Below are 288,358 nucleotides of genomic sequence, written 5' to 3' on the forward strand. Positions count from 1 at the left end.
CTTTCCTCATAAGACAGGGTTTGCAGACTGGTCACCATTCTGGTCGCTCTTTTCTGAACTTGCTCCAGTTTGTTGAAGTCTTTTTTAAAATGTGGCGCCCAAAACTGGACACAGTATTCCAGATGAGGTCTGACCAAAGAGGAGTAGAGCGCAATAATGACTTCACGTGATCTAGACTGTATGCTTCTGTTAATACATCCTAGAATTGCAATTGCCTTTTTTGCTGATGCATCACACTGTTGACTCATATTCAGTCTGTGATCTATTAGTATACCTAAGTCTTTTTCACATGTGCTGTTGCTTATTATAATTGCGTATTATAGGCAAGATACTTTGCGGCATTTGTGCAGTAATGGCTTTCTTCTGGCGACTCGACCATGCAGCCCATTTTTCTTCAAGTACCTCCTTATTGTAAGTACCTTACCATCTTGAAACAATCACACCACTAGTTTTCAGAGAGTCCTGTATTTCAGCTGATGTTATTTGTTGGTTTTTCTTTGCATCCAGAACAATTTTCCTGGCAGTTATGGATGACATTTTTGTTGGTCTACCTGACTGTTGTTTTATTTTTACAGAGTCCCTGATTTTCCATTTGTTAATCACAGTTTGAACGCTGCTGACTGGCATTATCAGTTCCTTGGATATCTTTTTGTACCCCTTTCCTGTTTTATACAGTTCAACTACTTATTTCCGTAGATGCATTGACAAGGCTTTCCCCATGACTCACCATCCAGAAACGTCAGTGGCTGTGTAATAATTATAATGGATCACTGAGTAGTCTCTTTGCGTGGAACAAGACAACTACAGAACACAGTTTACAGGTGGTAAAGTCTATATTATATCACACGGTGATTCAAACAGGTGCACGGAAAAAACTCAAGTCCATAAAGACTCGGTGTAAATATTAAATGCAACTTAACACAGAGGAAAATGCAATTAAACGGAGCAGTCAGTGGCGCACAGTTATACTTGACACAAGTAAGTCCTTGTTTAGTCCATACATAGATAAATGATCCAGTTCAAATAATGCTTAACTCATACAGAGAGGCTTGGGTAGGCAGTCTCAGGGATTTCAGAGCAGCCACAGCTTACGTGTTCAACAAATGCAGATGGAAGCAACACGAGCAGCAGAAGGAGGAGAAATACTGGAGACCAGTGTATGAAGCAGAAACTCAGAGAGCAGAGTAACAGGATATCCACACAGGTTCACAGGGGCTGGTAGAAAGCCACCACGGTCAGGAGCTGGACACAGGCAGAATACTCTAGCACAGACTAAAGGATTGGGTGGAGTTATAAAGGAGGAAGACATGGGGCACATGAGACAAAAGACGCCATCTTGAAAGAGGGCCGGAATGCCCAAACGGTAATCAAAAAATGTTCAGAGTCCTGACATTACTCTCTCCTTAGAAGCAGCCTCAGGACGACCCTCGACCCGGTTTCTCAGGGAATCTATGATGAAAACGAGAAATTTTCTGATGGGCATTGATGTTTTCTACAGATTCCCAAGAGTCTTCTTCAGGGGGATACCACTGCCATCTTATCAGATATTGGAGCCGATTCCTGCAAATCCTAGAATCAATAATTTCTTCCACAACAAATTGTTCTTGTCCATCAATCACCACAGGCTGCAGAGGTGGCACAACATGTCTCTGGAAGGTGTTAAGAAATACAGACTTTAGTAAGGAAACATGGAAAACTGGGTGTACCTTCATAGTCCTGGGCAGCTTCAGATGGCAAGCCACGGAGCTCATAATACCGTTGATCTTGAAAGGGCCGATGAATTTCTGTCCAAGTTTCTGTGAAGGAACGTTCAACTTCAGATTTTTAGTGTTTAACCACACGGAATCTCCTACCTTGAACATGGGTGCCGGTTTACAGAATCTATCAGCCAATCTCTTGTAGCGTTCTTGAGCTGTGGTTAGAGATTCCTTCAGAACCTCCAGATTTTGCTTCATTGTGGTCAGCATTTCCTCTACAGCCAGAACTGGAGCATTAATCGGATGCCTAGGTAAAAAAACACGGATGGTAAAGAAAGGTGTGAACTTAGTTGAGGCACTCTGAGAATTATTATAAGAAAATTCAGCTAACGGAAGTAACACCAACCAATCATCCTGAAGATGGCTGACGTAGCATCATAGATATTGCTCCATAATCTGGTTGGTACACTCGGTATGACCATTCATCTGGGGGTGAAAAGTGGAAGAAAGACAGACAGTAATATTGAGTGCAGAGCAAAACCCCCTCCAGAATCTTGAGGTGAACTGCACTCTACGGTCAGAGATTATCTCATCAGGGACCCCATTCAGCCGAAAAACATTCTGTATAACAAATTTCACTGTGTTCTTAGCTTAAGGGAGGCCAGTGCATGGAGCAAAATGAGCGGCCTTAGTCAGGCGATCAACCACCACCTGGATTGTATTCATGCCCCCTGATGTAGGCAACTCCACAATGAAGTCCATCGAGATAGACCCCCATGAGCGGGACAGAACAGGTAATGATTGAAAAAGACCCATAGGTGACACATGAGGAGTTTTGCAATGAGCACATACCTCGCAAGAAAGAACATAGTCTTTAGTATCCTTCAGGCAAGTTGGCCACCAGAAAAATCGGCATAGGAACTCTTGTGTCTTCTGTAGCCCCCTGTGACCAGCCAACTTGAAGTCATGAACTAGCTTGAGGATCTGCAAACAGACGGCCTCAGGGATGTAGATACGTCGATCTCTGAACCACATGCCGCCCTTAAGGGCAAGATTGACATCAACAGGTGGATTGACCAGAAATACATCACTGTCATAGGCCTCCTTGAACTCCTTCCATAAGTCCTGATCATGGATAACTCAGATGAAGTTGGCATCTGATAGAATGGTCTTGGACCGGGCTCCAGGTACGGAATCCGCAGCATGGATTGGGGATAACGCATCAGCCTTCCCATTACGTGAACCTGGACAGTACGAGATGACAAAATTAAATTGATTTAAAAATAAACTCCAACAAGCCTGATGAGGAGAAAGACATCTAGTGGATCTAAGGAACTCTAAATTGCGATGGTCAGTCAGCACTATGATCTGCTGTACTGCTCCTTGCAGATGATGCCTTCATTCCTTGAAAGCTGCAATAATAGCCAGTAGTTCCTTGTCTCCCACATTGTAGTTTTTCTCTGCTGAGGTAAGTCTGTGGGAAATGAAAGCACAAGGGTGTAGCAGACCCTTCTCTCCAGTTCTTTGGGAGAGAATAGCCCCCAAAGCATTTTCAGAACCATCCACCTCCACAATGAAAGGATGTGCTTAGTCTGGGTGGATCAACAGCGGTGCTGAGGTGAAGCAGGTCTTAAGCAGATCAAAAGCTTCTTGAGCCTGTGATGACTACTTAAAAAGCTTTTCCTTTTTTTATCAAGGAAGTAATGGGACGGACAATGTCCGAAAAATTTTGGATAAAACGTCTGTATAAATTTGTAAAACCAATAAAACGTTGAACCTCTTTAAAGTTCTTGGGTATCGGCCAGTCAAGGATAGCCTGAATCTTACCATATTCCATGTTCAGCCCCTCGAGAGAGATGACATAACCTAAAAACTGTATCTCAGAACGATGGAACTCGCACTTCTCTGGCTTGATATACAGACAGTTCTCTTTCAGACATTTCAAAACAGATTTGACATGTTCCTCATGTTCCAGTAGAAAGTCAGAAAAAATTAGAATATCGTCTGAATAAATCACCACAAACTGATCCATTAAATCTCTGAAGATGTCATTAGCAAGATGTTGAAACGTCGCAGGGGCATTACAAAGCCCGAAGGGCATCACAAGTTATTCAAAATGTCCATACCGGCATCTGAATGCTGTCTTCCGTTCACCCCGGAACGAATATGCACCAAATTATAAGCCCCACAAAGATCCAGTTTAGAGAAGACCTTAGCATGGCGGACTCTTTCCAATAACTCGGGAATCAAAGGCAAAGGATAACAATTCGGTATGGTTACCTTATTGAGTTCCCAATAGTCAACACAGGGTCCCATCCTTCTTTTTTACAAAAAATATAGGTGCCCCTTCTGGTGAGTGGTTGAGTGAAGCCATTTATTGTCTAAAAAGTGTGTTTTCTCTATTAACCCCTTAACAACCGCCAATACGCCTTTTAACGACGGCAGTTAAGGGTACTTAAACCACAGCGCAGCTTTTTAACAGCACTGAGGTTTAAGGTTATAGCGCCCCCCAGCGTCTGAATTTCTCCAGGGTCTGGGCTCCATTTAATTTCTCTCTCCTCTGATGTGATCGCACATCAGAGGAGAGAGAAATAAGGTCCCCTGACCCTCCAAACACACCCCAGTACCTCCATTGTCCCTGCAGGCCCCCCTGAAGTCCCTGAAGTCCCCTGGGCCATTGGGTTCTTATTATTATTATTATTATTATTTATTGTTATAGCGCCATTTATTCCATGGCGCTTTACATGTGAGGAGGGGTATACATAAAAACAAGTACAATAATCTTAAACAATACAAGTCATAACTGGTACAGGAGGAGAGAGGACCCTGCCCGCGAGGGCTCACAATCTTCAAGGGATGGGTGGTAATACAGTAGGCGAGGGTAGAGCTGGTCGTGCAGCGGTTTGGTCGATCGGTGGTTACTGCAGGTTATAGGCTTGTCGGAAGAGGTGGGTCTTCAGGCTCTTTTTGAAGGTTTCGATGGTAGGTGAGAGTCTGATATGATGTGGTAGAGAGTTCCAGAGTAGGGGTGATGCGCGAGAGAAATCTTGTATGCGATTGTGGGAAGAGGAGATAAGAGGGGAGTAGAGAAGGAGATCTTGTGAGGATCGGAGGTTGCGTGCAGGAAAGTACCGGGAGACGAGGTCACAGATGTATGGAGGAGACAAGTTGTGGATGGCTTTGTATGTCATGGTTAGGGTTTTGTAATGGAGTCTCTGGGCAATTGGGAGCCAGTGAAGGGATTGACAGAGGGGAGAAGCTGGGGAATAGCGGGGGGACAGGTGGATTAGTCGGGCAGCAGAGTTTAGAATAGATTGGAGGGGTGCGAGAGTGTTTGAGGGGAGGCCACAGAGCATGAGGTTGCAGTAGTCAAGGCGAGAGATGATGAGGGCATGGACTAGGGTTTTTGCAGATTCTTGGGTGAGGAATGAACGGATGCGTGAAATATTTTTGAGTTGAAGTCGGCATGAAGTGGAAAGGGTTTGGATATGTGGTTTGAAGGAGAGATCAGCGTCAAGGATTACTCCGAGGCAGCGAGCTTGTGGGACTGGGGAGAGTGGGCAGTCATTTACTGTAATTGATAGGTTCGTAGGGGGGGTCGCGTGAGATGGGGGAAAGATGATGAATTCTGTTTTGTCCATGTTGAGTTTCAGATATCTAGTGGAGAAGAAGGATGAAATAGTGGACAGACATTGAGGGATTCTGGTTAGTAGGGAGGTGATATCTGGTCCAGAGATGTAGATCTGTGTGTCATCAGCATACAGATGATACTGAAAGCCATGAGATTCTATGAGCTGTCCCAGGCCAAAGGTGTAAATAGAGAACAGCAGGGGCCCAAGGACTGAACCTTGTGGGACTCCGACAGATAGGGGGCGAGGTGAGGAGGTGGTGTGTGAGTGGGAGACGCTGAATGTCCGGTCTGTTAGGTATGATGAGATCCAGGAGAGGGCCAAGTCTGTGATGCCGAGGGATGAGAGGGTCTGTAATAATAGGGAATGGTCCACTGTGTCAAAGGCAGCCGACAGGTCCAGGAGGAGGAGGACAGAGTAGTGTCGCTTGCTCTTGGCAGTTAAGAGGTCATTGGTGACCTTAGTAAGGGCTGTTTCAGTGGAGTGGTGTGACCGGAAGCCAGATTGTAAGCGGTCGAAGAGGGAGCAAGAAGAGAGATGGGAGGACAGTTCAAGGTAGACGTGTTGTTCCAGTAGCTTGGAGGCGTATGGGAGAAGTGATATAGGGCGATAGCTAGATACAGAGGATGGGTCAAGAGAGGGCTTTTTGAGGATAGGTGTGATGGAGGCATGTTTAAAGCTTGAGGGGAAAACACCAGTTGTTAGTGATAGGTTGAAGAGATGGGTTAGGGTTGGGATGAAGACTGTGGTGAGGTTTGGGATGAAGTGGGATGGGATCGGGTCGAGTGCACAGGTGGTGAGATGTGATCTTGAGAGTAGAGTGGAGAGTCGATCTTCTGTAATGGTGGAGAAGTTGGTTTTGAAGGTGGAGGGCTGGGAAGTCGGGAGGAAGGGCTCTGGGGGTTGTTGACCAAAACTGTCCCTGATGTTATCAATTTTCTGCTTGAAAAATGAGGCAAAGTCTTCAGCTGAGATGAGTGGGGAGGGAGGAGGTGCTGGGGGGCGGAGGAGAGAATTGAAGGTGTTGAATAACTGTTTAGGGTTGCGAGACAGGGAGGATATGAGAGATGAGAAGTAGGTTTGTTTAGCTGTGGCGAGTGTGGTCTTGAAAGTAGTGAGGGACTGTTTGAATGCGATGAAGTGCTCGTTGGAGTGGGATCTTTTCCATCTGCGCTCAGCAGCCCTGGAAGCTCGCCTCAGCTCTTTGGTCAGGCTGGTGTGCCAGGGCTGTCTGTTGATTTTGCGAGTTTTGGTATGTGTAAGTGGGGCAGCGGATTCCAAAGCTACAGCTATTGTGGTGTTATATAGAGCGGCAGCGTCATCCGCATTGTGTAAGGAACTTATATCTGTAAGAGGGAGGAGGGATTCAGAGAATGAGTGTAGGTCAAGGTGTTTAAGATTCCTGCGAGGGTGTGAAAGTTTGTGGGGTGAGGATTGTAGACATGGAGTGAAGAGGGAAGAGAATGTGAGCAGGTTGTGGTCAGAGAGAGGAAGAGGTGAGTTAGAGAGGTTAGATAGGGAGCAGAGGCGGGTGAAGATGAGGTCCAGTGTGTGGCCATCTTTGTGGGTGGCTGTAGAAGACCATTGAGTGAGGCCGAAGGAGGAAGTGAGAGATAGAAGTTTAGTGGCAGCTGAGAGGGAAGTGTCAATGGGGATGTTGAAGTCGCCCATGATGATGGTAGGGATGTCAGCGGAAAGGAAATGAAGTAACCAGGTGGTGAAGTGGTCAAAGAAGGTGGTGGCTGGCCCTGGGGGGCGGTAGATGACAGCCAGTTGGAGGTTGGAGGGGGAGTAGATGCGCACAGAGTGCACCTCAAAGGAAGGGAGGGTAACAGAGGGTGGCAGTGGGATTGGGGTGAAGGAGCAGGTATCTGACAGGAGAAAACCAACTCCTCCACCATGTTTGCTGCTGGGGCGGGGGGTGTGAGAAAGGTGGAAGCCACCATACGAAAGTGCAGCAGGAGAGGCTGTGTCAGAAGGGGTGAGCCAGGTTTCGGTGATGGCGAGGAAGGAGAGTTTGGTAGTAACAAAAAGATCATGGATGTAGGAAAGCTTGTTGCAGACAGAGCGAGCGTTCCACAGAGCTCCTGTTAGTGGGACTGGGGAAGCGGGGGCTGGGTGAATGGGTATAAGGTTGGAGAGGTTACGGAAGGTTGTGATAGAGCGTGGATGGGAGGTAGAAATGACTGTGGGAATGTGGTGAGGAGGACCAGGATTTGGAGAGATATCACCAGCAGTGAGAAGGAGCAGAGAAAGTGTTAGCAGGTGGGAGCAGGAGAGGGCATGAGGGGGCTGTCTGTGTTTGGAGACAGAGGATTGTATGTTAAGGAACAGTTTTGAGGCGGAGGTGAGGTGGATGGGGAGGATTGAAGAAGAGATGAACAGTTCCTTACTAGGAGTAGGGATTAGGGGAATTAGCAGAAAGTGAAGGATTATTGGGGTGAAAGTGATAACAAACAGAAACATTGTTTACAGTGACTGTCCAGTTACCTTCAGTTCCCTTCTGGTTCAATTCTGGTTTTAATTCTTAAATTAATCTTCACACTTCTAGCACACACTTATAGCAATCACAATGCAGACTGAAGTCTATGCAGACTTGTGCTCTGCAATATATGTACAACTAAGTGCAGTCAGGTGTGAAGCAGAGAGGAGTGGTCTCTGCTCATCTTGGCCAGACAATTAAGAGTGGACCATATGTATATGATCAAGCCAGAGTAAAGAAGGTCATAAATAACACTGGGGTAAGCTGGGGTTAGCTGAAAGGCATACCATGTGAATGCTAGGTGCAGAGGCAAGTCTATGTGCAAAGCTGGGTGATGCACTGTGTGTCCTTCATAGACAGACAGCAGGAGAGCAGGAGAGCTGGGTGGATGGACATACCATGTGAATGCTAGGTGCAGAGGCAAGTCTATGTGCAAAGCTGGGTGATGCACTGTGTGTCCTTCATAGACAGACAGCAGGAGAGCAGGAGAGCTGGGTGGATGGACATACCTGTCGGAAGAATAGAGATGCTTGTTAGAGTGCGATGGTGGCAGGTAGCAGGGCACAGTCTGTATACATCCTTCTGGTTTTAATTCTTAAATTAATCTTCACACTTCTAGCACACACTTATAGCAATCACAATGCAGACATGGGAGAAAATGGCGGGCGCATGCACAGTGAGCCCGCCGAGATCTGCAGGCTGGCACCCGGCAACAATAGATTTTTTCCTATTGATTCATTTTGATCAAAATGAAAAAAATAGTAAATGAAACACCCCTTTATCACCCCCTTAGTTAGGGAAAAATACTAAAATAGAGTTTGGATTACGGTTACGGTTGGGGATAGGGTTAGGGTTGGGATTAGGGTTAGGGGTGTTTTAGGGTTAAGTTTGTGGTTAGGGTTATGCTTAGGGTTGGGATTAGGGTTAGGGGAGTGTTGGGGTTAGGATTGTGGTTAGGGTTGGGATTAGGTTAAGGGGTGTGTTGGGGTTAGGGTTGGAGTTAGAATTGGTGGTTTCCATTGTTTAGACACATCAGGGGCTCTCCAAATGTGACATGGTGTCCAATCTTAATTCCAGCCAATTTTGCATTTGTAAAAGTCAAATGGTGCTCTTTCCCTTCTGAGCGCTGCCATGCGCACAAACAGTGGTTTAACCTCACATATCAGATATCTGCGTACTCAGGAAAAATTGCACAACAATTTTGTGGTCAAATTTCTCCTGTTACTGTGGGTAAAATACAAAATTGGGGGCGAAAAGTTGATTTTTGTGGAAAAAATATGATTTTTTTTATTTTTACAGCTCTACGTTATAAACTTGTGTGAAGCACTTGAGGGTTCAAAGTGTTCACCACATATCTAGATAAGTTCCTTGGGGGGTCTAGTTTCCAAAATGGTGTCACTTGTGAGGGGTTTCCACTGTTTTGGCACATCAGGAGCTCTCCAAAGGCAACATGGCGTCCGATCTTAATTCCAGCCAATTTTGCCTTGAAAAAGTCAAAAGGCGCTCCCTCCTTTCTGAGCTATGCCATGCCTCCAGTGGTTTACTCCCACATATGGGGTATCAGTGCACTCAGGAAAAATTGTGCAACAGCTTTTATGGTCAAATTTCTCCTGCTGTTACCCTTGGGAAAATAAAAAATTGGGGGAGAAAAGATCATATTTGTGGAAAAAAATATGTTTTATTTTTACGGCTCTACGTTATAAACTTCTGTGAAGCACACTTGGGGCTTCAAAGTGCTCACCATACAACTAGATAAGTTCCTTGGGGGGTCTAGTTTCCAAAATGATGTCACTTGTGGGAGGTCGCCACTGTTTAGGCACATCAGGGGCTCTCCAAATGCGACATGATGTCCGATTTCAATTCCAGCCAAATTTGCACTGAACAAGTCAAATGGCGCTTCTGAGCTCTGCCATGCGCCCAAACAGTGGTTTACGTCCACATATGGGGTATCAGCGTACTCAGGACAAATTACACAATAACTTTTGGGGGGCCAATTTCTCCTGTTACCCTTGGGCAAATAAAAAATTCGGGGCAAAAAGATAATTTTTGTGGAAAAAATATGATTTTTTTTTATTTTTATGGCTCTACATTATAAGCTTCTGTGAAGTATTTGAGGGGTTAAAAGTGCTCTGCTCACCTCACATCTAGATAAATTCCTTGGAGGGTCTAGTTTCCAAAATTGTCTCACTTGTGGAGTTTTTTTTCTGCTGTTATGGCACCTCATGAGCTCTCCGAGTGGGTCATGGCACCTGCAATCCATAACAGTAAAATCTGGCACTCCTTGCCTTCTGAGCTTTGCACTGTGCTTGAAAAATATTTCCTGATTACATGTAGGTTATTGGCACACCCAGAAAAAAATAGACCTCAGTTTGTTGTAAAAAAAAAACTTCCTATTAGCCCTTTGAAAATATAAAAACTAAAACAACATTATAGTGGTAAAAATGTAATTTATTCTTTCTTCACCGCTCAGTGGTATAAAATTCTATGACGCACATGTGGTGTTAATATGATCACTGCACCCCTATATGAATTCATTTGGGAGTGTAGTTTGTAAAATGAGTTCACATATAGGTGGTTTCTGTTGTTCTAGCACCTCAGGGGCTCTGCCAATGTGACATGGCACCCTCAAACCATTCCAGCAAAATCTGAACTCCAATATGGTGCCTCTTCCCTTCTGAGCTTTTCACTGTGCCTCAAAAGTAATATTCCCCTACATATGGAGTATCGGCATATTGAAGAGAAATTGCTCAACAAATTTTGGGGTCCAATTTCTCCTGTTACCCTTGAGAAAATTAAAAATTGGGGGCGAAAAGATTATTTTTGTGAAAACAATATGATTTTTTTATTTTCACAGCTCTACGTTATAAACTTCTGTGAAGCACTTGGGGGTTCAAAGTGCTCACCACACATCTAAATAAGTTCCTTGGGGGTTCTAGTTTCCAAAATGGTGTCACATGTGGGGGTTTCCACTGTTTAGGCACATCAGGGGCTCTCCAAACACGACAGTGTCCAATCTTAATTCCAGCCAATTTTGCATTGAAAAAGTTAAACGACACTCCTTCCCTTTCGCGCTCTGCCATGCCTCTAAACAGTTATTTACACCCACATATGGGGTATCAGCATACTCAGGACAAATTACACAATAACTTTTGGGGTCCAATTTCTCTTCTTACCCTTGGGAAAATAAAAAATTGGGGGTTAAAGATCATTTTTGTGGAAAAAGTGATTTATTTTTATGGCTCTACATTATAAACTTCGGTTTACAGAACAGAAGTATTTGGTCATTAACAAAAGTTCATCTCAATATTTTGTTATATATCCTTTGTTGGCAATAACAGAGAGCAAACGTTTTCTGTAAGTCTTCACAAGGTTGGCACACACTGTTGGTGGTATGTTGGCCCATTCTTCCATGCAGATCTCCTCTAAAGCAGTGATGTTTGGGGCCTGTCGCTGGGCAACACGGATTTTCAAATCCCTCCAAAGGTTTTCTATGGGGTTGCGATCTGGAGAATGGCTTGGCCACTTCAGGACCTTCATATGCTTCTTACAAAGCCACTCCTTCATTGCCCTGGTGGTGTGCTTGAAATCATTATCATGTTTCATCTTCAATGCCCTTGCTGATGGAAGGAGGTTTCTACTCAAAATCTCACGATACATGGCCCCATTAATTTTTTCATGTACACAGATCAGTCATTCTTGTCCCTTCGCAGAAAAACAGCCCCAAAGCATGATGTTGCAAACCCCAAGGTTCACAGTAGGTATGGTGTTCTTTGGCTGCAACTCAGCATTCTGTCTCCTCCAAACACAACGAGTTTTGTTTCTACCGAACAGTTCTACTTTGGTTTCATCAGACCATATGACATTCTCCCAATACTATTCTGAATAATCTAAATGCTCTCTAGCAAACTACAGAAGGGCCCGGACATGTACTGGCTTAAGCAGGGGTTACACATCTGAAACTGCAGGATCTGGGTCCCTGGCAGCGTAGTGTGTTACTGATGGTAGCCTTTGTTGCAGTGGTCCCAGCTCTATGCAGGTCATTCACTAGGTCCCCCATGTGGTTCTGGGATTTTTGCTCACCGTTCTTGTGATCATTTTGACTCCACGGGGTGAGATCTTGTGTGGAGCCCCAGATCAAAGAAGATTATCAGTGGTCTTGTATGTCTTCCATTTTCTTAATATTGCTCCCACAGTTGATTTTATCACGCCAAGCTGCTTGCCTATTGCAGATTCAGTCTTCCCAGCCTGGTGCAGGGCTACAATTTTGTTTCTGGTGTCCTTTGACAGCTCTTTGGTCTTCACCATAGTAGAGTTTGGAGTGTGACTGTTTGAGGTTATGGGCAGGTGTCTTTTATACTGATAACAAGTTCAAACAGATGCCATTGCTACAGGTAATGAGTGGAGGACAAAGGAGCCTCTTAAAGAAGAAGTTACAGTCTGTGAGAGCCAGAAATCATGCATGTTTTTAGGTGACCAAATACTTATTTTACACCATAATTTGCAAAATAAATCTTGCCAAATCAGACAAGGTGATTTTCTGGATTTGTTTTCTCATTTTGTCTCTCATAGTTGTGGTCTACCTGTGATGTCAATTACATGCCTCTCTCAACTTTTTAAGTGGGACAACTTGCACAATTGGTGGCTGACTAAACACTTTTTCCCCCACTGTAGGTGGTACATATATTATCACATACGGTGTTTCTAACAGGTGCAGGGAAAACATCAAAGTGTATAAACACACAGTGTAGATCTTGAATACAACTTAACAGAATCTGTAGGTAACCTCAGAGGAAAATGTAATCAACGGAGCAGTCTGTGAAGCACAGTTACACTTGAGGATGCTTGAAAACAAGTAAGTTCTTGTCTAGTTCATACACGGATAAATATATGTAAGCCAGTTCAAATAATATAGTAACTCATCCAGGGAGGCCTGGGTAGGAAGTCTCGGGTATTTGCAGAGCAGCAACAGCATACGTGTACAACAAATGCAGGTTAGAGCAACACAAACAGCCAGAAGCAGGAGGAATAATGGAAACCGGTGTATGCAGCAGAAACTCAGAGAGGGGAGAAACAGGATATCGACACGGGTTCACATACGGGAGACAGCACACACAGTATACGGGAGACAGCACACAGTATACAGGAGACAGCACACAGTATACGGGAGACAGCACACACAGTATACGGGAGACAGCACACACTGTATACAGGAGACAGCACACAGTATACAGGAGACAGCACACACTGTATACAGGAGACAGCACACACTGTATACAGGAGACAGCACACACAGTATACGGGAGACAGCACACAGTATACGGGAGACAGCACACACTGTATACAGGAGACAGCACACAGTATACAGGAGACAGCACACACAGTATACAGGAGACAGCACACACTGTATACGGGAGACAGCACACAGTATACGGGAGACAGCACACACTGTATACGGGAGACAGTATACACGCAGGCAGGCAGTGCGTAAGGACCGTGCCAGCTCCCGCCGGTGTGTAGATGGAGACTGAGGGGAAGGTGAGGGGTGACGCGCTGGCACTGAGGGTGTGCAGTGTGTGCTGCTGAGGCGGCTCCTCCTTACACACAGCCCAGGGAGGGAGCGGAGCTGTGAAGTGTCGACTGCTGCTCCCCACAGGGAACCGCACGGACACACACTGCGGGCTGCTAGGGGAAGCCAGGGCTCCTTCACCTGTGTGCCCCCCACCTGTGTGCCCCCCACACCTGGCCCAGATCGGACACTGACTGGAACTACTTATCCTTCACGTGGCCATGGAACAAGCTGTAAAGTTCATCATTGCCTGCTCCCTGTACGTGCATGCTGCCGGGGACTACGACGGAAGGTAAGCTGCTGTCACCACCTGAGGAGCACTACAATGCCCAGCACCTGCTGCAGGTTGTGGAATATAAGGTTAAATGACATTGATTTGGACGTCTGTAATTGTTCTGGAGGCGGGAGTTTCTCCTGAAGGGTGTATGCACGAGATAGATAGATATGGGATACATAGATATAATATCTAGATTAGATGAATTGCTAAATATATGCTTGTTAATGACACTGGTGTACTTATTAATGCTATTGATATACTTACTAATGACACTGGTGTACTCATTAATGACATTGATATACTTGACAATGACAATGGTTTACTTACTAATTACATGGGTGTACTTATTAATGATATTGCCATACTTACTAATAACATTGGTGTACTTACTAATAAAGAACACTGATATACTTGATAGTGACATTGGTACTCTGGTACAATCAGCAGTGTCAGTATAAAATCCTTATTCCCATGCCGGACAATGTAACAACGCAATCATAGGACATTGTGCAATATTTGGCCACAGGGACACTTTCCCAGGATAGTAACATATTACTCCAATCATGGTGCTATGTGATTCAGGGCAGACAGAAGGGCTTGTCTGGTAAGGCCTTAGACATTTCTAACTTCTCCAGGTTGCCTTCTATAGTGATCTGAGCAGGAGACATCTGACCTTCTCTATCAGCCAGTGACAGGTGCCACCCTGTAGTGTCCAGGACCCCATGGGACACCCTGGACTGACCCCACAGCACAGATCACACCTAGTATAACTGGCCAGGGATAGTAAGCGGAAGATAAGGCTGAGGGTGAAGGTGTGTCTGAGTCAGTCCTCCTGGCAGATGTGTGTGGAATGAGGCATGCAGATGTGTTGACAGATAGGACACCTGCAGGTTCTGGGGGTTGTAGTCATTAAGGAACAACTAACTCCCCCCGGGATAGATTCCTATGAGATTCTTGTGTTCTCAGTCTTCTAAATGTCTTTAGTTTTAGTTGTCAACATCCTGGTCTCTTTAAATTCCTCATGATACTACCACTGTCTGCAAGGAAACGCAAGACTGCTGCCAGTTAATGGTTAGCAGAATCTAGGAGAAAGTAGAAAATGCCTGGTTGTGCAGGTTACAATAGTCATGCACCCATTCCTTATCATTAAGATAATGCACAATTCCATCCAAACTTGGAAGGTCAGGATTACAAGGGTTAAATGAGTAATGCTCCTTATGCTTTGTGCACACTGAGGCGTTTTGCTAAGTTTTTGGAGCAGAAACTCCATACAAGGTTTTAAGGATTTTAGAGTTTTTGAGTTTGAGAGGGATTTCTAGAATTTCAGCTTTGTTCCTGCTCTTCAAAAATAGACCAAATCTGATCTTTGGACATCCCATGTAATTCCTGGGGCTCAGACTTACCCCACTTCCCAAAACTTTATAAGTGTCTAAACTTATTCAGCACAATTCTCCTACACATTGGAAATAAAGTGTAATTTACACCAGTGGTGATAGGATTCAAATGTTTGAGAAAGAGGTTTAGAGACTGTAGCTAGAACCTCCGCTTCACACCCATTCTCGAAAAATATGGACCCTGAGGGCTTCATTGACCTAGGACATGTCAGAAGATCATTTTGATTAATTACATTTTCTCTTAAAAGAGTTTCTGTTGCTAAACCTTTATAGATGTCAAGTAGTTTTACCCAGCAATAATGCCTAGACCAACACCATAAAGTGGTGTCCCATAGCGATGAGCGAGCGTGTGTGGATAAGATCGTGCTTGGGTGCTAGCCGTGTGTCTTCGGCATTCTCGAATACGTTCGAATTCTCACGACTGCATGTCTCACTGCTGTTCGACAGCCGTAACACATGTAGGGATCGCCTCACAAATAGACAATCCCTGCTTGTGTTGTGGCTGCCGAACAGCCGTGAGACATGCAGGTGCAGGGACTCAAACATATTTTTCGAGCACACTGAAGTCTGACCGTTAGAACCTGAGCATGCCCAGATAACACATTTTCCAAGCACCTTCCCTTATCAGTAGTGCCCAACTCTTAAAAATGTGACACATCTCATGTTATTCACATTCTGAATTGAAAACACTCGCCAGCTTTGACCAGGCATAGATATGCGGCATAAGTTACCGTATATCAATTTCTGCTCTAAATTAAACGAAATCTGTTGGACAACAATTGGCCATTCTCCCTGCTGTTAAGTAGAGATAAGCGCATTTCATCGGGTCAGGGCTTATTCAGCAAGCTATAGCACTTACCGAATAAGCTGCAGAGAGAACCCGGCTTCCTGGATCGGCTGGGCTGGGCTGATCAGCTCTTTGGCTTGGCAGCTGCATGTGTCGCAGCTGCGTGACAGTCACAGCACATGCATGGAGAGCCTGTTTGTTGGGCTCTCCATGCATGTGTCATGACTGTCAAATAGCCGCGACACATGCACCTGCCGAGCCGAACAGCTGATCAGCCAGCGCGATCCAGGAAGCCGGGTTCTCTCTGCAGCTTATTCGGTAAGTGCTATAGCTTGCTGAATAAGCCCTGACCCAATCAAATTCACTCATCTCTACTGTTAAGCCCTGTCCCTCTAAAAGTGGCAAGAGGGACGAAAGGGTCCCATCTTTTGGTGTAAAAATAACATTTGCCAAAATTTGTGCATTTTTCAACTGTTTAATATGTCTTAGCTCTTTAAATGTGCAGTGGATCAGTAGTGGTCTTAGTCCTGAGATCACCACCGATAGTTCATAAAATGACAAGCGCGCTCAGAAGGCAGAGATTATGCGCTACTGTATGGGCGAGCCACGTACAAGCCAATAAAGTTCCCCGTAGTTTCCCTAATTTCTATCAATACAACCTGCGAAGATAGAGAGATTTTGGTTTGTTGAGGCCAAACCGGAAGTTTTCCTAAGGTGTCTGGTATCTAGTGAATGGTGCACGTGCAAAAAGTGCACATATATAGTGGTTATCTTACTATGTCTCTTAAATAATGACTAATGTGCTGAACATTCTATGCATGGGTGTTCCCTGCCAGCTACTCTGGGCACTGGCGTCATTTTTACATTTCCTACAATGGGTTCACGCAGGTGCCACACATAATAACATTTGGTTATCGCAGGTGGCACACTATATTAACATTTGGTAATCGCAGGTGGCACACATAATAACATTTCATTATCGCAGGTGGCACACATACTAACATCTGGCTATCGCAGGTGGCATGCATAATAACATCTGGCTATCGCAGGTGGCACACATATTATCATTTGGTTATGGTAGGGGGCACACATAATAACATTTGGTTATCGCAGGTGGCACACATACTAACATCTGGCTATCGCAGGTGGCACGCATAATAACATCTGGCTATCGCAGGTGGCATGCATAATAACATCTGGCTATCGCAGGTGGCATGCATAATAACATCTGGCTATCGCAGGTGGCATGCATAATAACATCTGGCTATCGCAGGTGGCATGCATAATAACATCTGGCTATCGCAGGTGGCACGCATAATAACATCTGGCTATCGCAGGTGGCACACATACTAACATCTGGCTATCGCAGGTGGCATGCATAATAACATCTGGCTATCGCAGGTGGCATGCATAATAACATCTGGCTATCGCAGGTGGCATGCATAATAACATCTGGCTATCGCAGGTGGCATGCATAATAACATCTGGCTATTGCAGGTGGCACACATACTAACATCTGGCTATCGCAGGTGGCCCACATAATAACATTTGGTTATCACAGGTGGCACACATACTAACATCTGGCTATCGCAGGTGGCATGCATAATAACATCTGGCTATCGCAGGTGGCATGCATAATATCTGGCTATCGCAGGTGGCATGCATAATAACATCTGGCTATCGCAGGTGGCATGCATAATAACATCTGGCTATCGCAGGTGGCACACATAATAACATTTGGTTATGGTAGGTGGCACACATAATAACATTTGGTTATCGAAGGTGGCACACATAATAACATTTGATTCTTGCAGGTGGCACTGTTATACCGTGTGAAGTTTAGGAGCCTGACGTATAAAGGATACATTTGTTAGGAAGCCTCGGAGCAGTTTGTGTCTGGGTGAGGAGCATTGTCTGAGCAATAAGCTTCTCCTTTTGCCCTGGCTTAGGATATTGTTACAGTCTTCATCCGTAATAAGGACAGTATATTGTTTGCTGTCAGTCAAGTGTAAACCCAGAAAACGGAAATTAGCTAAATATGCTGGAGCACTGATAGTTACCAGATCGCAGGGATTTTCTGCTTTTTAGTAACAGTATCACATTCAGTTGGGCACTCAATGCTTGGTCTGAATTACTCTTATTAAGTTCATTCTAGACATTTTGGTCACCAGTGAAAAGAACCATAAGGAATATATGAGCCCCAAGGCATGAGAAAATGGTCTGCAAATGACAAAATAAGTTCACTTTACCTGTTATCAGTACAAAAAGTAACATGGAGGCACCATGCCGTTGGTTGTAGATGGAGACAGACACAAATACATGGAACCCTACACCATCTGGAATGACGTAGTGCTGACACCTTACTTCATGATAATAATATGACTCATTCTGGAATGGTTATTCACCTAAAAAAGGTTCATTCAAAGGACACCCTGCTGGATTATGAGCCAAGGAGCCTAAAGTCCATCATTCTGTCCACCGTCCAGCTTCCTTCCTGCACCTGCTTGTGCACCATGCATTTTCAAGCCAAGGTGAAATGTTGGTTTCTTGTTAGGCTTTGCTTTAGTTATTTTTCCATATTCTTTTAACGCTTCCCTCTGGTGAATGTTTAGATTGGCCTGATTTTTTTTTAGCTAGGCCAATATAAAAAAGGATATCCAGGGGATGATCTGTGACAGCAGAATAATGTGTAATGATTAAGAAGGCAAAAATAGGTGGATCACATTCGGATTCGGAGCACTGGAAAACCATTTTCCTACATACAGTTGTGCTCAGACCTTTACATACCCAGGAAGAATTTTTGCTTTCTTGGCCTTTTTTCAGAGAATATGAATGATAACATCAAACTTTTTTCCCCACTCATGGTTAGTGGTTGGGCGAAGCCATTTATTGTCAAACTACTGTGTTTTCTCTTTTTAAATCATAATGACAACAAAAGACATCCAAATGACCCTGATCCAAAGTTCACATACCCCATTTCTTAATACCGTGTATTGCCCCCACTAACATCAATGACAGATTGAAGTCTTTTGTGATAGTTGTGGATGAGGTTCTTTATTTTCTCAGATGGTAAAGCTGCCCACTCGTCTTGGCAAAAAGCCTCCAATTCCTGTAAATTCCTGGGGTGTTGCATGAACTGCGCACTTGAGATCTCCCCAGAGTGGCTCGGTAATATTGAGGTCAGGAGACTGAGATGGCCACTCCAGAACCTTCACTTTGTTCTGCCGTAGGCAATGACAGGTCGACTTGGCCTTGTGTTATGGATTGTTGTCATGTTGAAACATCCAAGTACGCTTCCAAGCTGATGATTGCAAATTTGCCTCCAGTATTTGCTGATAACATGCTGCATTCATCTTTCCTTCAACTTTGACCAAGTTTCTTGTGCCTTTGTAGCTCACAAATCCCCAAAACATCAGCGATCCACCTCCGTGCTTTACAGTAGGAATGGTGTACCTTGAATCATAGGCCTTGTTAACCTCTTTCCAAATGTAACGTTTATGGTTATGGTCAAAATGTTTAATTTTGGTCTCATCACTCCATCTTACCTTTTTCCAGAAGTTTTGAGACTTGTCTCTGTGCTGTTTCGACCATGCAGCCCATTTTTCTTTAAGTACTTTCTTATTGTGCATTTTGATAACAGCCACACTGTTAGTTTTCAGAGAGTCCAGTATTTCAGCTAATGTTATTTGTGGGTTTTTCTTTGCATCCCTAACAATTTTCCTGGCAGTTGTGGATGAAATTTTTGTTGGTCTACCTGAACATGGTTTGTTTTTGCAGAGCCCCTGATTTTCCATTTGTTAATCACAGTTTGAATGCTGCTGACTGGCATTATAAATTCCTTGGAAATCTTTTTTTTATCCCTTACCTGTTTTATGCAGTCCATCTATCTTTTCCTGTAGATCTGTTGACAATTCTTTTGCTTTCCGCATGATTCACAATCCAGAAACGTCAATGGCTGGATGAAAGATGCAAGAGTCTGTCTGGATCCCAGCAACTCATTCAGATTTTATGCACACACACTGATTACAAGCAAACAGGTCACAGGTGAAGATGTTACCTTTAGTAGCCATTCAAACCCATTTGTGTCACCTTCTGTACATGTTATCAGGCCCAAAATCACCAAGGTATGTAAACTTTTGATCAGGGTCATTTTGATGTTTTGGGTTGTCATTATGGATTAAAAAGAGAAAACACAGTAGTTTGACAATAAATGGCTTCACCCAAGCACTAATCATGAGTGGAGAAAAAGTTTTGGTGTTATTATTCATATTCCCTGAAAAAAGGCCAAGAAAGCAAAATTTCTTCTGGGGTATGTAAAGTTTTGAGCACAACTGTAGCTACATATAGGTGTTGATTTAGAGCGATCACTAGAATTCAAGAAATGATGTATCCAAACACTTCTCAATAAGTGACTGATGCATATAACATCCATGTGCTAAGTCAACGGACTCGTATTAGGTAAACCAATCACTACAGTTCATGGTATTATCAATTATACAGTTGGCAGTGACTTTGGGATTTTCAGAAGCCTCTATGTACCCTCCTACACCTGCAGTGCCAACTGTTCCCAGAGTGAGGTCATTGGTTTCTTGGCAGCTCCTTTATCAATGCAGTCTTGTTAATGTAATACCTTAAACTACCATGACCTTTCTGATTACAGTGTGCCCATGATACTGAAATTAGCGTCCAAGTCAAGATAGTAGATATGTACACATTTTTCACATAAATATAATTATTTTCAAGCATTTTTACTATATACTGTTAATCTATGTAGATTCATTGTGACTTTGATCTTTTTTATATTTGAAAAACAAAAAGATTCTAAGATCTTATTCTTTTCAACAAAAAAGTATTATGGAACAAGCAGTGACAGTGTGGACAAGATTATCCATTCACCTCTTAATGCATTATCTAGGTTTAATTTCTTTCCTAAATACTGGAGTTGGGATCAATAACCTACATAAAACATGTCTATGGCTACATTTAGGCCTTACTGTATGTATGAAGAAGTGTGGTCTTATTACACAAAGCAGTCAATCAAGTCTTATAATCTTACAAAAAATGAACACTGATTGTTGTCGTTGACAATGACATTTTCATATATATATATCTTCCTTCTCACCTCCCAATAGGGTTGGTTTTTGTTGTCCTTTCTCATTCTCGGGTCCTCTACCAGAGGCTTGTGAGTTTGAGGGTTCTGCGCAGGATCTTAGTTGTTCCCAGTATTTCTTATTTCTGGACAGAGAGCTCAGATGTTGCTTCTGGGATCTGTTGTAGCCATTCTTCCAACTTATGGGTCACTGCTCCAAGTGCTCTTATCACCACTGGAATCACTGTTGCCTTCACCTTCCTCATCTTTTCCAGTTCTCCTTTGAGGCCCTGGTATTTCTCCAGCTTCTCATATTCCTTCTTTCTGATGTTGGTGTCACTTGGCACTGCCACATCTATTATCATTGCTGTCTTCTGATCATTGTCTACTATGACAATGTCTGGTTGGTTAGCCAACACCTGCTTATCCGTCTGGATCTTGAAGTCCCACAGGATTTTAGCCCTTTCACTCTCCACCACTTTTTCTGGGGTCTCCCACATGGACTTAGGAGCCCCATATGTTATGCAGATGTTCCTGTATACAATTTCTGCTACTTGGTTGTGGCGTTCAGTATACGCTGTTCCTCCTTGCATTTTGCATCCTGACACTATGTGTTGGACGGTTTCTGAGGTTTCTTTGCATAGTTTGCACCTTGGGTCTTGTCTTGTGTGGTAGATTCCTGCTTCTATGGATCTGGTACTTAGTGCTTGCTCTTGTGCTGCTATTAGTGCCTCTGTGCTGTCTCGGAGTCCAGCTTTCTCCAGCCATTGTTAGGATTTCTCCATGTCAGCCATCTCTGTCCATGGTACATCCCATGCAGCGGCTTGTCTTGCCATGGCACTTCATGTTCCTGTTCTTCCTTGCAGATCTGTTGTTGTTGCTGCCTTAAACTTTCTCTCAGAATCTCAACTTTGGCGCCATTCTTCTGATGTACTGTATTCCTCAATACTCCTTGTTTCATCCGTGATGGTGGCTTGGATGCTTATCAAGCCTCGACCACCCTCCTTTCTGTTGGTATACCATCTTTGGGTGCTAGACTTAGGGTGGAGACCTCCATGCATTGTGAGGAGCTTTCGTGTCTTCACATCTGCAGCTTCCATCTCTTCTTTTGGCCAGCACACTCTGCCAGCAGGGTATCTGATAACTGACAGGCCATATGTATTGATGGTGCAGATTTTATTCTTCCCATTGAGCTGGCTCTTCAGAACCTGTCGTACCCTTTGATGGTATTTGGATGTTGCTGCTTTCCTTGCCTCCTCATCATGGTTAACGTATCCCCGTGGGATGCCAAGATACTTGTAGCATGTCAGTACATCTGTAAGAGGGTGAAGAGGAAGAAGTGCCCAAAAGGAGTTACCTCTCCTGCTCCGTGTCCGGAACCACCTAGCCAGGTAGCAGGGTTGCCGGAGGGGGGGGAGACTTTCTGGCCTGGACCGACTGTACCATGTGACCATGGGGGGCAGTGACAAAAGGTAAGGGGCGGTGGACAGGAAGCTGTGCAGGGTGAGGGCGCAAAAGCAGAGCACGCGGGACAGAGAGCAGGCTGCAGCACCGCGCTCCCAGAGAAAGAGAACCACCATCAAGGGATTGAGACTGAAGTAGGAGGCGTTGAGAGCGCCGTATGTGTGTACGTGGACCCGGTAGCCTCCATGACTAGAGGAGACTTCCACACTGACAGTGCAGAGACAGTGACACGAGAGCGCAGTACCGGGGACCGCAGTGACAAGCCGAAGGCCCTGAGTGTGGTGAAGAGACTTCCCAATGTGCTCAGCATCGTTCCTCCGGAGAGACAGACGGGGTATCATACAGAGACTCAGAGCAGGGGGGACTCAGGTTCGCAGCGTCTCCCTGCTCCTTGCTTTGACCCCTGAGGTCCCAACTTCATTCAGAGTAGAGACTCTAGAGACTGCAAGCGCCGCTGTTGTCAGTGCCAACGTGGGAGAAGTAGACTCTACAATCAAGCTTCCCCCGGACTGCTAAGTTATTATTACCTGAGTTTAACTGTTTCAACACCTGCATAACTGTTTTATTGCTTTCTATAGTTCCATTGTGTTGTTTTACTGTTTTATACTGTCACATTTACCCACCTACTACTCCTCCCTTCGTGGAGGGAAAATCCCTGTAAATAAACCTTTAACTCTTGGTCTGTCTCGGGTCCGTGGCGACATCCTCAGTACCTGCAGTTTATTACACATCTGCTATGTGCCCTGCTGGTAATTCCACTCCATTGGTCTTGACTACCTTGCCTCTCTTTATTAAAAAACAGACCGCATTTCTCTAGTCCGAAGGACATCCCGATGTCTTCACTGTAGATCCTTGTCAGGTGGATCAGTGAATCGATGTCATGTTCATTTTTCGCATACAGCTTGATGTCAACCATGCAGAGGAGGTGGCTGATGGTGCTTCCATCTTGAACTTGTATCCATAGCCAGACTCTGTAATTACCTGACTGAGGGAGTTCAAGCCTATGCAGAACAGCAATGGGGACAGTGCATCACCTTGGTATATGCCGCATTTGATTGTCACCTGTGCCAGTTGTGTTGAGTTGACTTCCAATGTTGTTCTCCATAGCCCCATTGAGTTTCTGAGGAAGGTTCTTAATTTCCTGTTGACATTGTAGAGAGCTAAGCATTCACAGATCCATGTGTCTGGCATAGAGTCATAGGCTTTCCTGTAATCAATCCAGGCTGTGCTGGGATTGGTCTGTCTGGATCTTGAGTCTTGAGCGACTGCTCTATCTACTAGGAGCTAGTGCTTAGAGTCTCTGGTGTCGGTCCCAATGCCTTTCTGAGCTTGATTCATATACTGGTTCATATGTTTCTGAAGCTTGATGGCTATGAGTTTCCATGTTGTTGTAAGGCAGGTTATTGGGCGGTAGTTGGATGGAACTGTTCCTTTACGAGGCTCCTTCAAGATCAGCACTGTTCTACCTTGTGTTAGCCTACCTGGGTGGTGGCCTTCCTCCAGCAGTTGGTTCATCTGCTTTGCCATGCGTTCATGTTGTGCTGTTAATTTCTTTAGCCAGTAGGTGTGGATCATGTATGGGCCAGGTGCTGTCCAGCTCTTCATGTTCTTGACCCGCTGTTGGATGCCTTCTTCTGTAATGGTGACTGGTTCTTGCTCTAGGTGGTTGCTGTGTTTCGTTTCATTCTCAGATCTTGTAGCCACATTGCACTGGTGTTGTGTGTTTTTTTCTTCTCCCATATGTCCCTCCAGTATTGTTTAGTCTCTGCTATGGGTGGAGTTGCTGCCTTTGTGCTGTTGCTATGTAGTTGGGAGTACACTTTGGATGGTTCTTTTTAGAACAGGGCATTTATCTTCTTGGCCTCAGCTTCTCTAGTGTATCTCCCTAGTCTTGCAGCGATTGCTGTGAGCCTTTGCTTAGCAGTCTCTAGAGCTTCAGCTGGGGTCATGTCTTTGTACTTGTCCATGCTTGGCAACTTTTATATACAGTATATATACAAAAGTTGTCACGTTTTTCTCAAATAGGCACAAAGTGCCTTGCATATATTCATGTGAATGTGTGTGTTGTAGGAAATCAAGAGGTAAAGTCCTGAATGGCAGGTATGTGTCACTGAAGCAGCTGACCTTGGTAATGTAAAACCTGTACCAGTAGCACTGGGTTAATGACAGAGTTTTTATTTGACTGGATTTTGGGTCCGGGATTTAGGAGCAACCAAAAGAGCCTTGGTGGGAAAGGTCGCTCACATACTCCAGTCTGTGTCTTACAAGCATAATAACAGGCAGCTGGGTAATCTTAGCAGAGTATGTTGTATTGCAGCTGGAGAAAAACTGTTAATGGTAGACAGTCTATGGTAGACAGTCTATGCTAGAGCAGGAGAAGTGCCTGGAATACCAAGTTAGTGAGGTAGTTTTGATTACTTTGCCTTACTCAGACAAATGACTGTTTTGCTATTCATTTGTGCTGAAGAAAGGACTGTTTGTTATTCATTTGTGCTCAAGCACAAGAAACCTTCCAAGAGATTTGCCAAATCTTTCAGGAAGTCTCCCCATTTTCCTTTGGCCTTCATTCCAGGAACAGGTAGCCTACAATAAATATATACTATAATAATAAAACCCTTGTTTTAAAGGGGTTTCACATTATTAAGGCTAGTTTCACATTAGCGTTTACGGCCGCAGCGTCGGGCTGCGCACGGCCGCTGCTAAGCCCCGCCCCCTGCAGCGCCTCCGCCGGTAGCTCCACCGACGGGCGCATGACGCTGCATGCATCCTGCGTCCCCTATCTTTATCACTGGGGACGCAGGCCGTGCGCAGTATGCGCATGTTGCATTTTGGTTGCGCTCGGTGCACCGTCAAAAGGACGCATGCGCCGCCAAACGCATACTGTGCACGGCCTGCGTCCCCAGTGATAAAGATAGGGGACGCAGGACGCATGCAGTGTCATGCACCTGTAGGCGGAGCTACCGGCGGTGGCGCGGCAGGGGGCGGGGCTTAGCGGCGGCCGTGCGCAGCCCGACGCTGCGGCCGTAAACACTAATGTGAAACTAGCCTAAACGTTATATCTTATCCTAGGATAGCGAATTACTTCCTGATTGCTGGGGGGGGGTCCAACTACTCTGCACAGCATTGATAGGATGATTGGGCGAACTGTGGTCAAACCCCTAGTGATGAGCGAGTTATAGGATACCGTTAATCCTGAAAACCATTTAATGCAAGTGGATTTTACACAAACAAGTAAAGTATTTTTGCAGTACACTGTTGGTTGACTGAACTTTGATATTGTAGTAGGTGTTTATATAATTTCGGGATAACCTGGAGACTTCCTGTTTCATTTTTTTCTCAAAAAGACTTGAAAATGTAAAGAAAACCTTTGGAGGTCATGAACCTGCACATACGGTACTTGTCATCTGAACTTCCTTGGAGATAGTATGGAATATTGTAAATATAACAAATGTGTGTGAAGCCAAGAGTCATTGAAATGTAAGTGACTATAGTATGATAAGATCTGCAATCATGTTGAGACAGGTATAACAGAGACTACTAGAGATGGCGGAAGCCAGGAATGCAGGTCCTGCTGGGATAGATTTTTCATCACGCCTCTTGAGTGGCAGCCCTAAGAATTGTTGGCTATCACATTCTGTAAAATGTGCTTGATATTTTTGAGATTTTAATTAAAATTGTCTAGTAGTGTACGTAACAGCAGGTACGCAGGATGCAGTGACGAGACGCGAGACTGGGTTGAACTTTGACTAAAGAAACTTTTATAAATTTGAGCCGCTAGGGCTATGCTAAGCAACCAAACCAAAACAATAACAGATATTGTCCTTGCAGGGACTATGCACAAACAAGCAATGAGAACACGACTAATCCGGCAACAGCCGGTTGCTATAGGGCCGCGATATGGCCGACTATGGGTCCTTATTTTCTAAAGTGTCACTTATCCGTCCTGACGTCCCTCGACGTCTCTGATGAGGCAGCGTTGGCGTCGCAGCCGCTGGGCCCAGATGCTGAAGATCTGTTGTAGTCTTCGGGCGCCCCAGTGCCCAGGAGGAGTTGGGGCACAACAGGCCCAGAAGGAGTCCTTTGATGAGGTGACCCCCTATAGACACAGCGGGGTTCGGCTTGTGAGCGAGTTTAATGAGACTCAAGTCTCCAAGCAGGGTTGTGTCGCAGTTTCCAGGAGTGGCGGTTGGCAGGCCACGTGCACTGCCTAGGCGAAGAGTTCCCCAGTAGGCGGGGAGTAGGCCCCAACTGCCGACTGCAGCGGGGTGACGTCCACTGTGGCTGATGATGAAGAGGCCGCGGTCGCGGACTGAGGCAGGGCGGCAGCAGGCAGGCCGCAGCCGCGGGCTGGATTGAAGTGGCAGCGGACCAGCCGCAGCAGACTGAAGCACAGCGGTAACAGCTGCGGAAGACCGTGGGCAGGGAGCGACCCCGGATTGGAGTAAAGCGCAAGTCTCTGGATGGTAGGTTCGTCGCTTACTCTCGGCAGGCCACTGAAAGTCTCCCCTCTGCCACTGGGCTCTTCTCAGGTCACCGTCTGTCACTCCGGTTCTCCCAAAGTCCCGCAGTCTCTTGCTTCGTGTCTGCCGTTCAGCCAACTGACTCCCCTGCACGCTCCCTGTCCCTTTTATACTCGCCCCTCCCCTTGCCGTCCTGTCACTCTCAGCAGCCCACTCTCCTCCTTTGTTCCCCGGGTACTGTTCTCTTAGGAACCTAGATGGCGGTCCCCTTGGTTCCGGCTCGGCCACTCTGCGGGGGCCCTCCTCCATACAGTAGCGAGAGACAAATATCCCATCTGGCTGCTGGATGTCAATGTATTTAGATGTGAAAAAAGTGAATTCAGGGGACTGATGTACATATATTGTGGTTCCTGTGGTTCCTCAGGAGGGCATCTGAGCTTGTTACAGGTTTGGTATTGACTCGGATTTTCTTGGAGCAAAATCACATTATTTTGGTTGTCAAAATGGCTACAGCTTTATTTAAATAACAAGATTAAAACAATCACAGTAGGAGTCAGGTGAAGTACCTGTACATTGGGATTCACTAGTACTGTAATATCCCCAGCTGTCTGACATATAGCACCAGACAGACAGCCATAAAGTGGCACACACTGGCTTGCCATTCTAGCAGAGCCAGTAAACTTTCGGGGCACCATTGACCCTATTATCCTCACTCCTGTGCTTAACCACTGTGCCCGCCTCTGATTGATGTTACCATTACAACGTCCTTGAGGCTGGCCACCAAAGCTGAGCCTGTTCACCACCATGAGGTTTTTACCCTCTCTATTAGTTAAAATGAGTCCACCTTAAAGGGAACCTGTCACCCCCCTGGGAATTTTTAACTAAAAGAGCCACCTTCAGCAGCATTAAGGCTGCATTCTGTGAAGGTGGCTCTTCTGTTTCTGACCCCCATTAACACCAAAATATAGACTTTTATAAATCGTTCCTCATACCTGCTTTCTGTCACAGAGGTATGGAGTGTCGCCGCCTCCCAGCTGTCCATAAACCCCCCTCTACCATGTCCCTGCACCACCTCCTTCTTTTGTATTTGCCGTTACATGTTGTCGGGCGCCTGCGCTGTGACAACAGTTCTCGGGCATGCGCAGTGCGTGCTGCTCGGGAACTGCCATCAAGCTATCGCACCTGCGTGTTTCTGCGTCCCCAGATCCCGCCCCGCAGTATGAATACTTCATAACACACTTCTGGGCTGGAAATCTGGGAATCAACAATGCTTATTAAAGCCATAAACCATTTTTACATGCTATGAAAAGACTGTGCATGCAAGTAACACAATTCCACAGCTCCAACAGAATAATTTTATCAATGCAACTTTACAAAATTATGATCGATAATACTGTAACTAAAGCAAAATAACAGTCACTAGACATCCTGCATTGAGGATCCCATAATGGGGAATGTGGAATGTAAACCATAATAAAGGTGGTAGCCACAGTCTGAATATCTGTATAATGACATCTGTCATGCCTCAAAAAACACTTATACTGCATGTATTGTAGTCAGCTCAAATAATTCACCAATTCACAGGAAGCTTCCCCTGGATAAAGCTACACGTGAAATGCTCGTCGGGGTGGCACCTCCGCTTAAAGGGGCAGTGCCTATTTACTAATGACACTCATTCCTTCCCCTTGGTTATTATCTCATGATTTTTTTACATTCATTTCGGTGTAATACCAATTTGTGTGCAATATTTCTATGTGCATTCTGACCTAGGGAGTGTGGATAGCTACTGTGATCTTTGCATGCTCGGCCAAGAGATATATCATGATTTTTGGAAGCTGGTATTCCGCTCCACATACTTAATGATACAATACTCTTTGGCTGCTTATTATTAATTACTTGAGGTCTACTGTGCAGTGGACATATATATGAACTTTGGCACTATTTCCTTTTCGTGGCTATTCCTTTGCATTGTTGTCCCTGTTTTGATTACATTATTGTTCACTGTCATGATCCATGCTGGATTAGGACTGAGATAAAGCACAGGTAACCTTTTTTTTCTGTGCTTAGGTTTGGTTTTTGCCCCCGGTGGCCATTAGGATTATTGCACTGTAGTGTCTTTTGTTCTAAATTTGCCCCCCGGTGGTGGTGAGCGTCATTGCACTCTGGTTTCTTTAGTTAAGTGCACTTTTATAATGCAGGTGTGATTGCTGGCTCTGCTATAAAAGAGTCACAAGTGTTGCAATCAGCGTTGGTGATAGTATTCATTTCCAACCATTACTGGTGGAGGAAGGAGCTGGAGAGAGCTCCTTGCAGCACGGTCTGAGCCCTGGTGTGGAAGGAGTCAGAGGGGATTTCCTTGCAGCTCTGACTGAGCTTGGTGGCAGCATTTCAGAAGGAGAGCTGCATTCTGGTAGTGTACTCTGTTGCTGGGAGCAAGTGCACAGAGTAAAGCTAAGTGGTGTTCCCCTGTTTGTGTTTTCCCTTCATGTGTATTAGTACAGCGGTGGGGCCAGTGCGCTCCTTAGCAAGGGATAGGTGTAGGATGTGCAAGGGCGACAGGTATCCTGAGCGGCGCCCGGTGCAGAACCGGCATAGGGAACGTTAGGAGCGTTAGGGACACTGACTCAGGGGAGTGCAGGAGGTCTCCACGTCCCCTTTCCCTATCGCAGGGCCCACCGTTGTAACTGTTGTCCCTCCCCCTTGTCTTGTTGTTTACAGTTACCGGCCTGTGGGCCGTGTCACACAGGACAGCTTCACGTGCCGCATCGTGTTGTTTCAGTTACCGGCCTGCTGGTCGCGTCACATAGCATGGGTCCACGTTACATTATCACCAACCTACAACTTTTTTTTCTCTGCTGAGCCATGGACCCAGTTCAGACCTTTGCCCAAATCCTGCAGACCCTTACTAATGAGATTAGGGGGCTGCGTGGAGGGTTGGTGCGGCAGCTTCGGCTGTTGGTGGGCTCTGGGGGATTGGTTCATGAACAGGCTCAGTCAGAACCCAAGATATCCCTCCCTGACAGATTTTCTGGAGGGAGAGATCAATTCTTGGTATTCCAGCAAGCCTGTAAATTGTATTTCAGGCTGCGCCCTCGTTCATCAGGGAGTGAGGAGCAACGGGTGGGAATCATTATGTCCCTTCTTAAAGGTGATCCCCAATCCTGGGCCTTCTCCCTACTGTGCGATTCTCCATCATTGGTGTCCGTGGACGAGTTTTTTGCGGCTTTGGCGCTTGTGTATGGGGATCTTGATGGCGTCGCCCTGGCGGAATCTCGGATCCGTAGGTGTAAACAGGGAGCCTGGGTTGCTGAGGAGTACTGCTCAGAGTTTAGGAGATGGGCCACTAACACTCAGTGGAATGACCCTGCACTTAGGAGTCAATTTGTGCAGGGTTTGTCTTCAAAGTTGCAGGATACTCTGGTGCAGTACGCCGCCCCCAGGTCGCTGGAGGCCGCCATGTCCCTTGCCATCCGGGTGGATAGATGCCTCAGGGAAAGACATATACAAAAAGTGCCCCCTGATGTCCTCGCTAGGGAGGAGGAACCACCAGTGCGGACGGAGGAACCCAGACAGCCCGGTGTTGTGGATTCAAAAAAGGGGGTGTCTGCGGCTCGTGGTGGTGGGGGGGTATGCTTTTCCTGTGGGAAGCCTGGCTATTTTATGAGAGCCTGCCCAGTTCATGCCAAGTCTCCAGACGAACCTATGCAAGTAGAAGGAGCTAGTTTGTATACGGAACTGCCTACGGTTCGGGGAGTGGTGTCGGCATGTTTGTACTGTGGGCAGACTGGTCATGTCCTGAAGGCTTGCCCATTGCGCGCCAAATTATCTGTGCCATCTGAGAAGCCGCATTCCCCTGGTCGCTTGGAGGGAGGTGACCAGGGAGTATACATTTCCTCCATTTTGCCCTCCCAAGGTACCATGTCAACAGAGATCTTGGCTAGCGGGGTACCGGAGCTGATACCGGTGCTTGTGGACAGCGGAGCAGGAGTCAGTCTGGTGGATGCTCGCTTTGTCCAGACACATGGTCTGAGGTGTAGGACGCTAGCCCAGCCTATAAGCGTCCAGGCCATAAACTCTGTTCCACTGAGCCAGGGGAGCTTGACCCAAGTTGTAGAGAGTATCCATCTGCGTATAGGACATCATGAGGAGTCCTTATTGTGCTACGTCTTGGAGGGAATGCCAGTACCTATTGTTTTAGGCCTCCCTTGGCTGAAAAGACACAACCCTGTAATAGATTGGCGGGCGAGGGAAGTGGTCAGCTGGGGGCACTCGTGTAAGGGCTGCTGCCTAGGAACTACTGTCTCTGCCGCCTCTCTTCAATGGACCCTTTCCTCTCCAGTGAGAGCAGCAGATGTGCTGCAGGAGAATAGGGGCAAGTCTCAAGCCTCGCCATTTGCCAACCCTGGGAGGCCCAGACCTTGTGGTGGAAGGGGTTGGAGAGTGGTGTACCCCTTGGTGAAGTGTGAGTGTGGTGACACAGGGGGACGCCTCTGTTGTCAATCCCAGAAAGAGTTCTCCAAATGGTGACAAACAAACGAGTGGCAATAAACGTTCAGGTCCGAACCTGTGTGTGAACGTTCGTGTATGGGTGGCCACCAAAAAACATCCAGTGGAAGTGTATTGTGGAGTGTTACCAGCTCATACCAAACATACACATACACAACTCGTTCCCCAGGAGATGTGTGGTGCCTCCAGAACAAACGTTGCCAATACCAGAGGGCTCGTTTGTCATCAACCTGATGTGCAGGTAGTTGCTGGGGTGAACTCTGGGTCTGTGGGTCCCCGCTGTAGGTGGTTCCCTGATGAGGAGTGGTCTTGAGGGTCCAGAGGCCCCTCATTAAGGGGAGGGTACTGTCATGATCCATGCTGGATCAGGACTGAGATAAAGCACAGGTATCCTTTTTTTTTCTGTGCTTAGGTTTGGTTTTTGCCCCCGGTGGCCATTAGGATTATTGCACTGTAGTGTCTTTTGTTCTAAATTTGCCTCCCGGTGGTGGTGAGCATCATTGCACTCTGGTTTCTTTAGTTAAGTGCACTTGTATAATGCAGGTGTGATTGCTGGCTCTGCTATAAAAGAGTCACAGGTGCTGCATTCAGCGTTGGTGATAGTATTCATTTCCAACCATCCCTGGTGGAGAAAGGAGCTGGAGAGAGCTCCTTGCAGCACGGTCTGAGCCCTGGTGTGGAAGGAGTCAGAGGGGATTTCCTTGCAGCTCTGACTGAGCTTGGTGGCAGCATTTCAGAAGGAGAGCTGCATTCTGGTGGTGTACTCTGTTGCCGGGAGCAAGTGCCAAGAGTAAAGTTAAGTGGTGTTCCCCTGTTTGTGTTTTCCCTTTGTGAGTATTAGTACAGCGGTGGGGCCAGTGCCTGCGCCACCTAGGGATAGGTGTAGGATGTGCCAGGGCGACAGGTATCCTGAGCGGCGCCCGGTGCAGAACCGGCATAGGGAACGTTAGGAGCATTAGGGACACTGACTCAGGGGAGTGCAGGAGGTCTCCACGTCCCCTTTCCCTATCGTAGGGCCCACCGTTGTAACTGTTGTCCCTCCCCCTTGTCTTGTTGTTTACAGTTACTGGCCTGCGGGCCGTGTCACACAGGACAGCTTCACGTGCCGCGTCGTGTTGTTTCAGTTACCGGCCTGCTGGTCGCGTCACACAGGACGGGTCCACGTTATATTCACTAAACACTAATTTTAAAAATTATTTACCCCTACAAACATTAAAAAAATATCAGTTCCTGAAATGTATAAGATATGGGATAAATGAGGATGAAACACCATGTATGTACATATAAGTAAGATTTCACAACCAATGTAAACAACAGGTTGATACTGGAAAATATCCCATCATAAGTTTAGATATAGTCAATGATGGGCAATGCTGTGTTATATGTTCTAACAATAAATGAGAAGAAGCCGCCTGCTCCTCTACAGCAGTTACAGACAGACACGGCTGTCTAATCACCAGCTGCACATAAATAGTAAGAAATATAATATGTAGGTCTAGTATAATCTGCCTGAAGCCATAGGTGTATGTACAGAAAACTGCAAGGTCTGTACCCCAGTCAGTCACGCTACCTACATACAATACAGGAGAGACAGGGCTGAAAAATGGGCCCATGATGTGTCCTTCAGAGCAAGGTGCAGCATCACACTAGGAGTGCCCACTCACTGCCTGCCATGTGCCGCGTTATTACTGCCCACTCACCGCCCCTTCATGTGATGATTTATTAGTGCCCACTCACCACCCGCTATGTGCTGAGTTATTAGTGCCCACTCATCACCCCTTCATGTACTGAGTTATTAGTGCCCACTCACACCCCCACCATGTGCTGACTTATTAGTGCTCACTCACCAACCGCTATGTGCTGAATTATTATTGCCCTCTCACTGCCCGCTATGTGCTGAGTTATTAGTGCCCACTTACACCCCCACCATGTGCTGAGTTATTAGTGCCCACTCACCACCCGTCATGTGCTGAGTTATTAGTGCCCACTCACACCCCCACCATGTGCTGAATTGTTAGTGCCAACTCACCACCCATCATGTGCTGAGTTATTAGTGCCCACTTACACCCCCACCATGTGCTGAGTTATTAGTGCCCACTCACTGCCCTGCCATGTGCGGCTTTATTGGTGTCCACTGACCGCCGGCCATGTGCTGAGTTACTCCCCAAATATTTTTTTTATATATGATGAAACATATATGATAAAGCTCCAGGTAATTCACTCACACCTGTGCTCTCCACCATCTTAGGTAATATAAAACAAGCACTTGGTGGGTATACACCGATCCTGCAAACATATGAGGGGGACAATATTCAGAAACAGGATGGATATATCAGGCAGGACAACATGTAACATAAGAGGACTAAAAGCAGCAATAACTACAGAAATAAAGCACTGAGCGGAAGTCATGTACAGATTATATGTACAGTGAGGAAAATAAATTGGAGACACAGGATCTGTATACACAGCATGATCCGTATATAGCAGAGATGGAGGTCACATACAGATGCCAGATATATAGTGAGGAGTGATAACCTGTACCACAGGATCTGTATACATATGTATGCTGCACAGGGATGGAACCTGTACCCAGATACCACACATATAGTGCCACCACCAGAGCTGCTGCACCCCCGACCTTCTGTCTCTTCCCCATTATCCCGTAGAATGTACGTCCGCAAGGGCAGGGTCCTCTCCCCTCTGTACCAGTCATTGTAAATTTGGTTACTATAAATGATATCTATAACTTTGTATGTAACCCCTTCTCATGTACAGCACCATGGAATTAATGGTGCTATATAAATAAATAATAATAATAACCTGGATACAATTGATCCGTACACCCAGTATCATCAGTATGTAGTAACGAGATGAGGTCACATACAGATCATGAGACTCAGTAAATTAGCAGTTCTGCTCTTTTTGTTGATCAGGGTCTCATGGCTCCACTCACTTAAAGAGCCAGCTCTTTTGGATCCTAAATGGATCCCTAGTAAATATGTGTTCACCATAGGTGAACACATATTTAAGGTGACGTCAGTATGGCTGAAACTCCACCCACCAGTGGTCGAAACCACACCCATGTGCAGCTAGCCAATGAAATTGATGAACGGGCGGGGTTTGTTTCAGGTGGGCGGGGTTATGTTTGCCGAACTTGGGAATTAGATGCCCAGTGAAAGCCATTAAGAGAATTTAGTTGCTCTCACTGGGGTACCAGCTCACATCATTCACCACAGGGAGCCGGCTCTTTGACTGAGTCGGTCACGAACGACCCATCACTACCATAAATGGGAAGGGAGGTCACACAGGAGCTCCCTCTGCAGTGTGTGATGTTAGTTGCAGCAGACACATGAGGGAACATGGCGGCTACATGAATTTTTGAGGTAATATTGATCCTATATATGATGTAGGAGCTGATACTACGCTAATACACAATGTCTGAGTGGAATATGCTCCTATCAGCTGTAATGTGAGGTGATATGATAACCCCAGTATTATACTCCCTGACTCTGTAGACATATTTCCTCCAGTTTATCTGGTGAGATAAAGAGGGAGATAGACAGAGTTACCTCCTCTATATAATCCTCACCCTCCTCACAGTAACACCCCAGGCACAGACAAACTGTGCTCCTTTGTCTTAAAGCAACATTAAAATCTGCACAGCTATGCAAACAAAGCTGCAGGAGTTAAAAGTCCACCCCTCCCAAAGTCCTGCCCTCCTCCACTCAGTGCTTTGGTGGTTTCTGTAGCGTCTTGAGAAGTCAGGGGTGGCCTTTTTACTTGAGGCACATTGATTTACACACCTTTACATGCCATGTAGTGGGTCAATCTGCTACTGACTAGGGATGTCTAGAGAAATGCATTTCATAAATTGGATGATTTATTGCAGAATTACTCAGAATGTTTTCACCACTTTCCTTTGAACACCTAAGAGGACATTATTTTCCATTCATACATATGTATGTTGCTTGTCATTGCTCATGCATGTTTTCAGTATCCATTTTTCTTTCCCATGTTTGAAGGCAGTGTGGACCTCTAATACACAGTATTAGTAGATCAATGAGTTTATGCTATGACTAGATAGAGGCCCGATACTATTGCATCAGGAGGGCGGTAATGTCACGATGAGGGCAGGCTTTGCAGCGTTGAGAATCTCTCCCCCCATGTGCTCACCCAGCTATCCACTCTCTCTTTCCCCATGTGCTGACTTCTCCCGTCTGTGCTCTCTTCTTTGACCTGTCTACCCCATGTGCTATCCCCCTTGTCTGCTGTCTCTCTCCTTCCTGTGATGTGTTCTCCCCTCATGTGCTGTTCCGTTTGAGCTGTCTGTCCTCTGTCTCACTCACCCCTGTGTCTGACCGTGTACAGAACATACCACAGCTCCTGACATTACAGCAGGGGATCGCAGAGGATACATTTTGTGAGGTAAAATATTGTTTAAAAACAGTCAGTGAAATATTTTACCTCACAAAATGAATCCTCTGTGATCTCCTGCTGTAATGTCAATATTGTCTTAGAATCATAGAATCGTAGAGTTGGAAGGGACCTCCTGGGCCATCTGGTCCAACCCTGTTGTGAATTTGCTTTCTGGCCTACCTCTGGTTACTGCTGAAGGTGGTGGAGCTGGTCAGGTTGACTGAGGGATTGTGAGTTCTCTTTCTGGGCTCCCTCTGGTGGTTACTGGAGGTAATGGAGCTGATCTGATTAACAGAGGCTTGCCACCTGATAATGAGGACGACGATTGGAGATCTGGGGTTTCAGACTGGATTTAAGACAGCCGACTCCCTCTATCCCTGCTGGTGATTTTTTCCTGCCTCCTGAGGTCTTAGTTTCCAGCTCAGTCCCTGCATTCTCAGAAAAGTGTTCTTTTGCTATTCTGTTCACATTTGATCTGGTTTTGTCTATTTCAGTTTTGTGTGAGTCAGCCAGCTCCGGCTGGGTCTGTGCTGAATCACCATCCATATGTTACTGCTTGTGCCAGTTTGTTTTTGTCCCTTATTAGATTGGCCTCTTTTAGCTCTGCTTAAAGAATATACCAGAGTGCTGATATAGTGGGCGAAGTCGTGTGTCTTCAGTGTTTTTTGCATCAGACGTGTTGGACCTTTTTGCAGGGTTTTTTGTGTGATTGCAGACAGTGTCTTTCCTTTCCTGCCCTGTCTAGTCAGTGTGGGCCCCATCGTTTGCTCAGTCTATTTTCCTACCTGTGTTTGTGTTTTCATCTTGTCTCACCGACAGTGTATGTTTGGGGGCTATCTATTCCTTTGTGGTCTGCTCTGGGGCAGTTTAGATTTCTCCTTTCTTGCTTTAGGCTTAGTTAGCTCTCCGGCTGTGCCGAGGCATCTAGGATCATCGTAGGCACGCTCCACAGCTACTGCTAGTTGTGTGGATAGGATCAGGGGTCTGCAATCTGCTTAGTTACCAACCTCTCTGGTTTTCTGTGGCTTAGCTTGGGCTTGCTCTTCTCCTCGGTGACCCAGTCATAACACAACTCCCTGCTCAAAGCAGGATTCGCTAAATCATCCCAGACAGATGTCTGTCCAGCTTCTGTTTGAAGACTTCCATTGAAGGAGAACTCACCACCTCTCGTGGCAGCCTGTTTCACTCATTGATCACTCTAACTGTCAAAAAGTTTATTCTAATATCTAATCTGTGTCTCCTCCCATTCAGTTTCATCCCATTGCTTCTAGTCTTTCCTTGTGCAAATGAGAATAAAGATGATCCTTCTTTTGTTTCCTCCCATGCCCAGGAGATGTGGTATGCTCCGTACACAGTCAGACACAGATAATTTTTAAAATGAACTTTCGTGGGAAAACCCCTTTAATGTGACCAATTTCCTCTGCCTGTAGACACGTCGCGCATCTGCCGCCGGGATCAGCCGAATGATTCACTGTGCCTGCGCGGAATTCATGTAGGCGCAGTGCGACGGTGTTCCGCTGGTGGTACCGTGCAAGAGGCTGCTTGAGTGTGTGTGAGAATGGGAGTGTGAATGTGAGTGTGTATGTGAGTGTGAATGGGAGTGTGTGACTGAGTGTGAATGTGAGTGTGAGAGTGTGAGTGCGTGTGTTGCGACAGTGTTCCGCTGGTGGTAGCGTGCAATAGGTTGGTACCAGCATCAGTTTCCATATTGAGACATCCATCACTTGGGTGTCCCAATATTGCCGTCGGTGAACTTCCTCCTCTTGGAATTCTGGGATACGGTGACATCTGGACAGAACCGGAAATGAAAACATTACAAGGCAATTATATAAATAGATTCAGCAAGGAGCTATCTTTATTATATAATGTTTAATGTGTTTAGGGGTCACCAGGCTCTTCCCCAGACATTGGCAGTAAGAAGAAATGGGCATCTTGGGTTTAATGGTTGGAGGTACAAGTCACTGCCAGAGGAGTGTAGCAGTTGTCTCCCTCTTCCCATTGAATAGCAATGCAGATGGGAAGAGTGATTGGCCAATAGCTAACTTGATAGGTTTATCCCAGAATAATCCACTTTTTTCTAAACTTCCTTCACCATCCTAATAATTTAAAAATATATTTTTATTTGCCCTTCAACTCTCATTACAGTATTTTTGGCCCCTGATTTCTCCATTCCAAATGTTTGAGTTGAGTTTCTGATAAGCCATGAGAATGAGCCCTGATATATTAAACTGGAAATGCAGAGAGGGAGAACCATATACAGATGCTTCTCACAAAATTAGAATATTATCAGAAAGTTAATTTATTTCAATTCTTCAATGCAAAAAGTTAAACTCATACAGTGGAGAAATAAGTTTTTGATCCCTTGCTGATTTTGTAAGTTTGCCCACTAACAAAGACATGAACAGTTTATATAAAAAATAAAATCCAGAAAATCACATTGTATAAATTATATAAATTTATTTGCATTTTGCAGTGAGAAATAAGTATTTGAACCCCTACCAACCATTAAGAGTTATGGATCCTACTGACCAGCTAGACGCTCCTAATCAACTCGTTACCTGCATTAAAGACAGCTGTCTTACATAGTCACTTTTATAAAAAATTCCAGTCCACAGACTCAGTCAGACTCTAACCTCTACAACATGGGCAAGACCAAAGAGCTTTATAAGGATGTCAGGGACAAGATCTTAGACCTGCATAAAGCTGGAATCGGCTACAAAACCATAAGTAAGGCGCTGGGTGAGAAGGAGACAACTGTTGGTGCAATAGTAAAAAAAATGGAAGAAACACAAAATGTCTGTCAATCAACATCGATCTGGGGCACCATGCAAAAACTCATCTCGTGGGGTATCCTTGATCATTAGGAAGGTGAGAGATTAGCCTAAAACTACACAGGGGGAACTTGTTAATGACCTAATGGCAGCTGGGACCACAGTTACCAAGAAAATCATTGGTAACACATTACACTGTAAAGGTAAAGGTAAAGGTTTAAAATCCTGCAGCGCCTGCAAGATCCCACTGCTCAAGAAGGCACATGTGCAGGCCCGTCTGAAGTTTGCCAATAAACACCTGTGAGTGATTGGTAGAAGGTGCTGTGGTCAGATGAGACAAAAATTGAGCACTGTCCCCACTGTCAAGCATGGAGGTGGAAACATTATGTTTTGGGGTGTTTCTCTGCTAAGGGCACATGACTATGATCAATGTATCAATGGGAGACTGGATGGAGCCATGTACCATCCTGAGTGACAACCTCCTTCCCTCCGCCAGGACATTAAAAATGGGTGGCTGCGTCTTCCAGCAAGACATTGACCCAAAACATACAGCCAAGGCAACAAAGGACTGGCTTAAAAAGAAGCACATTAAGGTCATGGAGTGGCCTAGCTGCTGTGCTTCCCAACAAGGGTTTTGCCACCAAGTATTGAGTCTTGTTGGCCAGTGGGATCAAATACTTATTTATCACTGCCAAAATGCAAATAAATGTATATAATTTATACAATGTGATTTTCTGGATTTTATTTTTGATATTCCATCAATGTTAAAATTAACCTACCCTTAAAATTATAGACTGATCATTTCTTTGTCAGTGGGCAAACTTACAAAATCAGCAAGGGATCAAATACTTATTTACCCCAATGTATATTATATACACTGTGTTCCAAATTATTATGCAAAAAATATTTCCTCATATTTTCTCTAAATTACCTATATGAATTGCAGTCATTGTTATTTTCCAGTCATCTAATATTCTAGTATAATTGCAATGTTTTTGAACAAACTGCCTATGAAAACAGTATATTTTTAAAAATAAGAAACACTCAAAATGCATGTTCCAAATTATTATGCACAGCAGAGTTTTCAACCTTTTTATTTTTATTTTGAACAAAAAAATGGTCAATTGTGAAATTATAAGCATTATCAGCTTATTACAAAATGAAATCAAACAGTTTTCAAGTCAAAACTTTATTCTAGGTGATGTTACATTTGCACATAGGACCCCTTGTTCGAAAGAAGCTTCTGAACTCTCTCGTCCATTGAATTTGTCAGTTTTTGGATGGTTTGTGCTTCAATTGTTTTGCATGTGGACAGAATACCTTCCCAGAGCTGTTGCTTAGATGTGAACTGCCTCCCGCCATCATAGACACTCCTTTTGATGATGCTCCAGAGGTTCTCAATGGGGTTGAGGTCAGGGGAAGATGGTGGCCACACCATAAGTTTGTCCTCTTTTATGCCCATAGCAGCCAGAGATGCAGATGTGTTATTTGCAGCATGAGACGGTGCATTATCATGAATGAAAATGATATTGCTGCGGAAAGCATGGTTCTTCCTCTTGAACCATGGCAGGAAGTGATGTTTTAGAAACTCCACATAGATTATGGAGTTCATCTTTACTCCTTCAGGGATCCTAAAGGGGCCGACAATTTCCCCATGATTCCAGCCCAAAACATTACTCCACCTCCTCCTTGTTGGTGCCTTAGCCGTGTTTTCATGGGGTGTCCATCAACCAGCCATCCTCCACTCCATCCATCTGGACCATCGAGCGTTGCACGGCACTCATCGGTGAACAAAACAGTTTGGAAGTCAGTCTTCATGTATCATTTGGCCCACTGGAGCCGTTTCTGCTTGTGTGCAGTGGATAGAGGTGGTCGACAGGATGGCTTACGCACAGCAAACCTCTGAAGGACCCTGCCTCTTGTTGTTCGGGGGATGTTGGAGGCACCAGCAGCTTCAAAAACTTGTCTGCTGCTATGACAAGGCAGTTTTGCAGCTGCTCTTTAAACCTGACGCAATTGCCTGTTGGAAAGAGTCCTCAATTTTTCCTTATCAGCACGCATACTTCTTGATTGTGCGATGATCACGATGAAGTGTCTTGGCAATGTTGATTGTAGTCATGCCTTGACCTAAATACACCACAATTTGTTGCTTCTCAGCAGCAGACACATCCTTTTTCTTTCCCATTTTTGCAAAAAATGTAGGCTGCTTAATAATGTGGAACAGCCTTCTTAAGTAGTCTTGCCTTTATTTGGACACACCTGCCAAACTAATTTGCACAGGTATCTGCAATTGCTTTCAGTGATATAAAAAGCCCTGACACACATCACCATCAATGAGTTTAAATGACAAACAAAAAAATTCTAACCTTATCACTCCTAAACTCTTTTTGCATAATAAATTGGAACACAGTGTAGAGTTATTACAGGGTGATCTATTTCAAGTGTTTATTTCTGTTAATGTTGATGATTGTGGCTTATAGACAATGAAAACCCAAAAGTAATTTTCTCAGTAAATTAGAATAATTAACAAAAACACCTGCAAAGGTTTCTTAATTGTTTAAAAAGGTCCCTTAGTCTGTGTCAGTAGGCTCCACAATCATGGGGAAGACTGCTGACTTGACAGATGACGAAGGCAATTGGCCGAAACGCGCGTTGGGGAAGGGCAGCTACCTCTGGCGGGCAGGAGCAGTTATATATCCACAGGTATAACTATTTAACACTATAGTCTGGTTGTTGGCAGCAACCATTTCGTTTTTCTGACTGTTTTACTACTACCTGTGGTGATTGTTTATCTCCTAACTGCGCCTTTATATGCTCTCATTTGTTAAGAGATATACGTTTATGGTCATACAATCACAATTTTATCTATGTGTAGCAACACCTGCGGACACTACTGCACTTTGCACTTTATTGTTCATTAATTACACAAATTGTGTTTTTTGTTAGCACATATTTTTGCACTTTATATTCATTGTATGTCGTTTTGTTAACATATGTTTTTTATCACATATCTTTACGGTACCATTATATATATTTTTATTTTTTATGTAACACTATTGTATCATCTGTACATTTTTCTGTGGCATGGGACCCTACACATATATGTAACCTTCTCTTATGATTGTGGTTAGCTGACCCTTCAATTTCTATGTCAATTTCTATGTATATTATCATATATACTTGATGCTTTGTCTTTTATAATAAACCTTGGTTTTATGTTATTATGGTATATAAATAAAAATATTTTTAATGATAGGACTATGGTCATGTGTTTTTGTTTCATTCCAGTTTAGGTTTATGACTGTCCTTTAGTTTCTATAATATAGTCTAGGGTGGTGTATGCACCATATTATACCAAAATTGATTGATTTCCCACTATATCCCCTTTATTTGCTGACTTGACAGATGTCCAGAAGGCAGTCATTGACACACTCCACAAGGAGTGTAAGCCACAAAAGGTCATTGCTAAAGAAGCTGGCTGTTCACAGAGTGCTGTATCCAAGCATATTAATGGAAAGTTGAATGGAAGAAAAAAGTGTGGTAGAAAAAGGTGCACAAGCCACCGGGATAAGTGCAGCCTTGAAAGGATTGTTAAGAAAAGGCCATTCAAAAATTTTGGGGAGATTTACAAGGAGTAGACTGCAGCTGGAGCCACTGCTTCAAGAGCCACCCCACCACACACAGACGTATCCAGAACATGGGCTACAAGTATGGCATTCCTTGTGTCAAGCCACTCATGACCGATAGACAACACCAGAAGCGTCTTACCTGAGCCAAGGAAAAAAAGAACTGAACTGTTGCTCAGTGGTTCAAGGTGTTGTTTTCAGATAAAAGTAAATTTTGCATTTCATTTGGAAATCAAGGTCCCAGAGTCTGGAGGAAGAGTGGAGAGGCACACAATCCAAGCTGCTTGAGGTCTAGTGTGAAGTTTCCACAATCAGTGATGGTTTGGGGAACCATGTCATCTGCTGGTGTAGGTCCACTGTGTTTTATCAAGACCAAAGTCAGCGCAGCCATCTACCAGAAAATTTTTAGAGCACTTCATGCTTCCCTCTGCCGACAACCTTTTTGGAGATGGAACCTGTCCACACTGCCAAAAGTACCAATACCTGGTTTACAAACAAGAGTATGACTGTGCTTGATTGGTCAGCAAACTCGCCTGACCTTAACCCCATAGAGAATCTATGGGGTATTGTCAAGAGGAAGATGAGAGACACCACCAATGCAGACGGGCTAAAGGTTGCTAACAAATCAACTTGGGCTTCCATAACACCTCAGCAGTGCCACAGGCTAATCGCCTCCATGCCACCAGCATTGATGCATTAATTGATGCAAAAGGCACTACAGTTAAGTATTGAGTGCATTTACTGGTCATTCATTTCAGTAGGCCAACATTTTGGATTTTAAAGTCATTTTTCAAGCTGGTGTTATAAACTACCGTATATACTAGAGTATAAGCCGACCCGAGTATAAGCCGACCCCCCCTAATTTTGCCACAAAAAACTGGGAAAACTTATTGACTTGAGTATAAGCCTAGGGTGGGAAATGCTCCATAGATTATTCCCCCATATGGTGTCCCCAGAAGAAGCTCCATAGATTGTTCCCCCATATACTGCCCCCATAAGAAGCTCCATAGATTGTTCCCCCATTACTGCCCCCATAAGAAGCTCCATAGATTATTCCCCCATATGCTGACCCCATAAGAAGCTCCTTAGATTATTCCCCCATATGCTGACCCCATAAGAAGCTCCTTAGATTATTCCCCCATGTGCTGCCGCTGCTGCTGCATGTAAAAATAAAAAGAAAATTACATACTCACCTCTCCGTCGCTGGGTGTCAGATTCTCACCTGTCCTGCGTCCATGACTGCTCACCGCTATCTGCCACGTCATCAGTCAGTGACGTTCAGACTGCAGGGGGCGCGGCGCTCACTAATCACGTCACCGCGCCCTCTGCTGTCTGAAGTCACTGACCGATGACAGACAGCAGCAAGCAGCCATGGACGCAGGACAGGTGAGTATCGCTATACTTACACGTCTTGACGCTGTCTCTTGAGCCCCCAGCTTCTCCGTGCTCTCTCCTCCTGCGTTCAGCAGTCATGTGATACCGCTCATTAAAACTCATGAATATGCGCATATTCATGAGTTTTAATGAGCGGTACCACATGACTGCTGAAGGCAGGAAGAGAGAGCGCGGAGAAGCTGGGGGCTCAAGAGACAGCATCAGGACGGGTAAGTATGACCTGACACCCCCGCCCCCCCTCCCCCTCCGACCCCCCGGTGTATATGACTCGAATTTAAGCCGAGAGGGGGACTTTCAGCCCAAAAAATGGGCTGAAAATCTCTGCTTATATTTGAGTATATACGGTATTCTAATTTACTGAGATAATGGCTTTTGGGTTTTCATTGGCTGTAAGCCATAATCATCAACATTAACAGAAATAAACACTTGAAATAGATCAGTCTGTTTGTAATGACTCTATATAATATATGAGTTTCAGTGAACTTAATAGCAGAACTATATAATGGACATAAAAAATAGGTTATTTAGGGGTACCATTGTTTTTCTGATAATTGATTGTAATTATAAAAAATTTATTATTTATTATCTTGTGTATCATGGGAATTCTTGAAAACTGAGATTTTTAACCCCTTCACGACCAGAGGTATTTCCGTTTTTGCTCCCCTTCCCAGAGCCATAACTTTTTTATTTTTCGGTCAAAATGGTGAGGGCTTTTTTTGCGAAACAGGTTGTACTTTTGAATGACGCTATTGGCTTTAACATATCGTGTACTGGAAAACGGCAAAAAATTGCAAGTGCGGTGAAATTGAAAAGAAAGGGCAATTCCACAGTTGTTTTTTGTTTTGTTTTTTTTTTTTTACTTATCATGTTCACTATCTGCTAAAACTGACCTGCCATTATGATTCTCCAGGTCATTACGAGCTCACTGTTCATATACACCAAACATGGATAGGTTCTTTTTTATTTAAGTGGTGGAAAAAAAATCCAAACTTTGGTAAAAAAAAAATAAAAAATTGCGGCATTCTACGAGATCTGTAGGGTCTCAATTTTTGTGATCTGCGGCTGGTGAGGGCTTATTTTTTGCGCACCAAGCTGATGTTTTTATTAATACCATTTTGGTGTAGATACGATCTTTCGATCGCCGTTATTGCAATGTAGCTGCAACCAAAAACACGTAATTCTAAGGTTTTGAACTTTTTTCTCATTACGCCGTTTAGCAATCGGGTTAATTATTTTTTATATTGATAGTTCAGGCGATTCTGAACCCGGCGACACCAAATATGTATATATTTGATGTTTTTATTGTTTTATTTTTATTGGAAGAAGGGGGGGCTGATATGAACTTTTATATTTTTTGTTTTTAGCTTCTTTAAAAACTTTTTTTTTAATTTTTTGCATGCTTCAGTAGTCTCCATGGGAGACTAGAAGCTGCAGGACTTTGATCTGTTCTCCTACATACAGGCGATGATCAAATGGCCTATGTGTAGCAGAAATGCTCACTTGCTATGAGCGCCGACCACCGGGTGGCGTTCATAGCAATCTGGCAATGACAACTATAGAGGTCTGCTGGAGACCTCTGGTTGTCATGCCAACCCATCAGTGACCTGCAATCATGTGACGGGGTCACCAATAGGTGAGATTTACGTCATGCTTCCAGTAAGTCAGTAAGTGCAAGTTACTGTAAATGCCACTGTCAGGCTATGTGCCCACGATGCGATTTTTAAGCGTTTTTGCCGCAATTTTCATGTACAGAACGCCCCCCATGCATTCCTATGGGATTCCGCACATGCTGTGCTAATGCTGCGCTTTTTTCCACAGCGGAATCGCATCGCGGAAAAATTCGCAGCATGCTCATTCTTTTGTGCGGAATCGCAAATAATTGCCGTGATTCCGCACCCATAGTAATGCATGAGAATCGCTTACTTCCCGCATGTGGCTATGCCCACCATGCGGGAAGTTAAGCGTCTCATGTGCGGTTGGTACCCACGGTGTGGAGGAGAGGAGACTGTCCTCCAGGCCCTGGATACCATACCCCTGTAAAAAAAAGAATAAAAAATCGGGGTATATTTACCTTCCTACGTCCCGCGCTGCATTCCCGGCCTAAGCGTTCCCAGTAATGCCTTGCGGCAAGGTCCTGTGATGACGTAGTCTCGCGTAACTCTAGCGGTCTCGCGAGATCGCTATAGTAACGCGAGACCAACGTCATCACAGGTCTCGCAAGGCATTACTGGGAACGCTTAGGCCGGGAATGCAGCGCGGGACTTCGGAAGGTAAATATACCCCGATTTTTTATTTTTTTATCATTTTTAACATTTTATCTTTTACTATTGATGCTGCATAGGCGGCCTCAATAGTAAAAAGCTGCTCACACTTGTCAAACACTATGTTTGATGAGTGTGACCAACCTGTCAATCACTTTCCAAGTGATGCTTCAAATCGCTTGGAAAGTGCTTGAGAAAATCGCGGCAAAATCGCGAACAGAATCGCAGTGAAATCGCTCGGAAAAAACCGTGCGATTTCTGGGAAGGAGTCCGTTTTTTAGTGTGCGTTTTAAAACACTACGTGGGCCCATAGCCTCAGAGATTGACAGCGGCATTTAACTAGTTAGCAGCTGTGGGTGGATTGCGATTCCCCCCCATGGCTGTTGCGGGCAAATGTCAGCTGTACAGATCAGCTGTCATATGCCCGGAAAGTTGCCGTCTCAGTGCCAGAGCCCACACCAAACAGGGAGAGTCTGACATCAGCGTACTATTACGCACAATGTCAGAGATGGGTTAATAAGAAGTAAATTGCAAAGTTGCTTGTTTTAACAATCACTCTGCAGTTTTACCAGTGTCTGATGACTGCAACTGCTCATGTCTCCTTTAGACTATATTCACATGGAGCATTTTTTTCTTGCAAATTAGAAGTTGCTTTTTACAACACTAGCAAAAGCTATGAGATTCAGAAATCACACACTTTTTTTTTCCTAGAATTTAAGAACCTGCAGCATGTTTTAAATCTATAGCATTTCACTTCTTTCAGCCTTTTGTAGTCTTTTTATACCCATAGAAAGCAATGAGAAAGTGCAAAAATGCTGCAAAAAAACACAATAGTTTTTGGTGAATTAGGCTGAGTGCAGACGGATTTTTCCACGCAGAATGGAAGAAATCCGCAGGTCAAATGATCTGCATTTTTCCTGCGGATTTCTTCCATTTTTCCTGCGGTTTTATTGCGGTTTTCCACTGTGGTTTTCCCCCTGCGGATTTGGTGACAGGGGAGATGGAAAACCGCACAAAAGAAGTAACATGCTGCGGATTTTGTACCGCAGGAAAAATCCGCAGCGTCTGCACAGCGGTTTTTTTTTTTTCATTGATTTAAAGGCTACTGTACATCACAATGCGGATATGCAACGTTTCTGCGCGGTAAAATCCGCTGCGGATCCGCTGCAAATCTGCATCGTGTGCACACAGCCTAAAACAAATTTTAGTAAACATGTATGGTAGACAAAGCGCACATCTAATCTGTACCCAAAAAACACTGGAAGAAGACAGGGTGAATTACCGTAAAGCGTACCTTTTGAAGGTAGCAGTTTTGGCTGCAGAAAAAAAACCACAGCAAACACTGCAGTCTCAGCCTGGGCCCAAACTGTTTATGAGACAGGATTTCAAAGGCTGGAGAAATAGTTTTCATTGCTTAGCTGTGAATAGTGTTATCTGTACTATATTCAGGCTGTTGGTGTAAGCAAGACTGTTTCCAATTTCTGACAGCAAGCAGAGATCTTGAGAAATGTATACACAAATATATTCGGAAGTTGCAGATATTTTATTATGCCACAGTTAATTCCTTTATGTGTACATAAACCCTTTGTTTCATACATATGTGGATACATTAGAATAGTTGTTTTTTTTCCAGACTTCATTTAAATGAGAGTGACAAGTGACTATAACTTGCTATTCTGCAGGAACATGAGCTGGTTAGCAAAAATACTATGGAAAGAGCATACTGCAGTTACAAGGGAGCAGTGAAATAGAGTAAACTAATGAACTACTTACCCACGTGTCATTGTGTGGCTGATGCTTTATCGTAAATGTGAAAAAGTACTTTTAGGCCTCATTACCACCTATCTGGCCATCTGGCTTATTTTCTTCTTCAGCATGTCTGTCACACACCTAATGATTCAAGTCACTCATCACCATTTCTAGCTTTCTTTTTTTTAATTTTTCTGCCTTTGTTTTCTTATCATTGATACATTGGTTGCTGCTAATCATCGTTGTTTTGAATAACACTATTTTTGCTTATTGTGTCTGGGTGTATTCTTTATGTGATCTTAGGCATGTGTTCCAGAGAGGGGGTCTGCCTATTTTAGTATGCTAAGTGTGTATTTAAATATATATATATTTATATTTTTTTTTTAATGAAAAACATGCTTTCAGCATGTGTCCACAGTGTGCAGTTTTACATTATTTTATCTTGATATTGATTATGCACAATTGATCATTTAGAGCATGAAAGGTCAATATGTGATTTGTAATTGCAAAATAACAAAAGAGCGGTATACTTGTACTCACTTGAAAACTGAAAAACGTCTGAATGCTGATCATACACCGGAAGAAGCCTGTAGTGATGGCAAAACCCAGTTGTTTGTTGAATTGATCAGGATCAGTATAATATTGTCGTCTGAATCAATTGTTTATATTACTTTTGTGAGTATAGCTAATAAATCACTTTATTTTACTTAAAAACCTAAATCTGCACTGTGTCCCTTATCACTAAGCAGATGGCATTATGTAAAACTGCAGGACAAAGGCAACACTGGCTGCTTTGAACCATCTGATGTTGTTGCACTTATGCAATAAATCTGGAGGATATCAGATGTGACAGTTGCCAAATACTGATCAGGTTATATTGAATTTAATCTCCTTTGAAGTGTGAAACAGTAGTGAGTGACTTACACCCTCCATTTCTAGGATAATAATTACACTGTGGTGTTGTCAGTGCTGGAAACTCTTATTTTTTCCTCTATTTGCCTTAATTTTGGGATTTTAGGACTTAGGCCGGGGTCACACATGTGAGAAACTCGGACGAGTCTCTCATCTTAATACCCGGCACTGCCGACGGCACTCAGGAGCGGAGCGTGCGGCGGCATGTATTTCTATGCAGCCGCATGCCCTGCTGCTGAGTGCCGGCGGCAGTGCCGGGTATTAAGATGCGAGACTCGTCTGAGTTTCTCGCATATACAGTTGTGGCCAAAAGTATTGACACCCCTGCAATTTTGTCAGATAATACTCCGTTTCTTCCTGAAAATTATTGCAAACACAAATTCTTTGGTATTATTATCTTCATTTAATTTGTCTTAAATGAAAAAACACAAAAAGAATTGTCCTGAAGCCAAATTGGATATAATTCCACACCAAACATAAAAAAGAGGGTGGGCAAAAGTATTGGCACTGTTCGAAAAATCATGTGATGCTTCTCTAATTTGTGTAACTAACAGCACCTGTAACTTACCTGTGGTACCTAACAGGTGTTGGCAATAACTAAATCACACTTGCAGCCAGTTGATATGGATTAAAGTTGACTCAACCTCTGTCCTGTGTCCTTGTGTGTACCACATTGAGCATGGAGAAAAGAAAGAAGACCAAAGAACTGTCTGAGGACTTGAGAAACCAAATTGTGAGGAAGCATGAGCAATCTCAAGGCTACAAGTCCATCTCCAAAGACCTGAATGTTCCTGTGTCTCCCGTGCGCAGTGTCATCAAGAAGTTTAAAGCCCATGGCACTGTGGCTAACCTCCCTAGATGTGGACGGAAAAGAAAAATTGACAAGAGATTTCAACGCAAGATTGTGCGGACGTTGGATAAACATGTAAAGCGCCATGGAATAAATGGCGCTATAACAATAAATAATAATAATACCGTATATACTCGAATATAAGCCGAGATTTTCAGCCCGTTTTTTTGGGCTGAAAGTCCCCCTCTCGGCTTATATTCGAGTCATATACACCGGGGGGTCAGAGGGGGAGGGGGGGCGGGGGTGTCAGGTCATACTTACCCGTCCTGAAGCTGCCTCTTGAGCCCCCAGCTTCTCCCCGTGCTCTCTCTTCCTGCCTTCAGCGGTCACGTGGTGCCGCTCATTAAAACTCATGAATATGCGCATATCATGAGTTTTAATGAGCGGCACCACGTGACCCCTGAAGGCAGGAAGAGAGAGCGCGGAGAAGCTGGGGGCTCAAGACACAGCGTCAGGACGGGTAAGTATAGCGATACTCACCTGTCCTGCGTCCATGGCTGCTTGCTGCTGTCTGTCATCGGTCAGTGACTTCAGACAGCAGAGGGCGCGGTGACGTGTTAGTGCGCGCCGCGCCCCCTGCAGTCTGAACGTCACTGACTGATGACGTGGCAGATAGTGGTGAGCAGCCATGGACACAGGACAGGTGAGAATCTGACACCCAGCGACGGAGAGGTGAGTATGTCATTTTTTTTTATTTTTACATGCTGCAGCAGCGGCAGCACATGGGGGAACAATCTTAAGGAGCTTCTAATGGGGGCAGTATATGGGGGAACAATATGGAACTTCTAATGGGGGCAGTATATGGGGCAACAATATGGAGCTTCTAATGGGGGCAGCATATGGGGGAACAATCTATGGAGCTTCTAATGGGGGCAGTATATGGGGGAACAATCTGGAGCTTCTAATGGGGGCAGCATATGGGGGAACAATATGGAGCTTCTAATGGGGGCAGCATATGGGGGAACAATATGGAGCTTCTAATGGGGGCAGTATATGGGGGAACAATATGGAGCTTCTAATGGGGGCAGCATATGGGGGAACAATGTGGAGCTTCTAATGGGGGCAGTATATGGGGGAACAATATGGAGCTTCTAATGGGGGCAGCATATGGGGGAACAATATGGAGCTTCTAATGGGGGCAGCATATGGGGGCACAATATGGAGCTTCTAATGGGGGCAGTATATGGGGGAACAATATGGAGCTTCTAATGGGGGCAGTATATGGGGGAACAATATGGAGCTTCTAATGGGGGCAGCATATGGGGGAACAATCTATGGAGCTTCTAATGGGGCAGAATATGGGGGAACAATATGGAGCTTCTAATGGGGGCAGCATACGGGGGAACAATATGGAGCTTCTAATGGGGGCAGCATATGGGGGAACAATATGGAGCTTCTAATGGGGGCAGTATATGGGGGAACAATATGGAGCTTCTAATGGGGGCAGCATATGGGGGAACAATCTATGGAGCTTCTAATGGGGGCAGTATATGGGGGAACAATATGGAGCTTCTAATGGGGGCAGCATATGGGGGAACAATATGGAGCTTCTAATGGGGGCAGTATATGGGGGAACAATATGGAGCTTCTAATGGAGGCAGCATATGGGGGAACAATATGGAGCTTCTAATGGGGGCAGTATATGGGGGAACAATATGGAGCTTCTAATGGGGGCAGCATATGGGGGAACAATATGGAGCTTCTAATGGGGGCAGTATATGGGGGAACAATATGGAGCTTCTAATGGGGGCAGCATATGGGGGAACAATATGGAGCTTCTAATGGGGGCAGTATATGGGGGAACAATATGGAGCTTCTAATGGGGGCAGCATATGGGGGAACAATATGGAGCTTCTAATGGGGGCAGCATATGGGGGAACAATATGGAGCTTCTAATGGGGGCAGTATATGGGGGAACAATATGGAGCTTCTAATGGGGGCAGTATATGGGGGAACAATATGGAGCTTCTAATGGGGGCAGTATATGGGGGAACAATATGGAGCTTCTAATGGGGGCAGTATATGGGGGAACAATATGGAGCTTCTAATGGGGGCAGCATATGGGGGAACAATCTATGGAGCTTCTAATGGGGGCAGCATATGGGGGAACAATATGGAGCTTCTAATGGGGGCAGCATATGGGGGAACAATATGGAGCTTCTAATGGGGGCAGCATATGGGGGAACAATATGGAGCTTCTAATGGGGGCAGTATATGGGGGAACAATATGGAGCTTCTAATGGGGGCAGCATATGGGGGAACAATCTATGGAGCTTCTTATGGGGGCAGCATATGGGGGAATAATCTATGGAGCATTTCCCACCCTAGGCTTATACTCGAGTCAATAAGTTTTCCCAGTTTTTTGTGGCAAAATTAGGGGGGTCGGCTTATACTCGGGTCGGCTTATACTCGAGTATATACGGTAATAATAAAGAACCTCGACTAACATCCAAACAAGTTCAAGCTGCCCTGCAGTCCGAGGGTACAATAGTGTCAACCCGTACTATCAGTCGGCGTCTGAATGAAAAGGGACTGTATGGTAGGAGACCCAGGAAGACCCCACTTCTTACCCCGAGACATAAAAAAGCCAGGCTGGAGTTTGCCAAAACTTACCTGAAAAAGCCTAAAACGTTTTGGAAGAATGTTCTCTGGTCAGATGAGACAAAAGTAGTGGTTTTTGGGCAAAGGCATCAACATAGAGTTCACAGGAGAAAAATAGAGGCATTCAAAGAAAAAAACACGGTCCCTACAGTCAAACATGGCGGAGGTTCCCTGATGTTTTGGGCTTGCTTTGCTGCCTCTGACACTGGACTGCTTGACCGTGTGCATGGCATTATGAAGTCTGAAGACTACCAACAAATTTTGCAGCATAATGTAGGGCCCAGTGTGAGAAAGCTGGGTCTCCCTCAGCGGTCATGGGTCTTCCAGCAGGACAATGACCCAAAACACACTGCAAAAAGCACTAGAAAATGGTTTGAGAGAAAGCACTGGAGACTTCTAAGGTGGCCAGCAATGAGTCCAGACCTGAATCCCATAGAACACCTGTGGAGAGATCTAAAAATGGCAGTTTGGAGAAGGCACCCTTCAAATATCAGGGACCTGGAGCAGTTTGCCAAAGAAGAATGGTCTAAAATTCCAGCAGAGCATTGTAAGAAACTCATTGATGGTTACCGGAAGCGGTTGGTCGCAGTTATTTTGGCTAAAGGTTGTGCAACCAAGTATTAGGCTGAGGGTGCCAATACTTTTGCCTGGCCCATTTTTGGAGTTTTGTGTGAAATGATCAATGTTTTGCTTTTTGCTTCATTCTCTTTTGTGTTTTTTCATTTAAGACAAATTAAATGAAGATAATAATACCAAAGAATTTGTGATTGCAATCATTTTCAGGAAGAAACTGAGTATTATCTGACAAAATTGCAGGGGTGTCAATACTTTTGGCCACAACTGTATGACCCCGGCCTTACCCCATTTATTAGCAGCAGCTCCAATTAAGCTAATTGATTGTTGTGACACATCTATGTTTACAGGTAAGAAACTGATGCAAGAACTGATCCCTTAGTTTTCTAGGACATCCTTCACATTCATCCAGCAAATCACTTTTAGCATTGGACCCTTCAAGGAGCCATATCAAAAAACGCTGCATGGTCAACTCATAAATGTTGCAGAGTATAAACTGGTAAAAAAAGCCTGATGACAATTAATCCTGTTTTGACAGCAGTTGTCATCTATTGCGGGACAAGAAAACTGATTCAGATGGCTTGTGTAACATCCATGCCTGTGCCGTGGCTTGTGCAGCATTGGACCTTAATTGCCGAAAAATGCATGGCAAAAACGCACTAGTTCAGTTAGTATTTTGGAACTTGTGGTATCGTCCACACACTAGTTTGTGGATTAAATTCTGAAATTCCTTAATATATTGTAGTCATCATATTATATAGCTCTGTGTACTGTACTTACAGTTGCTCATTTTGCCTTTTTTTCTGCTCTATGTAGAAACAGAAAGTGTCTTGTGCCTGCAGATTAATTTCCCTCTTCAACTCATAGAATCATAGAATGGTAGAGTTGGAAGGGACCTTAATGGTCATCATGTCCAGCCACCTGCTCAATGCTGGATTCACTAAACCATCTCAGACAGATGTCTGTCCAGCCTCTGTTTGAAGACTTCCATTGAAGGAGAATTCACCACCTCTCATGACAGCCTGTTCCAACAGCTGATTGATCACCTTCACTGTCAAAAAGTTTTTTCTAATAACTAATCTGTGTCTTCTCCTTTCAGTTTCATTCTATTGTTTCTTTTGTTTCCATGCGCAAATGAGAATAAGGATGATCCCTCTACGCTGTGACATCCCTTCAGATATTTTTAGACAGCTATTAATTCTCCTCTTAGTCTTCTTTTTTGCAAGCTAAACAGATCCCAGATCCTTTAACCGTTTCTCGTAGGACATACCGTATTTTTCGGACTATAAGACGCACCAGACCACAAGACGCACCCCAAATTTTCAGAAGGAAAATAGGGGAAAAAAAATAATGTGTCAAATGGGGGTCCGTCTTACAGTCCGAATTCAGCTTACTAGGGAAGGGATCGGCACAGGTGGAGGAGTGGTCACAGGGGTCGTTGGGTGGTCCAGGCTGGTGCGGTGGCCTCCAGGAAATCCCATCCCAAGCTAGTGCGGTGGTGGCAGCTCTGTGCTGGGGCAGGGGGGCTGTGCTGGGGCATTGGGGCTGTGCTCCGATGCAGGGGCTGTGCTCCGGTGCAGTGGCAGCGGCTATCTGTGCTCCATGGAGGGCTCTGCTGCCAGCATTTCGTCAAAACCCAGAGTCCCCCTTGCACATCCGTTGCTGCCATTTTGCGGTGGCCTCCGGGAACATGGCCGCTGGGAAGATGGCCGCCGGGTTGGGGGCGGCGCATGCTCAGATTCAAATCTCGGCAACGAAATCTCGCCGGCGGAGCCCCCCACGGAGCAGAGAGAGCCGCTGCCAATGCACCGGACCATAGCCCGCCACCACCACACCACAGAGCTCCGCCACACCCGCACAAGCCACAGGATTTGTAAGTATATTGCGACCATAAGACGTACCCCCATTTTCCCCCAAAATCTTTTGGGGAAAAAGTGCAACTTATGCTCCGAAAAATACGGGTACTTTTCAGTTCGCTCACCATCCTGGCAGCTCTTCTCTGAACTTGCTCCAGTTTTTCAATGTGTTTTTTTTTTTTAAATGTGGTGCCCAGAAGTGGACACAGCAATCCAGATGAGGCCTCACCAAGGAGGAATAGAGATGGATAATTACTTCATGTGATCTAAACTCTATGCTTCTCTTAATACATCCTACAACTATTTGCCTTTTTTTGCTGCTGCATCACACTGTTGACTCATGTTCAGTCAGTGATCTATTAGTATACCCAAGTCTAGATCCTTCTGAATCCTTCTCTGTCTTCTCTAGTGTTTTACTATCCCTCCTAGCTTTGCATCTTCTGCACATTTGATTAGCTTACCTTCAGTTCCGTTATCTTGATAATTTATAAACATGTTGAACAACACTAGGGCAATGACAGAGCCTTGTGGTACCCCACTTGAAACACTATTCCAATTGGATGTTCAACCATTTATTACCACTCTTTGAGTACAGTAAGTGAGCCAGTTATGAATCCACCTAACAGTTGTTAGGAACGGCAGAACGCACTAAATAAAAATAAATAATAAAGTGCGTTCGCCGTTCGGGGTCCACCGTGCAGTAGGTGTTACACCGCTGCTAGGTAATGACAGACAAGCAATATGGCGGTATAATGCGCACGGGTTTAACTTCACCCGAAGTGCGCAGAGCGGGCTCTGTTCACACACAGAGTCGCCGCAACATAAACATACAAAAACGCTGAGCCTGTTAGTGTCACAGGCCTCAGGTAAATGCACACACGGTATCTGGTCACAGGAGCAGGACCTAAGACAGAAGAGCTGCGTCCGTCTAGACCTACCGTGTGTGCGGCGTCGCTACTGCGAGTGCCAAGAAGGACTGCAACTGCAGCGCGGCGTAGGACACTGCCGCTAGACGACAAAGCTAGAAAGCAAGCGCAATGTCGGACGCTAGCGTAGAGGTGCGGTGTGCACAGTGGCCTAAGGCTTGCCACTGACAGGCGCTGACTGCTGAACTAATTCCCTATCCACATGCGTAATATCAGAGGGAAGGAGTTTCAAATGAGTCAGTCACCAGAATCATACATCCGTCACCATTCACACATCTAGCAAGTATAGCCTATACTAGCGCATGGCCGAACGGTCATGTGCGCTTTTTATAGCCGTGCGGGACCTTCCAGATCTCCAAGATGGACCAATGAGATCAGGAACAGGACCTGAGCTTATGACTCCCGATCTCCAATGGGAGATCGTCTCGTGAGCATGCCCAGTAGAAGCACAGAGGGTCTTAGTCTCTCGAGCGGTCTGCTGCAAAGTAATCTCCTCTGCAGTAGATAGACAGCAGGAGACCGCAGAATGTGAGGCTCTGGATTCCTGCAGAGCAGACGCAGAAACCCGACGCCAAACATTACCTCCCCTCCTAGGACCCCCTCCCCTCTGAGCCTTCCAATCCACCACCTTATGCCCATCAGAGGCATAGGTCTCAGACTCGTCCGAAGGCAAGTCTGATGTCCCGGTAGGTGACACGGAAAACCGGGACACGTGGAAGGTGTCAGAGGCGGCAAGATCGCCAGGTTTAAGAAGGGACGCGGAGGAGACAACGGGCGCGGCAAAACCGCCCGGAGCATAAGTTGAAGTGGAATGCCTCAATGTGTCGGCGGACGTCTCCACTCTCTGTTTGAGGAGGCTAACCCGAGCACATGAGGCGCATGCCTGGATATATTTTTTTAATGTCCTGAGCCCTGTGCGGCCACCAAAAGACCCTGCCAGGAGTTTTGTGGTCTGCATGTAGCCACAGTGACCACCCGCCCTGGACGCGTGAGAACCTTCGGCCGAAGGTGAGGGGGGACAAAGGTCTTGCCCAGTGGCACAGAGTTTGGCCATTGCAGGGCCCTGTTATCCTGGGGAACAGAGTGCTGACAGTGGTATCCGCAAGTGGAGCTTAGTGCCGGACACGCCTCGAGACTGGCGCGAGACACCTCCATGGGCTCTGGGAATGAACACTCTGGCTTGGGTGATTCCAGAGGTTCAAAGAGGTTGGGAGCCGGAGCAACCTTCCGTCTGGATTGAGCACGCTCCAGCCCGCGCTCCGAGAAACGGAGATCAATGCTGGTGGCAATGGCAGTCAGCTCCTCCAGACTTGCAGGAACATCTCTGGTAGATAGAGCATCCTTAACATGCTCAGCTAAACCTCTCCAAAACACAGGGATAAGGGCTTTATCAGACCACTCCAGCTCGAAGCCAGCGTCTGAAAACGAACGGCATACTGGCTGACCGAGAGGGATCCCTGTGTTAATGCAAGGAGCTGGAGAGAGGTATCGTGCGTGACCCGTGGTCCCAGGAAGACCTGCTTGATAGATGTTAAGAACTGAGCAGCGGTCCGATCCTCAGGGTCACCACGCTCCCATAGTGGCGTGGCCCATTCCAACGCCCTGCCCGACAGAAGGGAAACAATAAGCCCCACCTTAGCCCGTTCTGTAGGGAATCGCGCAGCCAGTAACTCCAGCTGGATAGAGCACTGGCTCACGAAACCCCTGCAGGAGGCGCCATCGCCAGAAAATTTATCGGGCAATGGGAGGCGGATAACTGTTGGCGCAGGGGAGGACGAGGACATACATGAAACCGCCTCTGCGATCGCCTATACAGCAGCCTCCGAAGACTTTGCCACCGAGATAACGCTCTCAAGGTAGCCAACCGGCCCTCTAGCTGTCGAATGCACTGTAGGAGTTGCTGCTGATCTGCCATTACTAGCCAGACCCTGGTGCTAGTATAATGTTAGGAACGGTGGAACGCACTAAATAAAAATAAATAATAAAGTGTGTTCGCCGTTCGGGGTCCACCGTGCAGTAGGTGTTACACCGCTGCTAGGTAATGACAGACGAGCAATATGGAGGTATAATGCACATGGGTTTAACTTCACCTGAAGTGCGCAGAGCGGGCTCTGTTCACACACAGAGGCACCGCAACATAAACATACAAAAACGCTGAGCCTGTTAGTGTCACAGGCCTCAGGTAATTGCACGCACGGTATCTGGTCACAGGAGCAGGACCTAAGACAGAGGAGCTGCGTCCATCTAGACCTACTGTATGTGCGGCGTCGCTACTTCGAGCGCCAAGAAGGACTGCAACTGCAGCGCGGCGTAGTACACTGCCGCTAGACGACAAAGCTAGAAAGCAAGCGCAATGTCGTACGCTAGCGTAGAGGTGCGGTGTGCACAGTGGCCTAAGGCTTGCCACTGACTGGCGCTGACTGCTGAACTAATTCCCTATCCACATGCGTAATATCAGAGGGAAGGAGTTTCAAATGAGTCAGTCACCAGAATCATACATCCGTCACCATTCACACATCTAGCAAGTATAGCCTATACTAGCGCATGGCCGAACGGTCATGCGTGCTTTTTATAGCCGTGCGGGACCTTCCAGATCCCGTATTCCTCGCCAGTGTGACCTTCCGGGGTCACACTGGCGAGGAATACGGGAGAGTGAGAGGCGCAAAAAGCACGCATGAGACACGGACCAATGATTCTCTATGGGGTCCCTCGCACCTGCCGTATATTTCTCATCCGTATTCTACGGTCCGTGCCAATCGCAGCATGCTGCGATTGTCAGCGTACTACGGCCGTAGTACGCCAATGCAAGTCTATGGGTGCGCAAAAAATACGGATTACACACGGACCACACATGTGACTTGCGAGAAATACGCACCAGGTGTCTTTTAGCAAAGCCGGCAATTCAGTGCGCTGTACAGTAAACTCACACTGACAGGTTTAATAAAGAAACAAAAGAATAGATATAGACACATAGAATACACACATATATATATATATATATATATATATATGCATTCTATGTGTCTATATCTATTCTTTGGTTTCTGTTAGAAACCCTGTCATAGGGCTCCATTATATGTCCATTTTGCAAGCCTGCGAGAAAATCTCGCCATACGGATTACATACGGATGCTGACATGCGCAAAATACGCGACCACACCTTGATTACGGATGACATACGGAGCACTATTTAGGGGTCTGTCATCCGTATTACGCATGTAAAATACTGACCGTATTTTGCGCTGGTTAGTGTGACTCCAGCCTTCCAACCGTAGCCTTGTCAATCCCATATTTTTTTTCAATAAGGATAGCATGAGATACTTTATGAAATGCTTTGCTGAAATCAAAATATACTTAATCTGCTGCATTTCTCTGATCCACCCTGTCAGTAATTCCATCATAGAAGTAAATTAGATTAGTCTGGCATGACTTGTTTGTTACAAACCCATGCTGGCTCTGGTTAATTATTGTATTCTTATCCAAGTACTTACATACATGCTGCGTAATAATTAGTTCAGATATCTTTTCTGGTACAGTAAGGCTCACAAGCCTGTAATTTCACGGCTCCGTCTTCTTTCCTTTTTTGAAGCTAGCAACAACATTTGCCCTTCTCCAATCCTCTGGGACTTCTGTTTTCCAGGATTTTTCAAAGATTCTGGCTAGTGGTTCTGCAATTTCCTCTGCTATCTCTTTCAGCACCCTAGAATGTAATTCATCTGGACAAGGAGATATAGATTCATTTAAATTAGCTAAGTGTTCCCTCACCATCTCTCTATTTATGGATAGAGTGGATTCTTTTATTCCTTCGATGGCACCGTGAAGATCAGTTGATGTTACATTTGCTTTCTCAGAGAACTCCTGACCCAGCTTAGAAGAATTCAGCTAGTCAGTTTTTAATCACATGATGTCACAGACCTAATGGAAATGAGTAATTGTAAGTACACAGTGGCATATAGTATGATGATTGCAATATATTAAGAATATAAAAACTTTGGAGTGCTTCTTTAACTTCCGGTTCTGAGCCTGGATGCAGGGTCTTACACTATTTAAACCCTTATTGATGGTTCACTCTTGTTACTCTGCTACTGCTCATCTAGTTTTTTTCCCATTTTGTCTTTCCCGTTATTGACCTTGGCTCGTGTTATAACTATTGTGCTTGACAACTTTTTTCCTGTCCTGACCTCTTGGTACTGACCCGACTTTCTGACCATGCTTTGCAAGCTGGCTCCTCTGTCCAGCAGCCACTTCGTCGACTCAACCTAGGGGCCTTTGTGTGAGTCCAGATCCTTGTCAAGGAATTTAAGTAATAAGGCCAGGGTCCCCCTGGGCCCTGCAAGACAGAGTGGCTAGTGCAAAGACTATCCATGGATGCCCTTTAAAGGGTTGTCAGGCTTCCACTTACACTGCATCGTTACAACATGAATACAGTGGGGAAAAAAGTATTTAGTCAGCCACCAGTTGTGCAAGTTCTCCCACTTAAAAAGATAAGAGAGGCCTGTAATTGACATGTAATTGTCCCCTTGAGAAAGCTGAACCCTAGACAGCGAAACGTACGTCGGGGTTTCTTATCCTAGCGGGGGTCACCCTTTCTCTACTATTCACCTGGTAAGCGTCTGTACATGACTGTGTTGCTAGCTTTTTGTTTATTCTGATTTCCTGAAATGTGTCTATACTAGTGCTTAGGAGGCTCCCCTGGTGTTAGATCCATGACATTATGTTATTACTGTGATTTTTTTCTAAAGAAAGGGTGATTCTTACCCATGCTGTTATCATCTCGTGCCCTCAGTGTTCAATACCTTTATGATGACTCTGTTTTTAACTTTTTTTCTTATTGATATTTAATAAAATGTTATACTTTTTTTATATTTACACTCGTAGCTCATTTGTTCTCTTGATTTCACATCATTGAAAATCTGTAGCTAAACTTGAAAATAGCAGTGCATACGGAACTGGAAGAATTTTCCAAGGAAGAATGGATGAAAATCCCTCAAACAAGAATTGAAAGACTATTGTCTGACTACAATTGTCTGGCTACAATGTTAACCCCTTCCTGACATCAGATGTACTATCCCGTCCATGGGACCCGGGCCCCTATGCCCATGGACGGGATAGTACATCTCAGTGATCAGCGGCGCCCACGTGGTGAGCGCCGCTGATCGCGGCTGGGTGTCAGCTGATTATCACAGCTGACACCTGGCACAATGTGTCAAGGGCGGTCACGGACCGCCCCGACACGTTAACCCCTTGCACACCGTGATCAAACATGATCGCGGTGTACCGGGGGTTAAAGGGAAGCATCGGCAGGGAGGGGGCTCCCTCCGTGCTTCCCTGAGCCCCCCACGGCAGCGCAATGTGCAGCGCTGCTGTGGGGGGCTCCTTCCCTGCAGGCCCCCGGATCCAAGATGGCGACGGGGGCCTTCGGGGGCCTGCAGGGAGCTGGCTTCCTCAGTGCCTGCAAAGCGCAGGCATGAGGAAGTCTGCAGCAGTGCCTGTGACAGATCGCTGATCTGTCACAGTGATCTGTGATGTGACAGATCAGCGATCTGTCACAGGACAGTGATGTCCCACATGGGACTATGTAATAAAGTCAAAAAAAGAAAATAAAAAGTGTTAAAATAATTTAAAAAAAAAAATCGCCAAATAAATTAGAAAAAAAAAAATATTCCCCCCAATAAATCTATTTTTTGGAAATAAAAAAAAACAAAACAATAAAAGTACGCATATTAGGTATTGCCGCGTCCGTAACGACCTGCCCTATAAAACTGTCCCATTAGTTAACCCCTTTAGCGAACCACTTAAAAAATAAAAATAAAAAAACGAAGCAAAAAATAATGATTTATTATCATACCGCCAAACAAAAAGTGCAATAACGCGCGATCAAAAAGACGCATATAAATATCCATGGTACCGCTGAAAACGTCATCTTGTCCCGCAAAAAACGAGCCACCACACAGCATCATCAGAGAAAAAATATAGTTATAGCTCGCAGAATAAAGCGATGCAAAAATAATTATTTTTTATATTAAATAGTTTTAATTGCATAAAACCGAAAAAACATAAAAAAAGACCTATATGAGGTATCGCTGTAACCGTACTGACCCGAAGAATAAAACCGCTTTATCAATTTTACCGCTTGCGGAACGGTGTAAACGCACCCCCCCAAAAGAAATTCATGAAACGCTGGTTTTTGTTCATTCTGCGTCCCAAAAATCGGAATAAAAAGCGATCAAAAAATGTCACATGCCCGAAAATGGTACCAATAAAAACGTCAACTCGTCCCGCAAAAAATAAGACCTAACATGACTCGGTGGGTCAAAATACGCAAAAATTATAGCTCTCAATATGTGGTGAAGCAAAAACTATTTTTACAATAAAAAGCGTCTTTTAGTGTAGTGACAGCTGCCAAACAAAAAAAACGCCATAAATAGTAAATCAAACCCCCCCATTATTACCCCCTTAGTAAGGGAAAAATAATAAAATGAAAATAAAATGTATTTATTTCCATTTTCCCCATTAGGGTTAGGGCTAGGGCCAGGGCTAGGGTTAGGGCCAGGGTTAGGGTTAGGGCTAGGGCTAGGGCTAGGGTTAGGGCTGAGATTAGGGTTAGGGGTGTCTTGGGGTTAGGGTTGGAGTTAGAATTGGGGGTTTCCACTGTTTGGGCACATCAGGTGCTCTCCAAATGCAACATGGCATCTGATCTCAATTCCAGCCAATTTTGAGTTGAAAAAGTCAAATGGTGCTCCTTCCCTTCCAAGCTCTGCCATGCGCCCAAACAGTCTTTTACCCCCACATGTAGGGTATCAGCCTACTCAGGACGAATTGCAAAACAACTTTTGGGGTCCAATTTCTCCTGTTACCCTTAGGAAAATAAAAAATTGGGGGCAAAAATATCATTTTTGTGGAAAAAAGATTTTTTTATTTTCATGCCTGGGCGTTATAAACTTTTTTGAAGCACTTGGGGGTTCAAAGTGCTCACTACACATCTAGATAAGTTCCGTGGGGGGTCTAGTGTCCAAAATGTGGTCACTTGTGAGGAGTTTCAATAGTTTAGGTACATCAGGGGCTCTCCAAATGCACATGACACCCGCAGACCATTCCATCAAAGTCTGCATTCCAAAACGTCACTACTTCCCTTCCGAGCCCCGACGTGTACCCATACAATAGTTTTCTCCCACATATGGGGTATCAGTGTACTCAGGACAAATTGGACAACAACTTTTGGGGTCCAATTTCTCCTGTTACCCTTGGGAAAATAAAAAAATTGGGGACTAATTGATCATGTTTGTGGAAAAAAAAATTTTTTTTATTTTCATGCCCGGGCATTATAAACTCCTGTGAAGCCCTTGGGGGTTCAAAGTGCTCACCACACATCTAGATAAGTTCCTTAGGGGGTCTAGTTTCCAAAATGGGGTCATTTGTGGGGGGTTTCCACTGTTTAGGTACATTACGGGCTCTCCAAAGGCAACATGACACCCGCAGACCATCAAAGTCTGCATTCCACATATGGGGTGTCAGCGTACTCAGCACAAATTGGACAACAACTTTTGGGTTCCAGTTTCTCTTGGTACCCTTGGGAAAATAAAAAAAATTGGTGACTAAAAGATCATGTTTGTGGAAAAAATAAGAATTTTTTATTTTCACGCCCGAGCGTTATAAACTTCTGTGAAGCACTGGAGGGGTCAAAGTGCTCACCACACATCTAGATAAGTTCCTTGGGGGGTCTAGTTTCCAAAATGGTGTCATTTGTGGGGGGTTTCCACTGTTTTGGTACATCAGGGGCTTTCCAAACGCGACATGGTGTCAGATCTCAATTCCAGCCAAAAAGTCAAATGGCGCTGCTTCCCTTCCGAGCTCTGCCATGCGCCCAAATAGTGGTTTACCCCCACATGTGGGGTATCAGCATACTCAGGACAAATTGCACAATAACTTTTAGGGTCCTGTTACCCTTGGGAAAATAAAAATTGGGGGTGAAAAGATCATTTTTGTGGAAAAAATATGATTTTTTAATTGTACCGCTGTACGTTATAAACTTCTGTGAAGTCCTTGTGGGTTCAAAGTTCTCACCACATATCTAGATAAGTTCCTTGGGGGGTCTAGTTTCCAAAATGGGGTCACTTGTGGGGGTTTCCACTGTTTAGGCACATCAGGGGCTCTCCAAACGTGACATGGCGTCCGATCTGAAGTCCAGCCAATTTTGTATTGAAAAAGTCAAACGGCGCTCCTTCCCTTCTGAGCTCTGCCATGTGCCGAAACAGTGGTTCCCCCCCACATATCAGCGTACTCAGGATAAATTGCACAATAACTTTTGCAGTCCAATTTCTCCTGTTACCCTTGGTAAAATAAAAAAAATTGAACCTGAAGTTTTTTTTTGTGAAAAAAAGTTAGATGTTCATTTTTTTTTTTAAATATTCAAAAAATTCCTGTGACGCACCTAAAGGGTTAATAAACTTCTTGAATGTGGTTTTGAGCACCTTAAGGGGTGCAGTTTTTAGAATGGTGTCACTTTTGGGTATTTTCTATCATATAGACCCCTCAAAGTGGCTTCAAATGTGATGTGGTCCGTAAAAATAAAATGGTGTTGCAAAAATGAAAAATCGCTGGTCAACTTTTAACCCTTATAACTTCCTAACAAAAAAAATTTTGGTTCCAAAATTGTGCTGATGTAAGGTAAACATGTGGGAAATGTTACTTATCAAGTTTTTTGTGTGCTGTATCTCTGTGATTTAAGGGCATAAAAATTCAAAGTTGGAAAATTGCGACATTTTCAAAATTTTTGCCAAATTTCGTTTTTTTTCACAAATAAACACAAGTTATTTTAATGAAATTTTACCACTAACATGAAGTACAATATGTCACGAGAAAACAATGTCAGAATCATCGGGATCCATGGAAGCGTTTCAGAGTTATTACCTCATAAAGGGACAGTGGTCAGAATTGTAAAAATTGGCCCGGTCATGAACGTGCAAACCACCCTTGGGGGTGAAGGGGTTAAAAGCATTTACATGTTGTGATACTCTCAAAAGGGGGTGCTGCTAGGTACTAACCATGCAGGGTGCGGAAAATTTTGCATCTGCCCATTTTCATTTTTGTAACTTTTAAAATGTAAAAGGTGAAAATATATACATATTTTTTACCTAAAATACAAAGGTAAAGTGTCATCTTTAACTGTAGGCTTTTTAGAGATAATTTCATCCTAGACTTGCTTAACTGTTCACAACAACAGTAATTTTGACAAGGGGTGTGCTGACTTTAGTCTTGATAAAACACAGTGGACCTACACCAGCAGATGACATGGCTCCCTAAACCATCACTGATTGTGGAAACTTCACACTAGACCTCAAGCAGCTAGGATTGTCTGTCTATCCACGATTCCTCCAGACTCTGGGACCTTGATTTCCAAGGTCTAGTGTGAAGTTTCCACAGTCAGTCATCTTGTGGTGTAGGTCCACTGTGTTTTATCAAGACCAAAGTCAGCGCAACCGTCTACCGGGAAATTTTAGAGCACTTCATGCTTCCCTCTGCCAACAAGCATTTTGGAAATGGAAATTTCATTCTCCAGCAGGAATTGGTACCTGTCCACACTGCCAAAAGTACCAATTCCTGGTTTAACAACAATTGCATCACTGTGCTTGATTGGCCACCAAACTCGTCTGACCTTAACCCCATAGATTATGGGGTATTGTCAAGAGGAAGATGAGAGCCACCTGACCCAACAATGCAGACGAGATGAAGGCTGCTATCAAAGCAACCTGGGCTTCCATAACACCTCAGCAGTGTCACAGGCTGATCGCCTCCATGGCACGCCGCATTGATGCAGTATTTGATGCTGAAGGAGCCCCAACCAAGTATTGAGTGCATTTACTGAACATACATTTCAATAGGCCAACATTTTGGATTTTAAAATAATTTTTCAAGCTGTTGATATAAAGTATTCTAATTTACTGAGATAATGACTTTTGGGTTTTCATTGGCTGTAAGCCATAATCATCAACACTAACAGAAATAAACACATGAAATAGATCACTCTGTTTGTAATGATTCTATGTAATCTATGAGTTTCACTTTTTGTATCGAAGAACTGAAATAAATGAACTTTTTGATGATATTCTAATTTTGTGAGAAGCACCTGTATTTGGTTCATGAGACCACCAGCCATCCAGGTCCAGTCCATCACGGTCCGTATTTGGACCATGTTATATGGATGTCTGAATTTGGTCTAATATTCTTGCATTTATGCATCTCACCTATCTCCATTCTCCCCTCTACACTGGACTCCTTTGATATCTAATGTTAGGTGAGTTTCAGAGGGTTAAGATTGGTTGGTAATTCTAAATATTTCCCTCTTCATGCAGTCTCTGTTAGCGTCGGATCACAAGACCATTTACAGCACAAAACGGTCCCATTATTCTGATCAGATTTTGGTCTGAGTGGCATAAATTTCTCTCAGATGTGACAAAAGCAAAAAAGGCCTTACCGCTTCTCCATTCTGTCACTTTGTGATAATCGTGAAAAAGCGGATGTCATCCAAGTGTGGTTCAATTTTTTTTCATGGGCCCATAGACTTGCATTGTCGATTTTGATCGGACACACACATTTAAATTGGACATGTCTCCTTGTTTCTGCAACCATTTGATCTGAGGAAAACATCAGACGTGCACAGCCCCATAGAATATCATAGGTACAAATGTGAGCCATGAAAACCATGGATAGCATTTGTCCAAGAAAACTGAGTGTGTGCACAAGCCCTTACTGTTAAGCAGTACAGTAAAAGGCAGAATCTCTGGGGTATATTCTTCTCTCTACATAATATTGTGATCAGGTATAACAGGATGATAAAATTGCAAGACTGTTTTCCTGTGTCATTATGAATATGTCGTCCAGTTTTCCCTCCTCTCGATCCTTCTCCTACAATGATCTTCTCAGTACATGTTTGCATCCCCAGGCTGCGCAGAAGAAACTAGTAATTATGCCTTACAATTCCATTTGGTGGAGTTAACTGTGTGCTTCATGTGCCAGTCCCATAGCCAGAGGTTAACCATCCTGCTATTGGTTAATTAGCACTTTCCAGACATGTTTCTTTAGATGGAGTGCGCTGCATTGTATAACACGTGCCTACATGTAACCCTTCATTTCTTTAGTTTAGTGCTACATTGTGCATACCTTGTTGTTTCTGACGAAGGGTTAAAAGCATTCCAGTCAACTGGATTATTGCATTTCGCAGAAAAAAAGTCAAGTTCTACATTGCCAAGAGCTTAATGTCTGGCCTCAAACGTCTTAGTGGATTTCTAGAGAAATGTGACTCTTCTCACTTTGTTGGTGTTCCAAAAATCCTCTCTGCAATAAAGCAACAACCTTCCGATAACACATATTATTCTATAAGGCCCCTGGGCTGTGGGAAAAATGTGCTGTTCTCAGAGAAGAGCCAATATACCATACACAAAAACTAGGGAAACTGACCATCCTTCACAGAAGATCAGGTGTGGATGGGAGATGGTTTCATTGGATCTGACACTAAGGGTACCGTTACACCTAGCGATGCACCAGCGATATGACGCGGTCAGGATCACTGGTGCATCGCTAGGTGGTCGCTAGTGAGCTGCCAGACAGGCAGATCTCACCAGCGACATCGCAGGGGACGGGGATCGCTACTTACCTGTCAGACGTGGCGATCCTGCGTCCTCCCGCCCGGCTCCACGCCTCGCTCGTCGGCGCCACAGGAAGCCCAGCAGGAAGTGACCGATGAGAAATGATCCAGCAGCTTCTCGCGCGATCAGCGATAACCAGCGGGGGAGCCGGTCGGAGGTAAGTATCACATGCAGCGATATCGCTAGCAATATTGCTGCAACGTCACAAAATCGGTGACTTTACAGCGATATTGCTAGCGATATCGCAGTGTGTAACGGGGCTTTATGCTCTGCTTTTTGTTTGCAGCTCAAGTAACACTTGCTATATTGTTTCCATTAGTGTAGTTCACTTTACTGTTAGCATAGTGGGAGGGGGCTACAGATAGATATAGATGAGGTATATGTATCTGTCATTGTATGTACAGTATATGTAAGATCAGGTAATGTTAAAGGGAACCTGTCACATTGTCAGTATATCACAAAAGTGAGTACACACTCACATTTTTGTAAATATTTTATTATATATTTTCATGGGACAACACTAAAGATAGGACACTTTGTTACAATTTACAGTAGTCAGAGTACAGCTTGTATAGTGTAAATTTGGTGTGCCCTATAAATATCTCAACACACAGCCAGTAATGTCTAAAACGCTGGCAAGGAAAGTGAGTACAGCCCTAAGTGAAAATGGCCAAATTGTGCCCTAAGTGTCTCCATTTTGTGGGGCCACCATTATTTTCAAGCACTGCCTTAACTCTCTTGGACATGGGGTTCACTTATGCTTCACAGGTTGCTACAGGAATTCTCTTCCACTCCTCTAAGACGACTGAGCTGGTGGATGTTGGAGACCTTGTGCTCCTCTACCAGTTTGAGGATGCCCCACAGATGCTCAATAGGGTTTAGGTCAGTAGACATGCTTGGCAAGTTCAGCACTTTTACCCTCAGTTTCTTTAGCAAGGCAGTAGTCGCCTTAGAGGTGTGCTTGGTGTTGTTATAATGTTGGAACACTGCCGTATGGCACAGTGTCCGAAGCGAGGGGATTATGCTCTGCTTCAGTATGTCACAATACATGTTCGCGTTCATGGTTTCCTCAATGAACTGTAGCTCCCCACAGCCGGCAGCACTCATTCCCCAAACCATGACACTTCCATCACCATGCTTGACTGTAGACAAGACACAATTGTCTTTGTACTCCTCACCTGGTTGCTGCCACACACGCTTGACACCACCTGAACCTAATAAGTTTATCTTGGTCTCATCAGACCACAGGACATGGTTCCAGTAATCCATGTTCTTACTCTGCTTGTCTTCAGCAAACTGTTTGCGGGCTTTCTTGGGCATCTTCTTTAACAGAGGCTTCCTTCTGGGATGACAGCCATGGAGATCAATTTAGTGTAATGTGTGGTGTATGGTCTGAGCACTGACAGTATGACATCCCCACTCCTTTAACCTCTACAGCAGGGTTCCCCAGCTCCAGTCCTCAAGGCCCACCAACAGGTCATGTTTTCAGGATTTCCTTAGTATTCTCCAGGTGATAATTGGATCACCTGTACAATACAAGGGAAATCCTGAAAACATGACCTGTTGGTGGGCCTTGAGGACTGGAGCTGGGGAACCCTGCTCTACAGCAATGCTGGCAGCACTCATACTTCTATTTTGAAAAGACAACCTCTGGATATGAAGCTGGGCACACACACTGAGCTTTTTTGTTCAACCATGGCGAGTCCAGTTCTGAGTGGAAACTGTCTTGTTAGGGTATGTGCACACGTAAGCGTTTTTTTCTCTTTTTTCGCTTTTTTTACCAAAAAATACGCTTAAAAAACACTTAAAAGAACCATCCCATTCATTTTAATGAATTCTGCACTTTTTGTGCATATTGATGTGTTTTTTTCCACACAAAAAAAACATATCGCAGTATGCTTATTAATTTCGCGGAAAAATCAGCATTTCTAGCTATTTTCTACTGGGGACGCTCCGGAAAAAAACGCTTTTTTTTTCGCAAAAAAAAAAGCACAGAAAATGCGCGGAAAAAAACGTGCGTTTTCTGGGAAGGAGTCTGGTTTTCAGTCAGGAATTTTCTGCATACGTGTGCACATAGCCTTAAACTGCTGTGTAGTCTTGGCTACCATACTGCAGCTCAGTGTCAGGGTGTTGGCAATCTTCTTGTAGACTAGGACATCTTTATAAAGAGTAACAATTCTTTTTTCCATATCCTCAGAGAGTTCTTTGCTATGAGGTGCCACGTTGAGCTTCCAGTGACAAGTATCAGAGTGTGAGACCGATAATACAAAATTTAACACACCTGCTCCCCATCTACACCTGAGACCTTGTAACACTAGTCACATGAGGGAAAAGGGCTATTTGGGCACAATTTGGCCATTTTCAGTTAGGGGTGTATCGTGTATTCACTTTTGTTGTTGTTTAAACATTAACCCCTTCCCATCATTTGCAGTATATATACGTCATGCTCAGGAAGTACTTCCCGACCGATGCAGTATATATACGTCATGGTAATCTTCAGCGCACAGGAGGCTGTGCGCCGGCGATCGCCTCTGGGTGTCAGCTGATTCTGACAGCTGACTTCTAGCACTCAGTGCTGGTGGTAAAAATGTAATTATTTTTTTTCTTCACTGCCCAATGTTATAAAATTCTGTGACCCATTTGTGGTGTCAATATGATCACTGCACCCCTAGATGAATTCATTGAGAGTTTTAGTTTGGGAAATGGGGTCTCTTATGGAGGGTTCTGCTATTCTGGCATCTCAGGGGCTCTGCCAATGTGACATGGCAACCTCAAACTATTCCAGTAAAATCTTAACTCCAATATGGCACTTATTTCCTTCTGATCTTTGCACTGTGCTTGAAAAGTAGTTTTCGACCACATATGGGGTATCTTTGTACTCAGGAGAAATTGCACATTACATTTTGGGATCCATTTTCTCCTATTCTTGTGTAAATGAAAAAATTGGGGGGTTAAAATTTTTTCATTTTCACAGATCAACATTGTAAAATTCTATGAAAGCACCTTGAGGGTTCAAGGTGCTCACAACATCTAATATATAAAGCTCAAGTGTGTGTGTATGTATGTGTGTGTATGTCCGGGATAGGCATCCGCACCGTCGCAGCTACAGCCACAAAATTTGGCACAGTCACACGTCTGGACCCCGAGAGTGTCCTAGGCTTTGGTGTGAGGCGAAATTTTAACCCCGCGCGTTCCAATTACCAAACAATTTTGCCCCTATCTACATAATGGGGAAAAAGTGTGTGTGTGTCAAGCCCCGCCCCTCATTATGATGTCATAATGGTTGCCATGGTGACGCTGATGTCATCATAGGTTTGCAAGCCCCGCCGCTCATTATGATGTCATAATGGTTGACTATGGGATGGAGGATGTGTGATGGGGTTCAAGGGCAGCACGGTGGCTCAGTGGTTAGCGCTGCAGCCTTGCAGCGCTGGGGTCCTGGGTTCGAATCCCACCAAGGACAACATCTGCAAGGAGTTTGTATGTTCTCCCCGTGTTTACGTGGGTTTCCTCCGGGCACTCCGGTTTCCTCCCACACTCCAAAGACATACTGATAGGGAATTCAGATTGTGAGCCCCATCGGGGACAGTGATGAAATGTGTGCAAAACTGTAAAGCGCTGCGGAATATGTTAGCGCTATATAAAAATAAAGATTATTATTATTATTATTATTGATGGGTATATGGGCACTGGACTATGGGATGGAGGATATGTATGACGGGTATATGGGCACGGGACTATGGGATGGCAGATATGTATGATGGGTATATGGGCACGGGACTATGGGATGGAGGATATGTATGATGGGTATATGGGCATGGGACTAAGGGATGGAGGATGTGTGATGGGTATATGGGTACTCGACTATGGGATGGAGGATATGTATGATGGGTATATGGGCACGGGACTATGGGATCGTGGATATGTATGATGGGTATATGGGCACGGGACTATGGGATGGAGGATAATTATAATTTGCCATAACTAACCACAGTTAGTTAATATGCCTGGGCAGCGCCGGGCTCTTCAGCTAGTATCTAGATAAATTCCTTGAGGCATCTAGTTTTCAAAATGGGGTCACTTTTATTTTTTTTCCCACTGTTTAGGCACATCAGTAGCTCTCGAAATGCGAGATGACACCCGTAGACCATTTTATCAAAGTCTGCGTTCCAAAACGTCACTCCTTCATTTCTGAGCCCTATTGTGTGCCCAAGAAGTAGTTTACCCCCACATATGGGGTATCTGCATACTCAGGAGAAATGGCACAACACTTTTTGGGGTTCATTTTCTCCTGTTAAAAAGGAAAATTTGGAGCTAAAATAACATTTCTGTGGAAAAATGTGATTTATTTATTTTCACGGCTCATTGTTATAAACTTCTGTGAAGCCCCTGGGGGTTCAAGGTGCTCATCACACATCTAGATAAGTACTCTGTGGGGTCTGTTTTCCAAAATGGGGTCACTTGTGGGCGGATTTTCACTTTTTAGGCACATCAGGAGCTTTCCAAATATGACATGGCGTCCGCTAATTATTCCAGCAAATTTTACATTCAAAAAGTCAAATGGTGCTCCTTCTCTTTCGAGCCCTGCTGTGAGCCCAAACAGTGGTTTCCCCCCACATATGGGGTATTGACGTGCTCATGAGAAATTGCACAACAAATTTTGGGGTCCATTTTCTCCACTTACCCTTGTGAAAAACAAAATGGGATTCAAGTAAAATTTTTGTAACAAGAAGTTAAATGTTAATATTTTCCTTCCACATTCCATTACTTCCTGTGAAGCACCTGAAGGGTTAATAAACTTCTTGAATGTGGTTTTGAGCACCTTGAGGGGTGCCATTTTTATAATGGTGTAACTTTTGGGTGTTTTCTGTCATATAGGCCCTTCAAAGTCACTTCAAATGTAATGTGGTCCTTAAAATGTCTTTGTAAATTTTGTTGTAAAAATGAGAAATCACTGGTCAACTTTTAATCCTTATACCTTCATAGCAAAAAAACTTATGTTTCAAAAATTGTGCTGACGTAAAGCCGTCCTGTAGGAAATGTTATTTATTAACTATGTTGTGTGACATAACTCTCTGGTTTAAGGGCAAAAATTTGATAATTTTCAAAATATTCTGAAATTTTCCATTTTTTCCCCACAAACAAACGCAAGTCATATCAAACAAATTTTATCACGATCATGACGTACAATATGTCACGAGAAAACATTCTCAGAATCAGTGTAAAATTTGGCCTGGTCATGAAGGTGAAAACAGGCTCGGGGGTGAAGGGATTAATAGCTGTGTGTTGAGTTTTTTAGAGGGCACACCAAACTTACACTGTTATACAAGCTGTACATGCAGGCCATTCTGTAGAAAGCATGATATAGATAAGGACACACTGAGTAGAATTATATATACATTTGTTGGAAAAGATACATTATAACTTGTATTTTATTCATTGAAATCACTGGTGTTTGTATTCATGTGAGTCCATTGGGCACAGTCATACAGGGAAGACTGTCAATCACTAGTAGCACCGCCCAGTGGACTCGTATACATACAAACATTAATAAAATGCAAGTTTTGCTGGAAATTTTTTTCCAAAAAAAGGTACATCAATTGTATTAGCCTGCAGATCAGATACCAGATTCAGTATGACAAGTTCCCGTAACTAAAGTTTTGGTTACAATGAATCCAAAATAAAGATGACATCTGTCTTTCCACAGGTGGCCCACACAGGTTGCCTCTTCTACAGGACTCTGCCGGTATGGTAACAGGATTGATTGCTGCTGGGGATGGGCACGACAGTCATGGGGGCAATGTCAACGTGAGTATTACAATGGCTGGGGCTTTTGCATTTCAGAAGGGGCTTCTACAGATCTAATCATAGCTTCCATGTGTCATAGCAGGGCTTAATTCTGGGGGCTTATGCACGTGCAGTCTTAATATGGTGACTCTAATTGACCCATATTTATCCATCGGAAATGCTTTATCAATCATTTATAACAGAAAACATCCACACCACAGACTCTGAAATGATGATTTAACAAGACTTTTCCCATTATTGTTCCTTTATATTGTAGTTCTGGCTTTTTGTGTAAGGGACTGCCTACTGAGCTTAAATATCTGGAAGTACTTGTGAGGGGACAGACTAAAGGACCACTAGACGTAAGATACCTGCTGATCTAAGAATAATATTCACAACCACATGGCATATTTAGTCTGAGAGGATTTATGTTTCTCATGCAGTTATTACCGTACATGCATTCAAGTTTTCTCTTTTTTTATAAGTCAGCATGTATCCTATGGTAAGTGGTAGCCTTAGTTGCCAATGGGCATGTAGTGTATACTTCTGTATAAGTGTATGACATTGCCTAGACTTTTGCAACAAACTCAAGGTTTTAGTAGGCCTGTGTCACATGGATGCAAGAAGCATCCAGTATATTTACAGTGTAGGACTCACTAGTTATTCACCTGGTACCCTTGTATTAGCAAGCCTTTTTGAACTTTGACCTAACATGGATTCTCACATTTGCAAGATGTGTTACTATTTCTTCGTAGCAGCTTGACACGATATACAGTGGGGGAAATAAGTATTTGATCCCTTGCTGATATTGTAAGTTTGCCCACTGACAAAGACATGAGCAGTCTATAATTTTAAGTGTAGGTTAATTTTAACATTGAGAGATAGAATATCAAAAATAAAATCCAGAAAATCACATTTTATTAATTATATACATTTATTTGCATTTTGCAGTGAGAAATAAGTATTTGATTCCTCTGGCAAACAAGACTTAATACTTGGTGGCAAAACCCTTGTTGGCAAGCACAGCAGTCAGACATTTTTCGTAGTTGATGATGAGGTTTGCGCACATGTCAGGAATTTTGGTCCACTCCTCTTTGCAGATCATCTCTAAATTATTAAGATTTTGAGGCTGTTGCTTGGCAACTCAGAGCTTCATCTCCCTCCATAAGTTTCTACAGGATTAAGGTCTGGAGACTGGCTAGGCCACTCCATGACATTAATGTGCTTCTTTTTGAGCCACTCCTTTGTTGGCTTGGCTGTATGTTTTCGGTCATTGTCTTGCTAGAAGACCCAGCCACAACCCATTTTTAATGTCCGGGCGGAGGGAAGGAGGTTGTCACTCAGGATTTTACGGTACATGGCTCTATCCATTCTCCCATTGGTGCAGTGAAGTAGTCCTGACACCCCCAAGTAGCAGACACCCCCAAACCATAATGTTCCCACCTCCATGCTTGACAGTGGGGCGAGTTAAGTTAATGCCAAAGACCTCAATTTTTGTCTCATCTTACCACAGCACTTTCTCCCAGTCACTCCCAGAATCATCCAGGTGTTCATTGGCAAACTTCAGACGGGGCTGCACATATGCCTACTTGAGCAGAGGGACCTTGCGGCCACTGCAGGATTTTAAACCTTTATGGCGTAATGTGTTACCAATTGTTTTCTTGGTAACTGTGGTCCCAGCTGTCTTGAGATCATTAACAAGTTCCCCCCCATGTAGTTTTAGGCTGATCTCTCACCTTCCTCATGATCAAGGATACCCCACGAGGTTAGATTTTGCATGGTGTCCCAGATCGATGTCGATTGACAGTCATTTTGTATTTTTTCCATTTTCTTACTATTGCACCAACAGTTGTCTCCTTCTCACCCAGCGTCTTACATATGGTTTTGTAGCCCATTCCAGCTTTGTGCAGGTCTATGATCTTTTCCCTGACATTCTTATAAAGCTCTTTGGTCTTGCCCATGTTGTAGTGGTTAAAGTCTGACTGATTAATTGTCTGTGGACAGGAGTCTCTTATAAAGGTGAGTATGTAAGTCAGCTGTCTTTAATGCAGGTAACGAGTTGATTAGGAGCGTCTAGCTGGTCAGTAGGATCCATAACTCTTAATGGTTGGTAGGGGATCAAATACTTATTTCTCACTGCAAAATGCAAATAAATTTATATAATTTATACAATGTGATTTTCTGGATTTTATTTTTGATATTCTATCTCTTAATGTTAAAATTAACCTACCTTTAAAATTATAGACTGTTCATGTCTTTGTCAGTGGGCAAACTTACAAAATCAGCAAGGTATGAAATACTTATTTCCCCCCACTGTAAAAATGTAGAAATATCGACGGACATCCCTGGAAAGGAGTCCAGAGTCAAGAGACTACAGGGTGGGCCATTTATATGGATACACCTAAATAAAATGGGAATGGTTAGTGACCCAGATCGGCGCACTGAATTTGCAATCTGGGCAAAACAAAAATTGGAACAGGACCCTCAGTTTACACAGAACATTATGTTCAGTGATGAGGCAAACTTTTTTGGGCGGGTCATTTATATAGATACACCTAAATAAAATGGGAATGGTGACAGTTTTCTTGTGTAGGGTGTCTTGCATTGAAATCTGCTGCAATGACCCGGGTACTGCGTTCACCAGACATCAACACACTTTCTATCCGATCCTCACGTGTTAACCTCTGCAACATGTCAATGGCTGTAAACAAAGATAAACTTATAAATAACTCATGAAAGAATAGTTACGTTAAAACCAAGCACACCATTGTTTTTCTTGTGAAATTTTCAATAAGTTTGATGTGTCACATGACCCTCTTCGTATTGAAAAAATAAAGTTGGATCCAAAATGGCCAACTTAAAAATGGCCGCCATGGTCACCACCCATCTTGAAAAGTTTTCCCCCTCCCATATACTAATGTGCCACAAACAGGAAGTTGATCTCACCAACAATTCCCACTTTATTTAGGTGTATCCATATAAATGGCCCACCCTGTAGTACAATTTATGACTATGTTCACATCTGCATCATAATTTCTATGTAAAAAAAAAAAGTTCAATAAAATGCCTTATTCATGACACACCAGACACTGGCCTTGCTCAAAGGAACTCCATTGATAATAGGCCATAAGTTGTGCCCAATTTTGTCAGAAAATTAGCCATACATGAGACACCATTTTTCCTGTCAAAAACGAGGGTTGTGTGCAATGTGAATATTACCTAAAATGTGGGTAGACTGACACTCATAAATCTGTATTCTGTTCAGTGGTCTCTTTGTGTACAGTCATGTGGTCAGGTGGCCCACCAGTGAATAGTTCACTTTTACTATTGTTTAAATACCAATCTGAGATACAGCCAGAAGTGACTCATTGCGCGAAAAACGTTCCCATTGACCTACATTAATTGTCACATTAAAGGGAACCTGTCATGTTATTCATTCTCCCTGAACCACAAGCAGCATGAATCAGCACAAACATGGGGAGAGATCTGCTAGTGAACTGGAGCAGGGTGGGGAGAAGCTGGCTGGGGAACAACATGGTACTAGTCCCCCATCAACTTTTCAAACTTTGTTGCTCTGAACTGCTGCAGTGTTTCATTGTAAAGCATACAAAGATACAATCAAGCAGCTTGTGTCTGATTCATGCTGCCTGTGATTCTGGCATTTTGGTCATCGCCTAGTTCATCCTCTTCTTCTGTGTTAAAGTACATTGAGGTCTATTTTATGCCCTGAGCAGTTGTTAGCAATGCATCTTTGCCCCTGAACTGTTGCTGTTTTGGTTGTGTTCGTTATAGCTGGTAGCAACATACCACCAGTTCTAGATGTAATAATAAAACAGCTGTCAAAACGGACATCTATAACTGCTGGATTTTGTCTGCCGAAATTAGAGATGTGTACGGTATTCACCCTATAAAGCATACGTTCAGAGAGAAGACAGCCATTACCTGCAGTCATAATGTGAGAAAAGGAGAAAATAAAATACTGAGGGAACCAGAAGACACTGCATTTTATTACCTGACCTGAATAAATGCGGAATGTATGACATTCTGGTGCAGACCTTTACACCACTAATAAAACACATGGAGTAATATAACCCACTTGCTCCAGTTATTCGAGGACTCTACCTCCACTAAAAAGCCATGATGACAATATGGTGACCTATTTTTGCCCAGTTCATTTCAGGGTGAGATCAACGCACTTTTAATTGGTGGTGTGAAATCCTGCCCAGCAGGGGACATGTTATGTGACCACCGTAGTTTTCATCGTAGGATCTTTTAATAAAGTGTAGGCATTCAGTATAAGTTACTGCTCTTTCTACGACAGACCTATAAATGTCTAGGATATGTTTGACCAAATATTAGTCCATACTTAACATTATATTGGAATATTTCAGAGAGCTAAAAACATCTTTTAAAAGGGCATCTAAAAGAAGCTTTAGTATACATTTATAGTGACGTTGTAAGTATAGGATAGGGCTTCAAACATCAGCTTTGGGCAATCAAAGATTTATCCAAACCTGCTGTTCAAGATCTTAAAGCATAAACTGAGACATTCTTGGCTTAATAGTATCTTGGAGATCAGGGATCCAGCTGACATGATGCATGACATAGCAAGCTTACAATGGAGGAGGAGGAGGAGGGCTGTCATACTTCCCGACCTGGCGATGTAGGCAGCACCTGTCTGGACTCTTCACTAACCATGGAGAAATGATGAATGGAAACACTTTCTTCAGCCGAACTCTACAGATACAACTTTGCCGAATGCAGTTTCATAATTTACCTTTCAGTTTGACATATACAAAGCAGAAATGCCGGCACTCCGCTCCATCACCATATACAGTACAGCACACATTATATTTCACATAGCACTCGCAATGAAAGCTCTTCTACATTGAGCAATGGCAAAAGATTAAACAAAATTACAGTATCATCTTGAGCATTCACACCTCTCTGTGTGGCTGAGATAGTCCATTTGCGTTTAGTGGAAAGTTTTGTGACCCCAATAAATATGGTGATTCTGGTATTCAGTCAATTTTATGCTATACAGAATGACGATGTGCAAACTAGTAGCTAAGAATCTTCTGAGTCCTAAGTCAAGGGGTTCTTGATCAAAATATTTTTATTTTTTCTGCTGGAAAGCACTGCCTCACAAAAATGGTCTTTTTGGTGCCTTTGTCATGCTGCATGTCCCTAGCAACCAGTCTGTCTTATATGACTCAAGTCTTAAAATCGAGAAGGATTTTCCACTTGTTGCCAGTCAAACTGATGGGTAGAAACAAAAACTAAGGATTTTTTTTCCAATGCAATGGTCACATTCTTCAGCATAGCCAAGATTCTGCATTGCAGTTTGTCAGAGCCTTATCTTATACCTCCTGGTGTCACCTGAAAGCAGCCTACATTCTGTTATTTAAATCAATGGCTGTGTAAAGGAAAGCAGAGGATTTGGACCTCTGTCAGGTTCTGTTCACAATGTTTTTATGTTCTACAGTGGGTACAGAAAGTATTCAGACCCCTTTAAATGTTTCACTCTTTGTTTCAAAAGTTCCTTTTTTTCTCATTATTGTACACTCTGCACCAGATCTTGACTGAAAATTTTTTGCAAATTTATTTCAGATCCTTTGCTCAGACACTCATGTTTAAGCCACATGCTGTCCATTTCCTTATGATCCCCATTGAGATCGATCTACTCCTTCACTGGACTCCAGCTGTGTTTAATTAAACTGATAGGACTTGATTTGTAAAGGCACACACCTGTCTATATAAGAACTCACAGCTCACAGTGCATGTCAGGCTAAATGAGAATCATGAGGTCAAAGAAACTGGCCAAGGAGCTCAGAGACAGAATTGTGGTAAGGCACAGATCTGGCCAAGGTTCCAAAAGAATTTCTCCAGTACTCAAGGTTCCTAAGAGCACAGTGGCCTCCATAATCCTTAAAAGGAAGAAGTTTGGGACCACCAGAATCTTCCTAGACCTGGCCGTCCAGCCAAACTGAGCAATCATGGGAGAAGAGCCTTGGTGAGAGAGGTGAAGAAGAACCCCAAGATCACTGTGGCTGAGCTCCACAGATGCAGTAGGGAGATGGGAGAAAGTTCCACAAAGTCAACTATCACTGCAGTCCTCTACCAGTCAGGCCTTTATGGCAGAGTGGCCCGACCGAAGCCTCTCCTCAATGCATAACATATGAAATCCCGCATAGAGTTTGCTAAAAAACATGAAGGACTCCCAGACTATGAGAAAAAGGATTCTCTGGTCTGATGAGATGAAGCTAGAACTTTTTGGTGATAATTCTAAGCGGTATATGTGGAGAAAACCAGGCACTGCTCATCACCTGCCCAATACAATCCCAACAGTGAAACATGGTGGTGGCAGCATCATGCTATATGGGTGTTTTTCAGTCGCAGAGACAGGATAACTGGTTGCAATTGAAGGAAACATGAATGCGGCCAAGTACAGAGATATCCTGGATGAAAACCTCTTTCAGAGTGCTCTGGACCTCAGACTTGGCCGAAGGTTCACCTTCCAACAAGACAATGACCCTAAGCACACAGCTAAAATAACAAAGGAATGGCTTCAGAACAACTCTGTGACCATTCTTAACTGGCCCAGCCAGAGCCCTGACCTAAACCCAATTGAGCATCTATGTAGAGACCTGAAAATGGCTGTCCACCAACGTTCACCATCTAACCTGACGGAACTGGAGAGGATCTGCAAGGAAGAATGGAAGAGGATCCCCAAATCCAGGTGTGAAATACTTCTTGCATCATTCCCAAGAAGACTCATGGCTGTACTAGCTCAAAAGGGTGCTTCTACTCAATACTGAGCAAAAAACAATTTGACAACTCAGTGTCCCTGATTTTTTAAACAGATTGTTCTAGAATTCTTTAGTAAAACTATTGCAAATATCGCAAATTTTTTGCATAAAACGTAGTTGTGCAAAAATGTTGTGACTTTTGCCATTTTTATTCCAACTTTACCAACTTTTTGAACGTGGGCAGAGCTTAGCAGAAGGTCGTGTTTCACAAATCAACAAAAACATTGTGATTGAGATTACATTTCTGGCTCTAGTGCACCGCAGCTGACCAACCAAATCCATGAAGAGGTGATTGCCTTTTAATCAGTTTAGCGCTTCTTAGCCAGCGGATTCTACATCAAAACTGGTGTGCAAAATGTTAGTATTGATGAAATGGCCCCAAAATGTATAATTTAAAGTGATTTGGTACTAAATTTTAGATACGGTGGCATGTAAAAGTTTGGGCACCCCTGGTCAAAATTACGGTTATTGTAAGTTTAAGGTGATATGATATCTATAAGGCCTAAGGTTAAATATGACACATTTCCTTTGTATTGTGGGCCAAAAAAATATATTGTCATTTTCTACATTTTAAAAATTCCAAAAAGGAAAATGGGCCAATGCAAAAATATGGGCAACCTTGGAGGGTTGTGTGCTCAGATAACTTTGACCAAGGGTTCAAACCTTAATTAGTCTATTAGGATTATCGCTAGAGTTGAGCGATACCAGCCGATACTTGAAAATATCGGATCGGAATGGATCGGCCGATCTTAAAAAAAAGTATCGGTATCGCCGATTCCGATACCGGGAACCAATGCAAGTCAATGGGGCCAAAATATCGGAATTAAAAAAAAACCTTTCTTTCCTTGTAGGTTAATTCTACATGAAGAAAAACAACTAAGAATAATGTAGAATGTATTGTGGGAGGTGGAGGAGACATTAAAGCCATAGAGGTTTAGCCCAATCAAATGGAATAGCAGGAATTAAACTTTTTTTTTTAAAGATGTTAGGAGTTACAAAGATATTGACTATGTTAGCCTCATTTATATTTTGCCAGACATGTATGTCTTCTTCTTCTACTTCCTTTTTTTACATTCTTCTTCTTCTTCTTCTACTTCCTTTTTTTACATTCTTCTTCTTCTTCTTCTACTTCCTTTTTTTACATTCTTCTTCTTATTCCTTTTTTTACATTCTTCTTCTTCTTCTTCTACTTCCTTTTTTTACATTCTTCTTCTTCTTCTTCTTCTTCTTCTTCTTCCTTTTCTTACATTCTTCATATTCTTCTTATTCAAAAATTATTATTCTACATATTCAGCTTCTTCATCTTCTTCCTATTCTTCTTCATCATATTCTTGTTTGTGTCAGGCATTCCTGTAGTTGTTATCTAGAAAAGTTAGAAGTTTACACCTTCCGTTCTGCCTGTCACAAAAGATTTACAACAGGATTTGTCCGCGTTCAGTTTGGCCTGCAGAAGCAGGCCTTTTCCAGGGGCACCACGAGGAGGAACGGACTCACCCCCATACACTGCTTAGTCTTCTTCTGCTTATAAATAAGATAATATCATTTGCTCAGAGTATTAGTCTTATGCTTAATGTTCTTCTGCTTTGTTTTTTTTATGCTTCTTTGTCTTCTCTCTCTTGTTGTTCTGCATCTTGGTGGTTGTCTTCCTGTTCTTTGTCCTCTTGAACCAGCTGACGGTACTGGCACCCGGAGGGGCAGCAGAAGGAACAAGAGCCAATGGCACTACCGAGGACCAGCTGACGGTGCTGGAACCCGGTTACTAAGCAGGAGGTACCTGTGCTACAAAGCACTACCAAGGACCAGCAGACGTTGCCGGAACTCGGATACCGAGATGGAGGCACCTAGGCCAAAGGCTCTGACGAGAACCAGCTGACGGTGCTGGAACCCGGAGGGGTAGCATAAGCTGCAAGAGCAAATGGAAATAGCGAGGACCAGCTGACAGTGCTGGCACCCGGAGGGGCAGCAGAAGGAATAAGAGCCAATGGCACAACCGAGGACCAGCTGACGGTGCTGGAACCCGGTTACTAAGCAGGAGGTACCTGTGCTACAAAGCACTACCAAGGACCAGCAGACGTTGCTGGAACTCGGATACCGAGATGGAGGCACCTAGGCCAAAGGCTCTGATGAGAACCAGCTGACGGTGCTGGAACCCGGAGGGGTATCAGAAGTTACCCCTGAAAAGCAAAGTTGGCATGCCGCAAGCTGGCCGCAGTTACCGAATCACACAGTCCTACAGGGGGGGCTTGTCCTACTGGCACTACGGAACAAGCCTTTCTTACCAGAACCCGCAGTCCACATAGGAAGCACCTAAACTGCTGGCACCCTAGCCTCGGCTAACCCAACCGCAACACGACATGGCAACTTGGGGTGGCAAACTGACATTGACACTTCCCGGAAACAGCAGGCAGGGCTGGAACCAAGCTGGGCAGGAGGGAGTACCCGTGCCAAAGTCAGTTATGAGCAGCAACTGGCGATGTTGGAGCCCAGGACAAGCACTTAGCAGGCTGAGGCCTGATGTGCTGTCAATTGGGAGGCAGCAGGACAGATTGCCATCAAAACAGCAGGGGAACAGCTGACGTTACTGAACCCCACAAACACAGGAGCTAGTGTTTTACTCTGTGAAGACGGCACTTCCGAGCAACAACTGGCTGTGTTGAAGCCCAGGGACAAGCACGGAGCAGGCTTAGGCTGCATTGAAGAAATTTTAAGATCGGTTGTAGACTACTAATTTGAACCAAGCTCCACTTAGGCCTGTGGATTCACTGATTTTCGTATTTCCCCTGTCCTCCAACCCCGCCAGTTACAGCTCCGAAGTGGCGTCTGCACAATCCACACTTGTTCCTGTGTTACAGGTGTTCAGTCCGGTCAGTTAATCCCCTGATGTGTGTCCGGCAATGTCGCCTGCTCTGTCCACATTCCGATAATGGGAATGTGGACAGAGCAGGCGACATTGCCGGACACACATCAGGGGATTAACTGATCGGACTGAACACCTGTAACACAGGAACAAGTGTGGATTGTGCAGACGCCACTTCGGAGCTGTAACTGGCAGGGTTGGAGGACAGGGGAAATACGAGAGACAGTGGAGCCACAGGCCTAATTGGAGCACGGTTAAAAATCAGTAGTGGTACGACTGTGTAGGCAGCAGGAGACTTTGCCATCCACACAGCAGGGGATCAGCTGACATTACTGAACCCCACTGAGACACGGGAGCAAGTATCTCTTTCCGTGTGGACGGCACTTCCGAACTACAACTGGCTGTGTTGAAGCCCAGGAAATAGGAGGGTGTAGGCAGAGGCCTACTGTATTTTGAATGAGTTTACAGCAGGAGAGACTGCCATCCACACAGCAGGGGATCAGCTGACGTTACTGAACCCCACTGAGACACGGGAGCAAGTGTCTCTTTCCGTGTGGACGGCACTTCCGAACTACAACTGGCTGTGTTGAAGCCCAGGAAATAGGAGGGTGTAGGCAGAGGCCTACTGTATTTTGAATGAGTTTACAGCAGGAGAGACTGCCATCCACACAGCAGGGGATCAGCTGACGTTACTGAACCCCACTGAGACACGGGAGCAAGTATCTCTTTCCGTGTGGACGGCACTTCCGAACTACAACTGGCTGTGTTGAAGCCCAGGAAATAGGAGGGTGTAGGCAGAGGCCTACTGTATTTTGAATGAGTTTACAGCAGGAGAGACTGCCATCCACACAGCAGGGGATCAGCTGACGTTACTGAACCCCACTGAGACACGGGAGCAAGTATCTCTTTCCGTGTGGACGGCACTTCCGAACTACAACTGGCTGTGTTGAAGCCCAGGAAATAGGAGGGTGTAGGCAGAGGCCTACTGTATTTTGAATGAGTTTACAGCAGGAGAGACTGCCATCCACACAGCAGGGGATCAGCTGACGTTACTGAACCCCACTGAGACACGGGAGCAAGTGTCTCTTTCCGTGTGGACGGCACTTCCGAACTACAACTGGCTGTGTTGAAGCCCAGGAAATAGGAGGGTGTAGGCAGAGGCCTACTGAATTTTGAATGAGGTGACAGCAGGAGAGACTGCCATCCACACAGCAGGGGATCAGCTGACGTTACTGAACCCCACTGAGACACGGGAGCAAGTGTCTCTTTCCGTGTGGACGGCACTTCCGAACTACAACTGGCTGTGTTGAAGCCCAGGAAATAGGAGGGTGTAGGCAGAGGCCTACTGTCTTTGTAATGCGGAGACAGCAGGAGAGACTGCCATCTCCACAGCAGGGGAACAGCTGGCAGTGCTGAACCCCACTAACACTTGAACGAATGTGTTTGGTTCTGTGGAGACGACACTTCTGAACACCAACTGACGCTGTTGGAGCCCAGGATTAGGCGAGGAGCAGGCTGGGGCCTACTGGATTTTGGCAGGTGAAGGCAGCAGGAGACTTGCCATCTCCACAGCAGGGGAACAGCTGGCAGTGCTGAACCCCACTAACACTTGAACGAATGTGTTTGGCTCTGTGGAGACGACACTTCTGAACACCAACTGACGCTGTTGGAGCCCAGGATTAGGCGAGGAGCAGGCTGGGGCCTACTGGATTTTGGCAGGTGAAGGCAGCAGGAGACTTGCCATCTCCACAGCAGGGGAACAGCTGGCAGTGCTGAACCCCACTAACACTTGAACGAATGTGTTTGGCTCTGTGGAGACGACACTTCTGAACACCAACTGACGCTGTTGGAGCCCAGGATTAGGCGAGGAGCAGGCTGGGGCCTACTGGATTTTGGCAGGTGAATGCAGCAGGAGACTTGCCATCTCCACAGCAGGGGAACAGCTGGCAGTGCTGAACCCCACTAACACTTGAACGAATGTGTTTGGTTCTGTGGAGACGACACTTCTGAACACCAACTGACGCTGTTGGAGCCCAGGATTAGGCGAGGAGCAGGCTGGGGCCTACTGGATTTTGGCAGGTGAAGGCAGCAGGAGACTTGCCATCTCCACAGCAGGGGAACAGCTGGCAGTGCTGAACCCCACTAACACTTGAACGAATGTGTTTGGCTCTGTGGAGACGACACTTCTGAACACCAACTGACGCTGTTGGAGCCCAGGATTAGGCGAGGAGCAGGCTGGGGCCTACTGGATTTTGGCAGGTGAATGCAGCAGGAGACTTGCCATCTCCACAGCAGGGGAACAGCTGGCAGTGCTGAACCCCACTAACACTTGAACGAATGTGTTTGGTTCTGTGGAGACGACACTTCTGAACACCAACTGACGCTGTTGGAGCCCAGGATTAGGCGAGGAGCAGGCTGGGGCCTACTGGATTTTGGCAGGTGAAGGCAGCAGGAGACTTGCCATCTCCACAGCAGGGGAACAGCTGGCAGTGCTGAACCCCACTAACACTTGAACGAATGTGTTTGGCTCTGTGGAGACGACACTTCTGAACACCAACTGACGCTGTTGGAGCCCAGGATTAGGCGAGGAGCAGGCTGGGGCCTACTGGATTTTGGCAGGTGAAGGCAGCAGGAGACTTGCCATCTCCACAGCAGGGGAACAGCTGGCAGTGCTGAACCCCACTAACACTTGAACGAATGTGTTTGGCTCTGTGGAGACGACACTTCTGAACACCAACTGACGCTGTTGGAGCCCAGGATTAGGCGAGGAGCAGGCTGGGGCCTACTGGATTTTGGCAGGTGAATGCAGCAGGAGACTTGCCATCTCCACAGCAGGGGAACAGCTGGCAGTGCTGAACCCCACTAACACTTGAACGAATGTGTTTGGTTCTGTGGAGACGACACTTCTGAACACCAACTGACGCTGTTGGAGCCCAGGATTAGGCGAGGAGCAGGCTGGGGCCTACTGGATTTTGGCAGGTGAAGGCAGCAGGAGACTTGCCATCTCCACAGCAGGGGAACAGCTGGCAGTGCTGAACCCCACTAACACTTGAACGAATGTGTTTGGCTCTGTGGAGACGACACTTCTGAACACCAACTGACGCTGTTGGAGCCCAGGATTAGGCGAGGAGCAGGCTGGGGCCTACTGGATTTTGGCAGGTGAAGGCAGCAGGAGACTTGCCATCTCCACAGCAGGGGAACAGCTGGCAGTGCTGAACCCCACTAACACTTGAACGAATGTGTTTGGCTCTGTGGAGACGACACTTCTGAACACCAACTGACGCTGTTGGAGCCCAGGATTAGGCGAGGAGCAGGCTGGGGCCTACTGGATTTTGGCAGGTGAATGCAGCAGGAGACTTGCCATCTCCACAGCAGGGGAACAGCTGGCAGTGCTGAACCCCACTAACACTTGAACGAATGTGTTTGGTTCTGTGGAGACGACACTTCTGAACACCAACTGACGCTGTTGGAGCCCAGGATTAGGCGAGGAGCAGGCTGGGGCCTACTGGATTTTGGCAGGTGAATGCAGCAGGAGACTTGCCATCTCCACAGCAGGGGAACAGCTGGCAGTGCTGAACCCCACTAACACTTGAACGAATGTGTTTGGCTCTGTGGAGACGACACTTCTGAACACCAACTGACGCTGTTGGTGCCCAGGATTACGCATGCCGCATGCAGAGGCCAATGGGCAGCGGTTTTTATGGAGGTTGTGGACTACTACTGATTCTAACCATGCTCCACTTAGGCCTCTGGCTCCACTGTCTCTACTATTTACCCTGGCCTCCAACCCCGCCAGCTACATCTCTGAAGTGGCGTCAGCACAATCTACACTTGTTCCTGTGTTACTGGTGCTCAGTCCCATCAGTTGATCCCCTGATGTTTGTCCGGCAAGTTCGCCAGCTCTGTCCTCATTCCCACTACTGGTTATGGGAATGTGGACAGAGCAGGAGACCTTGCCGGACACACATCAGGGGATAAACTGATGGGACTGAGCCACAGGAACACAGGAACAAGTGTAGATTGTGCTGACGCCACTTCAGAGATGTAGATGGCGGGGTTGGAGGTCAGGGGAAATAGTAGAGACAGTGGAGCCAGAGACCTAAGTTGGGCACGGTTAAAAATCAGTAGTGGTTTGAATGTTGATGGAGCTGGTGACTCTGCCGTCCACACAGCAGGGGATCAGCTGGCATTACTGAACCCCAGTAACACAGGAGCTAGTGTGTTTCTCTGTGCAGACGACACATCTGAGCGACAACTGGCTGTGTTGAAGCACAGGGATTATAGTTCAGGTGGTAGAAAAATGAACACACCAGCAGACCTGGATACAGTTGCCAACCACTAATTTAGTCTGTAAGAGGAATGGCAAAGTCTTTGGAGATCCAGGCCTTGTTCATTTTCAGAAAAGTCAGCCGGTCAACATTATCGGAAGATAGTCGCGTGCGACGGTCTGTTAGTACACCACCTGCGGCACTAAAGACACGTTCCGATAATACACTGGCAGCAGGGCAAGCCAGCACCTCCAATGCATACTGGCTAAGCTCTGGCCATGTATCCAGCTTAGAGACCCAAAACTTGAAGGGGGAAGAGCCATCTGGGAGTACAGCGACAGGGCAAGACATGTAGTCTGACACCATCTGACGGAAGCGTTGCCTCCTGCTGACTCGAGGCGTCGCTGATGGTGTAGACAATTGTGGTGGACACACAAAACTTTGCCACATTTGGGCCATAGTGGTCTTGCCTTGTGCTGCGGCACTGCCTCTGCTCCCTCTTTGTGCAGAGTTTCCTCCACTGCCTCGACGCACAGAGCTGCTTTGTAAAGCACTTGCAACAATGCTGTCGGGTGGAATGGAAAACATTATGGACTGCACCAGTGACTCTTCGTACTCCCGCATTTTACGCTCCCGGTTCAACGTTGGTATGAGCCTTTGTACGCTGTCCCGGTAGCGAGGATCTAGGAGGGTGTACACCCAATAATCAGCCGAGACGAGAATGTGGGCGATGCGGCGGTCGTTTCTCAGGCACTGCAGCATGAAATCAACCATGTGCTGCAGACTCCCAACTGCCAAAGAACCGCTGTCCCCTGTTTGAGGCGTGACCTCGACCTGCTCTGCATCACCCCACCCTCGCTGTACATACTGAGTAGAGGTTTGTGTACCTCCCTCCTCTGGAGAGATGTCTTCCTCCTCCATCGACTCCTCCTCATCCTCCTCACAAAGTGTCCCCTGCCTAGGCCTTTGTGAGGAAACACGTAGCGCAGACTGTCCAGAAGCAGATGGCATTTGGGACTCCTCATCCTCCACCTCTTCTGAAACCTCATCCCTTAGTGCTTGCAGTGTTTGTTGAAGCAGGCAGATAAGGGGGACAGTCATGCTGACTAGTGCATCATCTGCACTCGCCATCCGCGTGGATTCATCGAAGGCACGCAAAACGAGGCAGATGTCCTTCATAGAGGCCCACTCAATGGTGCTGAAGTGTGAACGGCGCACAGTGCGACTTGTTTGCGCCTGATGCAGCTGGTACTCCATGACTGCTGCCTGCTGCTCACACAACCGCTCCAACATATGTAACGTTGAATTCCACCGGGTGGGTAGGTCACATATGATGCGATGTTCCGGAAGGCCAAATCGTCGCTGCAGAGCAGCGAGGCGCGATCTTGCCGTGCTGGAACGTCGCAAGTGAGCGCACTCTATGCGGACCTTGTGCAACAGTGCATCAAGATCCGGATAGTCCCTCAGAAAGCTCTGCACGACCAAGTTAAGAACATGTGCCAGACATGGGATGTGTGTGAGGTTGCCTAGGCCAAGAGCTGCCACCAGATTTCGGCCATTGTCACACACTACCAAGCCCGGCTGGAGATTCGCTGGCCCAAACCACACATCGCTCTCCAGCTTGATAGCATTCCAGAGCTCCTGCGCTGTGTGGCTTCGATTCCCCAAATAAATTAATTTGAGTACAGCCTGTTGACGTTTGGCCACGGCTGTGCTCATATCGGTCGTAACAGGCTCCTGCTCTGCTGTTTCTGAGGAACTTGAGTAGGAGGAGGAGTCTATGTGTACAGACTGGAGTCCTGCAATCCGTGGCGTTGGAAGAACACGTACAGCGCCACTCTCCAGATCCGTACCCGGCTCCACAACATTGACCCAGTGGGCAGTGAGGGAAAGGTATCGTCCCTGTCCATGGTTACTGGTCCACGCATCGGTGGTCAGGTGGACCTTGCTACTAACGGCGTTTAGTAGCGCATGTTTTATTTTGCCCTCAACATGTTTCTGCAGGGCAGGGACGGCTCGCCTGCTGAAATAAAAGCGGCTGGGCACGTTGTATTGGGGGACTGCCAATGCCATTAAGTCCCGGAAGGTGTCAGTGTCCACCAGCCTGAATGACAGCATTTCAACTGCCAGAAGTTTGGCAATGCCAGCATTCAGAGACTGTGCTCGGGGATGGTTTGCCGAGTAAGGGCGCCTTTTATCCCATGCCTGTGCTACCGATGGCTGTGATGGATGGGAACGTGCTGTTATGGGTGGAATCTGACAGGGTCTCCGGACAACAGTGGCAGAGGTTCTTCCTTGGCGATCCTGTGAGGAAGCCGAACCAGCAGTGTGTGAGCTGGAGGAAGAGGGCCCAACACGAACTGAAGAGGTGGTAGGTGGTGCTGTACGTTGGCCTACGTCTTGAGGGTGTCTATGCAACTCCAACTCGTGCTTGGTGCGCACATGTTTCCACATATTTGTGGTATTGAGGTTGCTGACATTTCTCCCTCTTTTGACTCTCTGATGACACAGCTTGCATTTGACAAAGCAAATGTCATCTGCAACTGTGTCAAAAAAGGACCACGCACTGCAACTCTTGTGAGCGCCCGGTTTGCCTTTGGAAGGAGGAATGCTCCTAACGGGTGCCGAAGTGGAGGGTACAGGCAACCAAGTCTTCCCCCTCCCTCTGCCTCCTGTTTTGGCCGGTAGGGGAATCTCTTCCTCCGAGCTGCTCCCACCACCTTCCTGTTGCTCACGCCATGATGGGTCAAGGACCTCATCATCTTCCCTCCCCTCTTCAAACAGCTGCTTCTCCGGGGTTGTCTCGCCAGCACCGTACGCACCAGAAAGTGGCAACTGAGTCTCGTCATCATCTGATGCGTACTGAGGTGTGCTGACCATAGGCACTGGCCCACTCGCCTCTTCAGATTCAGAGGGACAAAGAAGTTGCGCATCACTGCATACTCCCTCTTCTTCACATTCAGGAATGCTGCTTGGCTGGCCCCCTCTTTCCAAGCCAACAGATTCCGAGAACAGAAGTAGAGATTGTGATGGCTCCTGTCCATGTCTCTCTGACTGCCTGGGCACTTTGGCAGGTGGTGAAGAGACAGATGGTTGCTCTTCGGTGCTCTGACCCTGAGAGGATGCGGAAGTAATTGAAGTCGATGCGTTAGCTGCCATCCATCCGACAACGGCTTCAATTTGTTCCTCCCGCAGCAGTGGGGTACGTTGAGGTCCTACAAAGCTGCGCATAAAGGACTGTTGCCTGCTAAAACTGGGGGATGCTGATCCACTGGTGCCCGCAGCAGGCCCAGAATCCCCACGTCCTCTACCTGTAGAATCCCCACGTCCTCTCCCTGCAGAATCCCCACGTCCTCTCCCTGCTGAAACTCCACGCCCACGCCCACGCCCCCGCGCCTTACTCCCTGCCTTCTTCATCTTGCAAGACTGCTTAAGATAGGCAAAAAAGGACAAAGGGGGGCCTTAGTGTGCTTATTCCTGAACAGCTGGTTACAGGTACAAGAAACACTAATTTTATGAAGTGTGTGTGTGTGGACTAGACTTTAATAGGAGCTGATGTGGCCTACACAAGTTCAAAATGTAGTGTTTGGTGAACTTTTTATGTGGTTTCTTTGTTTGAAACAAACTCAAAGTATGAGAACAAAGAATTGAAACTGATAGTATCACCAACTTTTTGGAGCTATTACAATGCAGGCAGGTAACCTACAATGCAAAAGATGAGGCTCCAAAAAAATTGGGTAATACTAATCTGGCTGCGCCGGCAGGGCACAAGCCAGAAAAAAAGGCTCCTCTATCTACTCCTATATAGTGTTTGCAACCAACCAATGTTGATGGATACGGATGAATGCACACTAATAGGAGAAGAAAAAATGAGCTGCACTCAGAGACAAATATGTGTGAGGCAGTGACGCACGTTGAGCGTCCTACAACCAGACGTAGCTGCAGGACACTCTACTCAGCGTGAGCTGCACTCACACACAGTCAGAGACCTCTCAGACAGCCGTCAACAGTGCAGCTAAGTGGGCACTGGCACTGACAGGCTGCAGAAAGGCTCCGCTGTGTACTCCTATATAGTGTTTGCAACCACCGTAGATGGAGACGGATGGATGCACACTAATAGAAGAAAAAATGAGCTGCACTCAAATAAAAATATGTGTGAGGCAGTGACGCACGCTGAGCGTCCTACAGCCAGACGTAGCTGCAGGACACACTACTCAGCGTGAGCTGCACTCACACACAGTCAGAGACCTCTCAGACAGCCGTGAACAGTGCAGCAAAGTGGACACTAGCACTGAAAGGCTGCAGAAAGGCTCCGCTGTCTACTACTAGTGTTTGCAACCAACGTATATGGATACGGATGGAAGCACACTAGATTGAAATTATTTAAAAAATGCAGCTCAAAAAATAAAAGATGTATGAGGCAGCAGTGATCACACTGGGTGGCCTACAGCCTGACGTGGCTGCAGGACCCACTCCACAGCGTGAGCTGCACTCACACAGCCCTTGCAGACAGCTGTGAAAACAGCGCTGCTAGGGAAAAGCAAGCTACAGTGGTGGTTTAGGTAGCCTGGATAAAGCACAATATTGTTTTTAGAATCGCTATTTCTAACTGTCCCTCACAGTCTTCTACAGCAGCCTGTCCCTAACTGAATTCACAGCAGAGTGACCAGAAATGGCGGCTGCGGTGGCTTTTATAGTGCATCATGACATCATTTCGGCAGCCAATCACAGCCATGCCAATAGTTAACATGCCTACATGCCTAACAGGATGTGCCCACACTTCGGAGGATTCCCATTGGCTTAATCAAAGCAAGCAGGCTCATAGCATGATGGGAACTTCCTATTCCGATTCCGATCCCGGAATCCGATATGAAAAAAGTATCGGAATTAAGTATCGGAATTCCGATACCGCTGATATCGGCCGATACCCGATACTTGCGGTATCGGAATGCTCAACACTAATTATCGCTTGTTTACTATCATCGTTAGGAATGGTCAGGTGATGCAAATTTCCCAGCTTTATAAAAACCCAGTCTTCTATAAACTTGTGCCAGAAAACAGCAGTCATTTGTTATTCTAAGCAGCCGCTTAGCACTATGAAAATTAAAATTGTGGAGGCTCTCAAAGTAGGAGAAGGCTATAAGAACATAGCAAAGTGTTTTCAAGTTGCCTTTCCTCAGTTTGAAATGTAATTAAGAAATAGCAGTTAACAGGAAAAGCGGAGGTCAAGATAAGGTCTGGAAGACCAAGCAAAATTTCACTGAGAGCTGCTCATAGGATTGCTAAAGAGGCAACTCAGAACCTACACTGACAACAAATGACCTTCAGAAAGATTTAGCAGACTCTGGAGATGTGGTACATTGTTCTACTGTTCAGAGACATCCTGCAAAAATATTGTCTTCATGGAAGAGTTCTCTCCTGCGTCCTCACCATACAATTCAACCTCAGAAGTATGCAAAAGAACATCTAAACAAGCCTGTTGTATTTTGCAAACAAGTCCTGTGGACCAATGAGGTTAAAATAGAACTCTTTGGCCACAATGATCAAAGGTATGTGGGCAGAAAAAACGACACAGAATTTCAGAAAAGGAACATCTCTCCAACCATTAAGCATGGGGGTGGATCAATCAATGTTTTGAGGTTGTGTTTCAGCCAATAGCACGGGGAACATTTCACGGGTAGAGGGAAGAATGGATTCAATTAAATTTCAACAAATTCTTGATGCAAACATAACACCATCTGTAAAAAAGCTGAAGTTGGAACAAGAATGGCTCCTAAACACACGTCAAAATCCACAATAGACTACCTCAAAAGGTGCAAGCTGAAGGTTTTACAATGGCCCTCACTGTCCCCTAATCTGAGCATAATTGAAGATCTGTGGTTAGACCTCAAAATAGCAGTGCATGCAAGACGACCCAGAAATCTCACAGAACTGGAAGAATTTTCCAAAGAAGAATGGATGAAAATGTATCAAACAAGAATTTAAAAGACTTGGCTGCCTACAAAATGTGTTTACAGGCTGTGATACTTTCAAAAGTTAGTTCCATTAGGTACTAACCATGCAGGGTGCCCAAACTTTTGCATCACCCATTTTCCTTTTTGTAATTTTGAAATCTAACAGATGAAAAAAAAAAATATATATATTATATTATATACAGTAAATATATATAATATACTAGCTGAAGAGCCCGGCGTTGCCTGGGCATAGTAACCAACTGTGGTTAGTTACAACAAATTATAATGATTATATTGCACATGAAAACCGTGCATCTAATCCTATCCTGTGTGATACTGAATACTGAGCCGTGTATCTAATACTATTCTGTGTGATACTGTGTGCTGAGCTGCGTATCTATTCCTATCCTGTCTGATACTGACTGCTGAGCTGTGTATCTAATCCTAGCCTGTGTGATACTGACTGCTGAGCTGTGTATCTAATTGTAGGGAAGGTGACGGACGGACGTGTCAGAATAGAGAAAGATAGGTTTGCACAGTTTAGACAGGTGTCAGTTACTGCAGTGGGGAAACAGCTAGGAAAGTGTAGTGGACGTGCAGTACCTTGGGTTGACCATTAGATGGCAGGGAGGAGTGTGAGCAAAGGACTTGACATCAGCTTAGGGCTTTAGAAACCGTTGGTCATGGGGGCGGAGTTACAGTGACAGGGGACCGGGAGAGATATAAATACTGAGGGAGGGTTCCAGAAAGTTCCAGTCCCCAGGGGGAGCTCAAGTGACAGGAGGACTACAACAGTCTAGGCACTCTGAGGAAAACCAAACCAGGGGGACTGAGGAGAGAGAACGTCAGGGGGGTGGTCCTGACAGGAAAGTACCGCAGAATAAACGAGGCATCGAGGTAAAGCATACCGTACTGAGAGAGACTACTGTTCAGTAAAAGTACTGTTGGTTACAGGCCTAGGGCGGCCACAGTGAGGGATCTGACAGGAGTGTCAACGAGTGAAGAGGGGACGGTGTACGCATACACGTCCCCAGTGTAAAGTACGGTGTGCGGGAGGTGGCTCTGGAAACGGAGGGCCGACCAGTAAAGCGAAGTAAAGTGTATTGCATTGAAGTGCGGTGTACTGCGGAGGCTGTCAAGTGGGCGGCCAGAGAATAAAGCGTGGACCTGTTGTACCCGACATTTGCCTCCATTGTGTCTCTGTTACATCTCTGCGCGGTATAAATAGGGACCACCCCCCCCAGCTCGGCCCACCTCTACATAATCCTATCCTGTGTGATACTGCCTGCTGAGCCATGTGTCTAATCCTCTCCTGTGTGATACTGACTGCTGAGCTGTGTATCTAATCCTCTCCTGTGTGATACTGACTGCTGAGCTGTGTATCTAATCCTATCCTGTGTGATACTGCCTGCTGAGCCGTGTATCTAATCCTATCCTGTGTGATACTGGGCTCCCCCTGCAGTCTGTGTCAGAGGGTGGTCTGTGTTGGCACGGTAATAAATTGTGTTATTTCCAGCTTTACAGAAGGACGATAACACCATAGAAATGATAAGAATAATAGGCCTCAGTTACCACAAATGTCTACAAAGAAAACTATTGCTGATAGCAACCAATCACAGCTCATTTTTCATCTTTTAAACAGCTCTGGGACAGCGTGGTGAGTTTTGAGTGGCGACTTTTGTGTTTCGACTTTTATGTGGCCAGGTTGGTGTATGTGTGGTGAAATGTATGTTGAGGGTGGTATATGTGTTGAAGCATGTGGTAGTGTGTGGCACATTTTGTGTGTGTGTTCATGTCCCCGTGTGTGGTGAGTATGCCATGTCAGGGCCCCACCTTAGCAGCTGTACGGTATATACTCTTTTGTGCCATCGCTCTCATTCTTTAAGTCCCCCTTGTTCACATCTGGCAGCTGTCAATTTGCCTCCAACACTTTTCCTTTCACTTTTTCCCCATTATGTAGATAGGGGCAAAATTGTTTGGTGAATTGGAATGCGCAGGGTTAAAATTTTGCCTCACAACATAGCCTATGACGCTCTCGGGGTCCAGACGTGTGACTGTGCCAAATTTTGTGGCTGTAGCTGCGACGGTGCGGATGCCAATCCCGGACATACATACATACATACACACACATCCACATTGAGCTTTATATATTAGATATAAAACCTCAAATACAAAAAGATATGTGTCATCTTTAAAGGGGTTGTCCGGACTTTTCACATAATCTCATTGCATATCTGGGCTGCAGAATGCTGACAATAAGTAATTTACCTTCTGTGGCTAGTGTGCAGCGTTTGCTAAATATCATCTCTTGCTTCTATGAAAAACGTCCAGGGGGGGTGTGTTCTGGCATTGAAATGAGAACTGGTTGTTTCCTCCTCACTAGTTTCACTTTCCATAGATCACTGTTCAGCATGTGTCTGGGGGAGGAGCAGCTGGGTGGTCCTGCTCTCTGCACTGAGGCTGCTAGAGGGGGAAGATTTGTTACTGTGTGAGGAGGGATAGGCTTGTTCATGTGGTCGGGGAGGGCCTGTTGCTATGGAGGGTGGGGTTGTTGCTATAGAGGGCATGTTTTTAGTAGAGTAGGAGGAAACGACCAGTTCTCATTTCAATGCCTGAACACACCCCCCGGACGTTTTTCTTACAAGCAAGAGCTGATATCTAGCAAACCCTGCAAACTGGCCACAGAAGGTAAATTACTTATTGTCAGCATTCTGCAGCCCAGATAAGCACTGAGATTATGTGAAAATCCCGGACAACCCCTCTAACTTTAGGCTTTTTAGAAATCATTTTGTCTTCAGCTTGCTTAGCTGTTGAAAATAACAGTAATTTTGACCAGAGGTGTCAAAGCTTTTACATGCCACTGCATTAAGCCAAAAATTTAGACATCCTTGAAACACAGCCATAGAAGGGACTATGACGTACAGACCAGTTGCAGGTCTCATTGCCCATTCTCAACAGCTTCATAGACATTCAGTACTTGGTTCACGAGACCAACAGCCAGTCCAGGTCCAGTTCATCACGTTACGTATTTTGGACCATGTTACATGGATGTCTGATTTTGGTCTCAATATTCTTGCATTTATGCCTGTCCCGAATTGCCTGCACATTTTCATGGCTAGTGAGGTAATTCCTATAAATGGAGATGGTTATTCGCACTAGGACTAGTGTATGTAGCCACCTTATCTAGTTGGTTTTCCATATATCAGTGTCCAACCTGTGGTTTTATGCCAGAGCAGGACACAATTGATGACAAAGCTATACTAGTTGCATCAAAATATGCTGTAAGCAATACGGGAGGCGGAAGCAATATCTATGGGATCAGTTGTGTCCTAACTCATAATAGGCACTCTAAGCTTTATCTATCTTGTATTTCATATCCTCATATTGTTTATTTGTCATTTATGAACCCTAATAACCTATGAGTGCTATGCATTATGTTCAGGATTATGTTAAAAGCTCCTAGTGTTGGATCCTGTACGTTTAGAGACAAGTGTATGCAAAGAACGATGCAGCACAAATAATGTTGACATGAGCATGATGACTAAGTCAAGCTATGTGTGATTCAAGAGCACCGCTTGTGTAAGCCTGCTGAAAGCACAGTCACATGTCACACAGTATAGGCCAGTACATCACAGTGCCCCAAAAGCACAGAAGGTGTGTGGACCTGTAACGCCTAGATCGCTGCATGTTGCTGCTGGCTGCTGACAACTGCTTCTCCATGTAATATTAGTAAAATGCTTGTGCTGCTGCTCTGAAATGCATTATACATACCATGCACCTTTTCTTTCACAGGCATTTTCATGCTTCCACTCTCTTTGGTACTATAAGGCTTTGTGCACACGTTGCAGATTCTGCTGCGTTTCCGCAGCGTTTTTGGCCCTGCGGAAACGCAGCAGTTCCGCAGACATGGTACAGTACCATGTTAGCCTATGGCATTTCAAAACCGCTGTGCTCACGCTGAGGTTTTTTCCGCGCGGTTTTGCTGCGGTTTACAAACCGCAGCATGTCAATTGTTTGTGCGGATTCCACAGCGGTTTCACACCTTTAACATAGTAGAGGTGTGAAACCGCAGGGCAAAACCGCAGGCCAATCCACAGGAAAGCCACAGATCCGCGCGGAAAAGCCCGCAGGTGAATCCGCAGCATGTGCACATAGCCTAATTAACCCAATGGCATAGCACTGCTTGCAATAAGTACTACCAACGCAATGGAATCTGAAAGCGCTGTACTTGTATTTGCTACTCCTCTGTATTATCAATGACTGTCTACTGGCAAGACGTAACTGATGTAATCAGAGGGAAAAAGGACAATGCCTGGTGTTAGGATGCCCTGCACACTATTTCAGGATTTATAGATTTACGGTATATCAGAGGGAAGGAAGGATCATGAGGAATACAGTACATCCCCAGGTCAGTATAAGGCATGCAGACAGCATTTCATCCTGCAACGTGGACTCTATTAAATGGATGAAGTGCTCACTTGTTCTCTAGGGAGACATTTTGTACAATCCAGAATTGCCACATTAAAAGACTTGGATAAAATTATGTTTGGTGATATCTTGTGGATCAGTGGGGGTCCATTCACTAAAAATGTGCAGCTCTGAATTTCATCTAAAAAAAAGTACACTAGTGACAGCATTTATGGGTTCTGAAAAAGTTTTGGAATAAAAATTAAAATAACGGGCCTGCTATACAAATCTTAAAGGGGTCTATGTGACTGTAGACTTGTGAATCCTCACATCGCGTGCACTGTTCGCTGTGAGTATTCTATGGTTTCAGGAGCGGGGCTCATATGACTATGCGATTTGCATACTTCCAGCCAAATTCCGATAAGTCTGTGTCCGGCCTCGCTCAGTACACTTTCATCGAAGGAGGCCATTCCCATCTAGTTGGCGCGTTATTGAATGTTTGCAAACATTCAACTGTCACAAGGCACAGTTGGTTTTAAGAGTCTCCGCTACTGCTCTGGTGGCTGTTTTTGTCTGCTGCGCTGTTATTGCAGCACTGCAGCCAATCAGTTGCTCTGAGCGGCTTATACAGTCTACTCCAGCAGAGCCGCCGGGCTTACTGTTTGTATGCAGTAACCAAGATTTACACTGTTATTAGCATATTACTAAACCGTGCTTCTTCACTATTGAAATTCACTCCATCCCCATGAAGATGGGTCATGGTGATTCTAACCCCGATGCATACTTCCCTTCAAGAGACTTGAAAAGCTTCAATTGTCTTTAATGGCTTTTATGAATTAGCCCTAGAATATGTAACTGCATGTGTTAGTGTTAACGGTCTGGCATTGAACAGGACAGTGATAAAACACAACGCTAATGATACATAGCAGGGTCAATGTCATCCTGCCTGGTGGTACACTTCATCACAAATAAGGACACTGTCACACTAATCATGGTTTCTCTTTGTAAAGGATGAAAGGAGTTTTCTACCTTTATAAAAGTGGACTCCAATTTATTCCCATAATGTAAAATAAAGCCAGATAATACCTTCCCTCGCTCCAGCACCGGCCCCTTTCCACTGCCTTGGTCTCTCCGTTTTGGTGGTAGCAGTGAGGTCACATTGATAGTTCACAACAGCACTGCAGCAAATCACTGAGCGAAGCAGCTCCATCGAAAGAGTCAACATTCCCCCATGCACCATCCTCACAGTCCTGTGAACCTTCTCCTACCCGCAGTGCATCTTCTGATTAGAAGAACTGGCACAACATCATTCGTGCGTCACTCCATAATGGTAATGTTGCATCAAGTCTACTAATCAGAAGAGGCGCCAGGGATGTTGACGGGTAGGACAAGCTTCGCAGGGCTGTGGTCCAGTGGCCATGGCCTACTGATGTGGCTACTGGAACAGATACCTGCAGATCTTTCTGCTCAATTCTAGAATATAACGTTCCCGAGGTATTTACGCCAGATAACTTGCAGATAGGTAATTTTTTTAGATGCCCTTGTCTCTGAAAGCTGCCCTTGTATTGTAAGCGCACATATAGATAAATATGTGAGCATATAAAAATATACTAATAAAGGGTATATATTTATACATATATATGGAGTAGAATAAAGCGCATATTCTTTGCTGCCTTGAGACTCTGTAACAGTCCTCTACCATTACGGCTCTCTTCTTATGACAGCAGTGCTATGCCATGTATGGTACCATACTACTAACCAGTTTTACCTTTCAGCATGCATTGTGCATTACAATAACCATCTTGTTTTGTGCTATTACTTTAATTTTAAACCTGTCCCAGATTTTTTTTCTTCTTGCAGACTTTCTCTGAAAGTTGAATGTGTATAAGGCTGCCGGAATGTAGCATGTTGATTAGGACCCAAGTCCATCCTACCCAAAAGGAACAAAAAAAACTAAAAATAAAGATCTACAATTCCTTTTTTGGACATTTGTTTTGCAGCTTTCTACTACGTCTTAAGGCAGAGAATAGCCAGCGTAAGGTGCCGTACACAAGGTTAGCTAAACATATTTCTTACCAATCATTTTGGCAGAATACAATGTGTATCTGGGGAGGACAGACTCTAGATTATTACTAAATATACTTATTTTCAATGCTTCTCACTGATTAGTATAATGACTAAGTTGTGAATATCACCGACATGTTTTCTTCACACGCACATATGTCACCAGATATGCAGGAGATTAGTCCTAAAATGTTGCTGAAAATGGGTCACTGCATGTTGCGTGGTTTGTATCACCTTGCATCGTCCTGTCTTTTATTATTTTGTGAATTTGGCATGTATTATTTGATATGTGCATGCAGGTGTCTGATAATATTTCCTGTCTCTCGGAGCAAGTATACTGTGTTTTATTGTGCCCTAAGGACACTGTATAATATATCGATCACCCAAAATAGTTGGAATTCCAGTGTGTCACGCGTCGACTGTATTCTCACGTCACATAGCGGGCGGAGCACTAAGTGAGAGTAAAGGTCTCCTCTGCTGTACTGTTATCAGTAACCAGATGATAACTCTCAGTGCATACTGCCATCGTTTTATTGGTATTTTTTATAATGTGGAAGAATGTTGGTCCAGTGTCAAGGGGTGAAGCACTGGATAGTCTTATAGAGACTGTCTGAAATTAGAATACTATATTTGTGGGTGTTTTCTGAAATTAGGCATCTGAACCTGCCTATACAGTCATTATCAGCTGACAGTCTTTTGTGTATGCGGGCATCTTGACTCTACCATAATAGATGATGTCACTGAAGAGAAAGAATCGGCCCACTCAGTTTTAACCACTGATCCTTTTGCTCTCTGGGAGATAAGGTGCTGCCATAAAAGTCTGGCAGTGGCTTTCCTAGAGAACACAGGAATGGGAAATACAAGTCGGCATTGAGCGGATGACATTCATCCACTCAATGCCGACTTTTATTCCCCATTGACTTGCATTGGGGTCGGGTTTCGGACGAAACTCCGACTTTTTTTTGCCCTAGTCGGACCAGTTTCATCTGAAACAAATTTTGTTTAATGAAACCCGATCCGACTAAAGTCGCTCAACTCTACTAATAAGCCATTGGTAGTCAGCCTTCATTAATTTTGAAGTGGTTTGTAGACATAAAGGCTTTCAGGTTATGCGAACAGACACCAGAATCTATGGCTAGCTCAGGGTCTGTTATTGATGATGGCAATAATTTGCAGAAGTTTCATTGCCAAGCTTCTCTTCACATTATTAATGGCACTTGGGCACTTGCTTTCATCAATTGAACAAAACTGTCATTGGCAAATTGTGTTCTTATTTTTCCACATGCTAATTTCCCATACATGTGGCTGCTGTCCAGTCATACTGTACTTGTGTAAAAGAGAACATTCACATCCAATTGGTTAATTATAACATATACATTTCCCCTAAATCCACTAGAAGGCCTCAAATAACTTTGCCGACCACAAAACTCATGATTGTGGCAAATGATGCAGAATGCGTGATGAGTGATGGAACTTGTACAGATTAAAAAAAGTGCAAAAGTGCTAATCCTCATCCATCATTCTGTTTATGATCTGAATAATCCACCTTATCAAATCTCATTTTACTTCACAGAGAAAAACAAAACATCTGTTCCCGCACAAGAATAGTCCTTTAGATTCCTCTTTGTCTTAGTTTCTTTGTAATACTGCCAGCAGAACCGGACTGATGACAGCTGACTATGGCTCTTGTCGTTGTACACTGTGAATGTCAAGCAAGTGACCCTGTACTATCTGTCCCAGATATGCTAGCATGTCACATCCAGCTTTAATGCTGACATAGCCTTTTTCCAGGATGAAATCATTTATTTGTCTCTGTAAAGATAAAAGACTTTTATTAAAGAATGAAATTTTTATCTTGGCATCATTTTGCCTAATGAATTTTATCGTCATCTGCCTTAAAATATGGTATATGGCATATGTGCAAAGTACAAATACCAGTTTGACAGCTCCGTTCCAAAAGCTTGGTGCTACTATGGTGTGAAGGTGAATGAATTTTCTACAGTGTAAGACCTGGATCACATATTGGAGAAACACAGCCGAGTCTCGCATCTTAATACCCGGTACTGCCGCCGGCACTCAGGAGCAGAGCGTGCGGCTGCATGTGTTGCCATACACTCCGCTCCCAAGTGCCGGGTATTAACATGCGAGACTCGGCCGTGCTTCTCGCATGTGTGATCCCGGCCTTTGACATAAAAACCTTCCTATGTCTGAGAAAGCCGCTTTGGTGAATGGTAAAACATCTTCAAAATTTCTAAAACAAGTCTATTATGTTCTTTTAGATGAAATCAGATGCATAAGAAGGTACAATGGAATTTCAAAACATAGTATGTTTTCTATCCAATTAGTAGATATTTGATCACAATGCTGTGGCATGGAGTGTCAGTGGAATGACAGACGGAGCCTCCGCTCTCTGGAAAACACCTGAGATGATATGGACACTATTGACTGCATCATCTAAGGGGTTAAACTGCTGGGATCAATCATCACCAAAGTTTGGGATAAAAATAGGAAAAAAAAACCTAACAAAATAAAATAGTGTTAAACAGTGCACGTTCACTTTTAAGATTCATTCCTGCCACTGGCTACAATAAACCTGACTACTTGAGTCTAATGTCTATGACTGGCATGCTCTTTGATGTTACAGTGAGTAGGGTGCCAAAAAATTCAGTTTACGCCTGTTGTTTTAGAGACTGGATTTGAGCCACGTGGGCTATATTTAGGACATTGTGCTGTTTGATGGAAATTTGTTGTATACATTTCTTCTGAAGACTTTCAGCAATACAGTTATGACATTGAGGCTGTTCTATAAAATGGCTTAGTAAATATGCTAGGAGAAAATCTAAACAGATATTTTAAAAATACACTGTTCACATCAAGTTAACGTCTATCTTTTGTGGTATTCATTGGATACATTTCCAGACATGTACATCCAACAGTAGGCTGCAATGTATAACACTCTATGGGCATACAGTAGCATATGTTCGCTTGTAAGCTTCCATTTTAAAAACATACTCAGCAGTTAAACAAAGGAGAGAGATATAACAAAGCATGCCTATCTAATGTATTCCATTGAAATTTGTTCTGTCCGTGAGGATCTATGGACACCTTTTGGCATATGTGTCATGAGCTTTCCTAAAGCATATGGCGATCCTCACCTCTCCAGTGTATGTTTTTTTATCACTGCCCCTGATCTCATACTTATCAGCCACTGTCTCGTCTGTTCCCAGTCAGTCTCCAGGAGTTTGTGACCTGCCGGATTGCTCCAGTGTTTGCTGGGCCATCCAGAAGTTCCAACTCAGTGTACGTTTATGAGAGCCAGTACATGGCCAGAAGGAGGCTCGTATAGACTTACATTGAGAGCTTGTGACCTTTACTTCTGACTTACAATCAGTCAGAAGTTGTGGTCAGAAGATGGGGGCGTGGAGTCATATCAGCACCAGAAACAAATGAAGATGGCTGCTGGTGAGTATAATACTAGGATCAGGGACTTTGCGTTGGTGTAACTTCGCATGAGGCGGTAGACGTGGGAGAGGTACTCACCTCTTACACCATGGGACATTACATGAAAGTGTCCTGGTTGGGTTTGTGGACGTGTGTTATAGAGTGCTAATCCCTTACAAGCTGCATGCTACTGATGATTTTGATTGGCTAGGATCAGATGGTGAGAACTTCAATGAGGGAGACCACCAGTCAAAAATAAACTTTTTACTGAATGAAAATTTGGCAGGGATTATATACAGAAGATAGTGGGTAAACGACTTAATGAATATTTCCTTCACGATATGGAGCATTTTCTTAAATAGTTTCTATTCCTTTCTCGTAACTCACCTGGTTCATGTTTCCACTAGTTTACTTGCCTTCACCACAATCCAACTCAGTACTACAGGCCAGGTAGTGAAAGGCCTATTCTCAACTAGCGGTTCTGCATCTTCTTTCCCCTAAAGGGAACTAGCCCATATGGCCGGTACTTAGCTTCTTTGCTACTGATGCCTTGGAGATCCCGCCGTGGCACTCTTCATTATCAGTCCCAATCATTATCTATAACTATCCATACTGTTAGACAGAACACAATACCACCACTATTATCCTGCCCTCATATATTCTCCCATCCTGGCTCCATATGTCTCCATCCTGAACCTCTTATGTTCTCCCATCCTGGCCCCAAATGTCTCCATCCTACCTCCATATGTTCTCCCATTCTGGTTCATTGTGTCGTCATCCTGCCCCCATATGTTCTCCCATCCTGGCCTCATGTTTCTTCATCCTGCCCCATATGTTCTCCCACCCTGTCCCCATGTCTCTTCCTCCTGCCCCCATATATTCTCACATCCTGGCTCCATATGTCTCCATCCTGCCCCCATTTGTTCTTCTATTCTGGCCTCATGTGACTTCATCATGCCGCCATAATGTCTCCCATCCTGGCCCCATATGATCTCCCATCCTGGCCCCATATGATCTCCCATCCTGGCCCCATATGCTCTCCCATCCTGCCCCCCATATGTTTTCCCATCCTGGTCCCATGTGTCTCCATCTGGCCCCAATATGATCTCCCATCATGGCCCATATGATGTCAGCTGCTGGCCTCTGATTGGCTGTCGGCTGTTAACTATTGCCATGCAGGAAGCCGGTGGCTTCCTTCACAGCAGTAGATTTCAACTGAATGTACGTCCGGTTACTGAACCAGCTGAATCCTGCCCTGGGGCCTGGTGATCAGAAGTAAACAGAGGATGGACCAAGTCCAGGCCCCCCTCTTTGCTTCTGCTCTCCGGCCCACATACTGTAGTAAGGGCAGTAATGCTCTGGAAATAACTACTGAAGATGTGAACATAGCCCATTGTGTTAGGAGATCCTGGCCCCATATGTCTCCATATGTTCCCCCATTCTGGTTTAATGTGTCTTCATCCTGACCCCATATGTTCTCCCATCCTGGCCTCATGTTTTTTCATCCTGCCCCCATATGTTCTCCCACCCTAGCCCCATGTCTCTTCATCCTGCCCCCATATATTCTCCCATCCTGGCTGCATATGTCTCCATCCTGAACCCCATATGTTCTTCCTTCCCACATATGTCTCCATCCTGCCTCCTTATGTTCTCCCATTCTGGTTCAATGTGTCTTCATCCTGCCTCCATATCTCTTCCCATCCTTGCCCCATTTGTCTCCATCCTGAACACCATATTTTCTCCCATCCTGTCCCCATGACTCTTCATGCTGCCCTCAAATATTCTCCCATCCTAGCTCTATATGTCTCCATCCTGAATCCCGTATATTTTCCCATCCTGGCCCCATAAGTCTCCATCCTGCCCCATTTGTTCTCCCATTCTGGCCATATGTGACATCATCCTGCCCCCATATTGTCCCCTAGCCTGGCCCCATATGATCTGTCATCCTGGCCCCATATGATCTCCCATCCTTGCCCCCCATATTTTCTCCCATCCTGGTCCCATGTGTCTCCATCTGGCCCCAATATGATATTCCATCCTGGCCCATATGTTGTCAGCTGCCACTGATTGGCTGGCGGCTGTTAACTATTGCCATGCAAGAAGCCGGTGGCTTCCTTCACGGCAATATATTTCAACTGAATGTGCGTCCGGTAACTGAACTGGCTGAATCCGGGCCCCCCTCCTTGCTTCTGCTCCCCATCCCCCATACACTAGTAAGGGCAGTAATGCTCTGGAAATAACTACTGAACATGTGAACATAGCCCATAGTGTTAGGAAATTATGATATCTAAATTATTTTGACACTTTTAAAATGAGATTACTCATTGTCACCCAACAAAGGAGTGTTTTGCTAATCCGTTAGGTGATCGGCAGCTGGTTTACACTGATTATCAGGAAATGAGCATTCCTATTCAATAGATGGAAGCCCTGGGAAACGTCTCCCACCTTTCGATATTTGTGGCTCCTCTTATGATTAGCTGGCACGGCACAACGTCATTATGTGGCATGATCAAAAGAGGAGCTGCGGATGCTAGAAGGCAGGAGGAGGTTCTCAGGGCTGTCACGGAATACGGACTTTGAACTTGGGTACTGCAAATTTCCTCACTCAACTATAATATAGTAGATGTCATGCCTACTGATTTGCTACACTGTCTTCCCTTTAATTTGGCCCTAGTTCTTAAAACCTGACATTAGGAGCTAGGAGATGTGTACTGATCTGGGGAACTATGCACACTAGTTTGAATATTTTCTGGTGAAATGCTAATAGACTTTGTATAAAATACCGGTAGTTGTAAATAAAACGTATACCAAATATATAGTATATAAAGGCTACAGCGTTTGCTAATGGGACACTAAAGTCTGCCCTGAACCCGTACCAGTAAGCCCTTCTGAGTCATGAGATCTATTACTGTTGGGCAATGTTTTCATTTACAGAAAAGATAATGTGTGCTTTTAGCTGTAATAATAACTTATACAAAGACAGAAGGGAACTGGGACTTTTTGAGTGTTCTTTTTTTTTTCTTAAAGTTACGCATGTGGATTTCTGAGCATTTGCTAGATTTGATAGTAAAAATTATAACTGGAAAAAAGTATTGCTCTATGATAAAAGTAAACCAATAGGAAGCTAAAGCAAGAATTGTGAGAGGTTTACTAGGGCTATATTACAGTATGCTTATGTAAAGTTGCCACGAGCGGTAGTCATGGCTGAGTTGCTGTACAGTTACGCTTTTTACAGGAAAACAGTGTCCCAGTCCCAGTGTGCTGTCAAGTATGGGGTGCATCACAATCACTTAGAGGCCACAGACCTCCGCTGTCTCCAGACCTTCATCTTCTGGGTTCGCCGCACACCGCTCAGGGGACACTAAGTTTATTGCAACAAGAAACTGTTTACTAGTCAGTTCAAGTGGCAACACATAGGATAGGGTACACCACTCTATATTCCGTACTTTCTTAGCACAACACATCTTCAGCCCTACCATTCCTTTCTCTTTGAGCATTCCTCCGCCCACTGGCTCTGTTAGCCCCAAGGATCTCCTTTCCCTTTCTGCAGTGCACCCGTGAACAATTACTTTCTGTCTTGGTGTGTCCCCGTCCATATTCCCTTCTACATCAAAGGACATGATGTGCCCGGCAGCACCTATGCCAGACCTTGTGCTGCGTGCTTGACAGGAGAGTCTGCTCGGGATTCTACTGTGGCGTCCCACTGCCTTGAATGGTAAACACATGCTGACCCTAGCAGCCCAATGAACTTGTTACTACAGTTCTCTAACTCCCACTATCAGGAAGTGCCCACCTTTTTTTAAAGCTAGTTCCTCAAGAGCCACCAACAGGTCACGTATTCAGGATTTCATTAGTATTGCACAGGTGATGAAATTCTTGCCTGTCCAGGTAATGCAATGATCACTTGGGCAATACTAAGGAAATCCTGAAAACATGACCTGTTGCTGGCTCTTGAGGACCAGAGTTGAGGAATACTGCTATAGACCAAACCACTTAACTACGTGAACTGTACCTTTGCGAACCCAAAGGTAATCCTATGCTTACCCTGCACTATGCACTACTCCCATTATACATTAACACTTTACATTACTTACATGCTGCACATTACCATAACACATTCTATAAGATGCACATCACTATTCACATTACATGTAGAACCACATAACACTGTACACACAGCACAATTGTTGCCTTCAGGGGTTGGAACGCAGCAGAGCAGTCCATCATTATTCCACTTGCCAGTGAGTTAGGTACTAAAACTATATGGTCTCATTAAGGGTTTGTCTTGACATATTACTGTTCCCCAGCCTCCATTCCTGCATGCTGCCGTTGTCCAGTATTTGATGCTGAAATGCAGTTTTACCTCTGTAGGGCCAGCTAAGCTCAAAGATCCAGTGGAGCTTACAGGAATGTGCTCGTTTTCACAGGCTGATGGCGGACATTAAGCATTGGTCAATTAGCTACCTGTTTGCCCGTCAGGGGTCGTTCAGTAGCCTGTGAGGCAGACCTCATTCTCTATACTCAAAGGAAGATTATTCTGTATGCATTGACTGTCATTTTTCTCAGCAGCACCGTTCCTGTTGCTTATGCAGGATGATGTGCTACCGACAGCTATGATTTTTAAGCAAGCAGGTTTAAACATAATGTCACCCAACAAAGGAGCGTTTTGCTAATCTGTTGGGTGATTGGAAGCTGGTTTAACACTGGCTGATGATCAGTAAACGAGCATTGCTATTTGCACTCATTCACGATTATCAGCCATTGTAAGTGCGCCCTACAAGTCTACACAGGACAAATGTCAATGTGATTGCAGTGCAAATTCAACACTGAGTCTTCAGAAAAATCTGTACTTTTTGTTTGTGGATTCTTGAAGCAAAAACCATGCAGTTTTGTGACGATGCAGCTAAATTACAAAATAAAACTGTAATGTGAACTCAGCCTGTATTCATGCACACGTCAGTATTATGACTTGTTATAATAAGCCTTTCAACATGGACAATTATATCTCCCTTTCCCAGATTGTAACAGACAAATACAAATTTGGTTAATTTAATGCTTTATATTGGGATGTGTTGTCGGAGGGGAAGAGTTTGGATGATTAGCGAGCACACATTGTTTTGTTCATATAGCTCTACTCTTTATAAAGATGTGAAGAATATTTCATGTATCACGCCTGTACAGATGAAACAATGGGATCCTCGTACTATTGATACATTGATAAAGCTACACTGCCACATTTTGATTCTCCTTTTTCATTTCAATCCTTATCACCATGAGCATTCCAAATCTTAGGGGAATGTCAACTTTGTTCACTAAATGCAATGTTTTAGTCCAAGCATAATCAATTGTTTTTGTAATTAAAAAATGCAAAAAAAAAAATAAACCCATACAGCTTTTTTTAACATCATTTGGCATTAAACCATAGTGTTATTGATTCTGAATCTTTCAGGTCGTCTTCAGCAACAAATTAAAAATTGGAGAAATAGGATAGTGAAATATACATCAGTGACCAGTCAATATTAATCTTTTCTATCTCTGTTTCTGTAGCCGTTTGCCAACCAGGATGTAAACATGGGGAGTGTATAGGCCCCAATAAGTGCAAATGTCACCCGGGATACACTGGGAAAACGTGCAATCAAGGTACGTGGGCTCTTTTATTGTTGCTTAAGTATTGCCTGTAAGTATATTTTGACCAATTATTACATAATTGAGTTGATCCAAATGATTTGCAGGACTCTGGTCTAGTGGCCCGGCCGGTTGTCCTCGACCACGAGGTCAGAGCAATGTGAACCTTCTACCTTTCAGCGTTTCCGTCTCTTCTTTTAGTTGCCCCGGGGCATTGCGCCTCAATGTAATGATATTGGCACTGTGGATGCAGGGTTGCCAACTTGACTTTTTATTTTTTCTGAAGATCACAGACAAATAATATTTTTTATGGACACATTGAAAAAAACATAATAAATCCTGATGTTATCAGTGATCCATGTCTACAGTCCATAATTATGATATGCAGACATTAGCTGCATTCACTGTGAGATGTAAAATGATGAGAATTGCAGTTATAATAATCTGTATAAGTTTCTTCACCTTCAAAAAAAAAGTCACGATTTTTATGGACATGGAGAAAGTGCCCTATTTTTACAGACTTTCCTGAAATTCCTGGACCATTGACAACCTTGTAGGGATGTCGTATGTAGGAGAAGATTCACAAGGCTCAGATCCAATTACTGTATGTGTTGAAAACCTGCCACAATATGGCAACTGTAAGCTAATGTTTTGTCTCTCTATCTTGGAAAGTCTATTGAGGAGTCATACTGCACATCCTGCATTCAGAACACCACTGACCCCCAAATTCTTCACCAAAAACAAAAGCACTGTGAATGTATCAAAAATTCTCTAAAACATTGTGAGTGTGAAACAAGAAACCAGCATAGTAGTTTGGGGAGATTTGACATTGGATTATTACTCTGATACAGTGGGTATGGAAAGTATTCAGACCCCTTTAACCCCTTCACCCCCAAGGGTGGTTTGCACGTTCATGACCGGGTCAATTTTTACAATTCTGACCACTGTACCTTTATGAGGTCATAACTCTGGAACGCTTCCATGGATCCCGGTGATTCTGACATTGTTTTCTCGTGACATATTGTACTTCATGCTAGTAGTAACATTTCATTCAAATAACTTGTGTTTATTTGTGAGAAAACGGAAATTTGGCGAAAATTTTGAAAATTTCGCAATTTTCCAACTTTGAATTTTTATGCCCTTAAATCACAGAGATACGGCACACAAAAAACTTGATAACTAACATTTCCCACATGTTTACTTTACATCAGCACAATTTTGGAACCAAAATTTTTTTTTGTTAGGAAGTTATAAGGGTTAAAAGTTGACCAGCGATTTCTCATTTTTACAACACCATTTTATTTTCACAAAAAAAATACTTCAGGTTCAATTTTTTTTATTTTACCAAGGGTAACAGGAGAAATTCGACTGCAAAAGTTATTGTGCAATTTGTCCTGAGTACGCTGATACCTGATATGTGGGGGGGAACCACTGTTTCGGCGCATGGCAGAGTTCAGATTGGAAGGAGCGCCATTTGACTTTTTCAATGCAAAATTGGCTGGAATTCAGATCGGACGCCATGTCACGTTTGGAGAGTCCCTGATGTACCTAAACAGTGGAAACCCCCTACAAGTGACCCCATTTTGGAAACTAGACCCCCCAAGGAACTTATCTAGATATGTGGTGAGAACTTTGAACCCACAAGGGCTTTACAGAAGTTTATAACGTACAGCGGTACAATTAAAAAATCATGTTTTTTCCACAAAAATGATCTTTTCACCCCAATTTTTATTTTCCCAAGGGTAACAGGACCCTAAAAGTTATTGTGCAATTTGTCCTGAGTACGCTGATACCCCACATGTGGGGGTAAACCACTATTTGGGCGCATGGCAGAGCTCGGAAGGGAAGCAGCGCCATTTGACGTTTTTGGCTGGAATTGAGATCGGACATCATGTCGCGATTGGAAAACCCCTGATGTACCAAAACAGTGGAAACCCCCCACAAATGACACCATTTTGGAAACTAGACCCCCTAAGGAACTTATCTAGATGTGTGGTGAGCACTTTAAACCCCCCAGTGCTTCACAGAAGTTTATAACGCCCGGGCGTGAATATAAAAAATTCGTATTTTTTCCACAAACATGATCTTTTAGTCACCATTTTTTTTATTTTCCCAAGGGTACCAGGAGAAATTGGACCCCAAAAGTTGTTGTCTAATTTGTCCTGAGTACGCTGATACCCCATATGTGGGAGAAAACTACTGTATGGGCACACGACGGGGCTTGGAAGGGAAGTAGTGATGTTTTGGAATGCAGACTTTGATGGAATGGTCTGCGGGTGTCATGTTGCCTTTGGAGAGCCCCTAATGTACCTAAACAGTGGAAACCCCCCACAAATGACCCCATTTTGGAATCTAGACCCCCTAAGGAACTTATCTAGATGTGAGGTGAGCACTTTGAACCCCCAAGGGCTTCACAGAAGTTTATAATGCCTGGGCATGAAAATAAAAAAATCGTATTTTTTCCACAAACATGATCAATTAGTCCCCAATTTTTTTATTTTCCCAAGGGTAACAGGAGAAATTGAACCCTAAAAGTTGTTGTCCAATTTGTCCTGAGTACGCTGACGCCCCATATGTGGGAGAAAACTACTGTATGGACACACGTCGGGGCTTGGAAGGGAAGTAGTGACGTTTTGGAATGCAGACTTTGAGGGAATGTTCTGCGGGTGTCATCTTGCCTTTGGAGAGCCCCTAATGTACCTAAACAATGGAATCCCCCCATAAATGACCCCATTTTGGAAACGAGACCCCCTAAGGAACTTATCTAGATGTGTGGTGATCACTTTGAACCCCCAAGTGCTTCACAGAAGTTTATAACGCTCGGACGTGAAAATAAAAAAAACATTTTTTTCCACAAAAATGATATTTTTGCCCCCAATTTTTTATTTTCCTAAGGGTAACAGGAGAAATTGGACCCCAAAAATTGTTTTGCAATTTGTCCTGAGTAGGCTGATACCCTACATGTGGGGGTAAAACACTGTTTGGGCGCATGGCAGAGCTTGGAAGGGAAGGAGCACCATTTGATTTTTTCAACTCAGAATTGGCTGGAATTGAGATCAGACGCCATGTTGCATTTGGAGAGCCCCTGATGTGCCCAAACAGTGGAAAGCCCCAATTCTAACTCCAACCCGAATACCAACACACCCCTAACCCTAATCTCAGCCCTAACCCTAACCCTAACCCTAGCCCTGGACCTAACCCTAGCCCTAACCCTAATGCAAAAATGGAAATAAATACATTTTTTTTATTTTATTATTTTTCCCTAACTAAGGGGGTGATAACGGGGGGTTTGATTTACTATTTATGGTGGTTTTTATGTTTGGCGGCTGTCGCACTCTAAAAGACGCTTTTTATTGTAAAAATAGTTTTTGCATCACCACATATTGAGAGCTATAATTTTTCCGTATTTTGACCCACCGAGTCATGTGAGGTCTTATTTTTTGCGGGACAAGTTGACGATTTTATTGGTACCATTTTCGGGCACGTGACATTTTTTGATCGCTTTTTATTCCGATTTTTGGGACGCAGAATGAACCAGCGTTTCATGAATTTCTTTTGGGGGGTTGCGTTTACACCGTTCCGCGTGCGGTAAAATTGATAAAGCGGTTTTATTCTTCAGGTCAGTACGGTTACAGCGATACCTCATTTAGGTCTTTTTTTATGTTTTGTCGGTTTTTTGCAGTGAAAACTATTTTATATAAAAAATAATTATTATTGCATCGCTTTATTCTGCGAGCTATAACTTTTTTATTTTTTCGCTGATGATGCTGTATGGCAGCTCGTTTTTTGCGGGACAAGATGACGGTTTCAGCAGTACCATGGATATTTATATGTGTCTTTTTGATCGCGCGTTATTGCACTTTATGTTCGGCAGTATGATAATAAATCATTATTTTTTGCTTCGTTTTTTATTTTTATTTTTAAAGGGGTTAACTAATGGGACTGTTTTATAGGGCGGGTCGTTACGGACGCGGCGATACCAAATATGTGTACTTTTATTGTTTTTTGTTTTTTTTTTATTTCCAAAAAATGGATTTATTGGGGGAATATTTTTTTTTTTTTCTAATTTATTTGGCGATTTTTTTAAAATTATTTTAACACTTTTTTTTATTTTTTTTTTTTACTTTATTACATAGTCCCAGGTGGGACATCACTGTCCTGTGACAGATCACTGTGACAGATCAGCGATCTGTCACAGGCAGTGCAGAAGGCTTCCTCATGCCTGCGCTTTGCAGGCACTGAGGAAGCCAGCTTCCTGCGGGCCCCTGAAGGCCCCCGTCACCATCTTGGATTCGGGGGCCTGCAGGAAAGGAGCCCCCTGCAGCAGCGCTGCACATTGCGCTGCCGTGGGGGCTCAGGGAAGCACGGAGGGAGCCCCCTCCCTGCCGATGCTTCCCTTTAACCCCCGGTACACCGCGATCATGTTTGATCGCGGTGTGCAAGGGGTTAACGTGTCGGGGCGGTCCGTGACCGCCCCTGACACATTGTGCCGGGTGTCAGCTGTGATAATCAGCTGACACCCAGCCGTGATCAGCGGCGCTCACCACGTGGGCGCCGCTGATCGCGGTAGACGTACTATCCCGTCCATGGGCATAGGGGCCCGGGTCCCATGGAAGGGATAGTACGTCGGATGTCAGGAAGGGGTTAAATTTGTCACTCTTTGTTTCATTGCAGCCATTTACTAAATTAAAATAAGTTCATTTTTTTCTCATTAATGTATATGAAAATTGCTGCCCACCAATGTTCACCATCCACCCTGACAGAACTGGAGAGGACCTGAAAGGAAGAATGACAGAGAATCCCCAAATCCAGGTGTGAAAAACTTGTTTCATCATTCCCAAGAAGACTCATGGCTGTACTAGATCAAAAGGGTGCTTCCACTCAATACTGAGAAAAGGGTCTGAATACTTATGACCATGTGATAGTTCTGTTTTTATTTTTTAATAAATTTGCAAAAATTTCTACATTTTGTTTTTTTCAGTCAATATGGGAAGCAGAGTGTACATTAATGAGAAAAAAATAACTTTCTTGAATTTACCAAATTGCTGTAATGAAACAAAGAGTGAAAAATTTAAAGGGTCTGAATACTTTACGTACCCACTGTAGCTCCATTCAATGTGTATTGATCACTTCTGAGAAAAGCAGATCTGTGCTTATTCCAGCACCCACCGGTAAATAATCCTTTCAGCTGACTCCATTACCAGCAAGGAGGGTGAGCTCTTCATTTTCTTTTTTTATGTAATCGAAGAGCAGCATGATGTAGGGGCTGAGAGCCTGATTCCAGTGATGTCTCACTTACTAGGCTGTTTGAATACAATCAGTGTTTTATCAGCAGGAGATTATCACTACAGGACTAGGTGTTTCAAGCCTCATAATCCATTGCTCTGTGTATCCCCCCCTAGCCACTGATAATCAGATTTCTGTCAATGTCATTGTTCATGGAAAGCAGCTAATTAGTGGTATGGAGTTTGTAGTCTGTGTTTGTAATATGTACTTAGGTGTCACCTTTACATAAAACCATGACTATTAGGCATTTTCTTTCTTTCTTGCACGAGGTAAATAAAGCTCTTGTTGATATTGTTTAGTACATGTTCCTCCTATGCAGTGTCTGGAAATAAGCCCTACTTTGTCATATTTTATTGGTTTCCTTATGTAATCCACAATCCACACACAAGAATTGTTGACCTTCTCTTCCTCCTTCATATGAAGATGAGCGTCTATTGACCATCCAGCCAGGCTGGTATCATGAAGTGCCTGTTTTCTATCCTGTCGAATATCCGACTACAGAGTTCCCTCCCGGGGGTGAGAATATCTATTGTCTACTACCCAAGTGCACTCCTCGTTCAAGCATGGCTGTAGGAGAATGAGCAGGCTCTTTGGCAGAAGGCTTCCCCTTTTAATGCAGGACTGATGGCTGTACCTTGAAGACCAGGCTTTCAAAGGCATGCAAATGAAATATGGAATGCAAGAACCTTCCTTTTCTGAGAATGACCTTTTTTCTGTATCTATTCTATCCAGCCTGTCTATTCCTACACCACAATCTCTTATTCACTTTCGCTTTAATACGGAACTGTAATCTTAAAGGGAATCTGTCAGCAGGTTAATGCCACCTAATCCAAGAGCAGCATGATGTAGAGACAGAAACCCTGATTCCAGCAATGTGTCACTTACAGGACTGCTTGCTCTAGTTTTGGTAAAATCACTTTTAGCAGCAAGCGATTATCACTAGAGGACTAGTAAACCTACTGCCATGTAGTTCTGCATATTCCTGAGCTCTGTATTATCTTGCCCTACCACTTTCTGCCGATGCACATTATAGACAGATAGCTGTCAATCAGTGATGTGGGCAGTATAATAAAGAGCTCTAAATTCAAAGAACTGGTAGATCTGCAGCCAATAAAACAGTGACAGCAAGCAGCTAATTAAGGGACATATCGCTGGAAACAGGGTCTCTGCCACTGCATCATTCTTGCACTCAGATGGGGTAGCAAAATTCCCTTTATGGTGCCCCAAACACAAAATATAAAAGTCATTTGACATGGCTGATTTTGACCATATCAAACGTCAGCTGTTTTGGTGAGATAAATGATTGCTTCAATTGGTTTCTGTCAAACGATCATTAGTCATGTGATAAGTGGTTTCATTACTATAAGTCAGATATTCTGTATACAATATGACAAAGCTGTGAGCACAAACCCTGACTGTACAGCTTCACTCATCCCCAATAACGTGCTCTTCGCTCAATTGTCTGGGAATATTCACCTGTAATGTGTTTTATACAACAGAAGAGGGAATGAATCTTCTAATGATTCCTCCACAACAGTATGGGCCCATGTGCTATATAGCAGATCCATACAATAGGATAATAATGGCCGTTCACCTAAGAACTGATCATCACAGAAACTGTAAAGTAATAAAGGGAATTTTCCCACAAATGAAATTTTTCACTCATTCACAATAGCGGGCACAAGGAAAAAATAGACGAGCACTGTACATTTGTCCTCAAAACTTTCCAACATGATCTCCTTTATTTACTACTGATGCTCATCCAAGGTCCTAATTTCCCTGTATATTCCGTTGAATGCTACGAGATCATTTTTTGGAGAATCTTTCTCGATGAGGCCATCATACATATTAGATACAAATCTTATGAACCTGCTGATTTAGTCAGGATCAGCCGACCATCCAATGTGCTTCGACTCTGCTCTGATAAATTATATCTGTGGAAATAGGGATCAGGAGGTTGGAATCAATAGTACAATCCCTTCTATCGGTGGGGAGATAAGCTGTGCTAGATGATTCTGGCTGTGGCTCCAGGGTTGCCAACCGTACAGAAATTCCATGATTTATGGTGTCCATGACTTTTTTTTCGAGCTAAAGTAACTTATACAGATTTGTTTGACTGTAATTATCATCATTTTGCAGTTTACAGTGAAGGCAGCTGATGTCTTCATATCAGAATTATGGGCTGGAGACATATATCACTTATAATCATGAATGATTTGTTATGTTTTTCCAATATGTCCTGTAGTGCCGCGGTAGCACGCTGTGCAGTGATGAGGCAGTGACCCACAAAGTTCCAACACAAAAGTCTCTTTAATGCGTTACGTCACAGCATTAAATGTCTAATTCACACAAGTGCATAGCAATTAATGTTCAGTTCACTATATAGTACCCAGTATCCTCCGGATAGCAGCCGGGCACATATACTCTGGGTTACCCAGTCACTACACACGCCGGCTTACCTTCATAACCAGTTGCTGTGGGCGACTGCACCGCCGTGTCAGTGTCTCTTTACTCACAGCTTTTCCACAGTACACAATATCCCTCAGTTTGCAGCCGTTATACACGCTAGTCCTCCTTCAGGCACAGGACAGTCCACCTCCAGGACCAGTTTCTGAGGGCAACTGCACCGCTGTGTAAGCTGTGGGTGCCAGGCTACTAGCTCCCTTGGCCATTTTGGCTCCGCTGGCCTGTGTTGCCTCACACAGGTGGAGTTCTGCAACACTGACTGCTCTGCACACTAGCAAGCACCAACTGACTCTGGCCCTGACACTGACACACCCTTACCCTTTACTGCAGGGATTTTAACTGAGAACTGTGGCCTTCAGCCACATGGAAAACCCGGCCTGGAATGAAAGAGACTGCAGGACTATCATCCTGCAGTCTGTTTCAAAACACAACAGCCAAAGCAGGTTTTCGCAGTTCTGCATTGGACACTGGCATGCCCAAGACTACACTTATTTTTATTACTTCTAGTCTGCATTGCAGTCACCGCTACGCCCATGACTGCCATGCACTCCTATGACCTTCATACGCCTCCATGCACATCCTGGGGAGAACACACAGTGACCCCTACCTGTTACATCAGTCACTGCTTCACCATTGCAATCACAACTACACCTGCGACTGCAATGCCCCCTCATGACCTTAATACACCTCCGTGCGCATCCTGGGGAGCACAAACAGCGACCCCTACCTGTGATACCAGTCACTGCCTCACAGTCCATAAAAAATATTGTCTGTGATTTTTTTGAGCAGCTGTCCAGAAAAAAAATAAAACTTCAAGTTGGCAACCTTGTGTGGCTCTCTCATAGAGACCGTAGAAATGCTCAGTGAGCATTCCTGGGTATAGGGGGTCCGGTGGGATAGCTGTCAGCCAAGTGTTAGTTCTAATGTTTATGGCCAGCTTTAGACAACTGTGACCAAGGTATAATAATATCATGGTATTGCTCATAGGACAGTGTTCTACCAGTGGGTGGAACCATTTAGATCACGACATACTGATACTGGTAAAGTATCACGTACAATTTTTATAGAAGACAATCCTTTATCTTAAATATAATTTCTGGATCACCTCTCCGCTGATTCCGCACTGTAGTTCTTGTATGTATCTGTGCTTTTCTTCTGTCTTCACCTAAAGCACCTTTTCTGGCTGAACACCAAACTTCATGGAAGAAACTTGACTTGTAAGCTGTTTTCTGTGCATTTCCCATGTGCGGCATGCTAATGTGTACAATTGAGGAATCTATAATATGTGGACATACCTGACATTTCATAATATCAATCACTTTTGGGTAGATTATAGTTGCATAGTTTGTCAAATGTTATGATTCCTGCTACCTACCTAGTGAATAGATGCTCCTAGGAGATCAAAGAATAGACCTGGGCAAACCTATAGGGTTCACTTCAAGTTCCAGGTCACATAAATCCTTGATTGCGCATTCAGTTTATGGCTATAGAGGCCACCATGGCAATTGGTCAATATGTAACTTATGTTTTCATTCCCTACCTCTAAACCTTGCACACAAGCAAGATAATTGGCCGTCAAGCCATTAGTCTGCCAATAGTGGCCTTCCCTAATGCTCCCCGATAGTCATACTATTACTGCCCTGGTGTAATGGGACAAATGGATTCCGAAGGAATTGAGATTTGGACAAGAAGGTGCTGATTAATATAATTTTACACTCTACACTTTCATTTTTTAAATATTTTTTATGTAAAAAAAAAGGAAAAAATGTGCATATAGTCTTGTACGTGATTAAAAATACAGTGCTGTATTGTGTCTACAGCTCCTATACAGACCTATGTCTCCATTATTAGACTGCAGTCTGATTATGGTGTCATTCACCTTTGCATTTATCATCATCTCCTCTCAATCTGGAAAGTAGGCTAGTGAGAAGGACACATGGTAAGGAGTGTGGGAATGTAGAATCTAGGCGTTTAGTACAAGTCTGTGTCCATGGAAACACATAGGCCCGCAGAGGAGCAATACACTAAATGGTAGATTTTCAATAAAGACTATTTGTGAAGCTGTTTAAAAAAATCAGTTAGTTGTAAAAGTCTGCATATCTTATAGATACATTTTAATTGGAGTATGTATCGATGATGTGTAGCTATGACATCGCTCCATTTCATGAGGCTAAAGGCACCGATCGCTGTGTTTCAGCATGGGTGATGGAGTAATGCCCTCAGAGACATTTATAGTAATGAGTTGAGGTTTTATCATACAGGACAGTGCAATAGGTTTTTAGGAGGTTTCTTGGTTCTAGGAGTAAAGAACCAACCAAATGGTCACACAGATCCACATAGAGAAACATTGTATCCTTCTCAGGTTCCACTAAGGACATGCTAACCACTCTTGTTAATTGTTCTTCTGCTCCAGTCCTGTAGAGATACGGCATTACAACATGCCAACATACAGTATTTAAGATTTTCAAAATGAAAAAAGTATTTTCCTCCATACAGATCTAAATGAATGTGGACTAAAGCCTCGACCGTGCAAGTACCGCTGCATGAATACATTTGGGAGCTACAAGTGCTATTGTCTGAATGGATACATGATGATGCCCGATGGAACGTGTTCAAGTATGTCCGTTCTCTGCCTCGCATTGTTATACCCTCATTAGTGGCTGCTGATCTATTGAAATGTATGACCCCTGGCATTGATCTCTGTTCTTCTTGTTCCCTTTCTGCAAACACTACAAATGGGTTTGTTTGTGCTCACATGAAGTCACGTTTGAAAATGCTTATACCAACGAAAATGGCGGGTTTTAAATAAAGGGAGAGATCCATTTTTTGGTCTCTATATCTGTTAGCAAACTACCTATTATGTATGTACAGTAGATAGCTTTCGGCTAGAAGATCATTCAACTGACCAGTATCTCTCCTGACTCTCGCAGAACGCTCAGTTCAGCCATGTGCCCCTGTGTTTTTATGACAGCCAGTTCCTATATCCAGGGAGAACAAAAGGGTGTGTAGTGGGGGAGTCGGGAGGACCCCATGCACATCAGACTGTCTAACGATCATACCGCCGGTACCGGCAGGCTCAGCTGACTTTCGTGCAATGTGTAGAGGGCTCTACTGGATGCCATTGGATCATTAATAATAATAATAATAATCTTTATTTATATAGCGCCAACATATTCCGCAGCGCTTTACAGTTTAAGAGTTTCAAAACACAAGTCATAAGTAACAATGTTAACAATACAATAATTAAAGCAAAATAAGACGAAATAAGACAACCCTGCTCGTGAGAGCTTACAATCTACAATCTACACATTCAGTACTGGAGCCACTGACAACCCCAGTAATAACAGTTTCATAGATAAGCACCAATAGTTTTGAAGTGAATAATTCATCTGGTAATCTAGGAAAGACTAGTACTGACAATAGACTTAGTAACTGAATCTAAGAATATTACATGTATAGTTGTACTACTACTGTTATGATAATAAATTATAAACATTATATAAATCTTCCTTCAGATGCACATACCTGCTCTATGGCAAACTGCCAATATGGATGTGATGTTGTAAAAGGAGAGGTCCGATGCCGCTGTCCTTCCCCTGGTTTGCAGTTAGGAGCAGATGGCAGAACATGTGAGGGTAAGTGGTTCTTGGTATTCACTCGGTAATCAGTAATCTACCTACATTTTCTCCAGGCTCCGAAATCCGTACTTGTGAAAATAAAAGTGTTAATTACCTGGATGTGATTGGAGATTTTAGGTCTTGGCATGGCTGTAGGGTAACTAACAATATTGCTATACAAATCATGATCATATTGGCGAGATATCAGACTAAATTGACATTATCATCCTAACTGTGCAGTAGTTATTTCCCGTGGACTTAGCAGCAATCCATTCATCCCATTCATCTAGCAATGCATGATCCAGCCTGATATGGCAAGGGACCTGAGAATCAGGCCAATAAAAATGCTGATGTTCACCAGTATAGGCGAAAGATCGGTCAGTCTATGGCCATAGTAAATGTAAATGTTGGCTGAATATGCTGATTTAGACAGGATTGATCGACCACTTATTGTGTCCAGGGGGAAAAAAGATATTGAAATCCAATATGTCCGGCCCTTCTTTTGGCTTGGGCTTAGTAGCAGACACAGCTGCCTAGTAGCATGCATTGTTCTCCTGGTGTTTGCATATTCTGCTTTCCTTCCACACCCAAAAAATACTGATTGGTTAATTAGCGCTATATGAAATGGGACCTAATGAGTATGTGCCTAAAAAGGGTTTGATTGAAAGCCTAACTCAACACAGTGACTGGTGAAAAATGTCTATACTGCGCTGCGAAATATCTCCGCACTATAAACAGGCGGGACAACATAGTGTCCAGTAGTTTGAGGTCTGTTACAGTCTTCAGGTATGTCTGCATTGGGGTGTGCTGTAACTTCACTGCAAACACTTTCATTAGTTACTAAATGTAAAATAAAGGGAACCTGTCCACTCCCGATATTCCGGTATAACTGTTTTGTGCCGTTCCTCTGTTAATCCTTGTAGAAATGGACGAGTACATTGACAATTGTGTGTTACTCATCTGGGGTTGTTCTTACAGATTCTGGCACTGTTCGCTCACTGCTAAACAGTCTCTGACTTTGTATCCATAAATATTCAGGCGGATAACAGAGGAACAGAACAGTTCAGACCTATAAGAAAGGATTCCCCCAAATCAATATGCCACAGGAAATGCAAGAATGTACAACAGACCAGTAATACCAGATATCATTTTGGAAGATTCATTTCCACAGTATTCATTCTTTTATGTAAGACACTAATGTGCATTTTTCCTTTATGTCTCTTTGCTAGATGTTGATGAGTGCACAACAGGAAAGGCTGTATGTCCAAGATTTAGGAAGTGTGTAAACACGTTTGGAAGCTATATTTGCAAATGCTATCCTGGATATGACTTAATCCATGCACATGGGAAATACCAGTGCTTCGGTAAGTTCAAGCTTTTTATATAGGGCACTTATGTTTGCCCAATATCACTGACACCAATGGACGCTAGTACTTTGATAATGTATGCAATAAATAAGTCTTCATTTACAGAAAAACTGCCAAGGTTAGTAATTCCACAGAAAATGATAGGATGGGATATACTCCAATTTAGGCCATTTCTCTAGTTATTGCTGATGTGACTCTTGAATACCTATTTTATCTCTATGGACAGATATCGATGAGTGTTACACTGGGGACTATCAATGCAGTAGCTATGCAAGATGCTACAACACACAAGGATCCTACAAGTGCAAGTGCAATGAAGGCTACCGGGGCAATGGAGCTGACTGCACACGTATGTGTTAGTTAAGTGTTCAGGCTGTTAGCGTGTATAATACCATTTTTCTGTAGATGTGCAATGCATTATTATGCTTTAAGCAGAGTAAAGAAAGTTATTAACCATTACAGGGAGAATAGCAGTATGGGCTGATTAAGACAGCGCGTTATTTTGTTGAATCAGACATATACAACACACTTTACTTGCACTGTTCTCCAACCAGTGTCAGGGCAACGTCTCCGATTCTCTGCTGGTGACATCTGCAGATATTATAGTGCACTACTGGTAATAGGCAAGTCAACAAAACATTTTGTACCAGGCTCAAAACCATATCCCTGGAAGATAACAATAAAGTGTCTTGTCACTTGGGTATATCTTTTATAGGCTTTTTTGTTTTATTTGTGCTTGTGTCATTCAGATGTCTGGTTTTCACATACAAGTACATACAAGTGTCTTCCACAGATAGACCTCTTACTTAGTATAGTCCATGGGCCTGTTCACGAGACACCGGAATAGCGTCTGGAGCATTATATGGGGCCCATCATATACTGGAGCAATATATGGGGGCCTATCATATACTGTATGGAGCATTATATAGGACTTATTATATGGGGCTCATTATACTGTATGGAGCAATATATGGTGCTCATTATACTGTATGGAGCATTATATGGATCTCATTATTTTATATGTAGCAAAGTATGGGGTCCATTATTTTGTATGGAGCAATATATGGGGCTCATTATACTGTATGGAGCAATATATGGGGTTCATTATACTGTGTTTAGCATTATATGGGGCCTATTATACTGTGTGGAGCAATATATGGAGCTCATTATACTGTATGGATCATTATATAGGGTCCATTATTCTGTATGAAGGAATATAGGGGGCTCATTATTGTGTATGGAGCGCTATGTGGTGCCTATAATACTGTATGGAGCAATATATGAGGCTTATTATTCTGTATACTTATAGAACAGAGGGGAATGAGGGGGTACAGGAATAGCTAGCTCACCAAACGTAGATTAGCAGTCTTCTTCTGTAAGGCAGTGCATGGAGCCGTCCCAGTCTCGGACGTGGAGGTAAATGGTAAAAAAACAGTGATATCCTCCAGCGGTAGCCAAAAAATATATAAAAAGTAAGATTTATTGATCACATTAAAAACTATAGTAGCAAATCACCAAAGAAGATCCATAGACATAAGAGAAGCAGACCAACTAGTTTCTGCTTGACGCCTTAATCATGGTATCTTTTGTTGTTTCTTATCCAAGAAAAAACTATGAAACTTGGACCAACCTCGGATATAACTCTAATGAAACTCTGAACAAAATTACCGGTGTAAAAAACGGATCTCTGAATGAGCGTTTCGCTAAGTTTATATGTGCTATGGCAGAAATCAAGGGTGGGACAAGATTTACCAAGCTAAATATTCCAGAATTAGTGAGCAATTTCTTCGCAAAAATTGTCATACATACTTTGCACCGTGGATAATTGGAAAGGAATGTTTAAAATGTGACACTGTGCTCCATAATTTTCCATATTTTAAGACCGCCTAGTCTTATCTGCCTCACTGAAGTTTTAAAAACCACTTGGCTTTTAGTGCACTTTTACGGGAAAAGAATTGTTTATTATACGTGCAGCTTGATTATATGATGTAATTTCTACAGAACTTTACTTCTAAGTAGTCAGGGGTTGGGGCTCACCTCCTGATCTTTAATGGCTACTTTAATTGTAAAGATAACTTTATTTAAAGGGAACCTTCTGGGAAATAACCTTCTTGCATATAATTATATAAAGTACTTCATCTTTCTTTGAAGGGCAAGGAGTATCTTCAAATGCGTTAAAAGTTTATGTTATAAAATGCATGTTATCATTGTGTTTTATCTCTACATTGAAAATAAATCCACATGAAAATTTTAAACCATTTTAGCATACTAGATCTCACTAGTTATTCTCTAAAGTTTACCGATAGATTTCATTTTGAAGCTGCATAGCCTTCTGGTGTGGTTATAGTCAAAAATCCAAATGAAAGACCAGCCAAAAATAATAAAAAAAGGTGACTTCCAAAATAAATGATAGACCCAAAAAGAGGGAAGTAAACAACCCAAAATAAAATATAAATCTTTTATTAGCATATAGAGTAAAAACTCCCACAAGGTGATAATAGTACAAATACATATTTGAAAAAAGTGTGTAGAACAAGGCAAAGTGAGCTCCAGGCAACCAGGATCAAAAGAAGGACCAAATAGAACAGGCGAATACTCAATAAATAATAGTAGCCACATGCAATAGAAAATATAATGGATAAAAATATAAACCCAGTGGGTATGGTGAATAGAATCAATCTATGGCACAAAAAGAAATTTAAATGTAGGAGTACACGAGCAAAGCAATTGGATTAACAGTTGCAAGTGTTATAAAAGACCAAGGAAACAATGTGTTGCATATATGATGTTTGGGGAGGGTAATCAGCATGAAAAAAATGCAGTGTGCTAAAGTGCAATTGCATAAACGTTGGAGACAACCCAAAGAATGACACCCATTGCAACAATGGGACCCAAGGACAATAAATAGTGCAAGTGCTGTCAGTACATGTTTGAGTGTGGTTGCTAAGGAGGGAAAAACCCCGACACGCGTCTCGCTTCATCGCTTCTTTCTGGGTGCATCAGTCTGATGACTGACCCCCCATTGTTGCCTGGAGCTCACTCTGTCTTGTTCTACACACTTTTTTCAAATATTTATTTGTACTCTTATCTCCTTGTGGGAGTTTTTACTCTATATATTAATAAAAGATTTATATTTTATTTTGGGTTGTTTACTTCCTTCTTTTTGGGTCTATGGTGTGTTTATAGTGTATATTTCATTTAGAATATTTTTAATCACTGGAGAAAAAGTTGTCATTTTCTTCCTTTTTACTTGTTATTTAGTACATTGTCTATTATGAATATGAAAACAATATTCCTACATACTGCGTTAATAATATGGAGATGGTAGATAATGCTATGTTGTTTTTTTCCTACAGCTATTCCCCGTGTGATGATTGATCCACTAGGGCCACATAATTTTCTACCAGGTAAAGATAATGTGAGAAACATAATTAAAGGAAATGGCAGCACATTAAGTGGTAGTGAAGGAAGCAGCAACAGGATCCCAGACTTTGGCTCCAGACATCCTAAGTGGCCTCCCTCACCCTCTATTACAGCAAAGCCTCAACCAAAGACACCCAAGCCCACAACTAGGCCAGCTCCACCTGTAACACGGCCACCTAATCCTGTAACAAGGCCAGCACCAAAGCCAGTAACTAGGCCTCCGCAGCCAGCAACCAGGCCTCCACAGCCAGCAACAAGGCCACCACAGCCAGCAACAAGACCCCCACAACCAGCAACAAGACCACCTCAGCCGGCAACAAGACCACCTCAGCCACCTCAACCAGTCACAAGGCCACCTCAACCAGTTACAAGACCACCTCAACCTCCAACGAAGCCAACACCCAAGTCACCAATAGTTGTTACAACAGCTCTTCCTCAGTTCTCAACCAAGCTACCAGACAATAACAGGATCGAGGACCAAGGAAAACAAAGAGGAGATGTGTTCAGTAAGTCTTTTCAGGACATTTATTTTTGAATTAATGGTTATTAAATGTTATGTGCAGGACAAGTCATCTTCTAAGCAGTATAAATAATGGGCGCTCCGCTGTATTAGGTACTGTGCCCGTTCAGTCTTTTCTGATAGTGCTCTCACCAAATTAGATGTGCATTACAGCCCCTTACCTTTCAATAGGAACACTATCAGCACAACTTTGAGATTCATGATTCCCTGTTTTAAGCCAAAGGAACATGACACGGTGCACATTTTTTTGTGATCAGTGGGAATAGAATCTACTGCTGTATTCTATCCATAAAAATACCCAAAAGAAACCTGATGCATTCAATTTTTAAGTGAACCTATAATATCTGTCATGGATAAATAGAAGCTATAATGCCAATAATCAGCGCATTATAGGGAGTTTGTCAGCACAGAAAGAGAGATCATACCAAGCACAGGCATTCCCAATTAGCCTATGCAGGTATTAAATATCTTTGGAAACCACTTTTAACAGAAAAGTGAATTTTTAGGGGTGAATATCAAGAGTTAGTAAAAGGTCAGCAGAAAATTAAGGTTGGTCAGCACAAAACCAAGAAAAGGTGGCTTGGTACACCCTTAGTGTGGCCAAACAGTTTCCATCACCTTCTCTCCTACTTGTATGCGATCTACCTCCATGCTCCTTCTGCTCAATTACCACCTCTGGTTTAACAATACCCAGATGGAGATGGATGTGAAAAAGTAGTTGAGAAGGTGCACTGAACTGCTTAGCAAAAGACAAACGCATAACAGGTGCTCTTGTTGGTTTGAACTGTCATTTTGAGCTGACGGACTTTACTATCTCTGATATTTACCCCCCAAAACTTGTCTTCGCTAGTTAAAGGTGGTTTCCATCCATGTATGCTAATTGCAGGAAGATCACCAGGGATCTTATTACTGAGGCCCCTACCACTTACTAAAATAGGGAACTCAAGCCACCCGTTGTTCCTCAATGCTCTCCCTACAGTGAGTGATTATACGGTGCAAAGTCCAAGCTTCTCACATTCTCACTGCGGTCATGGAGGAAGGGGAGGCTTTAGGATGTTATGGTGATGTGGAGGTCCTGGCGTTCACATTCATGTTTATTGGGGAAAATTCCCTTTAATAATGTACAAAGCTTTCTGTACCTTATCTTTCTCTTTCCAATATAGTTTTCATTAAGCTGCAAAACAATGGATATTCCCCCACTACAGGTATTACCTACCTGCCCTGGTTACTTACAAATGTTCCTTTAGAAATTACAAGACTAAATATTCTTCTTTGACAAAAATGATTAGCTATAACCAACAGAAAATAGTGTAGATTACATTATCTTACATTACTGGATCCAAGGCTCTCACATATATATAAAAGGGACTTTCATTTAAAACTGAGTTAAGGCAATATGATATGGCAGATATTCAGAGCGTCAGGAAGAGCCAATTTTAAATAGCCCATTAATAGACATATCCCTGGTGGTTTGCCAGGTTCAATTGGTACATACCAGGAATGCCATTCTCATTCAGCCTTGAGCTGGATTGCTTCACAGGCCATTCAGCCTCCTTTATTAATTATTATTGCTGGCTACAGTACCAAGAACCTCTTTGAATTGCATAACATTGCTGAGTAAATTTCACTAGACTGTGACCAAGGGTGGCTTAAGGCAAAATTACAACCCACACAACGATGCTTGGTGCATGAACTCTGGAATACACAACACGGTGCGTGCATTGGATATTTGTGAGAACGTAGCTCCTGCACCTCGAGGATGAACGGCTTATGTTTATATTCCTTTAGAGGGCCATGACAACTAACGTTTCATAGATCCTATCCGGCGACACTCATCTCTGCAAGTCATCTTTCTCTTTTCTAAGATAAATGGGAAATTACACATCATAATTTTTTTTTACAAAATGTTTGTTCACATCTACATTGGAGATTCTGTTTGGAACCTTTGGCGCAGACTTGGCCAAAAATACTAGACGATATAGCACAGCATGCTGCGCCATTTTCTCCCAATTAAAGAATGTACACCACAACAGACACCTGATGCATCCCATTAGAGTCAATGGGATCCATTGGGCACTGATGATGTATGTCATGAGATGGTTCCAACTCTGACATTATTTTCAATGCTAAGATGGAGCAGATCAATGGAAATCAAACATCTATTATGCGACCAATTGATGGACCTTCTCTCTTCAAGTCATTATATTCTTATTTGGTCATCTAATGACACTGACAAGAGCCACGACGAATATGGTCTCTCTCATTTGTGGCTATATCTGAGTGGTGGGACAAGTAAGCAAAAATAAAAGTGTTCCCCTGCCCAGTTGTTTTCATGTATCACACCTGATATCCCACTGACCATTTATTGAAATAAAACAATCAGATTGTACTCTTGAAAAGGAATGTGTCCAGAGGTGTTTGCTATAGAAATTGAGAGCAGCATTATGTAAGGGTGGACAGCATGATTCCAGCAATGTATCACTTACTGGGCTGCTTGCTGACTCAGGAAATCCTAGAAATGAACAGTGCACGTGTTTTCGCTCTCAGTTATAAATGAGATGTATTGTTAATATTGAAATTACTGACATTGATTTGGAAGACCTGCTAGCTTTTGAAGGAATTCATCTTATTTTTTCATTTACTGTGGCTGAAATATCTTTCTCCCTGGTAAGGAAATGGCTGAAGGCCAATCACAATCTCTTACCCTTTGAATGGAATCCAAAACAAAATGCAGATCAACCGAAGGATAACATGTAGATGACCAGAGATGTATTGATGAGGGCTTCATCCGGCATGCATGGCGGCTTATGTCAAGCAGGAATTCTGTGTTCAATTGGAACACATACAAAAAATGATTGTAAAGCTAGCAATATAAGTTCTGTTATACCACCTGTATTGCTATTAAACTATCCAGGTTTAGGTTCTTAGTATTGTTTTATTGGTTCTCATTTATTTTATCTTATCTATTAAGGATTGGCATTATTGCTAAAACAAAGTACCTTGCACTTTTTGTATAAGCACAAGACTTAATGGTGGGGGTGGCCTGTCTCTTTTGTGTGATTATTAGGGTGTGTTGGTATGAAGGAGACATTTCTATCTATTCATGGACTGGCTGAAATCCTAAGATTCAAATCCATATTAATATATTTAAGTTTCTCTCAGTTCTACTGCCGACTTCAAGGCTTAAAGATGCCATGCACAGTAGATGAATGTGTAATGTGGCGCTGAGCGGTAGCCGTGGGTGAGGTACTTGTCTTTTACATGCTAGCACACTACATGAAGATGGATGTCCTGGCTGGGTGTGTGGACTTTGTCTACAGCGGTACTACGCCCTTTCAGGCCCCATGATGCTGGATGACTTTGACTGGCCAAGACCAGATATTGAATAGTTCAACGAGGGAGACCACCAGTCAATGATAAACAGCTTTTTACTGAACAGTAACTTGGTGGGAATTGTACAATATGTACAATAGATAACGCTTGCATAATTTCACAAATGTTTCCTTTCCTTTACAACATGGAGCAGCTTCACCACCTGTCTCTTTACCTCTTCTAGACTTAGCTGCTTCTGTCTCCAAATTCCTCCGCCTTATTCACAATCCAGCACAGTAAGTGAGAGTCCTATACTTCATCCCACGGTTACGCGTCTTCTTTTTCCCCTTAGGGGAGCTAGATTGTCACTATGGACTTTACTTAGCTTCTCTGCTTGCTGACACCTTGGAACTACTGCCTGGGGCGCTATCTTAGTCTCATGCTCCTTTTTCCATCCTGGCTCATTACCTCTCTGAGTTATAAACTCGGGGCCGTACTGCTAGGTGTCTGTCACAGAACTCGTTTCCAGTGCATCACTGTCTTTCTGTCTCTTTTCCTCATCTTTACTCCGGATCTTTTCTCGGTCTTCAATCACGTCAGGGACACCCACGTCACGCATGTCTGCTCTCTGACCATACATCTGATTCTATTCTATCTGACCTCCTGACAAGAAACTGTCTCTCTCTGTCCCTTCACATTAGCCCTACCCACTCTGGGCAAATACCAGCTATTACCACTAACTCACCCTATTCTCTGGCAGAATGCAATACTGTCACAAAAAACGCACGTCACAATACATATAACATATTTCAACAATCTGTGTGTCTTCAAGGAGGAATGTGGGCAGTATGTCCATCTCCATACAAATGTATGCAACTGTGTAATGTCTATTTGGGTGGTGGTCCTGACTATCCACCAAGGACAAACGTTAGTCAGAAAGAGCAATAATACAATTTTCAACATTCCTAGTCTTTTTGTTTTTAAAGTTGTTGTCTAAAATTCCTAAATTGTTAAAATTGCAAGGAGCTTGTAAAAAAAAGGAACTTTTCAATCTGCCTCTTACTGGAACTCCTCCCTGTTCTGAAGAATAGAGGAATTTGTAATTGTATAAAGCAGTGTTTCCCAATCTCCAGTCCTCAGGGCCCCCAACATATCATGTTTTCAGAATTTCCACAGATGATGAAACTAGTATCAAGGCATCAGAGATTGCTACTGATTCTTCAACTTGGGAAATCTTGAAAACATGATCTGTTGGGAGCCATGAGGACTGGAGTTTTGGAAACACTGGCATCAGATAAATCTCATTGCCTAGGACGCCAACTACCCTGCATTCTCAGAGTGGCCATTTTACCTAGGCTCTATGCTTTATACCAGTGTTCCCAAACTCCAGTCGTCAAGAGACACCAACAGATCTTGTTTTCAGGATTTCCGTAGTATTGCACAGGTAATGGAATTATTGCTCAAACTGGTGATGGAATTATCAACTGGGCAATACTAAGGAAATCCTGAAAACACGATCTGTTGTTGGCTCTTGACAAGTGGATTTGGGGAACACTGCTTTAGAGCCTGCTGGTGCCGCTCTGAAGCTAACTGGATTGCATGCTTTAGAGCCTGCTGGTGCCGCTCTGAAGCTAACTGGATTGCAGATGATCAAAGACATGATCAAAAGACATATGCAAATAGAATTGGTATCCCTGAAAATGTCATCTTGTCCTACAAAAAAACAAGCCAGCGGAAAACTAAAAAATAGCTCTCAGAATATGGCCATCCAAAATTTTTTATTTTCTATAAAATTTTATAAAATTATTTTTATTGTGAAAGGCAGCAAAACAAAAAAGTTTAAATATGGTCTTGTATATGGGTTTTCTGACATACAAACCCCACAAGATCACTTCAAAAGTGTAGTGATTCGAAAAATATCAATTTTGCAAATGTTATTGAAAAAATTAAAAATTGCTTCTAAACTTTTTTTTAGCATTGTAATCTTTATTGAAAAGTTTTTCATTTCTTAACATAAAGTTAAGCATCAAAGAAATATAATTGTGTAATTTCAATGACAAAACATTGAACAAGTCTCAAAATAATTGTTTTAGCACTATAATAAACAAATTATTTATAAGAGAGAGTAAAAAGAAAGGGGATGACTTGTAAACTTTTAACCCTTTTAACTTCCTAAAAAAAGTTTTTTGTAAGAATAATACTTATGTAAAGTAGAAATGAGCTACTGTATATGTCATTTATTAACTATTTTGTGTGATTTTGTCGATAGCACCCAATTCTTTAAAATGGCACACGTGGTTCCTGAATTTGACACAAAAGCCAAAATGGTCTTTATTATTTTCTATTATCTTTTGAGGTTAAAAGTTCTAACATTTTGCAAAATTTGCGTAAAATTTTTGGGCATACTTAAAATCACTCCATGGGGACACTTGAGTCTATTTGGCAAAAAAGGATGACTTTTAAATAATCGCTATTGATAAATTACATGAAAAAGTCTGTGACCTCCAAAGCCCACCTGCAATGACGAATATAAAAACAAACAAGCGAACAAATATAAAATAGACTTCAAAATAAAATAAGAATTTGGCACAAATCAAAAACAGATGAAAGCCACCATAAAGGAGATAAAAAAGTATAAATTGCTTTGTGCTCTATTGCATTCTCTATAAACATACTTTAGGATTATGGCAATACAAATCCGAAAGATAGAGAGCTTGAAATATGACTGGGAACAGGGACCAGTGTTTGTTTTCTGACCAGCATAATAGTTACTGACTCCTACATTTAGGGTTAGGCCACTTTCACAGGTTCAGTATTCAGTCAGTATTTTACATCAGTATGTGTAAGCCAAAATCAGGAGTGAAACAATCGGAGGAAAAGTATAATAGAAACACGTCATTTTTTACCCACTCCTGATTTTAGATGATAAATACTGATGTAAAATACTTAACGAACACTGAACGTGGCCTTAACGCCTTCACTCCGAAGCTTGTTTTCTGCTTCATGACAAAGGCAATTTTTTCAATTCTGACCAGTGTCATTTTATGAAATAATAACTCTGGCTCTGGAACGCTTCAACAGATATCCAGAGATTGGAGATTGTTTTTTTTGGGGGGGGACATATTGTACTTCTTGGTAGTGGTAACATTTTTTCAACATTGGAAATTTGGTGAAAATTTAGCAATTTTCAAACTTTTTATTTTTATTCCCTTAACTCACAGAGTTTTGTCAGACAAAATAGTTAATAAACAACATTTCCTATTTGTCCAATTTACATCTGCATCATTTTTAAAACTTTTTTTGTTAGTAAGTTAAAAGTTGAGCAGCAATTTCTCATTTTTCCAACAGAATTTACAAAAACAATTTTTAGGGAACACATCACATTTGAAGTCACTTTGAGGGGCCTATTTGACAGAAAATACCCAAAAGTGACACCATTCTAAAAACTGGACCTTCCAAAGTGCTCAAAACCACATTTAAGAAGTTTATTAACCCCCAGGTGCTTCGCAGGAATTAAACAAATGCGGAAGGAAAAAAATTAACATTTTACAAAAAAATTGTTGTGCAATTTCCCCTGAGTACACCGATACCTCACATGTGGTGGAAAACTACTTTTGGGCGCATGGCAGGACTCAGAATGGAAGGGCGCCAATTGAATTTTGAAATGCAAAATTGTCCCAAATAGATAGCGGACACCATGTCACGTTTCCAGAGCCACTGATGTACCTGAACAGTTGAAACCCCCCACAAGTGACCCCATTTTGGAAATTACATCCCTCTGGGAATTTATCTACAGATGTAGTGAAGATTTTGACTCATGGGTGTTTGCCAGAAACAAGCAGAAGTGAGTGTTGCTGAGTGAAAATTGCAAATTCAACAGTGTAGTCCCCATACTTTGTAGTTCCCATACATTGTGCCCAGCTCATGCTTTTGGAGATATGCATTTGTAAAAGGGCTCTAATCGCTAGAAATGCCAAAAGTGGATGCTAACTGTGGTTTAGGCACACTGTAAAGCTCAGAAGGGATGGGGCATTTGGATTTGCGAGCGCAAAATTCACTGAATTTCTTTTGGGGGCGAGGAGCCATAGTGCTTTTCCAGAGCCTTTATACTACTACCAGTAATGTGGAAGCTCCTTATGTTTCCATTGACAGATGATGGACCTGAGTGGGCACTTGCTTTTATTGTGGATTGAATTGAAGCTTTTGTTGGGAATGTTTTACATAACATTTTGGATCACATTTATCCTGTGCTGTACGCTGAGCACTTACATTGGGGTTCCTTGTTGTGAGATCATTTTCTGATCTACCAGTTGTGAGTTATCCTTCCAGGCTCCCTCTGGTGATAACAGGAGGTAGTGAAGCTGATTTAATCAGTGGAGATCTGCCACCTGATAAGGAGGATGACGATTGGACCTCAGGAATCTCAGACTGGATTTAAGACAGCCGACGCCCTATTCTGGTGCTGGTGATTACTTCTGGCTTGTCAAGTCTTGGTCCTCAGCTCTGTTCCAGTCAGCTCAAGCTAAGTTTTTCTGCTAATGTTCACACTTGATTTTGTTGTTCTATTCAGTTTTTTGTGTGGTCAGCCAGCCCCGGCTGGGGCTGTGCTGAATTTCTACTCTTATCTGTATTTGCCAATTTGCTTTTTGTCCCTTATTAGATTGGCCCTTTTTTGCTCTGCCTCAGAATATTTCAGAGTGCTGATACAGTGGGAGAAGTCTAGTGACTTCAGGGTTAATTTTGTTATCAGAAGTGTTGAACATTATTTTTGTAGGGTTTTTCGCAGATTGCAGACAGTGTCTTTCCTTTCCTATCCTTTCTAGTTAGTTTGGGCCCCATCGTTTGCTCAGCCTATTTTCCTGCCTATATTTGTTTTCATCTTGTTTCACTGTCAATACATGCTGTCTATTCCTTCGGGTCTGCTCTGGGGCAGTTAGTTTTCACCTTTTCTTGCTTTAGGCTTATTTAGTCCTCCGGCCGTGACGAGGCGTCTAGGATCATCGTAGGTACGCTCCATGGCTGCTGCTAGTTGTGTGGTTAGGATCAGGGATCTGCAATCTGCATAGTTACCAACCTCTCTGGTTTGTCTGGGGCTTAGCTTGTTTAGGTTTTTTCCTCCACGGTGACCCATTCATAACAGGTTCCATCTAAATCTCCGAATGGTGTGATTCAGATGAAATCCCCAAGGGATCCATTCACTATAATGAGGCAGCAGAGTTACTCTGAACTATAGCCTCTGTTCAGTGTTGTCCGTATTTTCAGAAATGCACAAAACTATGGCCGACGACACTTTTATGCACCCTTAAAAAGCCGAACACCGCTGGATCACAGGTCAGACGGCGTCCACAGTGCCTCCATCTGCCTCATTTTAGGGAATTTTCCTCTGGTAGCTCCATCTAAAGCGCGTATTTCAGAGATTTACATGGAAACCCCATTAGGAAAGCTCAGCGCAGAGCGCTGGATGAATGTAAGCCGAGCCTTACTGCGATCTTTGGGAGGCAGAATAAACAAATCAGCAGCAGATGAAGAATTGGTTTTATTTTTTTTACGCCATTTCTCATGTGAGTAGATGACTTTATTCTTTGCGTCGGTGCGATTACAGCGATACCAGATTTATATCGGGTTTTTACGTTTGCCTGCGATCACACACCTAAAGATTCTTTTTTGTTGCAAAACAGAGTTTTTGCATTGCCATACTTTGAGAGCTATAATGTTCCTATATTTCTGGAGACAAAGTCATGTGAGGTCTTGTTTTTTGTGGGACAAATTGCCTATTTATACCATTTTCAGTCACATAACATTTTTGGATCTCTTTCTATTCCGATTTTTGAAGAAAAACCAGCAATTCCGGAATTGATTTTTGCAGGACAAGATGACGTTTTCAGCTATACCATTTTTATTTATATTCGCTTTTTAATCACATTTTATTCCACTTTTTGTTAAGCGGTATGATGAAAAAGCATATTTTTTGCTACTTTTTTTTACAGCGTTCATTGGAGGAGTTAACTAGTAAGACAATTTTATAGGTCGGGTCATTCTGAATGCTGCGATAGCAAATATGTGTACTTTATTTGTTTATTTTTGTATTTTTACAAAGATATATGTTTTGGATTATAAGACACACTTTTTTCCCCAAAATTTGGAGGGAAAATGGGCGTACATCTTATAATTCGAATGTAGCTTACAGGCTGAGATGGAGTGGGGTCCCAGGGTCACTGCATTTTGTGAAGCCCCTGCACTTTCCATGATTTTCAAAGCGGTGGACCTTGGGAAACTGGCCAACAGAGGCAGTGCATGTGCAGACCAAGACCTCGGCACCAAGATCTCATCTCTCGAGATCCCAATCTGCGCATGCGCCGCCTCCAGTGGCCATTTTCCCGAAGTCCACTGCATTGAAAAACATGAAAGTGGGATGGCTCTGGGCTTTAACAAAATGTTGACAGAGTCCCAAAACACCCTCTCCTACCAGCCTGGGGCCCTTGTATTGCCCCACTCCTGCGACCATCACCTGCTTCTCGCTGCACTGTACAAGCAGACTATAAGACACACCACCATTTTAGTAAAACTTGTTTTCTTCCTATTTTCCTTCCCAAAATGCGTTGTATAATCTGTTACGTCTGATAATCAGCAAAATACAATATTTATTGGAACAATACTTTTTTTTTGTTCTTTATTCGTGATTCTTTTTTAACATTTTTTACAATTTTTAAAAACTTTTTTTAACTTTTTTAGGCCGGTTTCACATTAGCGCATTTTCAGCGCGCGCACGGCCGGGGGTAGCTCCGCCCCCGATCCGGCTCTCTGCCCGGCGTGCCCGCCCCTTCCTTGTAGCGCCGCCTCCTAGCGGACAGCGGCGCCTGCGATCGGCGCACCCTATCTTTAGCATAGGGTGCGCCGATCGTGCGCAGGCCGTGCGCTAGTTGCGCTTTGACCTGCGCTGCGCACTTTTGACGGTGCGCCGTGCGCGCCAAAATCAAACTTTTCGGATTTTGGCGCGCACGGCGCACCGTCAAAAGTGCGCAGCGCAGGTCAAAGCGCAACTAGCGCACGGCCTGCGCACGATCGGCGCACCCTATGCCAAAGATAGGGTGCGCCGATCGCAGGCGCCGCTGTCCGCTAGGAGGCGGCGCTACAAGGAAGGGGCGGGCACGCCGGGCAGAGAGCCGGATCGGGGGCGGAGCTACCCCCGGCCGTGCGCGCGCTGAAAATGCGCTAATGTGAAACCGGCCTTACCTTGTCCCAAGATGGGATATCAACTATCCCTGTCCTGATCACTGATCTAATACTCTACAAGGCTTTTGCACACAGAGTGGAGGTGTGTCTGGTCCTGCTCTGAGCAGGAGCTTACAGGCCACCATCTCTGGGTGACCCTGTGGCCATTTTTTGGCCCAAGGTCACCATTGAAACCTTTGGCGCAATGCAATCGCAATCGCATTGTGCCGATTAGAGCACAAACGGAGCTTCCTCCCTTTGCGATGCCACCATTGACAGCGGCATCAAAGGAGTTAAACACCCGCAATCGGTGCTAGGACTGATTGTGCGCATTGCTGCTAGGTGTCAGCTCTCATGTAGAGCTGACACCTGCATTTGATCATGCAGGCACTCATTCCGCCACACACAATTGTCACTTCTTGCAAGAACGGCAGGTTGCGGGAAAACACCTCCTGCGACGTGGTACACGTACGGCGGATATCGTTATCGTGAAGGGGTTAATATAAGTCCCTTCCTAAAGATTTATATTTACTTCAACTTTTTAAGCCAAAACCAGCTACATTGACAATGTATACAATAGCATTACAGAAAATAGGCGTTTATTCTGGTCTTACCTTCTGGAGATTCCTCTTTTGTAAGAAAAAACAGCTTGTTTTTTTTTTTTTTACATTTTCCATTTATAACTTTAATTCAACTCTCATATTAAATTTTCTTAATACGATTTGTAGTAAATACTTGACATTGGCCCGCATGGCTTGCTGTCGGCTATCATTTAATGTCAGACAAACAATTGCACCATGACTTACCGGTGTACATTCCTCTCTGAACTGCTGGAAATCTATGTATAACCACTTGTAGAGTGCAACCTTTTTAGAACAGACTGTTATGTTTCTGGTGTGAAATGTAGAATCGGGAATAAACAATTCAGCTATCATTAAGGATCCAAACTATTTTACAATCCCTCCCAGTTTTATAAAAACTTTAATAAAAATATTTAAATACAAAAAAATTCCTATGTACATTTACCCTTTTCCCCTCCCTTTTTCTTGTTCCCCCTCCCTATCCAACTCCCAGTTTTATAAAAACTTTAATAAAAATATTTAAATACAAACTATGTTACAATCATTAACTAAGATTGTTTTTGTCCTTAAAAAGATAAATCCTTTGTAATGCAAAATTGAAAACACAGTGTGTGATATTGTAAGTGCACAATGCTGACCATGTTTCCATACATGTGTCATGACTCGGGATGGGGTGGTTCTGGCTTCGTCGTGGTCAGGTCAGGGTTAAGTCTTTCTGCCTCACTTTGGTTCTGGTGCGGCTATTTAATGTTGGTAGTTCCTGGGTCCAGTGTCGGTGATACTTCTGTCTACTCCCAGTACCAGAAGTCCGCTGCCTCGGAGTAACCTTTGACTCTGCCCTGTCCTTTAACCCCTTCCTGACATCTGACGTACTATCCCGTCCACGGTACCCGGGCCCGTATGACCGTGGATGGGATAGTACGTCTACCGCGATCAGCGGCGCCCACGTGGTGAGCGCCGCTGATCGCGGCCGGGTGTCAGCTGATTATCACAGCTGACACCCGGCACTATGTGTCAGGGGCGGTCACGGACCGCCCCCGACACGTTAACCCCTTGCACACCGCGATCAAACATGATCGCGGTGTACCGGGAGTTAAAGGGAAGCATCGGCAGGGAGGGGGCTCCCTCCGTGCTTCCCTGAGCCCCCCACGGCAGCGCAATGTGCAGCGCTGCTGCGGGGGGCTCCTTTCCTCCAGGCCCCCGAATCCAAGATGGCGACGGGGGCCTTCGGGGACCTGAGGAAGCTGGCTTCCTCAGTGCCTGCAAAGCGCAGGCAAGAGGAAGTCTGCTTCAATGCCTGTGACAGATTGCTGATCTGTCACAGTGATCTGTGATGTGACAGATCAGCGATCTGTCACAGGACAGTGATGTCCCACCTGGGACTATGTAATAAAGTAAAAAAAAAAATTAAAAAAAAATGTAAAAATAAATTTAAAAAAATCGCCAAATAAATTAGTAAAAAAAAAAAAAAATATTCCCCAATAAATTCATTTTTTGAAAATAATAAAAAAAAACCAATAAAAGTACACATATTAGGTATCGCCGCGTCCGTAATGACCCGCCCTATAAAACTGTCCCATTAGTTAACCCTTTTAGCGAACCCCTTAAAAAATAAAAATAAAAAACGAAGCAAAAAATAATGATTTATTATCATACCGCCAAACAAAAAGTGTAATAACGCGCGATCAAAAAGACGCATATAAATATCCATGGTACCGCTGAAAACGTCATCTTGTCCCGCAAAAAACGAGCCACCACACAGCATCATCAGCGAAAAAATAAAAAAGTTATAGCTCACAGAATAAAGCGATGCAAAAATAATTATTTTTTATATAAAATAGTTTTCATTGCATAAAACCGACAAAAACATAAAAAAACGACCTAAATGAGGTATCGCTGTAACCGTACTGACCCGAAGAATAAAACCGCTTTATCAATTTTACCGCACGCGGAACGGTGTAAACGCCCCCCCCAAAAGAAATTCATGAAACGCTGGTTTTTGTTCATTCTGCGTCCCAAAAATAGGAATAAAAAGCGATCAAAAAATGTCACGTGCCCGAAAATGGTACCAATAAAAACGTCAACTCGTCCCGCAAAAAATAAGACCTCACATGACTCAGTGGGTCAAAATACGGAAAAATTATAGCTCTCAAAATGTGGTGATGCAAAAACTATTTTTACAATAAAAAGCGTCTTTTAGCGTGTGACAGCCGCCAAAAATAAAAACCGCCATAAATAGTAAATCAAACCCCCCGTTATCACCCCCTTAGTTAGGGAAAAATAATAAAACTAAAAAAAAGTATTTATCTCCATTTTCCCGTTAGGGTAAGGCTGTGTGCACACGCTGCGGATTAGGTGCGGATTCATCCGCGCGGATTTTGTAAAATCCGCAGGTGAAACCGCAGGTCAAAAGACCTGCGGTTTTACCTGCAGATTGCTCTGCGGTTTTGTCCTGCGGTTTTTCATCTCCTCAATAGAGGAGATGGCAAACCGCAGGAGAATCCGCAGAAAGAATTGACATGTCAATTCTTTCTGCGGATTGAAAACCGCAGATAATCCGCGCGGAAAATTCCGCACCGTCTGCACTGCGGTTTTTGATTCCCATAGGGAATCATGGTACTGGGGTCCGCAGCAGCCAAAACCGCTGCGGAACCGCAGCAAAATCCGCAGCGTGTGCACACAGCCTTAGGGTTAGGGCTAGGGTTAGGGCTAGGGTTAGGGCTAGGGCTAGGGTTAGGGCTAGGGTTAGGGCTAGGGTTAGGGTTAGGGCTAGGGTTAGGGCTAGGGTTAGGGTTAGGGTTAGGGCTAGGGCTCAGATTAGGGTTAGGGGTGTGTTGGGGTTAGGGTTGGAGTTATAATTGGGGGTTTCCACTGTTTGGGCACATCAGGGGCTCTCCAAATGCAACATGGCGTCTGATCTCAATTCCAGCCAATTCTGAGTTGAAAAAGTCAAATGGTGCTCCTTCCCTTCCAAGCTCTGCCATGCGCCCAAACAGTGTTTTACCCCCACATGTAGGGTATCAGCCTACTCAGGACAAATTGCAAAACAATTTTTGGGGTCCAATTTCTCCTGTTACCCTTAGGAAAATAAAAAATTGGGGGCAAAAATATCATTTTTGTGGAAAAAAATGATTTTTTTATTTTCACGTCCGAGTGTTATAAACTTCTGTGAAGCACTTGGGGGTTCAAAGTGCTCACCACACATCTAGATAAGTTCCGTGGGGGGTCTAGTGTCCAAAATGGGGTCACTTGTGGGGAGTTTCAATAGTTTAGGTACATCAGGGGCTCTCCAAACGCACATGACACCCGCAGACCATTCCATCAAAGTCTGCATTCCAAAACGTCACTGCTTCCCTTCCGAGCCCCGACGTGTGTCCATACAGTAGTTTTCTCCCACATATGGGGCGTCAGCGTACTCAGGCCAAATTGGACAACAACTTTTGGGGTCCAATTTCTCCTGTTACCCTTGGGAAAATGAAAAAATTGCGGACTAATTGATCATGTTTCTGGAAAAAATACGATTTTTTTATTTTCATGCCCTGGCATTATAAACTTCTGTGAAGCCCTTGGGGGTTCAAAGTGCTCACCTCACATCTAGATAAGTTCCTTAGTGGGTCTAGTTTTCAAAATGGGGTCATTTGTGGGGGGTTTCCACTGTTTAGGTACATTATGGGCTCTCCAAAGGCAACATGACACCTGCAGACCATTCCATCAAAGTCTGCATACCAAAACGTCACTACTTCCCTTCCGAGCCCCGACGTGTGCCCATACAGTAGTTTTCACCCACATATGGGGTATCAGCATACTCAGGACAAATTGGACAACAACTTTTGGGGTCCAATTTCTCCTGGTACCCTTGGGAAAATAAAAAAATGGTGACTAAAAGATCATGTTTGTGGAAAAAATACGAATTTTTTATTTTCACGCCCGGGCATTATAAACTTCTGTGAAGCACTGGGGGGGTCAAAGTGCTCACCACACATCTAGATAAGTTCCTTAGGGGGTCTAGTTTCCAAAATGGTGTCATTTGTGGGGGGTTTCCACTGTTTTGGTACATCAGGAGTTTTCCAAACGCGACATGGTGTCCGATCTCAATTCCAGCCAAAAACGTCAAATGGCGCTGCTTCCCTTCCGAACTCTGCCATGCGCCCAAATAGTGGTTTACCCCCACATGTGGGGTATCAGCGTACTCAGAACAAATTGCACAATAACTTTTACGGTCCTGTTACCCTTGGAAAAATAAGAATTGAGGGTGAAAAGATAATTTTTGTGGAAAAAATATGATTTTTTAATTGTATGGCTTTATGTTATAAACTTCTGTGAAGCCCATGGGGGTTCAAAGTTCTCACCACACATCTAGATAAGTTCCTTAGGGGGTCTAGTTTCCAAAATGGTGTCATTTGTGGGGGATTTCCACTGTTTTGGTACATCAGGGGTTTTCCAAATGCGACATGGTGTCCGATCGCAATTCCAGCCAAAAACGTCAAATTGCGCTGCTTCCCTTCCGAGCTCTGCCATGCGCCCAAATAGTGGTTTACCCCCACATGTGGGGTATCAGCGTACTCAGGACAAATTGCACAATAACGTTTAGGGTCCTGTTACCCTTGGAAAAATAAGAATTGAGGGTGAAAAGATCATTTTTGTGGAAAAAATATGATTTTTTAATTGTATGGCTGTATGTTATAAACTTCTGTGAAGCCCATGGGGGTTCAAAGTTCTCACCACACATCTAGATAAGTTCCTTAGGGGGTCTAGTTTCCAAAATGGTGTCATTTGTGGGGGGTTTCCACTGTTTTGGTACATCAGGGGTTTTCCAAACGCGACATGGTGTCCGATCTCAATTCCAGCCAAAAACGTCAAATGGCATTGCTTCCCTTCCGAGCTCTGCCATGCGCCCAAATAGTGGTTTACCCCCACATGTGGGGTATCAGCGTACTCAGGACAAATTGCACAATAACTTTTAGGGTCCTGTTACCCTTGGGAAAATAAAAATTGGGGTGAAAAGATCATTTTTATGGAAAAAATATGATTTTTTAATTGTACCGCTGTACGTTATAAACTTCTGTAAAGCCCTTGTGGGTTCAAAGTTCTCACCACATATCTAGATAAGTTCCTTGGGGGGTCTAGTTTCCAAAATGGGGTCACTTGTAGGGGGTTTCCACTGTTTAGGTACATCAGGGACTCTCCAAACGTGGCATGGCGTCCGATCTGAATTCCAGCCAATTTTGCATTGAAAAAGTCAAACGGCGCTCCTTCCATTCTGAGCTCTGCCATGCGCCGAAACAGTCGTTCCCCCCACAAATCAGGTATCAGCGTACTCAGGACAAATTTCACAATAACTTTTGCAGTCTAATTTCTCCTGTTACCCTTGGTAAAATAAAAAAAATTGAACTTGAAGTATTTTTTTTGTGAAAAAAAGTTAGATGTTCATTTCTTTTTAAATATTCAAAAAAATTCCTGTGACGCACCTAATGGGTTAATAAACTTCTTGAATGTGGTTTTGAGCACCTTAAGGGGTTCAGTTTTTAGAATGGTGTCACTTTTGGGTATTTTCTATCATATAGACCCCTCAAAGTGGCTTCAAATGTGATGTGGTCCTAAAAATAAAATGGTGTTGTAAAAATGAGAAATCGCTGGTCAACTTTTAACCCTTATAGCTTCCTAACAAAAAAAAATTTTGGTTCCAAAATTGTGCTGATGTAAAGTAAACATGTGGGAAATGTTACTTATCAAGTTTTTTGTGTGCTGTATCTCTTTGATTTAAGGGCATAAAAATTCAAAGTTGGAAAATTGCGAAATTTTCAAAATTTTTGCCAAATTTCCATTTTTTTCACAAATAAACGCAAGTTATTTGAATGAAATTTTACCACTAACATGAAGTACAATATGTCTCGAGAAAACAATGTCAGAATCACTGGGATCAATGGAAGCGTTCCAGAGTTATGACCTCATAAAGGTACAGTGGTCAGAATTGTAAAAATTGGCCCGGTCATGAACGTGCAAACCACCCTTGGGGGTGAAGGGGTTAAACCGCACATCCAAGCTCTTTCTACCTCCTGTCGCCTCCAGCTCAAAAATATTTCCAGAATCCGTCCTTTCCTCAACCCTCAATCTACTAAAATGCTAGTGCATGCCCTCATCATCTCCTGCCTCGACTACTGCAACATCCTTTTCTGTGGTCTCCCTGCTAACACCCTCACACTTTTCCAGTCCATCCTTAACTCTGCCGCCCGACTAATTCATCTCTCTCCTCGCTACTCCTCCGCTTCTCCCCTCTGCAAATCTCTTCACTGGCTTCCATTCCCTCAGCGTATCCAGTTCAAATTACTAATACTGACCTACAAGGCCATCTATAACCTGTCTCCCCCATATGTCTCTGAACTAATCTCCCGATACCTTCCCTCACGTAATCTCCAGTCCTCCCAATACCTCCTTCTCTCCTCCACACTTAATTGCTTCTCACCCAACCGCCTCCAAGACTTCTCCCGAATAGCCCTTATTCTCTGGAATTCTTTGCCCCAACAAGTCCGACTATCAACCACATTTGGATCCTTCAGACGGAACCTGAAAACCCACCTCTTCAAGAAAGCCTACAGCCTGCAATGACCCCGCTACCTCCTTCTCTCTCACCACTACCGGTGATATCACCTCAACCAACACCGGAACTGCTGCAACCCTCCAACCTACTGTCTCCTTCCCCACAATCCTGTAGCATGTAAGCCCGAATGGGCAGGGTCCTCTCTCCCCTCTGTATCAGTCTGTCTTTGTAAGTTTGTTTACTGTAAGTGATATCTGTAATTTGTATGTAACCCCTTCTCATGTACAGCACCATGGAATCAGTGGTGCTATATAAATAAATGATAATAATAAAAATAATAATAATACTCGGTTTGCGGTCGCTGACCCAGGTTGCTCTCTGTATTGTTGTTCCTCTGCGTGTGTTTGTTTGCTGTGTATGACCCGGTTTGCCCCCTGTCTCTGTGTTTCTGCTCGGTACTGATTTGTCCCTCCTAGGAATCTGACCTCTTTGCTTGCCTCTGGTTACTTGTCTGTCTTGTCCCTGGTTACCTCATTCCCGTCTGGCTTCTGACCCTCAGCTTTGCTCTCTGACTGCGTTATTGGTTTTGTCCTTTGAATTCTGTGCCCTCAGCCAGCTCCCTGTCCTTGCGCGAGGTAGCTCCACCCCCTGTGGTCACTTGAACGACCAGCTCCGCCCCCTGTGATCACGTGACTGGCTAAGCTCAGGTCCTGTGCACACTGGGCTCCTTGGTCTATTGGCGCACATCCCCTGTTAGCGCCCCCAGGCTTAACCCCGGTGACACTGTCCCTGTGTCACTACACATGATCTCCATCAGTAGCATATGGGGAACAATTCCATCTATAGACGTGTACGCTCAGTGAAAGGCACTAAGCAAATATGTAGAGCTTATAGAGAAGGCAGTCTGGATGTGGATTATCTCCCACGGGAACCAAGGGTCCGGTATGTTGACATTTGACATACATTGCTCACCATTTTTTTCCAACATTTGCAGTCAGGAGAGAGTCAGGATTCCACCATACACAGTAGTTGTTTGGCCAGTCCTACTAAAATCAGTGAACTCTTCTAAGTGCATTCTTCTAATCTCTGTGGCCTCATTGATAGCCCTTGCATTCAGATCTAGTGTCCCTGAAGTGACAGCCCAAATGAGTGGTGCAAACCTGTTTAAGTCTCTGTTTACACTGCAGTCAGTGGTTATTTATGGAGCCTCTTTTGCCAGAATATACTGCTACCATGATGGAAAATGATGGACCCTATTGCAAGTCATCAGGCATCATTGCCATTCTTCGTATGGCGGATCTGGCATCTTTTGTTGCTTGCAAGCAGAAGCTACAACAGTAGTGTGAACACAGCCTTCCGACATGTTTCCACTTGCAAAATTTTTGTGTAACTCATGTTGTGCAAACATTTTGCAACTTTTCAAAGCGATTTTCGTCAGAATTGTGGCATAATCTCTTTTATGAATTGGAGCCATACTGCCTGATAATCCAGAAAATGATGTATGTTGCAAATATCAATAGTAAAGAAAGGAAAAAAGTTCCAGCACCAGGCGTCTCTTCATTAAAATCTTGCGTTTAGGGGCTGAGTCCCCACATGATTTTTATTCTTGACATGAAAATAAGATATTGAAGATTTTAATGAAGAGCCGCCTGGTGCTGGAACTTTTTTCCTTTCTTTACTATTGCTATTGCTAATAAGTGGTATCCAGCCACTGGTTCCTGGCACCTGTGTTCATCCGGATTCCGGTGAGGCACCACGGATCCCCTTCCCTGCTCCTAGTATGATGTTGTATGTTACAAATGCAGAGTAAAGCAAGACACTAGCTATGTGCTAAATTTCAGTGTGCCGCAGTCCTGTGAGCATTCAAGGGCAAGGTTATCAATAACTTCACGTTTTCCTGTTATAGGTTCAAGGCTGATCTAAATCAATGTATTTGGACAGCAGACGGGAACATTGATTCCTTGTCAAGGAGAGCAATATTTCATGCCGGTAGAATGAGTAATTCTTTGTTTCCACGTTCGTTCTTCTTGTCGTGTCACCAGATTTGCCAGCGACATGAAGGATGGTTTTGGAGATCTGCATTTTTAGACCTTTTTCGCAGACACATCCCTATTTTTTAGGAATTGTTTCCATGGTGAAAAAGGAAATAAATATTATGTCATAGAAATTCTCTATTATCAATTCAATGCGGCATAGGCAATTGTATGAGCAGTTGTGCTTTCATAAAATCCTTATGTGTAAAAGATCTTGTTAGAAATGTGATCATAGGAGGTTGCTGGGTATTTCCAGATAATTTTCCATGTATTTGTATTTCGTGACAATTATGCAATCTCTTTTCTTGACATTGGCCACATCTGGAGATTAGTAGCATTAGTGGTAATGCACTGTATGTCCCAGATCACAAGACCAATAGGGTTTTATTTCAGTAGAAATCAACCATTTACCTCCTGATTCTTCAACTTCTAATCATACACTATATCGCACCCTGCTCAACGTCGAGTATCCCTTAGACACCTTAGTACATCCTAACTAGTCCAATAAATAACACTAAGATCATGCCGCAATACTCTATATGCATAGGGAAGGGAGTGAAGAAATATACTGTGCTAAGTACCATTTCCTTATTGAGCCATTATCAGATATTGAGGATTTTTCAGCAGCCTTCTCCTTGCTATGTATGGGATATAAGACCTATACTGTTTTTTTTGCACACTTTTAAGTCTTTCTGTCACTGCATTCATTATATGATGGTATTATACTGGTTGCTTACTACAGTTAATACTTTTGTGGGATACTCACTGTCACGTGTCTCACCTACGTTTCATTCTCCAGTGAATATATAGATTCACTCCCTTCCCTGTGCATGTAGGTTATTGTTGCATGATCTGAGTTATTATCTCTTGGACTATTTAGGTGGCACTAAGGTGTATAAGGGATACTCGACGTTGAGTGGGGATACCACATCGTGTATAATAGGGTGCCAACCTTTGCGACAAAGTAGGGTGAGACTTTTTAGGGTGTAATAGGGATGTTTATATCATCACAGATCATTTTGTGCTAATAGACTATCATTTTTCAAGGCAGCATATCTCCAGTTTACACAGGATGATGTGCTGCCAAGAAGGATAATTTTTATCAAGCTGTTTCGACAAGCCAATAATCGAGAAACTTTCTTTGTTAGGAATGCTCATTCCAGTTTATTGGTTAATGTAAAAGCACTGTTACTATGATGTAAGGGCTAATCGTGCACACAGTTTCAGTTTTGTTACCCTTTCGTGCCTGGACTATCACGTTTCTAATAGTGAGTGGAGCCAATGAAAACTGGCGTACCATGTAGCTGAAATCTACACTAGCTCATGGCTGCCGTACATTTCATTTCCTGCCACACGGACAGCCCAATAATGCAGTAGGGGTTTTAGGAGCCATGCACGTCTTCAGCGGGCATTTGCTTTTAGACTGACTTGAGATGTGCCATAGTTTATAGATATTTCCCTACATTTGGTCATTATGTTACAGAACGCAATCTTTAATAGGATTAATTGCTGCCTTTTTTGGGGGGTAAGCTATGTGATAAGGATTTGGTGTGAAGACGTACTATAGGATTCCCTTGTGATCTGACCCCAAACGCCTGTCAGTCTTTGCACCTGCAGGTGAGAAGTACTCCATGGTGTTCACATGCAGACCTCCCAGATTAAATGGAACATGGCTAGAATGTCTGATCTTCAAATTCTTTCACACAGCGTCCATGAAATGAGGAGTCTTCTCATACAGGATTAGTGCTATGTATAGAGAAATAAGAGGTCCAAGATTAAGTAACATGGAGCACAACGCAATCGAAATTGTTTAGATAGCTTAGCGTCTTACAGGACTCTAGTAACAACCTTGTGTTCTCACGTTCCCTGCTGTTGATAGAGGAATATCAAGAACATTATTTCTTTATTCATTACTTTTCAGTACTGAGAAAGGTCTTTACATTTAGATTCCCCTACAGCTGTTATAACTTGTTAATTTCTCATTTCTCAAATTCGTTATTTTTGGAGGATTTCCGAGTCGAAAGAATTCCTTAAAGGGAACATGTCAGGTGATGTGTCAGCCACTGGCTGTACGGTCACAGCCATGTGCGTTTATCTCTGAAACGGCGCAGCGTTTAAGAGAGAATCATACTCTTTTAATAGCTACTAATCGTACAGGCGAGTTACCGGCAGTTTCTCGTTTCTGCCCTCCCGCTGATAGTGACTGAAAGGTCTCTGTCTATACGCGCACGTAAGCAGAGGCTTGCCAGTCCCTGTCAACGGGTGAGGGTACCTGCCTGTACGACTAGTGCACAGTGCGGCTCAGTCCCGCATACTATTAAAAGTATGTATTTCTCTAAAACACTGCAGAGACAAACATGATGGCTGTGACCGTACAGCCAGTGCCTGATGCATGCTGCCCACAGTTTGGGCAGCATGTATCAATTGACAGGTCCACTTATGCAAATATGTGTCAGTAAGTGAATATAGAGGTGTGCATGTAAAGAATGAAATATTCTTACAACATAAAAATGCCTAAAAAGTTAAAAACCATCCCAGCAATTTTTCTCTCCATTGATCCTATTTTATCTCATATTGCAATAAAACAAAGGAAAATATAAAAAAAAAAACTTGTTTGTGTTCCAGGAGATCAATCATGTCCTTCTCGTCACTATGCTCGTATGTATGTAAAACCACTGCAGCAGGTCTTCCCTACCACTTGTCACCAGTCGTACAAAAAGATTGTTAAACCCATCCCCTTTGGCTAAGTCTCACCCGCTCAGTCATTCAAAAGTAGAACAGTTCTGAAGGACAATAATCAATGTGTTCTCTGCGGGATTTCTACAACGCAGGATTTTAGGTAGAGGCAGAAAATCCAGCAGATTGAATTACCTCCTGTCTCCTCATATATTTTATTTCTAGAATTAGCGTTCCTTCAGGTCATGTTTCTCAGTAATGAAACTATACACATTCCTTGTAAACGTGGAGTTCAAGAAAATGACAATCACCTGACCTAGTCCCTATCCCAGAGTAAAGGAATGTCTTATTTGTTTCTCTTTTAACCATCAGGTTTTATTAATGCATTAAGTACAAGTGTCCATGGGTTGTGCTTAAATTCTTTACTACTATTTCAGTGTGTAAAAAAATTCAAAAGATGATCCCCCAATAGTATCTATTAAAAGGTCAGCGATGTCATCATATAACTGCACAAAGTCGAAATCAGAAAAGACTAAAGGAAAGGAAAACCATAAGCTTGTAATAAATAACGTTTCCATAACCTCCTTTGGTTCCCTCTGCCCCGGAATATTATCTTGTGCAATGATGTCATTATGAATAAACCATTATCCTCCTATTTTATTTTATCTTTAATTTTGTACTCCTGCATCGAGTTCTTATCCAGTCAAGCACAGAATTACAAGATCTTCTCCCTTTACATTACAGTTCCACGGCATGAAAATAATATCTTTTTTCACTTCGATGTTGAGAGGGGGCTGAGTGCTGATGAATATGAAGAAAATGACGATCCAGGTAAGAATTTATAGTCATGTGAAAATATATTTCATCATTTTACTGTGCGTAAAGTCAAGTAAGGTTTGCATCGGCTGCAGAGTACTTGCCTACCACATACTATATTGCCTAATTATTTGATGAATACATGCGCACATAAAACTGGACATCCTTGGTTTATGAACCAGACTTCTGGAGATACATCTTGTTATGTACCTTGGCTTTTCTTTGTTTAATGTCTTTTTTCCTGTATATTTGGAGAATTCTCCTTTAAAAACATGATTATTCTCTTAATTCCCAACCTAACAAATCACATGCAGTAAAATATAACCAAAATCCAGTAGTCTACCAATTTAACAGCTTTGCAATGGATTCCTGCCCCAAACTGTCTTCTAATCCAGAATCATTCAAAACCTGAAGAATGAAGTATTATCGTGTAAATGAAGTGGCAGTGGCATGTACATCAGTCAGACAAATCATTAAAACTAGGTGACAGCACAGTGAATTACCTTGATTGTCCTTTGGCAGAGCCACTTGTTAATGGGTGGGTCATACTTGTCAGCTAGCGGGTTTGTCAGTTCTTGAGCTTGATGTCTCGGAAATAGGAAAAATAACAAAGAATTGTGCGCCTGTCACATGGGACTTATCATGGCTAGATTACTGGATCAACACATCAGCAAAACGGGTGGTCTAATGAGATGTTCCCAGTGTGCAACTAGTAGTACCTCCTAAAAGTGGTCCATCAAAGGTCACCATAGGAAGCGAAGAGGGTAAAGTAACTGTAGCACAAATTGCGGAATAAGTTGCTGCTGGATGTGATAGAAAGCTGTCAGAGCAGAAAGTACAGTGCAGTTTTCTAAGCATGTGGCTACATACAGTAGCTGCACACTGCTCAGTGAAGTCTGATCCTCCGCCGAAAGCACCTAAAATGTGCATCAGAACTGGACCATAGAGAAGTGGAAGAAAATGACCTGGGCTGTACAATCAGGTTTTCTGCCAGGCACATGTACTTTACTTACTTGGGATGATATAACACTAGGATGAGATATTGAATGTGGGCAAGCTAGTGGATGCAGCAAATGTTTGTGTAGAAACCCTGGGTCTTGGCATTGATGTGGAAGTTACTATGACTCACTCTACTTGCCTAAACATTATTTAGGTAACAGTAATCCTGATGACAGTGGCCTCTTTCAGCAGAATTATGTGCCTACAGCCCAGCATTGAAAGACATTTTTTTCTTTTTCATAATCTGTCATATGGTTCCAGAGATATTGGCCTTTTTATTTAGTGCTATTATGGTCTTTACCAAGTGGGTGGTGTTTATAGGGCAATAATGCAGAGCCTCCTAAAGACATGCCCTCCAGAGAGTAATATGAGCCATGCTCCTAGACAATTCTGTGAGCCATGCCCCCAGAGAGTCCTGTGAGCCATGCCCCCAGAGAGTCCTGTGAGCCATGCCCCCAGAGAGTCCTGTGAGCCATGCCCCCAGAGAGTCCTGTGAGCCATGCCGCCAGAGAGTCCTGTGAGCTATGCCCCCCAGAGAGTCCTGTGAGCCATGCCCCCAGAGAGTCCTGTGAGCCGTGCCCCCAGAGAGTCCTGTGAGCCGTGCCCCCAGAGAGTCCTGTGAGCCGTGCCCCCAGAGAGTCCTGTGAGCCGTGCCCCCAGAGAGTCCTGTGAGCCGTGCCCCCAGAGAGTCCTGTGAGCTATGCCCCCAGAGAGTCCTGTGAGCCATGCCCCCAGAGAGTCCTGTGAGCCATTCCCCCAAAAGAGTCCAGTGAGCACCTCTCCCTTGGCAATTACCATATAAATTAGCACTGACTAAAAAACTCATATCTGGAACCGTATGGCAGTTTTTAGATAAACAAACAATACTCAAACAGCTGGTATAAAAAAGAGAGTAAAAGCTGTCCACTTTTGACCTGGTAACAAAGTCTTTTTTTAATAAAAGCATTTCAATCATGTTTAGTCATGTATGTCTTTATCCCAGCCCACACAGTAGAAAAGCTGAGTTTGCCATTTTGGCAAGATGGCCTATCATTTTGGGATTCCTTTGGGTAAGTATGTAGTAAGCACTAAGCATAGCAATAGTTACATCATGTGTTACCTAGATAACATTCTTTACTTATTCTTTTAACCGCTGACATGTTCCTTTCATCTTGGAGATTTTGACCTTTAAATTAACACAATTCCCTTGATCCTTTGCAGAAGTTTTGATCCATAGCTGTGACTTTGACAATGGATTGTGCGGCTGGATTAGAGATAGAGAAAATGATTTACATTGGGAACTGGTTCAAGACAACTCAGGTAAGATATTTTGCTTTGTCCATTGGACTTCTCACCATGAATTTACCATATCAGCGGAACAGCAGAAAAACCCATCAGTCAGCTTGCTCGGCATGTTCTAGCTTAATATTATTTTCTGCTCCCGTTCACTTCACCCAACTTCCGCATACATGTGACTGCTTAGCTAGGCAAACTTTTCATGTGTTCTGTATAAGGAAAGAAGGGTAAACTGCTACCGAATAGCGCACATAAGGAAAAAATTCCCAAAAATTAAAAAAAAAAACACATTTGAAAGGTAAACTCACCAAGACCCTGACTAATGCACTAGCAGGATGCAGTAGACCTCCACTGATAAAGGCTGGGGCAGCACAGGTGCAATCCACTGATGAGAACAGCCAGTAACCCAATATGGTCTGGCTGCCTAGTGAAAAAAAATGCACACAAATAGGGCTTGCATAGGACGTCAGTCACACAGATAAGTGTGGTGCAAAGTGTCTGATTAGTCAGGGTCTTGGTGAGTTTACCTTTCAAATGTTTATTTTTTTACATTTTTGGGAATTTTTTCCTTATGTGCGCTATTCAGATTTAGTGTTAGGGCCTGGCAAAATTTGGGGACCCTTGATGTTGGGTTGTGAGCCTATCTGCTTTGGCCAAAATAGCAACTAATACCCCATATCTTTATCTTTTTGCACTTTTTATCATTTTTGCAGGATGCAGCTAGATCTCTTTATGTTGGCTTGGTTTTTTCTGTGTGATGCATATATATAGTGCTGCGCAGCCCGCCTGCTAATACTATGGGTGTCATTAATAGGCTGTTCAGACTCTTTGCACCACACTTATCTGTGTGACTGATGTCCTATGCAAGCCCTATTTGTGTCCATTTTTTTTTTTCACTAGGCAGCCAAACCACTTTTGGGTTACTGGCTGTTCTCATCAGTGGATTGCACCTGTGCTGCCCCAGCCTTTATCAATGGAGGTCTACTGCATCCTGCTAGTGCATTAGTCAGGGTCTTGGTGAGTTTACCTTTCAAATGTGTTTTTTTTTTTTTTTTTTTTTTAAACCGCTACCGAACTGGACATTTTCATGTGTTTGGTATGGGGAAAGGAAGGTAAACCGGTACCGAACCTGATATTTTCATGTGTTCTGTGTGAGGAAGGGAGGGTAAACCGCTACCGAATAGTGATGAGCGAGTATACTCGTTGCTTGGGTTTTCACGAGCATGCTCGGGTGTCCTCTGAGTATTTTAGCGTGCGCAGAGATTTAGTGTTTGTCGACACAGCTGCATGATTTTTGGCTGCTACACAGCCTGAATACATGTGGGAATTTCTGAACAGGCATTCCCCACATGTATTCAGCCTGTCCAGCAGCCACAAATCATGCAGCTGCTTCGACACAAACTAAATCTCCGAACACGCCAAAATACTCAGAGGACACCCGAGCATGCTCGTGAAAACCCAAGCAACGAGTATACTCGCTCATCACTACTACCGAACCGGACATATTCATGTGTTTGTTATGGGGAAAGGAGGGTAAACCGCTACCGAACCGGACACCTCATACTCATTAATTTTGGGAGAACAAACGGATCAGGCAGTCAGATTCTAAATATCTGATTCCTTGCTACCCTGATATCATCTGTCAGGTCAGAGACAGGCAGTCCCCATACACATTAGATTGAGGGTTCGTCCAACCCAAATCATCAGGCTCGGATGACTATACTTCAATGTAGATTGGTTGTTTAGTACCAGCATTAAGGAAGAATAATAGTATGTAGGTTCTCTATCCTAACTGGAGGTACATTCCATGTTTTTTGATGACACGTAAATTGATTTTTTTGAAAGAAAAATCTAGTGATTGTTTTACTTGCTTTTAATTAATGATGCTGAAGCCTTAATGTTGTATGATGTAAAAATGGAATATAATGTTAAGAAATAACATATACGATTTCTGAGTCATATGGAAATATCAATATCATCACCAGTTATTCTATGCTCTTCTTGTGATCCACTACAGCCTAACAAAGTGCACATAATGTACAGCTGCGGTGTTTTATGGCCATTTTAAACATTTTAAGGGTGCTTTCCACTTTAAAATGTATTCATGTAACATAAAGGTTCAACACTGACTCTATGCCTCCGCTCCCATCTCCGTATATTGACTGCAGTCATGATGCCATGTCTACAGTGCACATCACCGCTTTAGCATATCACTGAGCTCTGTGGTTCTGCAGATGTAAATGACAGAGCTCAGTGATTGGCTGCAGCGGTGAGATTCACTGTAGTCGGTGATGTCAGCACTGCAGAGAAAACAGAATCCGCAACAGAGGCAAAGAGTCAGAGCTGGACCTAGGGCGGACGAGTGCCAGCTGGGTGTGTTGTTTTACTTGTGTAAGAGAGTTAGGGGACCAGATTTGTAACAGTGGAAAACCCCTTTAACTACTATGTCTAATTTAAATTGACAGTTTAATGAATTAATGATTGTTAATCTTTGATATTTCATAGTTTGTGTGATTAGTGCCCTACACTGTAGTCTGTCAGGATCAGCGCTTGATGTCTGATCCAGGTTACGGACAGAGTAAAATTAAGGCCAATACCTGATTGTATACTAGGAGAAAATGCCCTCATGGCCGTACTTGTGTGCATTTATGAGATGACTAGATTATGGCCCGATGCTATCGCATCGGGAGGATGCGATAGCATCACACCTCTTGCCATGTTAACCCTCAACACACACACTCCTCAACACACACTCCTCTCACCTTTCACCATCTCCACTCACTCTTTCACTTCACATACGACCCCTTCTCTCACTCCGTCTCTCATACTCACGCCGTCATCGCCGCTGCTCCACGATCCCCGACATCTTCTTCCGCCGGCGCCATCCTGGATCCAGACGTTGTCCACGCCGGCGACATGTTCTTGCGGCGACGCCATCTTGAGTATCGTGAAATCCCGCGATAGTCAAGATAGCGTCACCGGAAGAACATGTCGCCGGCGTGGACGACGTCGGGATCCAAAATGGCGTCGGCGAAATCTCGCGAGTTTTCGCCGACGCCATTTTGGATCCCGACATCGTCCTCGCCGGCGACATGTTCTTGCGGCGACGCCATCTTGACTATCGCGGGATTTCGCCGATCCAAAATGGCGTCGCCGCAAGAACATGTCGCCGGCGTGGACGACATCGGGATCCAAAATGGCGTCGGCGTAATCTCGCGAGATTTCGCCGACGCCATCTTTTTGGATCCCGAGTCGTCCACGCCAGCGACATGTTCTTGCGGCGACGCCATCTTGAATCTCGCGGGATTTCACGAAATCCAATATAGCGTCGCCGCAAGAACATGTCGGCGGCCTGGAGAACGTCTGGATCCAGGATCGCAGCGGCGGAGGAAGATGTCGGGGCAGCGACGATAACGGTGTGAGTATGAGAAACGGAGTGAGAGAAAGGAACGTATGTGGAGTGAAAGAGTGAGTGGACGTGAGTGGAGGTGAAAGGTGAGAGGAGTGTGTGTTGAGGCGGTGTGGTGTGTTGAGGGTTAACGTGCGTGTGTGTGTGGTGACGTCACCGGTTACAACTGGACGGAAGTTGTTACAACCGGAAGCTGGTTAGGGCATTTATTATTATAGATGATGAGGAAGAAGCCGTCTGTTGTTGGCGGTGATGGCGTGTAGAGGCTTCTTCAGCCAATGTAATAGATTTAGAGTTAGGGGATTCGTGTGTGAGACGACGGCGTTTATAAGCCTTAATCTTGTCAAGTCGATGCTGTTTTTCCTCAGGAGTCTCATTAGCACGGCGTTGTTTTTGTCGTAGTGCTAAAGCTGCTTTCCTTTCACTGGCATTGGCATACTGTGCATCGGTATTGAATGGTGGTATTGATAGGGCAGAAACAGATTGCTGATTAGTTATGTCAGTGAACGGCATATGGGATGAAGTGTAGCAGTAAATTGTTCCACATGCTGATGTGGAAACATCCTGTTGTGAGTCTAATAATAATGATGAGGAAGAGGCCGTCTGTTGTCGGCGGTGACGGCGTGCAGAGGCTTCTTCAGCCAATCTTATGGATTTAGAGTTAGGGGATTCGTGTGTGAGGCGACGGCGTTTATAAGCCTTAATCTTCTCAAGGCGATGGTGTTTTTCCTCAGGAGTCTCATTAGCACGGCGTTGTTTTTGTCGTAGTGCTAAAGCTGCTTTCCTTTCACTGGCATTGGCATACTTTTTGTTATGACTCATGTTGGCACAGGTAAAGGAGTCTATTTGGCAGTTATCTGGCAGTGAAGATGGCGTCCTGGAGTATTGTAGAGTAAACAGATACTAATTGACCCTGTAATTGCCCAGCAGTAGTTATGAAGTGGTAGTGGCAAATTGGCCCTGTAGTTAGACACCGGCAGAGGAGCAAGGCAGCAGTAGTTATGGCGGTACAGGCAAATTGGTCCAGTAATTAGACACCGGCAGTAAACAGGCATAGGACCAAGGCAGCAGTAGTTATGGTGGTACAGGCAATGCCAAGCGTCCGCACAGCAAGTCGGCGTGAGGTAAATGACGCAATTTCACGAATGCAAGATGGCGTCGGCGGACGTCGTTAACACCTCTTGCCATGTTAACCCTCAACACACCACACCGCCTCAACACACACTCCTCTCACCTTTCACCTCCACTCATGTCCACTCACTCTTTCACTCCACATACGTTCCTTTCTCTCACTCCGTTTCTCATACTCACACCGTCATCGTCGCTGCCCCGACATCTTCCCCCGCCGCAGCGATCCAGGATCCAGACGTTCTCCAGGCCGCCGACATGTTCTTGTGGGACGCCATCTTGGATTTCGTGAAATCCCGCGATATTCAAGATAGCGTCGCCGCAACAACATGTCGCTGGCGTGGACGACATCGGGATCCAAAAAGATGGCGTCGGCGAAATCTCGCGAGATTACGCCGACGCCATTTTGGATCCCGATGTCGCCCACGCCAGCGACATATTCTTGCGGGACGCCATCTTGGATGTCGTGAAGTCCCGCGATATTCAAGATGGCGTCGCCGCAACAACATGTCGCTGGCATGGGCGACATCGGGATCCAAAATGGCGTCGGCGTAATCTCGCGAGATTTCGCCGACGCCATCTTTTTGGATCCCGATGTCGTCCACGCCAGCGACATGTTGTTGCGGCGACGCCATCTTGAATCTCGCGGGATTTCACGACATCCAAGATGGCGTCGCCGCAAGAACATGTCGGCGGCCTGGAGAACGTCTGGATCCTGGATCGCGACGGCGGAGGAAGATGTCGGGGCAGCGACGATGACGGTGTGAGTATGAGAAACGGAGTGAGAGAAAGGAACGTATGTGGAGTGAAAGAGTGAGTGGACATGAGTGGAGGTGAAAGGTGAGAGGAGTGTGTGTTGAGGCGGTGTGGTGTGTTGAGGGTTAATATGTGCATGTGTGTGTGGTGACGTCACCGGTTACAACTGGACGGAAGTTGTTACAACCGGAAGCTGGTTAGGGCATTTATTATTATAGATTGCTGCTGAAACATAGAGACACAATTCTAGTGACAAAGGCCGAATATAGTTACGGAGTTATTAGAAAGGCTTCATACTAGACTAGGCTAGATACTTTGTTAGTGCCTCATATGTGATAGCTACAGATCAGCAGTTTTTAACCTAAAGTTCAGGAATCAAATTATGGGTTATAAAGACATTTAGAGGTGTCCCCTGCCATTTCCGTTCTAAAATTGCATTATGTACTGCCACCTCATAAATTATATACTAATCATATTAAAATGAAATTATTTATGACATGTTCCCATTTCCATTTCATTATATTTGCAGCGGCATACTTCATTTACTGATAACACCGGAGCTAATAAAGTTAATAAAGACTTGTGCATTGTTAATGGGAAAGCCAGCGTAAGTCACTGACTTCATTTAGGTTCTGGATGAAAATGAGCGACTTGTGGGTATTTGTCTTTTTCGTAAGTTGTTTCCAAATTGCAGAGGGCTTTATCTGTCTATTCCCAATAGTCTTAGCGAACATTTCCTAATTCCACTATATGGCGCATATTAGAATGGAATGAAATCTATAGCGTTAAGTCATTTTATTAGACAACTCTAATTTATTGCTCTTCTTGAAATGTCATGATTATCATTGCTCTCTTTAGGGGGAAAATATTTAACAGTCATGGAACCCAAGGGAACCTCTGGAAAGGTAGCACGGCTGGTCCTTCCACTAGGACACCTTTCGTTTTCTGGAGACCTCTGCCTGTCATTTAAAAGCTTAGTGTCTGGAGAGGGTTCTGCTAAGCTTCAAGTGTTTATTAGACGATTGGGTGTTCGTGGTCCTGCTGTGTGGGGAAAAAATGGAGGTAGTCATAAATGGGGCGAAACATACATCACTTTGCCTGGGGCAGGTGTCAAAAGTGTAAGTAGACTTATTATAATTATTTCTCATTTTGTTCTCCAAACCGTCCACATATTATATTCAGATCTTATAGGTAAATGTTTATCAGTGCCAAAGGTGTTAAAAATTATGCTGAAAGTAAAATTAAACTTCAGAAAAGTATTTTTTAGAAATATAAGTGATCAGTTACAAAGTTTGTGGTGAAAGTTGACATCAGTATGACTGTTAAAAAATCCATCTTGGGTGTTTTGTTTTTTTCATTCCCTTGTTAGGGATCATAAATGTATGTATGTATGTATGCAAAAAAAAATCCAGGAAGTGGTGCTTAAACTTCAACTTTTATTGTCAGTCTATTAAAATCCAAGAATTAGGAGTCACTGGCGCGTTTCAGATATACTTCCTTATTAATGCAATGACTGTGTTTACTGTTCTGGCCTCTAGTGTTTAGGGACTTTAATTTATGGGGTTTCAGAATTTGGGAACACTATATTTGGCTTTCCAACCATAAAAATAGGTTGCTGAAACCCTACTTTCCTTTTAAGGAAAGTCCTAAATAAAGGGAAAAAAGGAAAAAATTAAGATGTTAAGATGACACCTAAATGATCATACTACTTATACACCTGACACATAAACAATACTCCAAAAATCCAGCAAATCAAAGTATTGATTAGATCAATGTTTACACATATGATCCTCATAAGGAATAAATAATAAAGTTGCGTAAAAATATAACAATAGCAAATCAGATGGGTAATAGTCAACAGTTGGTGCCTGTATCATTAAATCTCCCAAACATAACTTTGCTTAAGAGAAAACAACCAAAACGTTTTCCCTAATTTACAAGTATTAGCATATTGTCATCACTTTTTGACTGGTGGGAATCTGACAGCCTTAGGGTTTGCACCACTGTTTTTTATATTGTGGCTCTCTCTAGTTATCCTCACGTTGTCTTAAATGCAGAGAAAAAAGTTAAAGAGGTTTCTGACCCTTCATTCTCAGAATCAAAGACCGCCAGCAATCTTAATGTTGAAGCACATCCTAAGAACATAAAATACCTGTAAATTATTGAAAAAAAATTCAATTTTTGCACTTCTCATTAAATAGAAGATTAACCCAATGCAGTGCAAGAAGTGTCTAGTGTGTTTCCCACCAGTTCTTCTTCCAGGGACCTTTTTCTGTAGAATTCCTGAAGAGATACTTTATGGCTTAGAATCATAGTTAAAGACTATATGCACCTTTGCTACAGATATTTGCATTGGTCCAATGCGTGTAAAATAGTAAAGTAATTCAGCATAGTGCCATGGTTACCCTTTGTGTCTACAGCTCCTATGCTGAATCATGTGTCTCCTGTGTAGTTTGTCTGTACAACTACATCTGTTCATTGCTCCTTGGTGACCTTCTGTCTGATTTTTTTTCTTTCACAGATTGTCTTTAAAGCAGAACGAGGGAAAGATGGATCAGGACAAGTTGGACTTGATGATGTTAGCCTGAAGAAGGGAACTTGTGCTGAAGCTTAAAACTGTAGCTAAAGTTTGTGACAACCCACCATGCGAGAGGGGCGCGAAAAGCTTGCTGTGGGACTTCAAGAACTCATATACACAGAAATGAAGAGCTGAGAAGCCCCGCATTCTCTTCTCATAGGATGACAACGGGCACAAGGACTTTCTCCCAGAAATCTGTTTCCAGACAATATTTCTTGCTTCCTAAAACTGTTGATACAGTGCCAAAGAACTTTATTTGAGAAAAGGACTTGAAGAAAATAAAAAGGAGCATGTCTGGTCTGGCGCAGAGTTAATTCTTGAAATACGTGTGTGCCCGAGCTTCTGAAGGCTGAGAAGACGTTTAATCACTTTTGCCAAGTCAAACTCTACTAAGAGTGGAGCTGAACGCTTTGTAAATGTGTCTTGTGTACCTATGTATTTATCAGAAGATTAGTACTCCACGACTAATATAATGGGTATGGCATCTTATTTAATTATGTTGAATAGCTCTTAAGGTCAAACACCTCGTCACGTCCCCGAGTCCTTATAAAGAACACAAATGGTGCTTATTAGTAGGCTTTGTTGGCCACATAGAACATGTGGAAGTTTATGTGAAAAGTAAATATATTAGAATTGTTCTTTTAGCATGATCTATATATATATGTACATTTTTACCTACAAAAAGTGTTTAAATATTATTTTTGTATTATATATAATGCTGGGTCAGTGATGTATTTTTTTTGCTATTTGGTTTCCAATGTAAGAAGATACTGAACTCCATCGTTAATGGAGATTAAATGCTTATTTCATTATATAGAAAACAAATCTTGAGTCTTGCCGAGTGGGTATGACGTATCTAAATTCTGACTATGTTACTGTTTGTACAAGTCCAACTGACTGTTATTATACTATATTCAGGAAAAAGGCGTACAGAACATCTAATGGATTATTATAAAAAAAAAAAAATCTATATTTTAAATCCTGGTAAAACCTCAAGGACCAGTTATTATTGTCCCACTATTTCCTTGGGTGGTGGTATTAATATATCTGACCAAGAACAATTTTCTCAATTTTCTAACATGTGAGATGTAAATGTTTTTGCTCCATATTACAAAATGTATGGTTTTTTTACAGTTACTAGCCTGATTTTGTAGCAGTAATTGTGTCTAAAATAATCCTAAGAAACAATATTTTTTTCCATTACATTTTTCACATTTAGGTAGATCATTAAATCAAATGGATGCCGCTCTCATAGTAATAATGCTGTACTATAAATGCTATGAAAGAAGTTAGCAGGTATAATATATTGTGACTGATAGTGTTTGACTGTTTTAGAAAATTATTTTCAAACCTGAAGGTACATCTCTCACTCGTTCTATCAACAGGTCATTGATTGCAACTGAGAGAATTCTTCACTTCACCTGTGGTGGCGCTGCATGTAATGGCCCTTTCACATTGATTTTTTTGCTACATTCAGTGGTCCGTGAGGGCTTAAATTCAAACTACTCCGCAAAGCGGGATTCGGTCATATATGCCTATTGGAAGTAGTAGACTATATCTTGGTGCCCATCTCCAACAGGCGTATACGGCTGAAAATGATGCACGACATAGCACACAGGGACTCTGTCTGCATCATAATAGTCAATGTTCCATCGCTGCATACTTCCAAATCCCATTTTGCGGGAGGATTCGGACATAAGCCCTGACGGTGCCACTGAGTAGGGGAAAAAAACGCAATGTGAAGGGGTCCTACTGTTGGATTCTACTATAGATTACATCTCAGCAGCAGATCACACTGTGATCAGCTTATCATCAAGGTACTCTTCTCACAAAGAAAGGGATTTTAATATTGTAGCAGTATAGTTACAGTAGGGAAAAAAGTATATAGTCAGCCACCAATTGTGCAAGTTCTCCCACTTAAAAAGATGAGAGAGGCGTGTAATTGACATCATAGGTAGACCACAACTATGAAAGTCAACATGAGAAAACAAATCCAGAAAATCACCTTGTCTGATTTGGCAAGATTTATTTTGAAAATTATGGTGGAAAATAAGTATTTGGTCACCTAAAAACATGCAAGATTTCTGACTCTCACAGACCTGTAACTTCTTTAAGAGGCTCCTCTGTCCTCCACTCAGTACCTGTAGTAATGGCACCTGTTTGAACTTGTTATCAGTATAAAAGACACCTGTCCACAACCTCAAACAGTCACACTCCAAACTCCACTAAGGTGAAAACCAAATAATTATACATCAACTGTGAGAGACAGTATAAAAAAAATCCAAAAAATCACATTGTATGATTTTTACATAATTAATTTACATATTATTGCATGAAATAAGTATCTAATACAATAGAAAAGCATAACTTAATATTTGGTGCAGAAACCTTTTGCAATTACAGAGATCAGACGTTTCCTGAAGTTCTTGACCAAGTTTGCACACACTGCATCAGGGATTTTAGCCCACTCCTTCTAACAGATCTTCTCCAGATCTTTCAGGTTTTGGGACTGTCGCTGGGCAACACTGAGTTCCAGCTCCCTCCAAAGATTTCTATTGGGTTCAGGTTTGGAGACTGGCTAGGCCACTCCAGGACCTTTAACTGATTCTTACGGAGTCACTCCTTAGTTGCCCCTGCTGTGTATTTTGGGTCATTATCATACTTGAAGACTCAGCCACGACCTATCTTCAGTGCTCTTACTGAGGGAAGGAGGTTGTTGGTCAAAATCTTGCGATACATGACCGCATCCATCCTCTCTTCAATACGGTGCAGTTGTCCTGTCCCCTTTGCAGAAAAAGACCGCCAAGGTATCTTCAAATTGAGAAAAAAGTATGCGGCACTCACCATGGCATGTTGAAGTGAAGTCCTTTATTGCATGACTTACATATCAGATGGCAAAGTGCAAAGGTATGCTGAGGTGTTACCACGCTTCAATGGATTCAGACCCCCAAGGTATGCTGTTTCCCCCACCATGCTTCACATTTGAGACAGTGTTCTTGGGTTTGTACTCATCCTTTGTTTTCCTCCAGCACGTTGAATGGAATGGATACCAAAAAGTTCCATTTTGGTCTCATCTGATCACATGACCTTCTCTCATGCCTTATTTGGGTCATTAACCTGGTCACCCCGTGTAGTTCTGGGTTGATTCCTGACCTTTCTCAGAATCATGCTTACCCCACGAGGCAAGACCATGCATAGAGCCACAGACCGAGGAAGATTGGTAGACATCTTATGTTTCTTCCATTTTCTAATACTAGCACCAACAGTTATTGCCTTTTCAGCAAGCTGCTTGCCTAGTGTCCTCTAGCTCATCACAGCCTGGTGCAACTCTATAATTTTGCCCCTGGTGTCATTAGACAGCTCTTTGGTCTTGACCATGGTGGAGAGGTTGGAGTGTGATTGATTATGTGTCTTTTATACAGGTAACAAGTTCAAATAGGTGCTATTATTTCAGGTAATGATTGCAGAGTAGGAGGGCTTCTTAAAGAAAAACTAACAGGTCTGTGAGAGTCAGAATTCTTGCTGGTTGGTAGGTGATTAAATTCTTATTTCATGTAATAAAATACAATTTAATTATTTAAAAGCCATACAATGTGATTTTCTAATTTTTATTATTTGATTCTGTCTCTCACAGGTGAAGTGTACCTACAATAAAAATTACAGGCCTCTCCATTCGATTTGTTGCAAAATCGAAAGTATAACAAATTCTTATTTTCACCACTGTATATAAGCCTAAGAACCACCAGGATCTAAAATGGAAGTATTCAAGACAAAAAAATTGTTGTGCCGCCCAGGTTTCTACAAGGCGTATGCAGACAATTCAATTTTACACACCTGACAAATTGTAATAATTGAATTTGTATCCTATTTAATATTGATCTGTATCGTGACAGGTCACTGCTGCCTGATATTACATTTAAAAAAAAAATTATTTCTTTTTCAATATTGAATACATTTGTGTTTTTTAGTCATCTGACATTCCGAGTTCAAAGATATGCACCACAAGGATTCAATAAAGAGACATGTTTGTATAGCCCAAACTTGTAATAAAAGTCATTTTCACATGTCATATTTACTTGTGGGTTTTTCTGGAATTTTGAATATGTGTTGTTAGAATATGTTTTATTTGTCTGACAAACTTGGGTTGCCCTAAAGTGCAGTTGCTAATAATAATAATGTAAAGACTGGGGCCACACACAATTTCGGCAGCTTCAGAAACACAGTCCCAGTCATTTGATATGTTTGTGATTTGTATCCTAATTTGTCCTTTCTTATTGATATTTTGATATGGGACAGCTAAATACAGGACCAGTTTTATAGAAACTGGGGTACTAGGAAATTGCAATTTTTTTAACATTTTTCCAAAACGTTTCAGCTTACATACTGCTGGATAACATTGCAACACCAAGAAGGAAAAGTCATGGAATTATGGAAATCACAGAATCAATAGCCTTGTTAATGATGACAATATTGAAACAAAAGTTTTAAAGCATCTCAATTTATTCAGTATCAAATATGAAATACAGACACTTACACACCTTGGCAAGTTATCAATGAGATTATTTACCCCTTCATGACAATTGCTATTAAAATTGCTGTTGTGAGAAGGCGCCTTCAAAAAACAGTTATGCTCAAAAGTTTACATACCCTGGCACAATTTTTACTTTCTTGGCCTTTTTTCAGAGAATATGAATGATAGCACGTGCTGGAAAGGTTGTGGGCTCATCGCCGGAGCCCGCAACAAACAGGGGAAGGCCACCTTAGACGTACAGTTGAATCCAGAAATTTCCATACACTATATAAAAAGACAAATATGCATGTTTTTCCACAATATCTAACATGAAATCAGAATATACCATTCCCATTTTAGGTCAAATAGGATTACCATAATTATTAATATTTGCCAAATGCAAGGATAATGAGAGAGAGAGAACGCTTTAAGGCATTTAGAATCGTAGAGTTGGAAGGGACCTCCAGGGCCATCTGGTCCAACCCCCTGCTCAAAGCAGGATTCGCTAAATCTTCCCAGACAGATGTCTGTCCAGCCTCTGATTGAAGACTTCTATTGAAGGAGAACTCACCACCTCTTATGGCAGCCTTCCACTCATTGATCACTCTGTCAAAAAGTTTTTTCTAATATCTAATCTGTGTCTCCTCCCATTCAGTTTCATCCCATTGCTTCTATTCTTTCCTTGTGCAAATGAGATTTGTCTTACTTACTGCAAAGTCAAAGGTTTACATACATTTCATTAATATTTGGTTCCATTGCCCTTAAACTGACCTGGGTGAAACGTTTGAGATATCCTTCCACAAGCTTCTCACAATAGTTGGACGGAATTTGGGCTCATTCCTACCGACAAAACTAGTGTAACTGATCCAGGTTTGTAGGTCACCTTGCTCGCACCTGCGTTTTCAACTTTGCCCATAATTTTCAATACGATTGAGATTAGGGCTTTGTGATGGCCACTCCAAAACATTGGCTTTGTTATCTTAAGCCACTTTGTTACCATTTTGGCAGTATGCTTTGGGTCATTGTCCATTTGAAAGACCCATTCTCGCCCAAGCTTTAACTTCCTGGCTGATGTCTTGAGATTTTGCTTCAGTATTGCCACATAATCTTATTTTCTCATGATGCCATCTATTTTGTGAAGTGCACCAGTCCCTACTGCAGCAAAATATACCCACAACATGATGCTCCCACCCCCGTGTTTCGCAGTTGGGATGGTGTTCTTAGGCTTACAAGCTTCTCCCTTTTGCTTCCAAACGTAATGATGGTCATTTTGCCCAAAAGTTCAATTTTAGTTTCATCAGACCACAGGACATGTCTCCAAAAATTACGGTCCACATTGGTGATAGAGTGTCACATGTCACCACAGCACATCCACAGAGGTGACAGAGCGTCACATGTCTCCACCTCACATCCACAGTGATGATAGCTTCACATGTCACCACATCACATCCACAGTGGTGATATAGACAGAGCGTCACATGTCTCCATACCACATCCACAGTGGGGATAGAGCGTCACATGTCTCCACCTTACCTCTGACATACAAATACTGGGAAGAGTCTATAGTTATGTAAATCTACATATATAAGTTATAATATACCTCAACTGCTGCAGAACCTCAGTCTATAGTGTGTATGGATGTGTATGTTGATGGATGGATGCATGCAGCACATTATACTCCCCTATGTAGAAGCCTTTTCCTTCCAATCAGCTGAGTCATTACCATGCTGCCTCCCACTGTGTGTAGCACTGGGAGGCCGGAGTAAGAGAAGGAGGGTCTGGCAGAGACTCGGGCGGTTACGACCAGTCTCTGCCAGACAGGAAAACTAGTCCGGGAGTGAGCAGCTCCTCTAGAATCAGGACAGAGCTGCTCACATGACTAAGTGTAATACCTAGGACACCATGCATAGTACTGACAGAAAGTATATTACACACTGTCAGCATTCTGCAGCCTAGGTACACACACAAATTATACAGAAAGCCCAGACAACCCTTTTAAGGGCTTACTGGCAGCCAAGCAGTGGAGAACTTCGATGCCTGCAATGGAGCATTGTCTTACATAAAAATAATGGTTTTCTTGAAAGATGCAGACTTTTCTCTGTATCACTTCTTGAAGAAAATATCTTCTAAAAACTGGCAGTATGTTTGGGAGTTGACTTTGAGTCCATCTTCAACCAGAAAAGGTCCAACTAGCTCATCTTTAATAATACCAGTCCATAGCTATACCCCACCTCCACTTTGCTGGCGTCTGAGTCAAAATGGATGTATGTGCGAGTTACTTGGCACTGAATCACTTCTTCAAAAATGTAACAGTGGCAGATGTGTGTTTTGGATCATTGTTATGTTAGAAAAGTGCATGTCTTTCAAGGGTACAGCGTGACAGTAAAAACACATTTGAAAGGTTGACTCACCAAAACCCTGACTAATGCACTAGCATGATGCAGCAGACATCCATTGATAAAGGCTGGGGCAGCACAGGTGCAAACTACTGATGAGAATAGCCAGTAACCCAAGAGGGTCTGGCTGCCTAGTGGAAAAAATGCACACAAATAGGGCTTGCATAGGACATCAGTCACATAGATAAGTGTGGTGCAAAGTGTCTGAACAGCCTATTAATGACGCCCATAGTATTAGCAGGCGGGCTGCTCAGCACTATATATATGCATCACACAGAAAAAACCAAGCCAACATGAAGAGGTCTAGCTGCATACTGCAAAAATGATAAGAAGTGCAAAAAGATAAAAAGATGGGGTATTAGTTACTATTTTGGCCAAAGCAGATTAGCTCACAACCCAACGTCAAGGGTCCCCAAATTTTGTGAGTCCCTAACACTAAATCTGAGCAGCGCACATAAGGAAAAAATTCCCAAAAATTAAAAAAAACACATTTGAAAGGTTGACTCACCAAAACCCTGACTAATGTACTAGCAGGATACAGCAGACCTCCATTGATAAAGGCTGGGGCAGCACAAGTGCAAACCACTGATGGGAACAGCCAAGCTAGACCTCTTCATGTTAGCTTGGTTTTTCTGTGTGATGCATATATATAGTGCTGAGCAGCCCACCTGCTAATACTATGGGCGTCATTAAAAGGCTGTTCAGACACTTTGCACCACACTTATCTGTGTGACTGATGTCCTATGCAAGCCCTATTTGTGTGCATTTTTTCCACTAGGCAGCCAGACCCTCTTGGGTTACTGGCTGTTCTCATCAGTGGTTTGCACCTGTGCTGCCCCAGCCTTTATCAATGGAATTCTGCTGCATCCTGCTAGTGCATTAGTCAGGGTATTGGTGAGTCAACATTTCAAATGTGTTTTTTTAAATTTTTTGGGAATTTTTTCCTTATGTACGCTGCATAGCGTGACAGTAGCAACTTCTCTTTCAATATAGAGCAGTACAGCTGAGAGTTCATGATACCATCAATGAATTGTAGCTCCCCGACACAAGCAACACTAATGCAGCCCCACATAAGGATACTGCCACCACTATGTATCACTGTAGGCTCTATGTATTTTTCTTTGTATTCCTCACCTTTATGATGCCCCCATATGGACAAAGTACAATGACCTGGAGCGACAAGGACACCTGAATTAAAAGTACAATGTGTAGGTTCACATTCACACTGTGTCCATTAACAGAAAAACCTAGGATAGAAACAAAATGAGCAAATACTCTGCAGTAAGTAAATAAATAGTAATAGTGCATGTAAATATCATAGGGTACTTAGTTGACATTATTTTGACTTAAAAAGCGTAAAAGCCATCTGACTGCGACAATTGGTACCCAATCAGAATAATGATAGGCAGAGCAGACAGACATTCACTGGTATTTTGTAGTTTTGCAGGGGTGATGTCAAATGTCAGGATAAGATGTATATTATTGGGTGTCATTAGCATACAGATGGTACTGAAAACTGAATCTGCGGATAGGGGTGGTATACAGAGAAAAGAGGAGGGGCGGTGTAAAGAGAAAGAGGAGGAGAATCAGCACTAAACCCTGAGGAGCCCCAACACTAAGTGGATGTGGGGGTGGAGAAGCACTGGCAAAAGTGAATGAGCAATCAGAGTGTAAGGTGGAGAACCGAGAGAGCAATATCCTGTAGATAGAACAGAGCATTGTAAGACGGATTTGGTGATCCACAGTGTCACATGTTGCAGAAGAATCTAGAATAATCAAGAGGGAGTAGTGGCCACTAGACTTATCTGTCATTAGAGACTTTAGTAAGGGAAGGTTAAGTGTGGTGTAAAAAGCATATATCGAATTGTATCTGAGAGATAGCAGACTAGACAAGAGTAGTTCCAGGAGTTTAGGGCAGGATAGAGATAGGTCTGTAGTTAACTAAGCAGTTCTCATAGAGGGATTTTTTTCAGTAATTGATTTATAATGGGCTGTTTCAAAGATGATGGAAACATAGCTAATGAAAGAGAGTGGTTATATATTTTATTTAGGTGGCTAGTGACAGGGAGAGGGACTAGAGGAGGTGAGAGGGAATAGGGTCACTGGTGCAGGTAGTGTGATGAGAAAAAACAAGGAGCCTGGAAACTTTTTGTTCTTTGACCGGTTGAAAGAGAAAGTAAACTTGATGAAGTGTGGGAGGGAAGAGGATGCATGACACTGAGGGATAGGGAGACAATTTCTTGTTGGATAGAGTCAATTTTTTCTTTGAAATAACTTGCCAGATTGTTAATGTTGAGGTTGGTGATAGGGAGTGAAAAGTGTCAAAGTCTCGTTTAAGATTGTTGGATAGTGAGGTAATGATATTGGTGAAGTTGGCTTGTTTGGAGAGGTGAAAGGTACAGTAATATGTTTTATCCATAAACGTACAATAATATTTGGTCAAAAAGTAATTTTCTCTATCAGACATTCAGCACACCTAGAGTACAATTGGAGAAAATGTGTTTGCAGAGTGTATCAGGGTTACCATTGGCTATTCCAAGGTTTTCTGTGTGTAGGTGGTGGAGGTTCATCAAGGACACTTTCCAGTGTTTTATTATGGTGATTCAAAGCAGAGTCAGGGCACAAGGAGGATGATATTGGGGAGAATGATGACCGCAAATTCTTCATAAGTTGCTGATTATAGCACATAGATTACTGTACATGTGGTCTGTGGGGGTGTCCTGACTGGAGCGATGGTTTTTCACAGAGAAGGAAAGAAGATTTTGGTCAGTGAGTGGGAAAGATGTGTTAGTAAGACCATACCGTTAGCAAAGTCGGAAGAAGACCAGGTCTAGAGTATTCCTGTCTTAATGTGAAGGACAGTTAGTAATCTGTGAAAGACCTAGAAAGGAGGTTAGATATTGAAGATGAGTGGCAGACCGTGAGAACAGATTTCAGTGGGGATGTTAAAGTTCTCCATGGTGAGAGTGGGAATGTCACAGAATAGAAAATAAGGAAGCCAGGTCAGCAATGTGATGCAGGGACTGGTGGGATTGGCCCAGAAGGCGGTACACACTCACCACTTGCAGAGAGAAGTGGTGGAAACGTATGACAGTGTGGACCTAATTAGATGGGAAGATAAGGGAGGGTACTGGGAAGATGACCTGAAAAGCACATTTTGTTAAAAGAAGCAGACCCACACATCCCCCAGAACTGTTCTCCAGTCTGGAAATCTCCGAATAATGTAGGCCACCATACGAAAGAAAAGCAGCGGAGGTGGTGTCCGACTGCTTGATTCAGGTATCAGTAAGAGCCACAAGGTTAAAAGAATTTGAAAGGATTTAACATAGCTTTCACATTTTACAATACTTTGACAAGTTGATAATAAAAGATCCTTTGTCATATTCTGTTTTTGCAGTTCCTTAATAGTTTCTAGGTGTCTGTGACCCAGATGACCATGCAAAATGTGGGTGCATTCAGTATACTCATGTGTATAGAGTCTTACTTGTTCCTTCACAGTGTTGAGAATATATAAATGCTTATCCGAAATGGCAATTGGCAGTGGCTATCACCTGCTTTCCATCCAGGATAACAAACTTGTCACCGTGGAATTTTAAAGCGAGTCTCTTAACTGTCATCTATACATAACTGTCGCCCTTCTAAACTGGGATCATACAACATGCCTTTTACTGGTATGGCTAAATTATGTCCATTTATACTGGAGCACATAAGTATTCCTTGTCTAGTACCTTCTACCATCAGAAACATTGAAGCAAAAAATCATGTTCTGTTATCACTTTTCTTTTGACTTGTTTCTCCGTAGTCAATGCACCAACTTTATAATGTCTGCTTGTCACTTTAAAGGTGACATTCCAGTTATTTGGACATAGATCAGAGACGGTAGCTTCCACACTCTATTTAGTCACTTTTGGCAATGGTTTCTGTTGTTATGATTTCCATATGGTACAGTCTTTGTCTTTGTTTGTCGCCTCTGAAACATGTTCGTTTTCTTCTTGTGTAACCTTATATCCTTTGCATTAAGAGAGATTCCGCTGCCACTTTCTGTGTCGTCCTGGACAAGTTACTTATTTTCTGGTATTAATCTATCCTGGATTTATAAATTCCAGTGTCCGGTATGTTTTAGACCTTGTCTGTGGTGCATTAATTAGTGCACTAAACTACACAGCTATAGGGCTGTCTTTTCTATCCTCCTACACTGATCTCAGTTGTGTTGTCATTTCCAGCATTGCATTTATTTGCCCTTGAATATCCTTTTCTTCGCAGAGTCAAATTTTGGGCAATTTCCATAGCACAACACTGGCTGTTATACCTGAGCTCTCATATGCAGCTTTTAAAAAACTTTTCACATGACTTTAAAGGGAACCTGTCACCCCCCTGGGCATTTTTCACCTGTCACCCCCAGTAACTCTAAAATATTAACTTTTATAAATAGGTCCCCATACCTGTTTTGAGTCCCATAGGTATCGAGTCTCCCCCTGAAGCAGCCACCTCCCCACCGTCAATCATGTCTCTGTAGCGTCTGGGCACCGCTCTCCCATAGCCGTCCATCATGCCCCTGCTCTGCCGTCTGTGCCCCGCCTCCTATAGCCGTCCATCATGCCCCTGTGCTGCCGTCTGTTCTTCGCCTCCCATAGCGGTCCATCATGCCCCTGCTCTGCTTCTGTTTCCCACCTCCTTCTGTCTCCTTATGATGTATTCACACTGCGGGTCTGGTAATCTGGGGCCTCCACAACACGCAGGCGTGATTGCCTGATGCCAGATCACGGGCAGCACGCACTGCGCATGCCCGAGAACTGTTTTCACAGAGCAGACGCTGGCATAGGAGACAGAAGGAGGCGAGGAACAGAAGCAGAGCAGGGGTATGATGGACGGCTATGGGAGGTGGGGCACAGATGACAGAGCAGGGGCATGATGGACGGCTATGGGAGGCGGTGCCCAGATGCTGCAGAGACATGATTGATGGCAGGGAGGCGGCTGCTTCAGGGGGAGACTCCATACCTATGGGACGCATTACAGGTATGAGGACCTATTTATAAAAGTTAATAGTTTGGCATTACTAGGGGTCAGAAACAGAAGAGCCACCTTCACAGAATGCAGCCTTAGTGCTGCTGAAGGTGGCTCTTTTAGTTAAAAACGCCCAGGGGGGTGACAGGTTCCCTTTAACAGTAGTCTCAAGGCTTATATGGATCAGCAGGTCATCCTCCACTAAAAAGGTAAAGGTGTCTCTTGCCTGTTGATTTTTCCTGTCCCGTTTGTGATTATCAATATGTGGTTTCTCTGTAGTAATAATCTGCCATAAGGCATCTGTGGCCAGTGACAATTGTACTTTACATGGTTATAGCTGGTAATTGGCATTATTCAGTTTAGCCACTGAAAGCTTAAACCCTTACTGAGATCTGCTGTACATGTAGGCAGCAAGTTGTTAGTGGGTGTAAGCAACAGGCTCATGTGGTGAGCCTGACCCATACCCAGCAGATAATGGATGTGTATCACAGAAAAGAACCTGCCTCTAAAAGCGGTGGGTGAAGCGGAGCTGTTAACGTGTTAAATGCCACTGTCAAACGCTGACAGCAGCATTAACAGTGCATTGGCAGTGGGGTGCGTCACTCTATTCACCCATCGGTGCTCTTGTGACGTGATGTCGATATACATAGACCAGTTCCCAAGGATTTTTCTACTATACATTCAACATGATATAATAAATTGTTGTTTTTAAACTTACTTTTTTTAGATACTGCTGGACACTTGCATCATTTTCGATATTTTGTGTTTGTCACCAACATGAAGCTTTGGTTTGTGCATCGCCTGTGTTAGATGTCCATATTTTGATGAATATGAGCTGAAATAACTTTTCGTTTTCCTTGAAATTTTTTCTATTCCTGAGCCCATGCAGTTAGTTTTATGACCAAATCATGTCTGTTTTTCATGCATAGCGGCTTGAGGGCCCGTAGATGACAAGCATCCAATATTAACTATCAGCATTGTCCCATGTGCACAGTGATTTCTCCAGAGTCGTTGAATCTTTTGATGAATTCACATGGTGGAATATTCAAAGTTTATGCAATTTTACATCGAGGAACATTTTTCTGAAATTATTCCACAATTTATAGACACGGTTATTCACAGATTGATGAACCTATGACCAGGTTTGCTTCTGAGAGACTCTGCCTCTCTAACATGCTCTTTTGATACACAGTTGTGTGACTTAGTTGGAAATTGATACTCCAGCTGTTTTTCATTACTACCACTTAATTTTTAAGCCTTTTGCTAACCCTGTCCTATCTTTTTTGAAATGTGTTGCTGGCATAAATTTATTAAACGAGTTAATATTTTTAAATTACATGGAAAAACGTTTAACTTTCACATTCTGTTCTATGTTCTGTTGTAAATATAATATGGCTATAAGATATTTCCAAATCATCGCATTTTTGTTTACTTCATGTTTTACACAGCGTCCCAGCTTTTTTGAAGTTGGAGTTAGTGCTAGACTATTAAGCTTATTTATGTTACAGCTGCTATTAGGAGCTTGCACATATATGGTCACTGTAGATTTTCATGGTGCAGTACGTTTTTAATGGAATCATTTACATCGGCGTATCTGTATTTATATCTCTACAAATGGACTGTCTGCTGCAGGATCGGCGACAACAGCCTTTACATTACAGAATACCCTGTAGAAAGTTAAATATTTAAACTATTAAAGTTAAATAATTTTTTAAGTCTATGCACAGTGAACAATCAGATATGGGTTTTTGTATTTAACTTCCTCATGAAATATGACGTACATGCTGATGATGAACCCCATGCCTGTCAATATGATACACCTGTGAAAGCCAGTTTGTAGCTGGCGTTCATTGGAGATTGTCATTTTAACTATACATAGCAGGGCTTATCAATACTCAAATCATCCCCTTTTGCCCCATTAATGATAAAACATTAAATAAATAAAAAAAACACATATTTGCTATTGCCGCATTCAAAAAAATTCTGATCTATTAAATATAAAATAAATTAATTCAATCTGTAAATGGTGTAACAAGAAAAAACAAAACCCCTACATTTCTTTGTATGCAAATTGCCTCTTCAGAGAAAAAGAGGACTTGAACTCTATAGCGCCACCTGTTGGTAGTAGCGATCCTACAAGTCTCAATCAACCTTTTAACGAGTCTTATAATATGACTTAGGATAAAAGCCAAATCAGAATCTCAATTTACAGACACGGTGTTTCGAGCTATTGGCTCTCATCAGTGCAAAGTAACAGAACTGATTTGGCTAGGTGAAAGGCTCTGGACTGAGGTCTAAGGGGTAAGGTTTCTCCTTGTGGAGAGTGACATGCCAGCTCTGGCTTGGCAAGGTAAGGAGGCTTATTTGCCGTGTAATGCTTCTCTGGGAAAATAATATGCAAATTGCCTCTTCAGAAAAAAAGAGGACTTGAACTCTATAGTGCCTCCTGTTGGTAGTAGCGATCCGACAAGTCACAATCAACCCTTTAACGAGTCTTGTAATATGACTTAGTGACCCGCCTCCGGAGGCCATGGGGTACTCGGTGCCGGGCCCGTTGATTTCAATTGGAGATGTCACAGTGGCAGTGACCCGGTCTGTGGCCTCAGGCAGTCAATGTAAAAGGGGTAGAGTGATGGAGATAAAATTATTGAGATGATTCGTGACGCCACCTGTGGTTTCTGGTCAGTTTGACCAGCGCTGCAGGGTTGCAGCTCTCTGGGACAGATGGTGTGGTGCAGCAATGATGTTGAAGCTCCCCACAGGTGGAGCTGTAGTCCCAGGGCAGTAGTAATAGGTGTTGAGGGAGAGGGTGCAGTGTTAGGCACAGAAATGTAGCAGTGCGGAAGGGGTTGCAGGAAGAAGGCAATGACACAACAGGGTGCAGTTTCCTTTACCTTTACTGTGCTTTGTCAGTGCAGTCCAGGATCCAGATCACAGATGGGACAGGAGTTGATTAGCCTGGAAGCAACTTAGGAATCTCTCTATGCAGATGGGTTGTGTAGTCTCCTTCCTAGCGCTTATCTGAGGTACTTGCAGTACTGAGTTACACTGAAGTCCCCCTTGCTTGCTCTCTTTAGAACGCCCCTCGTATGGCAGGCAGCCGTAGCCTTCTATCTCTTCTGGCTCACACACGTTACTGCTGTGCCTCCGAGTCTTAGTTGGGAACAAAGCATTTACAGCCTTCTGTTTCTCCAGTTTCTGCTGCAGGACCATCAGCATCCATACAACTTCGGATACCGGACTCCGAACCATGCGCTTGAAGCCAGAAGTGGGCCTGAATTCCCCTCAATCCTCCAGCTCCTCTTTTCCACATCCCCACACTTTGCCCTCCTCACAGAACTGACCTAACTTCCCCTTCCTTGCCCCCAGAGAGCAGCTCCTCCCCAAGTTTGGTTCAGAGCTCCACCTGCTGGCCTGGAGTGGGAACTGTACTGTGTGTTGTATTTAACTGACAGAGAGACACTTTGTTGCTTCCAATCATGACATCACCCTCCCTAGGAGAAAGGTAATGCCACTGTGGCGACCATACTCCTGGGGGCACCACATTCACTCCTAGTGCAATTCAGTACTCCCGGACTGAAGAAAATATGCAAGATATATTAACAAATCAACAATAGTAACTGTTACAAGATTTCAAAAATGAAAAATTACAAAAACCAAAGCTCAAAAATAGTCCTTGTGACGATTAGTCCATGCGTCAATGTCCATTGTCCATTTCCGGAGCAGTTGGTAACTATATACAAGTAGAGTTTTGGCCACACATAGTCCTGTGGCCCAATTGTCCATCAAAACAAAATAAGATTGCTCAAAAGATTCTTACAGAGTCTCTGTAGGCACGTAAGCTTGAAAAGTTGCATATTTACAGTTTACCATTCACATAACTTATTTATATATACGAAACCTTAGGGGTGGTATACCTTGGGTACTACGGACAGACCTACATAGCACTGGTGTTGTTGGGGACCTTACTGGATGCCTTGTGTTAACTACTGGTGTAGTGCGTGCTGTACTGGCTACACTACTGTTGGTTCTGCGTAGCACAGGGATACTAGATTTCCTAGGCCAATTCTACTCACTGTGGGCATGACAGATTCACCACTGGCAGGGCGAGGATTCTCTTGCTCCACTGCTGGTGTGGCATCCGCTGCCTGTACTTGCTGGTTTTCAGGGTGATCTTGAGTCACTTCTTGCACTACCAGTTGGGGAAAGGTCAAAACTGGTACCACTATTGCCTGATTCGCTCTAGTCTAATTTGCAGGGAATTCTCCGAGTACAGTGCTGACCTTTTCTTCTTCTTCCTCTATGGGCTGAAGTTTGTTTTGCTCTTCCATCCTGTCCTTTAGTTGGTCAGGGCACAGTTTCAGATGATCCCTTGATACTGCTGATGAGGTTTCTCCTCCATCCTTACTGATAAGGCACACTTTGGTGTTGTCAAAGTTTGATGGTAGGATGGTGTAGGGTTCAGCTTCCCATTGGTCATCCAATTTATGCATCCTCCTTTTCCTCTTTAGGACCTGTTCTCCTGGTGACAAGGTAACTGCAGGTGCATGTTGATTGTAGTTCTCTTCCTGCTTTTGTCTTGCCTGTGCTAGACTCTTCCACGCACTCTTGTACTCTTCGGTATTTCGGTATTGCTGCTGCCACTCTGTATCCCAGGCAGCATCTGGTGATGTCACCTCAGGTGTAAGGACTTCCATATCCAAATCAATAGGCAACTTGCCAGGCCTCACTCTCATTAGGTAGGCTGGAGTGCAGTTGGTGGAATTCACAGGAATGTGATTGTAGAGGTCTACCAGATCTGGCAACTTCTCTGGCCACAGATTCCTCTCTTCCAAAGGCAAGGTCTTCAGTAGGTCGATCAACACCTGATTCATCTTTTCACACATGCCATTGGTCTGTGGATGGTACGGTGTTGTCCTGATATTCTTGCAACCGTACAAATTACAGAATTCCTGGAACACTTCTGCCTCAAAGGCTGGACCTTGATCTGTAAGCACTTGCTCAGGATATCTGTGTGGTCGACAAAAGTGCTGTTGGAATGCTCTGGCTGCTTTCCTGGCTGTTTGATCCTTGACAGGCACGACTACCAGGAATCTCGAGTAGTGATCGACGATGGTAAGAGCATAAACGTAGCTTGAACGGCTTGGGACCAGCTTCACATGGTCCAGGGCTACCAACTCAAGTGGCTGTTTAGTTATTATTGGCTGCAAAGGAGCTCGCTGGCTGTTACAGTCCTTCCTGCGCAGGTTGCATTGTCCACACTCCCGGCACCAATTTTCAATGGCCTTCCTCATACCAGCCTAATAGAATCTCTCCCGGAGCAAGGCCTCCAATTTCTTCCATCCGAAGTGTCCAGCTCCATTGTGGTATGCTTCCAAGACCATTGATGCCTCCCTCTTTGGGACTACCACCTACCAGACCAACTCATGAGTGCGGGCATTGATACCCCTCCGGCACAGCTTTCCCTCATAGATGAACAGCCTGCCTTTTTCCTTCCACAACTGCTGGGTTTCTTCAGGAGCATCTGGACCTTGGCGTGAGTCACCTTGTGACAGTAGCTCCTTTACCAGGCGGACTGCGGGGTCGCTATCCTGCGTTTCTGCCCAGTCATGATGAGGCAATGAATTTAGGGTGGCCTCTTTCATGATAGATCGTCTGTTTCTCACGCCTTGGGCACGTTTGGCCGCAATTGGCCGGTGGAAGGCAGGTAATTCTATTTCTTCGAGTGCCTCAGGGTCTTCTCCCCCATCTGGCAGATTGGGCATCCTGGACAGCGCATCAGCATTGGCATTCTTGTGCCCCACTCGGTACTTGATGGTAAATTCATAGTTAGACAGCCAAGCCATCTATCGCTGCTCCAGTGCACCTAATTTTGCAGTTTCCAAGTGAGTCAGCGGGTTGTTGTCCGTGAAGATGGTAAACTTGGCTGAAGCTAGGTAATGCTTGAATCGTTCAGTAACAGCCCAGACTATGGCGAGGAACTCCAGCTTGAAGGAACTGTAGTTGTCAGGGTTCCTTTCAGTGGGACGAAGCTTCCTGCTGGCGTAGATCACTCTTTTTTTGCCATTCTGTACCTGTGACAGTACTGCTCCCAGTCCCACGTTGCTGGCATCAGTATACAGAACAAATGGTTGGTCGTAATCTGGGTAGGCCAGAACTTCATCTCCTGTGAGAGCCATTTTCAGTTGAGTGAAGGACCTCTCCAGTTCCTCATTCCATTCAAATGTAGGACTCTTCTTCCTGGCTTTCTTGGGCTGGCCCACCAGAAGATTTTGCATAGGCGTGGCTATCTCAGTGAAGCCTTTGATGAACCTTCAGTAGTAGCCTACCAACCCGAGGAATTGACATACCTCATGGAGGTTGCTGGGCTTCTGCCAGTCCCGGATGACAGTGACTTTGTCAGGATGTGGTGCCACACCTTCTGCACTCACTACATGACCGAGCTACTGCACCTTGGGCTTCAGGAGGTGGCATTTGGATGGCTTCACTTTCAGGCCAAAGTTGGACAGGGCTTCAAACACCTCAGCGAGGTGCTCCAGATGGTCTTCATAAGTCTTGGAGAAAACAATGACATCATCAAGGTACAACAGAACTGTCTCGAAGTTCTTGTGTCCAAGACAGCACTCCATTAGCCGTCGAAATGTCCCTGGGGCGGTGCAGAGCCCGAACGGTATGTAGTTGAACTTGCAGAGACCCATTGGTGTGGTAAACGCGGTTTTCTCCTTGTCTGCCTCTGCCATGGGAACCAGCCAATACCCACTAGTGAGCGCTAAGGTGGAAAAATAGTTAGCAGTTTTAAGTGCAGCTAATGACTCTTCAATTCTGGGTAGTGGGTAGGCATCCTTATGTGTAATGCTGTTAATTTTTCTGTAATCAACACACATTCTCAAGGTACCATCTTTCTTTTTCACAAAGACTATTGGAGCTGTCTAGGAGCTACAACTATCCCTGATCACCCCAGCTTCCTTCATTTCCCGCAACATACTTTTGGCACATTGATATTGTGTTGGGGGTATAGGCCGGTACCTTTCTTTAATGTGTGGATGATCTCCAGTGGGGATATGGTGTTGAACCCCTTTTGCCTTCCCAAAGTCTAGAGGGTGTTTGCTGAATACCCGCTCATACTCCTGAGCCACTCGGTAAACCCCATTCTTTTGGTATGAAGGGGTGGAGTCAGTTCCCACATGCAGCTGCTGACACCACTCCTCCAGCTGCTTTACAGAGCCATTGTCCCCTGCCTGGTCGGATGAGACCAAGGGCTCCGCTGCCTGTATTGCATTGTTACTGACAGTAAACAACTTAGCAACTGTGGCATACCGAGGTATTGTGGCCTCCTCCTCCCCACAATTCAAGAGGCGTACAGGTACTCTCCCTTTGCGAACATCAACTACCCCTCTGGCTGTCAGAACAGTGGGCTGGCTATCAGAGTACACTGGCTCTACCAATGCTTGGTAATCTTTTCCTCTGAGGCCTATGGCTGCCCGACACCAAAGTGACATTTCACATCTGGGGGGTATCGCAATGGGGAAAGAATCACTCACTCTGACGCTGCCAATTTCTCCGCTAGACAGTTCTACCTGCTGTCTTTGCATCAGGGCCTTGATCTCCTTCTGCAGGACTCGTTGTTCACTGGAACCAGCAGTCTCGGCTACCTGTTGCAACAAAACAATAACCTCGGCAACACAATTTTCAATCACATTAGTGCCTAAGGTCATCAATGGGTTACATTCTTGTCGATCAATGTCTACAACTATCAGACCTTGAGATTTTAACTCTACTCACCCCACTTTAATAGTAATCTCTTTACATCCTACTTGCGGCAAAGACTGACCATTGCTGGCAACTACTGTCAGCTCATCACTTGGGCCACGAGTAAGTTCAGAGTCAGCCCAATACCGCTTTAAAAGGATATATGGCATAGTTGTCACCTGAGAGCCAGTGTCCAGCAAAATGTTCATGGGGATGCCGTCAATCACCACTGGGAGGACCGGTCGCCAGTTCTTTGGGCCTTGTGGTCCTACTCCTGGGGGTTGGCCCTCTGCCCTAGGGGTTGCTCGTTTAAACAACAGAATCTTGCAATGTGGCCTGCCTTGCAGCAGAGACGACAGATGGATGTCCGTCCTGGTCATAGCGATCGTTGTCTCTCCCTCGGAGTGACGGGATCCTCTTCTTCCGTAGCCATGGGACATCCTCTGGACTGGAGGCCAGCTGGATCTTCTCCTTTGAGGACACCTGCATGGACTGCACACTTTTGGCAAGTGCAGCCATATTTTTGGTCAGCTCTTGGACCTGAAGGTGTAGTTCTGCAGATGGATCACCATCTAGAGTCTGTGCATCAGCCCCCACAGGGCTTGGGGGGAAAGATGCTGCTTCTTGGTGGTATGTGATCGCTGGACAGCTGACATTTGGATCATGCAGCTCCTGGATAGCCCTGTCTTTAAAGTCTGCAAAGTCTAGATCAGGGTTTTGTAGGGCTATGATGCGCAGCTGTGCTCTGTTGGTACTGGATAGGAGTCCCTCAATAAATTGCTCCTTTAACAGTCTGTCTCCATCTTTCACACTGTCTTGGTCAATCTGCTTTATGGCTCGCAGCACCTCCTGCAGGTTAAGAGCATAGTCCCATATACTGTCCTGTACTCTTTGCTTACACCCAAAGAATCTCATTTTTATTTCAGCTGCAGTGCGGGTGTCAAAGGTGCTTTTTAGCTTAGCCAGCATCTTTTTTAACAGTCTCTTTATCAGTGTCCTGCCAGGACTTTACTTCTCTTTGTGCTGCATCAGTTAGCTGCCCAATAAGGATGTTCACTTTTTGGCTTTCAGACAGAGGATACACTTCAAACAAACTGCACAGTCTCTCTTTGAAATCACTCAGGGTATGTGACTCCCCTGAGTACTGCAGTAACCAGGCCACTCCCGGTATATAGGGCATGGAAAGTGGCATTATGGGGACTGCTGCTGTGGGCGCTGGTTCTTGCGGTGCCATTGGAGCCGCAGATGTGCTTGCCCCTGCATCTTGCGGCAATGTCTTGCGGAATGTCTTGCCTCAGACATTCTCTTCCCCCCTAGTTAACGTTGGCCAGGCTCTGTGTCTGACTGGCTTACCGGTCGCCGCTCCGCAGGCTGGATGATCAGGGGACGCCGGGACTGCAGGCCTCTGCTCCTCACTTCCCGCCCGCTGGTCTCTTCCCATGCAGCACCTCACTTTTCGTGCTTTCTGGCAGGCTCCGCCCACGACGGCACGCCCCTTTGGCTTCCCGCGTGCGCCAAGTGGCGGGGTAATGGCGGCAAATGCACAATAAGTCCACCGCACACAACACAGTCTCTGGTACACAGGACCCGGTGGCCCCGGGCTTCGTAAATCCTGTTCGTGATGCCAAAATTTACCCGCCCCCGGAGGCCGTGGGGTACTCTGTGCCGGGCCCGTTGATTTCAATGGGAGATGTCACAGTGGCAGTGACCTGGTCCGTGGCCTCAGGCAGTCAATGTAAAAGGGGTAGAGTGATGGGGATAAAGTTATTGAGATGATTCGTGACTGTACTGTGTGTTGTATTTAACTGACAGAGAGACCCTTTGTTGCTTCCAAGCATAACATCACCCTCCCTAGGAGGAAGGTAATGCCACTGTGGCGACCATACTCCTGGGGGCGCCACATTAGGATAAACGCCAAATCAGAATCTCAATTTGCAGTCACGGTGTTTCAAGCTATTGGCTCTCATCAGTGCAAAGTATGAGAACTGATTTGGCTAGGTGAGAGGCTCTGGACAGCGTCTTTGGACGCTGCAACATTGCAATAGAATGCTATAAGAGGCAATCAAAACTTCATATCTACCCCAAATTTGTATCAGTAAAAACGTTAGCTCAGGGAGCAAAAAATAGGCTTTCACACAGCTCCATACCCCGAAGAATGAAAATGTTACGGGTCTCAAAAAATGGCAACAAAAGTAAATGTTTTCTTTTTTTATTTATTTATTTATTTTTTTTACAAATTTCCCAATTTTTTTGTTACTACTGTAGCAGTTCAACTCGCTCAGCGTTATACGGAGGTAGAAAACAGGAACACTGTCTCCTTAAATCTGTGGTTGGTTTATTATATGGCGGCATAAACCAACAAGAAAGGGAAAGTAAAACACAGTCCTTCAGGCAAAAACAGGAAAACAACAAAGAAAATAAAAATGCTGTGCACAGTCCATACATTTGCAGGAGCTGCCCGCTCTGTAGCACCACAGGTTCAATCTTTCCTCTTCAGGACACAAACCACTGGAGATCCTCTCTCCAGTCCTGCTGAACCAAGACTGCCTCTGGAGCCCAGCTTTTTAAACCCTAGACCACACCCTGGGATGGGGATAAGGTGGACATCCTCCCACCCGCTATGTCGATGGAAAAAAAGTTATGGCTCTTGGGAAAAAAAGGAAAGAAAAAACAAAAAGAAAAATCGCAATGTCAAGAAGGAGTTAAAACCAGGAGCAGGACGGTTAAACTACAGTTATTTGAGCCATGTTCTATAATGAGATGTGCAGTTGTGTGATTATCACATGACTAAGATTTCTTTGGAAGTAAACAATGAAAGCTCCTATTGTATGGAATGACAAGAGGAGATTTTGAATACTCATACTGATACAAAAAGTGTATTGGAAAATTGTATAACTTTTCATTTTGCAAAGAATAACATTTACTTGCTGAATCGTAAATACTTTGAAAAGTGGTCAAAACCCATAGTTTCTAATGGTCTCAGATCCAGAGGGATTGTCCTAAATTTGGGGAGCTGTCCTGTTGTTCTGGGTGTTGGGGGTATGTGTGACAACACAGCATCAATCTAGCCACTGGTGAGGGAGTGAATTATTCTTAATTATGCTAGACATACTGTTCCTTTATTCAGAAGGTCAAGGGACATGAGCCATTGTTTCATGTGAGACTGTCCATTGAACCTTGTATATTAATTTGTGGAATGTCTGTTAATTACATGTTGCATCAGCCCCCTGCGGTGTAGTAGTCTGCACAACTTGGAGGACAAATATGCAGCCTAATTGTCAAACAATGAGTGATTACCTCCCTTCACCTTTCCCCAATCATGTGGGATATAAAATGGTGCTTCCTCTGTCATTGGAGTGATTCTACAGGGCATCATCCCAGAAACCACGATTTCAGCTGGTGGAATACAGATCTCCATTGCCCATTACTGAGTCCACAAGGTCAATTGGAGAACGCAGGTAATCAGGTCACCTTGCCTCATACCTCACTGTGATCAGTCAACTTCTTAAGCTTGCCACTATCTACTTTCAGTGGGTGCCCGCCAAAAGTGGGGTTCTACTGATTGGGTAGTTGGCTCTGGATGCCACAAAATCATAGAGGTTCTAATCCCCAGTGGGCCAGCAGAAGGGTGAGACTATATTTTGCACCATCTTGTGTACTTGCTGGAAATGTACTATATATTAAGACTTTTTGGGATCCAATAAAGTCTTACTGGAGTTTGGCACCCTCACCCTGTATTGTATGAGTAATGTTCTGGTGAATGATCCCTGGTCCATGTAGTCTTTCTAAAGACGGCCAGACCAGCGGATGAGAGCACCTACTGATCCTTGTGTCTCCACAGTATGTCCCAACTTCAACTGTATTTCTGTCCTCAGGATGATGGAGCATAGAACCATCAAACCCTTCTTACACCATTTAGTCTAATTTAAGACTGAAGTGTTGCGAATTCTCTCTCTGGCTTCCCTCTGGTGATTACTGAAGGTAGTGGAGCCGTTCATATTAACAGAGGGGTTGCGAGTTCTCTTTCTGTGCTCCCTCTGGTGGTTACTGGAGGTAGTGGAGCTGATCTGATTGACAGAGGCTTCCCACCTGATAATGAGGAAGACGATTGGAGATCTGGGGTTACAGATTGGGATTTAAGACAGCCGACTCCTATCCCTGCTGGTGATTTTCTTCCTTTGCCTCCTGAGGTCTGATGTCTCCCCCTCTTTCCCTGCATTTCCTACTCTGTTTGCACTTGATCTGGTTTTGTCTATCTCTGCTTTGTGTAGGTCAGCCAGCTCTGGCTGGGGCTGTGCTGAATCACCGGCCATATGTTACTGCTTGTGCCAGTTTGTTTTGTCCCCTGTTATATTGGTCTCTTTTTGCTTTGCTTTTAGAATATACCAGAGTGCTGATATAGTGGGGGCGAAGTCATGCGACTTCAGTGTTTTTGTACATCAGACGTGTTGGACTTTTGCAGGGTTTTTTGCATGATTGCAGACAGTGTCTTTCCTTTCCTCTCCTGTCTAGTCAGTGTGTTTTCATCTTGTCTCACCGACAATATATGTTTGGGGGCTATCTATTCCTTTGGGTTCTGCTCCAGGGCAGTTTAATTTCCCCTTTCTTGCTTTAGGCTTAGTTAGCTCTCCGGCTGTGCCGAGGCATCTAGGATCATCGTAGGTACGCTCCACGGCTACTGCTAGTTGTGTGGACAGGATCAGGGGTCTGCAATCCACTTAGTTACCAAATTCTCTGGTTTTTTGTGGCTTAGCCTGGGCCTGCTATCCTCATCGGTGACCCATCCATAACAGAATCACCAGCCTAACTGTAGACTTTAGGGTACTCTAAAGAAGGAAAGAATTAAAAAAAAAAAAAAAAAAAAAAGTGTCAGAATTTTTTCTATATATTTTTTCCTTTTTTTTTTCTCTGGGGCTGTAGGAGGATATTTTTTGTCTAAATGGAGACTAAGCAATTGTCTGATCATGTTGAGCAGGTTAAAATTGTCATCTCCTTGCTGTGCGGCGATCCCCAGGATTGGGCTTTTTTTTTTTGACACCCAGAGATCCTATTCTGGCTAATGTGGATGCGTTTTTTCAAGCCTTGGGGTTGTTGTATGATGAACCTAATGCTATTGATCAAGCTGAGAAAACCTTATTGGCATTGAACCAGGGTCAGGATTCTGCAGAGTTATATTGTCAAACATTCCAAAAGTGGGCAGTCCTTACTAAATGGAATGACGATGCCCTAGCAGCTCTTTTTCGGAAGGGTTTGGCAGAAACCGGGAAAGATGTTATGGTGGGATTTCTTGTTCCTTCTGGTCTTGACGACTCTGTCATTGGCCATTGAAATTGATCGGCGTTTACGTAAACATAAAACTACACGAGAGGCGTTGCCGCCTTTCGAACGATTTTCTGAACCCATGCAATGCGATAGGGTTTTGTCTAGGGTGCAATGTCAGGAGTTTAGAAGGCGTAATAAGTTGTGTTTTTTTCTGTGGGGACGCCTCTCATACTATTGCTGTCTACCCTAAACAAGAAAAGCGTTTTGCTCACACATTTGCGGTGGGCAGTGTACAGCCTAAGTTCCTTTTGGCGATTACCCTGATCTGCTCCTTGTCTACATTTTCTGCTAAGGCTTTTGTTGATTCAGGAGCAGCTTTGAATCTGATGGATTTGGACTTTGCTAAACGTTGTGGTTTTACCATGATACCCCTGCGGACTCCTATCCCTTTGAGGGGTATTGATGCTACTCCTTTGGTGGAGAATAAACCCCAGTTTTGGACCCAGGTGATAATGTGGGTCGCCCCGGACCACCAAGAAAATTGTAAATTTTTGGTGTTGCATAATTTGCATGATACTATTGTTCTGGGTTTCCCTTGGTTGTAAACTCATAATCCTGTTTTAGATTGAAAATATGTGTCTGTGGTGAGTTGGGGTTGTCAATGTGTTCTTAGTGACACTCCTGTTTTCTCCACCTCTCCCCAGTCTCATGATATTCCTTACTATTTGGCTTATTTTTCTAATGTATTCCGTGAGAGTAAGTCTGCATCTTTGCCTCCTCATAGGAGTTATGACTGTGCAATTGAGTTAATGCCAGGGTGGAAATTTCCCAAGGGTCGGTTTTTCAACTTATCGGTACCCGAACATGATGCTATGCGATCTTATATCAAGGAGTCGTTGGAGAAGGGTCATATTAGTCCATCCTCTTCACCTTTAGGTGCTGGGTTTTTTTTGTGGCCAAGAAAGATGGTTCATTAAGGCCATGTACTGACTATCGTTCCCTTAACAAAATCACTGTTAAATATCAGTACCCGTTGCCCCTGATTTCTGATTTATTTTCCAGAGTTAAAAGTGCCTGTTGGTTTACCAAGCTTGACCTCAGGGAGGCGTATAATCTTATTCGCATCAAGCACGGGGATGAATGGAAGATGGCGTTTAATACTCCGGAGGGACATTTTGAGTACCTGGTGATGCAACCTGATGCCTCAGTCCCATTTCAGGTGGAGGTAGATGCTTCTGAGATTGCTGCAGGAGCCGTTTTGTCCCAAAGAGATTCAGTGACTTCTAAGATGAATCCCTGTGCCTTCTTTTCCTGAAAATTCTCCTCATCTGAACGTAACTATGACGTGGTGAATCGGTAATTGTTGGCCATGAAATGGGCATTTGAAGAGTGGAGACACTGGTTGGAGGGAGCTAGACATCAAGTTGTGGTCCTCACCGACCACAAGAATTTGATTTATCTTGAATCAGCCAAATGCTTGAATCCTAGACAGGCTAGGTGGGCCTTGTTTTTCATGCATTTTAATTTTCTGGTCTCTTTTCTTCTGGGCACTAAGAATGTTAAGGCGGACGCCCTTTCTAGGAGTTTCTTTGCTGATTCTCTTGATGTGCCTGAGCCTACTGCCATTCTGAATGAGGGTGTAGTTCTTTTCGCCATCTCACCCAATTTGAGACGTGCCCTGGAGGAATTTCAGGAGGAAAAACCTGAACGTTGCCCAATGGGAAAATTGTATGTCCCTGACCAGTGGAGGAAAAGAGTAATGTCTGAAATTCATTGCTCCGCGTTGGCTGGTCATCCAGGTATTTTTGGTACCAGAGATTTGGTGAGTCGGTCTTTTTGGTGGCCTGCCTTATCTCGTGATGTCAGGAATTTTGTGCAGTCCTGTGGGACTTGTTCTCAGTCCAAGCCCTGTTCTCGTTCTAGTGGGTTGTTGATGCCCCTGCCGGTGCCCAGGAGGCCATGGACTCATATCTCAATGGATTTTATTTCTGATCTTCCTGTCTCTCAGAGCATGACTTATCTGGGTGATCTGTGATAGATTTTCTAAGATGGTCCATCTTGTACCACTCCCAAAGTTGCCATCTTCTTCGGAGTTGGTGCCCTTGTCTTTACAACAGGTGGTTCAGTTGCACGGGATTCATGAGAACATTGTGTCGGACAGAGGAGTCCAGTTTGTTTCCAGATTTTGGAGAGCTTTTTGTTCCAAACTGGGAATTCAGTTATCTTTCTCCTCTGCATTTCATCCTCAGGCCAATGGGCAGACTAAGGGAACAAACCAGACTTTGGAATCCTATTTGAGATGTTTCATATCTGCTGATCAGGACGATTGGGTCTCATTTTTGCCCTTGGCCGAATTTGCGCTAAACAATAGGGCTAGTTCTGCCACTTTGCTGTCGCCCTTTTTCTGTAACTTTGGGTTTCATCCTCGATTTTCTTCAGGGCAGGTGGAATCTTCGGCCTGCCCAAGTGTGGATTCTGTAGTAGAGAGAATGCAGCAGATTTGGGACCAAGTGGTGGATAAGTTGTCCCACTCTCAGGAAAAAGCCCAACGGTTCTCCAACTGGCATAGGACCATTGGTCCCCGGTTTAAAGTGGGTGATATGGTTTGGTTGTCTTCAAAGAATATTCCTATGAAGGTTGCGTCACCAAAATTCAAGCCAAGATTCTTTGGACCTTATAAGATTTTAGAAATCCTTAATCCCGCTTCTTTCCATTTGGCTCTTCCAGTTACATTTAAGATTCATAACGTGTTCCATAAATCCTTGCTGAAGAGGTTTGTAGAGCTAGTAGTTCCCATGGCGGCGCCTCCTGACCCTGTATTGGTTAAAGGTAATTTGGAGTATGAGGTAGAGAAAATATTGGATTCTCGTTTGGCTAGATGGAGACTCCAGTACTTGGTCAAATGGAAGGGATATGGCAAAGGGAATAATTCTTGGGTCTCTGCTTCTGACATTCATGCCGAAAGATTGGTTTGTGCTTTTTACTGGGCCCATCCTGACTGGCCTGGTGGTGTGGATGAGGGTTCGGTGACCCCTCCTCAAGGGGGGGTACTGTGAATTCTCTGTCTGGGTTCCCTCTGGTGATTACTGAAGGTAGTGGAGCCGGTCAGATTGACAGAGGGGTTGCGAGTTCTCTTTCTGGGCTCCCTCTGGTGGTTACTGGAGGTAGTGGAGCTGATCTGATTGACAGAGACTTGTCACCTGATAATGAGGAAGACGACTGGAGATCTGGGGTTTCAGATTGGGATTTAAGACAGCCGACTCCCTCTATCCCTGCTGGTGATTTTCTTCCTGTGCCTCCTGAGGTCTGATGTCTCCTGCTCTTTCCCTGCATATTCAGCTAAGTGGTTCATTTGCTACTCTGTTTGCATTTGATCTGGTTTTGTCTATCTCTGCTTTGTGCGGGTCAGCCAGCTCCGGCTGGGGCTGTCCTGAATCACCGCCCATATGTTACTGCTTGTGCCAGTTTGTTTTATCCCCTGTTATATTGGTTTCTTTTTGCTTTGCTTTCAGAATATACCAGAGTGCTGATATAGTGCGGGCGAAGTCGTGCGACTTCAGTGTTTTTGTGCATCAGACGTGTTGGACTTTTGCAGGGTTTTTTGCTTGAATGCAGTCCTGTCTAGTCAGTGTGGGCCAAATCATTTGCTCAGTCTATTTTTCTGCCTGCGTTTGTGTTTTCATCTTGTCTCACCGACAATATATGTTTGGGGGCTATCTATTCCTTTGGGTCCTGCTCCGGGGCAGTTTAGATTTTCCCTTTCTTGCTTTAGGCTTAGTTAGCTCTCCGGCTGTGCCGAGGCGTCTAGGATTATCGTAGGTACGCTCCACGGCTACTGCTAGTTGTGTGGACAGGATCAGGGGTCTGTAATCCGCTTAGTTACCAACCTCTCTGGTTTTCTGTGTACTGTATATCCAAGTGCAGGCCTGGGCAAACTGTGGCCTGCGGGCCACATCCGGCCCCCTGAATGTTTCTGTGCTGCCCACTGACACTCACAGCCAGAGGGCCGGAGGAGAAGGACTGATAAAGATCAGAATAATAAATCAGTCCTTCTCCTGATCTTTCTCAGAAGCGATTATAGCCCCGCCCAATCTTCTCATTGGTGGATGCGGGGCTGCTCAATTCCTGGCTTGCAGAGTGGTGAAACCTGTGCATGAGGCAGAGCAGTCAGGACAGGAGGAGGGAATCAGGGACTACAACACCTATCTGCTGCAGGTAATGGGCAAGTAGCTTCTAAGAGGAGCCCAGATACCACCTGGGAGGCAGCATTATGTGTCTGCTGTGCTGAGTAGGTCGCAGCACCTGCGTTGCCTCCTTTCACACTGTGGAATGAAAGTTGTGGGACTGCAGATTGTGTTCAGGAAGGGCAGCTAATTAGTAGCCACTGCATCTCTCTGGATCTTCCTGGCAGTTGATAGGAGATAAAACACTGGGGCTGAGTATTCCTACTTAATGTGGGGTCCAGCAGTGAAGTGCCCCCTCACCTCCACTACATGCAGCCTGCAGATGGGATATTCCACGTGCTCCCCAAACTGCTCTTCTGCCCCACCATGTACTCTGCTGCCTCCTCACCTCTGGATGTGAGGGTTAACCCTTGCCTCCCTCTTTGCTCCCAGCTTGTACTGTTGCATGTCCTGTGCAGGAGAGGTAAGGGTTGAGTCCCCCATAGTGCTCCCCCCTGTGATCTGTGGCTTATCACATCCACTCCATAGACTGCAATAAGGATTGCCTGCCTGTCAGCTCCTGCCCCATATGTGACGTGGATCTATGCTTGTGGAATAGAGGTGGAAGAATAACTTTTTTCCAATGTTTCACTTGTTGAAGTCTATGTGTGTGCAAAAATAAAAAAATTAAATGCCACATGAATCATCCGCATAGCATCCGATTTTTACGATTACATTTCCATTGCTAACACAGGACACTGTATTTCTTTTAAATTTTATTCATTTCTGAAGTCTAAAAATGGATACAATACAGATGACAATACAGTTGACAATACAGGCTAGTTTCACATTTGCGTCTTTATGCGCAAGTAGAAACGCATGCAAAAACGCACATGAGTTTTTGCATGCGTTTGCATTTTTATGAGCATGCATTTTAACCAGTTTCTAGCCATGCTTACTCTTACAACACATGCATACACAAACGCAGGCGTACGCATGTCCATGCGCACGCCTGCGTTCCCATAGACTGTAATGCATATTTTGACGCATTCCGTGCGCAAGCATACGCATGCTTTTTTTTACGTCTTTGGGCGGACCCAAAAATGCAACAGGTTGCGTCTGGTGCGTCTAGATGCACACCTTGAAAAACTCATGCGCATGAAAGCGCAGACGAACGCATGCAAATGCAAGACCATGCATACGCCATGTTAAACATAGGCACAGATGCACTGCTCAAAAAAATGGTAATGTGAAACCAGCCAAAGTAATGATTTTTTTTTATAGGCTAATGTAAACTACATGACATAAGCAACTGCTTTTTATGCAGAATTAAAGGGTGATCTGAAACCAAAGGTGACTTTCATACTAAATTTAATTCAATATCTAATCACTTCTAATATATTTCAGTTAAAAAAATTTCTACCATTCCCTCTCTACTCTAACTTCCTGTCTGCTTGTTTTTGTTTTTTTTTTTTTACTTCCAATGACATTTTTTTTTTTGAGAATCCCAGTGCATTTTGCGGTACTCACATGGGGCATTATTAGGGGGCAGTGGCTGCGGTCATTGCCACAGCTGCTTTCCCCACCATGAAATAAAGCATCATCTCTTTCAGAGACTGGACTGGTCCCTGCCGGGTCATCTCTTCTCTTTAGGGCCCCGTCACACATAGCGATCTCGCAAGTTTTGTGACACAACAGCGATCTCACCAGCGAGATCGCTGTGTGTGACAGCGATCAGCGACCGGCCCTCCCGCCGGTATCGCTGATCGCTGTAGGAAACCGCTGGACATTTCTTTTGTCACTGGTCTCCCGCTGGCCAGCACGCATCGCTGCGTGTGACAGGCGGGAGACCAGCGATCTGCTGGTAACTAATGTACACATCGGGTATCCAAAGGACGTGCGTCCCTTAGATACCCGATGTGTACGTTAGTTACCAGCTTCCTGCATCAGCGCGCTGGTAACTAACGTTCACAGTGACGCCGGGCGCTCGGCGTCGCTGTGCTGATCACTGGTGAAGAGGTCTGTTTGACAGCTCACCAGTGATCACATAGCGACTCACCAGCGATCCTGACACGTTTATATCGTTGTCGGGATCGCTGGTGAATCGCTATGTGTGACTCCAGCTTTAGAGCCAGCAAGGGAGCACACTGTCACTGTGCATTCCAAGGAATATAGCACAGGGAGCTCATGCTGAGTATGCATCAGAATGTATGCACGACGCATTATCAGGTGAGCAGGACTAGCCGAGCCTCCAAAACAGACATCACTGATGGCGCCTCATTTCAGAGAGGGTGCAGAGGCTGCGGCAGTGATTGCAGCTTCTGCCCCTGATGACGGCTCATTCGAGTATCCCAGCATGCACTGGTGAATCTCAAACAAAATATCATGAGACATTTAAAAAAAAAGACGAAGTCAGATGTAGAGGGTACGTTAGGGTATTTTTCATTGAAGTATATTAGAAAACAAGATTAGATTATTACACTGAATAGATATACATTTAATATGAAATTCACCTTTGGTTTCGGACCACCCGTTTAAGTTCAGCCGATTGGTTCGGCCCTCCACAGCAGTCCTAGTTTCTCATGTGGCCCCTTGGAAAAATTAATTGCCCACCCCTGTTCAAGTGCATTCTGGTGCTGAAATGTTATATTCTTTGCTCCTTTACAAAGAAGCAGAACTTTCTTTCTACCCAGTGATTACATGTTACTGACCTAAGCCTTGTCACCACCATTCCTGGTCCCAGAGTGCGGACAGCCCAGAATCACTCCTGGTTTCTCTGTGCCAGAATACATTAGGATTCATCCTGTATATGATTTTATCATTGGTACAATTCTAGTCTCATATTAAAATATCCTGCAGAATCTAGTGAGAAATATTTTTCCTTCCATGGTTTACACGACTGCAGCTGACAAGTCGTCATAGGAGAAGACAAGATGCTATCCTATCCGGCAAGGACCGCTTGTCTGAATACAAGATATTAATTAATTAATAAGAATTCTGCCCACTGCGGATATTGTATAATTAATCCCTCTGAAAGCAAAGCAGTACAAGCCTGTTAACCCTTGTCTAACCATTTACTGAATACATGGTATCATCATCGTCATGCCAGTTAGCATCGCAGCATTTAGATTTCTGGGGTCTTCGAAGTAACGCTCCTGGTTCATTTTCCTTCTCTTAATTAAGCGCCCAAAAGTCAATTGACATCGATGATGTGCCCCCTGGATGTTTAGAGGTGCAATAAGCCCGAGATGTCGTCTTCCCTGCACAGGAAAATGACACAGCTAAATAGCTCAATTACATGCAAAGCCACAGCTCTTGTTTAAATGCAAATTCCTCTATTCCCAGACATCGTTATTGTCTAATTAAAAGCCTCATTAAACAGCCAGGGATTCATTCACACACGTTCATCAGCGCTGAATTATAGGAAATTGGATGTGGCTTAGCACCAAAACAGATGACCATTTGCAAAAATTAAAAATGTAATGCTCTAATCGCACACGGTGTGCATGAAAAATGGAGCACTGCTCGCATAGCGCCGGGAGATTCATCATTATTATTAAAGGACTTAAGTGCTGCAGTAATGAGAATCCCGTAATCTGATTGGATGACTGTACGAGGCATTACTCTTTCCCAAATCGGCCTGATTATTCACATGCTACACATTACAGCAATGAGAGGGAAAACTAAGGAAAGGACATTACAACTGGGGGCATTTTATGTCTCAAGGAGGGACCAATTGTGGAGTGATGAAATGTTCAATGTAAAACTAGACAGTATTTATTTGCCAGTTAAAATGCACTTTTGGAGCCGGGAGACTGTTGTAAAGGGCATTCTATATCCTAAGCTACCTAGCATTACTTCGTAATTTATATCTGATAACGGCACAGAGCATGGGTATAGAACAAATAATAAATTGGGCCAATACTTTTAAATACTTTTGTTTTTGAAATTTTAATCTAAGTGCTCATGACTTGGAAGCCGAATAAGAGGCCACATTGGAAGAAAAGATTAGCTGGACGGATCACCAGTGAGAGCCAGACTCACAAGCAATTATGGACTTGGGATATCGTTCTGCTCCTGTTCCCTAGTGGACAAATACAGTGAAATCTGAGATAATTCTTGAAGATTGCAATGATTCCCGCCATCACACTTACCACGTATATTAGAGTGCTTCCATTATGGTCAGCTCAAGAATAGTTACTTTATAAACTAAGCATTAGCTTCTAGGTCCATGTCCAGATCTGTTTGTATATACACAGCAATGGCCCAAAGTTTTGAGACTGATAGAAATGTTGGTTTTCACAATATTTGCTTCTTCAGAGTTTTTAGCCCTGCTAGTCAAATGTTTTGATGGTTACTGATGGGAGTGGGCTGGGAAAGGGTGGCTAAGTTGCATCTATCCCCCAGCATTCATTCTGAGGCCACCAGGTGCATTAAGAACATTCTACCTTTAAATCACTGGCAGGCGCATTGTAATCTGAAAAAGGTCACAGCGCATCCTCCAGATTGTGATGTGGCAGCAGGTGATTGAAAGCAAGGTACAGCAACACTAAAGCACCTGGTGGAAAAGTGAGAAAGAGCTGACACTTCAACCTCCATTGAAGTAGGACCTCTTGCCATGAACAGGTAACTACCAAAAGGGAATTTCATGAGAACCAGCCAAGTGTAGGATTCATATACTCAGAGGTGGAAAAGTACAGGGGAGATTCTTCTGTTCAAAGGAATCAGCATCCTCTTTTCAAAGGATTTGTCTTAGATGCTCTGGAGCCAGTGGTCAGTGATGTATATTGGGGTTTGCATTGATCCTATATTTATGAAAGGATAATCAGAACACATTCTCTCACATCACTGTAAGGCTGGCCATATCCCTCCAACTTAATAACGGTCAGATGTATTTTGCTATCCATGCCATGCTTCATTTTTGTAGAAAGGTAAAATTGTGATAGCATATATGACAGCAATATCTCCTGCCTGGGACCTCCAGGAGCTAAGATATCCTGAAAGATCTGGATCTCATAAATTCTTAAAAAACCTATCACATTCTACAACCATCACCCATATAAGCTCACCAAAAGAAGTTATGTGGGCGTAACCTTGATCTAATAAAAATCAGAGAATGGTTTTTGGTCTTTTGTCAGTCTTGGAAGGTACAGCTTGCTGTAGTTTTGTCTGCTTACCTTAGGAATGCCTTCTTCCCCTAAGCTCTGAGCCATTTCCGTAACACAGGTTTAGTACTTTTTCTTTTGGTATCCCTTTTATCTTATTGGATTGTATATACAGTATTTTTGTTCCCATTTTGAAACATGTTTGCATATTTTTTATAAACACTGCCTACCTTCCCAAAATAAATATATAAAATTTCATAGCACCATTCCTTTTGCTCTGCAAACCCCAACCTGAAGAAGCCATAAGATACCTGTAACATATGAACGATTCGTGGTGACAGCTAGTAGTTCTGTTTGTTATTGGGGAGTTGGTAGTGATCGCAACAGGATATATATATATATATATATATATATATATATATATATACACTGTATAAATTTTAAACAAAACAATTCAGATGCAGTTGAAGTTCAGACTTTCAGCTTTCATTTGAGGGTATCCACATTAAAATTGGATGAAGGGTTTAGGAGTTTCAGCTCCTTAACATGTGCCACCCTGTTTTAAAGGGACCAAAAGTAAATGGACAATTGACTCCAAGGCTATTTCATGGACAGGTGTGGGTAATCCCTTCGTTATGTCATTCTCAATTAAGCAGATAAAAGGCCTTGAGTTGATTTGAGGTGTGGTGCTTGCATTTGGAAGGTTTTGCTGTGAAGGAAACAAGTGGTCAAAGGAGCTCTCCATACATGTGAAACAAGCCATCCTTAAGCTGCAAAAATAGAAAAAACCCATCCGAGAAATTGCTACAACATTAGGAGTGGCAAAATCTACATCCTGAGAAAGAAAGAAAGCACTGGTGAACTCATCAATGCAAAAAGACCTGGGCACCCACGGAAGACAACAGTGGTGGATGATCGCAGAATAGTCTCCATGGTGAAGAGAAACCCCTTCACAACAGCCAACCAAGTGAACAACACTCTCCAGGAGGTAGGCGTATCAATATCCAAATCTACTATAAAGAGAAGACTGCATGAAAGTAAATGCAGAGGGTTCACTGCACGGTGCAAGCCACTCATAAGCATGAAGAATCAAAAGGCTAGACTGGACTTTGCTAAAAAAAATCTAAAAAAGCCAGCACAGTTCTGGAAGAACACTCTTTGGACAGATGAAACCAAGATCAACCTCTACCAGAATGATGGAAAGAGAAAAGTATGGCGAAGGCGTGGTACAGCTCATGATCCAAAGCATACCACATCATCTGCAAAACACGGCGGAGGCAGTGTGATGGCTTGGGCATGCATGGCTGCCAGTGGCACTGGGTCACTAGTGTTTATTGATGATGTGACACAGGACAGAAGCAGCCGAATGAATTTTGAGGTAATCAGAGCCATACTGTGTGCTCAGATCCAGCCAAATGCAGCCAAACTGATTGTCCATCTGTAGTATGAAACGATGACCAATGACCCAAAACATAAAGCCAAAGCAACCCAGGAGCTTATTAAAGCAAAGACGTGGAATATTCTTGAATGGCCAAGTCAGTCACCTGATCTCAACCCAATTGAGCATGCATTTCACTTGTTAAAGACTAAACTTCAGACAGAAAGGCCCACAAACAAACAGCAACTGAAAAACACCGCAGTGAAGGCCTGGCAGAGCATCAAAAAGGAGGAAACACAGCGTCTGGTGATGTCCATGAGTTCAAGACTTCAGGCAGTCATTGCCAACAAAGGGCTTTCAACCAAGTACTAGAAATGAACATTTTATTTACAATTATTTAATCTGTGCCATTACTTTTGGTCCCTTTAAAAACAGGGTGGCACATGTTAAGGAGCTGAAACTCCTAAACCCTTCATCCTATTTTAATGTGGATACCCTCAAATGAAAGCTGAAAGTCTGAACTTCAACTGCATCTGAATTGTTTTGCTTAAAATTCATTGTGGTATTGTCTAGAACCAAAATTAGAAAAATGTTGTCTCTGTCCAAATATATATGGACCTAACTGTATAAATATACATACGGTATATAGTCTCTATATATAAAAATGAGTATGTATGTATGTATGTATCAAGCCATGCCCACTCCACATAGTCTCGCCCACTCCGCTTAGCCACACTCACTCCACACGCAAAGCCTCATATAATAAATATATAATATATACATACTGTACAGTGCCTTTCAAAAGTATTCAGCCCCCTGGAACTTTTCAACCTTTTCCCACATATCATGCTTCAAACATAAAGATACCAAATGTAAATTTTTGGTGAAGAATCAGCAACAAGTGGGACACAATTGTGAAGTTGAACGAAATTTATTGGTTATCTTAAATTCTTGCGGAAATTCAAAAACTGAAAAGTGGGGCGTGCAATATTATTCGGCCCCTTTAACTTAATACTTTGTTGCGCCACCTTTTGCTGCGATTACAGCTGCAAGTCGCTTGGGGTATGTCTCTATCAGTTTTGTACATCGAGAGACTGAAATTCATGCCCATTCTTCCTTGGCAAACAGCTCGAGCTCAGTGAGGTTGGATGGAGATCGTTTGTGAACAGCAGTTTTCAGCTCTTTCCACAGATTCTTGATTGGATTCAGGTCTGGACTTTAACTTGGCCATTCTAACACCTGAATACGTTTATTTATGAACCATTCTATTGTAGATTTTGCTTTATGTTTGGGATCATTGTCTTGTTGGAAGACAAATCTCCGTCCCAGTCTCAGGTCTTTTGCAGACTCCAACAGGTTTTCTTCAAAAATGGTCCTGTATTTGGCTCCATCCATCTTCCCATCAATTTTATCCATCTTCACTGTCCTTGCTGAAGAAAAGCAGGCCCAAACCATGATGCTGCCACCACCATGTTTGACAGTGGGGATGGTGTGTTCAGGGTGATGAGTTGTGTTGCCTTTACGCCAAACATATCGTTTGGCATTGTTACCCAAAAGTTCGATTTTGGTTTCATCTGACCAGCGCACCTTCTTCCACATGTTTGTGGTGTCTCCCACGTGGCTTTTTGCAAACTTTAAATAACACTTTTATGGATATCTTTGAGAAATGGCTTTCCTCTTGCCACTCTTCCATAAAGGCCAGATTTGTGAAGTGTACGATTGATTGTTGTCATATGGACAGACTGTCCCACCTCAGCTGTAACATAGTAAGGCCATCCAGTTCAGCCTATAAAATTCTGTCAGAATAAATCCCCAGATCTACGTCCTTCTAAAGAACCTAACAATAACTGTAAGATACAATATTGTTACGCTCCAGGAAGACATCCAGGCCTCTCTTGAACCCTTTGACTGAGTTCGCCATCACCACCTCCTCAGGCAGGGAATTCCAGATTCTCACTGCCCTAACATTAAAGAATCCTCTTCTATGTTGGTGGAAAAGCCTTTTCTCCTCCAGACGCAGAGAATGTCCCCTTGTGACCGTATAAACAGATCCTCGGAGAGATATTTGTACTGTCCCCTTATATACTTACACATGGTTATTAGATCGCCCCTCAGTCTTTTTTCTAGACTAAATAATCCTAATTTTGCTAATCTCTCTGGGTATTGAAGTTCCCCCATCCCCTTTATTAATTTTGTTGCCCTCCTTTGTACCCTCTCTAGTTCCATTATATCCTTCCTGAGCACCGGTGCCCAAAACTGTACACAGTACTCCATGTGCGGTCTAACCATAGATTTGTACAGAGGCAGTATAGTGCTCTCATCATGTGTATCCAGACCTCTTTTAATGCACCCCATGATCCTGTTTGCCTTGGCAGCCACTGCCTGGCACTGGCTGCTCCAGGTAAGTTTATCATTAACTAGGATCCCCAAGTCCTTCTCTATGTCAGATTTACCCAGTGGTTTACCGTTCAGTGTGTAATGGTGATATTGATTCCTTCTTCCCATGTGTATAACCTTACATTTACCATTGTTAAACTGCATCTGCCACCTTTCGGCCCAAGTTCCCAACTTATCCAGATCCATCTGTAGCAGAATACTATATTCTCTTGTATTGACTGTTTTTGTATCATCTGCAAATATCGATATTTTACTGTGCAAACCATCTACCAGATCCTTAATAAATATGTTGAAGAGAATAGGTCCCAACACCGACCCCTGCGGTACCCCACTGGTCACAGCGACCCAGTTAAAGAATATACCATTTATAACCACCCTCTGCTTTCTATCACTAAGCCAGTTACCCATTTACACACATTTTCCCCCAGACACGGCATTCTCATTTTGTGTACCAACCTCTTGTGTGGCACGGTATCAAACGCTTTGGAAAAATCAAGATATAGCACATCCAATGACTCACCTTGGTCCAGTCTAGCTTACTTCTTCATAAAAACTGATTAGATTGGTTTGACAGGAGCGATTCCTCATAAACCCATGCTGATATGGCGTTAAACAGTTATTCTCATTGAGATAATCCAGAATAGCATCCCTCAGAAACCCTTCAAATATTTTACCAACTATAGAGGGTAGACTTACTGTCCTATAATTTCCAGGTTCACTTTTAGAGCCCTTTTTGAATATTGGTACCACATTTGCTATGCGCCAGTCCTGTGGAACAGACCCCATCGCTATAGATCTCTGCAGTTCATCCAGAGTGATCATGAGCCTCTTGGCTGCATCTCTGATCAGTCTTCTCCTTGTTTGAGATTAAAGTTTAGAGGGATGGCCGGATCTTGGTAGATTTCCAGTGGTATGATACTCCGTCCATTTCAATATGATCGCTTGCACAGTGCTCCTTGGGATGTTTAAAGTTTTGGAAATAATTTTGTATCCAAATCTGGCTTCAAATTTCTCCACAACAGTATCACGGACCTGCCTGTTGTGTTCCTTGGTCTTCATGATGCTCTCTCTGCTTCAAACAGAACCCTGAGACTATCACAGAGCAGGTGCATTTATACGGAGACTTGATTACACACAGGTGGATTATATTTATCATCATTAGTCATTTAGGACAACATTGGATCATTCAGAGATCCACAATGAACTTCTGGAGTGAGTTTGCTGCACTGAAAGTAAAGGGGTCGAATAATATTGCAGACCCCACTTTTCAGTTTTTGAATTTCCACAAAAATTTAAAATAACCAGTAAATTTCATTCAACTTCACAATTGTGTCCCACTTGTTGTTGATTCTTCATCAAAAATTTACATTTGGTATCTTTATGTTTGAAGCATGATATGTGGGAAAAGGTTGAAAAGTTCCAGGGGGCCGAATACATTCGCAAGGCACTGTATATATAATCAATATCTAATCTAATATACACTGCTCAAAAAAAATAAAGGGAACACTAAAATACCACATCCTAGATATCTCTGAATGAAATATTCCAGTTGCAAATTTGTATTCATTGCATAGTGGAGTGTGTTCAGAACAATAAAACATAACAATTATCGATGTAAATCAAAATGAATATCCCATGGAGGTCTGGATTTAGATTGATACTGAAAATCAAAGTGGAAAATCAAATTGCAGACTGATCCAACTTCAGTGGAAATGCCTCATGACAAGGAAAAGATGCTTAGTATTGTGTGTGGCCTCCACCTGCCTGTATGACCTCCCTACTGTACAATGCCTGGGCAGGCTCCTGATGAGGCGGCACATGGTCTCCTTAGGGATCTCCTCCCAGCCCTGGACTAAAGCATCCGCCAACTCCTGGACAGTCTGTGGTGCAATGTGACGTTGGTGGATGAAGCGAGACATGATGTCCCAGATGTGATCAATTGGATTCAGGTCTGGCGAATGGCCGGGCCAGACCATAGCTTCAATGCCTTCATCTTGCAGGAACTGCTGACACTCCAGCCACATAAGGTCTGGAATTGTCATGCATTAGGAGGAACCCAGGGCCAACAGCACCAGCATATGGTCTCACAAGGGGTCTGAGGATCTCATCTCAGTAACTAATGGCAGTCAGGCTACCTCTGGCGAGCACATGGAGGGCTGTCCGGCCCTCCAAAGAAATGCCACCCCACACTATTACTGACCCACTGCCAAACCGTTATGCTGAAGGATGTTTCAGGCAGCAGATTGCTCTCCACGGCGTCCCCAGACTGACACGTCTGTCAGCCTTAAGCTGATCGATCACTGGGACTTGCCGGGTCTCACTGTTTGAGGACATCGCAAAATCTGGGATTGGAGAAGCAGGAAGCTCATCTGCATATTTCCGGTGCATTCTGGGAAGAGGAGAAGAGTCGCCTTAAGCTGATCGATCGCTGGGACTTGCCGGGTCTCGCTGTTTGAGGACATTGCAAAACCAGGGATTGGAGAAGCAGGAAGCTCATCTGCATATTTCCAGTGCATTCTGGGAAGAGGAGAAGAGTCGCCTTAAGCTGATCGATCGCTGGGACTTGCCGGGTCTCGCTGTTTGAGGACATCGCAAAACCAGGGATTGGAGAAGCAGGAAGCTCATCTTTCCACCCATCATAGACTGCATCAGCAATAGCAATATGGAAGAGAAGAAAATCCACATAGTCACCTGCAACACATGCTACATGTTTACGGATCTTCTGGCCCAAAAACTCAACTTTACCTGTCAGAAGTGCAAACTTGTTGCCCTCTTAGAGGAAAAGGTGCAGGGACTGGAAGAAAGAATAGCAACATTGAAGGTAATTAAAGAACATGTGGACTTTTTGGATGAAGCAAAAGCAACCATTCAGGATACGGAAAGTGAGAAAAGCTTCAGAGCACATACAGAGGCTGAAAAGTGGAGCCATGTGATGAAAAGAAGCAAACGGATCAATTGGTCATCACCACCCACACATCTTAGCAACCAATATGAAGCCCTTATGCTGGAGAACGAAAATGGCACAGCTCAGGATGATACCGTATCTACAAGAGAAGACACGCTATCAACAAAAGTTACTCTGTCAACAAAAGCGGAAATAAATGACACTCAAAAACACTCACGAGCAACAAGCAGTGTGTCCAGAAAGAAAAGAAGAGTGGTAGTTATGGGCAACTCACTACTAAGAGGCACGGAGGCAACTATCTACAGGCCGGACATAACCGCACGAGAAGTATGCTGCCTCCCAGGAGCAAAAATCAAGGATGTGGCCAACAGGATACCAACTATCCTCAAATCCAAGGACGACTACCCTTTCCTACTGATACATGTAGGCACAAACAACACGGCAAGAAATGACCTACCAACTATCTGCAAAGACTTTGAAATTCTGGGGAAGAAAATAAAGGAACGGAACATACAGGTTGTTTTCTCATCCATCCTCCCAGTCGATGGTCATGGCATCAGAAGATGGAATAGGATACTAGAGGTGAACAACTGGCTACGACGGTGGTGCAGGCAGCAAGGATTTGGATTCTTGGACCATGGCGTGAATTACCTCTACGATGGACTTCTCGCAAGAGATGGGATACACCTCACAAAACCTGGGAAACACACATTCGCCAGAAGACTTGCCACACTCATCAGGAGGGCTTTAAACTAGAAGAGGGGATGGGAGGAAAAACAGCAGACAGGAACATGCAGCAGAAGGACAAACTAATCAAGGATACTAGATGTGGTAAAGAGTACCCAAGACAGGGTACTCAGAAGGAAGCTAAGAAAAAGGAAGCAAAACTTCTTTCCTGCATGCTGACCAGCGCAAGAAGCCTGACCAATAAGATTGAAGATCTGGAGTTGGTAATGTATGAGGAAAAATACGACATAGTAGGAATAACTGAGTCATGGTTAGACGACAGCTATGACTGGGCGGCTAACTTGCAAGGATATGATTTGTTTAGGAGGGATTGTAAAAAAGGAAAGGGGGTGGAGTCTGTCTATATATAAAGTCCACTTTAAAGCCCACACTAAGAGAAGATATACAAGAGGGAAATGAAGAGGTGGAGTCTCTATGGGTGGAGATACAAGGAGGGAAAAGTAAAAAAATTCTCATAGGGGTTTGTTATAAGCCACCAAATATAACAGAAACCACTGGAAATGTATTATTGAAACAAATAGACAAAGCAGCAAATCACAATGAGGTGATTATTATGGGGGACTTCAACTACCCCGACATAGACTGGGAAACTGAAACCTGCGTATCTCAGAAAGGAAACCAATTTCTGTCAGTGACCAAGGATAATTATCTGTCACAACTTGTGCAGGGCCCAACTAGAGGGACAGCCCTTCTGGACTTAACTTTAAGCAACAGGCCAGATAGAATAACAGAAGTACGAGTCGATGGGCACCTAGGGAACAGTGACCACAATATAATACAATTCCACTTGTCCTTCAGTAAGGTGCCCTGGAAGGGGGTTACAAAAACGCTGAATTTCAGGAAAGCAAAGTTTGATCAGCTTAGAGAGGACCTTCGCCAAATTGATTGGGACAATGTTCTCAAAAATAGGAGCACAGAAAATAAATGGGAAATATTTAAATCAGTTTTACACACCCACTGAGAGCTAGCCACACCGTACAGAAATAAAAGGGCTAGGAACAGGAGAACACCAATGTGGCTAATAAGGATGTAAAAAGGGCAATAAATAACAAGAACAAGGCATTTAGGAAGCTAAAACAAGAAGGCAATGAAGAAGCATTAAAAAGTTATAGAGAAAAAAATAAAATGTGTAAAAAACAAATACATTTAGCAAAAGTTGAAACTGAGAGACTCATTGCTAAGGAAAGTAAAACAAACCCCAAACTATTCTTTAATTATATAAACAGTAAAATTATTAAAATTGATGGTGTCGGCCCTTTAAAGAACAATGAGGGTGAAATCATAGAGAGCGATGTGGGAAAAAGCAAGTGTTTTAAATACTTTTTTCTCAACAGTGTTCACACAGGAAAAGGATTTGCCAGGGGAAATGCAGAGTGATAATGTAAACTCCCCATTAAGTATTACCTGCCTAACCCAGGAAGAAGTGCAGAACCGCCTTAGTAAGATTAAAATTGACAAATCACCAGGCCCTGATGGCATTCACCCTCAGGTATTAAGGGAGTTAAGTAATGTGATAGACAGGCCTCTATTCCTTATATTTAAAGACTCTATAGAAACAGGGTCTGTTCCTTTTGATTGGCGGCAAGCAAATGTGGTACCAATATTCAAAAATGATGTAAAAGGGAACCTGTAAACTATAGGCCGGTAAGCTTAACATCTGTTGTGGGTAAAATTTTTGAAGGGTTTCTAAGGGATACCATTATGGAATATCTCAATGTTAATAAATGTTTAACTCCATATCAACATGGATTTATGAAGGATCGCTCCTGTCAAACTAACCTGATCAGCTTCTATAGCATGTAAGCTCTCAAATGGACCAAGGAGAATCATTGGATGTCATTTATCTCGACTTCTCTAAAGCATTTGACACTGTCGCACATAGAAGATTGGTAAGTAAGATGAGAAAGCTTGGGCTAGGGGAAAATGTGTGTAGATGGGTAGGTAGCTGGCTTAGTGATAGAAAACAAAGAGTGGTTATTAATGGTGCATACTCAGATTGGGCCAGGGTTACTAGTGGGGTACCACAGGATTCTGTATTGGGCCCCCTGCTATTTAATATATTTATTAATGATCTAGCGGATGGCTTACACAGTAAAATATCAGTATTTGCAGATGTTACAAAACTATGTAAGGTAGTTAACACAAAGGAGGACAGTTTGCAACTACAGGCAGATTTCAGTAGCTTGGAGAATTGGGCTGAAAAATGGCAAATGAGGTTTAACATAGATAAGTGTAAGGTTATGCACATGGGAAGGAGAAACAGATGCTACAATTACTTACTAAATGGGAAACTGCTGAGGAAATCGGACATGGAAAAAGACTTAGGCATCTTAGTCAATAAGAAGCTAAATAGGAGTGCCCAGTGTCAGGCAGCTGCCACCAAAGCAAATAAGGTCATGGGATGTATTAGAAGAGGTCTGGGGACACGAGATAAAAACATAATTCTCCCTCTGTACAAATCACTCGTCAGACCACACTTGGAGCATTGTGTGCAAGTTTGGACGCTGGTGCTCAAGAAAGACATTACTGAACTTGAAAGGGTTCAAAGGCGGGCTACTAAAATGATAAATGGAGTTGGTTCACTACAATACCCAGAAAGGTTATCAAAATTAGGTCTATTTACTCTAGAAAAGAGAAGACTTAGGGGAGACCTAATATATATGTACAAGTATATCAGAGGGCAATACAGAGATCTCTCCAATGAACTGTTTGTACCAAGGACTGTGACAAGAACAAGGGGGCATTCTCTTCGTTTGGAGGAAAGACAATTTCTGCACCAGCATAGAAGAGGGTTCTTCACGGTAAGAGCAGTGAGGCACTGGAATTCTCTTCCTGAGGAAGTGGTGATGGCCAACTCACTGAATGAATTTAAGAAAGGAATGGATGCTTTTCTTGTGAGTAACAGTATAGAAGGTTACGAATAACAGATTATTATAGGTAGATGGTTGACTCAGCTTAGGGGAAGGAATTTTTTTCCCTATGGAGAAAATTGGCTTCTACGCTGTGGGTTTTTTGCCTTCTACAGCTGCACTAAAAATAGGCTGAACTAGATGGACATAAGGTCTTCCTTCAGCCTTCAAAACTATGTTACATGTGCTCAGTGAGAATCTGCTTTTATCTGTGAAGAGCACAGGGCGCCAGTGGCGAATTTGCCAATCCTGGTGTTCTGTGGCAAATGCCAAGCTTCCTGCACGGTGTTGGGCTGTGAGCACAATCTTTATCTGTTGACGTCAGGCCCTAAGACCATCCTCATGGAGTCGGTTTCTAACCGTTTGTGCGGACACATGCGCATTTGTGGCCTGCTGGAGGTCATTTTGCAGGGCTCTGGCAGTGCTCCTCCTATTCCTCCTTGCACCAAGGGGGAGGTAGCGGTCCTGCTGCTGGGTTGTTGCCCTCCTACGGCCCCCTCCATGTCTCCTGGTGTACTGGCCTGTCTCCTGGTAGTGTTTCCAGCCTCTGGACACTACGCTGACAGACACAGCAAACCTTCTTGCCACAGCTCGCATTGATATGCCATCCTGGAGGAGCTGCAATACCTGAGCCACTTGTGTGGGTTGTAGAGTCTGTCTCATGCTGCCACGAGTGTGAAAGCACAACCAACATTCAAAAGTGACCAAAACATCAGCCAGAAAGCATTGGTACTGAGATGTGGTCTGTGGTCTCCACCTGCAGAACCACTCTTTTCTTGAGGGTGTCTTGATAATTGCCAATAATTTCCATCTGTTGCCTACTCCATTTGCACAACAGCATGTGAAATTGATTGTCAATCAGTGTTGCCTCCTAAGTGGACAGTTTGATTTCACAGAAGATTGATTTACTTGGAGTTATATTCTGTTGTTTAAGTGTTCCCTTTATTTTTTTGAGCAGCGTATATATATATATATATATATATATATATATATATATATATAATCTAATATATCTATTTCATAGGCACATCTTCTTGACCACAACAGATTGCACTGCTTGTGTTGCCCATAGCAACCAATCACTGAGCATCTCTCATTTCACCAGAGCTGTTTAAAAGATGAAAGCTGAGCTGTGATTGATTGCTATGAGCAGCGGTTTTCCAGCTCCACAACACTTCAGCAGACACTGACCGGGTGGGAGAAATCTAGCATCCCCGGGAACATTAGCTCCCAGTCATTGTCTGCCCCCCCCCCCCAGAAAGAAGCAGAGAGCACATGACAGAAATGAATTACCCCCTCCTCTATTACTGCCAGGTTCTGTTGTTAACGGCGTAGAAAATCACAATCAGCGGCCGCACACAGAGCCACACTACCAGGTTACATAACAGCACATCTCCAGGAACTTCCTGCTCAGCGCCACCCGGCTCGGGACTATGGGATGAAGGATGTGTGATGGGTATGTGAGCACGGGACTATGGGATAGAGGATGTGTTATAGGTATATGGGCACTGGACTATGGGATGGAGGATGTGTGATGGTATATGAGGACGGGACTATGGGATAGAGGATTTACATGATGAGTATATGGGCACGGGACTATAGGAGAGGATGTGTGATGGGTATATGGGCACAGGACTATGGGATAGAGGATGTGTGATGGGTATATGGGCACTGTACTATGGGATAGAGGATGTGTGATGGGTATTTGGGCACAGGACTATGGGATGGAGGATATGTATGATGGGTATATGGGCACAGGACTATGGGATAGAGGATGTGTGATGGGTTGTGGGCACTGGACTATGGAATAGAGGATGTGTGATGGATATATGGGCACTGGACTATAGAATGGAGGATGTGTGATGGGTATATGTGCACGGGACTATGGGATGGAGGATATGTATGATGGGTATATGGACACTGGACTATGGGTTAGAGGATGCGTGATGGGTAAATGGGCACTGGACTATAGGACAGAGGATGTGTGATGGGTATATGGACACTGAACTATGGGATGGAGGATGTGTGATGGATATATGGGCACTGGACTATAGGATAGAGGATGTGTGATGGGTATATGGGCACGGGACTATGGAATAGAGGATTAGTATCATGGGTATATGGGCACTGGACTATGGGATAGAGGATGTGTGATGGGTATATGGGTATGGGACTATGGGATGGAGGATATGTATGATGGGTATATGGGCACTGGACTATGGGATAGAGGATGTGTGATGGGTATATGGGCACTGGAATATGGGATAGAGGATGTGTGATGGGTATATGGGCACTAGACTATGGGATAGAGGATGTGTGATGAATATATGGGCACTGGACTATGGGATGGAGAATTTGTATGATGGGTATATGGGCACAGGACTATGGGATAGAGGATGCGTGATGGGTATATGGGTGCTGGACTATAGGATGGAGGATGTGTGATGGGTATATGAAGGCATGGGACTATGGGATGGAGGATATGTATGTTGGGTATATGGGCAGTGAGCTAGGGGATAGAGGATGTGTAATGGGTATATGGACATGGGATAATGGGATGGAGAATATGTGTTTATTTATTTTACTCACTTATAAAGTGCCATTAATTCCACAGTGCTTTACATACATTATTGTATGATGGGTATATGGGCACTGGACTATGTGATAGAGGATGTATGATGAGTGTATGGGCACTGAACTATGAGATGGAGGATGTGTGATGGGTATATGGGCACGGGACTATGGGATGGAGGTTATGTGAGCACATCCCCCATCTGTGGACGTCGGGCCCTCAGACCATCCTCATGGAGTCAGTTTCTAACCATTTGTGCAGACACATGCACATTTGTGGCCTGCTGGAGGTCATTTTGCAGGGCTCTGGCAGTGCTCCTCCTGTTCCTCCTTGCACAAAGGCGGAGGTAGTGGTCCTGCTGCTGGGTTGTTGCCCTCCTACGGCCCCCTCCACGTCTCCTGGTGTACTGGCCTGTCTCCTGGTAGCACCTCCAGCCTCTGGACACTACGCTGACAGACACAGCAAACCTTCTTGCCACAACTCACATTGACGTACCATCCTGGAGGAGCTGCACTACCTGAGCCACTTGTGTGGGTTGTAGAGTCCATCTCATGCTACCACGAGTGTGCAAGCACAACCAACATTAAAAAGTGACCAAAACATCAGCCAGAAAGCATTGGTACTGAGATGTGGTCTTGAACCGCCCAGCACTGGAAGTTACCTCAGGAAGTGTGTAAGCCCTGAGCTGGGAGGCTCCTCCCAGATGTTTCTATGGCAGCTTGTTGTGAGAATAATCACTTAACTTTTATATACACACATTTGCCAGTAGATGGCAGCAAAGCACATTTATGAATTGTTGGTATGCAACGCAATGTATTACATCTCCTAACTCACAGTGCCCAAACTAATCCTGACACACTGGAACAAATCTACTGCCACAGGACAACTGCCTCATTCAGCAGCAGAACAGGTACCGGGATACTATATATATATATGTGTATATATATATATATATATACTGTATATATATTATATATATTCCGTGCATTGGAATCACAGGTGCATATACTATACACTCACTGGGAATTCCACAATAACTAGCCTAGTTGTTGAAACAGCCACGGCCTCATACATCATTCACTTGCGTTATTGTCCTCACAATTGGAGGCAGCGGTATTGTGTGCCCTGACAAATTGATGGCAATGGTGGGATCTGTGTGATCTCTCTGGCGTCCTCTCTGACAAACTGATGGCAACGGTGAGATCTGCGTGATTCCCTCTGCTGTTATCCAAGACAAACTTGTTGCACAGATGAAATCTGTGTGATTCCCCCTGATGTGTCTAATTGACAGATGTGATATGTTGAAATGATTCAATAGGTACAATGGCATGTAAAAGTTTGGCCACCCCTGGTCAAAATTAGTTATTGAAACAGTTAAGCAATACTCTTGGCCAGCGGCCACAGCCTCATTCTCCATACATGTACGGAGCAAGGCCAGCGTGACTGCAGACTTGTCGGTATGGACCCGACAACCCCTTTAATTCTAATGCTTCCATTTTGGTGGTGAGGCTTCTGGCATTAGCACACTTTCACTTTATTTAATTTTGTGTATCCCTATTTCTTGTTGTATAACTGATGTAACCCCTCCCCCCACTCCACTCCCATTTTCATTACTTAATTCCAGGTCACTAGCTACACAACCTTTCCCTCCTGTTCAGTAATTTCCCTCTCCCTCTCTACTTGTTTAAATATTCCTCCAAATTTTTAGCCACTCTTAACAAGAAAAGAAACAGGGAAGTCAGCCCATTTCACCAGGTACCCAGAACTCTCCTTTGTCAAATAATTCCTGAGCCACTCATTTACCTTCATAATCTACCACTCACTGCCTCTCTGGTGTGACGTAGTGCAAGTAATATTTTAGAAAATACTGCCATTGAGGTCCTTGCCCTAAGCTTAGAGTCTAAATTCCTGAAATCATTTTTAAGGACCTTTCACCTCCCTCTAATTTTGTCATTGGCACCAATATGCCCCATGCCTTCTGGGTCCTCACTAGCCACTCAGAGCAATCTATCAACCTGATCTGTGATGTGTCGCAAATAAGGAAGACTGTCGAGGATCCCAGACTTTGTGATAGATAGCTCTAATAATTGAAGCCCCCAGCGATCAACACCTGCCTAGCCTGCCCTGTGCTCATATTCCACTCATTACTGCAGCACTTTCCTGGCTTTCAAAGGATGTGTCTTGCTGTAGCAATGCTACTCTACAGAAATAAGGACATCTGTAAACTTGTGCTTTGCAAGATCAGGACTTGCCTCCATGATACTCATAACTGAACCCGTCATCTGTCAGCTAGCTAGCTGCCTCATTGTCCTGCACTTTTATGCTACCATCCCCACACAAATACCCTAGAGCCTCAAATACCTTTTCAGAGCAAAATCCTTTATATGTTATCAATGAACCTCAGTGTTGCAATTTAATCAATTAGATCCATTATCTGGTCACTTAAATGCCCTACTTGAATGTGAAGGGTTAAAACTAAAATCAAAGCTGAAATTTCGTTTTGTCCATTCTCTGAAGGTTTCGTTTCTCCATTTTTGTTGCTGTAAGATAAATTTTTGTAATTGGGATGGGCTGTCATGAAACCAGACTGTTCCCATCAGGTGCAAGATAAGGGAGGCGGGGGTGTAGAACTCTGAAGAATATGCCATTATACTATTTTCTATTTGGATACGGACATATATGTAGTTTCCGGTTTTCTTGCAATATTATTGGTTTATAAAGTGAAATGATGCTATTGGTGGTTGAGAACTTTGCATAATTAAGCAAAAGATTATAAAAGAAGTGGCTAAAATAAAGGGGACTGGTGATCTGTCTCGATCCTCCCGTACAGAGACCCCCGTCTCCGTGTGGTCATTTGAGTTGCTAGCAACACTCTGTGGAATAATTTGGACATCACTGGCTCAACCGTGAAGGGTTAATTTAGCCCTCCCTCAATAGCTACCCCGACAGCTGGCCACCCAAAGAGGGGCCCCCGAAGAGGGCCGCCTCTGCCCCCGGAGGACAGCAAGACAAAGGACCCTCGGAGTGGACACAGGTGCTGGAAAATTGGGACTGATCATCCCCCACAACAACCACGGTAAGTTGGCAGTTATACTGTTCAGACTGACCGTTGGTGTGGTTTTCCTGTGCTTGTTGCTGCAAAGAGGATCTGAGGTTTGTCCCCGTGGTGGGGTGATTCATGGGTGGAATCATATAGAGGTGCAGTCCCATCGGGGGCCCAGTGCTCGAACCGTACCTCATAAGGGACGGACACCCCGGATTGACCAGTGATTGTGAATCTCTTTATAGTCAAAATATCCTGAATTCACTGTTAGAGTCAGGCGTGGTGATGTGATCGAAGACTGGGTAGGATTCGTAACTTAGGTATATATAGATAGATATATAACCAGAGGTGTCCGGAGGGATAGTCTGAGACGCCCTCCTCCTTTCACTGAGTACCGCGTTGAATTTTGGGCAATCCCAGAGGGGGATTATTGACCCTGTGGAACAGACTGAAATGGCCGCCAGTACTGTGCACAACTGAAGTAAGGATATTTAGCTCTAAATGAGAGAATCCGTGGAAGGAAAAGAATTTTGTGGCTTGGCACATGAATTGTGTGACGAAGGTGTTAGGAAGAACAGAGAAAGTGAATTCTAATTGTTTCTGTTACTGCTATGTTGAAGAAGGAAAAATTGTCTATTGTTATGGCAAGGATGGGATGTATTGTGGTTCAAGAAAGTGACTGTGGTGTGAGAATTGAGGAAGTGATTAAAGAAGAAACGGATATTGAGACTGATGTGTCAGGCAGACAAATAGTTAAAATTGATGATTTGAAAAAAGAGGTCTCCCTGTTAGATGATAATTGTACAAGGAGACCGGGAGACGCTGACGGTACCTATTATCATCCACTGCTAGCCTCAGTCCCCGCTATGTCTAATATTGCTAGTGGTTATGAGTATACTCCCTTAACCCCATCTCAAATAGACACCCTTTGCAATCAATTACCCAATCCAGAGACTTCCCTCATGGCTTTCTACAGGCAAATGGCAGCAAATCGAGAGATTTATTCCACTCCCCAAAGAGATCTATTACACATACTTCGAGTAAAAGTTGGGGAGGGGTATTTTCCAATTATTGAGGGTGGCATAATATATAATATGAACCTGGATGGGGAAACCTATGAGAGTGGTGTTGATTTCTGCAATGCTTTGAAGGTTTGGGCACAAGATAGATTAGCGGACCAAGCTATCTCTCTCACAGATATCACACAGGCCAAAGGGGAGACCGCCGAGAAGTTTTATGGGCGTCTTATGGTAGTATTTACAGATCTGGGATTCTCACTGTATAATGAAGCCCATACACATCTTTTTGTGGCAGTTTTGATGTCCGGCCTCAGACCCGAATTGCAAGAGGCAATAATTTCAGTTAGACCTGACGTTGAGAATTCCACTCCGGACAATGCATTGAAAGTAATAAAAAGTTTTCAGAAGAATTTAACCCGTTCTGCAGCAGCAAGGAAACAGAAAAATAAATCAACAGCGGCAGCTGTGACAGCCTCCCCTGCTCTAAAGGTACTGTCACACTTAGCGATTTACCAGCGATCCCGACCAGCGATATAACGCGGTCAGGATCGCTGGTACATCGCTAAGTGGTCGCTAGTGAGCTGCCACACAGGCAGATCTCAACAGCGACATTGCAGCGGTCGGGGGTCGTTACTTACCTGTCAGATGAGGCGATCCTGACGTCCTCCCGCCCGCGTCCACGCGTCGCTCGTCATCACAGCAGGAAGCTGCCGACGAGAAACGGCTCAGGACGTTCTCGCGTGATCAGTGATAACCAGCGGGGGAGCGGTCGGAGGTAAGTATCAGACATAGCGATATCGCTATAATATCACAAAAACCAGTGACGTTATAGCGATATTGCTAGCGATATCGCTTAGTGTGACAGGCCCTTAAGAGCAGCCCCCACCATCGCGCCCAGCGCGGCTGTGAGCACACAGCAAACTCTGGCCCCCCTCAGACTTCAGCTCCTAATCCTATGACTAGGAACCTTGCTCCTCAGCAATGTTGGCGCTGTGCCCGATTCGGACACTTTCAGAGAGATTGTCATACAGGCCGCTGTTTTAATCGGGGTAGATGGCAGACCCAATTAACATACTTTTATAAACCCCATCCCTGTGGGACCCTTCCCCGAGGTTACTATTCAGTTTCTAATCTCTCCCACATGTCCTGTAAATTTACTAGGAGCAGATTTATTATCACAGTTCCTCTCCGAAATACAATTCCAAGATGATGGTCAGATGGCTCTTACGTTATATAATCCCTATGTACAGTCATGGCCAAAAGTTTTGAGAATGACACAAATATTATATTTTCACATGATCTGCTGCCCTCTGGTTTTATGTGTGTTTGTCAGATGTTTTTATCACATACAGAAATATAATTGCAACAATATTATGAGTAACAAAAGGTTATATTGACAGTTAGAATGAGTTAATGCAGCAAGTCAATATTTGCAGTGTTGACCCTTCTTCTTCAGGACCTCTGCAATTCTCCCTGGCATGCTCTCAATCAACTTCTGGATCAAATCCTGACTGATAGCAGTCCATTCTTGCAAAATCAATGCTTTTAGTTTGTCTGAATTTGAAGGTTTTTGTTTGTCCACCCGTCTCTTGATGATTGACCACAAGTTCTCAATGGGATTAAGATCTGGGGAGTTTCCAGGCTATGGTCCCAAAATCTCTATGTTTTGTTCCCTGAGCCATTTAGTTATCACCTTTGCTTTATGGCAAGGTGCTCCATCATGTTGAAAAAGGCATTGTTGATCGCCAAACTGCTCTTGGACGGTTGGGAGAAGTTGCTCTCGGAGGACATTCTGGTACCATTCTTTATTCATGGCTGTGTTTTTAGGCAAGACTGAGAGCCCATTCCCTTGGCTGAGAAGCAACCCCACACATGAATGGTTTCAGGATGCTTGACAGTTGGCATGAGACAAGACTGGTGGTAGCGCTCACCTCGTCTTCTCCGAATAAGCCGTTTTCCAGATGTCCCAAACAATCGAAAAGGGGATTCATCAGAGAAAATGACTTTACCCCAGTACTCAGCAGTCCACTCCCTGTACCTCTTGCAGAATATCAGTCTGTCCATGATGTTTTTTCTGGAGAGAAGTGGCTTCTTTGCTGCCCTCCTTGAGACCAGGCCTTGCTCCAAGAGTCTCCGCCTCACAGTGCGTGCAGATGCACTCACACCTGCCTGCTGCCATTCCTGAGCAAGCTCTGCACTGCTGGTAGCCCGATCCCGCAGCTGAAACACTTTTAAGAGACGGTCCTGGCGCTTGAAGGTCTTTCTTGGGCGCCCTGGAGCTTTTTTGGCAACAAGGGAACCTCTCTCCTTGAAGTTCTTGATGATGCGATAGATTGTTGACTGAGGTGCAATCTTTCTAGCTGCAATACTCTTCCCTGTTAGGCCATTTTTGTGCAGTGCAATGATGACTGCACGTGTTTCTTTAGAGATAACCATGGTTAACAGAAGAGAAACAATGATGCCAAGCACCAGCCTCCTTTTAAAGTGTCCAGTGGTGTCATTCTTACTTAATCATGACAGATTGATCTCCAGCCCTGTCCTCATCAACACCCACACCTGTGTTAATGGAGCAATCACTGAAACGATGTTAGCTGGTCCTTTTAAGGCAGGGCTGCAATGATGTTGAAATGTGTTTTGGGGGATAAAGTTTATTTTCTAGGCAAATATTGACTTTGCAAGTAATTGCTGTTAAGCTGATCACTCTTTATAACATTCTGGAGTATATGCAAATTGCCATTAGAAAAAATGAAGCAGTAGACTTTGTAAAAATTAATATTTGTGTCATTCTCAAAACTTTTGGCCATGACTGTAGATGAAGACAGTGAGGAAATCTGTATTTTGCATGCCTTTCCCACAGTTATGCCACAAGGGGCCCAAAACAGTCCCAACCAGTTTGCAAAAAACATATGAGCAGGTGTCTTTTGCCATTGCTACCACTGTTAGCCTCCTCAAGCATCTGGCAGCACTGAACTGTCGGGTTTTGTCCTCGAGACTTCAGTTCTGCCTTGGTCAAGTGATGTTCTTGGGTCACTGTCTCCTTCAGGGTGTCAGACACCTCACAGAAGAAACTGACCGTGCTGTTCAATGTGTTATTCAGCTTAGTAAAAATCTTGCTAACACCTATCCTCTAGTTTCCTCTTCTTTTCCAGATTCAGCAGAAACCGACACCTGTTATAACCTGAAGCCTGGTGATTTGGTAATCGTGAAGAGGCATGTCAGGAAGCACGGACTAGAACCCTTGTATGACGGTCCCTATCAAGTCCTCCTCATCACCCAACAAGCCAATAGCAAAGAAAGGGGACATAATGTTTTAGTTTTTCGTATTTTCCATATTATTATTGGTAGAAGTTAAAAGTTAAAGTTTGAATATCTTCTAAGACTCAGAGATCAATACGATAAAGACAATGATTGTAATAAGGACAGTTGGTGGTCAGATACCTTCTCCTTTCTCAATCCAGCCAATTGATTTAAGGAAATTGGGGGCTGGATAGCTGGGATCTTACAGAGCTTGTTACATGTTGCTGCCTGTATCCTTGTTGTATATGTGATACTAAAACTTGTTCTTTGGTATATTTCTGTATGTATTAGGAAATTCTGCACTAAGACAGCTAATGATGATACCAAAGGTGTCGTAGCCCCTGCTCTTCTCTGCACCGATCTCAAAAGGCTATTTGATGAAGATGTTGATGCCAAGCACATGGCTACCTACAAAAGATCTCCACCACCGTTATCAAAAATTGTTATTCGTGAACTGCAGTATACAGGGGGGACGGGTGCACCGCGACAGCCATGACTGATAACACGGCATCAGCCATGTGAAGACAAGTACCCCCCTCAAGCTGTTAGCTTGGGATAGCACCTCTGATGCTGCATGTGTGTTAAAAAAATTTAGGGGGGAATGTGAAGGGTTAAAACTAAAATCAAAGCTGAAGTTTTGTTTTGTCCATTCTCCGAAGGTTTCGTTTCTCCATTTTTGTTGCTGTAAGATAAATTTTTGTAATTGGGATGGGCTGTCATGAAACCAGACTGTTCCCATCAGGTGCAAGATAAGGGAGGCAGGGGTGTAGAACTCTGAAGAATATGCCATTATACTATTTGGATACGGACATATATGTAGTTTCTGGTTTTCTTGCAATATTATTGGCTTATAAAGTGAAATGATGCTATTGGTGGTTGAGAACTTTGCATAATTAAGCAAAAGATTATAAAAGAAGTGACTAAAATAAAGGGGACTGGTGATCTGTCTCGATCCTCCCGTACAGAGACCCCCATCTCCGTGTGGTCATTTGAGTTGCTAGCAACACTCTGTGGAATAATTTGGACATCACTGGCTCAACCGTGAAGGATTAATTTACCCTCCCTCAATAGCTACCCCGACATGAACACATCTTGCACATCAGCATGCACTCTCAAACTTGTGTTCAATGACGGCATACATTCAACAAGGTGTTGAAGTTGGGATGTCAAGGCCTTTGTATATAGTCTTGTTCCATTAAGACTGTATGATTTATAGATGCTTTTTTTGTCTATATGCATAACGCTGCAATGCATTTTCAAAGAGCTTTAGTTTGTTTCATCTAGCCATAGAATGCTTTCCCAGAAGGATTGTAATTTGTCTATGTAACTTTTGGCAAAGTTCAGTTGCACTTGTTATGCCTTTCTTAAAGCAGTGGGGTCCTCCTGGGCGTTCGTCCATAGAGCCTTATTTTGTTTAGTGTGATTCACATGGTCCTGGTTGAAACCATCACTCCAGATTTCTTATGATCAACCTGAAGTTCTTGGGATGAGGAATATGTTAATTTTCTTCTACATCTTAAACCAGTCATCACAGGGTTCTTTTATCAGTTTACCTCTCTCCACTATGTCCTTACAATTTCTTGACTGTTCCATGATTAGCATAATAGCAAGATATCTTAATAATATATTAGATTAATAACAATCTGTTGAAATCACTATACCAGTGTATTTGAAGATAATGTTGTTCCCTTTGGACTGCATGTTTTTGGTGAGATAGCATTTTTGGATTGCTCAGACAGTTCTCTTCTCTGTCATTTCTGTCAAGAAACAGGGCATCATACTGTGCAGGATGGAACTGCGGGGCATTATACTATATATGGGATCGTACTGTGCTGGAGCCGTCATGGGCTCACCTTGTAAGGTGGGTTATCTAAGCCTAGGTCCAGAAGGGCACACAAATCACAGGCATTGATGCAGCAGGCAGGTAAGGCAAGCAGGAAAACCAAGGGCTAGAAGCGCTGGAGGTCACAGGGAGTCGGGATACAGTAAAACTAAAGTCCTAATACCAAGACACAGATGTACATGTCTTTTTGAGCCTTATATATAGGCCTAGGATGATAATCACATGAGAGCACTCCAGGCCACTTGCAATATCCAACGTGGAGCACTATGTCCTGGAAGTATTTCGCTGTGTTCCGGGACATAGTTCACCGGCGCATGTGCAGTAATGCTTTTCGGCTTTGCCCGCAGTTGGGCAAAGCATATTGCGCGTGTGCGAGTACAGATTGCAGTGCACACACGCAGAATATGGAGGACAAGTACGGAAATTCCCAGAAATATTGCGGACAGTGGCCAAGGAGGGGTGGAGGAAAGGAGCCCAAAGACTTCCCATTGGACAGGACACAAGTCATTTACATAGCCCGACAAAATGAGGTGACAGATTCCCTTTAACTTTAATCTCTGCTGCCCAATAATATAAATTATTCAGTCTCTGTGACTCTCCCCATTTAACTGTAAGGCCATGTGCACACGCTACATTTTTGTTACAGAAATTTGCAAGGTTTTATAGTACAAACAAAGTAAATTTTCTCCTGCAAATCCTGAACCAGCGCACATAGCCTTAGTCCCTGTCCTGTGTCCCTTCATTCAGTATAAGTCCTTGGTAGAATCATAATGAATTTGGGGGTTGGAGAAGACATTATCCGTTGCTTAACATCCTCTGCCACCTCCCAATTCCTTCAAAGTCCCTGATAGCATCTTCTCCCAATTTTAAATCATTATAATGTATCCCATTATTATTATTAGTGATGAGCGAGTATACTCGTTGCTCGGGTTTTCCTGAGCATGCTCGGGTGATCTCCGAGTATTTTAAAATTAAGGAAAGAAAGCGCACATAGGGCAATAAAAGTGATATTTTGGGTGACAATACACGGTTGGTGCACTCACCATGGTGCTTTACATGTGAAAAAGGGGCATGCATAGACAAGTACAATGAACATGAGTAATACAAGGCACACACAAGTACAGAAGAAGAGAGGTCCTATGCACCTTACTCTCTCCTCTCCCACTCCCCAATAAATTTTAAGTCCCTGATAGCATTACAATGAATAGTGAGATGGAGCAGGACGCTATCAGGGACTTAATACCGTTTCCACCATCCAATTAATTTTACAACCATATCTAATGTCCTCCTACCTTCCCCGGTGCATAAATCCATTATAAGTTCCCCTTCCTCCCATCCCAATCCCCCACCCCCTCATTATTCTCTCCCCCACCTACATCATTGTGCTTTCCCCCTCTTCCATCATTGTCCTCCCCCATCTCCATCATTGTCCTTCCCCCACCTTCATCATTGTCCTCTGCACCACTCTCATCATTGTACTCTGGCACAAAAGACGGTACGCCAACCCTGGCCAAAACCTGAAGTGCCAGAAGATAAGAGATTCCCAGACCCTCCGTCTAGTTTCTAGGTACCGCTGCCCTGGATGCTGAACCGGAGTCCTAAGAATTGACCTGCTCATAACCAGTCCTGGATACTGGACAATCCTTGATTTAGGTCTATGGCCTGAAGTCTCAGGCATCTGCTGAATGTCCCGTGATTTTTACCCTCTTTCTGTTCTTCAAAAGATGTGAGGTATATTATATGTGCAGTATCACATTGTTTAGGGACAATCATGTTGTGTGGCAGTATTTAGGCTCATAATACTGTGTTGGGGCTTACTGGGGATCTCAATATGTGTAAGGGAATTGTTGGGGCACATAAAGAGGGCACTGTAGGGTCTCATAATGTGTGGGGAACTGTAAAGACATGATATAATGCATTCAAAATTGTAAGAGCATCATATTGTGTTCATGGCACTGTGGGGGGTCAATTTGTTATGTGGGGGCATCATTCTCTATAGAGGTCATGAAAGGGGTATTGTAGTGGGTGGGAACACTAAGGGGCTTTAATAGGGGCAGTAATACACATCACTCTCTGTATCTTTTAAAGTTGGAAGGTATGCCCTTCTGTGACTGTGCTTAAGCATCGAGACAATGCATATTGGTTGAATATTTTTTTGTTGGGGTAAGAGTTTGCCCAATTAGGATTGTTGCTATGTTGCCCCATGATTTCTACGAATGCCCCTGACAGATAGTTTTTGGCATTAAGAAAGAGAACAGTAGATACTATGCACATTAGATTATGGCACATCGTTTTAACCCCAGAAAGGAAGTCCAACAGCACAGAATGATTGTTCAAACCAAGCACAGTTGCTGGGTGTAACCTTGGCGTGGCCAAACATTTAAGTGCACCTTACCACCTACTTGTTTTCCCTCTATCTCCATCACCCACTTTCTTCTTTGATTGACTTTATAGAGCAAGAGAATGGTGAAGATAGAAGGAAAACAATTAGATGTGAAGGTGCGTTTAAATGTATGGCCACAGCGCACAGATATTTGAATTTGCTTTGAACATTCATTCTGCGCTAACAGACTCACTTAAATGATGGAGCCAGCTTAGGCCTTCATATGGCAATAACTTATGAATGCTTCTACATATCCAAGTGATTCTTTTTGTCACACACTGTGATTTATGCTATTGGCAAATTTAAGTTGATAAGTTTAGCATTTATGAAAATATCTTAAATTTGGTGAAAATAGAGAAATTAGTTTTCAAACTTTGAAATTTTAAGTCCTTAACTACAAGCACTTATTGGAAGCGGAAGATTGGAGCTGGCTCCTGGCAGATGATGGCTGGATCATTCAGCCATCATCTGCCTTTAACAGCTGCTGGTAGAATTGATTATTCTCAGAATTTACATATCGTTACCCTAGGGGCATGATTCTGTAGCTGCCCATCGGTGCCCCTATGACACAATTGATGGTTGCCCATGGATTCCCATGAACCCTGTGCTTGTCATGATGCTGCTCCTATAAAGCCTGCTCGTTCAAAGGCAATTGTGATTTTTCTGTATAAAGGAATACTGTGGTATTGCTGTGTGTAGTATAAGTGATCAGACAATCGCAGGTTCAAGCATCCTAAGAGAACTACATAATGCAAGTAAAAAAAATTTAAAGAGGATTTTTATAAATAAAGAGCATAAAATTAGAATTATCCTACTTTTTCCCATTAAAAATAAAGATGTAAAAAGAAAAAAATATATATTTGGTATCGCTGCATCCATAAAATTCTGATCTAACAAAATATCAAATTAATTAATATGCTTGGTAAAAACTGTAAGACAAAAAAAATCCAAAACATCACATCTGTGGATTTTTGGTTGCTTCAACTCGGCAAGAAAAATGCAATAAGAAGCAATCAAAACATTGTTTCATCCCCAGAATGGTATCAGCAAAAAAAGTTAGATCTCAATGCAACAAATAAGCCCTCACAGAGTTCCAATGAGAGAAAAATGAAAGCATTAGGGTACGTTTCCATGTACCGTAATCGCAGCGCTTTGGACGTAGCGGAAAACCAGCTCCGCCCAAAGCCCCGCCCACTTCTGTCCGCACAGTGATTCCGGATGTGCTCAGTGAACACATACGGAATCACCGCAAGGTAACCATAGAGTAGGCGTCTCCGCAAGGTAAACCGACATGCGGCGGTCTAAAAAGAAGCGTAATCGGACGCATAGTGAAGATGGGATTTCATAAAATCCCCTCCACTATGCAGGAACATCTGGCTGCTGCAGATTAAACGCAGCAGAAGGGCATTTTTTTCCCCAACATGAAGCTTACTGTTTGCCACATGGGTTTTTTTGCCTTCCTCTGGATCAACATATTAGGGCAAGTTAGGATAGGATATGGGTTGAACTAGATGGACTTAAAGTCTTCCTTCAACCTTAATAACTATGCTACTAAGTCCAATCCGCAGCTATTCCTGAATGTTTCCGGACCGTGGAAACATGCCCTTACGGGTCTTGGAAAATGGTGAAACAAGCAAATTTTTTGATTGAATTTTAATTTTTCTCCATTTATTCAATATAAAAAAGTGATGTAAGTTTGCTATCATGATAATCATACTGACCTGGTGAATCATATTTTCAGGTCATTTTTACTGCACCTTGAATGCCATAAAAACAAAATCCGATTGTGGAATTATATTATTTTTCACAATTTCACCACACTCAGAATTTTCACTTACTTTTGGTGTATCTTTAGGGCAACTATCGTGGTGTATTTTTTTTTTAAAGCACGTCATTTTGTATGGTATATCATTTTTAATACATTTTCCCTTTGACTTCTATAGAGGACTTAAAAAGAGAATTAGAAAAACACATGTAAAACATTTGTGAATAAAATTGGCATGTAAATATGCTTGTAAAGCATGTAGGAAAACAGACAAAAAAAGCCTCAAAAACGTTGTCCAATAGTTTTTTAGAATCATTTAAGTACAATCACAATGTTTGTTATATTACTATGGAGCTGGCTGGAGCTTCACCACTGACCCATGCTGTCTTGATTCATTGCCTAACAACATAACTGTTGTTTTCTTGTCATATGTTGTCAATTAAAGCATCATTTATTTACCAACTTTTGTTGGTCTATGATTCTTCGCAGTTATTTAACACATGCAAACTTGGATCCAAAGAAACACAATGTAATGACTTTAGAAAACAAAACTTGGTCCATGTAGTTTGGCCCTTAGGCTATGTGCCCACGTAGCGATTTTTAAGCGTTTTTGCCGCAATTTTCGGCGCGAAAACGCTTAAAAATCGTGTACAGAACGCCCCCCATGCATTCCTATGGCATTCCGCACATGCTGTGCTAATGCTGCGCTTTTTTCCGTGGCGGAATCGCATCGCGGAAAAAATTGCAGCATGCTCATTCTTTTGTGCGGAATCGCAAAGAATTGCCGCGATTCCGCACCCATAGTAATGCATGAGTATCGCTTACTTCCCGCATGTGGCTATGCCCACCATGCGGGAAGTTAAGCGTCTCATGTGCGGTTGGTACCCACGGTGTGGAGGAGAGGAGACTGTCCTCCAGGCCCTGGGTACCATACCCCTGTAAAAAAAAAAGAATAAAAATAAAAAATCGGGGTATATTTACCTTCCGATGTCCCGCGCTGCATTCCCGGCCTAGCGTTCCCAGTAATGCCTTGCGGCAAGGCCCTGTAATGACGTGGTCTCGCGAGATCGCTATAGCAACGCGAGACTACGTCATCACAGGTCTCGCAAGGCATTACTGGGAACGCTGTGGCCCGGGATGGCAGCGCGGGACGCCGGAAGGTAAATATACCCCGATTTTTTTTAGCATTTTAACATCCTATCTTTTACTATTGAAGCCGCATAGGCGGCCTCAATAGTAAAAACCTGGTCACACTTGTCAAACACTATGTTTGACGAGTGTGACCAACCTGTCAATCACTTTCCAAGCGATGCTTCAAATCGCTTGGAAAGTGCTTGAATATCGCACGCGAAAATCGCGGCAAAATCGCGATCATAATCGCGGTGAAATTGCGCTGAAAAAAACGCGCGATTTCTGGGAAGGAGTCCGGTTTTTAGTAAGCGTTTTAAAACGCTATGTGGGCACACAGCCTTAATCTCATATTTTTCTCAATAGACGTTATTTGTTTTGGGTAGTTTCTATGATTTTTCCCCATTTCAGCATCTCTGTCTCCGAATAGCGCTGCGTTAATCACTTACACATACATATTCACTTACTGTGGATTTTCAAAGGAAAATCTACATAAGTTTAGACATAAATACTTTGTCCAATTCCTCTTAATGTGGTCTGCATTTTCAGTAACCACCACTGAAGCGTACTCATTGGCTTTGTTTAGAACAGCAACTCATACCTATTCAAGTGAGTAAGGCGGTACTGCAACATCATACCCAGCCTATAGGTCAGAGTTTCTCTGTAGAAAATCTCAAACCTAATGGTTCTAACTTCTGGTCCTTGTACCTTAGTTTTGATTGGCTCTATCTTGTCAAAATGTATGTGTGTGTGTGTTTTAAGTCTTATTTAATTGTCCATGTAACATGGTCCTAACCTAAACTTGACACTCTGATATATCCTGCCCCTACCTACAATTCCAACTCTCCATGAACACTGTTACCAATGTTCAAGCAACTCCCATATTTTTCTATTTTGGACAAATACTGCAATTTGTCCCTAATCAGTGCTTTTACCTTTCAGTAAGTAGTGGAGTTGTAATTATTTTTGTAAATTCTTTACATGCAAATACTAAAATTTCAATGCATTTTAAAACATCTTTCTGCAAAATGTTTCATGTCAATTCTTTCCATGCAACATCTGTCAGATGTCCTCATTCCCTCGCTGAAGTACAGTGTCCAAAAATGGAATAAGGCTTAGAAGTTTCCGTCATGACGTAAGGGATGTGCAGGGACTAGCTGTGCCCACTCTCCCTTAACTGTTTGTATGTTCCTGGACAGCTGGTAAATTAATGTGAAATGTAATGCTGCTATATGTGCTGTTGTGTAGTGTAATATATATGTATATATATATATAGATTGTATTAAAGGGTAGGGAAAGTGTACTGATTGACTTTGCCCACTAGAGGGGGCAGTGTAGGATAACAATAAGGGTTAGGATAAGATATAGTTAATTTAGGAGGTGCCAACTGAGGTAAGCTAGGTTTTCCTGTTTTCAGTCAGTAGGGCCAGGGAGCCCGGACAGGGCAGTTGAGCCACGTAACAGTTCAGGTAAAGGAGCCCAGCTCGTCCAGGGTCTAGGAGCAATGATTGCTGGGGATGCAAAGGAATACAGGGCAGTTTTGTCATGGTGTCGGTCAGCTACATAGGAACACACCTGCATGTTGGGGGCGAAACGGACCCGGAACTCCTAAAGATAGTCAGACTGATCAGACAGAATGCTGCAGTACTGGGGACAATGGTGCGACCCTGCGATATTCCTGAAGAAGTGAGAGACAGCACAGGGACAGAAAATGTTGTGTCTTGTGAAGTATCTTGTGCCGTACCTAAATGTGAACTGGACGAGCTGAGAAAGGAACTAAGTAAAATCGTTTGTTTTAAGTTGGAATTTGACTCTGTCTCCATTTGTGTGGAACCCCAAGAAAGAGACCCTCAGTGGACCAGAGAGGATCCAGACGGACGGGAAAGCGGACAAAAAGGTATGCTACCACTGGGACATTGTGTGCATGTGGCGGGAGACCAGGGTGTGACAGAGTAACCACCACCTGCCACGACTACACCCCTGGCCCCCGTTACAATATCACTTCAGGAGTGCTCATATTACAACGTCAAAATACAAGACAGAAACAAGCCAAATCATGGCTTTTACTTTCTCAAACTCTCCTTGATCAATTTTCAGGGTTCCTATTTAACAGTCACATTTCAACTCTCACCCAAGTGTCCATCTTACTTACACCTGGAAAACTGAACATCTGCCTCAGCTCTTGAGCTGAGAAAAATTTGTGCAGCCTACCTCTATGTGAAGCACCTGTGTATTCATTATCTGCACAATGTTTGCCACTTAATGTTTTATTATGATAAATGGTTAAAATACACACAATAGAACAAGAGCAAAACAGAAAAAACTCTTAAGAACAGCTGTCAAGTTCAAGTCCTACCAAACTGAAGGGAGAAGTAAAACAAGTGGAAGCCACTTCCCCATCTCTAGCCCTTAAGCATTTTGCTGATATACTGTGCTGACTCTCAAAATTGGACCTATAGATAAGTGATGTCCAAACTAGACATTCCTTTAATGAGTTCCGTTATCTAATATATAAAGCTCAAGTGTGTGTATGTATGTATGTGTGTATGTCCGGGATTGGCATCTGCACCGTCGCAGCTACAGCCATAAAATTTGGCACAGTCACACGTTTGGACCCCGAGAGTGTCCTAGGCTATGTTGTGAGGCGACATTTTAACCCCACGCGTTCCAATTCACCAAACAATTTTGCCCCTATCTACATGATGGGGAAAAAGTGTGGTGGGGATCAAGCCCCGCCCCTCATTATGATGCCATAATGGTTGCCATGGCGACGCTGATGTCATCATAGGTTGCAAGCCCCGCCGCTCAATATGTCATAATGGTTGACTATGGGATGGAGGATGTGTGATGGGTATATGGGCACTGGACTATGGGATGGAGGATGTCTGATGGGTATATGGGCACTGGACTATGGGATGGAGGATATGTGTGACGGGTATATGGGCACGGGACTATGGGACGGCGGATATGTATGATGGGTATATGGGCATGGGACTATGGGATGGAGGATATGTATGATGGGTATATGGGCATGGGACTATGAGATGAAGGATGTGTGATGGGTATATGGGCACTCGACTATGGGATGGCGAATATGTATGATGGGTATATGGGCATGGGACTATGGAATGGAGGATGTGATGGGTATATGGGCATGGGACTATGGGATGGAGGATGTGTGATGGGTATATGGGCACTCGACTATGAGATTGTGGATATGTATGATGGGTATATGGGCACGGGACTATGGGATGGAGGATAATTATAATTTGCTATAACTAACCACAGTTAGTTACTATGCCCGGGCAGCACCAGGCTCTTCAGCTAGTAAACAATATAGATGAGGAAGAATACATAATTGGTTCATATGCAAAACCAAAGCATAGTTTCTATTCAGCACCCCTGTTCACAGATGTTTTAATTTAACTCAATCCACTTTTCATAGCTTTTTGATGGTCAGAACAGACCATTTATTAAGACTGGCATTGTACAAGGGGTTGTCTGGGCTTTTCACATAATCTCAGTACATATCTGGGCTGCAGAATGGTGACAATAAGTAATTTACCTTTTGTCACCAGTTTGCAGGGTTTTCTAGATATCACTCTCTTGCTTCTGAGCAGAACGTCCAAGGGGGGGGTGTTCTGGTATTGAAATGAGAACTGGTCGTTTCCTCCTAATCTACTAAAAACCTGCCCTCTATAACAACCCCACCCTCCATAGCAACAGGCCCTCCACGTCCACATGAACAAGCCCTCCTCACACAGTAACAAATCCTCCCCCTCTAGCAGCCTCAGTGCAGAGAGCAGAACCACCCAGCTGCTCCTCCCCCAGACACACACTGAACAGTGATCTATGGAAAGTGAAACTCTAGTGAGGAGGGAAAATCGTCCTGCATTCTGGGCCACTCCATGATTACGATACATAAGTCACTCATTATCAGTGATTCCTTCCCTCAGTGTCCCAGGCTGCTGGCAGTGATGGGGCTTGGGCTGGCAGTGATGGGGCTCGGCTGCTGGCAGCAGTGAGATCAGACTGTGTGATGGCCAGTGATGGGGGTCTGCAGCTTCTAATCTGCACAGGGGATGGCAGTCAGATGTAATCTGTTCTGTGACAAAGCCTCTGCTGTGTGAATGAGATAGCTGTGTCACTGATGTCTTCACACAGCAGCAGATTTGGTGCATTGTATGTGTGAAGCTCCACCAAGCTCCCACCAAGCTCCAGCACCACCCACTGCCCACTCATTGGCTGTCAGTAAACTGCACCAGCACTCATCTTTATCATCATTCCAGCATTGGAAAGAACACAGCAGTGATCCTGTATTTGTGAAAGCAGCACAATCTACATCACATCCACAATGGTAATAGATAGGGCCATTACATGTTCCATGCCGTATTCCTTGTAGATAATTGTATATTGTGTAATGAAAACTATATATAGCACCTAATGCAAGTCTATAGTAGATATATGTGTATAATATATATACTAGATGTGGGCCCGATGCTATTGCATCAGGAGGGCAGTGATGTCACGATGGGGTGAGCGCTGTGGAGCTGTCTTTCACCCTGTCCACTCTCTCTTCTTCCTGTGCTGTCTTCTCCCCTCATGTGCTCTCTCCTTTGTGCTGTCTCCCCCTGTGTGCTCTTCCCCTGTGCTGTCTTCTCCCCTCTTTGCTCTCTCCACCTTGATGTCTTCTTCCATCTATGCTCTCATCCCTGCAGGGTTGACACTCGAAATTTCAGGGTCCCTTACTGACAACATATTCGGGTCCCCTGGAGATGGTGCCCATCCTCCACTCCAGCTCTGCCTCCATTCCAGCATAATATTACACATACACACACAATATAGATTGTTGCTGGCTGTATACACTATAGAGACTGCTGCAGGCTGTATACCCAATAGAAGGCTGCTGCAGGCTGTATATACAATAGATGTCTGCTGCAAGCTGTATACAGAATAGATGACTGCTGCAGGCTGTATCCAGAATAGATGGCTGCTGCAGGCTGTATACCAAATAGACATGCTCACACATACACTGCACCAAATCTGCTGCTGTGTGAAGACATCAGTGACACAGAGCTGTCTCATTGACACAGCAGAGGCTTTGTCACAGAACAGATTACATCAGTGACTGCCATCCCCTGTGCAGACTAGAAGCTGCAGACCCCCATCACTGGCTATCACACAGTCTGTTCTCACTGCTGCCAGCAGCCAAGCCCCATCACTGCCAGCAGCCTGGGACACTGAGGGAAGGGTCTAGGGCTTGGTGAGGGCTTATTTTTTTGTGCAGGGAGTTGACGATTTTATTGATACCATTTTGGTGTAGATACAATGTTTTGATTGCCCATTATTGCATTTTATTGCAATTGTGCAGCAACTAAAAAAAATAATTCTGGTGTTTTTGTTTTTGTAAAGCAGTTTACCAATCAGACTAAGGCTGTGTGCGCACGATGCGATTTTTAAGCGAAAACGTTTAAAAATCTTGTACATGACGCACCCCATGCATTCCCTATGGCATTCCGCACATGCTGTGCTTTTTTCCGCAGCGGAATCGCATTGCAGAAAAAAATCGCAGCATGATCATTCTTTTGTGCGGAATCGCAAAGAATTGCCGCGATTCCGCACCCATAGGAATGCATGAGAATCGCTTACTTCCCGCATGTGGCTATGCCCACCATGCGGGAAGTTAAGCGTCTCATGTGCGGTTGGTACCCACGGTGTGGAGGAGAGGAGACTGTCCTCCAGGCCCTGGGTACCATACCCCTGTAAAAAAAAAGAATAAAAAATAAAAAATCGGGGAATATTTACCTTCCGACATCCCGCGCTGCATTCCCGGGCCTCAGCGTTCCCAGTAATGCCTTGCGGCAAGGTCCTGTGATGACGTGGTCTCGCGAGATCGCTATAGTAACGCGAGACCAACGTCATCACAGGTCTCGCAAGGCATCGCTGGGAACGTTGAGGCCCGGGATGGCAGCGCTGGACGACGGAAGGTAAATATACCCCGATTTTTTATTTTTTATCATTTTTAACATTTTATCTTTTACTATTGATGCCGCATAGGCGGCCTCAATAGTGAAAAGCTGCTCACACTTGTCAAACACTATGTTTGACGAGTGTGACCAACCTGTCAATCACTTTCCAAGCGATGCTTCAAATCGCTTGGAAAGTGCTTGAGAAAATCGCGGCAAAATCGCGAACAGAATGGCGGTAAAATTGCGCGATTTCTGAGAAGGAGTCCGGTTTTCATTGTGTGTTTTAAAACGCTATGTGGGCCCATAGCCTAATTCTTATATATTTTGATAGACCAGGCATTTCTTAACCTGGCGATACAAAATATGTGCATTTTTAATTTTTTTTTTAATTGCTTTATTTTGAATGGGGCGATGGGAGGTGATTTTAATGCATACAGTAATAACTGTCAATCACTGATAGGACCATCCACTGGATCGAAAGTCCCAGAAATAGAGGATTAAATGATTAAAACACAGGTTTTACTGAATCTTTTCTCACAAAACTATCAACTTGCTCCATATCCCCTACTCTATAACATGGTGCCAGAAGATTGGATGGCATTTTCATGATGGCAGGTTCTCCTTAAGTGGAGCTACACAGAGATCCAACTTCAGCCCCATTAAATGAGAATGAAATGAAACACTGTGAGTCAGGTCTTCTCAGCTAACATCATTACCTGACCCCAGAGGCGTAGCTAGGGTTTCAGCTTAGGAGAAGGGGGAATCTGAGCTGGCCCCTAATCAGGTAATCCTGACTACAGCTACATAGCGCACCCTTATTGTCAGTATAGGGGAACATCAGCAGATGACTGCGCTGTGATTGAAAAGTCTTCATCCCAACTCTTACACACCTCTTCCACCTTTCACTTACAAATGGTGTCTTTCCCTCATCCTTCAAACATGCCTCAATCACACCCATCCTCAAAAAGCCCTCCCTCAACCCATCCTCTGTGCCTAACTATCGCCCGATATCTCTTCTCCCTTATGCCTCAAAACTACTGGAACAGCATGTATATCTTGAACTGTACTCCCACCTCTCCTCCTGTTCCCTCTTTGACCGGTTACAATCTGGCTTCCGACCGCATCACTCAACTGAAACTGCCCCAACTAAAGTCACTAACGACCTACTAACCACCAAGAGCAAGCGACACTACTCTGTCCTCCTTCTCCTGGACCTGTCTTCTGCCTTCGACACCATGGACCATTCCCTCCTGCTACAGATTCTCTCATCTCTTGGCATCACAGACTTGGCCCTATCCTGGATCTCATCATACCCAACAGACTGAACATTTAGGTTATGTGCACACGTAAGCGTTTTTTTCACGGTTTTACCAAATAAAACGCTTAAAAAATGCTTAAAAGAAGCATCCCATTCATTTGTGCATATTGATGCGTTTTTTTCCACGAAAAAATGCATTGCGGAAAAAACCGCAGCATGTTCATTAATTTTGCGGAAAATTCCGCATTTCTAGCTATTTTCTATGAGCCTGGGACTGCTCCGGAAAAAAAAGCATAAAAAAACGGGCGTTTCTTGGGCAAAAAACGCGCGTTTTCTGGGAAAGAGTCCGGTTTTCATGCAGAAATTTCCTGCATACGTGTGCTCACAGCCTTAGTGTCTCCCTCTCACACACCACCTCCTCACCTCGCCCCCTGTCTGTCGGTGTTCCTAAAGGCTCAGTCCTAGGACCCCTACTCTTCTCCATCTACACCTTCGGCCTGGGACAGCTCATAGAATCCCATGGTTTGCAGTATCACCTCTACGCCGATGACAAGCAGATCTACCTATCTGGACCTGACCTCATCTCCTTACTGACCAAAATCCCACAATGTCTGTCTGCTATCTCAGCCTTCTTTTCTGCTCGCTTTCTCAAACTGAACATGGACAAAACAGAATTCATCATCTTTCCCCCATCTCACTCTACCCCTCCACCAGACCTATCCATCAATGTCAATGGCTGCTCTCTTTCCCAAGTCCCCCACGCTCGGTGCCATGGGGTGATCCTCGACTCTGCCCTCTCTTTCAAACAACATCCAAGCCCTTGCCTCCTCCTGCCGCCTCAAATTCAAAAATATTTCCAGGATCCGTGCATTCCTCAACCATGAAACCACAAAAACACTAGTGCACGCACGCCATTAACATCTTCCACCTTGACTACTGCAACCTCCTACTCTCTGGCCTCCCCTCTAGCACTCTGGCACCACTCCAGTCCATCCTACTCTCTGCTGCCCGACTAATCCACCTGTCTCCCTGCTATTCCCAAGGCTCCCCCCTATGCCAGGCTCTACACTGGCTTCCTATTGCCCAGAGACTCCAGTTCAAAACCCTAGCCATGACATACAAAGCCAACCACAACCTGTCTCCTCCATACATATGTGACATGATCTCTCGGTACCTACCCTCACGCAACCTTTGATCCTCTCAAGATCTCCTTCTCTACTCTTCCCTTATCTCTTCTTCCCACAACCGCATACAAGACTTCTCCCGTGCTTCCCCCATACTCTGGAACTCTCTGCCGCAACACATCAGACTCTCACCAACAAAGGAAACCTTCAAGAAGAACCTGAAGACCCACCTGTTCCGACCAACCTACAGCCTGCAATTATCCTCAGTCTACTGAACCAGGGCACAACCAGCTCTAACCTCTCCTAGTGTTTCCTCACCCATCCCTGTAGACTTTGAGCCCTCGCAGACAGGGTCCTCTCTCCTTCTGTACTTGTGTGTCCCTTGTCTTACACATGTTTATTGTACTTGTCTATATTTCCCCTTTTCATATGTAAAGCGCCATGGAATAAATGGCGCTATATAAATGTATAATAATAATAATAATAAAAAAGCACACCGATATTACTATTTAGAGACGATATAGTGGTAGATACCAGTCCTGCAGACCATATAAGAGATCACAGTACAGTTATAGATGGTGATTTCCAGCTGACGCTCTTTCTGATGGAATCGTTCACTTTTCCATCTGGCCCAGACCGACATGACAACTTCTCCAACCAGGACTCGTCAGCAGAGATTACAAGGACACATCTGACTTCTCACATTTCCTGCACCATGCATATCTATTCCCAACCTGCACAAACTACTCATTCAGCTGATACCCCAATACTGAGCCGCTGTGTCCCTATTACTGCACCTGCTGTGTGGTACAATAACCGTGCTCCTCTTACTGCCCCACATAATACTGCCACCACTGTGCTCCTTACATAGTAAGGCTGGGTTCACATGTAGCGGAAATTACCGCGAGAGTTCCGGAATTCCATTCCGCGGGAAAATCGCATTTTAAATTCCCGCGATTTTCCGGCGGAAAAACTAGCATTTTGCAAGCGTAATTAGCTTGCAAAAATGATGCTAGCGTTTTCCAAGCGATCTGTAGCATCGCTTGGAGAACTGATTGACAGGTTGGTCACACTCGTCAAACATAGTGTTTGACAAGTGTGACCAACTTCTTACTACTGAGGCCGGCTATGCAGCATCAGTAGTAAAAGATAAAATGTAAAAAATAAAAAAAATAATAAAAAAATTAAAAAAAATGGTGTTATTCTTACCTTCCGACATTCTGCGCAGCCTTCCCGCCTCTCCACGCTCCCATTCCCAGTAATCCTTTGCGAAAATGCCTGCGATGACGTACGTTCTCGTGGGATCGCGACGTCTCGCGGTTATTCGCGATGATGCCGCGCGAATGACCGCGAGACTTCGCGATCCCGCGAGAACAGATGTCATCGCGGGCATTTTCGCAAAGGAGTACTGGAACGGGAGCATGGAGAGAGGCGGGAAGGCTGCGCGGGACGTCGGAAGGTGAGAATAACAATATTTTTTATTTTAAATTCTATTTTTTAAAGGGATATGGTACCCAAAGCCCGGAGGACAGTTTCCTCTCCTCCGGACCGTGGGTACCATCCGCAATTGTTCTGCTTACTTTTCGCATGGTGGGCACAGCCACATGAGGAAAGTAAGCAGAACAATGCATTCCTATCACCGCGATTCCGCAAAATGAGCATGCTGCGTTTTTTACCGCGAAGCGATTCCGCCGAGGTAAAAAACGCAGCATTAGCACAGCATTGCAGAATCCCATAGGAATGCATGTGATGCTTATTTTTCGCGGCAAAATCGCGCAGTTAAAACCGCTGCGGAAACGCGAAAAAAACGCCACGTGTGAACTCAGCCTAATAATGCCACATTTGTGCTCTCTAGATAGTAAGCAATGATGAAGTAGCAATGAAACATGCGTTGGGGCGAAGGGGTTCATACAGACTGACTTTACCACACTAAGTATTCTAGACACTTTTCCTTTCTTTTTCCTACCCATGTAATATTACTTTACCTTTCTTAAAAGGCACCTGTCACCAGTTTTGGCAGATAAGAGATCCAGATATCACCTTTCAGTGCGGATATAAAGCATTCTATAATGCTGTATATCTGTCCCCAACCAGAGCTGTAAGAGAAGAAAAATAACATTAATTATACACACCTGCGGGGTGGTCCGGTCCGATGGGCGTTAATGGTCTTGGTCCGGTGCCTCCCATCTTCTTATGATCCCCGTCCGCCTGCTTGCTTCGTGTGGATAACGTGTCCCTTCGTCATCAACACAGGTTCCCCAGCACAATGCCGCTGCACAGGCATGCTTCTCTGCCCTGTCGAGGGCAGAAAAAGTACTGCAGTGTGCATGTGCCAGGGCTCTTTGACCTTTCCCGGAACCTGTGAACTGCAGTACTTTGCTCTTTCCTCAAAAGGGCAGAGAAGTATGCCTGCACAGGAGCGTGTCACCGAGGAGACACATCATCCACAAGAAGCAAGCAGGAGGGCGGCATCGCAAGAAGGGAGGTGCCGGATCAAGAAGTGACACCCCTTGGACCGGACCTCTCCGCAGGTGAGTATAATAAAAGATATTTTTATTCTCTTGCAGGTCGGGGGCAGATATATAGCATTCTATAATGCTGTATATCAGCCCTGAAAGGTGATGGCCAAATCTCTTATCACCCAAACCTGGTGACAGGTTTCCTTTAAGCCATTGCAGACCAAGTGTTTTTATTCCCGATGGGCCACACCATTGCTTGGCTGCATTCAGCATTTCTGTAGTGAAAGACTGGAAGTTTGGGGTTATTCTGTACTGTTATGTCTGCTTTTTCTATGGAGAGTGTACCTTTTGTACAATATTTGCTTTAGGCACTTTGTATAATTGAATCATTGTAATATCTGCCCAAAAAATTATTGTATATTTATGCACTTTATCCAATTGGTCTGTTTGTTCCCCCCATTTAGCTTAGCAGCCTCTGTATTTTTAATATAAGTCTAATAAAATTTAATATATTAGAACTATACTCCATGAGCATGTAATGGAGCGCATATAATCTCCTAACAAAACAATAATCAGCCCTCCAGTACCCTGTTGCCCCTCACCCCTCACAATACACTCATCCTCTCACTCACCCCCAGTGTCCTGTCCCCCTCCCCAATATCCCATCCTCTCACATTCACCCGCCAGTGCCCTGTCCCCCTCCCCTACTTGTCCCCCCTCCCCCACATCAGCCCTCGCAATACCCCATCCTCTCACATTCACCTTCAATTGCCTTGTCCCACTCCCCCACTTAAGCTCCCACAATACCCCCATCCTCTCACCTTCACCCCCAGTGACCATGACATGCCTTCATAGAATAAATCTAATAAATTCCTTCCCCACTTACCGATGAAGTTTGCAGACAGTGAGGCAGGACCAGGAAGTGTCAGAGTGAAATGCAAGGTGGGCACTTGATAGCCTGATAGAAGCTCCTCAGTTCAGTAGCCCTGCACCATAGAGTGCAGGAGGGAGACCCTGCAACTGGCCACTGTGCTAGCAGCGTACAGAGTCTTTGTCAGGCCGGGAAGCAGGCATTTTCCTGCTCTTCTGTGCTGTGTTCTGCCTCATAACTCCCGATGGGCCCGTTCATGTGAAGGGGCCCAGGGCGACGGCCCCCTCAGTAGCTACGCTACTGCCTGACACACAAAAGCTCAATCGAATGAAGGAGCACAAATTCCTACAAACACACTGTAAAATTTTATGCAGAGTCTTAACAAAAGAGTAGAGGTTGTTACCCCTATAACTTATCGTAGCTCTCAACTTCGGAAACTGCAGCCGAGCATGTGACTGGTCCTCTTTCAAAGAACGCTTTATCCGCATTGAAAGGATCAAAATAAGATTAGAGAAACTTTTTTGGGCTTTGTTGGAAAAGTCTAATGAGGACAACCAAACATAACTATATCTATGTTCAAATTTTACATCTTCATTTAATCATGCATAGGTAAAATTTGTTATTTTGCAATTTGTCTATGCCTTGTAAAGACACAGAAGAAGTCAAGCCACCCCATTGGTAAAAATTAACATTTTTATTGAAGAAGATAATATTGAAGTAGGTGCTGTGAAGATTCATGTCACTATGTCTTTTACGTTGACAGGCCATACTACCGCTCCACCTGGGTCATTAAAGTCAGGAAACAGATACAAATACTGCATTGGCACCATATAACAATGTAATGACAAAAAATGATTAGTAAAGCCTTGTATTCTCATATTACTTATGGTCATATAAGTCATTTATGTTTTATCTTATCAGCATAATGAGGTGGGGCAAGATGCATGTCACAAGCACTATGACATGAGCAGCATTACTGGACACAGCTGTAGGCATAGACGAGTCACTGTGCCTATCTACTGTATACAATGAGGAGACTTCACTGTTCTGATAAGTGGAGAATCCAGATATTGGATCATCCCTTATAAAACATTTGGGGACAATCCTAAGTTCTCATCAATGCTTTAATGCCAAAAGAAGCCATTAATGTTAAAAAAACAACATTGTCAATACATGTGGAATTAACCACTGCTAGTGCTAGGTGGTAAAGATGGAAATGAAAGAATTATTTTGGAAGCACAATTAAATGATACATTTAACCCCTTCATGGCCTTGGACGTATAGGTACATCCAAGGTAGTTTCCATGCCTTTGATGCAGGCTCTGATGCTGAGACCGCATCTTTCCCCGTACATGACAGCTTATCTTATCAGCTGTCATGTGCCTCTAACAGCTGCAGGTGGATCCAAGATCCACCCGTGGCTATTAACCAGTTAAATTCCACTGTAAATCACCTACAGAGGCATTTAACACGCGCTGGCTGGAAGCGCATCACAAGTCCCACCCATTGGCTGAAGCTTCAAGTTTTAGGGAACTATTGAAGCCAGAAAAAAAAAATGTTTATAAAAAATAAATAAAAAACCCACAAAAGTTCAAATCACCCCCCTTTTACTCCATTGAAAATAAAACAATTTTAAAACATAAAAAATACACATATTTGGTATCACTGAGTTCCGAAATGTCCGATCTATCAAAATCGAAAACAAATTAATCAAATGTGTAAACAGCGTAACAAGAAAAACCTGAAGTGCCAGAATTACATTTTTTTCACTGCAATAACAGGCGATCAAAACATGGTATACAGTTGTGGCCAAAAGTATTGACACCCCTGCAATTCTGTCAGATAATACTCAGTTTCTTCCTGAAAATGATTGCAAACACAAATTCTTTGGTATTATTATCTTTATTTAATTTGTCTTAAATGAAAAAACACAAAAGAGAATGAAGCAAAAAGCAAAACATTGATCATTTCACACAAAACTCCAAAAATGGGTCAGACAAAAGTATTCGCACCCTCAGCCTAATACTTGGTTGCACAACCTTTAGCCAAAATAACTGCGACCAACCGCTTCCGATAACCATCAATGAGTTTCTTACAATGCTCTGCTGGAATTTTAGACCATTCTTCTTTGGCAAACTGCTCCAGGTCCCTGATATTTGAAGGGTGCCTTCTCCAAACTGCCATTTTTAGATCTCTCCACAGGTGTTCTATGGGATTCAGGTCTGGACTCATTGCTGGCCAGCTTAGAAGTCTCCAGTGCTTTCTCTCAAACCATTTTCTAGTGCTTTTCGAAGTGTGTTTTGGGTCATTGTCCTGCTGGAAGACCCATGACCTCTGAGGGAGACCCAGCTTTCTTACACGGGGCCCTACAATATGCTGCAAAATTTGTTGGTAGTCTTCAGACTTCATAATGCCATGCACACGATCAAGCAGTCCAGTGCCAGAGGCAGCAAAGCAACCCCAAAACATCAGGGAACCTCTGTCAGGTTTGACTGTAGGGACCGTGTTTTTTTCTTTGAATGCCTCTTTTTTTATCCTGTGAACTCTATGTTGATGCCTTTGCCCAAAAAGCTCTACTTTTGTCTCATCTGACCAGAGAACATTCTTCCAAAATGTTTTAGGCTTTTTCAGGTAAGTTTTGGCAAACTCCAGCCTGGCTTTTTTATGTCTCGGGGTAAGAAGTGGGGTCTTCCTGGGTCTCCTACCATACAGTCCCTTTTCATTCAGACGCCGACGGATAGTATGGGTTGACACTGTTGTACCCTCGGACTGCAGGGCAGCTTGAACTTGTTTGGATGTTAGTTGAGGTTCTTTATCCAACATCCGCACAATCTTGCGTTGAAATCTCTAGTCAATTTTTCTTTTCCGTCCACATCTAGGGAGGTTAGCCACAGTGCCATGGGCTTTAAACTTCTTGATGACACTGCGCACGGTAGACACAGGAACATTCAGGTCTTTGGAGATGGACTTGTAGCCTTGAGATTGCTCATGCTTCCTCACAATTTGGTTTCTCAAGTCCTCAGACAGTTCTTTAGTCTTATTTCTTTTCTCCATGCTCAATGTGGTACACACAAGGACACAGGACAGAGGTTGAGTCAACTTTAATCCATGTCAACTGGCTGCAAATGTGACTTAGTTATTGCCAACACCTGTTAGGTACCACAGGTAAGTTACAGGTGCTGTTAATTACACAAATTAGAGAAGCATCACATGATTTTTTGAACAGTGCCAATACTTTTGTCCACCCTCTTTTTTATGTTTGGTGTGGAATTATGTCCAATTTGGCTTTAGGACAATTCTTTTTGTGTTTTTTCATTTAAGACAAATTAAATGAAGATAATAATACCAAAGAATTTGTGTTTGCAATCATTTTCAGGAAGAAACTGAGTATTATCTGACAGAATTGCAGGGGTGTCAATACTTTTGGCCACAACTGTATACTCCAAAATGGGATCAATAAAAATGAAAATTTCAAATTTTTTTTCACCACTTAAATAAAAAAGAAGCTGCTTAGTTTCTGCTTACTCGTACTGATCTGGAGAATATTGTTAGGTCAGTTTTAGCCATTTAGTGAACATGGTAAATAAAAAAATAAATTGTGAAATTGCACCTTTTTTTTGCAAGTTCCCCACACTTGGATTTTTTTTTCCTGTTTTCCAGTACACTATGTGGCAGAAGGAATGGTGTCATTCAAAAGTACAACTCATCCCGCAAAAACAAGCCCTCATATGGCTATATTGAAAAATAAAAAAAAATGTATGGCTCTGGGAAAAAGGGGGGCAAAAACAAAAGTGGAAAAGCACAAAGTGGTGTAAGGGTTAGAAGCATTATATGCAAGAAATGGTGCTCCCAAGATGTAACCCTGTTTTGTTTTGCAAGATTTCTAGTTGAGAAAATGTAACCAACGTCACTAACACTTTGATGAAGCGGTTCACCATTAAGTTGCCTATCGTCTAGGTTGGTCACAATGGGGTGAATCTGTAGGCCACTTCAGCTGTCAGGACCACTGACACAGTGTTTTTGCCTAAAGGTTTTGTTTAGTCCAGTGTAATAAGTACCACTTCATACTGGCAGGACACCATGTAACAGTTCCTTGGATGACGTTTGCCCTAGTGTAAGCACAAGGAATGTAGAATGTGAAGGGCAGAAAGGGGAAAAAAAACACACTCCAGAGAAGTGACCAGGTCATTAGCCATATGTGTTCATTCCACAGGTAAAAAATTTCCAGTAATGGCGGCAGTGACTTTTTTAGTCATATTGTGGAGTAGTGATAAAAAAAACATGACACTAGAGTGAAGTATTTTCCAATAAGTGACATTTCTGAATCTCATGATTATTTACTAAGCACACTTTCTGCCATGTTCTCTATGCAGCTTTATTCACTGTCCAGTGCAATCTATAGGTAATTCTATGTAACATTATCACAAATATAATAGTTCATCATGATTAACAATGTGCTTTTTCCATTTCATACAGAAAACGTAGGATCTGCCATAATTCTGTAGTATAACTAATGTGTACCTTTTGTAAACGCACACCATGTATACATATTGTCCATTAAGTATAAACAGACTACATTAGATGGCTATAGGTTTTTTTTTCTCATTACAGGATGTTCTGACTTGTCAGATTTCTCATAGTCCAAGAGCATGAACACAAGTGTCTGGAATAATGCGATGGCGCCATACGTACAGCCATCGCGTCAATGAGTTTCTCCCACTGGTTTAGTGGAGACATGGCCGTACACACAGCGTCACTGCTCTGAGCTGTTCATTTTAGATAGCAATGAAGGTTCTTACTCCATCAATGTGACAGAACCTTAACGGCATATTTGATTCACATCAAAAATTGCATTAATGGGAATAAACCCTCTTCTGGGACTATAACCTGATTCTGTGTTAGTATTTTGGGTTTAAGATGGAATATGAATACTTTTTAATTTAATATTACACACATTGGCCCTAATTTATCAAAGCAATTTTGCCAGAATACTAGAATAAATAACTTTGAGAAGTGGCAATATTTTTGCACAACTTGTAGTTGCAGAAAAATATTGTGACTTTTGGTGTTTTGGTTGGAGCAATATGGGAGCAACAATGATTTAGGAACGACATATTCGTTAAATAAAAAAAAATTCCCCCAAATTATCTTTGTAGCTGTATCCAGAACCATGATACTGTGGATGAAATCTTAATATCTAAGAAAGTAGATGGCACTGGTGGAACTGGACTGGACCAATAGTTTGTCTTCAGGATGTGGAATGCTTATATTTGAGGGGATGGTACAGTTAGTAGACCTGTGGGCTTCATCTTGTTCATTCCACCATCCAAGATACAAACGCGTGGGTATCCCAACTTCACCAGATGTGCTGCAAACTAAGAGAGAAAACATTAGTGCAAAGATCCAGAGCCAACATTGTACAGGCCTCTACTTTTTTTGTAGAAAGGACTTGATATAACAAATTAAAGAATGTATACATTAATACACATGTAGATGTGTGTTGACAAGACTACATATCAAATACAACAAAATCTCTTTGAGACGACCAGCCAAAATTGCAGTATACAGTATTCCTTGAGGCAGAAAACTATATACTCTTTGCTCTCAGGGGCACATTGCTCAGAAGAACAACCCAATGCACAAACCACCATGAGTGGCACTGTCTCCATAGCATGCAGGTTGTACTTTGGGTCCACCCAGTGCATTGCATCCTGAAGATGCACCTCCTGCTCATGTGCCATTTTCAGATACACATTTATTTCTTGACTACTGTATCATAATTTTTATTTAACCTTGTATATATGGTAATTACCAATGTTTATGTTTCTGTATTCACTAACGAAGGGTGTCATACCCTAAACATTGCGGTAATTCTGTCTATATTACTTACCTTGATACTGTATGGTGTGCACTTATTTGGACCTGGTTGAACAACCATGCTAATAAAAATTCTTGCAAAGTATAACCAACACCTCGTGAAGTGCTGTTCTAGTAACGTTTTGCTCATGTAACAAGATAAGCTAGGTGGCCATCTTCTCTCTGATCGTGCACTCATTCAAATCAGCTTGTACATACAAGAGATGTGCTGCCTGACCATCACTTCTAACTCTTCAAGTGTCATCTCGAAGGTGTCATTCCATGCTTGTTATAGGAACCATTTTTTATATTTTCTCCATTGCTAGAACGTGGTCGGAGTGCAGTTATTTTCTCTTAATCAAGGCTACCATATACATTAAAGTTGAGCAAACCCATTGAAATACAAGGTAACGTCAAACCATTTGAGGGTCTCCCGACTCTCCTAAGACAGATGATGTTGGGAGAGAGAAGGATTGGGAAGTTTGACTTTAAAACCAGATCCTGAGCTGAGTGTTCATATGTATAGAGGAAGCGGCATCTTCCTAAGGTGTATAAGTTACCTTAACGCTCTAATAAACCCTTCACTTTACCAATGTAGAATTTTTTCCTCACTTAATAACACAGTAATGTATTTAATATGTCTAGGTCTTGAGACATGCTTTTTTAATCATTCAGTCAGTAATTCAGCCATTGCTTTACAGCAGGGTTCCCCAACTCCAGGATTTCCTTTGTATTGCTCAGGTGATAATTGCGTCACCTCTGCAATACAAAGGAAATCATGAAAACATGATCTGTTGGTGGGCCTTGAGGACTGGAGTTGGGGAACCCTGCTTTACAGAATTCTTCATTTAGTGATATATTTAGAATTAAGAGTCCTCAGTGGTTGATACCTTTTAATGGCTAATTGAAAAGATGGTAACAAATTGCAAGCTTTGGAGACTACTCAGGTCTCTTCCTCAGGCAAAGACTAATACAACATCTGAAGAATCACATATTTATACACAACACAGCACAGAAATAATGCAATAGATAAGACAAGTGACATGGTACAAAGATGTATATCTTTCCTGTATCATTTAGTAATACAATGTTGGACTGATAGGTTAGTGTCGTAAAGAAAGAAAATTCCGGGACTATGGCATACACTCTCAGGGTGGGCTCAATACGAGATTTGGCAAAGTGTAGAGCATGAAGAATCTAACAGCTGCCCAATTCAAGATCACTTGTCAAGCCTATATCCTATGTCACTTTTTACAGGCCAACACATTCCCATTATTTTTAAGCTGTCTGCACTTTCCATAGGTATTTATGTTGAACATTATAACCCACTGTATACTATAGCAATTACATAGCAGACACCAGATATTCTGTACATACATTCCACAACCAGAATGGGTTCATGGTGGCTGCTAGCATTCAAAAGACACAACAGGAGAGAGAAATACATTTTCTACATGTGGGCCGTGTGGGATGTATAAATTCATGGCTAGTTTCAGTTGGTAATTTTAAGAAACTTTTACACTTCAAAGGGAATAATTCAGAAAATACATTTTATATACTCTCTAATAAAATAATAAGTTAGTAGAAGAAGACCTCTATTCAGGACCCAAAGAGGAGAGTGCTTCAAAGAGTGTCTCTTGCTCTGGGGCAGGAATGTCAAAGTCCAATACACAGAAGGCCAAAATTAAAAACTAAGTACGTCATATATTGTGAAGGGGTTAAAGGTGTTGTCTGAACAAAAATGACAAGTCTGCGGTCACTCTGAATGACTGCAGACTTGTGAATCTTCCCAGTTGCATGCACTTAGCACTGTGAGGATTCACCGGTGTCAGCGCAAGGAACAGAGGTAGCGTGACTGCAAGTATGCATTATGCAAACTCCTGGCCAGAACCTGACTAGTCTGTTTTTGGCATGCTCAATCTTAGTATATTGCACGAGGCCGGAAACAGCGCAGTCAGGTTCTGGCCAAGATTTTGCATATGGCATATTTGCGGTCATGTGACCGCTGATCCTGGCGCTAACAGAGGAGAATTCTCACAGCGGAAGTGTGTCCTGCATGTGAAGACTTCCGGGGCATAGACTGCGCTGAAAAATACTGGCGCATGCACAGTACCAATTATATGCTTTGCCCACAGTTGGGCAAAGCATACTGCGCAAGCGTCGGAGGCCTTTTCAATGCACAAGCGCGGAAAACTACGGCATCTGTGATATTCACAGATGAAGATTACGTTCAGCAAGCTGAGGGGGGGAGAAGGCGAATAAGCCCCGCCCATCGGACCGGACCGCGGCGATTTCCATACATCTCCACCAAGATAAAAAAGGTATTTATGCATCAAAGGTGCGGGGTGGGGGGGAATCAAAAGTCCTAATAGAATCCTTATGGGACGCACAATTGGGTGATATCTTTACCTGATATCACTAAAAATGGGTAACAGATTCCCTTTAAGCACACTCGCAAGACTGACATCAAAAGCCTCAAGAATGTAGCAAAGGAAAAAACAAGTGATATGGAATGAAAATTTGAGCAAACCTTCAGTGCTGTGATATTCAGCCCAGGAGATCAGTATGTGTGAGGAATGCCTGCTGTGTTTCTGAATGGCACAGGAGTACAATTCTCCAACCACTTCCTCCCAGAGGCAAGCTGCAGTCACATGGGGATTTACTAGGTACAGAAGAAATGTCTTATTTATCCTTACACAGAAGCATCTCTTGTCTGGTCACCTGCTGGGACTTCTCATCTCCCATAGGACAATGCAGTGGGCGGTCTTAAGAAGTGTCGGCAATTAACATTACTTTCACTGTGCACAGGGCACTTGCTTGTCTCTGACGCAGTTCCTTTAGACACAGGTGGGAGGGCTGCCATACTCGTGGGCCAAATGTTATCAGCTTGCGGGCCCACATTTGGCCCGCGGGCCAAAGTTTCACACATGTACTCTGGGGAGTCTGTCATTTCCTGCGCAAAATCTGAAAATTTACTGCCAGGCAGATTACATCTGACTCTTTCGATAAGTTGAAATTGTCCAAAGCTGGAACAGTTATGGCGATTTGTTTGGGGGAACACAGAGACACAATTTTTCTTTAAGAATTAGACAGAAGTGTAACGTGAGAGGTGGGAGAGGGGGAAGGGTGCGATGTTGACCTAAAACATCATAATTATATAGAAAGCTAAAAAAAACATTAGTCATTTGTCTTCAGTAGTTCTGGCCTACTTCTGTTCTTATTCCACTTGTAGAGCCACCCAAAGTTACATTAATTACATAGTCCTGAATTAAAAATGAACAACTGTGACACAAAAGAATCCTGCCAGGTTTGTGGGGGAAGGCTGGGAGCGTTCATTGTGTGCTGGGTGAAAGAATCGCATGGGAAAACAGGAGTCAGTGCTAAATAAACTTTTCATTAAAGGCAACGGAAATTCATTGTGAACGCTATGTCAGTCAGACCGGCTGCCCCGAAGCCAATGTAACATTTAACACATATCTAAATGTCTTTAGGGTCAAATCAGCAGTGGGCCCGCAAAACATTCCTGCCTCTGTTATAGTGGCATTAACAGAAAGGAGCACCTAGTTAGTACTTCGCTGAATGGCCTAATTTATTTCAGGAAGGATAATTGGCAGATCAAAGCAACCCTGACTATAACGGATGACAGCTTGTAAGAAAAACACTCAAAGCGATTGTTCACCCCTATGAGTGATAGGTGAGAGCAGGTGTAAATGGTTACTTCTCTAGTGGGCAGTGCCCAGGGGAAGGAGGAGCAGCCATGGGGTATAATAGATTACTTTTTACCCAAATTACTCCTGCGTGAAGAAAAATTAATTTGTTTTTTGGGCATGTATTTTAGAATTCAAGAAAGTTAACCATTTAATGCATAGGACATCAAACAAGACTCAGAAAGTACATAGCCATAAAATAGATAGCCTTTATTAAAGTATAGTGACAAAACATTTAAAATACATAAAAGGAGATATATGTCCAATATGCTTACACAAGGTGCGTATGCAAATATAAATATACATATGTATATAAAGTGCCTAAACATTAATTATAAATCATAAGAGATGCCCATATAGTAAAGAGGCATGTAAGCACAATATCCAGACACGTGTCTATTATGAAAAACCGCATATGTGCCTAATGTGTACTCTGCAAGATCAGCCCTGAATGTAAAAATAAAATGCAAAAAGTGAATACTGATAAAGAAATCTCAGAATGACCTGAGAAGAAGAGTTTGCAAAATAATGTGCATGACCTCAAAAATAATTAAGTGAGCCAGTGCCCATAAAAAATAGATATAGCATATGGTAACCACAAAAAAATACATGCAAATCAGTTCATGCATAGGGCTAATACATAATACAAGGGTCAAAAATTACAACTAGAGATATGACCAAAGGGTAATCCCTGTATGGCTATTAGCTAACATATCAGGCACCGCAGTGCAATCACAGAAAGACCCATGCCAATAAGGTCACCACTGCTACCATAGAAATTGTAGAGTAAAACAGAAGAAAAGCATACAATCTTGTGAAGTCAGGCTCCCCGACGCGCGTTTCGCATTAGCTTCATCTTGGGGGGGGGTTTAACGAAGCTAACACGAAACGCCGGGCTCACACCTGTAGCCACGCCCCCCGAGGAAGCGTATTCACACCGTGAAACGTGCGTTGGGGTATACGAGCCAGCACCTTATCCTTACCAGGACATGATGGGTATGTTTACATAGATACTCCTTTCTTTCTCTCTGATGGACCTTGTGTAATACATGTGCAATTAGTGCACTCAGTGGTTTCTCTGGTCTGACTGTTCAGCACTTGTTTTCATGATCACACAGCAGTGGTGCTGTGGTGGAGTCTGCTACCTCAGCTGATATAATTAATTTATGGGCAACTGTGCATGCAATTGGACTCTGGGCTGATATGGGCTGCATCCTCCACCACAGCACCATTGATTTATATTACTAGGGCATAGTGCAATATAATAAACAACAGGACTGATCATCCTTAAGCATAGATTCCTCAGCACAGCTCATTTTGCACACCAAACTATTTGTGCAGTGGTCCTCAGGGAGTTAACATTAACCGTATGGTTGCTGGTTTGTTTCTTTCTATTGGTTTCGGGTTACAAACTTACTGACCAAGTTATTTTAACAAAATTGTCTTGTTTCTCTAATATGTGCCTGTTTACCTATAATAAAATTTGCATTTTTTAGATGGATCTGGACTCTGTTTTCCTCTTGCTTTTCCAGTCTAAGTGACAGTCGTCTCTATCGATTGAGACTTTATGAGGCACTGTATCTGTACTTACAGTTATGAATTAAGAATGTTTTTTTGGAGTTTTTTCTTTCTATATGTTTAACACTGACATGCTGTGGCACTTAGAAGAAACATGGTTTGAATACGCCGATGAGGTCTCTGGCCGGTTTTTCTCCCCATCCTGTTGCAGTTAAATGACAGGTCGCTGCCATATGAGTGCGTACGGAGGAACCTGTCAATCAACTGGAACAGGGTGGAGAGAAGCCAGATGGGGACATCATCAGACTAGTTATGTCTCTTTCTATAGTCCTATATGTTTTGAAACTATATTTTCTCTAAAATGCCGCAGAGCATCAGTGTAAAACATACCTGGCTGCAATTGCTCAGGTTCATCTAATGACAGGTTCCCTTTAATGCTATTTTTTGTGTAAAGAAAAATATATTCACATGATATCATGTCACTACGGAAGGGGTTTCTCAGCACTATAAAATTGATGACATAGCCTATCAATTAAAAATCAGCAAGGGTCAGACACCCCAACAATAAGCCGTTATCATCTGGGACTTGATGAAAACAGTGAATGGAGACCTTTGCAGTTTCATATAAGGTTTTGTGGCCACCACAGGGTATTAATTGCAGATCAGCAACTATTGAAAAGACTAGGAGTTGCTTTCCAGTCCCCCACAGCAGCAGGAACCATATGTGAGAACCCTTTATATTTTTGCTGCAGTATCGTTGAAATAAATTGAGATTTACTGTGGAGCAGGTCTCACATTTATTTCGTGTTGAAAACACTTTCTATGACTATTTTGTGAGTAGGAAAAGTGACGGCCACAAGGAAATTCTAGAAATATTTATCCATATCTACAGGTGAGTAAAAGTCATACACTAAGCAAATGCTAGAGGTAATAAAGCTTCTACTAATACAACATGGAAATGACATGAGGGGAAAGGTAGTGTGAGTCTTCAATTCTCTAAAGTGGAGAAATGCTGCCTGTATAATTTAGGGGAAAAGAACAAATGGGGCTTTAACTTGCATTATCATGGCTTTAGCAAAGCCTTTGAAATGGAAAAAGTCAAACTAACTTGGAATAGAGTTGTGGCTTTAATCTCACATTATTTACATTCCCTGAACGGCTCTAAATTTTTCCTATACCAGTTGAGAATGCATGCTTGGCACAGACGTGGCAAAACTACAACAAAAGGTTTTCATGCCAGCCCAAAAATAGAGCACAAGTCGGTAAAGTTTTTTGATCTATACATTCCCAACATCTTACTAATTCCGCTGTTACCACTAGCTGAGCTTTCAAACCAGCTCTGCGCCTTGTAGGAACTCTGGGACTATATTGACAAGGAGATTGTGTGATACCCTAATAATGAATGCACTAGAAGAGAGGTGGCAGCACAGTAATTTCGGACACAAAAATTGAACATTTTGGAAAATTTTCACACTTTTTCTACTTTCTACTATCGTCTTTTGGATATCCTTGACTGCAGTTTTCTACAGTCCAAATTGAAAAGGTTTGATATTATATATCAGAGCAATGACATCTGAAGGTCATGGATTTCCCTTGGTTCCATAGGTGACTTGTAGCCAAGCGGAAGCTGGGGTTAAATAAAAGGAATATTATGACATGGCCGAGTATGGGCTGGATAATGACTGAAAAACTACTTACAACATTATCTCTTCTAGGTAGCATCTTGTGCTCTGTAGATGACAATTTACGGTATCCTGATGGGCAAAGCATCATGACACAGTTACCAAAGCTACTTCTAGCCTATAGTTAATTTTACAGTCCAGACTGTCAACACAAGTAGGACTTTTCCCTTAGGGTGATTTTATGTATCTTTTGGAGTTCATTTTTAACTACTGTATAAAGCAATATTCACTGCTGCATGGAATATAAAAATATACAGTCATATGTTAAAGTTTGGGCACCCCTATTAATGTTAACCTTTTTTCTTTATAACAATTTTGATTTTTGCAATAGCTATTTCAGTTTCATATATCTAATAACTGATGACTCAGTTATATTTCTGGATTCAAATGAGGTTTATTGTACTAACAGAAAATGTGCAATCTGCATTTAAACAAAATTTGACTGGTGCAAAAGTATGGGCACCTCAACATAAAAGTGACATTAATATTTCGCAGATCCTCCTTTTGAAAAAATAAAAGCCTCTAGTCGCTTCCTGTAGCTATTAATGAGTTCCTGGATCCTGGATGAAGGTATTAGTGACCATTCCTGTTTACAAAACAATTCCAGTTCAGTTAAGTTTGATCGTCGCCGAGCATGGACAGCCCGCTTCAAATCATTCCACAGATGTTCAATGATAGTCAGGTCTGGGGACAGGGATGGCCATTCCAAAACATTGTAATTGTTCCTCTGCATGAATGCCTGAGTAGATTTGGAGCGGTGTTTTGGATCCTTGTCTTGCTGAAATATCCATCCTCTGCATAACTTCAAGTTCATCACTGATTCTTGCACATTATTGTCAAGAATCTCCTGATACCGAGTTGAATCCATGCGACCCTCAACTTTAGCAAGATTCCCGGTGCCGGCATTGGCCACACAGCCCCAAAGCATGATGGAACCTCCACCAAATTTTACTGTGGGTAGCAAGTGTTTTTCTTGGAATGCTGTGTTTTTTAGCCTCCATGCATAACGCCTTTTTGTATGACCAAACAACTCAATCTTTGTTTCATCAGTCCACAGGACCTTCTTCCAAAATGTAACTGGCTTGTCCAAATGTGCTTTTGCATACCTCAGGCGACTCTGATGACAAGATGATGCTGCAAGTCTTTGTAGGTGGTCTGTGGATTGTCCTTGACTGTTCTCACCATTCTTCTTCTCTGCCTTTCTGATATTTTTCTTGGCCTGCCACTTCTGGGCTTAACAAGAACTGTACCTGTGTTCTTCCATTTCCTTACTATGTTCCTCACAGTGGAAACTCACAGGTTAAATCTCTGAGACAACTTTTTGTATCCTTCCCCTGAAAAGCTATGTTGAATAATCTTTGTTTTCAGATCATTTGAGAGTTGATTTGAGGAGCCCATGATGCCACTCTTCATAGGAGAATCAAATAGGAGAACTACTTGCAAGTGGCCACCTTAAATACCTTTTCTCATGATTTGATACACCTGGCTATGAAGTTCAAAGCTCAATGAGGTTACAAAACCAATTTAGTGCTTCAGGAAGTCAGTAAAAAGTAGTTAGGAGTGTTCAAATCAAGAAAATGATAAGGGTGCCCATACTTTTGCACTGGTCAAATTTTGTTTAAATGCAGATTGCACATTTTCTGTTAGTACAATAAACCTCATTTGAATCCAAAAATATAACTGAGTCCATCAGTTATTAGATATATGAAACTGAAATAGCTGTTGCAAAAACCAAAATTGTTATAAAGAAAAAAGGTTAACATTAATAGGGGTGCCCAAACTTTAACATATGACTGTATATACAGTGATTCCAAATAAGAAAAGTGATGATGTTTGCAAATTTCAGCACTTTTAGAAATATCATGCATCGCAAGAAAAATAAAAAGGTGACCATATAAAGACCATTTTTACATTTCTGAATAGACCTGATTTACAGAAATGATATTTCTGACATGTTGTGAAATGGTAGATATGATTAGAAAACAAGCTGGCTTTATTCTATTCCACAAAATACAAACATATTGAGAAGCGCAAATACCCAAAAGTGAAGAAGGATGGAGGAGGCCCTTGGGATGAGACTGACAACATCCATACAGCAATGAAGCAGTAACGTGGTGTCCTATTTGGATTTAAAACTTTTACAATGTGTTTTGTCAGGGCATCAGAGCAGCCATCTTTAGGTGCACAAGCAGCGGAGCGAGCAAGGAGATTCTTTGAGAATTCTTATCAAAATTCAGATCTGTGTTAATGGATGAATGCCAGCCCTACAAAGGACAAATTCATTAGAGCATATCCTATTTAACACACTAATTTCTAAAATAGAGAAAACGTACTTCATAGTAATGTGTAGAAGAATATTGAGTATTGTTCTTTTAATCTCTATATGGCAACATGTTTATGGACCAACCTGCAGAGATCTGTAAAGGCACTTACAATCTGCTCTACATACAATGGGCTTCTCTAGTAAAGCTACATCTAAAGCCCCCTCCCCAATAAACACTAGATTTAAGTCAGTCTAAAGGCCCCATTACATTTAGCGATGCACCAGCGATCCCGACCACGATATGACCCGGTCAGGATCGCTGGTGCATCGCTGAATGGTCGCTAGTGAGCTGCCAAACAGGCAGATCTCACTAGCGATGCAGCAGCGGTCGCCGGTCGTACTCACCTGTCAGACGCAGCGAGGGTGACCATCTTCCTCCTGCATCCATGGCTCGCTCGTCGGCGCCAGCAGGAAGCCGACGACGAGAAATGGACCAGGCCGATCTCGCATGATCAGCGATATCCAGCGGGGGAGCCGGTCGGAGGTGAGTATCACATGTAGCGATATCGCTAGTGATATCGCCGCTGCGTCACAAATCGGTGACGCTTTAGCGATATCGCTATCTGTAAAGGGCCCTTAACCCACTAATATGCAGGCAGGATCAGTCAATCATCTTATGTATATATGGGATTCCCGATTCTCCCCAGAGACAAGATGCTGGGGAAGAGAAGAATTGGATAGGCTGAATTCAAGGAAGGTTACTGTGAGCTGCTAAGATCTCAAGCTCAGCGTTTATCTCTATGGCTAATTTGGGAAAAATAGGCATAGACCAACATATAAGGGCCCCGTCACACATAGCGACTTACCAGCGATCCCGACAAAGATATGAACTTGTCAGGATTGCTGGTGTGCTGCTACATGATCGCTGGTGAGCTGCCAAACAGGCAGATCTCAGCAGCACACAAGCGACGCACGTCGCTTAGTTACCCGCAGTGTACGTTAAGATACCAGCGCGCTGGTGCAGGGAGCTGGTAACCAAGGTAAACATCGGGTTTCTAAGCACTGCGCTTAGAAACCCGATGTTTACCTTGGTTACCAGCTCCCTGCACCAGCGCGCTGGTATCTAATGTATACAACGGGTTTCTAAGCGCCGCACGGTGCTTAGAAACCCGATCTTTACCTTGACTACCAGCTCGCTGGTCTCCCGCCTGCCACACGCAGCGATGCGTGCTGGCTAGCGGGAGACCAACGATCAAAAAAATGTCCAGGCCACTCGAGCACGATCAGCGATACCCGGCAGGGGGGCCGGTCGCTGATAAGTGTCACACACAGCGTCACAAAACTTGTCACTCAGCAGCGATCTCACTAGCGAGATCGCTGTGTGTGACGGGGGCTTAAGGCACATAAAACTTTTCCTTGCCTTCTGGATGTGAAGAGTTTGGATCCTTGTCAAAGAGAGAGATGCAATACTAGAGGTGAAACCAAAAACATAAAAGCCCAGAACACATATAAATCCATCTGCTTATGTCAAAGGGTATTGGCCTATCCACTTTAATATAATGAATGCCTATCAATAGTAAATCAACTATTGGCAACCCCTCCGATAAGCTTTTTCAACAGGATGCATGAGATGCTCGAATTTACAGCAACCTGATGGTTCATAATTGCCTGCTCTGTACTATTTTTAGTGGCTGTTCAATATATTACACCATTTTTCAATTTAAGTGAATAGTGAATACTGCAACCCCTCAAATCAATGCTATGAAAAGCACAATGCATGCAAATATAGACCAGCTTGCAGATGTTAGAACATTGAGGCTATGGCACTCACACAAGCCTTGTGGCCTCTTTACGAGACCCTGGGGTCAGAACCAGAGCACTGAGTGGAACGGTCCTAACTTCCATACCGGGGATCCCTTTAAGAGAGGTCTGAGGTCAAAACCAAAGCGCTGGATGGATTTACCCTGACTTCCATACCGGAGATCCCTTTAAGAGGGAAGATGTGCCAATGGGATGGAGGATGTGTGCTGGTTATATGGGCACGGGAGGGGGTGATTCATTTCTGTCATGTACTCTCTGCTTCATTCTGGGGGGGCAGACAATGGTTGGGAGCTTATGTTCCCGGGGATGCTAGATTTCTCCCGGTCAGTATCTGCTGAGGTGTTGTGGAGTGGGAAACCTGTTGCTCATAGCAACCAATCACAGCTCAGTTTCTTTTAAACAGCTCTGATGAAATGAAAGATGCTTCGTGATTGGTTGGTGATACACACATACAGTCAATTTTATATAACTAGATTATTAGGGCTAGATTAAGAAACTTCAATATGTATTTTTTAACTTTGATTAAAAAACTTATGAAAAAATATGTCTATGACAATGGATTCATGATTATCTTCAGTTAGGTAACTCTTTCAGGTTAGGCCAGGTTCACATAGCGTTAAAGCAGTCCGTTCAACGCATAGCGTTGACAAACTGCGTTATGCTATACCGCTAGCGCAGATGCTTCATCTGCGCTAGCAGTGACGGACCCTTGGACACTGCAGCCCGCGTCCGAGGATCCGTCACAGAATGACGGTACATCGCTAACGCATACCGATTATGGCATGCGTTAGCGATGCGCTCGTCTATAGCAGTGAATGCCGCTATGTAACGGATGCGTTAAACGCACCCCTTTAACGCTACGTGAATCCAGCCTTAGAAACATACAGTTATCACATTTTTTTTTTAGCCAAAGTAAAAAGGAGAGAATTTCACTCCTTCATATCCACTCCTTTGTTTTGTTAAGAAATCCTGAATCAAACATTTGCCAAAAAAAACATGTTTGCTTCCAGTTTCCAGGCTAAATGTATATTGGAACGCATGCTAATATTGAAATAAAGCATTATCTCCTTGGTTCTGGTAGTCACTCACATTGCTGAGCATTGATTTTTTTGGGGTTTCTGGTAGGCAGGTCCCATTATCATCTAATGCAGTAACAATCTTTGTAAAGCCTCTATAGTGGCTCACATGTATTTAGTGTGGTACACTAAAGGGAGCCTGTAATGCTGAAAAAGGTACACGATCAGCAAGCAGCATGCTGTGCAGCGGGAGGAACCCATCAGATTGATATTTTGATACACATTTTTGTGGGAAACGTTTTAGTAAAACTTGAATTTTACTCATTGAAATCCTTGGTAATGTAAAGTTGTGAGTCCAGTGGGCGGTCCTATTCAGTGATTGACAGTCTTAACTGTATGACTGTGCATGCAGAGATTTGTAGGACCGCCCACTGGACTCATATGTTTACAAACACCTGGGATTTCACTGAATAAAATACAAGTAATACTGAAACTTGTCCAACAAACCCATATATCATTCTGCTCAGCGTCTCCTTCACTATATCATGCTGTCCACAGATTGACCTGCACATGCAATGTGATAGTTTCCCATTGACTTAGAGAATGCAATCATCAATTAGCTGTAAGTAAGGTTTCCTAATCATATTCCATATAGATTTTGTAATAAATGTGTTATATAAAGCGTGCATAATGTAAAAGGCAATTATAAACCTGTAATTCTGTAACTAGGCACTGACCCTGTGTCACAACCTGGAAGGGTAACCTTGTTATGACTTTACCGGTTAGTTTCCATGAAGAAACAACACAGTAGATTGTCTCCAGGAGATGGGTCACGGAGTCACTGACCGAGGAACCATCGCTGCATGAAGAAAGCGGAGTTAGGATTTCCCTTGGCTGGCTTCACATATACATCATGAAAGCCTCGATCCTCAGAACAAACTCCTTCTTCCCATGCACATGGCTTTCAAACCACTTGACCGTAATAGATAACAGAATATTTATAAATTATTTTCACAAGGAGTATAAATAGCACTGACTTCCTCCAGTCATATTGCTATAAGTCAAGAGTGAGAAACTTAAAGAGAAAAGCTATAAAAGCTCTACCGTGTGCAGAGCACAAAAGTTATTCTGTATACATTAGGTTTTGTATTTTTTAACATTTAACACCTGGAAAATATATTTTTACAACATACGTAATAATAAAGCTTTCTTGGTCCATGTCTTTGAGAAGCCAATATTTTGCATAATGACCACCAAAGGCTGCAATCCAAGGAGATGTTGTTTGGGCATTCAATGTTCATATTACTGAACACGTTTACAGTCTACACCAGTGGTTCCAAAACTACCATCCTCACGGACCCCAACAGGTCATGTTTTCAGGATTTCCATAGTGTTACACGTGTGAGAGAATTCCTGATGCCTTGGTGATACATCCATCACCTCTGAAATATTAAGGAAATCCTGAAAACATGACCTGTTGGGGTCCGCGAGGACTGGAGTTTGGGAAACACTGGTCTACACCATTACAATATTTGGCTCCCAAGCCAAGGTCTCCAGGACTGGTCCTGTAAGTGTAGCAGGGTTTACCTTACCCATGTACAATGCACAAAGAGTGATAATCTTTTAACACTTTCATGACAGGGCAATTTGCTTGTTTTTGGCTTTGTACTTTTTCCCTAAACCTCTTCCCAGAGCTATAACATTTTGGTCCTAATACAATGGTGGGATATGTTGTATTTGTGTGTGCTTCACTTGTATTTGGCTGTACATCAATAGCTGCAGCAGAAGCCTCCCCTCAGCCCAGTCTGCAGTAGGACAAAAGACTGTTATGTACTGCACCCTTTGCTGAGTCCTAAACCTCAGAAATTCTCCAGGTAACAATAAAAAATATCAGCAGATTAACCCGTTTGTTATTTGTGGGATTAATGTAAAACTTACTTTGTTTCAAAACATACAGAATATCTTTCAGACTGACAAACCGTAAGACCAACACTAACTTCTGTATACTTTTGTGCTTCCTTTCCAGGTTTAGTGTTCCCTTAAAAAAGAGAATTTGTCAAAACCTTGAATGCAACATTGGGGTCACTGAGTGATAGACTGAGAAATTTGATCAAAAGTATAGTAATGTCATGATCCGTTCGTAGGATTGTTGTGAACTTCAGGGGTTTAACGACAGACGTAAAGACCTGCAACTGATCCATCAAAACATTTTGACTTATATTGAAAACAAAACTACAATGCTAATAAGAACAGGCCCTACCTAAATGTGTCTTTGTAATTTAAATTACTTTAGATCACAAAGAATATATTGTAAAAAATAAAATACCTTGTACCGGTAGGAATAGACGCATCCATAAAAGACAACTTTCACTACTTTAAAGGGATGTCCCGCACAGTGTAGGACAGACTAAGTGCAACACAAAGGGGTAAGGGAAGGGGAAACAAACACTAGGGAAGGGGGAAGTGGGACCCCTTGTGAAGTACAGTATTCAGATGTACGGGACATCTTGTTCTCAAAGACTCCATTTTTGTGCTTGCGATGCCATTTTGCAGCTTACGAGTTAAATTTTGTAACTAGGGGAAAGTTCACGGCTGTAATAAAACCAGACTGTCCCAGTCCGAACGAGATATGAGACCCTGAAGAATGTGCTATTGTTCTATTCTCTATGCTACGTAGATATGGACATAAATGTAGTTTCCGGTTTTCTTGCAATACTATTGGCTTATAAAGTAAATGTGTTACAACGATGTTATTGGTAGCTGTGTACTTTGCATAAGTAAGCAAAATACTATAAAAATGTCACATAATAAACGGGGTTAGCGATCTCCTTTGATCCTCCCATACAGAGACACATCTCCGTCTGGTCATTCTCAGTTGCTAGCAACGCCCTGTGGATTAATTTGGAAATCACTTGGTCAACCGTGAAGGGTCACTTGATCCTCCCTCAATAGCTACCTCGACAGCTGGCGCCCAACGTAGGGCCCCCAAACAGGGACGCCTCTGCCCCCGGAGGACAACAAGACAAAGAACCCTCGGACCGGACACAGGCACTGGAAAATTGGGACTGATCATCCCCGATGACAACCACAATAAGTTGGCAATTATACTGTACAGACTGACCGTTTGGTGTGGTTTTTCCTGTGTCTGTTGCTGCAAAGAGGATCTGCGGTTTGTCCTTGACGGTGGGGTGATTCTTGGGTGGAATCATATAGAGGTGCAGTCCCGTTGGGGGCCCAGTGTTCGAACCGTACCTCATAAGGGACGGACACCCCAGATTGACCAGTGATAGTGGCTCTCTTTATAGTTAAAATATTGTCCGGAGGGATAGTCTGAGACACCCTCCTCCTTTTACTGAGTGCCTCGTTGGAATTTTGGGCATCCCAGTGGAACAGACTGAACAGCTGCTCCAGTACTGTGCACAACTGAAGTAAGGATATTTAGCTCTAAAGGAGAGAATCATGTTTCCGTGGAAGAAAAAGAAGAATTCCGTGGCTTGGCACGTGAATTGTTTGATGAAGGTGTTAGGAAGAACAAAGGAAATGAATTCTGATTGTTTCTGTTAATGCTATGTTGAAGAAGGAAAATTGTCAATTATTATGACAAGGACTGGATGTTTTGTGGTGCAAGAAAGTGACTGTGATGTGAGAAAGTGATTGAGAAGGAATTGAGAGTATTGTGCCAGAAAGACTCCAGACGATGCATTAAAAGTAGAAAAAATGTTTTCAGAAGAATTTAATCCGCTCTGCATTAGCAGGAAAAAAAAAAAGTAAACCAGCAGCTGCTCCAGTTCCCCCTCCAATCTCAGCCCCCACTGCTTCCCCCTCCAATCTCAGCCCCCACCGCTGCTGTGAACCCAAAGCTTGTTCCTTATCAGTGGCACACACAGCAAACCGCTCCCTACTCCAATATCTCTTCCAATCCTATGACTGGGAACCTTACTCCCCAGCTCCGCCGTGCCAATTCTCATCTGCAATGCTGGCGCTGTGGCCAACTCGGTCACTTACAGAGAGATTGTCATACCCCCATTGTTTTAATCGGAGTAGATGGCAGACCCAATAAACATACTCTTACAAAACCCATCCCTGTGGGACCCCTTCCCTGAGGTTACTGCTCAGTTCGTGATCTCTCCCACATGTCCAGTAAATTTACTAGGAGCAGATTTATTATCACAGTTCCGCTCCAGAATACAATTTCAAAATGATGGTCAGATGGTTCTTGTGTTACATAATCCCTATGCAGATGAAGACAGTGAGGAAATTTGTATTTTGCATGCCCTCACCACAGTTATGATGGCCCACCCCCAATATTGCCTGAGGATCAACGACTCACCCCATACCTCTCAGAGATACCATCTAAACTTTGGTCAAAAGGGCCAAATGATATAGGGAAAATGCCTGTAGAACCAGTAAAAGTGTTTCTCAAACCTGGTGCCACTTTTCCCAAAGTCCATAAATATCCTTTGAAACATGATCAGGAGTGGGGCCTCCAGGAACAAATACAAACGTTACTTGATAATGGTGGTCTGGTACCCTGTGCTTCTCCATGTAATACGCCCTTGTTTCCTGTTAAGAAAAAGACCCCACCTGGCCAACCCCCTGTGTACCGGCTGGTATAAGATCTACAGGCAGTTAATGAAGCTACTGTTCTGGAAACTCCAGTGGTGCCTAATCCACATACTTTTTTTGTCCCAAATACCCCAGGATGCTGCTTGGTTTACAGTCATCGACCTTGCCAATGCCTTCCTTAGCATTCCGTTACACTCAGATTGCCAGTTTCTGTTTGCATTCACTTATCAGGGACGACAGTTAACATGGACAGTTATGCCACAAGGGGCCCAAAACAGTCCCAATCAGTTTGCAAAAAACATGAACAAGTGTCTCTTGCCCTGGCAGTTAAATCACCCCCAGGTCACACTGCTTCAGTACGTGGATGATTTTTTTTGTTGTGTGCACGGACGGAGCAGGAAGCCATTGCTGCCACTGTTAGCCTCCTCAAGTATCTGGCAGATCTTAACTGTCGGGTTTCGGTCTCGAAACTTCAGTTCTGCCTTGGTCAAGTGATATTCTTGAGTCAGACACCTCGCAGAGGAAAGAAAAAAAGCTGTCAGGTCCCTTCCTTTCCCAAAAGATGAAACTGAACTCCAGCGTTTTCTTGGACTATTGTCTTATTGTTGTGAGTGGATACCGGATGCATCCCACATAATGCAACCCCTTTACAATGCCTTAAAAGATGGTATAATGAGCTATAAGGAAAGACTGGGACCGGGAATTTCCACAGTTTTGACAGCGCTCAACCGTGCCTGTAATATCGTTCAGACCTGCAATCCTGGTCAACTTCAACGTGTACTCCCGAAGCATCTTGCTAAGCCCGACTATCCTTTCCAAAGGCTCCAGGTGGACCATATCACGTTACCCAAGTCTGGAAGGTATGAATACTGTTTGGTTGTTGTTGACATGTTCTCCAGTTGGCCGGAAGCATTCCCTGTTGCCAACATGACTGCAAAAACCACAACAAAGAAACTGGTGATGGAAGTCATATGCAGATATGGGGTTCCAGAAGTTGTTGAAAGTGATCAAGGTCCGGCTTTTTCTTCTCATGTGTTCCAAGAAGTTCTGACAATGCTTGGATCCACTGTAGCCCTCCATACTCCGTACCATCCACAATCCAGTGGGAAAGTTGAGAGGCTGAACGGCACACTGAAGGGACAATTGACCAAAATGATGCAGGAGACTACGGCTCCATGGCCAGAGCTCCTACCCATTGTACTATACCACATCCGTACTACCCCTATAGCAAAATATGGCCTGTCCCCGTATGAGATATTGTTTGGTGGTAGGCCCTCAGTTGCAAATTTCCAGCCTCAGCAGTTATCAGAAGAAACTGACCGTGCAGTTCAATATGTTATTCAGCTTAGTAAAAATCTTGCTAACACCCATGGTCTAGTTTCCTCTTCTCTTCCAGATTCAGCAGAAACCGACACCTGTTATAAACTGAAGCCTGGTGATTTGGTAGTCGTGAAAAGACATGTTAGAAAGCACGGACTAGAACCCTTGTATGACGGTCCCCATCAAGTCCTCCTTATCACCTCTAGATCAGTGAAACTAGAAGGAAGACCGACTTTGATCCACGCATCGCACTGCAAGCTGGTTAAACAAGCGAATAGCAAATAAAGGGGGCATAATGTTTTGGTTTTTCGCATTTTCCATATTATTATTGGTAACCGCATGGGACAGCCTAAATTCCCCAACGTCCCTGAATAATAATTTTTTACAACATCATGAAAAATCACTGAGAGATTTGTTGGACAATTCCCAGTCTCTGGCAGACTGTTGGATCTGCACGTATTCACCAGTGTCAGCCTCGAGCATCCCCTTTTTGGCTGTCCCTGTTCCACCTGAGGAGTTATTTGCTTGGACTAACTGTTCTGACACACTCGCTAATAATGCCACAAATAATGCTAAGTTATGGAATAATACTGTTGGTATACCTATTGTGGGATACCCCTGGTGGTAAGATAACCTTTCAGGAAGCAATACACACCTTCAATATTTGGCCTATAAAGGAGGGGCTTGGGTACCTAAGAATAAGACTAATCTAACCAATCTAGGGCAAGTTCCAACGTATGGTTTACAAGTCAGTTTCAATGTAATTTCACACTCTACTGATGTCTTCAAACCAATGTTGTTAGAAAGAAGGTTACATAATATGTCATGGAAATTTTCTAATTTGATTCCACAGGGTTCTAACAAAATCTGTGCCAGTATTCCTGGCAATATATCTTGTAATGATGAGTCCTCTGAATATGTGCCAGGAACCCCCACTTGTGGAAATCCAGATGTAGGTTATTGTAGTCCTTTAGGGCAATCTCCAACTTGGTGTATGCTTCAGAATGCATCTGCATTCATAGACTTAGTTCATAGATTGATACTGCAACATTCAGCCCAATGGGATTTACCTGATGATATGTTCTGGGTATGTGGAGACAATGCTTATAAATGGTTGCCAGTAGGGGTAAGGGGTACTTGTACTCTGGGTTGCTTGACCCCGGCCACCTTTGATACTCCAAACAAACAGTTGGATACACAGGCTATACCCAAACATACATTATACAAAAGAGCTGTGGACAATTCACCCCACCCTTTAGGGAGACCACATATAGTACAGATGAGTGTGGCCAATAAAATTGTCAGTTCTATTTTCATTTACCCTATGATTACACAAATGTGGGATAAATTGCTTAGGGCCACAGACTATCTAGATGATCAAATTTGGGATATATTGGACATATTTAATACTACTGTTGCTGTCCAAAATTAACTTATCATAGCTACTAATCAACATACTATAGTGCTGGATTACATAACAGCAGCACAAGGTGGTATGTGTCAGGTCATTGGACCCGCCTGCTGTCTGTTGTGAGTTCATTTTCTGGTCTACCAGTTGTGAGTTCTCCTTCCAGGTGCCCTCTGGTGGTAACAGGAGGTAGTGAGGCTGATTTAATCAGTAGAGATCTGCCACCTGATAATGAGGATGACGACTGGACCTCTGGAATCTCAGACTGGATTTAAGACAGCCGATGCCCTATTCTTGTGCTGGTGATTTCCTTTCTGGCTTTTCAGGTCTTGGTTTTCAGCTCTGTTCCAGTCATCTCAAGCTAAGTGTTTCTGCTAATGTTCACACTTGATTTTGTTTGGTCTATTCAGTTTTTGTGTGGTCAGCCAGCCCCGGCTGGGGCTGTGCTGAATTTCCACTCTTATTTATCTGTATTTGCCAATTTGCTTTTTGTCCCTTATTAGATTGGCCTCTTTTTTGCTCTGTTCTCAGAATATACCAGAGTGCTGATATAGTGGGAGAAGTCTAGTGACTTCAGGGTTAATTTTGTTATCAGAAGTGTTGGACATTATTTTTGTAGGGTTTTTTGGGCAGACTGCAGACAGATTGCAGCTCAGCCTATTTTCCTACCTGTGTTTGTGTTTTCATCTTGTTTCACCGTCAATACATGTGTGGGGGCTGTCTATTCCTTTGGGGTCTGCTCTGGGGCAGTTTAGTTTTCCCCTTTTCTTGCTTTAGGTTTATTTAGTCCTCCGGCTGTGATGAGGCGTCTAGACTCATCGTAGGAACGCTCCACGGCTGCTGCTAGTTGTGTGGTTAGGATCAGGGATCTGCAATCTGCATAGTTACCAACCTCTCTGGTTTTCTGTGACTTAGCTTGTTTAATGTTTCTCCTCGGTGACCCATTCATAACAGCTGTCATTATATAGATCCTAACAGTACTATGAAGTTAAAGTTAAAGTTAGAAGACATTCAAAGACTCAGATCAATATGATAAAGACAATGATCGTAATAAGGACAGTTGGTGGTCAGACACCTTCTCCTTTCTCAATCCAGCCAATTGGTTTAAGGGAACTGGGGGCTGGATAGCTGGGATTTTACAAAGCTTGTTGCATATTGCTGCCTGTACCCTTGTTGTATATGTGATACTAAAACTTGTTCTTTGGTGTATTTCTGTATGTATTAGGAAATTCTGCACTAGGACAGCTAATGATGATACCAAAGGTGTCGTTGCCCCTGCTCTTCTCTGCACCGATCTCAAAAGGCTACTTGATGAAGATGTTGAAGCCAAGCACATGGCTACCTTCAAAAGATTTCCACCACCATCATCAAAAATTGTTATTCGTAAATTGCAGCATACCGGAGGGATGGGTGCGTCGCAACAGCCATGACTGATAACACGGCATCAGCCATGTGAAGACCAGTACCCCTCAAGCTTATGGCTTGGGATAGCACCTCTGATGCTGCATATTAGTTAACAAAATGTATCTAGGGGGGATTGTGAAGTACAGTATTCAGATGTACGAGACATCTTGTTCTCAAAGACTCCATTTTTGTGCTTGCGACGCCATTTTGCTGTTTACGAGTTAAATTTTTTTAACTAGGGGAAAGTTCACGGCTGTAATAAAACCAGACTGTCCCAGTCCGAACAAGATATGAGACCCTGAAGAATGTGCTATTGTTCTATTCTCTATGCTACGTAGATATGGACATAAATGTAGTTTCCGGTTTTCTTGCAATACTATTGGCTTATAAAGTAAATGTGTTACGACGATGTTATTGGTAGCTGTGTACTTTGCATAATTAAGCAAAATACTATAAAAAAGTGACATAATAAACGGGGTTAGCGATCTCCTTTGATCCTCCCATACAGAGACACATCTCCGTCTGGTCATTCTCAGTTGCTAGCAACGCCCTGTGGATTAATTTGGAAATCACTTGGTCAACCGTGAAGGGTCACTTGATCCTCCCTCAATAGCTACCTCGACACCCTGAACTGATCTAATGTCACCCTGTCTGTCCTACCATCCCTATATAGGTTCCGCACCTATCGCTGAGCAGAATACCTAATCTCTATGTGACCATGGCAATAAACTCTGCACCGAGAAGGACAGGATGAGCGCTAGTCAATCCGACTAACACTAAAGAAAGTAAGGATAAATGCAACAAGTGGGACACTTAGCTTGAGCAGACTCAGAGAGACACACCGACGCCCTCCAAATTCCAAGAGGACGCTAGCTGACTGCTACAGGTCCAGGTCTCAACAGAGAAGTGTAAACAGGAAACAACACCCGCACTTCCCAACAGGAAGTAGGGAGTTATATACACCCAGGTCCAGGTGTTTATTAGCACCGGGGGGAGGTGGGTACTAGTCTGCAATGCAAACAGAGACCTTCTGCAGACAGATGCAGTGCAACAGTCTGCAGCCTCTCACACATCCATGACAAGGGAGCTGAGCTGCAGTACTAAGAACGACCACTACATAGTGTATTGAGTAGTGGTATTTCAGCTCTGCACACTGCATACATCAGGCAGTGTTGGACCTGCTAACAGCTGATCAGTGGGGTTCCACGTGTCTGCCCTCCATGAACATCCTAAGAATAGGCCATCAATATCAAAGTCCTCGAAAACCCCTTTAAAATGGAATTTATACAGTGTCCCACATTATAGCATATAGAACCAATTCAACTAAGATTCAACTACAGTAGAACGCGGTGAACCCAGAGAATTTTCGCCTCTGTAGTAACAATTGTTAGCAACACTGTGGCTCAGTGGTCAGCACTGTTGCTTGCAGCGTTAGGGCCCTGGATTCAAATACCACCAAGGACAACATCTGCAAGGAGTTTGTATGTTCTCCCCGTGTTTGTGTGGGTTTCCTCTGGGTACTCTGGTTTCCTCCCACACTCTAAAGATATACTGATAGGGAATCTAGATTGTGAGCCCGAATTGGGACAGTGATGAAAATGTCTATAAAGCGCAATGGAATATGATGGTGCTATATAAGAAAAACATAATTTAGGAGGAGCCATGAGAAGAGGATAAGCATCTTGATACACCAGGAACACTATTGTTTTCACCCTGTACTGCCTCTATGTATAAACAGAAGCGGCAGCAGCACATACTCGTGATTCTTTATACTGTTAATGCATTACACATTTGGTTTTTGTTTTGCTGAAATCAGATTTCTACTGAATTCTATTTTTGGGAAGAGGTTGCAATTGGCATCTGATAACACGCTTCAGCTGTTTTCTTATCAGATAAGTCATGTTTACACAACCATTTCATATATTAGATGTGACACACACAAACTTCAATCTTGAAATGCTTAGTGTTTGTGTGGGCCTATGGTGGCTGGGAGCAGTCCAACAGTAACGGAAGATGTTGGCCTCCATGAAGAACTGATTACAATTTACCAGACTGAAATTGGATGATGACTACAACTCCAGTTGGCTAAATCTTTAGATATTGCATTGTGGAATCTCAGGCTATTTGCTTTCTGTATTTGATTTAAAAAAAAAAGCATCCTAAGAAAAACATGTAACAAATACGCACTGTATTACAATTTATATCAACAAACACAACTCAGAATAAAATGTTTCCTTTTTTAAAATCCAGTATATACAGTTGTGGCTAAAAGTATTGACACCCCTGCAATTTTGTCAGATAATACTCAGTTTCTTCCTGAAAATGATTGCAAACACAAATTCTTTGGTATTATTATCTTCATTTAATTTGTCTTAAATGAAAAAACACAAAAGAGAATGAAGCAAAAAGCAAAACATTGATCATTTCACACAAAACTCCAAAAATGGGCCAGACAAAAGTATTCGCACCCTCAGCCTAATACTTGGTTGCACAACCTTTAGCCAAAATAACTGCGACCATCCGCTTCCGGTAACCATCAATGAGTTTCTTACAATGCTCTGCTGGAATTTTAGACCATTCTTCTTTGGCAAACTGCTCCAGGTCCCTGGTATTTGAAGGGTGCCTTCTCCAAACTGCCATTTTTAGATCTCTCCACAGGTGTTCTATAGGATTCAAGTCTGGACTCATTGCTGGCCACCTTAGAAGTCTCCAGTGCTTTCTCTCAAACCATTTTCTAGTGCTCTTTGAAGTGTGTTTTGGGTCATTGTCCTGCTGGAAGACCCATGACCTCTGAGGGAGACCCAGCTTTCTCACACTGGGCCCTACATTATGCTGCAAAATTTGTTGGTAGTCTTCAGACTTCATAATGCCATGCACACGGTCAAGCAGTCCAGTGCCACAGGCAGCAAAGCAACCCCAAAACATCAGGGAACCTCCGCCATGTTTGACTGTAGGGACCGTGTTCTTTTCTTTGAATGCCTCTTTTTTTCTCCTGTAAAGTCTATGTTGATGCCTTTGCCCAAAAAGCTCTACTTTTGTCTCATCTGACCAGAGAACATTCTTCCAAAATGTTTTAGGCTTTTTCAGGTAAGTTTTGGCAAACTCCAGCCTGGTTTTTTTATGTCTCGGGGTAAGAAGTGGGGTCTTCCTGGGTCTCCTACCATACAGTCCCTTTTCATTCAGACGCTGACAGATAGTACGGGTTGACACTGTTGTACCCTCGGACTGCAGGGCAGCTTGAACTTGTTAGGATGTTAGTCGAGGTTCTTTATCCAATATCCGCACAATCTTGCGTTGAAATCTCTTGTCAATTTTTCTTTTCCGTCCACATCTAGGGAGGTTAGCCACAGTGCCATGGGCTTTAAACTTTTTGATGACACTGCGCACGGTAGACACAGGAACATTCAGGTCTTTGGAGATGGACTTGTAGCCTTGAGATTGCTCATGCTTCCTCACAATTTGGTTTCTCAAGTCCTCAGACAGTTCTTTGGTCTTCTTTCTTTTCTCCATGCTCAATGTGGTACACACAAGGACACAGGACAGAGGTTGAGTCAACTTTAATCCATGTCAACTGGCTGCAAGTGTGATTTAGTTATTGCCAACACCTGTTAGGTGCCATAGGTAAGTTACAGGTGCTGTTAATTACACAAATTAGAGAAGCATCACATGATTTTTCGAACAGTGCCAATACTTTTGTCCACCCTCTTTTTTATGTTTGGTGTGGAATTATATCCAATTTGGCTTTAGGACAATTCTTTTTGTGTTTTTTCATTTAAGACAAATTAAATGAAGATAAGAATACCAAAGAATTTGTGTTTGCAATCATTTTCAGGAAGAAACTGAATATTATCTGACAGAATTGCAGGGGTGTCAATACTTTTGGCTACAACTGTAGCTTTACGCAGATTACATAAGTCAAGTTCTATATTTTTCAGATTAATTAAATATCATTCGATAATAAATTAATTACATGCTCAATTCCATAAGTCATTAGATAAAAATTGGTACTTATAGCTATCATAATACCAACTATCACTACCAGATGAGTAGGCCATTCTCTAGTTTCAATGCTCTAACGGTAAAACCTCTTTTGCACACCAATGTCTTAATCACAAATCTTATATTAAGGAACCATTCTTTATTAATCTATGGATTTCTGATGAACATGGTCATAGATTATTTATGGCATACCAGATTTAGCAAATCTCAGTTTACTTCCCAGTTATATCTGTAGCAGGTCATTCACAAGGATGATATAGACTAATATAGACTATAGACTTTTCTGACTGGCTCTAGCTGTAACTGAAAACTTTATAATTGAATCATCTAGGTAGACAACATGGAAATTGCTGTAAAATAGGGTATAATGATCCAACACTGAAAGAAATCTGTCAATGTTGTTTACTTTAAGAACAAAGCGAAAGACGGGCGTAATGATCACGGTCACAGAGGTCGCGACTGAAACCGAACCTGTGATGCAGGTGGTTCCTTGCAACCAGAAAAAATGTAAAACCTGTCCATTTATAACGACCACGGGCAAGATAAAGATCCCCAACTCACATCAGGACTACAAGATCCCAGGTACTTTCACCTGCATTACATCTAATGTGGTGTACTTAATTATTTGTACTAAATGTCCAACTGGGGGTCTGTATGTGGGGAGACAGGGCAAAAGCTAGAACATGGATGAATGCTCATCGTCACACAATAAGAGAAAAAATAATGGATCTACCTGTGGCAAAACATTTCTGTATCCCTGATCACAGCAACGTGGATATGAAATTACTGGTATTGAAAGGTAACTTCAATTCTCAGAGAGAGAGACGAGTTTGGGAGTACAAATTTATGACGACCTTTGACACTCTCAGTGCTGGAATGAATGTGTCGCATGGATTTATGTCTTTTTACATCAATTAAGGAATTTCCTTTTAAAACCTTGTGTGGGCATCACAACACAGAACTAGACCCCAATCAGAGGACCATAAAACATCCGGACTCCTTATCTATGAACTGGTCCAATGTTTATATTTATGTTTCTCCCTCTCCCATATTGATAGTTCTGCTTCACGTCACTGGTCTTATCTATTGCATTTTTTCTAGGCTGTATTGTGCATAAATATGTGACTTCAGATTTTGTATTAGTCTAGCCTGATGAGGAGACCTGAGTAGTCTCGAAAGCTTGCAATGTGTTACCATCTTTTCAGTTAGCCATTAAAAGGTATCAACTACTGAGGACTCTCAATCCTGAATATTTTTCTATCTACTGGCTAACACGGTACAAAGATATACATCTTTCCTGTATTAAAAAAAAAGTGAAATTCCAGGTTGTTAGGTAGCAAAGCAAGAAACATGCCAAGCCACTGTACATCTGACCAATATGAGGGAGAGGGGGGGGGCAAGTCCAAATCATGTACCAGGGCCCATCTTTCTCTAGTTATGCCACTGCCCCCATACACATTAGATAGCTGTGGAATGAACAATAGTTTGGCTGAGAGCTATCTCTCCCGATCTCCCCATACACAGAAATGCTTGGCTTGGCTCCGTGCTCATGTGTTCTCTACAAGAGAGCCACTGACCTATATCAGCGGCTTATCTCAACATCATCTGTCAGGAAGAGAGTAGAGGGCTCCAATACACATTATAATGTCTGACAATCTCCTGAATTTCGTTGAGTTAGTCCAACTTCACCTAATGTCTATGGGGGCCTTTAGACAATTTTGTGACAATAAACAATACCCAAGTTCATCATCCACATACCCCTATAAAAAGCATCCTATCAATAAATAAAAGCAAGAGAAAAGCTACAACCTCATGAAAGTTTAACTATGTGTTGAGATTTATGTATTAAAAGAAAATAAAAAAATCCAGATAGGTAAAACATGGGCTGATTTTATATATAGGGGATGTTGAATGATTACAGAAGTTATTGAATTCCTGCATGGTTTTCCATGACTAAAATTGTGATTTTCCAGCATCAATCAATGGAATGTTGGTGAAAGACGGACTTGTTTTATCCCTCATCGAAGTGTTACACTTGGGGAGATAACATGCTTCAGCAAGCGTAAAAACAAAATTAATGCAAGCCTTCTATATGGGACAGTTTTAATCCTTGTGAATGGCTGATATTCAGAATACAATACGGTGTAAAGAGAAATAACTGATGTGTGACAGAATAAATACCTTCATCGACTTACAGAGCACGTCAACCACTACCTGTGTATAATACTGTATATTCACAAAAATCTATACAATGCATGCATAAAGACTTCACTACGGCACATCCCCCTCCCAAAAAAAATGGATCAAGAGTGCCAAATTTAGATTTCTCGTTGTCTGGACAAGTCAAGCTGTTCAATTTACAGTTCTATGCTTATATGACATATCATAGCCTTGCCTGAAATCTGGTGAGCCTGGAGGAGCACTACAGGTCCAAATTGCAAAGAAATGGGATCTGCCAGTGTGCCCAGCATTTTCTATTCCGCCAGTTGTATGGTTGGCATGCAATGTTTATTTATTCTGCAACACTTTAGATCATAATGGCCATGCTTTTCTATTATGAATCTGTTTCTCATACAATCAATTCTTCCGAGGTCCAGCAATTCTGGAAAAAACATCCATCAATTGTGGGCTGATAAAGGATAATTGGAATGAACATGATAAAGGATGAATTGTACATGTTGGAAGAAATGATAACAATGTGCGCTGGCCTGGAATGCAGCCTTTCTGGGTTTGGGTTTTTCAGATTAGTAACTCTCTAAGTGGTCATTCTCCTTGGCTTTATTAAGGGCTAGAAAAATAACATCTTGTGAAATTGCCTTACTGCTGCCATGACAATTTTTCCACACCACTGGCACGCCACTAATATTCCAGCAGGAAATGTAATTTCTCTATGGGATCGAAAGCTTTTCAACAGAAAACCCCAAAGGTTATTAAAAATTCTGGCGGATATGGCATCTGTGGGAAAATATTCTGATAATTTTCATGCTCTCTTTTTTCTTAAAATAAGATTTCAAACATGTTATGGTAGCTACTTTTTCCCCCTTCCCACACCACCCCTTTCACCCCCAATATTTTTTCTGCCTTCTTTTTGTTTTATCTATTTTCATCTTGTACCTTACAGTTAAACACGCAATGATCCTTGTATTTTACCATTGGATCATAATAGTTGTGGGACTTGATCTATGTTCTCATTCTGTGGTTTCTATATTTTAATGGTCCTGGGAGACCTATAAATATATTTTTCGTGTTTTCAAAAATTCAATAAAAACTGGTTCAACACGAAAGCCAAAAAATATTTTAGAATTTTCTCTTAATTAAGATTGTTAAAGGGAATCTGTCACCCCATTTGTGGCCTATAAGATGCGTCCACCGCCATCAGGGGCTTATCTACAGCATTCTGTTATGCTGTAGATAAGCCCCCGATGTAACCTGTTAGATTATAGTCACCCCGGAGTCCGGTCCGATGGGTGTCTTTGTCTGGTGCCTCCCATCTTCTAGAGATGACGTCCTCCTTCTTACTTCTGCCGCGGCTCCTGCGCAGGCGTACTTTCTCTGCCCTGTTGAGGGCAGAGTAAAGCACTGCAGTGCACAGACGCCGGACCTCTCTGACCTTTCTAGGCACCTGCGCACTGCAGCACTTTAGTCTGCCCTCAACAGGGCAGAGAAAGTACGCCTGCGCAGGAGCCGCGGCAGAAGTAAGGAGGATGATGTCATCTCTAGAAGATGGGAGGCGCCGGACCGGATCGTGACACCCACCGCCCGGTGAGTGTAATCTAACTTGTTTTTCTTATCTTTCAGGTTACATCGGGGGGCTTATCTACAGCATTACAGAAAACCTTCTAAGCATAACCTGTAGGACTATAGATTAATTATGGTAAATCCCGAGCTGGCACCATCTGTAGAATGTAGGTGCCATTTATAAAAGCTGGCACCACCTGTGAGTACTCAAAGGGAATTGGATTTCTTTATAGCCCTGTGGATATCTAATCTGCACTATTTCTGTTTGTAACAGGAATTATTCTGATATATTAGGGCACAGCCTAGGATACATTTTCCTGATATTTAAACAAATTTCAAAATATCCTTTTATCATCAGGTTTCACACAATATTTTTAGGAGAAAAACTTTTTTTGTTGTTGTTGAAAGCCTATATTGAAATATGAATTGTGTTTTCTTCAAATGAAGCATGGCATGTTTTTCCGAAATTTACAATAAACGTAAACGAAAATCACTTGAAAAATGCAAGATAAAATGGCGGATCTAAAGAGCTTGATTAATAAAGGTGTTTTTTTTCCTAGTTTACTAGGATAAAACACCCTCAAATATTGCAAAAACGTTAGGGCTTTTGGCTTTTTTATGTTAGTTCCAGCCAGCTTTGCCAATATATGCAGAGCTAAGGCAGGATGGGCCATGACAAAGCCTGCCAGACAAATTCATCAAAATATATGTAAAGTTTGCCATAAATGTACTACAGTCTCTGACTGGAGTAACATTTCTGATTGCAGCAATTGTATGATATGCCGAATTCAATAGATGGTATGTGCCTCTTACTGACTTCATCACATCTTATACCAGCAGCGGCTTCAATAAGACAGGAGAGCAAAATGGCAGTTTCAATGAATCGGACCCAAAGGGAATATATATTTTATATATATTGTGAGGCAGTGACTGGGGTTACATGTGAGGGTCGCTGTATGTTCCGCCCAGGATGTGCACCGAGGTGTATTGAGGCTATGAGAGGGCATTGCAGTCACAGGCGCAGCTGTGGTTGCAATGCAGATTAAAGTGAGTATAGGTCTTGGACATGTTGGTTGTCCAAGGCAGATTTAGGGAAAACTAGCAGATCCAGACAGCCAAGGCAGCTGAAGAGCCAGGCACCCTCAGCATACAGAGCAGTGCAGTCGCCCTCGGCAACTGATTAGAGGTGGACTGGCGTGTTTAGTGACTGTAAACTGGAGGATATAGTTCCCGGCTGCGATCCAAATATATTGTGTACTGCGTAATGCTGTGAGTAGAACATTAACACGGTGGTGCAGTTGCCCACGGCAACTGGTCTCAAGACGAGGACTGGAGTGTTTAGCGACTATAATCCAGAGATTATGTGCCCGGCCGCAAACTGGAGCAGTTTTGTTTTAAACTTTGCTGGGTCACTGCCTCATCACTGAACAGTGTGCTACCGTGTGTGTGCAATAATTGTAATGTTTTCATTCCCTGTTCTGTCCAGATGTCACCGTATCCCAGAATTCCAAGCGGAGGAAGTTCACCGAACGCCACATTGGGACACCCAAGTGATGGGTGTCTCAATATGGAAACTGCTGCTGGTACCAACCTATTGCGCAGTACCACCAGCGGAACACCGTCGCACCACACACACTCTATAAGCCGTATGCACCACACACTCTCACACTCAGACTCTCACACTCACGCAGCCTCTTGCGTGGTACCAGCAGTGGAACACTGTCGCACTGTGCCTGCGCAAATCCGCACAGGTAATCATTCGGCTGATCCCGGCGGCAGATGCATGACGTGTCTACAGGCAGAGGAATCCGGTCACATTAAAGGGGTTTTCCCACGAACGAAAGTTCATTTTAAAAATTGTCTGTGTCTGACTGTGTACGGAGCATACCACATCTCCTGGGCAGGGGAGGAAGCAAAAGACAATACGGACATTACAGCAGGGGATTACAGAGGATTCATTATGTGAGGTAAACAATATTTTACCTCACAAAACGTATCCTCTGCGATCTCCTGCTGTAATGTTAATATTGTTAATATTGTCTTTTGCTTCCTCCCCTGCCCAGGAGTTGTGGTATGTTCTGTACACAGTCAGACACAGGGGTGAGAGAGACAGAGCACAGGGGGGAGACAGCTCAAACGGGACAGCACATGAGGGGAGAACACAGCACAGGAAGGAGAGAGACAGCAGACAAGGGGGGTAGCACATGGGGTAGACAGGTCAAAGAAGAGAGCACAGACGGGAGAAGTCAGAACATGGGGAAAGAGAGAGTGGAAAGGTGGGTGAGCACATGGGGGGAGATTCTCAACGCTGCAAAGCTTGCCCCCATCGTGACATTACCGCCCTCCTGATGCGATAGCATCGGGCCTCCATCTAGTATATATATATATAATGCTAATAAAATAATAAATAAAAATGGTACCTACATAACTACTGAGATAATGATCAGAAATAACAAGGGTAGGTTTCTAATATAATTAGTACGACTGTTTATGGCCCATTTTATTCTGACAAGAAAATATTCCAGAAACACGGCAAAGTGGAGGATTAGAACTGTAATGCTTAACTACATGTTATGAACACAAACTGAATACCTGAGCCACTGAATACCTGAAGGCTCCTTGAAAAATTCCTTCACGCTGACATCACTCAGAATTAAACCACATTAGCCGCTGTCAGCTATTGACTGAACATGAAAACATCTAGGCTGATGCAGAGCTATCCTGTGCCTGCCGGATGCTGTCCATGGTTTGGTACACCCAAGGCTTCACATAACACATCCTATGTCATACATAATGTAATTATCCTGTCATAACACAGGAAGGATGGGGGTTACCTTATATTAGGTATACCGATGACTGGTACGTAATGTGAAAGTTCTGTGGAAGCATTCACAGCGAGAATGACACTAGAAAATCTCAACCACTTTGTACATTTTGCTTTGGTGCAGGTGATTTAGGTCTTTCTCCAAAACTGGGTAAACATTTATCCAAATGATTAAAGTACATGCCAAGGACACCATGGAAGTGTAAAAAAAGCAAAGTGTAGCTGGATTCTACTCTTCTCCAGTTCATTTGAGGCCTATGCACATAAAGATAAAGTTGCCTTGCTTTTGGAAGGTGAGCTAGTACAATTTTGATCACACTGTGTATGTTTGTAGCTATAATGGAGTTTATATACTCATTAATTGTGTTTGTATGTATAATATATATGAACACGGGTCATAGCATAAGGGTACCTGTTATCAATTATCACAGGAATTAAAATGGTGGATGGGAGGTATGTATCAGAGACGCTGGTTGCCTTTATGATGCAAATCCTGTAAATATTATGATCAGTTATGGTATTTCACTTACAGTAATTATTTATTTAGAATTTCATTCCAGGTTTTAGGAGTGACTGAAGAGTTAGGTCACTCCCATATCTTATGTACCTGACCAAAAGCTGTAGGTGGGTATGATTGATTAAAAGATACCAGAAGGCAGTGAGCTCTGTATCTGCTGCACTGAGAGTAGAAATTCATCTTGGCAGTAAAAGGTTGAAAGATATCACTGTGAAAAGTGAAGGACTATTTTTGAACAGACACTGTAAAGTGTGGTCAAAAACACTAATTTATGGACAAAGTGACAAAGTCTGACATCAAGAATGTCTATTTTCTGTTTTGTTGCTAAAGAAAGCCTGTTTCAGTTACGGTTTCTTTTTTGCACAATACATCCTGGATATTTGCATTTTTACTGGCAGTATGTGCCTGTTTTTTTGGCTGGAGGATCCCAATTACACTGTTAGGGCTCTGAGCGGTCTGAGGAAAAAATTGTAGCATGCAAGATTTGCCTCCGATCAGATGGTGCTCGCCAAATCATACAAAATATTGGATCTGATTTTCATGTACAGACTGAATGGAGATTTTTTTTGTTCTCCACATCTAAGAAAATTGGATAATACCTTAATCAGAGTAAGATCAGCATAATTGCACCTCGTGTGACCCTGATCATCTGAGAAAATCGGTTCGGTTAGAGTGTGATCCGGTTTTCTTGTATGTGGAGAATAAAAAAAAAATCTCCATTTTCTCCATTCAGTATGTCCTAGAAAATCAGACCACATTTGATGTTGTACAAATGCGGTCAAAAGGGCAAGTGCCATGCAATCATCAGAGGCAAATTGTGCATACTGTGATTTTTGGGTGACATATGCACATACATTCATACTAGGTGCTCCAGTGGATTAGAATCAGCCACATGTGATTCTAGAGATGCCACAAAAATCCTTGGAAAAAAAAAAAAGTGATATGGTGACAACCTTAGATGACACCCTAATATACATTTTAGGGCTCCAATGTAATGAAAGGAAATTTGATATTATTGATTTATTGTCTTTAGCGGATTTTTCTGCCATACCACAATCACAGAGTTTTAACAGACACACATTTTCTCAGTTTCCAATTTTTCATACTGCCTTACAATACACGTTATCATATTACACATAATATACAATACACTTTAATTACTAAAGAATCTATTTAAAGAAGACTTCTCACCAGGTCATAACTGGACAGTTTTATTTTCTTTTTTTTTTTTTTTTTTAATTCCCACTAATTTTTGTATATTTTTTTTAAATCATTCATATGATTCCATCCAGAGACATGGGTCATTTTGTGTTATTATTCATGGTTTTAACCAAGGGGGCATGCATCACAGGATTCTCTGGGGGCATGACTATTGGCTGTTCTGCTTTGAATAAAAAAGTCCATATGTCAAGGACTGTGCGGCCTATTTAAAGAAAAAAAAATAGAATACTGAGGGGAGCAACAAGATTAAAATGAGAGCAAACACTGGCCACTTTTGACCTGGTGTCAAGTCCTCTTTATGGACGTATTCAGACTTACCTCTGCTGCATTTGTTGTCACATGTCCAACAGACACAATCACTTTGCCTCTGAAACTTTGAAGCGTGGCACTGGCAGGACCTGGCACCAAGTCACCATCAGCAGAGAATGCCGAGCCAAATGGCATACTAATGCTACCTGGTATATGTCCTCGATTAAAGCTGTGACATAGGAGAGTTAGGGAAAATGGAAGAAAATACCTGCGGGAAATACACATCTTTACAATTTTAATTACAACAATGAGTAAATCTGTCGTGGGTATTGAAAAAAGGTTTACTAAAAAGAAAAATGTTAGGTGCATTAGATTTGTGTATACCTGTAACATGACCTATGTGCCGCATATCTTAGTATGGACGTACGGCACGTGTTTAGCAAAGTGTCATAACATGAAACTCACTGAACGGCTTTAATAAGACAAATCTCATATTGGAGAAATGGTTTACTTTGGCCGCCTCATACTCCAGAGTCTGGCTGCAACTCCTACCTATACAACCCCTACAGATACATCCTGTGTAACACATTGCATCCCTTGTATGCAGTAAAAATCACAACCAAATAGAGTTCAAGTCCTCTACCAATCTGAAGAGGCAATTTAAATATTAAGTTTCCCAGAGGAGCAATGTACGGCGAAAAAGCCTCCTGTCACTCTCCATAAGTAGAAATGTTACCCCTTAGACTTCAGTCCAGAGCCTCTCACCTAGCCAGATTAGTTCTCATTATTAGCACTGATGAGGGGCAATAGCCCGAAACACCTTGCCTGCAAATTGAGATTCTGATTTGGCTTCTATCCTAAGTCATATTGCAAGACTCATTAAAGGGTCTATAATGACTTGTAGGATTGCTGCTTCCAAAAGGTGGCCCTATAGAGATCAAGTTCTCCTTCCTCCCTGAAGAGGCAATTTGCAAACCAAGTTCCCTGACGTTTTTCTGCAGCAGCAGCTTATACCAAAATGCAGGCTTCGCTTAAACAGCCTAAAGTTTTTTAAGCGCTTCGGCAGCAAAACTGGTTGTGATAGAAGAATGCTTAAAAGCTTGTTGTGCATTTACAGTGGATATAAAAAAGTCTACACACCCCTGTTAAAATGATAGTGTTTTTTGTCATGTAAAAAAATCATACAAAAAAAAAAAAAAAAAGAAATTCTCCTCAAAACTGAAACAATTTTGAGTGTGAAATAAAATGAACGAAATAAAAAATACTGTGGCTGCAAAAATATCCACACCCTTAGGGTATGTTCTCACGGTCAGTAAATGGTGCGGGTTGGACGCTCCACACATCCACAATGTCCAACCTGCAGCGTCCAGATGTTACAGCATAGTGGATCGGATATCAAGAAATCCCGTGTCCACTATGCGTGCACAGATGCCTCCGGCTTACTTGTGGAGACGCACATGCGTCACGTATTTCCAGACTGCAGCATGGCCAATTATGTAGCGGAGACGCAGTCACATTAAGTGAGGGAAAGCAGCTTACTACGCATGTGAACTGATTTAAATAATGTTGTATCTTGTTTCAGCCAGAAGTACAAATACACTGCCGTGCACGTGACCGCCGGGGAAGGGGTTATCTCTGATCACTAGCCAAGTTTTCATGATCAGCTGATTGTGAGAACTGCAGTGCATGTGACTGCCGGGGACCGAGTTATCTCCGGTGATCATCTTCAAGCGCTGCTGTTTCTGGATGTCAGGCTGAGTGGTGGCATAATGCCACCGGTCAGCCAAAGGCATACAGATGTAGCAGAGCTGGACTCGCCGTGGGACAGTATGTATATCTTCTCGGCGGACAGGTAAGAATAATGTTGTTTTTCTATTTTATTTCTCATACAGGAGATCGAGGGCGTCGATGGAATAGGGGATGCATGATGTATGGTTTAGTTAAGATCTATTAAAGGAGTCTGTGTCATTATTTAAATTAAAGGACTTTATTCCGGCTGTGTCTTTATTTACCATATAACTATAGGATTAGTAATGGATAGGTGTCTTATAGACACTTCTTCATTACTAAGCCGTGGACTTGATGTCACCTGACAATACAAAGGTGACATCAACTCCACAAATTTTACCCCACTTGCCACCACTACAGGGCAAGTGGGAAGAGCCTGGTAAAGTGCCACAATTGGAGTATATTTAGATGTGCCAATTGTGGGGTGGCTGCAGGCTGCTATTTTTAGGCTGGTGAGGGCCAAAATCCATGGGTGTCGCCAGCCTGAAAATACCAGGCCGCAGCGGTCTGCTTTTTCCTTGGCTGGTTAACAAAAATAGGGGGACCCCACGCTATTTTCTTTTGGAGGGGATCCCACTATTTTTTGCTAACCATCCAAGGTAAGCAGACTGCTGCTGCCTGGTATTATCAGGCTGATAAGGTTCATGGATATTGGATCCTTACCAGCCTGAAATACCAGCCCCAATAGTCTGCTTTACTCTGGCTGGTTAACAAATATAGGTGGACCTATGCTATTTTTTTTTTAAATTATTATTTATTAAAAAAGGAGGGGACCTCTTTCTGTGCATTTCTCCACTTCCTGTGTCATGCACTTTCGGCTGTGTCACATGATCCACCATTATTTAAATTAATACATAGTAAGCTGCGTTCCCGCACTTAATACGCATGTGACTAGGAAGATAATGCGATTTTACCGCATCTAATGAAAGTCTATAGGTAATTTATGCATCGGAGACTGAGCGTCTCCACTACATAAATTGACATGCTTCAGTCTGGAAAGACGAGCCGCATGTCCGTCTCTGCAGGTGAGCCGCGGGTATCGGTGCACACATAGTGGGCATGGGATTTCTTGAAATCCCATCCACTATGCTGTAACAGCTGGACGCTACGGATGTATACAGCATCCAACCCGCAGCGTTTGCTGACCGTGGGAATATATCTGCATTTGTTCCTTCCCAGAAGCCACTTTCAATTAGCTTTATTTCAAGTGACAAAAAAATGCATGCAATGAAAAAAAGCATCAAAATGCATGCGGAAAAAACGCATCAAAAACGCTTGTAAAAAACGCATCGAAAATGCAGGTGACTTGCCAATGACCTAAGATGCAGATTTGGTGCAGATTTCACCTGTGTCAAATCCTGTACAAACACAGTCATTCCTGATCGTGTGCACATACCCATAAACTAAATCTTTTTCCAAGTACCCTTTGAATTTATGACAGCATTCAGTCTTTTTGGGTAGGAGTCTATCAGCATGGTACATTTTGATTTGGCAATCTTCGCCCACCCTTCTTAGCACTTTCAGATTACAAAGGCATCTTCTGTGTACAGTGCCCTTTTAGGGTGTGTGCAGACATTGCGGATTCTGCTGCGGATTTTCCCACGCAGATTTGTCAAAATCTGCAGGTAAATCCGCAGGTCCAATGACATGCGCTTTATCTGCGGATTAGCCAGCGGTTTTCCCTTGTGGTTTGACACCTGTCATGGAGCAGGTGCCAAACCGCTGCGGAATCCGCACAAAGAATTGACATGCTGCACCGCATTTTCTATTTTAGATTGACTAAAATGGTACTGTACAACGCAGAAGAAACTGCTGCAGATCCGCAAGGTCAAATCCGCTGCGGATCCGCAGCAGATTCTGCAACGTGTGCACATACCCTTAAGGTCATCCCACAGATTTTCATTTTGGATTCCGGTCTGGGCAATTCAGAACTTTGATATTCTTTGGTTGATTTGGAGATATGCTTAGGGACGTTGTCGTGCTGAAAAAGGTGAAACCCTTTTTCATCTTCAGCTTTTTAGCAAAAGCTTGAAAGTTTTGATGCAAAATTCACTGATATTTAGAATGGTTCATTATTCCCTCCACCTTGACTAAAGCCTCAGTTCCAGCTGGTGAAAAACAGATTATAACATAACAACATGCCTTTGGCTGACTTGATGTGGGTTTTGACAAAACATTGCTGGGCTTGGATGTTTTTCTTTGTAAGAAAAGGCTTTTGTCTTGTCACTTTATCCAACAGGCCAAACGAATGAAGAATATGAGAGATTGTTCTCACATGCAGTACACGACCAGTGTCTTGGCCCCAGTATTGTTCTACATTTTTATAAATGATCTAGATAAGGGAATTGAAGGTAAACTAATCAAATTTGCAGATGGTGCAAAGCTATGAGGGATAGCTAACACTAGAGAAAAAAGAGAAGGGATTCAGAAGGATCTAGATAAGCTTGAACAATGGGCAGCGACTAATAGAATGGTGTTTAACAGGGAAAAATGCAAGATTCTTCATCTGGCCAATAAAAACAAAAATTCATCCACAGAATGGGAGAAATAGAACTAAGCAACAGCACGTATGAAAAAGACTTGGGCATACAAAGGGATCATATATTGCACAAATGTCAACAGTGTGATGCAGCAAAAAAGGCAAACATGGTTCTAGGAAATATTGAGAAGCAAAGAGTCTAGATCATGTGAAATAATTACCCCCCTACCCTCCTCCTCCTCTAGGAAAACTGTGTCCAGTTATGGGCACTACATTTTAAAAAAAGACATTGAAAACTGGAGCAAGTTCTGAGAAGAGCTACCAGGATGGTGAGTGGACTGCAAAGTTTGTCCTACAAGGAATGGTTAAAGGATCTGGGAATGTGTAGTTTGAAAAAAAAAAAAGGCTAAGAGACGACTTAATAGCTGTCCACAAATATCTGAAGGAATGTCACACTGTAGAGGGATCATCATTATTATCAATTAGACATGGCAACACGAGAATCAATAGCATGAAACTGGAAAGGAGAAGATACAGATTAGATATAGTTTTTATTTTTTTTTACAGAGAGGGTGATCAATGAGTGAACAGGCTGCCACGAGAGGTGGTGAGTTCTCCTTCAATGGAAGTCTTCAAAACAGAGTCTGGACAGACATCTGTTTGAGATGGTTTAGCGAATGCAGCATTGAGAAGGGGGATGAACATGATGACCATGAAGGTCCCTTCCAACTCTAAAATTCTATGATTCTACTTACTAGAAATCTTTGCAGCTGATTTAACCCCTTCATGACCTATGACGTATAAGTACGTCACAGGTCCTGTCCCCTGAACTAATTTTTTTTTTCCCACTAATTTTTGAGTGTCATACAGTTGTAGGTAATGTCACTGTTATGACAAATGCCATTTCTCGATGAGAATCTTCATAGTGTTCCATGGTTTATCTAATGCCTTGGAACTTTTTTGTACCCTTGTTGTGTCTTGAGCTGTTCAAGGACGATGGGTTTGACTGAAAAAATGCAGCTATGAAAATATCTACTGTCTATTATTTATCATGAGTTTAAATATAATTGGCTAATTCTGAACAAAACCATATCCACAATTATAAGACGATGTTAACACTTGTGCAACCACTTCATTTTAGTTTTACTATTTTTATTATCTCTTCAAAATGATTTTGGTTTACTTGTCAAAGGATTTGTACAGATTATGAGTGACAATATAGGTGGAAAAAGATCTGAAATTATTCTTGTTAGTATGATTTTTTTCATGACAAAATCCTGTCATTTTAACAGAGGGGTGTAGCCTTTTTATATCCAATGTACCTATTCAACTAACACAAGTTGTTCCAAAAATGGAACTTGACCTGAAATAAAAACAGTGCATGCGCTATATTATGTGTTAACCCTTAAAACTACAGAAATGCTTCATTAATGGCCATAGAGCTTACTGATGGTAAAGCTTTAATTCACAATTTTAAGTCCCAAATATAACCGTTAGGTACTTCACAATAATACCAAGCCATGCACTTTTAATTCACCCCTATTGGTGTATAGGAAAAAATGAAGTGAAATACCATGAAGATTAAAAAAAGATTTTATTGATACTTCATTTAAAAATAACCAGAAAGGTGCAAATACAAACAGAAGAGCGAGAGGGAATTTATACCATCCCATGTGATGCCACTTAGCAGCAGGATTACATCTAGATGCTATATAGTTTATATCAATTAATACACACCATTAAATATCAGTGCCTTACAACAATGTTTAAGCATCTGAATTGTGCCTCAAAAAAATCCAAATTGGTCCAGCCAGGAACCAATACACATTAATAAATGCCCAGTGAAATTCCTAATAAAAAACCGCTGTATCTACACTAATAACACTTCGACCTATCAGTGGTCATAAGGTAAAGTGCGGGTTTTAGGATACATATAAGCTGGTAGAAATAATATAATTACCTGAGTGGACCGCTGCTATGCCACATGAACTGTGTCACTCTGCCCCGACGCGCGTTTCGCATAAATTCCCGATCGCTGTGAGTCTGAGTGCTGGGACCCCAATCGTTTCCGAGAACAGGGTCTCTGAAAAGTCCCATGTGAGTGGGGCATTGGTCGACCATGCGCTCCTCCGATCCATTCATGCTGAATCAGAGTGATGAAGACCAACCGAAAGCTGCACTTGCTATTCCTGGTTCTCAAGATGTTATCCTCAAACTATTGGAAAAGGGATTACATCTTAACTTGGTACAACCCCTTTAACATCCCTAATGTATTCTGCAGAGTGAACAGAGTGGCTCGTTCTGCAAAATAAAGTTTCACTATCTTTATTGTGAAGTACGCAGAAGCAGGAAATAAAAGCTGATTATACATATTAGATCACAGTCTCTCTAGCAGCCAGTCACTGGCCCATTGTCCTGTATCTAGTTTTTGCTAGTACCAGAGCTTTGGATTGACCTTAAATGGGACTGCTGCTGGGTGAAAGCCAATACATCTGCTTTTACCTTGAAAAGGAAAAGTGTTATCTCACTTGCCACTCTATCAAAATTTCCGGATGAGGATGAATTTATCTGCAAAAGCCAAAGTGTTCTAATTGCACAATGCTATTAAAGAATGGTCCCTTTGACTTACAGTTACCTGATGCTTTCTTTTTTCTCTTTCAGACGGTCGGATAGAAGTAAGGCTCATTTTAGGCAAAAAGATTTTGAAAAGATTTGATTATTATGTGAATCGTGAATGACTGAACATAGTGTAGCTTTCAATAAAGTCATATTGGGAAGCCAGTCATTTCTACACTACAATGAGCACTCTCATACCAGGTACACATCAAAAATAATTACCAGTATATACCTCCAACAGAAGGCTCTGATTTTATGCCATAGTATAGAGACTCACTTTAACCCCTTAACACCCAATGACCCTACTTGTCATAAGTAGGTGTAAGTTCACACATCCTAATAGTGTACATCACAATGACCTTGTGGGTGCCACCCATTGTCCCTCTCACTGGGGCTTTCGCCATAAATTATGAAGGACAAGTTACGTCTAATCCTGGAAGTTTAATACGGCGGGCGTATAAGGTGTCCAAAAGAGGTAGGGTAGCTCCATCTGACTAGTCAGCACCCCATGACATAATTGCCACATACCAACTGTTAAAGATGGCAGCTTAGGTGATGTCCGGTCACTATCTTCCGAGACCCGTAATACTTTCATTTTTCGGTTGATTGAGCTATGGGATGGCTTGCTTTTCTATGGGGCGACTCAACGTTTTTATTTACACCATTTTGGGATAGATATGACATTTTGATCGGTTCTTGCTGCATTTTTTTGTGGCGTTGCAGTGGCCAAAAAACCAAAACTGTAGCAATTTGAAATTTTATTGATTGGATTAATTATTGCTTCAGTTGGTCAGACTTTTATGGACATGACAATACCATGTAAGTTTTTAACTTAATGTCCTAATAATAGAATGAATTCAACACTTCCTAATATTCACTGATTACAACCAATGACCCAGGTGTGAGTAAACCATAGGTAACAAAAACGGTTACTAAAAACGTGTGTATAATAAAAGAATCCTTTTATTAAATTACATATTATTAAATAAATATTTTTTTATATAAAGATAGGTGCAGAAAAAGATGGAAAAAGAGGGACCGGAAGCTGTAAGATAAATTTAGGCTTGAGGTAAATTGCAAACATTCATAAATTATACATGAATACATTATATGTACAAAGGTACATAGTAAAAAAAAAACCATTTCATTAAACACTGGAGTACACAAGTGAATGATAAGAAATCTATGTGATCAATACTAACTATTGCATGGAATCCTAAGAACAAATGTATATCATGATAGTATTGTCCTTTAATTTCCTTTCAGTTCATGCCACTGGAGTTAATATAAAGTGCTTGGTAAGTGCATCTAAGTTAACAGTAGGTGAAAGTATATTTCTAGCAAGCACCACAAGGAGTTAACATGAAGTGCTTAGTAAGTGCATCTGAAGTAGCTGTGGGTTAAAGTATATTACTGGCAAACTTCATTATATAATGTTTTGCAAACTCAATCAGATATGTGCAGAGACAGTGTTATGTACTCTAGATGTGGGATGTAACAAAGGAAGGAAGACGTGACAGAATGTTTTTACCTGAAGTTATTGGCGATATAAAGTGGTCAAACACTTCGGTCCCTCTGCCCCGACGCGCATGTTACGGAGTGTTTTTTTTTTTTTTTTACTATGTACCTATGTCCCATATAATGTATTCCTGCATAATTTATGAATGTTTACAATTTACCTCAAGGCTAAATTTACCTTACAAATTCCGACCCCTTTTTAGGCACCTTTTTTTATATTAAATTTTTTTTTATTAATATATAATTTAATAAAAGGATTCTTTTATTGTACACACGTTTTAGTAACACTTTTTGTTACCTATGGTTTACGCACATCTGGGTCATTGGCTGATACCATATATGTGTATTATTTTGATTTTTTTTTAAATCTTTATTTTTAATGGGGGGAAAGAGGATTCAAGTTTTTGTGTTTTTCTTTCTTCCATATTCTTTTTTTTACTTTTAACAAGTAAAAAAATTGTTATCTGTGGCTCCATACACCCTCTCTTGATTTGCACCAGACGTGTAAAGTAGATGTTGGGAAGGGGTCCCAGGACTGCCAAGGGAAAATGGAGGATAAAGTCATGTAATGGTCAAAATTAGTCATTCCTCATACACAGATGTACCCCCACACAGAACAGCTTATTCCCAAAAGTTATTTGAACGTACTGCTATCCTATAAATATTTATTGCCCTATATTGTAATACGCATTGCATCAAAATTGTCTGATACCAGACCAGTATACTTACACCTAATATATGTGCTGTGATGTAAATTATAGTCAGTACTTCTCTATTGGTGGTGAAATTATTAAAAAGTTTCAAATAAAGTACATTGAAAGTGTTGTTTTTTTTGTTTTTTTTTTAAAGATAAGCGGTAATTAAATATATATACCAATATTTAAATATATATACCAATATTTAAATATATATACCAATATTTAATATATACGGTAACTAAACACTGTATATATTTAATCAGAACAAGGGCAGCCCTTACATTGTGTTGTATCGGGGGATGACTCCTCAGCTTTCACTATAATTTTAGGCTAGGGAAAAAAATCACTTATGGCCACTGTTCAGCGCCTAGTTCTTCATAGGGACCGATTGTAAAGAAAAAACATACACTGCATTGCATGCATTTTGCTGTGATTCTCTGTACAAGAAGGCATAGTCTGGCCAGTAGAACACACATTTGGGCTCCATCTGGTGAAAGGGGGGCATACGTCGGGTAAAGCTGCTGGCACACACAGATGCAGTGTGTACATATCCCTAGATACTTCTGTTTATGAGTACACTTATTAAAATGTCAGATTATTTTAAACTAAGCTGCCAAATAATATTTTTAGTTTAAGTGATTAACATGCAGTAACCATAAATGGAAGTTGAATTATTAAGTTTAGTAATAAATCCCAGTATAGACAGTTCCCCAACATATGGTTCTCCCAAGAGAACATCAAGGATTAGAAAAACATCAATCCCAAGCTGTTCAAAAGGACCGGTCATCAACGCTAACATTTCTACTTTACTAATTACTTGCATTCCAGTTTAAATAACAGTTCTGGGCATATTTTTTTAATCATAGATGTGTGTCCCAACACACGGACACTGATGGCACTGACTGGACAGTCAATGTGTGCAGGGACACTCCATCTGGTAACACCCAGTTATCAATGTATTCATACATACATTTCTAACAGGACTAATAGAGGAATGACATGTCATTAAAGCATTACTCCAGTGGTATTTTTTTATTTCTCCGCAGGAGTGGTGCTTAAAATTTATCTGCTTTAGCCGCTGCATAGGTTCGTCTCCTGCAGTTTGTGACCTGCCTGCTGCTCTAGTGTACCATGGAGCGAGCTGGAGGTCACTAATCAATGTAAGTCTATGAGAGCCTTGTTCTGGCTCACATAGACTTGCATTGAGAGCTTGTGACATAGTTTCTGAGTTCCAGCCACTCAAGAGCTGTGCTCACAAGATGGCACCACGGGACCAGATCGGTGCCATATAAATAGTGAAGATGCCGGAGAGCGAATATACGATGGAGGGCAGAGGACACCAAAGCACCACTCTAGAGGTGAAGGAAACAAACGCCGGAGTGGTTCTTTAAGCTCTTATAGATCTAGGGCTGTGCACATGCCTCAATATAACGTAGAGGTGGAAGTCACAGGCTCTCTGACCACAGCACTCTCCGCTCTGTAGTCCATACCCTGCTGTAGGCCTACTAGACATTGGTGTCCCAATGCAGGCAGCACAATGACATCATTGCATTGCACCAACTGTGCCCGCCTTTTCTGTGAGCAAGGGAGAAGAGGACTCGGTCACTTGGATTAGGCAAGTATAAACTTTAGTTTTTTGCAGCGGTTGCTCCAACGTGGGCACTATTTGTTTTAAGGTGGTACTCAGGGAGCATTAACTGTTTGAATGAGGCATTACTGGGCTAAGGAGCACAATAGTTGCCTTGCCCAGGCATTTGCAACCCACGCTATGTCACTGGCATTGTAGACAGGACCACTTTAGTAATTACTGTAGGTGAAAAAGTGTAATAACATAACCTAACAGTACAGTACCTAAATAAAGACATTATGAAATTATTAAAGGGGTTATCTGGTCCTCTAAAGAAAGTCTGCATTCACTCTATATGTCTGCAGTATTTTGAAGCCTTACAGGGCGTGCACACCGTCAGGACGTCAGAGTTGCCAGTTAGCGTGAGAAGTCACGAGGCCACAATTATGCGATCTTCATATAGCCGGTCAAATTTAATTGCCAACCAGATGTGCCTAAGTGTATTGAGCAAGGTTGAGCATATCTAGTAGAATTGGCTGGAAGTAAGCAAATCACATACATTTGGTCACACGACCGCGAGGGTTGCTAAATTGACATTTTTTCCTGGACAGAATAGCAAAAAATCACGGACAGACGATATTTTTTATGGACACATTGGAAAACCAGAATAAATAATTCTGATTATAAGTGATGCATGTCTACAAATAATTATTCTGACATGAAGACATTATCTGCATTCACTCTAAATTGTAAAATCATGATAATTACAGGAAATATATTCTGCAGAAGTTTCTCCAGCTTCAAAAAAATCATGGCGGCCTTAATGTTTTTTTCCAGACAAGGCAAATAGTGCACTTTTTTTTTTTTTTTTTTTTTTAACTCTCCTGGAATTTCTAGACTGTTTACCACCCTGGTGACCAGAATCCTGACAGTGTGTGTGTGCTAGGATTCAGAAGTTTACAGTCACATAGAGTAACTGCAGACTTTCACTAGAAGACTGAATCAGCCCTCTAATTAATACATAATTTGCATACTAAGACCCATATATCCTAATAAATCTAACACATCTATATACATCAGTAAAAAACTGCAGAATACCTGATGTAAGTTTATCTTAATTTGCAATTATTAAGCATGGTTTCATTTGTGCTGAAATAAGTACAAGGTAAGACGTTGCCTGGAGGAATACTTGTGTTTAGTATTTGCCAAGTGCTACTCTCGCCTACAGCTGAGCACATTGCTGGTGACTTACACATATGCAAACCTTGGGTCAGATTACTTACTGTGTTTTATAGTCACCTCAGGGAACCAATAAATGGGTTCTGTCTTTGACAAGTCTGGGCTGGCAAGAGCAATTTGCAAGATGTACTGCGAGCGTGCGTCTTCAATTTTACACAAAATTACATCGGTGTCCTATAAAACGCCTTTAAATGCAGTTCACAAGCCAGAACCTGAATTTCTGAGTAGAGGTGGAAATAAATCTTGCAATTGCAATAGATGTCTAGCACTTCTCATCCTTAGGTGTGATAGAAATACAGATTGTATGTACTTTTAATTTTGGTAATACAATACTTCACCTGAAACCTTGAAGGACAGGAGACATCACCGCCCCAGTGACAGTGAAGACATGAGTCATAGTATTCAATATAGAATACACAATATGCTTTATGAAGCTTGTTCCAGGGCATAACCCCTTAATGCCAAGGAACATTAAAGCATGATATATAGTGACTTGTGCCTTTATAATTATAGTCTTGTTGATATGCTTATTGTTGATCACATGAGTCGAGGGTGCTAAGTAACTACATCAGACATTACTAGACCTTCAAAAGAAATAATTGGCCATCTACTGAAGGGTGAGATGCAGATATAGCAGCATCACCTGTTATATGACACAAAGTTGTTGATGCAGATCAAATACCCTTCCATTCAGCTCCAGCTACAGCCCATTCATTGTTTGTACATTCTTCCACCAAGATAAAAAAAAAAAATGTGCAGTGTGCCACACAAACTGTGCACAAGGATGTGGTCCATCACAAGCCCTGTCCCAGGGAAAAAGGGCCACCATTAAATACCTTTTCCCATCCATCCTGACCAGAATGGTTGGGAACCAGGGAGGGTTGGGTATAGAGCCAGTCTTGTTTTGAGCTCCAACCTGAGCTACCACCCCAATGGTAGTGAGAGCTCAGTCTAGATCTGCCACCTTCAGAGGGAGGCAAACAAGGTATTGCTAAGAGGAACAGAACCTGTTGGGCATCACATTCTGAATAGTCACTGCTTATGTTGGCACGAAAACCTCAACCAGGAGCATCAGTCATTCAGAGTTTTTAAGATATCATCATTTGCTCATTATGTCTTATGTTAAACGCTCCAATACAGTGGGGAAAAAAAGTATTCAATCAGCCACAAATTGTGCAAGTTCTCCCACTTAAAATGGTGAGAGAGGCCTGTAATTGACATCATAGGTAACCCACAACTATGAGAGTCAAAGTGAGAACACAAATCCAGAAAATCACCTTATCTGATTTGGTAAGATTTATTTTGCATATTATGGTAGAAAATAAGTATTTGGTCATTAACAAAAGCTCATCTAAATATAATGTTATATATCCTTTGTTGCCAATGACAAAGGTCAAACGTTTTCTGTAAGTCTTCACAAAGTTCGAACATACTGTTGGTGGTATGTTGGCCCATTCCTCCATGCAGATCTCCTCTAGAGCAGTGATATTTTGGGCCTGTTGCTGGGCAACACGGTCTTTCAAATCCCTCCAAAGATTTTCTATGGGGTTGAGATCTGGAGACTGGCTAGGCCACTCCAGGACCTTCATATGCTTCTTATGAAGCCACTCCTTCATTGCCCTGGCGGTTTGCTTGGGATCATTATTATGCTGAAAGACCCATTCACGTTTCATCTTCAATGCCCTTGCTGATGGAAGGAGGTCTGCACTCAAAATCTCACGATACATGGCCCCATTCATTTTTTCATGTACATGGATCAGTCGTCCTGGTCCCTTTGCAGAGAAAGAGCCCCAAAGCATGATGTTGCCACCCCCATGCCTCACAGTAGGTATGGTGTTCTTTGGAAGCAACTCAGCATTCTGTCTCCTCCAAACATGACAAGTTTGGTTTCTACCAAACAGTTCTACTTTGGTTTCATCAGATCATATGACATTCTCCCAATACTCTTATGGATAATCCAAATGCTCTCTAGCAAATTTCAGACGGGCCTGGACATGCACTGGCTTAAGCAGGGGGACACGTTTGGCACTGCAGGATCTGAGTCCTTGGTGGCGTAGAGTGTTACTGATAATAGTCTATGTTATGGTGGTCCAGGCTCTATGGAGATCATAGTGGAGTTTGGAGTATGACTGTTTGAGGTTGTGGACAGGTGTCTTTTATACTGATGATAAATTCAGAGGAGCCCCTTAAATAAGAAGTTACAGGTCTTTGACAGCCAGAAATCTTGCATGTTTTTAGGTGACCAAATACTTATTTTCCACCATAATTTGCAAAATAAATCTTGCCAAATCAGACCAGGTGATTTTCTGGATTTGTTTTCTCATTTTGACTCTCATAGTTGTGTTCTACCTATGATGTCAATTGCAGGCCTCTCTCATCTTTTTAAGTGGGAGAACGTGCACAATTGGTGGCTGACTAAATACTTTTTTCCCCACTGTATTGCCTGAATGCTTTCCAAGTCACTTTCTACACCTTCCAGGAAACTCTAATCATCATGCTTCCCTATCTTACCTGTAGTAATAGAACACAATAAACTGGAACAAGAGCACATAGTATTTCTCATCAGAGAAATATCTGGGCAGAAGAAGAGCCACCTGTAGACACATTAATTTCTTTTACCAATAATGCCACACCCTAACCAGTCCTTAGTCCTGGTCTGAAATTGTTTAGTGCTTCTGTGTCTCTCCTATGAGGGTTTTAAGCTCCAGGACCTATCTCAGTCTCATTTTTAAGGTCCACACATGGTGTTGTACCAGGCTCCACTCCTCCTCAGCTTTCTAATACTGTGTAGGTCTCAATCTCCTCAGTACCTAATTAGGCCCAAATCTCTGCTCAGTCCCATAGCAGGTCTCACTGACTCTCATGTGCTGTTTGCACACACTAACCAGAGGAGTTAGGCAAAATTTTCTCCTGCAAATCCTGAACGTGTGCATATAGCCTTAGTCCCTGTCCTGTGTCCCCTCATCATTCATTAAAAGTCCTTGATAGCATTGTAATGAATCTGGGTGTGGGAGAAGATACTATCAGGTACTGAGCATCTTCCGCCTCCTCTCAATTCATTACAAGTCCCTGACAGAGTATTCTCCCATCTTTCAATTCATTATAAGGTGTCATATGCCCCTTAACCCCCTCCTCTCCCAAATAAATTTTAAGTTCCCGATTGTGTCGTAATTAGAGTTGAGCAACTTTGGTCGGATCGGGTTTCGTGAAACCCGAATGAAACAAAATTTGAGTCGGATGAAACTGGTCTGACTAGGGCAAAAAAAGTCGGAGTTTCGTCCAAAACCCAACCCCAATGCAAGTCAATGGGAAATAAAAGTCGGCATTGAGCAAATGACATTCATCCACTCAATGCCGACTTTTATTCCCCATTGACTTGCTTTTGGGTCGGGTTTCGGACGAAACTCCGACTTTTTTTTGCCCTAGTCGGACCAGTTTCATCCGACTCAAATTTTGTTTCAGTCGGGTTTCACGAAACCCGATCTGACCAAAGTCGCTCAACTCTAGTCGTAATGAATTGTGAGATGGCGGAGAAACTTAGCACCCTCCTCCACCACGTAATTCATTTTACAACCATATCTAACATCCTACTCCCCCTGTTCATAAGTCCATTATAAGTCCCTATTACTCACATCCAAATTCCCCACCCTCCACATTGTCCACTCCCCACCACCTTCATTGTGCTATCCCCATCTCCATCATTGTCCTCTCCACCACACCCATCATTGTTCTCTCCCCCACATCTTCGTGTCCTCTCCCCCACCCCCACCATTCTTCTCTCCATGACCCCCATTATTGATCTCCCCCAACTTCATCACTGCTCTCCCCACCACATCTCAGAATTCTCTCCACTCCCCCACCACACCTCAATGTCCTCTCCTCCACCCCATCATTGTTCTCTAACTCTACACCTCAGTGACCTCTCCACTAACTCCATCATTGTTCTCCCCCAACCCCATCATTATTCTCCCCCAACCCCATCATTGTTTTCCTCCACCACACCTCAGTGTACTCTCCCCCACCCTTATCATTATTCTCCCACCCCACCCTTCAATGTGCTCTCCCCAGTGTATTGGTTAAAAAAAAAAAAAAAAAAACACCACTCACCTCTCTGACTGTTCCCCCACAGCATCATCACTGGCAACTTTCTCTCTGGATCCCTACATCTTCTTTGCCATTTTCTCCTGTAGGCAGAGGAGCTGCAGGGATCGCTCCTTACCCGCTGTGAATGATGAGGGCAATCTGGCCATGAGACCTCTGGAGGCTTGGACTCCAAGAAACGGGCCAGATTGCCCTCAGTATTAGCTGCCCTACAAGAGGCCTCCTTCATCTCGAGGCCCTGGTGGAGCTGCACCAGCTACATTGGCAGTAAGTCCACCCATGATCCCACTGACTAACACCTTCAATGCAGGATGACATGCAGGAATGCTCTGATTGTATGCCTGACCTACTAAGGGTTTATGGCATAAAACAATACTATAATAAACAGTGCAATACCACTACATCCTAGGCATAGTATCTAAAATAGCTTTATTGTAGAACGAATTAAGCTATCTTGGACGTATACCAAGGAAAGGAATCTACCTTTCAAGTCAATGTCTGACCCTTTAATGAGCCTTGCAACATGACCAGGGATAACTCTCCTAGATGAATCTTGCAAGATAGTTTTGTTTGCTCTTTGAGAGCTAATTAATATATTTTTCTTCCCTAGGGCATTGCCTGTAAGAATTCTTAATCATTTGATCTCTTTATGGAGAACCAGTGCATCTCTCATCTCGGCACATTATCATCACTATCACTATTGTTCAATGCAGAACATGACAGCAGCAATTGTAAAGGGGCAATTTCAGGGGTTTTACACTTTTAGAAAAGTGGACCCCAAACATTGCATGTCATGTAGAACAAAACCTCAGATAGTACTCACCCTCCCTGGGTCCAGCATCAGCTCTCCTCCATTGCTACAGTCACAGTGACAACTCACATTACCACTGCAGCCAAACACTAAGTTGAGTAGTTCAGCCCAGGAAGATAACACGAGCTGCTGAGCTCAATGACTGGCTGTAGAGTTGATGTGGCATCAGCACTGCAGCAAAAACACTGAAGCCAGGGAAGTGGTGGTGAACAGGTACTGGACCTATAAGTGAGTACTATCTGATTTTCTTATTTTACAAAAAAAGGCAACTTTGAGGGTTTACCCATTTAATATTTTGAAACACGGCCAAATACATCCAGAACATTATTGGATGGGAATAGATCTTATTTCATTTTTGTATTTATGGTAATTACATTTTAATTAATATAACCCTATTACATACATACTAATCTGATTTTGAGCATGTGGGTATTTTTTGGGCACAGTGTTGCAATCACACAGACATTTTTTTTTGCAGTACCATGGCCACAGTACTTGATACTTCTACCAGTTACTCATCCATAGCATAAGAACATTAGAACTCAAGATAAAAAAAAATTGCCATTATAGATTCTTTTGATTTATACTGATTATTTTTCATTCTTCCAACTATTACAATGAAAAGCTTGCTTCCTTAATCACAAACAAATACTCCAGACTCAAACAGACAAGCCTTTGTCTGATTTTCATCCTTTAATGTATGTATTACGACAACTTAATACAGTGCTGGTTCATGTCCATGTGTAATCATGCGGGATTGATTTCCCAAGCAATAAAATACTGGATATGCTTTAGAGCTTTCTAAGGATATAATTAAAAAACAGTCATTACAACGCCATGCAAGGCAGTTGCAATACACTAAAACTCCTGTAGGAGGACAATACAAAGGTGATTATACTACATTGAGGATTACCAGGACTGGATAATACTTATCAATCCAGGTGCCTTAAGCACACTTTACCCTTCAGGCTTTATCTTTACAATATATTGAGCCCAAAATATACTTACATCAACACAATTTTTTTCAACAACTTGGATATC

General features: G+C 43.2%; 2 protein-coding genes and 2 long non-coding RNA genes across 13 annotated transcripts in view; 1 reads left to right on the plus strand and 3 right to left on the minus strand.

Annotated features, from left to right (window-relative positions):
* Nucleotides 1-835: 835 nt before the first annotated feature.
* Nucleotides 836-2,841, minus strand: LOC141086038 (uncharacterized). The gene is made up of 3 exons (XR_012231478.1): nt 2,550-2,841; nt 2,104-2,183; nt 836-2,004 (listed from the first exon to the last, which is right to left on the minus strand). It is a non-coding gene; the product is annotated as an uncharacterized lncRNA (long non-coding RNA).
* A 10,562-nt stretch (nt 2,842-13,403) lies between these two features.
* NPNT (nephronectin) lies at nt 13,404-162,204 on the plus strand. 6 transcript variants are annotated; one of them, XR_012231508.1, is made up of 15 exons: nt 13,404-13,666; nt 72,639-72,739; nt 99,014-99,067; nt 108,066-108,158; nt 113,853-113,945; nt 118,392-118,511; nt 119,411-119,530; nt 120,742-120,876; nt 121,106-121,228; nt 124,236-124,808; nt 147,919-148,005; nt 150,190-150,288; nt 156,416-156,675; nt 158,079-158,611; nt 161,770-162,204. XR_012231508.1 is itself a non-coding variant. In XM_073571827.1 (15 exons), exons 1-15 carry the CDS (start codon nt 13,596-13,598, stop codon nt 158,169-158,171), a joined length of 1,893 nt encoding a protein of 630 aa, XP_073427928.1. In that variant the 5' UTR covers nt 13,404-13,595; the 3' UTR covers nt 158,172-162,204. The 6 variants fall into 6 exon arrangements, 5 of the variants coding, with proteins under 5 accessions (XP_073427928.1, XP_073427925.1, XP_073427927.1 ...); XM_073571827.1 differs by having other exon boundaries at nt 124,236-124,286; nt 124,416-124,808; nt 158,079-162,204; XM_073571824.1 differs by having other exon boundaries at nt 158,079-162,204.
* Nucleotides 147,989-150,662, minus strand: LOC141086109 (uncharacterized). Of its 2 annotated transcripts, none has more exons than XR_012231510.1 (5): nt 150,573-150,662; nt 150,324-150,473; nt 150,089-150,232; nt 148,494-148,578; nt 147,989-148,398 (listed from the first exon to the last, which is right to left on the minus strand). It is a non-coding gene; the product is annotated as an uncharacterized lncRNA (long non-coding RNA). The 2 variants fall into 2 exon arrangements; XR_012231509.1 differs by having other exon boundaries at nt 150,324-150,496; nt 150,573-150,642.
* A 73,537-nt stretch (nt 162,205-235,741) lies between the features above and the next one.
* The window catches only part of TBCK (TBC1 domain containing kinase), a 536,201-nt gene continuing 483,584 nt past the window's right edge, over nt 235,742-288,358 (minus strand). For 3 of the 4 annotated variants that reach the window (XM_073571832.1, XM_073571833.1, XM_073571835.1), the window contains 2 exons: nt 270,570-270,729; nt 235,742-236,766 (listed from right to left, as the gene is read on the minus strand). In XM_073571832.1, coding sequence (XP_073427933.1) covers nt 236,656-236,766; nt 270,570-270,729 — 271 coding nt within the window. In that variant the 3' untranslated portion in view covers nt 235,742-236,655. Of the gene's footprint in view, nt 236,767-246,142; nt 246,419-270,569; nt 270,730-288,358 lie in introns of those variants that run through there. The other variant, XM_073571834.1, reaches the window with a different exon arrangement.

The sequence above is a fragment of the Dendrobates tinctorius genome, unplaced genomic scaffold, assembly GCF_039654945.1.
Source record: "Dendrobates tinctorius isolate UK_male_01 unplaced genomic scaffold, ASM3965494v1 ptg000030l, whole genome shotgun sequence".
NCBI classification, from domain to species: domain Eukaryota; kingdom Metazoa; phylum Chordata; class Amphibia; order Anura; family Dendrobatidae; genus Dendrobates; species Dendrobates tinctorius.

Bases quoted from the DNA above. Each gene is read 5' to 3' on its own strand.
- NPNT (XM_073571824.1), top strand. From the start codon at position 13,596: ATGGAACAAGCTGTAAAGTTCATCATTGCCTGCTCCCTGTACGTGCAT. The intron at 99,068-108,065 runs GTTAGCTAAACA...CTGTTTCTGTAG, and splicing joins CGTAAGGTGCCGTACACAAG to CCGTTTGCCAACCAGGATGT. The intron at 124,809-147,918 runs GTAAGTCTTTTC...TTTACATTACAG, and splicing joins ACAAAGAGGAGATGTGTTCA to TTCCACGGCATGAAAATAAT.